The 243,793-nt window shown below is 32.7% G+C and overlaps 4 protein-coding genes and 1 long non-coding RNA gene across 5 annotated transcripts; 2 read left to right on the plus strand and 3 right to left on the minus strand.

Moving 5' to 3' along the window:
- Positions 1-85,195: 85,195 nt before the first annotated feature.
- LOC114324237 (uncharacterized) lies at positions 85,196-242,645 on the plus strand. The gene is made up of 3 exons (XM_050646226.1): positions 85,196-85,446; positions 98,213-98,608; positions 242,402-242,645. Exons 1-3 carry the CDS (start codon positions 85,202-85,204, stop codon positions 242,643-242,645), a joined length of 885 nt encoding a protein of 294 aa, XP_050502183.1. The 5' UTR covers positions 85,196-85,201.
- On the minus strand, positions 145,720-161,622 carry LOC114324241 (LIRP-like). The gene is made up of 3 exons (XM_028272029.1): positions 161,522-161,622; positions 158,418-158,598; positions 145,720-146,010 (listed from the first exon to the last, which is right to left on the minus strand). The coding sequence occupies exons 2-3, from the start codon at positions 158,596-158,598 to the stop codon at positions 145,805-145,807; spliced, it is 387 nt and encodes a 128-aa protein (XP_028127830.1). The 5' UTR covers positions 161,522-161,622; the 3' UTR covers positions 145,720-145,804.
- LOC126881807 (uncharacterized) lies at positions 148,702-151,349 on the plus strand. Its single transcript, XR_007697005.1, has 2 exons — positions 148,702-149,487; positions 149,647-151,349. It is a non-coding gene; the product is annotated as an uncharacterized LOC126881807 (long non-coding RNA).
- Positions 176,529-187,204, minus strand: LOC114324240 (uncharacterized). The gene is made up of 3 exons (XM_028272028.1): positions 187,117-187,204; positions 179,577-179,763; positions 176,529-176,825 (listed from the first exon to the last, which is right to left on the minus strand). The coding sequence occupies exons 2-3, from the start codon at positions 179,761-179,763 to the stop codon at positions 176,617-176,619; spliced, it is 396 nt and encodes a 131-aa protein (XP_028127829.1). The 5' UTR covers positions 187,117-187,204; the 3' UTR covers positions 176,529-176,616.
- LOC114324239 (bombyxin F-1-like) lies at positions 211,048-215,950 on the minus strand. The gene is made up of 3 exons (XM_028272027.1): positions 215,897-215,950; positions 214,389-214,575; positions 211,048-211,341 (listed from the first exon to the last, which is right to left on the minus strand). Exons 2-3 carry the CDS (start codon positions 214,573-214,575, stop codon positions 211,130-211,132), a joined length of 399 nt encoding a protein of 132 aa, XP_028127828.1. The 5' UTR covers positions 215,897-215,950; the 3' UTR covers positions 211,048-211,129.
- Positions 242,646-243,793: the final 1,148 nt, after the last annotated feature.

Here is a 243,793-nt window from a genome sequence, read left to right on the forward strand (position 1 = left end):
GTCCATAAGTGGAAAGTTTGATGCGCCACTGTCGACGCATGTGCCACTGAAAAGTGACGGCACAGTGTTCAAACGTTTTCTTTTAGGTTCTACTATTTAAGTTATAGGGTCCCATCGTGCCTAAAATGATTAAGAAATTTCACCTACAGCGGCTCTTAGTCTAATAGTTTCTGAAGGTTAAAAATGACCGATTTCGCAATTTTTCAATTTTTAATCGCTTATATGTCAAAATCTATCAACTTTAGAGAAAAGTCACTAAAGACCTTTTCTGTTTGGAATGATCCAAAAAACCTAAAAAAACTTTTTTCCATGCAAGAAAAATAATTTTAAGAAAAAAACAAAAAAAAATCGTTTAAAAAATTTTTGACCCACTTTTGGTCCTGGCAACATGCAAATTTGTTAAAAGGAGTCCTTTTTGAGTAAGATTGTGCAAAAAATCCGAATCGGAATATTTTTCCTAGCGGATGCGCAGTGGCTTTCTGGACTAATATGATTAAGCGGTATTTTTATGTTTTTGATGTATGGAAAATAGCAACCATAGTTATGAAATAAAGATGTTTAGTGGATTATAATACCTAATTATCAAAAACTGTTGATATTTGAATGGTTTGGTAGTAAAAACTGATCAGGACCGATTGTTCAAGTTTATTCAACGGTTAATGCAAGATTGCCGGAAATCTAGGACTTCAATCTCCATTCTACACTAATAGTCCAAGTAATGAAGCTTAAAATAGGACAAAATCTCGCAATTTTTACATAATGGATCGATTTGCTTGAAAATTTGAGAATAAGTAGTGGATAGTCCAAGGATCAAAATCTATATGATGCCGAAAGGCGCTTTTACCATGAGGGTGGTTGCCACCCCATCTCGTGGGTGGAAATTTTTTATTATATTTTGACCGCAAAAGTTGGTAAAAACATTCATTCTAAGCAAAAAATGTTCTACGCATTTTTTTGATAAAATTAATAGTTTTCGATTTATTCGCTATCGAAAGTGTTAGTTTTATATTAAAAAAATTAATGTTTTTAATCAGTTTTCTGCAAATAACTCAAAAAGTTTTCGTTTTATCAAAACAACTTTGCTTAACAAAAATGTACCTTTTGAAAAAATAAACAAAACCGTTTTTTTTAATTTTCTTTAAGACCAACAGTAATCGAGCTATACTTTATTATATGTTAGCTCTTCTTCGTCAAATGCTAAATATTGTAGTTTCAAAGTCAAAAGACGGGAAAACTATGCATTTTTCGAGGATAACTTGTTTAAACTAATTTGAAGTATTTAAAAATATCCATCTCCAGAAATCAAACAAAGTCTTTAGCTCAAAAATTAAGTGGCTTATAATGAAAAGAATGTCAGACCCTATATTTTTCAGCGAAAAAGTGATTGAAAGCAAACCCCTAATCACCACCCTGAATAAAATTAGTCATTGACCTTATTTCGTCTTCTTTACTTATGTATTATTAATAGGTTTTAGAAGTTTAACTGGTTTAGAATGCTTAGTTTTAAAAAAATAGCAGTCAAAAGCAAATATCGAATTTTTGAAGTGTGGTAAAAAATTTCTTTTGTTCAGAATAGAAAGATTATCATCATAGATACGAAAAAATATTTAAATATGAAATTGTAGCTTATTTAATTCCCAAGAACTTGGTTTGCAAACATTTTTCTACGGTAAAAATTGAGTGAGCTATTGACAATTAAATCTTGTAACAACATGCAAAAATCACCTTTACCAACCCTTTCAAAGTCACCACTTTTTGCGACTGAGGATTTTAAAAGAATTTAATATTAATAGTCTTATAAATCTTATAAAAACCTACAAAATTATTTTTTAGCAAACTTTCTAAGATAAAAATTAAAAAGGTTACGGTTAAAAAATCAATATATTTTTTTGAGAAAAAGAAAAAGAAATCCAATTGGAAGCATAATAATGTAAGTTAGCTTTGCTCTTAGTCATTGGCCTTCTTCATTCTTCTTTATTTATGTATTATTAATAGATTCTAGAAGTTTGACTGGCTTAGAATGATTAGTTTTAAAAAAACTGGAGTTAAAAGCGAATAACGACTTTTTGTAGTTTGGCAAAAATGCCATTTTCTTCAGAATAGAAAGATTAGCATCAGATATACGAAAAAATGTTTTTATATGAAATTGTAGGTTATTTAATTCCCAAGAACTTGGTTTTAAAAAATTTTTTCTACGGCAAAAATTGAGTGAATGGTAAATGAGTATATATAAAAAACATTGATTTTTTCTGTATAAAACTAACACTTTCGATAGCGAATAAATCGAAAAGTATTAATTTTATCAAAAAAAGTATAGAACATTTTTTGCTTAGAATGAATATTTTTATCAACTTTTGCAGTCAAAATATAATAAAAAATTTCCACTCCTACGATGGGGTGGCAACCTTCCCCATGGTAAAAGCGCCTTTCGGCATCATATAGATTTTGATCCTTGAAATATCCACTACTTATTTTCAAATTTACAAGCAAATCGATCCATTCTGTAAAAATTGCGAGGTGAAATGCTTCGGTTCCTGGACTATAAACATTTGTCGCTTATACTGAATTTCCATCAATATTGGATTATCTATTGAATACATACACTACAACCTGTATCTGGCATTTTAAAATTTCATCAACATTATTATTACGTTAGTACATTAGGAAATTTTAACGTTTTAACCTACCTTATAATATATTCTTATTTAAGCTCCTACAATAGTTACAATAATTTTTGTGGATAATTCAAAATAAGTTTTTACCTGAAACAACACAAAAATTTCAAATAAAATATATAAAGTAAACTAGAATATATAAGATAAATAATAACACAAATAATATACAATAATACACATTTTTAATGATCGCAGATCATTTAAAAATATGGGTTTTTGTACTCTTGTGACCTAAGTCAAATATTTAAATCTCCCCACCACAGTCGGACTAGAAAAGCGCAGTAAATGTCTAATAATCGTACTCTATACCCTACTAAATTATGATAAATAAATTCCTCTGGCTGCTATCAGAGGCGTACGAAAAGGGACAGTGAGTGGTTGCCCCTTTCCAAATTATATGCCCCTGAGATTGGACGTTCTTAACAAATCACCCTGCGTATGTATATAGGGTGAGTCACCACTAAAGGGGCAGAAAATTACAACGAAAAAGTAAAATATTTAAAAATTATTTTAAAATAATAGTTTGCAAAGTGATAATAGCTACATTTTAAAGTTATTTTTACCTATACAGGGTGTTCCAATACATTGCGGCGTATCAAAATTACCTAAGTACCTACATAATAGTGTTCTGAGCTATGTCGACTTTTCTTAAAATGTTAAAATTAAGTTCTAAAAGAATACTCATTTTTAAATTATTAGTGTAACAAATTTACTCTGGCACCTAAATAATTCGTTGAATATATTTCATTATTCAATATGTAATAATATGAAGCTTATTTTAAAGGAAACACAATGGACATATGACTATTTTAATGGGGACAACTGACATCCCTGTCTCAGTCCTTAATTTACGTAGTAAGCATTTAATATTTCCCCCCTATTCTAACTTGTGCAAAGGAGTAAATTATACCTTTGCGATTACCGCAGCTAGTTTCTTGAGTATGCCCAGCTCAATCATTGTATTCCATAGTGTTAGACGATTATTTGAATCATAATCATATCTGAAATATTTAAAGATCTGATGTACGTCTTGATTATACTCCTAATACTTTTCAAGTATTTGACTAATAGTAAATATTTAATAGAGTGGAACCCCGATAAGTCGGCCCCCGATAACCCGGAACTCCGGCTAATGTGACATTTGAGTTTCTTTGTAAATAAAACCAAATTAGAGGAATTTTTACAATTCTTAAAAATCAAAAAGAAATAAGATGTAGTAGTACACAGTTTGCTTTCCTCATCCAAAAATTCCCAAACTCCCGTTGTGTCCACGTCCTTTGTGTGCGTTCGAGAATCTGTTATGTGTTATTTTTATCGACTTTAAAACAAAAAATATTTCAAAAACTTTTTTAACTTTTCAAAGAAACCATATAATTCAGCTCAACCAGGTAACTTTTTCAAAGATTTTTTGAGATTAATTTTTCAATCTACTCAACTATTTATTACATTCAACAGATATTAACATAAATGAATCATTTTTTCATCTATTTTTTCATATTTGCCTTTTTCTAACTTTTTAGTAATATCTCATAAAATCTCATTCATTGCTGCACAAATCATCATAACTTTATATTGCTATAAATTTAATTTCATGTACAGTTAGTTACCTTCACATTTGAATTTAATTCTGAATTATTTATTAATGATTTTATAGTTTGACACTTTTAAATTTTAGCAAAATTTTTACCTGTTTACTATTGTTCAGTTTAATTTCAATGTCTCCAACAAATAAAAATTAAAACATTTTCACAATCACACCACAAATAATACACAATTGACCAATTCTGGTTTTAAGAAAATTGCACAACCAATCTTACATCCATCAGTTCTTGAACATCCAGAACAACATCTAATAATCCCAATAAATTTAAAAATATACACTTTAAAAAATTTAAAAATAACATCACTTTATATATAACTAACAATTTTTGGTTTCACGGTTTAATGTCATGTTCCCTTACTAATCCCCTCAAGATCCTGCCAATTTATTTTTGTTTTGTTTGTACATTACAATCAAATCTGTCCCTCTAACATCTCTCCCGTCAGCATATTTTGGAGAAAAAGTATGATATTGAATACTACTATATTCTTCCCTTATACCGGAAACATTTAATTTTACTTTTACCGTGACCTGAAGATGCTGTGAATATTGTAGACAGCGAAACCGGTCGTCAGTTGTAAAATAAATTGTTTGTGAGAACGTCTCTCTTTTTTCTTTACTACAATAGTATGGACTCACACATGCAACCCATTCATTATAAGCTATTGTATTCAAACGTCTACCGTCCCTCCGGTGAGTACCGATCCCACAAGGATAGAAATTTACCCGAGGGACTGCAGATATAATTAGCGTCTTTTTGTAAAGACAATGAAGTCGACTTTACTAAGTAACAATACATTTACTCAACACACGCACTATACATTACACTATAATCTGATTGCGAAATCAGGTGTACTATTTCAATTGTATTAGTTGTCAAGACATAAGCTAAATAAAAAAAATAATATCCAAAAAAATGTTATTTACGATAAAAAAAATTCTCGTGGGCGTCAAATGATATCCATGATATTATACATGAGAACATTGTAGTCATAAAATTTAAATGGATTTGATTTTACGAATATATCCGGTGAAACCTAAAAACACAGTTGTATCTGGTTGCTTAATTCCAGCCACTTAATCATTTCGTATTTATTAGTCAGGCCATATTAACTCTCCCTCGTGTGTAATACTGCATAAAATCTGCAGGGAAATCTCTCGATATGTGGAACGACGTATCAGACCTTTCCACTTTATGACTTGGTTTATGTTTGGAAAATTATTTTCCTGTTTTGAATTTCATCCTCAGGGATCAAACTGCTTATATTTAATATTTGAAGCAATTCAACGCGTAGCCTTGACTAGAGGTGCGTATTTTGAACAAAGGTGAATGGATCTTTTGAAATGAGTAACTGAGCTTATTGAGTAAACCAGTGACATTCAGCATTAACTAGTAAAATTGTATTCTTTGAGACTAAAACGTTCTGTTTGACCGTTTATTTTAAATTTTCTATCGCATTTACCTAAAGCTTTTGATAAAAAAATTTAGATAAACATTATTCTTTTGATAAAGTTGGTCATGAATTTGGAAAGATATAATGTTAATACATATAGTCTCAATACATCATTATCATAAGTGACATCACTGCTCCTTATGAGCCAAATCTTTTTTCAGAATAATTCTTCATTGTCCCTACCTCTGGCAACTTTTCTCCATGCTTTAACTTCAATCGTCCTCTAAGTTTTCTTAATACGTAAGTCTCGGTCTTTCTCTGACTCGTTTTCCCATCGGCTCTCCATAAAAGTCAAAGAAGTTTTTGCTTTTTGTACCTTCCTTTTTGTTAAATGGTCTATCCATCTAAAGCGTGCTATCTTAATATATTTTACTACATCAGGTTCCCAAAACTGAGATACAATTTTAAGTTGTAACGTCTGCTTCACAGATCTTGCTCTTTTATTTTTATTTCTCCTCCTCTCTTTCTATTAACTAAAGAGTAAAGAAATAAGATAATATTATTTATCATACAGAACAAGTAAAAACTTCGTTTGTACAATGGTATAAAAAGTTTATTGAAAAACTATTAAAAAGTCATTTAAAAGGATTGGCAAAACGTTTTCGATCTAGATCAGATCATCTTCAGTGCCTAGAATGAAGTACTTCCACGTTAGAATGAATGAAAAATATTAAAATTATGACTAGTTAAAGAAAAATGTGGATAATACTTCGTTCTCCACATTTTTCCTTAACTAGTCATAATTTTAACCTTTTGCATTCATTCTAACGTGGAAATATTTTGTTCTAGGCACTGAAGATGATCTGATCTAGATTGGAAACGTTTTGTGAATCCTTTTGGATGACTTTTTAATAGTTTTTCAATAAACTTTTTATGTCATTGTACAAACGAAGTTTTTACTTGTTCTGTACGATTTTTAATTATGGTATACAGCCAGTTACTGGGATTTTCCCATTGATTTTATAATATTATTTATTTTTGTAGAGAGCTGGTATTCAGAGGCGGAGCTACCGCCGTATCAGCCGTATCAATTATACGGGGCCCCCGACATTCAGGGGCCCCAACGCGGCATGTAGAAACAAAATTCTATTTACAAAAATTGAACAAAGTATTCTACAATTATTTCACTATTAAAACGCTTTGAAACAGTGTATGTTGTTTGGATATCAACATTTTGGTGTAGTGGAATCTTTATCTATATCTACCTATATAATATTTAAATCATATTTATCTATTATCCATTCTCTGCCCCATAAGAACAGAGCTTTTTTGTTTTCAAGCTACCTCTCATTGTCAATTCCATTAGCTGTGTGTGAGTTTTTGTATAATGTAAACGCCAAATTGCAATTTTTGTAATCGCTTTATCTTTGAATATTTGAAACAGTATGTATTGTTTGGGTATATTTTCGTATAATCTGCTCTTTATCTATAATTATTGTAGTTACGTATATCTACACTTCTCCAAGAAATTAATGCACCACCTTAAAAATTAGTCATTTTTAATATCTCATATTTCCTAAATCTGTTTTCAGATTTAATTAATATGTTATAGTCGTATTTTTGAACAATATCGTTGTAATAATATTGTTGCTCGAGAGGTAAATTGTTATTGTGTACCGGCTGTATACCACTCAAACTGTGATTTTTTTCTCAAAGGTCGCTTCACTCTGTGGAATATTATAGCATTTATAAAACACTGAAGTTAAAACCCAATTTAGCCTCATGTTTTCTTAACATTCTTTTTTTTTCGATTCATTCGCTTACGTTGGATAATAAAAAAATTACTTTTACTTTTATAATTACTTTTATTTTTTTAAAAACTTTTACAACTAGCCTTATTTTTCATCAATGCAGGGTGTTTTTAAATAAGTTTGGCAAACTTTAAAAGTTAAGTCTGCATGAAAAAATAAGTACAGTTTGCTTTATAAACGTATGTCTGAGGTAGGAGGTGTTGAGATTTTTTTTACAAACTGACGATTTATTTATTGCCCTAAAACCGGTTGATGCAAATGTAGTTTGGTGGGTTTAACAGAATTTTATGTTCACCATTGGCGCACATAGGGGTCATATTACCCGTATGCGCGTCAATTTTGAATATTAAATTCCCAATTATATATCAAAAAGATGCAATAACTACCTCTTAAAACACACCAAAGTTTACTTGCATATTTTAACCGATTTTAGGGCAATAAATAAATGGTCAGATTGTAAGAAAAATTTTAACATCCCCTATCTCGGAGACTAATGCAGACATTTGCAGACATTACGTTTCTACGTTTATAAAGCAAACGCAAACTCTCATTAGTTTTGTATGCAGATTTACCCCTTCGAGTTAACCATACTTATATAAAAACACCCTGTATTGACAAAAAACAATGTGAGTTGTTGAAGTACCTAACTTTTTATAATCCAACATAAAAATGAATGAATAAAAAACACAATGTTAATATAATATGAGGCTATAGTAGTCTAATAAAATAAAAAAAAATCAAAATGTAATTCCGTACAGGTTGGAGCTAAATTTTTATTAAAGTTTAGGTGAACACAAAAGATATTTTCAAGAAAGTATAAAATTTATACACTGCGTGGCAGAGAAAATGGGCACCTCAAAGAATTGGTCATTTTTGATGTCTCGTATCTCCTAAACCTGTTTTTCGATTTGATCAATTTTTTCTGTATGTGATAGCCTTGTTCTTTAACCATATCGCTGTAATAATATTGTTGCCAAATAGGTAAATTTTCATTGTAAACCGGGTGTACGAATCACACTGTGTTTTTTTCTCAAAGTTCGCATCACCCTGTGGAATATTCTATCATTTATAAAGTACTGAAATTAAAACCCTACTATAGCCTCAGGTTTTCTTAACATTCTATTTTTTTTATTCATTCGCTTATGTTGGATAATATAAAAGTTGGGTACTTTAACAACTACTAGCCATGTTATTTATCAATACAGGATATTTCTAAATAAGTGCAACAAGTTGTGAGGGGTAATTCTGCATGAAAAAATAATGACTGTTTGCTTTATAAACATATGTCCGAAAATGCTTTGTTTCCGGGATTTAAATTTCGAGATTAAAAAAATTTAACATCCCGTATCTCGGAAACGAAGCATTTGAGGACATAATATGATTATGAAGCAAACTGTCACTATTTTTTAATGCAGAGTTACTCCTTAAAATTTGTCGAACTTATTTAGAAACACCCTGTAATGATGAAGAACATGGCTAGTTGCTACTTAACTTTTGTATTATCCAACATAAGCGAATGAAAAAAAAAAACAGAATGTTAAGAAAACCTGAGGCTATAGTTGGGTTTTTATTTCAGTATTTTACAAATGCTAGAATATTCCACAGGGTGTTGCGAACTTTAAGAAAAAAACACAGTTTGATTTGTACACCCGGTATACAATGAAAATTTTTCTGTTTAGCAACAATATTATAGCAGTAATATTGCTAAAGAATAAAGCTATACCATATTGAAAAAATTACTTAAATCGGATAACAGGTTTAGGAGATAGCAAGATAACGTTACCTTAACGTTAAATTTAGGTTTTTTTGTATTGTTACGTAACATCTATCAAAAAATGACGTTACTGATATGAAATTTTAATACGTATATTATACGTATGAATTTATTCGTTTCTGAAACGTGGCTCTCTGGTAAGCATAATACGTATGAATTTATTCGTCCCTAAAACGTGGCTTTTTGGTAGGTAAGGCCACGTAAGGCAATCTCGTTTAAGACTGCAGCGCCATCGCGTATTTATTTCGAACCTTTCAAATAGACATTAATACATAACCTTACATTTCCGTGTTTAAAATGTGTTTGTTTTAATTGACTCATGAAAAAAAAAAACAAATTATTATCGTTCTTGGATATTCTTGGATAAAGCGTAATAGTAATTTATCGTTTCACTCTTTCCCTAAAAGGAATAAACAAGAAGAATTACATTCAATGACAGTTTAGTCGAAAAACGAAATGTATGGAAATATCTTCTAAAAATGGGAAAATAGCCTAGTCCTTATATGAAAGTGTGCAGTTTATACTTTAAGAATGAAGATTACTTTAAGGGTATGTTTATGTATTATACAGTGCTAGTCAAAAGTCCGTACCCCCCTTTTATCTTTTGAACGGTTATAACAATGATAGTGAAATTTGGAGGGAGGAAATAAACGGATGTAAGCTTCTTAACTAGTCATGAGAGGTGACGTAATAGTGACAGATGACGTTACAGAGCCACTGTGACCGATAATTTTAAATGGGACCTTATGGCAAGTGATACCTCGTTTGAAAGGTATTAAAAATACCTATTCAGTCATACTAATTTTGTTTGGGTTTAAGCTAATTTTGACGAATAAATGAAATAAATATAAAATTGTAGTTTCGCATTTAATTAATAAAAATTCAAAATTCCGCGTATGATTACTTGTCAAAAAGTTTGACGTTGACGTAAAAACTATTAGAGAATTGAAAGACGCAAACTTTTTTGACAAAAAAACCATAGGCGAACATTTGAATTTTTATCAATTAAATGCGAAACTACAATATTATATTTATTTAATTTATTCACCAAAATTAAAATCAACTGAAACTCAAAAAAATTAATATGACTGAATAGGTATTTTGAATACCTTTCAAACGAGGTATCACTTGCCATAAGGTCCCATTTAAAATTATCGGTCAGAGTGGCTCTGTAACGTCATCTGTCACTATTACGTCACCTGTCATAATTAGTTAAGAAGCTTATGTCCGTTTATTTCCTCCCTCCAAATTTCACTATTATAGGTATAAACGTTCAAAAGATAAGAGGGGGGTACTGACTTTTGAGTAGCACTGTATAAAGTAGCTATTAATAATTTTGTTTCTTTCTCTCACATAAAAGTCAAATATATAATAAATGGTTATTACAAATATTTTAAATGTGTCGGCATCAATGTGGTTTTATTTACACAATACTTTTAAGTCCTTTCTATATAGGTATTATTTGTACCGAAAATTCAACTAGAAAATGACGTTAAAAAGGTTACGTAGAAGTAACGTAAAACTGTTACGTAACATCGCTGTGACTTTTATACGTATATTTTAGGTAAAATTTGATGTAACTTTTGACGTAACTTTTCCCAAAATGTTGACGTTTGTTTGACGTCATATATACCAACATTTTTAGCTTGGCCATTTTCTGGGGTTCCCGATTTCTCTGACACGCAGTGTATAAGGGAATCATTGTTTAAATAATTAAAAAAGGGTAATTTTTTGCACAATATTTACTTTTTTACTGCTGCGGTAATTCACGCTTTTATGAAGGTCTTTACGATTTTTTTCTGCAAAGTTGAAAAATAAAACTTTCACTTAAGATTTACTAAAGTAAATTTGACCTCCTATTTATTTATAACTATATTCAACACTTAAAAACAAAATTACACAAAGTTATATTATTTGCGTTTTAAATAAGCACTATAAAATATTTTGTCTTATAGGAGCAGTTGCACCATGTTACCAGTATAAAGCAAAAAAAAATGGTCGAAAAATATTTAACAATTATCCGATGTCAAAACATATAACATATAACATGTCAAAAATTATCCGATATGGCAGCTGTAGGACAGCTGTGGTTTGGAGGTAAAGGTAAAGGTAAACAAATGTATAATATATTAGTTTTATTATTGTGAGGACAGAAACAAAAAAGTTTATAATATTGTAGTGACTTTTAAATAGTTTTTAAAAGCAACAGGTACGTAATAATTGTTAATGTATCATGGGTATAAACCTACCTATTTGATCTGCCAAAATACATAGTATGTAATACTTTTATTTATATAATTTGATTACCATCAAAATTTCTATCAATATTCACCTAATATATTGTTTTCTTACTCTATGTTTTGTTGTATTTTTTCAATTCTAAATCATTTCAATTCAAAATTAAAATATTTTGATCAATTTTCAAAATATCAAAATATCACAAGTTTAATCCGTTTAGTTAGTCGATCTTCGTAAATAATGACACATAGTGTCCGTGGCTAAGAGTTGAAGGCGAATGAATTCCGATACCAACCGCGCTTATCAGCGCTGGTTCGAGTCCCAATAGAAACTTTCTTTTTTGTTTTTTTTTAATACATTTTATGATTGTAAGTATATTTATTATATAATTGTATTTTCAGAAAATACGTATTTAGTTAAAAAAATTTTCGACAATTAATGTTCAGACATTATTTGTGGCTTGTTTAATGTGTTTGTGTGTGTTTTATTCTTTTATTAAACAAAATATAAATAAAAAGTATATTAATTTCGTTTAAATCATATAATAGAAGTATAACTTCTTACGTGCGTACAAAGTACACACACATTCTTTTTTTTTTAAGTTTATGTATATTTCCCATAAATGTACCTATTGATAAATAAAAATTTCAACGAAACTCCCCTCTAAAATGGCATTTGAAAATTATTCTATTTTGTTTATAATTTGTTTTTTTAATAACGTCGCCGGGATTCTCTCTCTCTTGGACCATCACTCCTAGTGGAGTATTGGGCGCATCTGCGTTTCTTGGCCGATAGTGTAAGGCCGATGCCACATTATGCGTTTTGACCGGATGCGGTGAAAATGCATCCGTTTCCAACGCAACCGGACCGACTTGTCACACTATGCGTTTAGTCTGGTGCAGTTTGTAAACGCGTACCGACGACTCAAAACGCATCCGTTTCCAACGCAACCGGACCGATCTGTCACACTATGCGTTTTCACCGGATGCGGCGGAAACGCATCCGGTCAAAACGCATAATCTGACATCGGCCTAAGACGGCTGGTGGCCAGCTCAGCGCGTCTTCTTGTGTTTATTCTCTGGTTAATCTGCATACCAGTTCCTTCCATTCTCCTCTGTTTTTTGCTTTGTTTTTCACTTCCCCCCAACTTAAGCCGATTCTGTTGTGTTCTCTGGTTACTGTTTTCTTCCAAGTATTATCTGGTCGTCCCCTCTTCCTTGTACCCTCAGGTTGATATTCGAGTGCTTGTCTTGTGATGTTACTAGGATCTTTTCTTAACGTATGGCCCATCCATTTCCATTTCTTCTGTCTGATTGTTGCTATTATACTGGTTTGTTTCGTTCGTTTCCATAGTTCTTCATTTGTTATTATATTAGGCCAGTAAATTTTTAAGATCTTTCTTAAGGACCTATTTACAAAAGTCTGTAGCCTCTTTATTGTGCTTTCGTCGTGCTTCCAAGTTTCTGCTCCGTAGAGTAATATGCTTTTTACACATGTATTGAATATATTGATTTTTGTTGACTCTGTTATTTCACTTGTTTTCCAGATTTTATTAAACGCATTGAAGGCGAATTGTGCCTTCGTTATTCTTGCTTGTATGTCTTTCATGCATCCTCCTTTTCTTTCCATGATTGATCCCAAATAAGTGACTTTCTCTACTTCTTCAATTTCTTTGTCTTTTATTTTTATTTTGTTAATTTGCGGGTTATCATTTTTTAAGATTTTTGTCTTCTCTCTATTTATCCGGAGACCAATCATATCAGAGTACTGTGTTAGCTTATCGACTTTTGTTTGCATGTGGGTTCTGTGTTCTGTTAACAGGCAGACGTCGTCAGCAAATTCAAGATCTTCAAGCTGATTAAAGAGGTTCCATCTAATGCCTGTCCGATCATCCGTTACTTTCCTCATAATCCAGTCTACCAAGATAAGGAACAAAGTAGGAGATAAGATACAACCTTGTTTAACACCGCTTTCAATAGTTATTTCTTCTGTGATTGCTCCCTCGTGTTCTAGTCTAGCGTTATACCCATCATAAAACAGTTTGATCAGGTTAATAATTTTTGTTGGTAGACCATACTGTCTTAAGATTTTCCACATTTGTTCCCTATTGACTCGGTCGAAAGCCTTTTCAAAGTCGATAAAACTTAAATTTATGTCTTTATGCCATTCATTAGCTTGTTCTAGGATGATTATTAAGGTGCATATGTGATCTATAGTAGAGCGTTTAGCACGAAAGCCTGCTTGGTTACTTCTCAGTTTCTTGTCCAATTCTTCTTTCATTCTTTCGAGCAGAATTTTTGTTAGCACCTTGGATGAGGCGCTTAATAGAGTTATTGCACGCCAATTTTTACAGTTACTCAGATCTCCCTTCTTTGGTATTTTTATTGTCAGTCCCTCTTTCCATTCTTGTGGCAGTTCTTCGTTGGCCCATATTTTATTTAAAAGTTTATGTAGCATACCTAGGGCTTGTTCGGTGTCTGCTTTTATCAGGTCGATAGGTAAATTATCTGTTCCTGCGGATTTGCCATTCTTTAATAATTTAAGTGCGTTGGCAATTTCCTCTCTTGTAATTACCCCAGTGTTAACCTCTAATTCTTGTATTTCAATTTGCTCATCCAATTCTTGGGTTCGGTCATGTTTGGCGTATATTTCTTCAAAGTATTCTCTCCATCTTTGAGTTATTTCTTTCTCAGATTTGACTAATTTGATTTGATAAATAAGAATTTCAACGAAACTCACCTCTAAAATGGCATTTGAAAATTATTCTATTTTGTTTATAATTTGTTTTTTTAATAACGTCGCCGGGATTAAATATTTTGAAATGCCGTCTCGATAATCGGGTTCCTGGGAATATTTCACTGATTAACAATCTTTTGTTCTAAACACATTCATTAAAACGTGAATTACCTCAGCAGTTAAAAAGTAAATATTGTGCAAAAATGACCACTTTTTAATTGTTTAAACAATGATCCCCTTATATGATTTGGATACTTTCTTGAAAATATCTTTTGTACTCACCTTAACTTTGATATAAAATTTGTCCAACCTGTACGAATTTACATTTTGATTTACATGTAGTGTGAATAGTATTTTCAGTGAAAATAATAGTATATTTTACAAAAAGTGAGAAAAAAGACATATTTTTTACGAGCGCAGAAGTTTGTTGCAAATCAAGCGTGGAAGAAATATGATATTTTCTCATGTGTTCTACACTGTAGTTTTTCTATGGATGCGGTTTTGTTAAGAGCTCAAACCTTAAAAATTTAATAATTTGGGTGCTTTTAGGTATATTATACGCATAAATTGAAATAAAATATATATACATGTAAGCATTTAATATTCTTAAGTCGATTTTACAAGAATAAAGTATATTTAAACCATAATGGAGTCTTCATCTTGGCTTCAAACTACATGGTTATGTTGATGACAGTAAGAAACGGACTTCAGTAAGAAACGAACAGTCCCTTTCCTTCTGTCTTCAACATGTAATTTGAAGCCAAGATGAAGACTCCATTATGGTTTAAATACACTTTATTCTTGAAACATCGACTTATTGTCGCACTCGATGTAGCCGAAATGACGATATTACCACTGCTTTCAAAGTTCCTAACCCAAGTCTTAATAGCCATGTTAGACGAAACTCCAGCGCGGGGCGGCAAATTATAGTTTAAGAAAAAGTACACGTACAAAACTTTCACTATTTTTGTAATAAGCTTTCACAGCAAATACGCGTTGTTCACCTGACCACGTCTCCATGATAAGCAAACTTTTCACTCTTTAGATTCACAACGCTTACGTCGCAAGCCCGCGGCTCCTCTATTTTATTATCAAGGAAACAGGAAACACCTGTTACTTTCAAGATATGTAGCAGAGAGCTCTGCTTTTTGTGCACTACCTCTGGAGGATGGTGCTTAAGTATGGAGGATGAACAGAGGGCAAAGAAAGGAGATAAACGAATTAATAAAAGCGAAATACATTCAGAAGGAAACATGGGCAGACTACTTCCGATCTCTATTTGCTAAAGGCGACGATAATGAACCACAAACACCTGAAGTTACAACAAAAGAAAAAATAAACATCGAGGAGGGAGAGGTCAAGAAGCATTAAGAAAATTAAAAAAATAGAAAATCTCCAGGAGAGGACAGAGTATCGAACGAACTCCTAAAGTAGAGAATAGAAGATCTAACTAAACAACTATTAAAACTAATACAACAAATATTAGAACCAAACACAATACCACAAGAATGGAGATCAAGCATCCTATTACCTCTCTTCAAAAAAGGAGACAAATCGAACCCGGAGAATTACAGAGAAATTACCTCATTAAAAAAAACATCAAAATTAACAACCAAAGTGATAACAAACAAATTGAATGAAATTATACCATTATCAGAAGAACTTCAAGGTTTTAGGTCGAGAAGGTCATGCACTGACGCTATATTTATAATGAGGCAAGTTCAAGAGAAATCGTTGGAATACAACAAACCGCCATATTTATGTTTCGTAGACATTAAGAAAGCATTTGACAGGGTCAGATTTAAGGACGTTATCCATTTGTTATACTCGAGAGAGGTACCTCTAGGAATAATTAAAACGATCGAAAACATCTACCAGAACAACACAATAAAAGTAAAAGTGGAAGATAAAGTAACTGACCCAATTGAAGCCGGCGGCAATGGGATAAGACAGGGGGATTCCTTGAGTCCTTTATTGTTCAACCTGATCATGGACGAAATAATAAAAACAGTAAGAACTAAAAAAGGATACCAACTGGGAGAAAAACAACTTAAACAATCTCCAGAAAATTTAACATGTTAATTTTCACAAAAAAAAATGCATGGTTATAACAGCAGATCCAATAAGATGTAAATTGGAGCTGGAAGGTGAGATAATAGAACAAGTGATGGCGTTTAAATACCTAGGCATCACACTATCTAGCTATGGAAGACTCTAAACAGAAGTGGAAGATAAGTGAATAGAGGAAACAGAGCCGCAGGTTGCCTGGATGACACAGTATGGAGAAATAAAAATAACGGAAAAGAAATGAAAGGTAGAATTTACAAAACAGTCATCAGACCAATAATGACATAAGCGGCAAAAACACAACCCGACACAAACAGGGCAAAAAGATTGCTCGAAACAACGGAGATGAAAACAAAAGATGCAAGGTGGATAACATGAATAACTGGGTAAGAAACAGAAGAATAGAATGGAATGACCACATAGCTCGAATGACAACAAATTGGGTAGTCAGGGCAGCGAGTGACAGTTCCCCAATAGGAAGACGATCAGTGGGAAGACCACGAAAACGATGGAACGTCAACTTAGTAGAGGCACATTGAAAAAACAGACAGAGTCATGTCTATACAAAAAGAAGAAGAAGAAGAAGAAGAAGCAGATTATTGAGTTGTAACGTCGTCCTTGCGAGTTGCTGAGTTGCACGAGTAAGTTTAGTCTAATATTGAGAAGCCTGTGTTGTAAAATCTGTGTGTTAAGCGCCAATCAAATATTTGTATATATTATTGAACACTTACTATGCTCCGCTGTTGTTAATGATTTACTTTAGGTCAATAATTAAAAAAAAAACAAATTTAAGAACATCTCTATTTTTCATATAAGCTTCCAACGTGAAATATATTTTTAAAATCGTCATTACTAAAGCACTGGGAGAACCGGTTAAGCCATAAAACGAAAAGGGAGAGTTTATCCCGGCAGAGGTTGGTTGATATGCGGGAATTTGACCCGGATATTATTTTAAACACTTTTTTCAAGAGTTATTTTAAGCTATTGCCAACATTGGCTACATTACTAAAGAAAAATGTTTCAGGCATTTTTCTAAGTATTTATGAAAACGTTGTTTGATTAAAAAAATATTCCTTGTCCTGCTGAATTTTATTTGGGCTCGGAACAAAAACATAAAAAATATTGAAATACCGTCGAGGAAATATAGTGGAAGAGCTGTTTACACATGACATAAGGAATTATTGAAGAAGATGAAACGATGATCTACATCTGTTTAAGTGTGCGAAAGTCTTGTCCGTTGTAAATATCCAATTTTGAGAGTTGTTCATGAGATCCGGCAATCACACTGATTGAAGACCCTCTTTTTATGCTGACGGTATTTCGTGTATCGACTGTTTAGTTTTAAATTAGATATACACCCTCTTCTTCTACTTTTTCTTCTTCTTCTTAACTGCCAGAGACTCGTTAGTCTCTGACATTTAATAATAAAGCCTTTGTACCATACCCTGTTTTTCCTTAAACTCTAATATGTTCTGTGGCCTCAACGAATGCCAACAGTTTTCAACAGTTTTAGGATCTCTTCGGGTTCAAACCTCATTTGACCTGTGAATTCATGGCGTTACATCACTTAGTCCACTGCATTGACATAGTTTCTGCACCTCGTCGGATCTGTAATGATGCCACAGAAAGTTTCTTGCTTTTCAAGATGCCCCAGTTTTCAAAAGTTTATCTCAAATCTTGTTTCGCCAATATATCTGCTCGTTCGTTCCCATGCACCACTTCATGACCCGGCACTTATATAAAAAACACTTTATTGTCTTTTTCCAGGTTGCTGAGGAGATCTTTCTCTGAAGTTTCTCACCAGTTTTGATTACACAGAATAGCCGATTGGATGTCTGTGTAAATTTTGATTCCCCTAGCTTTAGGGTCTTCATTAATGATTTCATCAATGCAGGCCACCAAAGCCAAAACTTCAGCCTGGAATACGGTTGTATGTTAATCTAGGCTGTAAGACCTATTATAGCTGCATGTTTGCCCAAAGACTCCTGACCAGTACCATGGACAGTTTTAGATCCATCTGTGAACCAAATTATGTACCCAGCAAGCAGTGTTGCCATGTACACCCTACATACGGCAACACGGCTTCTCCCCTCCTACACTTGATTCGTGCCGATTCATTCAGTCATTCCTCATTGTACTGTATCAATCTAATTCGTTTTCATAAGCAATGTTGCCGATTTTAGCGCTTTCTTCAGTGGGACCTACTTAATCCAACACTAAACAGTCTGTAGTTTAGCAATCAATAATGTATACCAAATTTTGCCCAAGCTAGTCTTCTACTTTGAAATTTAGTCAATTTTGAAATTTCCTGCGAACCATACGTGGGTCACAAATGTATGTTTTAATATTAAAAGATGCATTTATGAAGTCTATCCTAATATTAAAAAGGGCGCGTACATAAACAAAGTTGCTTATTTGAAGAGGACTTTAAAGGAAAAAATTAATGATATTTTTGACTGATAAGTTGTAATAGAAACAAATGAATTTTATTAGAAATTAAAAATATTGAAAAACTATTTCTAAAACGCTGAATACTATAAAAGAAGAATTCCGTACCTTGTTCCATGATGTACTTATAGACAAGGCGAAAATGGCGGTTTCGTTGAAAAAATATTCCCATAAAATATTTTTTGCATAATCACATTCGTGACACACCCCAGAATAAGGTTCAAGGAGAGCAAAAGGTGGTCCAAATTTTTTGAAGTTTTTTTAAACAAATTGCAAAGATCAATATTTTTGGTCCAGATAATTTTTTTAGAATTCTTGGACCATTCTGGACAAAAAAGGTCTCTTTTAAGTTTTCTCTAAAGTTGATAGTTTTCGAGTTATAAGCAATATATAATGGTAGGGGAGCAAAGTATGCTAAATGTGCAGTCACTCGAGCGCTTTGGGGACCTATTGGGCTGTGAAGAGTAGGTCCTAGAACCAAAAAAAGTTAAGTAAAGTTTTCCGTTTTAGTGGGCGCTTGCCATTTTTTAATTTAATTTTCCATTTCCAACAATCGTTCTTTTCGATTATAACGCCATCTATCCATAATTCGAAAAAATGTTTCGAATAAAAGTTACTTATTTTTACGTAAGGAATCCAAATCTGCAATAAAAAAAGAGGGCTCCTATTTAAGATTTTAAAGTAACCCCCCAACCCATGTCCATGGGGTGTCGTGTTTGGTGCCATTCAATAGATTTTTCAAAAATAATGAATAAGTGTATTTTACAGTTTTTCGATCTAATGTTCATTTCGCGAAATATCCCGGGATTCGTATTTAAAATATTAAATTTACCCCCCACCCCTCTCCGTGGGAAGTCGTGTTTGGTATCATTCGATAGATTTTTAAAAGATATTGAGCACATATTTTTTAGTTCTTCGATCTGTCAATCATTTCGCGAATTATTCGCTTTTTTCTGGTGAAACTTTGGGACGTACCCATTTCCTTACGCCCGGCTCAAATCGTCAGATTTTTTAAACATACACTCTTTTGCATGTAGTTAACTTACCGTATCTTATTCTGACAATTTCGAGTTCTTTTAAGGATAGATTTTTTTTTCGGGCCCCCCTTAACGAACTCCCCTGTGTTAAGAGCCAATATATGGTAGAGGTACATCTGCAGAGTACCAGGTTTCTCCCCATATGCTAATCTGACGCGCTCGAGTAACTGCAAAAATCCCCGCTTGGGCTCCCCTACCATAATTTGAAAAATGTGAAAATGTCCATTTTTAAGACTTAATAACTCGGTTAAAGATTACGATTGTAAAAGTCAAAAAGCGACTAACTCAAAGTTTAAAGCCCCCCTACATGATACTGAAGAAATTTGTGTCATTAATATTTATTACTAAGTTGTTATTTTTAATTATTAACAATGAGCGGTAAGATCGTATTGACGCAGCTGTAAATGTGAGTTAGAATAGGATGCACCATTGACCTGCCGGAATGGCATTTCTCTCGCACTCGCCATTGACGGCCGCCTAATACGTGCATGGCGGTCATTATTATTACTTAAAAATAACAGCTTAGTAATAAAATAATGACAAAAATTTCTTCAGGATCTTGTAGGGGAGCTTTAAGCTTTGATTTAGCCACTTTCTGACTTTCACAATAATAACATTTAACCGAGTTATTAAGCCTTGAAAATCGCCATTTTTCGTTTTGTTCAATTTTAAATTGCTTATGACTCGAAAACAATCAACTTTAGAGAAAAATTGTAAGAGAACTTTTTTGTTCAGAATGGTCCAAAAACCTAAAAAAAATTTTAACGGTCCAAAAATATTTATTTTTGCAGTTTGAATAAAAAAAATTGTTAAAAAAATTTGGACCACTTTTCACGTGGGCGGCTTCTTGAACTTTATTCTGGGATGTCTCACCAATGTGATTATGCAAAAAAATCTCATGGGAAATTTTTTTCCAACGAACCCGCCGTTTTCGCCTTGTCTATTAGATATGATTCAATTTCGCTTGCTGTATTATTTATAATCTTGTTAAACTACACTCTGTTTATTTGTACTCAAAACAACATTTGTTAAGTTTTATCCTTGTTTTAACGAGTACGACAAGTACACATTTGCCCCATTTCTCCAGTAAATAAATAATTCTGCAAAAGCTTATCTACCGAAGTAAAGTAAATAGAAAAGAAACAGGCAATATCCACAACGAGTGTAATCCAGATACCGGTAAATTCCAGAGAAGTTGTGTTAAAAGCCACTCGAGAGCCGCGCTCTCCATTACTTATTATTTTTGCTGATTTCTTACTCTTGTTTTCCTGAAAAGACTGCTTTATAATGAAAATATCGTGCAATTACGAAAGTTTTTAAGAAAATTTTATTGTTCTCTTAATTTCCAAACAAAACAGGGCTAATGGGAGCCGAGAATAGGAAGCCAAAGTGGAGTTACGCTCAAGAGCGGTCTTCGAACATCTTTCCGTATTTAACAAAACTTTAACTTTTCGAACAATTAATTTTCCCAACTTTACGTACTTCAACTTTTGATCCGACATGTTTTCGGACTGCTTGGCTACTTGCCTGCTAAATAGAAGTTATTTTTTTTTGGTTTTTTTGTAGCTCTGGTGGAAAGGTAAGTATTTCAGTCAAAGCTTTATAAAAAGCTTTCCTTATTCTATGAATTTGTTTTGTTGGTTTTCCAAAGTTTCCTACAATTTCTAAACTACAACTTATAAGAAACAAAAGAAGTTTCTTTTGCGCCCAATGTACACGACTTAAAAATTATAGCACAGTAAATACATGAAATTATGAATCATTTTTCTAAAATTTAATATTTTGCAGGTTTTAAAATATAAGAGATTGTGTAAATTAAGTATCGTCAGCATTATGTTTGCCTTATCCCTATTGGCCATGAGCCGATGGGTAGAGGGGATTTGACAGCTTTCGCCAGCGCTGTTAGTGGCAGTTTTGTGCATTTATCTGATAAATTTAAATGGCGCGCCATGGGTAGAGGAGAGGGGATTTGACGGTTTTCTCCAGCGCTGTTAGTGCAGCGTTGCCACATTTAGTAGATTTCTACTTTTTTGGTAGATTTTTGATATTTTTTAAAAAATTCTAGTGGGCAATATTTTTTAGTAGATTTTTGGTATATTTCAACATTTCCTTATGACAAAAATAAAATTTGCTTTTTAATAGTATTTACCCCATTTCTAAATTAATCTTTAGACATTTTGTTACAATTTCCCAATGTCATTACCGAAAATAAGATTCAGGGGTGGGATTCTGTGTACAATCGCTAACACCGCCGACCGCTTTCGATCAATGCCAATATATTTGAATTTTTAGTTTTAATTCAAATATTTTCTTGTTTTACTAAGTGTCACTTCAGCATCAACTAGCAAAACTAGAAAATAATTCAATTAAAGCTAAAAATTCAAATATTTTCACGACAATTGACATCGATAGAAAGCGAAGTGTAGATATCTACAGTGCACGGAATCTAGCCCCAGGACGTAGATGATGAATATTAAACAGAAATGAAACTGGATTCTGGTGTAACAAACTTGCAGATTTCAAGTAGCAGTGCAATCAGTACCTATTTCAGGTGTTATTGAAGAGTTCTGGCATTCGGTGAGCCTGTTAGAAGCTAACAATGGAAAAATAAAATATCTAAATATTAAAATTATAATATATGTAACTTTGCAAAACAACAAATGTGTTTGCGTGTTTCTAATGTAAAATGCGAAATAATTGTTTGAAGAATATGATCCAGACATGCAGATGTTAAAATAAGTGGATGACAGAATATTATATACAAATATTAAATATAAAACTGATAAAAATTAATAATAGTCGGTCATTTTTTCCCCAGTTAAAATATAAAAAAAGTTTGGCATTTGTTTACAAACAGTCATATTAATTTCTAGTTAAACTCCCTCTGTGGTTCAGTGGTAAGAGCGCCTACCTTTGGATCGAAAGGACCGAATGGTCGTGAGTTCGAATCTCACCAGGGTAGAGAATTTTTCTTTTATTATAAATTAATAAATGAAAATAACGTGTGATCCAAAATTATTGTCACCATAGGTGGCTCTGAACGACAGAGATAGCTATACAGTGTATGTCTATATTAATTCAGAACTGTGATTCATATATACTTTCCAGTTTACGTCAACTTTGCAGTGTACGTCAACTTAACAATAAAAGTTAGGTTATATAGAGATGTTGGTGGCGGATATAATATACTCTTGTTTGATTTTATTTATTATTGTTACTTATAATTTTGTTAATTCTTTTTATTTTTGATTAAGTTCTGTGTTAAAGGTTTTGACTGATTTTTTATGTTTTATAATATTAATCAAAATTAGTTAATAAACCAATGATATAAATTTAGATTAAAACAAGACATACGTAATTTTTTGCACGGCTAGCTTTGATCCCAATAATTGTGGATCGCTCGTTAGTTTCTATCCTTGTGGGATCGGTACCCACCGGAGGGACCGCAGACGTTCGGATACAATTAGCGTCTCTGCAAAGACAATGACATCGACTTTGCAAAGTAACAAGACACTTACTAAACACACACACTACACATAACACTAGCTACCTAATTGGTAAAATCCACTGTACCTACACCATGCCAATGCCCATTAGTTGTCGAGGCATTAGCTAAATAAAAAAATTTCTAGTTAGTCAGCTGTTATTTTTATTATAAAAAGTTCTAAATTATATACAAATATATTAATAAAGTTTTATAGTATATTGTATTTTAGTTTTTGATAAGTAGATTTTAGTAAGCTAAACTTACAGTAGATTTTCTAAATAAAATGTGGCAACGCTGTGTTAGTGGCAGTTTTGTTTTGTGCATTTGATAAACTTTATAAACTGAAATGGCGGATAATATGGATTTTTCAAAAAAGAAAACAGGATATTGCAGCTGTTGTATTGATTCATGTAAAAATACTGAATATAACAGTACTGGATGCATTTATTTTATTCGGAAACATTGCGTACATGTCCTGCATCAACTAAATCCTTTCCTTTTTTGGTGTTGCTGATTGAAATTGGATATCATGGGAAATAAGACTTGAATCCAGTATAATGTTTAATATCCATTTTGATAGAATTCAAACAAATTACAATTCATACAAATTACAAATTTTAATAAGCAAATCAGAAAGCACACAAAAATAAACAGAGGTAACATTTAAAATGTTAAATAATTCATTTAAACTTATTCTTTTTCTCAATGGTCTCTTGCGTAAGCAGTCATCCAGTCGCACGAACTTATATATTAAATATTAAAATTATAATGAAAAAAATAAAAAAACATAATTAATTTTACTATTAATTCTGTGTATTCATTTAGTAATCAGGTTACAATAGTATTTCAGTTCATAATTTGTGTCTTTCTAGATAAGTATCTATTTTTCTCATTTTGTATATTTCACATACATAAATTTTATCAGAAAAGTATAAGTTTCAAACCGCGAGATAGCGCTACCGTCGAAACTCACAGCCAATACGAGGTCGGCTTCCGTAATTGCAGTAATCTATAAGTTTTTATCTTGGGTTATATCAATATTAATTTCCTTTACCAACATGTCCTGCCTAAGCGTCTCCCCAGGTCTTCTTTGGTATTCCTCTCCTACTCCTTCCAAGAATCCGCACTTTAACTATTCTTCGTATTGGGTGATTAACGTCTTGACATTGAACCTGACCAAACCATATTAACCTATGCTCTCTCATTTTGACATAAATTGGTGCCACACCTAGACTTCTCCTAATAAACTCATTTTTAATTGAGGGAGCCAGACGTAAAAGGGTTTAAGAGCAGTTTTGATAGTTCTGAGATAATCAGCTTCAAAGTTGTTTAAGTTTTATAAATTCTAGGAGTCATTAAACTAAAATACGTCTAGTTAGTCCAGAAAGCCACTGCGCATCCGCTAGGAAAAATATTCTAATTCGGATTGTTTGCACAATCTTACTCAAAAAGGACTCCTTTTAGCAAATTTGCATGTTGCCAGGACCAAAAGTTGGTCAAAAATTTTTTATACGTTTTTTTTTGTTTTTTTTTTTCTAAAATTATTTTTTTTGCATGGAACAATTTTTTTTTAGGTTTTTTGGATCATTACAAACAGAAAAGGTCTTTAGTGACTTTTCTCTATAGTTGATAGTTTTTGGTCTTACTATGGAAAATAATCAAAAAATTAAAGCCTGCCAAGATTATAAATATCTAGGAGTAACATTTGATAAAACTGGAACTGATGACAAAGAAATTACTTCCAGAATTATACAAGCAAAAAGAGCAATCCGATGTCTCAATAATATTCTTTGGAGTACTCAAATATCGAATAAGAGAAAATTTAATATCTACGAAACTATGATTAAGAGTAGTTTATTATATGATGCCGAAAACTTGGAGGCTTACAGAAAAAAACAAAAACAAAATTGAAGTAGTGGAAATGGATGCAATCAGAAGGTCATTACGTATATCCAGAAGAGAACATATCAGAAATGAAGACATTAAAAATCGAATGGGAATAGAAGGAACAATAATGAAAGATATAGAGAGAAGACAACTGATCTGGTATGGACACGTAAACATAATGAATGACGAGAGACTTCCAAAACAATGTCTGGAATGGCAACCTCCTGAACATCGGAAGCGAGGGAGACCGAAAGTTAATTGGACCACCGGCATCCGGAAAGCGATGAGCGCGCGAGACCTCAGGGATGACCTGTGGCAAAATAGGAAGGAATGGAATTTGGGAATCGGACAACGCCGCAAGACGTTCTAAACCGATCATATATATATATATATATATATATATATATATATATATATATATATATATATATATATATATATATATATATATATATGATAGTTTTTGACATATAAGCGATTAAAAATTGAAAATTTGCGAAATCGGCCATTTATAACCCTCAAAAGCTATGTGAAAAACTAAAAATTTGAATGTTGCCAAGGTAGGTAGATTATATTCTTTAAACATCGATTGATGAAATCCCAAAGAGTTTTTTGCAATACAATATCAAAAACCCCTTTGTTTTTTAATTGCCAATCAAGCGTGCGCGACACTATTTTCCACCGTTGCATGTATATACAGTATGGTGCAAATGAAAGGAATAAATTCGTTATTTCGTAAACCGGTGACTTTAAGGAAAAATCCCGAAATAGGTCGATTTTTATTTTGAAGTTATGATATTGTGGCATATATAGTATACTAGTGACGTCATCCATCTGGGCGTGAAGACGTAATCGATGATTTTTTTAAATGAGAATACGGGTCGCGTGCTAGCTCATTTGAAAGGTTCTTCAATTCTATATTCAGTAATATAAACATGTACATAATTATTTATACAGGGTGTCCAAAAAAATTTTATTAAATTAAATCATTTGGTAAATTGACAAAAAAATTAAATTATTGGACAACCTGTATAATTAATTATGTAAATGTTTATATAACTGAACAGAGAATTGAAGAACCTTTAAAATGAGCTAGCACACGACTCATATTCTCATTTAAAAAAATCATCGATTACGTCATCACGTCCAGATGGATGACGTGACTAGTATACCATATATGTCACAATATCATAACTTAAAAATAAAAATCGACCTGTTTCGGGATTTTTTCTTAAAGTCGCCGGTTTACGAAATAACGAATTTAGTCCTTTCATTTGCACCATACTGCATACACATGCAACGGTGGAAAATAGTGTCGCGCACGCTTGATTAGCAATTAAAAAACAAAGGAGTTCTGAATATTGTATTGCAAAAAACTCTTCGGGATTTCATCGATCGATGCTTAGAGAATATCTACCTAACTTGGCAACATTCACATTTTCAGTTTTTCACATAGTTTTTGAGGATTAAAAATGGCCGATTTTGCAATTTTTCAATTTTTAATCGCTTATATGTCAAAAACTATCAACTTTAGAGAAAAGTCAATAAAGACCTTTTCTGTTTGGAATGATCCAAAAAACCAAAAAAAAATTATTCCATCCAAAAAAATAATTTTAGGAAAAAAACAAAAAAAAAACGTTTAAAAAATTTTTGACCAACTTTTGGTCCTGGCAACATGCAAATTTGTTAAAAGGGGTCCTTTTTAAGTAAGATTGTGCGAAAAATCCGAATTAGAATATTTTTCCTAGCGGATGCGCAGTGGCTTTCTGGTCTAAGTGTACAATTATTACTCTTACTATATCCTTCCTTTTTCTCAATTATTAAAAAATGTACTTAAATCGGTATATGGTGTTGATAAATGTTACTGGTAAAACGGTTCAAGTGCAGATGTTTACTACATATTACTAATCATTTTTATCGCAGCTGTATCCATAGTGTAACTGCAACTGACACGTTGCATAATACTTAATTAGTCTTCAAAATTGGTCACAAATCTAATATTTATTTACTTGAAATTGATCCTGTATTAACATGTGTTTACGCATTAGGAATACTAAAAAAGTTTTGTGGTAAAATCATTCAAGCGCACTTAAACCCGTTGTATAATGTAAACACCAAATAGCGATAAAGGTATTTATTGATAGAACCGACACAAGGGTATTTGTACCCCGGGAGAACTGTTGAACACTGACTCATTACCGGAACGCGTTTAGTTGAAGACTGATGAAGACTCTCTCTCTAGGTGAGATTTGCTAGTTTTACAGAAGCTTAAATTGGGTCATCGGTGACACGATGCCCGCGTGATTTGTATATCTATTCAAGGTAAATAATTCTACTTTCGACAGCACTTTCGTATCATTTCCAAATTATATTGTTGATAATTGACCAATTTGTATCTAAACTAATAATCCACATGTGTGAATATAACAACAAATAAATTCGTGCGATCTACTGGGTGATATAATTATTCTGTTCAATATCGGATATGAATTCTGAATATTTGTTATTGGACACCCGTTTATTACTATTTGCTTTTACAGAATACTAAAAATAGTCTTGTGGTAAAACGGTTCAAGCGCACGTTAAACCTATTTACTACCAAAGCAAACTGCAACTGTTTTGAGAGAACTAAATTTAACGGCGGTAGATGGCGACTGTAGGTCGAAATATGCTTAAATCATTTTACCACCAAGTTATAATACCATTTAAGTAGTCGAATCTGTACTTAGAGTAAAACTTTAGAAAAGCGCACTTAAACCCTTTTACTTCTAACCCTCTCAATTGTATCCTTTATTTGTCACTCCACTTATCCATCTAAGCATTTTCATTTCCGCCACGTGTATTCGTTGTTCCTCATTCTTTTTAACTACTCAAAATTGAGTTACGTAGGTATCATAATATTATATCATACCCGGTCTTATTGCTGTTCTATAAAATCTTTCCTTCAGCTTTATTGGAATTTTTCTATCACACATAAACAACTCGCTTCCTTCCACTTTATCCGTCCAGCCCGAATTCTAGTGCATGCATCTCAATATTGTATTTCTTCATTTCTCTGTCATCATTTCACCATTCAAAGATATCACTTTATCCGTAGTAAATACATCTTTAAATATAGGTACATTCCAAATATCCTGATTCATCATCATCATTCTCTTTGCCTTATCCCTATGCGGGGTCGGCTTCCCTAATTGCATTTCTCCACACAATTCTGTCTTGGGTCATATCAATGTTAATCCCCTTTACCAACATGTCCTGCCTTATCGCCTCCCCCCAGGTCTTCTTTGGTCTTCCTCTCCTACTCCTTCCAGGAATCTGCACTTCAGCTATTCTTCGTATTGGGTGATTAACGTCTCGACGTTGAACATGACCGAACCATCTTAACCTATGCTCTCTCATTTTGGCATCAATTGGTGCCACACCTAGACTTCCCCTAATATACTCATTTCTAATTTTATCCTTCTTTGTCACTCCACTCATCCATCTAAGCATTCTCATTTCCGCCACATGCATTCGTTGTTCCTCTTTCTTTTTCACTGCCCAACATTCAGTTCCGTACATCATAGCCGGTCTTATGGCTGTTTTATAGAATTTTCCCTTCAGCTTCATTGGAATTTTTCTGTCACACAACACAACGATTCCAAATATCCTGATTATGTTATATTTTATAAATTAGGTATCTATAGATCCGCGCGTTATATCCCTGACAACAAAACGCGTCATATCCCCGACTCGAAGCCATTTTAAGTAGAAAAATGCAAATAGTAAACATTAAAGGCTATGTGTCTAAATATAGTCTGGGCTGATTATCGGAGAATAGGCCATTTTTAGGAAAAGTTATTTACCAGCAATTTTAATGCTGGAATCGAATCTTATAATTGTATATATTAATAATATAGATATGCAATGTCCGCAGATAGTGTGCTACTTTTTTTTTATAAACAAAATGGAGCCCGAAAATCGTGTATTCTTCAATTTTTGCTCTATAACTCCAAAGATTTTAACTTTAGACCAAAAACACCCCAATAAAAATTCACCGCAATTAAATTGTTCATAGAGACGTGTTTTTTCCGATTTACTTCGACGAAAACTTTGATCGGAAAAAACGGGTATTTCCAACAAAATCTTTAATTTTCAACTAAACTTTTAGATAAGTAGTTGTTAATCAATAATTAAATAACTTGGTAACTTAAAAGCCCTTTCCGTATATATTATAATTCCAGAAGCCGATGGAAATTGAATGAACAGTTTAGCAACAATTGAAATGTTAATTAAAAATTTACGGTCACTATAATAACGACAATACTTATGATGCATAAGAATAACTATGATTTTTTCATAAAAAGACACTATACCTATCCAATGTACTTTACAGAATTGAAATTGGAATATTTAAGCGGCCTCAGAAATATTTTAAAATTATAAACAATTTTTTGGCTTATAAACAAATAGAATAGCTCGGGAAATATTAAACTAAATTAAATTCTGAAAACGGTATTCGAAAGACAGCGGCAGGACGCTTCTTCTAAAAGAAAAAACTTTTAATTATGACGAGTGGTTCCTGAGCTACAACCGGTCAAATTTGACCGGAATTTACGACAAAGATATAAACAATAGGATTATAATTTTCAAACCGTCACCTTTTTATTTTGTCCTCTTTCTCCACACCAATTTTCATATCTTTAAAATCCTCATAACATATATTATTATAATAAAAACTATCGATAATACGTGTGAAAATTGCCAAAAATAGCAAAATTTCAATCAAAAATTAGGTTGGAGAAAATGTAACCCTCAAAGTTCAAAATCGGTATACGTTAAAAAAAATGCATTTTCTCTGCTTCCCATGGAGCAATTTCCTTCATTCTTTTTTTGCTCCCAAGTAACTCGAGTAGAGCCATCGAACTAACGCATTATTAAATGTTAAACTTGCTTTTGTTTTGTTATAATAAACTAATTTATTTATTATAACACAATATTTTAATTTGTTTAAATAAAAATTGTTTAAATAATTATACAGCTTTCAAATGAGAATATTTATGTTTTTAACTTTAAAAGTTACACTTGTAGTAAGTTTATCTAAAAAAAAGCCTACAACTGGAAAAAATATGTAATTTATTTTTCTTATAAATAAATTAATCTATTATAACAAAACAAAAGCAAGTTTGACATTTAATAATGCGTTAGTTCGATGGCTCTACTGGAGTTATTAGGGAACAAAAAAAGAATGAAGCTCCATGGGAAGCCGAGAAAATGGATTTTGTTAACGTATACCGATTTTGGACTTTGAGGGTTACATTTTCTCCAACCTAATTTTTGATTGGAATTTTGCTATTTTTGGCAATTTTCACACGTATTATCGATAGTTTTTATTATAATAATATATGTTATGAGGATTTTAAAGATATGAAAACTGGTGTGGAGAAATAGGACAAAAATAAAAAGGTGATGGTTTGAAAATTATGATCCTATTGTTTATATCTTTGCCGTAAATTCCGGTCAAATTTGACCGGTTGTAGCTCAGGAACCACTCGTCATAGTTAAACGTTTTTTCTTTTAGAAGAAGCATCCTGCCGCTGACTTTCGAATACCGTTTTCACAATTTAATTTAGTTTAATATTTTCCGAGATATTCTATTTCTTTATAAACCAAAAAATTGTTTATAATTTTAAAATATTCCTGAGGCCGCTTAAATAGTCCAATTTCAATTCTGTAAAGTACATTAGATAGGTATAGTGTCTTTTTATGAAAAAATCATAAATATTCTTATGCATCATAATTATTGTCGTTATTATAGCGACCGTAAATTATTAATTACCATTTTAATTGTTGCTAAACTGTTCATTCAATTTCCATAGACTTCTGGAATTAAAATATATACGAAAAGGGCTTTTACGTTACCAAGTTATTTAATAATTGATTAACAACTACTTATCTAAAAGTTTAGTTGAAAATTAAAGATTTTGTTGGAAAAACCCGCTTTTTTCGGGGAAAGTTTTCGTCGAAGTAAATCGAAAAAAACACGTCTCTATGCAGAATTTAATTGCGGTGAATTTTTATTTAAGTGTTTTTGGTCTAAAGATAAAATCTTTGGAGTTATAGAGCAAAAATTGAAAAAAACACGATTTTCGGGCGCCATGTTGTTTATAAAAAAAGTAGCACACTATCTGCGGACTTTGCATATCTATATTATTAATACATACAATAATAAGATTCGATTCCAGCAATAAAATTGCTGGTAAATAACTTTTCCTTGTATTTTGCTAATTAGCCCAGAGTAATAAGTCATGTTATTAAGTTTAAAGAATGCGCAATAACGTAGAATACACTAACCGAAACAAAAATTTAAAAGAAGACAAAATACAACACTTTGAAATTAGTAAGATGAAATTTTTATATTGTTTACCTGCAAAAATGTACACAACATCAAACCTCCCTCCACGATGGATCGCTATACACTTGGACATGGTTCACCTGGTGGCAATGATGGGTATTACCTCTTCACAAGAATGTGAAGAGGTACTACCTCGCACCCGCGCGATCACGCAGAATTTGAAAGATTTTGAAAACGCTCCTCCTCAGTACGTGTTGTATGTTTTGGGTGGCGGCACTGTTTTTGTTATTAGGGTCTGATGGTCATCTCCTTTTTCTTAGTTCAGACGAAACTAGTTAATCTTAGGCACTTGTTACCTAAGAACATTATACCATAATTATACCATACCTTATTTTTCAATTCAACTCTAAAACGTCCTGGGGTCTCAATGAAGATCAATATTTTCTTTATTTATATATCACTTAGAACATCGCACTGGCATAACATACGGCGGTCTCTTCTTTCATTCCGCCAGTTTCTCTATCATGGTTAATTCACCTTACCGATTTTGTATAGGCGTTGTTTTAATGACAATGTTCAGTCAATTATCCGTTGTCTTTTTCTCGAAATAATTAACATTCTTGATTATTTTCTTAGTCTGGGTTTGTCCTTGACTGGCTTTCCATTTCTTTTGATGATTCCTTATCAGCCACTTCTTAACCTTGTTTTTTGGCATTTTTGGTGGTAGCATAGAATGGTTCTGGGCCTAAAGAGGTTTCTCTCGAGCCTTGTTTTGCCATCAAAGACACTTAATTATTTTTTGCCAGGTTGTTGAGATGATGTGTGCAGTTCCTCACCAGTTTTGATTTGGTTTGTGGGTTTATATCTGCCAGAAAAGCCGCTTGGCTATCTATATAATTGTTGATTCTCTTTGCTTTGGGGTGTCCATCCAGGATTACATCCAAACTTCAGCCTGGAACACAGTTGTATTGTATGCCCTGGTGGAACCTGGTGGTCAGTTAGAGAGGATAAATGAGATGGATTATTCGACACATATTTATAACCAAAGATCGGATAGGTTGAGGAAAAGAGTCAGGCCCAGAGCACGATTTAATTACCAGGTAGAGAACGACTTACGAATATTAAGAGTACGAAATTTTGAAAACAAACTGTAACGTTACAAACGTCACATATTTGTTATTTTATTTTTAAATAATTATTTTACTCTATTTTCTTTAATATTTCATTAGTAATAATTTTCTTCTATTTGTTTTACCTGTTTTCTTCGTTAAAAACTCGCTGGCGCCCTCTTTTTATTATTTTCTTTTATTATCTTCCATTTACTATATCTCTTTTCATCTAACATCTATGTGATCATACTAAACGTACCCCGTATATTCTTACTTTGTAAGTATCTGTCTGTCAATACGGAACATACCTGCTGCTTCATAGTACTTGGTCGTCATTTCAAATGTCGTTTTCAATGACAGTGACACTTCATCCCTATCCGCTGATAAACTGAAAATGGAAGGGAAGGATTATTCCTTAAATAGGCATGTAATTCGAATATTAGATTTATTTTTCATCAACTAATAATATTCTCTTGGGTTTTTGGGAATAGAATCAACATTTATCCTTCCGGGAGCCTCCAGCATCAAGTCATTCACACCGGTGATCTAAGGTCAACAAGAATGACGACCATCATTGACCATGTCATTTAGACTACAGCGCCCAACATCTTCAGCTGCAGGGATCAGAGGCCGAACATCTACCCAGGTCTAGAAGAATTCAACAGCAGTACCATTCGACATCAAGAAGTTACCATCGAACCAATAACAAAAGCCATAAGTACAGGGTGTCTGCGTAACTTGGGACCATATGGGAAACTTTTTTAATATCAATTTTACGAAAAAAAGTAATTCTTTATAAAGTGCTCTGCATAGTCTAAAACCTAAGATGCAATCATCAGATATCAAATTTTGTCAACAGTATACGAGGTATGTCAAAAAATGTGAATTTCGCTCAAGAGCAAACTACCTTTATATTTCGAAATATCAAAAAATTTTATTATGAAAAGTTATTTGTAATTACAAATCATATTCAAATATGAAATTACAGCCTTCTACGTGAAAAAAACATTTTTTTCCGAATTTTTTCTAAATTACCGACACCCAACATCATTTTTATTTATTTGGCATGTAATAACTCTTTTATTAGTAAATTTAGGAAAAAAGTTATTCTTCATAAAAATCTGTCCATCGTCTAAACCTCAAGATGCAACCTTCAGTTATCCAAGTTTGTTAATTTTATACGAGGTGTGTCAAATAATATGAATTTAGAAAGAGTAAAGTGCCTTTATATTTCAGAATGTCGAAAATTGTTATTATAAAAATTTGTTGAGAATTAAAAATAATGTTTTAATATGCTATTAGATCCTTCAAATTAAAAAAAAGAAAAATTTCAAATTTTTACATACTTTACATACATTTGAAAAAGTTGCCAACGGCTTTTCATGGCACTTTTCATAAATTTTTTTGATATTGGGAAATTAAAAAGTATTTTGCTTATCATCAAAATTCATATTTTTTCATAAACCGCATATGGGAAACTTTTTCCTTACTAATTTTACGGAAAAACCTAAAAATAAATACAATCATCAAATATTAAACTTTTTAGAATTCATTTATTTTAGATAATAGTATTCAATAATTTCTACAGCAATAAACTTAATTAACTATTAACTTAATCTACTAAAGCTTCGACATATCCACCTTCTCTCATTAAACATTTTTCTGTTCTTTTCTCAAACTCTTTTATGGCTTTTCGTATCATATTCGGAGTAATTTGTTGATATTTTTCGGAAATAATCCTTTCCAAATGGTCTATATCATCAAATGGTCCTCGCTGATAAACCCGTTCTTTTAAGTAACCCCATAAAAAAAAGTCCAGAGGACTTAGATCACAAGACCTGGGGGGCCAAATTATATCTGAGTATCTATGGATCACATTTCCATTAAATATATTTTCCAGGAATAATCTAACCTTTACGGTATTATGGATTGAGGCACCGTCTTGTTGATACCAAATTTTAATGCGTTCATTTAACGGAAGTTCGTCCAAAAAATCATTTACTTGATTTTCTAATAATTCTAAGTAATGTGCGGAGTTTAAGGAATGTCGAAAAAAAAAGGTCCAATTAGTCTATTTTTGTACACACCACACCACACGTTTGTTTTAAAAGAATATTGGTCACTACTTTTTAGTGTGAAGTTTGGATTACTGTCAGACCACCAGCGACAATTTTGAGATGAGACCGTTCCGTTGGATGTAAAAGTTGCCTAATCGGAAAAAATTATATTATTTGTGAAAAATCGGTCTTCATCTATCTTTCCTTGGATAAAAGCACAGAATTCAAATCGAGCATCATAATCTCTTGGTAATAATGTGTGTACGAACTCTGGTTTGTATGCATGATAGTTATTATGTTTTAAGATTTTTAATATTGTATCCTTTTTTACCGAATTACTTGTGATTAGTGAAGCCCTTTTGCGTGAAGAAAGTTTTGGTTCTTCTGTGACAGAAAGCATGACTTCAAACTCAATTTCTTCATTGGCAACCAATTTTCTACGTTTATTCTTAAATTTATTTTCAATATTTCCACTCGTCTTAAATTTATTTATTATTCTTGTTACTGTTGAATGACTAATATTTCTATGTGGATGTCTATTATTAAAAATATTTGCTGCTTCTCTATGTGTTTTGTAATTTTCTCCAACAATTAACACAAGTTCTATTTTTTCTTCACAACTTAAAAAAATTGCCATTTTCACTCTAAATTTATAAATACCTACTAATTCACTTTGACTGTAACTGTCAAATATTTCATGACAGTGCATAGTGCATACTAGATCGTATAAAGCCAAAATAATTAATACGTACTTAATGGTTAGTAAATAATCACCAAACCTTATAAACCGGGAGATATTAACAGAAGTTCAACCACGATTTTCTAAGTCCTGCCCTTTGCAATACTGGAAGATTAGAGAAGGTACTTACAATTTTTGGAAAAATCCACGGGTTTCCTGTGATATTTTCCTGTGAAAATTAGATTTTCCATGAAAAAAAAAATTGGGAGTTGCGATGAATTTTTAAGTCCTGCTATATCCATAGAATAACAGGACACTATCTATTTTATGAAGAAAATTTTTTGGGCAGGACGGTTGCAAAAGGACTAAGGGAGTATACAGATATACAAACATGTAATGAAAATAATGAAATTTTCATAATTTTCTAAGTCCTGCCAACTTAATAAATTAATCATATTTATTTCAAAATGACCAAAAAAAATGTTGGCATGACGTCACCTAATGTTTACCTGCACTTGTTTCTTGGAAAATTCTGTATAAAATTTTCACTCTGTTTCCGTGATTTTTTAAGTCATAAAATAAATTTTGTTATAAAATAAATAATTTCAGTAGACATTATTCAAAATGGCAGGATGTTTATTTACACCTTTTTTACTGTATATTGTTAAAAAAATTGTAAGAAAATTCGTGGAAAATTACAGGATTTTCTAAGTCATGCCATTTCGCACATATCTCAAGAAGGTTAATATAAATCTATTTTCAAAGAGGCAGGATGGTTGTATAGTTATTTCGTATAAAAAAATTAAACTGTGAGTCTGTAAAATTATTTCAGGGTGTTAAACAAACATATTCATATCACCATAATTTTCTGAGTCATACCATGTCGAGTATGCTTAAAAAACACTAATCTAAAACCGTTTACAACTTGGCAGGATAACCGCAAAGATGAATAATACAAAAAATTAATTTGTATATCGTTAAAACAATCGTATCCTATTAAATATTATTTTCCGGAATAATGTCTCGGAATTTTTACACACTTTTCAAATCTAATTAATCTAATTATCTATTTTAAGTGATTAGGTCATATTATTATCTGAGTAAACGCAATAAAAGTAAATAAAATTTTTTGCAATTTATTGGTTATAGTAGGGAATTTACCCACCCATTATATTACACAGGGTGTCCAGAAGCTCTCATAACAAACGAAAACCGGAGATTTCTCAGATAATTTTAAGAAAATTTAACTCAATTCACCTAGTTCAAAAATGCTTCCGTGGAAAGCTAAAGCTCTTTACAGATGGCGTCTGGTAATTCATCGTCATCATAATTCAACCCGGATCTATCCAATGCTGGATATAGCTAGGTCTCCCTCAGTCTTCTCCATGCATTTCTGTCCTGTGCTATCTGCATCAAGTTTCTGTCGATCTGTTTGATGTCAACAGACCATCTGGTTAGCGGACGCCCTCTACTTCGATATGCTTCGTCTAGAAGAAGCATATCGAAGTCTTGTAATTAGTTTCTTTAAAATAGCTGCAGAACGCTTTTATTAGGAAAAACGAAAACTGGTACACTTATTTATCTTCCAGAGGTCAATTGTCAAATGTCAATTATCAATTGTTAATTTTTAGTACCGGTCATAGGGGTCCGTTTTGGGTACGGAAACGGATATTTTATCGGATAACTTTTTTGTCTAACTTTTAAGCATTTCTGACACTGGATTATTAAATTCTGGGATAGTTTTGTACTAAAAGGTGCTTTTGCTTTAACTCAGAAGAATACGCAATGTTATAGAAAAATTGATTTGAAAAATTTCTCATTTTTTGGTATTTTGAGTTTAAAAGAATTTAGAAAAATTCTATTTAGGAAAACGAAAATTGCTACGTTTATTTCTCTTCCAGAGATGAATCGATTTTATCAATTGTGAATTTCTAGTACTGGTAATAGGCATCCTTCTTGGGTAGATCAACGGATATTTTATCTCATAACTTATTGGTCTTTAAATTTTTAGACATTTATGAGAGTAGAGTATTAAATTATGAGGTATTCTAGTACTAAAAGTTACTCTTGCTTTAAGTAGGCAAATACACCGTTTTTTTTTATTTTTTTTTAAATTTTTTCAAATTCAAATAAAATGTGTACAATATAAAAATGAGTGGAAATTGCATTTTAGTGCATAACATGCATCCAAAAGTGCATAAACCTGTCAAAATCAGTGTATTAAGGGCAAAATTTTGTTATTTGGGAGGTTTATGGAGTTACGAATACGCAAGCAGAACCGACCTCCGAATGACCTAGTGCCCAGAGTTGCTGCTAAGGCACGTCATCTGGAGTTTCGTGGGATATCGGCAATAAATTAAAGAAAACAGATTATTCGAGGGTTTTTGTGATGGCCGAATACGAATATGACATTACAACCGAACCTCGGAGCACCTGGTGCCCAGGGTGACTGATCTCGAATTTAGAGAGTTTTTGGAGGTCGATTCTGATGGCGTATTCATGTTCAGAAACCACAAAACTCCTCGAGTAATCTACTTGCATCACTCTAGTGTCTGAAAGCCTCGAAATTTAAGAATATGGCGTGTATATTAGTCATTCCGAGCACTAGGTAAAGATCTGTTCTAATGTGACATTCTTGTTCAGAAACCCCAAAAACCACCTGAGTAATCTGTCTGTATCAATTTACTGCCGAAATTAATATATAAATATGGTACAGAAAATTCTTAACAAATAAAAAGGTACCATAAAATATCATTTTATTATAATACTAAAATACAGGGTGTCCCATTTAAGAAAACTCAGGAAATACTCATTCCGAGTTTCAACCAACCCCGTATACTAAAATTAAACATTTTGGTATACTATTAATAACTGACAATAGTAGACTACATATATTAAAAATCGTTTAAACATAAATTAATAGAAGTTTGGATATCAAATTACTAACAATATGTATAGGGTGTGAATGATCCTACAAAATTAACAAAAAAACGTAATTATATTTTAAACTACCTCGTATAATATTTCAAAACACTATATTTTATTAAAGGGAACATCGAGTAGAATCCAAAAATGTAAAAATATACAGGGTATTCCATTTAAAAAAACATAAATTTGTGTCACCCTTTGAAAACGGGTAGCCCTGTATATTAGAAAATACTGTTAAATTATAGCCCTATCTGTGGTCCATGTTTTACCTAAATAACTTTTTTCGTATATCTTACGACAAACGAGTAACTGGACTTTGTCACACTAATGCCCCACCCTGTATACAGAATAACCATAAAACCATCCTGCCTCTTTGTAAATAGACTTATATTAAGATTCTTGAAACTTGTGCAAAATGGCATGACTCAGAAAATCGTTGACTTCTTCACGAATTTTCTTACAAATCTCCTGCCGTCTTACAAGAACCGTTTAACCTTCCTGCCGAGTACCGAAAAGGTATTGATTGTATTTGAGTATTATAACTTTTTAAAGGCAGGACTAAGAAAATTACGGAATCAGGGTGAAAATTTTCCGCAGAATTTTCCAAGGGACAAGTATACTTAAACATTAGGAGACGTCATGCCAATATTTTTTTGGTCATTTTGAAATAAATATGTTTAGTTTATTTAGTTGGCAGGACCTAGAAAATCATGAAAATTTCATTATTTACCTTACATGTTTGTATACATATATACTCCGTTACCCCGTTTACAACCCTCCTGCCCAAAAAATTTTCTTCATAAAGTCGATAGTATCCTGTCTATCTACGGATATGGCAGGACTTAGAAATTCATCGCAAAACCCTATTTTTATTTTTTGGGAAAATCTAGTTTTTACAGGAAAATGTCACAGGAAATTTGTGGATGTTCTCACAGATTGTAAGTACATCGTCTACCCTTCCAGTATTGCAAAAGGCAGGACTTAAAAAATCGTGGCTGAACTTCTGTATAATATCTCCCAGTCTATTAATTTTTATGCTAAATTGCTGTAATTGAATAATTGAATATACCTCATAATTTAAAATAACTTTTAGTCCTGTCGCCAGGGGGGGTACAACGGCCTCGTTAATTCAGATGGACTTACCCAAATTTTTTTTATGTATTTTGACCCGTAGAACACGAATTTTTTGGGTAACAGTTGATCCGGATGTCGATAAGATTGTTATAGACCAAGAACTTGAGGAATCAAATAACAGCGATTTTTGGCAAAACAAAACAATATTTTGTATTTTTTGGGTCATTTTAAGCAAAAAATATTTCTACAAGTTTTTTAGTAGGATGCACAGTTTTCGAGATAAACGCGGTTGAACTTTCAAAAAATCGAAAAACTGCAATTTTTAAACCCGAATAACTTTTGATTAAAAAATAAAATAGCAATTCTGCTTAGCGCCTTTGAAAGTTCAAGTCAAATTATGTCGGTTTTGATTATTTGCATTGCTAAAAATTTATTGTGTTATTGTTAAACAAAGCTACAAACAACTAGTGCGTGAGTGATGTTTCTATGATTTCTCATTTAAAATCGAACGAGTAGGTAGAATAGGTACTAGTGCAATCAAGACTATTTCTACGTTACATGCGTTAAAACGCATGTAAAAGCACGGGAAACCCTACGTGTTTATAGCTTTGTTAAACAATAAAAAAATAAATTTTTACCAATGCAAATAATCAAAACCGATATAATTTGACTTAAACTTTCAAATGCGGTAAGCAGACTTGCTATTTTATTTTTTAATCAAAAGTTATTCGGGTTCAAAAATTGCAATTTTTCGATTTTTTTAAAGTTCAACCGCGTTTATCTCGAAAACTGTGCATCCTACGAAAAAACTTGTAGAAATATTTTTTACTTAAAATGGCCCAAAAAATACAAAATATTGTTTTGTTTTGCCAAAAATCGCTGTTATTTGATTCCTCAAGTTCTTGGTCTATAACAATCTTATCGACATCCGGATCAACTGTTACCCAAAAAATTCGTGTTCTACGGGTCAAAATACATAAAAAAAACTTGAGTAAGTCCATCTGAATTAACGAGGCCGTTGTACCCCCCCTGGCGACAGGACTATTTACCTTAGATAACATAGATATTTTTATAAAGATTAACTTTTCGTAAAATTAATAATAAAAAAGTTTCCCATATGCGGTTTGTCAAAAAATATGATTTCGCTTTTAAGTAAAGTACAAATGTATGTAAAATATTTAACAATTTAGAATTTGTTTTTAATTGGAGGGCTTTAATTGCATATTAATACATAGTTTGTAATTCCAAACAACGTTCTATAATACCAATTTTCGACATTTTGAAATATAACTCTTTCTAAATTCATATTATTTGACACACCTCGTATAAAATTAACAAACTTGGATAACATAACTGATGGTTGCATCTAGAGGTTTAGACCATGGACAGATTTTTATGAAGAATAACTTTTTTTCCTAAATTTATTAATAAAAGAGTTATTACATGCCAAATAAATAAAAATGGTCTTGGGTGTCGGTAATTTAAAAAAAATTCGGAAAAAAATATTTTTTTCAAGTAGAAGGCTATAATTGCATATTTGAATATGATTTTTAATTACAAATAACTTTTCATAATAAAAATTTTTGATATTTTAAAATATAAAGGTAGTTTGCTCTTGAGCGAAATACCTCGTATATTATTGATAAAATTTGATATCTGATGATTGCATCTTAAGTTTTAGACTATGCAGAGCACTTTATAAAGAATGACTTTTTTTCGAAAAATTGATATTAAAAAAGTTTCCCATATGGTCCCAAGTTACGCAGACTTCTTCTTCTTTAAGTTCCATCTTCTATCGAAGGTCGGAAATCATCATGGCAATGCGGACCCTTTTGACTGCCGCTCTAAATATCTCTGCACTTGTTAGTTTTTGGCAAGAATTTTAATATTTGTTAATGCATTTACTAAGTCATATTTTTATTATATTTTTATGAACAATAAATATGATTAGTTAAAAATACTGTTTTGTTTGCTTCCATTCTAAATTTTCAGAGTTCATATTCTAAGATTAGAACAAGACGAACACACACCCTGAGAGATTGAGCTAGTTTGGGGTGAACGGTAGCTATCTTGGATGATTGTAGTAATATTTTCGAATATTATTTCAATTAGCTGGGGTAGTCCATCGCCTATTTCGTTTCACTGGTGAAGGATAGAAAGAAATGGAAGCTGATTCTAGAGCAGGACAAGAACCACCATGACTAACAGGGACAATGATGGTGATAATGAGGGTACTTGTGGTATTCAGTCGATGTTGTTGGTGTGTAGTGGAGGAGGTCTCCTTAAGAGGGTGGTCAGTGGAGAAATGGCTTGGATGCTAAAACGGTTCTTTTTTTAATGAATTAAATAATAGAATGTATTTTAAATGACTGATTATTATTAAACTTTGAATTTTGTTCGCAATGAGTAAAATATACAACAGGTATATAGGCTATTTATTATGTCTTTTAGAAAGGAACTACAAGGTTAACAAGGTTCATATAGTCAATGGACATCTATATTTGAAAAAACCTCGGAGTGCTACCATTTAAATTGGTGTGTTTTTAAAAAAGGGGTGAATTAGTCCCTAGGCACAGGGCGAATTAGGGTGAGTTCTATGCACATCTGGTGCAAACACGTCAATAGGAAAATTATTCCAGGTTAAATTTACTATCGAAATATCACATTTTAAAGTCAAAAACACGTTTTTTTACAAAAATATATCCAAAAAAAAGCAAGAAAAAAACATGAAAGATAGCAATTTTGTTTTTTGCCCCATAACTTTTTTCCACGGGGATACAGGTAAAGGCATTGCTTTACACAAAAAACTTCCATCCTTCCTCTTTAACAAGGCGTTTAGTAGAAGTCCCTGTGATTTACAATTTCCAAAATATGTTTTTTCAAATTTCGCCACTCACAGCGATTTTGGGATATCCTTGTTACTTCGCAAAAATTGTTCTGTAACTTTTTTCTACGCATTTCTAGGTATACCTACGCAATGGTAGAAATACGCATTTAGTAAAAAGAGAAGTCAATTATCTTTAAAATGTTCTATCATAGAAAGCGGTATGGCTATAATTTAAGCAAGATAGGGTTTTTCAAAATTTTATACTTTTAATGATTTTTGATATATTTTACGATTATCTTTAAATTTCTCATTATAACTTTTTTTATTGTATATTTGGGTATATGTATTGTGTAATAGAAAGGAAAGCTCATTTTTTAAATTTAAAATGGTGTACTGTAAAAAATTCTAGGACTATTTTTAAACAAGATATGCTTTTTCAAAATGTGACATATACACAATACACATGCAATAATGGGGACCATATGGAAGACTTCTTTAGTATTAATTTTATAAAAAAAAGTTATTCTTTATAAAATGCTCTGCCTAGTCTGAAACCTAAAATGCGGTCATCATATATAAAATTGTATTAATAGTGTACGAGGTATGGTAAAAAATATGAATTTGCTCTGGAGTAAAGTACCTTTTTATTTATCAATATCGAAAAGTGTTACTAAGAAAAATTATTTGGAACTAAAAATTATATTATAATATGCAATTATATTCTTCTAATTGAAAAAAAAATTTTAAATTTTTTTCAAATTACGGATACTCTTGGATATTCTACGGATATCTTGTTTAAAAATAGTCCTTGATTTTTTTGGAATACCTACACCATTTTAAAGTAAAGAAAATATGCTGTTTTCTATTATACAATGTATATCCCTAAATGTACAAGAAAAAAAGTTATAATGAGAAATTTAAAGGATAATCATAAAAAATATCAAAAATCATTAAAAGTGTGAAACCTTGAAAAAGCAGAACTTGCTTCAAAATAGTCAAGCAACCTTATTCAATAGGCCATTTTAAAGGTAATTGACTCCTCTTTCTAATAAATTTACCATTGCATATACCTAGAAATGCGTGAAAAAAGTTACAGAACAATGTTTGCGAAATAATGGGGAAAATAGTCCAAAAATGCATTTTGAAAAATCCTATTTCGAAAACTATAAATCCTAGAGACTTCTACTAAACGTCATTTTAAAGAGAAAGAATGTCAGTTAATTTCTCCTGGAGCAATGCCTGTAGCTATATCCCCGTGGAAAAAAGTTATGGGGCAAAAAATAAAATTGCTTTCTTTCATGTGGTTTTTTGCTTTTCTTTTGAATATATTTTGGTAAATAAAAATATTTTTGACTTTCAAATGTAATATTTCGATAGTAAATTTAACCTGGAACAATTTTCATGTAGACGTCTTTGTACCAAAAGTGCTTAGCACTCACCCTAATTCACCCTGCGCCTAGGGACTAATCCACCCATTTCTCAAAAACACACCCATTTAAATGGTAGCACTCCGCGGTTTTTTAAAAATTAGAGGTCCGTTGACTATATGAGACAATAAAATCCTGTTTACGTTGTAGTTCCTTTTAGCTCTCTTATTTTGAACATAATCAATAGCCTAATAATAATATCGAGAGTATTATAATACAATATCCAAGTTATTTACAATATTCGAGTTTATTATTGTATAATTAAACAATTATGTATAGAGCTCGGGAAATATTCACTAAAATATGCTTTTATGAATTTAATCCATCTAAGTAAAAAACGCAGTAATCCTAGTATTGAAGCTATTTAATTTATGTTAAGCTAAAGCGTTGATTGAATACACGAATTCATGTATTCAATCAACGGCTAAAGTCACAAAAAATGTTTATTAAACTATCTATCACCTACATCATTATGTTAATTTTACATTACCTACATCACCTAGATATTATCATTCTTTATTATATTATTATTACACTTACAACTATATATTATTAAATGTTTTTCTAAATTTTCTAGAGAAAAACTGTGTCACCTATCTGCTAATAATTGTTTGACTGCGGGAAAACTTCTTTCTAATTCACGCGTGTTGAGCTGCCCTCCCGCCTTGCAGAAATTAAAGAACAAATAGCGCTAAATGAAGAGCTATTTATGAGCTTTCAAATACAGTAGAAATTTTGAGCTCGTTACACTGAGCAAAAATTTAATATTTTTTGTGCGGTGAATCAGCCCCCCCCCCTACTTAAAAATAAAGATATTGTATCGATCTTTGAGTCAGAATTACTAGCTAATTATGAGCTTTCGAATTAAAATAGCTTTAATTTTTGAGCCTATCCCCTTAACCCCAAACAACCCTTTACTTCATTCAACTCAAGAGGAAAGAGTTGAGAAAAATTAAAATATATCGTATCGCCGATATAATTCGTATAGCGTATAAATTCTAAGAATACACTTTTAAAATACATAGTACATTTCGATTATGGAGCTACAACCAGTTCGCAAGAAAACCTCCCATCCTCCGGGCTTAAAAGAGAGATTGTATTTAAAATGAATACAATTAATTATTTTGCGACTGAGTGGTAGTTGGTGACTGGTTGGAGAATCAATAAACAAAAGTTACATGGTGACAATTTTTACCCTGGGGCGGATTGCACCCCTTTTCGGGGGTGACAATTAATTTGTTATAAATAACCCTACAAATCTATAGAGGTACAAATTCTAAGCAAAATTTGTTAGATAATGTTATTAAAATAAATCAATATTTTTTTATTTATTAAAGATAAAAAATTCTGAATTGTCGTGAAAAAATGCATTTTTTAAAGAGGTTTTTTATAAATAACTAAGAACTATAAGTCTATTGTCATATTATGCTAATACCAATACGGTTTATTTCCGAGGGATATTTTAACCTACCTCGAATTACTTGTATCCTCAGATAGTGTGTTTGTCCATTGTCCATATTGTGATATATCTGAAAATATGAAAAAAAAAACAGTAAAATCCTGTATAAAAAAAGAATGTGTGTGTACTGTGTACGCACGTAAGAAGATATTCTTCTATTATATAATAGGTAATTTAAACGAAGTAAATATACTTAACACGTTATTTGTATTTTATTTAAAAATCAAACTAACTTTCTTATCTATCACTTTCAAAAAAATTTTATTAAAACAACCAAAAATAAAAAAAATATATGAATCGCCCAGGATTTGAACCCGCGTCATTCCAATCTCAGAGCTAACGCATTACCAACTACTCCAGCGAGGTCCTTGTAATTGACATGTAAGTTTCGGATATAATTACACAACACGGCGACATATAGTGTAAAAATGTTATACTTACATAATATTTTATTATTTTACTACAGAAAAACACAAATCCAAAAACAAAAGAATTATAATAAATAATACATTTCCTAAAAACACTAATATTATCTTTTAATGACTTATTTGCACGGTTACAGATATATACATACCTATCTTGAAAGATTAGCAATGAACTACATACTGTCTGTGTACATACTGTCTGCGCAGGCGCGCAGATTTATGTACAATTTTACCCTCAATCGAATCGCGCCTAAAGAAGAATATCTTCAAAAGGCATATTTAACCTTCGCAGTACGAAGACTGGGTCAAGCGTGACCCGAAATTCAGTTATTTCTGAATATTTTATGATATAATTTTTTTACCAATCCGATTGATCGTAAGTTCTCCTTATTTGTTTCAATCTATTTTTTCATATATAATTCGTGAACATGCAAATTGCAGTTTTTCCTCTACGTAACATCTATGATGCCGGGTCAGTCCTGACCCGGTCTTCGGATTTTGAAGAATATTTTCAATATGTTTGTAGGTACACGTATATCGCAGCCGTCTCTGTTTACGGGTATACGTACAGTGGAACCCCGATAAGTCGGCCTCCGATAACCCGGAAGTCCGGCTAACCCGAACCGATTTTCATCAGAAAAAACAAACATTTTTTCACTTTGACTAAGTTTTTTACCAAGAAATAAACAATACTGTATACAACTGTAGGTAAATTAGATGTATTGTGCATATTTTATGTATTTCATGTTTTTGCAATTATAATGGAGTTTATCTGTAAGTATACCGTGTTTTATTAATTTTTACCATATTCTCCGGCTAACTCGGATTTTCGATAACTCGGATCGGCCGCAGTCTCGATTAATTCGACTTATGGAGGTTCCACTGTATTCAAATATATGGCCGGAGCAAATTTACCTATGCCCGTTTTCTGTAAGGTATTAAAATCTGGCCGCCGGAGCGAACTAGTATATGCCCATGGGTAACCATCTTAAAAAATTTAAATACAATAATTTAGGATTTTGTTTGTTTTTTGTTGAATTAAAGATACTGTTAAATAATACTGACTATTAAAAACATCCTTATAAAAAAATGAGAATGGGTCACGCTTGACCCATCATCGTAATCTAAGTAAGTCAATCTCCGTACTCCGAAGGTTAAAACATAACTAGTTTTCGACTGGTTTACCAGTCATCATCAGTGCTTACGTGCAATGTACATGCTAACCACCAAGATATTGTTTAAAAAAAAATTGTGGGTCACTTGTCATACTTTCAACATGTGAAAAATTCATATCCACAGCTCAGATGTTACCTGGGGCAGATTAGCTAAATATTTTAAACATCCTAGCTTAATGTAGCATTTTAAACCAATGTTTCCTTGACGGTCTACTTTTACTGGGCTTTGACCCACATATTTTTGTTAAACAATATCTTGGTTGTTAGCATGTACATTGCACGTAAGCACTGATGATGACTGGTAAACCAGTCGAAAACGAGTTATGCTGTGATTTTGATGTGACCCTTCTGAGGGATTTTAAATATACCGTTTATACAGGATTTTACTGTTTTTTTTTGTATTATATGGTATACAGCCAACTACAGGAAAACTTTTTCCTTGTGGATTTTTTTGAAAATATGCACTTTTAATAAACGCATATATAGAAATTATCCAAAATATGCAAATATGCACTTAATGTGCATTTTGCATATTTCCCGAGCTCTAATTATGTACATCACAATCATTTGCAATTTATATGGCTTTAGTAGCAAATGGAGTGATTATTTGATACTGATTCGATGTTAACTATTTTCGAATTCATGCTTCTCATAGTAGTCCATTCTTTCACGGTTTTTGCTCTAAATTTTAAAGAACCGCTTGGATTGACATGAAATTTGGCATACGTATAGCTTACATGTCAAAGAAAAAAAGTGATATTGTGCCGATGTGTGCTTTGCCTTGGGGGTGACTTTCACCCCCTCTTGGGGGTGAAAAAATATATGTCCAAAATAAGTCCGGAAATAGGTAAAGTGACTAATTTTAAGTAACTTTTGTTCTATAGAGCTCTTTCGCCAAGTTAACACTTTTCGAGTTATTTGTGAGTGAATATGTTCATTTTTCAACAAAATAACCACATTTTTAGACGGTTTTTCGCAAATAACTCAAAAAGTAAGTATTTTGTCGAAAAAAACGTTCTTAGCAAAAATATAGCTTATAAAAAAGTAAAAAAAAAGGTCTACGCTTTAGGTCTCCGGATCTCGTAGAACCAGAGTTATAGCCAATAAAATATAGATTCATATTCACCAAATTTCAATTAGAATATTTCGACGTGAAATATCCAAAAAATTACGCACTTTTTGGGGAAAGCGCATTTTAACTTTTTTAAAGTGTTTAAAAAATCTTTTTTAAAATTTTACAAAAAGTTTCTAGAATTAAATTTGAGCAAGTTACGCTCAAAATAAAGTTGGTCCCTTTTGTTTTTGCAAAAAAAAAATCGGGGAGACCACCCCCTAATTAGCAACTTAAATGAAATTAATCGTTACCGCTCCACAAATTATTTTACATATGTTGTGTTTATATGATCTCTAAGTTTCATCGATTCAAAGTGCTTATTTTTGAAAAAAAATGGTTTCAAATTAAAATTTTTAAAAATTTAAATTTTGAAAAATATGCTTTTTTTCAAAATAACTTAAAAATTGTTAGAGATACCAAAAATCTCGAAAAACAAAAAAACGTCAGATTTGCTTTTCTGAATATCATGTATTTTTTTGTTTTTCTGTTAGACAAAAATTGATTAAGATTTGGTGTTTCTAAATTTGCATACATTCGTGATCAGTGACTCGTTGAACCCCTTTTAACTACAGCCCTTTCAATAATAAGGACTTTGAACCGATGAAACTTACAGATTATATAAACAATATATACACGAGTCAAGAAACTTGTGAAGTCTTAACGATTAAGTTCATTTAAGATAATAATTAGGGGGTGATTTTCTCGACTTTTTTACCAAAACCAAAAGGGACTAACTTTATTTTGAGCGTAACTTGTTTAATTTTGATGCTAGAATTTTTTTTTATAAAACAAAAAATGAAGCTTTTTTTAAACACTTTAAATAAGTTGTAATGAGTTTCCCCCGAAATGTGCTCCATTTTTGGTTATTTCACGTTAAGGTATTCCATTTGGAATTTGATGAATATTAACCAATTTTTCATTAGCTATAACTCTGCTTCTACTAGGTCTAGAGACGTGATATATACACCATTTTTTTAAATTTTTTACAGGCTATCTTTTTGCTAAGAATGTTTTTTCAACAAAATACTTACTATTTGAGTTATTTGCGAAAAACCGTCTAAAAGCGTGGTTATTTTGTTGAAAAAATGAACATATTCACTGCCAAATAACTCGAAAAGTATTGACTTTCTTTGGACGAATATTTTTTCACCCCCAAGAGGGGGTGAAAACCACCCCCAGGGCAAAAGCACATATCGGCACAATATCACTTTTTTTCTTTGACTTGTTAGCTATGTGTATGCCAAATTTCATGTCAATCGAAGCGGTTCTTTAAAATTTAGAGATTTTGCAATATTTTACCGTTAAAGAACGGACTATAGTGTATGTAATAAATGTGCGGCTTAATTTTTTCTCTACATTTTTAGTGATAGATATCTTTGCACAGTTAAGATTTACTATTCCCATTTATAGTGACATTATTTCTATCCCAAAAAATTACGTATATATATGACTCCACCCAAAGTGACAAGTTTAAATAAATGTTTGCTATTTCCGTAAAATGCTTTACAGGAAGATTGTTACATGGTATTGCTTTTAAATTAGATTCGTTCCAGCGAGATATAAATAATATGAATCTTGGAACTGATATCCGTTATAAAAAATCGCTTCTATATCCGATTTTATTCATTCTTTTTGGCAGCATGTGTTCCCGATGTTTTCTTTTCATCTTCCGGCGTATAAATAAGGCGGTAACAAAATCTAGGTATTTTTCGCACCTTTATTTTAACAGTGCCGCTGGCTCGCTTCTTTTTTTGAGGTATGCTTATTTATTGGACTTGGCGATCATCTTGGTCCATATTACTTTGTTGATGCCGTCTCGAAATCGTTCAGCTGATGTTTTTCTTGTCAATGGGCGTAAGTTATACACTGTGTCCGTAAAGTATGGAACAAATTCTTTTTTAGCTAAACAGAGCATTTTAAGAAATAATCCTGAAACACGTCGATTTTTGCTTTTAATTTACGGTGTTTTAAAATAATACTCTAATATACAGGGTGAATTACTTTCGAGTAATGACGTCACCGTCATTTTTTTTAAATGGAACACCCCCATTTTGTCTCAATTTTCGGATTACTCTAGCTGAGCTGATTCCAAAAATGTATCACATATTGTTTCAAATTGGTACAGGGTGGACAAAAATACAATAGTTTTGTGTATGCTCATATTATTAAAGTTTAATTAATTTTTGATATTAAATTAAAATATTCAACTAAACAATATCAAAAATTAATTAAAATTAAAATATAATTAAAATATCAAAAATAAAATAAGCATTTTTGAAAATATTGTTAATTTAACTAACGCGTTACTGTATGAACACACACAAATCTATTGTATTTTTGTCCACCCTGTACCAATTTGAATCAACATGTGATACATTTTTGGAATCAGCTCAGCTAGAGTAATCCGAAAATTGAGACAAAATGAGGGTATTCTATTTAAAAAAAATGACGGTGACGTCATTACTCGAAAGTAATTCACCCTGTATATTAGAATATCGTTTTAAAATACGGTAAATTAAAATCAAAAATCGACGTGTTTCAGGATTATTTCTTAAAATGCTCTGTTTAGCTAAAAAAGAATTTGTTCCATACTTTACGGACACAGTGTATATCTCTCCGCTTTAGAAAATTGTAACGTTGTTGTTTATTTGGGTTTATATGACTGCGGACATTAAATATGTTTAGTCCAGAGAAATAAGATTTTTCTCGTGACACATCCCCCTCCAGGCCGAAACCAAATTTTTTGAGTAGTATGGACATCTATATTATTACCCTATATGTTTCCTGCAGCCGATTTTGATGATATACATAGTTATAAACAAATGAAGATTGAAAAACGGTAAATTATCGCTTTTTTCGTCTATTACCAAAAAGTTAAGCACTTTAAACAAATTTGAGAGTAAGAAACTCATAAATCGTATAAAAAACTTCAATATGGCATTCGCTGAATATGTCCATCCTTATTGGTTGCTTAGAAAATTGCAAAATAAATCATAAATTTTGAGTTTTTATAAATATTCATAACTTAGGTAAAAATTAACTTAGAATCTTCTTATTACACGGAATGCCGATATTTCTTGTACTTAAATTATATTTTAAATTTCAAAGCAATTGGTCAAATAGTTTAAAAGTTATTAAATTTATTTTTCCCAAATTCATTTTTTTTTGCAACACTATAAGTCAGAAAATTACGAGGTTACAATAATACTTCAGACAGTTTATGAAAGAAGAACATTTATACTATTACGTTAATTAAAAATAAATAACAAAAAATAATTTTAAACAGTGTAAAATTATTTTGCAAAAACATGTCGATTTTTTGCTTATTTAAAAACAATTAGAATAACTTTTTAACCGTTACCCGTAGAAAAATTATTTTTTCAAATTTAGAAAGACTGAATTTTTATACACATTTAGAAAGAAAAAAAAACTGTTCTAGGACATTTAGGGACAAAGTTAGCCCCCCATTTTTTTAATTCACATGTTTTTGCAAAATTATTTTGCAATATTTATAATTATTTTTTGTCATTTTTTTTAAATTAAATAAATACTGTAAATTTTCTTCTTTCATAAACTATCCAAAATATTACTGTAACTTCATCATTTTCTGACTTACAGTGTTGCAAAAAAATTAATTTTGAAAAAACAAATTAAATAACTTTTAAACTATTTGACCAATTGCTTTGAAATTTAGGGTATGATTTAAGCACCATAAGTCTCAGCATTCCGTATAATAAGAAGGTTCTAAGTTAATTTTTACATAAGTTATGAATATTTATAAAAACTCAAAATTTATGATTTATTTGGCAATTTTATAAGCAACCAATAAGGATAGGCATATTTAGCGAACGCCATATTGAAGTTTTTTTATACGGTTTATGAGTTTATTACTTTCAAATTTGTTTAGAATGCCCAATTTTTTAGTAATAGACGAAAAAAGCGAAAATTTACTGTTTTTTGATTTTCATTTGTTTATAACTATGTATATCATCAAAATCGGCTGCAGGAAACATATAGGTTATTATTATAGATGACCATATTACTCGAAAAATTTGGTTTCGGCCTGGAGGGGGTTGTGTCACCAACACGATATTTTTTTTCCTTATTTCTCTGAACTAGTTCGCCAATTTTACTATTTTTTATTTTATTAAAACTAATACTAATATTAATCTCTAATAAACAATTCAACCAATAAATAATTCTTTTTGTATTTTTTTTTATAATTTTTTATAATCTAATTTTTGTATTTTTTCTTTCTAAATGATGTTCTCAGAGTTCCACAGCAAAAACTACAACATCCTTCTTTATCCCTCTACTTAATTCGAAAGCTTTTTACTATGGACTGTCCAAGATCGTCATTCATTTTTATCTACATATTTGTTTTTCTTTTAATATAGAAAAATTTACAAGAAATACTTACTCTATATTTTACAATTACAATTTAAGTTTAATATCTAAAATATGTTTATACAATAGTCAGTATACGAACTCATTGTTTTCTAATGTTAATAAATAGTTTAAATTAATGGGATGGTGGACATCAATCAAAGAATACAGTGGATTTAAAAACATGTTAACGTTATTAGAAATAAGAGAACAGGTCAAAATTTTATGTTGTAGGTTACCCAACTGACCACAAATACATTGTGGACTATCAGTTAGATTAAGTTTAAATATATAATATGATGGTGTAAGACAGTGGTTAAATCTCATTCTGCATAATATGGTTCTTGTCATATCCTTTCTCGACTCCATTTTAGAAAACCAAGGTTTACCTTTTATGTAGTTTCTGATTGATTTGTAATGGTTTCCTGTATTTATGTTCTCATCAATATACCTTTCTTTCCATTCTTTCTTAAGCTCTTAGAATAAATCTGATTCAATATCTCTAGACGTACAAAGATAATGTGTTAATACTCCTTGTGTCACCTCGTTTTTAGCCAATTCATCTACTATTTCATTTCCAGTTATTCCACAGTGGCTTTTAATCCAAGCTAACTTAACAGACTTTCCTTGTTGCTGAAGTTCTTTAATTTTAAAAAATAAAAATGTGTACCATTTTTATTCGGTTGCGATGCGAAGGCAAACCAATCTTACTTTTTAATTAGAATACGGAGTGCAGTCCAGTTCCTTTAACCGCGATTTTCTGCTCTTATTGGAGCTTCATCAGAAGAAACGTAGGCACTGTTCTCCATAATCCAACTAAATTGCATCGAGAGGTTTTACAACACATCGCAACCAAATGGATGATAATAGGTGGCTATTAAAATATAAATAGAGTAACCAGGTGCATCTTTCAGTTGGAATTTTGCCGGCTGCAGACGGGGGATGTGAATTGCAAAGTGTAGAATTCCTTCCCTCTCGTCTTCACTGCATCATCCATATGACTTGCAAATTATAGAAGTCTTGGAGGTGTTACCATGAAAATGTACCAGTATGTTTTCAATTTAAAAATCTTTTAGTGATTTTTAATATTTTTCAATATTATTAATTTACTATTAGGATTGAAAACTTGCTTCGTCTTTCTTTAATTTTATTTATTATATCGCCTAGTGAGAACAATAGTGGCGAAACACGAAAATCAACCTTTTTGAGTTAAGTCCATCAACCGACATATAAATATGCTCTTTTATGTGCAATATCGGCTAACCGTTATTGAATTTCATTATTACTAGAGGGCGCTTACAAGTCTTTATGATATTGTGAATTTGTCAAATATTTTGATGCATTAACGACGAAAGCACACCAAACTTTATATCAACACTGGCGAATCTGTAATTACGGCGTGCTTGAATGTATTTGAAATAGTAGATATCTTATTAAAGATAGTAGTGTAATGTGCAATAGTGGCGAATGAGAACTTTTGTCTGTGTGGTCGTTTTTGCTTTTGTGGTTTTTTTTATAAAATTTCTTATAGAGAAACTTAGTTTCGATCGTTCTTAGATACTTAGAAATAGCAAATCAAGAAAGCGACTATCCCCTTTGGATCAGTATTATTTAATTACACACTATTGAGAACCAATATTCATTTTTAAAAAGAAGTCTTTGTACATTTCCCAGTATACGTCCCAAATACTGCACCTTACGGCCCTTCACGATGTTGACCAAACCTCGAGTTGTGTTCGTCTTCCTCCGTAGCACTTCTTCATTGGTAAGTTTGTCTGTCCATGGTATCTTCAGGATTCTTCTGTACAACCATAGCTCAAAAGGCTGAAGTTTTGATAGTGTTTCCTCCTTCAATGTCCACGTTTCTACTGGTACCTGATAGTAATAAATAACAGAGGAAGCATCGAAGACGATTTCAATAAAAGACTAGAGAGGCACCGAAATTGAATGGATATTGCCATTGGAAAAACACCTATACAAACTCGGTAAGGTGAATGAACCATGGTACATAAAGTACGAAATAAAAGAAGAAACTGCCATGCACATATTATGCTATTGCAATGTTTTAAGTGGTACATAGACAAGGAAGCTATTGACCTTCATTGAGGCAACATGACTTATTAGAGATTAATAGAAAATTAACATATGGTACAAAGGTCTTAGCCACCAAGTGCATGAGAAGAACGAGTTCCGTCTGAACTAAAAAGAAGGAGACGGCCATGAGACCTTAATCACAAAAGGAGTGCCGCCACCCAAAACGTACAACACGTTCTGAAGAGGTGACGAATCAACTAAAATGACGATAGATATTGTAACAGAGAGCTACAGAATGAGCTTACCAAAAATATTTTATCATTGCTCTGGAAAATATAGATTTTTTGAGGAGAGTGCAATTAGAACGAAAACATGCATAGTTTCGGAAAAATTCAAACAAGCTTATATTTTTCTAAAACTTTTTTTGTTAGTTTATATACATGTTAAAGTAAAAAGTTCTACTCGCAAATTTGGCCGTTAATTGTTTGTTAATTGTTTAAACAATAACAATTGTTTTGTATAAATAATTTTAAAAATATAGTTGAATTCATCACTTTACTTTGATCAAATATGTTTCTATTCTGTTTTTGATTAATCCGAATAATATGGCATTGCAATTTGAAAATTTTTATACAGAAGCTCTTATACAGTGTGTCTGCGTATCTAGGAACCACATGGAAAAAAAAGTTATTCTTAATAAAATGCTCTGGATAGTCAAAAATCTAAAACTCAACCATCAGATATCAAATTTGATCAATTTTATACAAGTTATGTGAAAAATATGAATTTTGTTAAAGAGTAAAGTACCTTTATATTCCAGAATATCAAAAAATGTTATTATTAAAAGTTGTTTAAAATTAGAAACTATGTCTTAATAAACAATTACATCACTCTTATCGAAAAATTTTTGAAGTTATACTTCTTTACGGGCGTAATGACGGTGAAATTTTATATGGGAAAACCTAGCGACCGGGCGCATGCGCATTATAACTTTGTTCTGATTGGATGTTCAAATGACATGACAAAAATTATCCAATATGGCAGCTGTGGCACAGCTGTGGGACTGCGTTTGGTTATAATGTATGCTTGTTGCGTTTTAAAATTTGTAGGAAGAGAAACAACAAACAAAAAGTTAGTTAATGGTTATACTGCCTTTTTAAATAGTTTTCATATTATATTTTTGGACTTATTTACATAGAAGAGATGATTGTTTCATGCCAATGTGAAAGCTCATCAAACTGTGCCTAGTATGAGTGCCGCAGATCTCACTTATTCAAAGCTAAAGAATCTTTCACTGGTAAGTGTTTTATAAATAGTTGATCAAATTTTGTTATGATATTTGAACATAGCCACTTTGCACGACGCAAGTGATTGCGAAATTTATTAGTCGTTATACGGGCTCCGATACCTACCTTGAACCTACCAAAATACATAAGTAGTATGTAATACTTTTATTTACATAATTTATATTTATATTTACATAATATATTGTCTTCTTACTCTATGTTTTGTTGTATTTTTTCAATTCTAAATCATTTCAATTCAAAATCAAAATAATTTAATTTACATAAGTTAAAAATGTCAAAAGGTTAATCTGTTTAGTTAGACGATCTTCGCACATAATGACAACCTGTCTCTGTGGCGCAGTTTTAATGCGAGAGAATCCCAATACAACGCAAATTCCAGCCGCGTGGTAAGTTGGTTCGAATCCCAATAGAAACTTTTATTTTTTTATTTTTTTTTATACATTTTATGATTGTAAGTATATTTATTATATAATTTTATTTTCAGAAAATACGTATTTAGTTAAAAATTTTTCCGACAATTAATGTTCAGAAATCATTTGTGGCATTTTTAGTGTGTTTGTGTGTGTTTTATTTTTTTAATATATTAATTTTTGGCACTGTTTTAATAAAAATGTTTGAGAAGTAGTAAGTATAAATTAATTTAATATTTAAATAAAATATAAATAAAAAGCATATTAATTTCGTTTATAATCATATTATCATATAATAGAAGTATAACTTCTTACGTGCGTACAAAGTACACACACATTCTTTTTTTTCTCAAATATCGGATACTTATCATTTTATTACAATTATGATACTATTTTACTATCACTTTTGCGAGAAAAAGTTATTTTTCATAAAATGTTCTCCTTGGTCTAAAATCTAAGATACAACCATTAGATATCAAACTTTTTAATTTTATACGAGATACGAAAAAACTATGAATTTTTCTTAAGAGTTAAGTGCCTTTATTATTCACAATATTTTAATTAAAAGGATGTAATTGAACACTAAAACAAATTTTTCAATTCTAAACAACTTTTCTTAATAACAATTTTCGATATTGTGAAATGTAAAGGTACTTTACTCTTGAGTGAAATTTATATTTTTTTACATACCTCGTATAACATTAATTAAATTGGATATTTGATGATTGCATCTTAGATTATATACGATGCAGAGTATTTTATAAAGAATACGCTTTTTTCGTAAAACGGATAATAAAAAAGGTATCAATAGGTTCCAAGTTACACAGACTAAAGAGCTAAAAAAATTTTTTTGCTGAACACTTATTATTGTTGAAGCTTATTATTAAATGTATTTTAGGTAACTTTTACAGAAAAAAGTTTTGATCACTTTGTATAAACATTTTTTAGCTGGCAATTTTCGGTTTTTTATTACATTTTTGTTATCTTTCTTAATTTTCTTAAAAAGAAATAGTTTATTTCATTTCTAAAGTAAAATAATTCAGTGCATTTTAAAGATTACATCCTAAGATTTAAAAAAGCACTTATACAACTGTAATAGATCTGTTCAAACTTGAGTAATACCGTCTTAAAGTGGAGGTAATTCTATAAAACTACGAAGATTTCAAAAATTACATTTTTTGAGACGTCATATCATTTGAATTAAAATTTTGACATTATTTTTGAATGAAATATCATTTAGTAAGGTACTTGAAAGGTAAGTTGTGCAAAATTGAGAGTTTTATAAGAAAAATTGTATTAGTTACACATTTGTAAATCATTTTTAAACAAAATTCATGTAAGGCTTACTTTCCGCCCACACCGTACTAATGCCCATACATTTTATTTCTTTCTATTATAATCATAAGAATATTAATTATTCTTATTTCATGTTCAATTTGTAAAATTTCACTTGATCCATTAGTTAAAGAATTACATTAAAATAACTCAACCGTGCATTTAGCCGTACGTTAGTTTACAGTGCGCCAATGTTTGTGAAAAGGGTGACTTTAGCGTTATAAATAAAAAATTATAGAAGATACAAATTTAATTTTAGAAAATTCTTTATATAAGGTTTTTTTTGTAAAATTTTCTGAATTTTTCAATGGTCATGCCAGTTTTTTCTAAAATTTATGTTTTCTGAGTTATTTAGAAAAACATCTAATTTCGTAGTTCATTTGTTTAATAAAAAATGAAGCACCCACTTCTCGAGTAGAACTTTTTGATATGTTGTTTATTAAACATTTTTTCATAATGAAATTACAAAAAGTTCTATTTTGTTTGATTTTTCCGTAGTGAAAATCTCTATGCACTTCCCTATATATTATATTTCATTCACCTCGTAGACTTCTTCAGCCTGTTTGCATCCTCTTCTAGACAAAGACCTCCTCATGAATTCTTCACTATTCTGTTTTGTGCTATTTGGTTCCTATCGAATTTTGTTTAATATAAATTTTAAAACAAATATAACAACCGATTATAATTTATGTCAAAGGTGGAGTGCTATATTTTGTACTTTCCTTTTATGCGCAAATTGTGATTAACTATTCTCATATTAATTTCTCCTCTGCCAGAATAATAAGCACAAAAATCGTTTATTGCTACTTACAAAGGCAATAAGCGAACTGCAGAAATTATTTTAAAGCAGTTACAATCTAGCGAACAAAGTTCTCAAAAGCTATTACAAAGTTTGAAGACGAGCAATTTAAAAACCAAATATTTGACTCCTATCCTCCACCAGCAGCATATTAGTTTCTCCACGTAGAAAAATATTTGTCGATCTAGTGCAAATAACATTTCCCAGCTAGTTATCTTACAAGTGGAATGCCGATTAAAGGAATCGATTAAAGGAAAGAATCGATTTAAGGAAAGCATTGTGCGTTTCGTGGCCAGGTATTAGTCGGAGAGATAGAAGCGGATTTTGCTCGTGATAAATAATATGGACAATCTATACGGCGATCTGTGAATTATTCGTGTACATGACTTTCCCACATGGGCGGAAACCAGAGCAGAAGACGAGGCTAGTTTTAAGTGGTCAAAGTCGCGGTTTTTATTATTTCTTTTGTGATTTTCATGACCAACCATCCTGTGACGCTCAGTGCACCAGAATTTTGGAATAAGTAGATCATGACGTAAATAAGCAAAATCTCCAGGGGCGAGGTAGGGGCAGTGGTGGATATAAAATTTATAAGGGGTTTTTTGCGACGTTCGCGATCGAGATACTGCACCAAACTTTGGGAATAAGTAAATTATGACGTAACTATGCAAAATCTCCAGAGACGGAACGGAATGCTGCGTGGGGGACAAAAAAAGACGCCTGTCCCCTTTGTCCCCCACGCAGCCATCCGTACTTGTTTTACTAAGTTACGTCATTACCTACTTATTCTCAAATTTTTGTGAAATATCTCGATCATGAGCGTCACAAAAAAATAATAAAAACCGCTCATTTTACCCTTATAACTACCCTCGTCCCCGCTCTGGTTTTCACCCCTGGAGATTTTACTTAGTTATATCATGGTCTACTTATTCCCAAATTTTAGTGCACTATCTCGATCACGAACGTCACAAAAAACCCCTTATAATTTTTATATTCACCCCTGCCCTCATCCCTTTGTTCACCACGCGGCGTTCCGCCCTTGGGGATTTTGCTTAGTTATGTCATGACCTACTTATTCTTAAATTTTGGTGCACTATCTCGATCATAAGTGTCACAAAAAAAATAATAAAAACCGCGACTTTGACCCCTTATAACTACCCTCGTTTCCCGCTCTGGTTTCCGCCGGTGTGGGAAAGTGATGTACACGACAAATTCAACATATCCCCGTATAGTTTGTCCATATTACTTATCACGAGCAAAATCCGCTTCCAGTTCTTGGACTTGAACGGAAATAGACGTTGTCTTTCTCAACTAATTGTTGCATGATGAAAGTAGCGTCTATACGCTGTGAGCTCGTACGTAGAGGGGATATTTACAAATTCGCGAGCGCCAGTAGCGACAAGTCTGTAAACCTTTACCGGAAATTTGACATAAATGCCAAAGTGATTAATTTAAAATTAAAATAAAAAGATTAATTATAAAAAATATTAGTTGGTCAAAGCTGTGGTATATAGGGTGGGCAGATAATTGGCCTATTAGAAATATCTCGAGAACTAAAGGCAACAAAATCATGAAAATTGGAATAAAGGGGTTTTGAGGGATGATATATTAAATGAAAATATTTTCATCTCTTTGCAACTTCCGGTTATACCGCAAGTTGCTTATAACTTGGTTTTTTTAATGGGACACCCTGTATATTTTTACATTTTTGGATTCTTCTGAATATCTTCTTTCTTAAAATATGAGATTTTGTAATATTATACAGGGTATTTTAACAGATATTTACGTTTTTTTATTAATTTCGTAGCAATATTCACACCCTGTAGAATTGTAATAGTTTGACATTAAAAACTCTGCTTAGGTTCAAGTGATTTTTAATATAGTCTATTATTGTTAAGAATCATTAGTATAGCTAATTTTGAAATATTAGTATACAGGGTTGGTCGAAACTCGGAATGAATATTTTCTGAGTTTTCTTAAATAGAACACCCTCTATTTTAGTATTGTAATGACATGATATTTCATAGTACTTTTTTATATTATAAGTATTCCCTATCCCTAACTGCTTCAATTTGTGTGTTATTGGTGATTCAAGCTAAACATTAATTGCAACAAAAAATAAGTAAAATTTTATTAGGTTGGCCATGAAAATATTCAATCACAAACAATTTTTCAGAAATAAATACATATTAATCCAGACCGATCCTTAAAATTACCAATAATGGTTTAGCTATCAAAATAGCTACGTAGTTAAGATTGTTTTTGCGACTAACAATTAAGCACAGATTAAAGCAGTTAGGTATAGGGAATGCTTAAGAAATAAAAAAGTACCATAAAATATCATTTAATTACAATACTAAAATACAGGGTATTCCGTTTAAGAAAACTCAGAAAATAATCATTCCGAGTTTCGACCAACCCTGTATACTAAAATTAAAAATTTAGCTATACTAATGATTCTTTACAATAGTAGACTATATTAAAAATCATTTGAACGTAAGTAGAGTTTTAGTTGTCAAACTACTACAATTCTACAGGGTGTGAATATTGCCACGAAATTAATAAACAAACGTATTTATCTTTTAAAATACCCTGTATAACATTTCCTCATATTTTAAGAAAGAAGACATCGAAGAGAATCCAAAAATGTAAAAATATACAGGGTGTCCCATTTAAAAAAACGAAGTTATAAGCAACTTCCGGTATAACCGGAAGTTGCAAAGAGATGAAAATATTTTCATTTAATAGATCATCCTTCAAAACCCCCGTATTCCAATTTTCATGATTTTGTTGCTTTTAGTTCTCGAGATATTTCTAATAGGCCAGTTATCTGCCTCACCCTGTATATTTTTACCTTAAATATACTTACGTTTTAAATACTGAATTTAAGTTTTTTTAATGTTCCGTAATATGTAATTATAAATTAATCTATTAATCTTAGCGCCATCTACACGATAATTGTGAAAGTATCCGAAGTAAGAAATTCATATTTTATCAATAGAACATCAAAATGATTAGCAAAATCTTAAAAAAATCGTTTACAATTTAATTACTTTTTTGCGTTGTAAATATTAAGCGATAACAATTAAATAAAAAAATTTAAAAATTACCGGTGAAAGTTAAATTAGTAGTCCGCTAGGAGCGACACCAGCGAAGCGCAGAGCGTATTGGGCTTTTCATTCAATTTCAACACTACTCAATTCTACATCAAAATTATTGACAAAATTCTATCCCAAAAAATATACAAGAAAGTCAGTGTACCGGAAAAACAACAGGGTTTCCGTCTAAACAGATCTACAATATGTCTTTTCATCGATTGTCATTTGTTTCGAGCTTCTGTCATGTGTCACATAATATTAATATATCTACGTCATACGTTACTGGCATATACCAATGGTACAAACCAAAGACGTATGACGTAGATATATTAATATTATGTGACACATGACAGAAGCTCGAAACAAATGACAATCGATGGAAAAGCCACATTGTAGATCTGTTTAGACGGAAACCCTGTTGTTTTTCCGATACACTGACTTTCTTGGATATTTTTGGGATAGAATTTTGTCAATAATTTTGATGTAGAATTGAGTAGTGTAATTCCTCGGTAGTTCCTAGGATCTGTCTTTACGCCTTTCTTGCAGATGGGTATTGTTATACTCTCTCTCTCTCTCCATTCCTGTGGTATTGTCACGTTTTACAATTTTTTGGAATAATGTTGTTACCTCTTCTATTATTTTTGTACCCCCGTATTTATGTTACACAAAAATGAATTTACATATTTTTCTTGTATTTTTTAACTAATTCACCTGAACATCCGCATTTACACTTATTAACTCTCTAATACTTCCGAGGCTCAAATTGGATCACTTTCAATTAAATTTGAATTGGCAACATTTTCCTTAACAAACCCAAGCATTTTTAAAATCTCCTTGGAAAAGTTAATCTTAGAGAGGAAATTCTTTACAACTCGAGAAAATATTTAACGTTCATTAAAAAGTCATGCCCCGTGAACAAGCCCAGGTACACAATTAGACGGATATTTTATGTCATTTATTCAGGTTTTACTTCATATTTTTGTAGTAGTGCGGCACATTCGTGCAAATATTTATAAGAATTGCACATTTAATGATACAAGCATATAAATTGGGCCACATATACTGCACATATAAAGGTTCAAATTTAGATATGAGGCCATCTCAGATTTTGCCTTTTACAAAAATGGTGGACATTCAAAATGGGCGGCTATACATACGTGACTAATAGCACGATATCTTTTGAATGAAAAGTCCGATTTCAACCAAATTTGGTACATAGGTTCTTTTTGTGATTTACAAGGTCTATGTCATGGACTGGAAGAATCGGTTTACCAGAAGTTGTGTTTTTCCTGGTTTTTCATGTAAAACTATTTTATGTTATGTAAATAATTTATTTTCAATTTTTTTACCCTGTATATATTAATTTTTCATAATGGTAATACCACCATAAGAATATGTTTTAGAAAATATTTTGAACTTTTTAGTTATGTTATATAAATGAAGGTAGGTATAATTATATAAATGAACTGTATAATGATGATAGACCCGAAGAACTGGACACTTTAGATGAAGGTGAAGGACCAGAAATACTAAAATCAGAAATACAACATGCTATAAAATTGGCAAAAAACAAGAAAGCCGTTGAGTTGGTCCCGACAACATACCTACAGAAATGTTAAAGCTCATAAATGAGGAAAACATTGGAATACTAGTCAAACTTTTCAATGATGTTTATTCGACTGGTGATATCCCTGAAGATTGGTTAAAGTCCGAATTCATAACCCTACCAAAAAAACAACGTCCGAAAAACTGTAGCGACTATAGAATGATAAGCCTTATGAGCCACACCTTGAAAATCTTTCTACGTATCATCCACAGTAGAATCAGAGATAAATGTGAAGAAGACCAGGATGAAACACAATTTGGCTTCAGAAATGGACTGGGAACCCGGGACGCACTCTTTGCACTAAATGTGTTATTGCAGAAATGCCGAGATCAAAGGAAAGACGTCTTTGCTGTATTTATTGACTATGAGAAGGCCTTTGATCGAGTACAACATCACAAATTAATTAAAATATTAAAGGATAAAGGAGTTGATAGTCAAGATGTGCGAATCATAGAAAAATTATACTGGCGTCAAACAGCGACAGCTTGCATAAATGGAAAATCAACAGAAATATGCAAAATACAAAGAGGTGTCAGACAGGGTTGTATACTGTCCCCACTGTTGTTCAATTTGTATTCAGATAGAATATTTAAGGAAGCGCTGCATAATTTGGAATGGGGTGTGAAGGTTAATGGAATTCTGATAAACACAATCAGATATGCAGACGATACAGTTATTTTAAGTGATGATATGAATGGATTACAACACCTTTTAAATGCCATTGACACAGTGGGAAGAGAGTTTGGCCTAAATATAAACTGTTCAAAAACAAAATACATGGTATTTAGCCGTTTGGCCCATCAAGATTCACGTTTATATGTTGATGGTCATATAATTCAAAGAGTACCCAGTTTTAAATATCTTGGTTGCCATATTACTGAACAACTAGATCCAGATAAAGAGATAAAATGTAGAATCGAGATAGCCCGCACCACATTTTTAAAAATGAGGTCATTCTTCTGTAATGATACCTTGCAACTTCAACTTCGAAAGCGCATGATTAAATGCTACATTTGGTCAGTCCTCTTGTATGGTGTCGAAGCATGGACATTAAAAATATCCACCATTAACCGTTTGGAGGCCTTTGAAATGTGGCTGCACAGACGTATTCTGAAAATACCATGGACGGCTATGCTGACAAATGTGGCAGTCCTTAAGAGAGCAAATGCTACCCGCGAGCTGCTTGATAACATCAAATATAGAAAGATGGCCTATTTTGGACACGTAGTAAGGGGAGACCGGTATAATATTCTTCAACTTATTATGATGGGTAAAATCGAAGGACGCAGAGGAATTGGTAGAAAGCAGGCCTCTTGGTTGAAGAATATCCGGGAGTGGACAGGAATAAAGAAAGCAGAACACCTATTTAGAATAGCTCGAGACAGAGACAGTTTCGCCATGTTAATCGCCAACGTCAAGGGGACTTGATAGGGCACGTTAAGAAGAAGTTATGTTAATTACCATTTAATAAATGCATAACGTATCTTCACATGTACCTTTGTGTGGCAGATTCGTGCATATATTATAAGAATGATTGTGAATTTAACGGTAGGGTAGAAGCATATAATTTGGACCACATATACTACACATACAAAAGTTCAAATGCAGATATGACGCCATCTCAGATTTTGCCTCTTACAAAAATGGCGAGTATTCAAAATGGCGGCTATACATATGTGAGTAATAGCACGATAGCTTTTGAACGAAAAGTCTGATTTCAGCGAAATTTGTCATCAAGGTTGTTTTTTGGATGAATAAGATCGAGGTTTTGAACCGGAAGAATCGGTTCACCAGAAGTTGTGTTTTAACTGTTTTTTTTTATGTAAAAGTCTGTTGTTTTTTTCAATTCTTTCACCCTGTATATATTAATTTTTCAAAAAGTTGATACCGCCATTGAAAAGAGTGTAAACATAATTTTTATGGGAGATTTTGAACTTTTTAGTTATGTTAATTACAATTTAATAAATGCATAACGTATCTTCAGATGTACCTGTGTGCGTCAGATTCATTTTGAATGCCCGCCATTTTTGTAAAAGATAAAATCTGAGATGGCTTCATATCTAAATTTGAATCTTTGTATGTGTAGTGTATGTGGTCCAAATTATATGATATAACCATTAAATGCACAATAATTCTTATATTATTTGCACGAATCTACCGCACATAGGTTTATAGGTACATGTGAAGATTCATTATGCATTTATTAATTGGTAATTAACATAACTAAAGAGTTCAAAATATTGCCTAAAAATATTTTTACGCTCGTTTCAACGCCGGTATTAGCTTTTTGAAAAATTAATATATACAGGGTGAAAGAATTATTGGAAAAACAACATGTTTTTACATATAAATCAGGAAAAACACAACTTCTGGTAAATCGATTCTTCCGGTTCAAGACTATGGTCTTGCACATCAAAAGAAGAACCTATATACCAAATTTGGTTGAAATCGGACTTTTCGTTCAAAAGTTATCGTGCTATTAGTCACATATGTATAGTGGCCATTTTGAATGCCCGCCATTTTTGTAAAAAGTAAAATCTGAGATGGCCTTTTATCTAAATTTGAACCTTGATGTGTGTAGTATATGTGGTCCAAAGTATATGCTTCTACGATTAAATTTACAATAATTCTTATAATATTTGTACGAATCTGTCACACATAGGTACATGTGAAGATACATTATGCATTTATTAAATGGTAATTAACATAACTAAAATTTTCAAAATATTTTATACAAAGTAATTTTATGCTCTATTCAATTGCGGTATTACCTTTTTGAAAAATTAATATATACAGAAGTAAAAAATTGAAAAAATACATATTTTTTACATAAACAACCAGTAAAAACACAACTTCTGGTAAACCGATTCTTCTGGTTCACCACATTCATCTTGTAAATCAAAAAAAGAACCTATATACCAAATTTGGTTGAAATCTGAAGTCTCATTCAAAAGTTATCGTGCTATTAGTCGCATATGTATAGTCGCCAATTTGAATCCCCGCTATTTTTGTAAAAGGTAAAATCTGAGATGGCCTCATATCTAAATTTGAACCTTTATATGTGTAGTATATGTGGTCCAAATTATATGCTTGTATCATTAAATGTGCAATTGTATCACATATCGGCCGCACTATAGCATATTTAACTTGTCATGAATTTTGTATGGTCGTATCTAAAACGACCATTCAATATTTATCTCCAACATTAAATGTGTCTAAATCTACTTTTTAATTAATTTAGTTTTTGATTAATTTTTTTACACCATTTATTTTTATATCACTTATTCTTCGTAAGCTGGTATTTTGTTCCTCTCATCACATGGCCAAGGTATTGTAACAAGACTTCTTTATGCGTGACTCTGTCTATAGACCAGGGCGCATCTGTAAAAATATTAGTACATTTGGACGTTGAGAGGTGACTCAAATTTTATTGCGGAAATTACTTGAAAATAACTGAAATAATAATATTTGAGTTATCCTCCCTCTCAAAAGGGTCCGGAACATTTTTTAAATAATCAAAATATCAAAAAATTAAGGAAAAATTCGATTCTTTTCTTCGTTTTATGATTATAACTTTAAAAATATTAATTTCCGAGAAAAGTTGTACTAACAAAAGTTGTGTAATTAAATTTCCTACAATGTAGAATTGGTTAAAAATTTAAAAAATAGTCACCCTTGTTGCAAAATAGCAATAATTGCGAAAAAACCATAAAAAAAAAGTTTTCGCATTTTACGTTTTTCAACCATTTATGCTACACTTAGGACCTTCATGTTTCATTCAGAAAAACTATATGATACAGTAAAACGATATTGTAAATTTCATTAAGATTGGTTTAATGGATTTTGCAAAATAAATTTTGCAATTCAGCTTTCGCAAAAAAAATTCATTTTTTCAAAATGTTACAGGACTGAAAAATAAAGCAGAGAGCAAGTCGAAATTTTTTTTACGTATAGAACTATACTGTGGCTTTTATTTGCAATTTGCAAAATTAAAATCGATTAACTACCACGGCGTCAGAAATTTTCTTAAATAAACAATAATTATTGGTGCTACGCGCAGGACAGCGGAGAGTTTGCTCTTATTGAGCATTGCAATGACCTTTGATACAGATTGATACATTTTAATTTTTATTACATTTCGATATAAAAAAATAATTTTGTTTATTGCAAAATAAAAACACATACTCTATCCTTTGAAATAACAATTTTTTTAGCAAAAACTGTTTGTTCATATATTTTAACATAGAGAATAAAAGTTTATTATTTTTAAACATATCCAATTGTTTAAACAATATTTCACAAACAATAATAAAATTAGTTTGATTTATGTGAAATTAAAATATTAAAATACAACAAAATATAGAGTAAGAAAATAATATATTAAATAAAGATTGGAAGAAATTTTGGTGGAAATCAACTTGTGTGAATCGAACACCGCTATCCTGCGCGTAGCACCAAAAATTAATGTTTACTTAAAACATTTCCTGACGCCGTCGTCATGAATCGATTTTAATTTTGCAAATTTCAAATGAAACGTACAGTACACTTCTATAAGCAAAAAAATTCAACTTGCTATCCGCTTTATTTTCAGGCCTGCAACATTTTAAAAAAACGAATTTTTTTTGCGAAAGCTGGATTGCAGAATTTGTTTTGCAAAATCTATTAAACCGATCTTAATGAAATTTACAGTGTTATTTTACTCTATCATAATGTTTTTCTGGGTGAAACATGAAGGTCCTAAGTTTAGCATAAATGGTTGAAAAACGTAAAATGCCAATACTTGTTTTTGTATGTTTTTTTTTCGCAATTATTGCTATTTTGCAACAAGGGTGACTATTTTTTAAATTTTTGACCATTTCTATATTGTAGAAAATTTAATTGTGCAACTTTTATGTTAGTACAATTTTTCTCAGAAATGAACAGTTTTAAAGTTATAATCAAGAAACCAATAAAAAATCGAATTTTTCCTTCATATTTTGACATTTTGATTATTTAAACAATGTTCCGGACTATTTTGAGTGGGAGGATAACTCAAATATTATTATTTGAATTATTTTCAAGCAATTTCTGCAAAAAAAATTGAGTCACCTCTCAACGTCCATCTCAAAACAGATGCGCCCTGGACTACTATGTAAGTTATTCTCAGGTTACTTCTGTAAACACACACCTCTAAAACTTACACTTTCCTCATCATCGATTTAGTCACAGTGGCTATTTCTATACCTTATAGAAGGATACTAAATATATGTAACATCTAACCGTGCACATTTGTATGTCGACACTCAAAGTTATATTGCAAAAACAAATTTCATTTTCATAAATGAGTTATGTGCAATTTCAATTCTGGTTGTTACTTCCTTTGAAAAACCAGAATTTTCATTTGTTGTATTTCCAGGTACTTATATTTATACAGTAATCGCCTCCCTACTAGACATATAGGAACATTAAACTATTACAGTCCTGGACCCTTCACTTGTTGCAATGTTTATTTTTATGTCTAGTGACGTTTATAACGTCAGAAAATGTATAGAACTAAATATTAATTATAAAGAAAGTTGGCAATTAATAGATCAGCTGTATTTGACGCTTATAGTTGTCATTTTGTTAAAGTTGTAATGGTTTTAAAGTATTGTAATATTCTTAGAGTGTGAATGAAGTTATTTTAAAGTAGAGTAACAATACTATTAACTAATGTATTTTTTGTATGAAAAAACAATTATTTTGATTAGTTTCTTGACAGTAACATGTCAGAGATGTAAGTCACATTTGAAAACGGAGCGGATTAGCCCATAAGCATAGCAATTAGGTACCTATAGGTACTACCCATGTATCTAGTAGCGTGGCGTGTACTGTATACACCTCCCATATTTTGACCATCAATAATAAGTAGGGCAATAGTTTTGGCTTTCTGGTAATAACTTGGTTATATGACGTTCATATTTAAGCCATAATGTAAACATGCCGTATAAACTTTTTGCAATATTCTCTGGAAATATTCGATATTCTCTTCCAATAACACGGTGTCATCTCTATTCACGGTATTAATGAGGATTACGTTTACTTTAACACCAGCCAGTTGTTTCGTTATCCAACATCTCTTGCAAAATAACTTTCGTTAAATAGCAGTGGGAAGAGAATGCAACCTTGCAGTAACCCTATTTTTTTAATTTGGATAAAAATAAAATATTTTTTTCTTGCTTCTACATGGTATCAATAAAACCAGACTGAATGAACATTTCCTTATAATTAACTCCAAACATTAAATTTTGGAGTTGTTTCCCTATGTAACTGTGGTATCGAGATAAGCCACTTATCTTTTTTTAGGTAGTTTAGTTTTGTAGGCAGCGTTTTCCTTTCCATCCATATATCCATTTATGTATGTGTTTATAATCATATTTCGTTTTGGAAATGTCCAGTCCAGTACACCATAATATGTGAAAATAAGAAATATACAGTATGTAGTTTCATTTATGCTGTATTATTACTCTCGTCCAACATGCTCTCGTCCGACATTTATTTAAAATATTTTGGTTTAAAACTGCGAAGTTCACATGAGTTTATCTTAGCCACGTTCGTCTTTTTCCATTCCTTTTTGTTGAATTTTTTCGCTTCGAAACAATTTACAGCTTAGCAAATAATGTTGAACAACTAGCAACTGTGCACAATTTATCTACAAATAAAAACCTAAGTAATTTTTAGGCTACTTGTGACTATTCTACTCTTGCTACTCCTGCTACGTTCAACTTCGGGTTTCCGTTTCTGCTCCCGTTTCTGTTTGTTTGGTGGTTATGCAACACTCACTCATGCTACAAGCTACGAGCCGAAACATTTTATACGTTTTATCATCATGATCCTAGCGTATACATACTCCTAGTGAAGTGACTGCCGCCCTCTTTGGGCCCTTCCGATTCACTTGTGGTGGAAAATCAGCCTGCATTAACATTTTGGCTTTACTATTGGTTGTGACTTAGTTTCTTCTATAATAACGAGCGATCCACAATTATTGGGATCAAAGCTAGCCGTGCAAAAAATTACGTATGTCTTGTTTTAATCTGAATTTATATCATTGGTTTATCAATTAATTTTGATTAACGTTATAAAACATAAAAAATCAGTCAAAACCTTTAACACAGAACTTTAATCAAAAATAAAAAGAATTAACTAAATTATTAGTAACAATAATAAATAAAATCAAACAAGATGCTGTATATTTCCACCATCAACATCTCTACATAACCTAAGTTTTCTTGTTAAGTTGACGTATACTGCAAAGTTCAGGTAAACTGGAAATTATATATGAATTAAGAATAGACATGCACTGTAGGGCTATCCCTGTCGTTCAGAGCCACCTATGGTGACAATAATTTTGGATCACACGCTATTTCTCAATTCTTTCGTGTTTCAGCTTAATAAATTCATTCTCCCATCTTTTTTATATCCTCAGTTATCCGACTCTCCCATCTGGATTTGGGTCTTCCACATGGTCTGCCTGATAGTAGTCTCCACTTGGAGATTGTCTTGGTAACTGCATCTGGATTTCTCCTTTCTACATTCTCCATCTATTTGAGTTTCTCTGCCTTGATAAATCTTGCAATGCCTTATCATTTTAAAAGTTCTCTTGTTTCATAGTTCATCAGTTTTCTAAATTCATTATTATCATAAATCTAGTGGGTCTGCTATTTTCCAAATTACTTTTCCCAAGATTTATTTTTTTTCCTTTTCTAGGATCCTCAATTTTTCATTACCTTTCTGTGAGAGGCACATTATTTCAGCACCATATGTGATTACTTGTCCAATTGCTGATCTGTAAATTTTCTATTTCTGTAAATTCAGTATTTTGAGTAAACTTCTTATCTTTGAGAAAGTTGTTGTATTTATAGTAGGATCTTTTTTCTATCAGCAGGATTCGTTCATTGATTACTATGTTTCTATCGTCAGTTCCATTAACTGAGACCTCAAAATATTTGACCTATTCTACTTTTTCCAACTCATATTTGCCAATATTTAACTTGTCACAGTAACTGTATTTTTTCTTGAGCTTATTTCCTATTTTGTTTTGATTTATTTCTAAACCCCTTTTGGATGCTTCCTTGCAAAACTTCGCAAATTCTTCCTTTGGACTGTTTAGATTTCTGCTAATCAGTGTTATGTCATTTAAGTGACTACGCTCTCGATCGAAGTTCTTCGGATGAAGTGTCGAAGTGAAGGTATTCGAGGCGAGGTGACCCACTACATACTCGTTGAATTGCTGAAAAAACTCACTCGGTAGGCAGCCTTTGATGGATGACGTTCAAGTTGCAGCGGCCACTGCTTTGTGTGTGGCTACCAAACGTAGTTTAAAGACACTTCGTATTCGAACTTCGGGTTCTTTGACTCGGGTGAGAAAAACCGACACAGAACGGAAGTAGCCCGAGGTGAAGCGAAGTCGCATGAAGTACCTCTCTACACTCTCGTGCTCGATGAAGTTCGATCAACTTCACGGGTTGTGTAGTGGGCGCTTTTTATATTTGCTTATATAAAACAAAATTTATTTACAAAATGTATTACTCTTTCCACCATGTTCTGGTTTAAAACTGTAAAGTTCACATGAGCTTATCTTGGCAGCGTTCGTCTTTTTCGTTTCCTTTTTGTTGAATTCTCGCTCCGAAACAATTTACAGCTTAACAAATAGTGTTGAAAAACTAGCAACTGTGCACATTTTATCTACAAATAAAAACCTCAGTAATTTTTAGGCCACTTGTGACTATTTTACTCCTGCTACTTCTGCTACATTCAACTTCGGGTTTCCGTTTCTGCTCCCGTTTCTGTTTGTTTGGCGGTTATATGAAACAACTATACAACACTTACTCGAACTAGGAGCTATGAGCCGAAACATTTTATATTTATCATCATCATCATGGCATACACATACTCCTGGTGAAGTGACTGCCACCCTCTTTGGGCCCTTCCGATTCATTTGTCGCGGAAAATCAGTCCGAATTAACATTCCGGCTTTACTATTGGTTGTGACTTGGCGTCTTCTATAATATTCCTGAATTCGTTCCTGTTTTTGCTTAATCCGTCCGTTCTTTAACTTCCATCTTTTTTAGATCCTCAATTAGCTGATTATCCTAGCTGGCTTTACGTCTTCCACATGGTGTGCCTGATACTAGTCTCCACTTGTAGATTGTCTTGGTAACTGCGTCTTTCTATATGCCCCATCTATTTGAGTCTCTCTGCCTTGATAAATCTTACCATGTCTTATCCTTTTAAAAGTTGTCTTATTTTATAGTTCTTCAGTTTCCTAAATTCATTATTATTATAAGTCTAGTGGGCCTGCTATTTTCCAAATTACTTTTCCCAAGATTTATTTTTCCATCCTTTTCTAGGATCCTCAAATTTTCATCACCTTTCTGTGAGAGGCACATTATTTCAGCACCATATGTGATTACTTGTCCAATTGCTGATCTGTAAATTTTCTATTTCTGTAAATTCAGTATTTTGAGTAAACTACTTATCTTTGAGAAAGTTGTTGTATTTCTAGTAGAATCGTTTTTCTATCAGCAGGATTCTTTCATTGATTACTATGTTTCTATCGTCAGTTCCATTAACTGAGACCTCAAAATATTTGACCTATTCTACTTTTTCCAACTCATATTTGCCAATATTTAACTTGTCACAGTAACTGTATTTTTTCTTGAGCTTATTGTCTATTTTGTTTTGATATATTTATAAACCCCTTTTGGATGCTTCCTTGCAAAACTTCGCAAATTGTTCCTTTGGACTGTTTAGATTTCTGCTAGTCAGTGTTATGTCATTTAAGTGCCTACGCTCTCGATCAAAGTTCTTCGGATGAAGTGTCGAAGTGAAGTTAGTCGAGGCGAGGTGACCCACTACATACTCGTTGAATTGCTGAAAAAACTCACTCGGTAGGCAGGCTTTGGATGGATGACGTTCAAGTTGCAGCTGCCACTGCTTTGTGTGTGGCTACCAAACGTAGTTTAAAGACACTTCGTATCCGAACTTCGGGTCCTTTGACTCGGGTGCGAAAAACCGACACAGAACGGAAGTAGCCCAAGGTGAAGCGAAGTCGCATGAAGTACCTCTCTACACTCTCGTGCTCGATGAGGTTCGATCAACTTCACGGGTTGTGTAGTGGGCGCTTTTTATATTTGCTTATATAAAACAAAATTTATGTACAAAATATATTACTCTTTTCCACCATGTTCTGGTTTAAAACTGTAAAGTGCACATGAGCTTATCTTGGCAACGTTCGTCTTTTTCGTTTCCTTTTTGTTGAATTTTCTCGTTCCGAAACAATTTACAGCTTAAATAATGTTGAACAACTAGCAACTGTACACAATTTATCTACAAATAAAAACCTCAGTAATTTTTAGGCTACTTGTGACTATTTTACTCCTGCTACTTCTGCTACATTTAACTTCGGGTTTCCGTTTCTGCTCCCGTTTCTGTTTGTTTGGTGGTTATATGAAACAAATATACAACACTTACTCGAACTAGGAGCTATGAGCCGAAACATTTTATATTTATAATCATCATCATGGCATACACATACTCCTAGTGAAGTGACTGCCACCCTCTTTGGGCCCTTCCGATTCATTTGTCGCGGAAAATCAGTCCGAATTAACATTTTGGCTTTACTATTGGTTGTGACTTGGCGTCTTCTACAATATTCCTGAATTCGTTCCTGTTTTTGCTTAATCCATCCATTCATTAACTTTCATCTTTTTTAGATCCTCAATTATCTGATTATCCTAGCTGGCTTTAGGTTTTCCACATGGTGTGCCTGATACTAATCTCCACTTGTAGATTGTCTTGATAACTGCGTCTTTCTATATGCCCCATCTATTTGAGTCTCTCGCCTTGATAAATCTTACAATGTCTTATCCTTTCAAAAGTTATCTTATTTTATAGTTCATCAGTTTCCTAAATTCTAGTGGTAAATAAGTCTAGTGGGCCTGCTATTTTCCAAATTACTTTTCTCAAGATTTATTTTTCCTTCCTTTTCTAGGATCCTAAATTTTTCATCACCTTTCTGTGAGAGGCACATTATTTCAGCACCATATGTGATTACTTGTCCAATTGCTGATCTGTAAATTTTCTATTTCTGTAAATTCAGTATTTTGAGTAAACTTCTTATTTTTGAGAAAGTTGTTGTATTTATAGTAGGATCTTTTTTCTATCAGCAGGATTCGTTCATTGATTACTATGTTTCTATCGTCAGTTCCATTAACTGAGACCTCAAAATATTTGACCTATTCTAGTTTTTCCAACTCATATTTGCCAATATTTAACTTATCACAGTAACTGTATTTTTTCTTGAGCTTATTTCCTATTTTGTTTTGATTTATTTCTAAACCCCTTTTGGATGCTTCCTTGCAAAACTTCGCAAATTCTTCCTTTGGACTGTTTAGATTTCTGCTAGTCAGTGTTATGTCATTTAAGTGCCTACGCTCTCGATCAAAGTTCTTCGGATGAAGTGTCGAAGTGAAGTTAGTCGAGGCGAGGTGACCCACTACATACTCGTTGAATTGCTGAAAAAACTCACTCGGTAGGCAGGCTTTGGATGGATGACGTTCAAGTTGCAGCTGCCACTGCTTTGTGTGTGGCTACCAAACGTAGTTTAAAGACACTTCGTATCCGAACTTCGGGTCCTTTGACTCGGGTGCGAAAAACCGACACAGAACGGAAGTAGCCCGAGGTGAGGCGAAGTCGCATGAAGTACCTCTCTACACTCTCGTGCTCGATGAAGTTCGATCAACTTCACGAGTCGTGTAGTGCTTTTTATATTTGCTTATATAAAACATAAAATTTATTTACAATATATATTACTCTTTTCCACCGTGTTATGGTTTAAAACTGCAAAGTTTACATGAGCTTATCTTGGCAACGTTCGTCTTTTTCGTTTCCTTTTTGTTGAATTTTCTCGCTCCGAAACAATTTACAGCTTAACAAATAATGTTGAACAACTAGCAACTGTACACAATTTATCTACAAATAAAAACCTCAGTAATTTTTAGGCCACTTGTGACTATTCTACTCCTGCTACATTCAACTTCGAGTTTCCGTTTCTGCTCCCGTTTGTGTTTGTTTGGCGGTTATGCAACACTCACTCGCACTAGAAGCTACGAGCCGAAACGTACTACATTTATCATCATTTAGCGAAATTACAAACTTTTTCCTCGAACTCCAGTCGTGATATATAGGCGGTAGATTTATTATGATTGTCATATTATTCCTGCCATATTTCAACGTTTTGCCGATGTCATCTCGCCGCCATCATATTAAAAATTTATTTCGTCATTTTCGCACAAGTTTTCACATCTACGCAAAGTTTTTTTGGTTGGCTTGATATTATGGCATAACAACCAATGATGAAATGTATCTCGTCTATAAATATTTCTGTCGTCGTATTCGTGATAATATATTAGCCTGGTTTATATTTTACCAAGGAAGCTTTTTAAGTTTTAGTAATAAATAAAGACTGACGGAAAACGTACATTGTACTTATGCTGTTTTTAATTATAATAATATATTAAAAATAGTATAAAAATAAAATATTTAGAATTATTACAACTCAACTTTACAAATAGTTATGGTACATCGGGGCAGGGCCCACTTGTGAGCCAGTTAGACACTTAAATGTCCTAAGGCGGGTTCACTACATCATCCCTATCATCAGTGCCGGATTTAGGGTACTTGCGGCCCTAGGCCAAATTACCCCGAGCGGCCCCCGATAACTTCACGACTATGTGATTAAAGCATACAGACTTAATAATAATAGTAATAATTAAAACTTTTATTTTAATTTTACTTTTTAAATTTCGTAATACAAAGTATAACATAAATGAATAGAAATGCCTCTAATGTTATATTTGAATACCGAAATAAATAGGTTGAAATGTATTCACTAATTAAATAATCTTGGTTTGCAAAGGACATCGCACACATCTTATGGAAAATATAATGTCACTCAAATTAAATAAAATTTATACGACTAGATTCGTTTTAAATTAACGGTCAAATCTTATCATTGCGCCAACTCTTAATTATGATTAATTACGGCGCAAATTGCAATTAAAGTTTATCGAAATCACATTTTTGGAGTCAGTAAAACTGTCAGTTACAATCACTATTGCTCTGGGTGCTATTCAAAAGAGCTTAAACCCCGCTGGGCCTAAGCGGATTAGTGAAACTAATCCGCTGATTTATGGAGTACCGACAATTTGGGTATTATAAAATATTTTTTCTCTCTCTAACTTATGTACGTATCCATTTGATTTCAGATTTATTTATATCAATTTCTGCTCTTATTATTGAAAATATGGAGTGGGCGCAATGATAAGATTTGACCGTTAATTTAAAACGAATCTATTCGTATAAATTTTATTGAATTTGAGTGACATTATATTTTCCATAAGATGTGTGCGATGTCCTTTGGCTAAAACCCCAAAACAGCTCTAACGACAATTTATATATTTATGGAAATTTCGAAAAAGAAAATTTATAGAAAGAATGCTGAAGATCTCTTGGACAGATCACGTGGCCAACAACGAGGTGCTGAGAAGAATGGAGATTGAGAGAAAACTCCTAAATATTGTAAAAAATAGAAAAACGAGATATCTAGACATAATTCACAGAGGAGAAAAATACAACTTTTTACGACTCATAATGGAAGGGAAAGTGGGAGGAAGAAGAGGTTCCGGAAGAAGAAAATGCTCCTGGCTGAAGAACGTGAGAGACTGGACAGGTATGGACACACATTCGATACTCAGTAGATAGCAGAAGAATTTCTCAAGATAGAGAGCAATTTGCTGTAGTTATAATCAACCTTCAGTAATAGAGAAGGCACCTTAAGAAGAAGATATAAAATATATAATTCAAATGTTAGCAAACAGCAGGTATTTGTAAAATTATTAATATTGCTGCAATTATTATATTACAAATTAGTATTGTAATTAATTGTTAAAATTAAATACCATTTGTTTCATTCGGAGGGAAAAGTACAGATGACAACAAAAGACTAAAAAAGCCAAGTTGAAAAGACATTATAAGTAAAAGAACCAGCAAAATAATATTGTAACAAAAGAGAAATCTTGGAAGACCGCCGTATAACAGTAAACACCTCGAGAATGACGTCATCGAATGATCTAGGCCTCGGCGGAAAGGAGGAGGAACTTCTCGAACATACGACCCGTAGGCGGAACACGCTGATAGCTAGAGATGGGCGTCGATTGTTCCGGAATAACAACTGGGTATAAATACGGGCATATTTGTAAATACAGTTTAGTCTTAAGCCAAAGTTTGTAAAGTAAACTTGTATAAATAAATAATAAAGTCGTAAATAAATACGAACCGCTAGTTTTATTGTAATTATAAGTAATTACAATAGTCACGTTACAGTTGGTGTCGGTGTTCGGTTAACTTAGTGCGATATAAATAAGTGAATTACAGAGAGACTTTAAAAGACTTTTGAACTTTATTCGTCGGGAATAACCGGAGTGCGTTAATTGTTCGGTATTCGGAAAGACTTTAAAATACTTTTGGACTTTATTCGTCGGGAATAGTTAAAGTGCGTTGATTGTTCGGTATTCGGAAAGACTGTTAAAAGACATTTTGGAAAGTACGTGTGTGCCGACCAAAGATGTTGCTACAAGAACTTACAGTAAAACAGCTCCGTGAACAGCTAGAGGAACGGGATCTGGACAGCAGTGGGCTCAAGATAGTCCTACAAGCACGACTCGAGGATGTCCTCACGAAGAACGGAGAAGACCCAAAGACGTTCCACTTCCAGTCAGCAGAACAAGTAATCTTATCGAAATTAAAAACTGTTTCTGAAACGATCGATGAAACTTCTAGAAGAAGCGACGAGAAACTTGAAGAAGTTAGTAGAAAAGCGACGAGAAATTCGAAAATGTTGCTAAAAGATTCGATGAGACTTCTCAAATAATTAAAGACGTATGTAGTCAAAACAATGAGAAATTCGAAAGTGTTTCTCAAAAGATTGATGAAACTTTTAAAGAGGTCTGTAGGCAAAACAACGAAAAACTTGAAGAAGTTTGTAAACAGAACAATGAGAAATTTGAAGAAGTTTCTAGAACATTCGATAAGATACAGAAAAGTGTAGACGACAATAAAGAAATGTTAGAAGAGAAGATCAAACAACTAGAGACTATGGTAACCAATACGAAAGTTCTACCTTCAGTTAATGCAGTAGTTTTGGCCGTAGAAGAGAAGATCAAAGAATTAGAGAGCATGATAACCGATACAAAAGTACAACCATCAGTTAATGCAGCAGCGTTAGATCCTGTAGTGAAAGATGAACTACCGAGAGACGAAACGTCGCATAATATGAGATTCAAATTACCACATTCGATGGAAAGTCCTCTTGGTCCATATATCTTAGACAATTTGAAGCTATTGCGACCGCCAATCATTGGACCGAACAGGAAAAGGCTGTTTCCTTGACTGCTGCTTTGCGAGGTGATGCTGCAGATATATTAAGATCAATTCCTAAGGGTCAAGAAAATTGTTACCAGACCTTGTTCACTCGTCTAGAAAAACGCTATGGAGATGCCCATCTACAACAAGTATACAAAGCACAACTGCGAAGTAGAAGTCAACGGGCAAGTGAGAATCTGCAAGAATTTGAAGCAGATGTTGCTCGTGTGGTGCGGTTGGCTTATCCGGAGGCGCCAGACAGTATTTTAGAAGAAATTGCGGTAGATACCTTCGTCAATGGGCTGAAAGATAGTGAACTACAGAAAGCTTTACGACTAGCAAGACCGAAAGTTTTAGATGAAGCACTTGCTATTGCCTTGGAACACGAAGCAGCTAGCCAAGCTTCACGAAACAATCGAGTAATAACCGTGGAAAAAGGCGATAAGAGAAAAGATGAACGTTTGGTGGAAATGGTACGGAGGGTGATTCGTGACACGATGCCGAAGAGACGCATGAAGAGGGCTGGAAGAGTTGGTTCAAATACAGATGCTTCCTCGATACGGCCATGCAGTGAAAGTTGTAATCACCGGCTTAAAGTAGATGAACAGCTTTGCCCTGTGAGACGAACTACCGTCGTTAATGAGCAATGGCAGCCACCACAGTTACAAGAAGCCCAAGAAGACGATCCATGTATAAAAAGAGTATTGGATTGGATGCGTCGAGGTGAGAGACCTAGTTGGCAAAACATTAGTGCATGTAGTCCGGAAGTCAAGGCCTACTGGAGCCAATGGAATTGCCTGATACTAAAAGATGATCTTCTGTACAGAACCTTTGAGAACGATGATGGTACAGAATCTAAGCTTCAGTTGATTGTACCTAAAAGTAAAGTGTCAGAAGTATTGCGTCAGTTGCATGACGGTACATCAGGTGGACACTTTGGTATTACGAAGACTCTGCAAAAGTTTCGAGAACGGTTCTATTGGGTGAGCTGTAAAGATGATGTAAGAAGATGGTGCCAGAAATGTGAACTGTGTGCATCCGGTAATGGTCCAGTTGGTAAAAAGAGAGCACCCATGAGACAGTACAATGTTGGCAGTCCTATGGAAAGAGTAGCAATCGACATTGCAGGTCCATTTCCAGAAACTGATGCTGGAAATAAATACATCCTGGTAGCCATGGATTATTTTACGAAATAGACCGAGGCCTATGCATTACCAAATCAAGAAGCTGCTACCGTTGCAGAGGTACTTGTTAAAGAATTCTTCAGCCGATTTGGTGTTCCCTTGGAGATCCACTCCGACCAAGGGCGAAACTTTGAGTCAGCTCTTTTCCAAAACGTTTGTAAATTGATTGGTGTCAATAAGACCAGAACAACACCCCTGCATCCTCAATCAGATGGGATGGTCGAGAGGATGAACCGAACGATGGGTAAACACTTGTCCAAAGTTGTATCTGAAAATCAGCGAGATTGGGACCAACACATTCATTTATTCCTGATGGCCTACCGCTCGGCCGTAAATGAAACTACAGGTCAAACACCAACCTGCCTGATGTTGGGTCGTGAAGTTCGTTTGCCCTGCGACCTAGAGTTTGGTTGCGGACCTTCCGAGGGACATGTTGCAGGTGAAGAATACGTCGACCGCCTGAAGTTACGAATGAACAACATTCATGAACTTGCCCGACAACACATCCAGATAGCCAGTGACAGAATGAAAGATCAATATGATTCTCGATGCAAGATTGAAAGCTTCGAAATAGGTGATCTTGTCTGGCTTTATAATCCACAACGTCGTCGCGGCTTGTGTCCTAAACTACAAAGACAATGGGAAGGTCCGTATGAAGTTAAGAAGAAAATAAATGACGTAATATACAGAATTAAGAAGTTGCCAAACGGTAAACCAAAAGTTATTCACATAAATCGTCTCGCACCATATGCTGGCTCAAATGAAACAGAGGAAGCCCGAGTCCTCCAACAGGAGATGAAAGATGCACCACAGCCAAGTTTTAAGGAAGTTATGTCAAATTACGCAGAAAGAAAGAGTACTAGATTCGGCGTGACCACAGAAAACGTCTCTCTAGCCCACTGTGTTGCCCAAGACCTCGAGATGACTAAAGGAATCTCGTCCGTATTCAATAGAAAGTTCGGCCGCCTGGACGAGTTAAGGAATCAACAACCTAAAATTGGAAGAGTATTGCGATTGGAAGATGGTCCTCGATCTTTGCTGTATATAGTGACCAGGAAGTCTTATACGGACACGCCAAGCTACGAGAACATATGGCGTGCTCTAACTAATTTGAAGAAAATCGTGTGTAATTATGACATCAAAGATTTGGCTATACCAAAAATAGGCCATGCAGTAGAAAGTCTGGATTGGAAGATTATGAGAAGCATGCTTGAAGTGATCTTCAGAGAAACTGGCGTACGAATTACTGTGTGTTGCATGAACCCGAAGATGTCATAACCTTCAAAGACAGTAGACTGCTATTTCTTCTTGAAGGGTGTATGCAGAGCTGGAGAGTCGTGTAGATTCCGCCATCCTGGGCCTTCATCTAGAGTTGCTGATCGGGACGCTCAGATCTTAAGAGGGGAGCAGTGTAACAAAAGAGAAATCTTGGACGACCGCCGTATAACAGTAAACACCTCGAGAATGACGTAATCGAATGATCTAGGCCTCGGCGGAAAGGAGGAGGAACTTCTCGAACATACGACCCGTAGGCGGAACACGCTGATAGCGTGATAGAGATGGGCGTCGATTGTTCCAGAATAACAACTGGGTATAAATACGGGCATATTTGTAAATACAGTTTAGTCTTAAGCTAAAGTTTGTAAAGTAAACTTGTATAAATAAATAATAAAGTCGTAAATAAATACGAACCGCTAGTTTTATTGTAATTATAAGTAATTACAATAGTCACGTTACAATATGAACTGTACTAGTAATAGACTACGGTACTGAAAAATAAAAATATTATAATGCCTGGTTGCACCAACAAATCTTAGGATCCAGCTTAACCCAGCTCAGCTTATAAATAGGGCCGATTTAAATGTCACATACGTTAGGTACACCATAATTTTGAATTTTTATCGATGCAATCCACATGGCAATCCATTGTGGCAAGCTGAAAATTGATCTAAGGCTCAAGGGTGCAACGCATATGTTTCTTTAATGCACGCCCTAAGCGTAAAATCTGTTGGTACAACCAGGCATAATAATACAACAAATAAACTTCTAGATCATTCAATTCATTATTCTCTTATACTGAGAAACGTCAATGTCATCTTCTTAAATTCTTAATTTGTATAAAGTTGGATTAGTGATTAACATTGACACTCACTCCAATCCATACTTATAATAAATATCAAATCTACACTCTAAACACTCACTTTTCTAGCTTTTTTGGCTGAAAAATCTTTAATCAAATTTTTAAAGTCTAAGGCTTGAAAATACTCCGAATTTGAAACAAAACTAGCCAAACTAGACAATCTAGAATCTTCGTCAGAAGTCGAGTTCCTCAAGTAGTTTTTAATTCTTTTCAACACGCTGAATGATTTTTCTCCAGATGCATTATATGTTGTCATCATGCATATTAAAATGCGCAAAGCCGTGTCCATATTCGGAGATATTGTTGTTAACTGTTTTTCGTGAATGAGCTTCAGATACTCCAAAAGTGTATTCCTCGGAGGCTTGGTAATCTTGTTGTCATGAGATTCTCTTTCTTCATCAAATATACCTTCAACAAAGCCTTTGAACTGTACACACTCTTTCATTAAGACACACTCAACTTTCATTAAGACTGAAATAAACTTCGGACCTTTCATTCAATTCTGAATAAAGCGTGTCAATTACAACATTGAATGTATTAATCTTTAAGTCTTCTTTGCCAGTAAAGTGAGGTTCAGTGGATTCATCTTCTTTGTCTTAGCCAACAAGAGCTTTTCTTTTTGGGCGTCTTTTTATTTCAAGAATATTGGTTTCATTTTTAGACAAACCTTTTCCTCTTTTTCATAGGAATCAAAGTTGTCTCTCAGACTCAATGCGTACTCCTTTAGAGATTTGTATGTTGCAAGTCACATTCAAGTCTGTAGCAGTTTTTGCAATGTTTTTATACTCTTGTCAAAACATTGTAAAATATCGTACCACGTGTTTAGTAGAACAGCCACTCTCTTATTTGAAAAATTGTTAACTGATTTCAATTCAATTAGTAAAAATTTGTTTACCAAAAAAGTTTTTTTTACAAAACGCTGCGGTCCCCTTTTGTTTGCGGCCCTAAGCCGCGGCCTAGTCGGCCTATTGGTAAAGCCGGCACTGCCTATTATACGCACTATGTCTATAAGAACCTGGTCTTCGATGATTCTGGAGCCCAGGTTCCTCCTGGCTCCCATACCTACTAGAAACAGCAAGGGCTGCACATCTGAGCTCCTGCCATTCCGAACGTCTGATTCTTTAGCAACCTTATTTTCTTCTTCAAGTGCCCTGTCCATTGCAAACCTTGGCTGTTAACATGGCAATTCTGATCTTGCTTGCGGCACTTTTGAATAGTTCGACTGATGTGAGTCCGAACCACTTCCGCAGATTTTGGAGACACGAATGACTTCTCCTGCCTGGCCCTCATTTACTGTCTATTTTCCCCTTGACAATCAATTGCAGTAGACGGTCTCAATATGTGGCCTAGATATTCAAATATCTTTTGTTTAATTATGCTCATGATTTCTTTCTCTTTTTCGATTCTGTGGATTATCTCTATTTTGGTGATACATTCGATCAAGGATATACGAAAAATGTGTCGGTACACCCACATTTCGAATGCTTCTAATTTTTTCGTGTACGTCTCTGTCAGCGTCCAGGCCTCCTCCTCCGGCAACCTTATGGCTTCACAAAAACCGCATGTCTCTTTAGGGTAATTTCCTCACTTGTCTCGGTTGTACAAAAGCCAAACCCAGGATCTGCCACCTCTGATAGGCCAGTGCTGGGCACTTCCAGAGGACATAATATAAGGAGGTTTCCTTTTCTTCATCACACAGAAGGCACCGTGGGCCATCTGCCAATCCAAGCAGATGAAAGTGCAGCCTGAGTCTACAATGATCGGTAAACATACTGATTACCAGAGAGCATCTTCTACGGTATAGAAGAAGAAGTTAAGCTGTAAAACTTTTGAATTGCCTCAAGAAATGGAGCCTATCTGTCTTATACTTCCACAACTGGCTCAGGAGTCCTGAGCCAGTTGTGAAGTATAAGAAAGTAGCTTCTTGAGAATACCCCGGGTACCCCAATACTGACGAGTACCCCAATCAGTAGAGCGCATACCTTAAAATTGTTTTAAGATATACTTCTTCTTCTTCTTCTACGGCACTACAGCCCAAATTGAGCCTTGGCCTCCGTTATTTTTTGCCTCCACCCTTGCTTGTCTGTGGCTGCTCTTCTCCATAAACGGACTCCTAAAAGGCTTGTGTGTCGCTGTTTACTGTGTCTTCCCAGCGTTTTCTTGGCTTTCCAACCGGTCTCTTTCCCTGCATTCTAGCATTCAGTGCTCTTTGTGGTAGCCTATCCTTTTAAGATATCCTTTAAGATATACGGGTGCCTCAAAATGTGTGAAATATTAAACTTAATCTTTTTTCTTGCGAAATGTCATATATTTTATTGCATCTCTAGATTACGCGCAAAAAGTAGATTATCTTGCTAATTGACTTCATATATATTATGTTCCTCAGATTACAAATATTTTTAAATTGCCCAACTTAAGAAAAACCTAACTAAAAGTTGGTAAATCTTAATTGTAGATAATAATTTAGCAAAATAAATACTGATATATCTACTCAAAGAATATATCTCGCAACACATTAAAACATTAAAGCATTAAAGAAGTTGCTGAAAAGTTAAAACTGTATTTCTTCCAACCCCCATTTTTGTCATTGATCTGTATCTGTGATTTAGAGATCATAATGCGTTCTCGTGTCTTGGATGTGTGCTATTGCTATGCTATCCTTAAATTATCCGATCCAATTTATTATTTTGAGTAAGCAAACCGTTCTTTGGTCGATACTTGATTATTTTCTTTCCGTGTCCACTTTACCTTCAAATTGTGAGATTCCATTAGTTTGTGACATCCAGGGCACTTTAGTTGGCTTGTTTTAAGTCCCTTGGATCGATGCTTGCCGTAGTTGTTTGCATACTATCAGATGGTTATTGGTTTTTACAGCGCCACAGTTACACAGCTTATCGTTAATGTAGCTTTACCTTTTTATACTTCCAGCAGAACATTTCACTCCGCAGCTGAAGTAACAGTTTCCACATGGAGAAAGGTAATTTTGTACACCTCTTCTGATCTTAAGTGGATCTACTCCTATTATTGAGTAGATTTTAAGGATTGGGGCAGGTCCCAGTAATCATAGTACAAGTAGGTCTCATTTAGAACACTGTCTACCTGTGATGCTTGGGTTAAGGATTTGCAGACTCTAGACGAATACCAGGCTGCTGAGAAACTCAGTGCAAACGCTAAAGTGCGGAGAGCATGTGGATAAGTACTACAACCTGTGAGTGTCTTTAGGACACTGTTTTTTGATGTTACCTTTATCTTTGTGTTCTGACGATGATGATTGTATCTGACTAATCTGTCGAGAGTAACGCCTAGGTATATTGGGGTTGAGTGGTGCTCTAATTCCTGATCTGACCACAAAACCTTAAGCTTAAGCTTTCTATCACGTTCTTTTTTATTTTATAAAGACAGAGTTTTTACTACAAAAGATTATAACTTTTGATGGTGAGATGGTTAATTAAGGTAAGAGATTTAAGTAGCCAGGTTCGGTATTATAGAGAAATAGGAAACTAGATAGAAGATGTATGAAGTAGAGTTAAAACGTTGTTTGAAATACAAAAAAATATCCATATTTTAGATAATCTAATCCCTATATTTAATAGAGAATTTAAAAGATATAAATCAAATACCACCCAATGATACCACCCCAATAACAAATATATTAAAAACCGTTTCAGTGCTATTCAAAATTTGTTTTTTTTTACAGATATGAAGACGCAAAAAGTAACAAAATCTTCAAAATTTACGCAAGTCAACGACAACGAATATCGTGATTACCAAAATATCGGATTGACAGTCTTGCCAGCTTCACCACTAGACGAGGGAAATCAGAACTTGGACAGGATAACTTATCCTGAAGGTCACTGCCATAATGTCAATAAAAGCTCGGAACTACTTCTTAAAAATAATTACGAAGCATATAAAGCTCCAGACGCTATACCGGAAATGCAGAGGTGAGTTAATTTTTAGATCCAACTATTTACAGTTTTCTTCTTATTAAAAAGAAATATTAACTATTGCATTTACTATTTGTTAAAATGTGCTATTTCATATAATACGTATCCTACGTATTTCAAATGTGTCTACCCCAAAATCCCGACAGCCAAAATCCCGACGGCCAAAATCCCGACACGCCAGAATCCCGACAGGCCAAAATCCCGACAGGCCAGAATCCTGACAGGTTTGATAAGTTTCTTTTTAACATAAATATAATTACATTTATTTCTTGTTTTCTTATGGCCATCTTCTTCTTCTTCAGGTGCCATCTCCGCTACGGAGGTTGGCAATCATCATAGATATTTTAATTTTTGAGGCAGTAGCTCTAAATAGTTGTTTCGAGCTGCATCCAAACCACTCTCTCAGGTTCTTCAACCATGAAATTCGTCTTCTTCCGATGCTTCTTCTGCCATCTATCTTTCCCTGCATTATGAGTCGTAGGATACCATACTTCTCGCCCCGCATCACATGTCCGAGATACTGTAGCTTCTTTTCTTTAATTGTAAGTTCAACTTCCTTTTCTTTACCTATTTTTCTCAGTACTTCATTGTTTGTAACTCTATCTACCCAGGAAACCCTCATAATTTTTCTATAGGTCCACATTTAAAGGCGTTAAGTCGTCTCATTGTCTCTACATTTAACGTCCATGATTCCACTCCATAGTATAGAACACTGTAGACGTAACATTTTGTTAGGCGTACTTTAAGAGCTAATGTTAAATCTTTGCTACATAGGACCTTTTTCATTTTTATAAAATTAGAACGTGCTTTTTCGATTCTGACTTTTATTTCTGCAGTGTAGTCATTATTTTCTGTTATAAGTGTTCCTAGGTAAGTGTACTTTTTTACTCTTTCGATCTGCTGGCCCTCTACTATCAAGATTTCGTTAGTATTATGGTTGTTTTTACTAATTTTCATAAACTTCGTCTTTTTGATATTGAGAGAGAGTCCGTACTCCCTACTACACCTTACTATTTTACTCATGAGTCTTTGCAGGTCTTGTAAACTATCGGCTATTATTACTGTATCATCTGCATATCTGATGTTGTTAACTAAGAATCCATTTACTCTTATGCCGACTGTTTCATCTTCCAGAGTTTCTCGCATTACCTCTTCAGAATAAGCGTTAAATAATAGAGGTGATAGTATGCAGCCTTGCCTGACTCCTCTCTTTATTTCCATTTCTTCAGATGTTTCTTTTTCAATTCTTACTATTGCTCGCTGATTGTAATAGAGGTGTGTTATTAGTCTTAAATCTCTTTCATCTAGGTTTTTATTTTTTAGGATTTCCATGAGTCGATCATGTTTTACTTTATCAAACGCCTTATTGTAGTCTATAAAACAGACGTAAAGAGGATGGTTAACATCCAAACATCTCTGTGTCAGCACGTTGAAGGAGAATAATGCCTCTCTGGTACCCATACCATTGCGGAACCCATATTGAGTGTCACTAATATCCAGCTCCAGTTTAGAGTGTATTCTGGCGTGGATAATTTTCAATAGAATTTTCAAGGTATGTGACATTAAGCTTATGGTTCGGTAGTCACTGCATTCTTTTGCATTCACCTTCTTTGGCAAACACACAAAGGCTGATGTCAACATTTCTCTAGGGATGATTCCAGTAGTATAGATAGCGTTGAACAGTTCTACTATTATGTCCAGGTTTTTCTCGTTGACCAACTTTATCAGCTCGCTAGGCAATTCATCTGGACCAGCAGATTTATTGGTTTTCATAGAGTTTATTGCCTGACTAACCTCTGATTTGGTTATCTCTGGGCCTACATCTCCCGTTTGGCTATCTACGGATGTACTAGCTTCTCTCTGGTCATGAAATAGTTCCTCGATATACTCTTTCCATTGTCGTAGTTTTCGTTTTGTCTCCATTATAATATTTCCATTTTTGTCGAGCAATATATTTGAGGTTCTTCTATTTCCTATTCCGGCTAGTTCTTTGACTTTTTTATGTAGGTTGAAGTTGTCATATGTGTTTTGCAGTTCTTCTATTTCTTTACATTTTTCAGAGAAGTAGGTTTCTTTAGCCTCCCTAATTTTTCTTCTTATTTGGTTTTGAAGCTGTTTATAGCGGGTCTTATTAATGGTTTTGTTTTTTCTTCTTTCATTCATCAAGTCTAGAATTTCCTCCGTCATCCATTCTTCTTTCTTACATTTGGTTGTAGTAAGTACTTTCTTACTTGGTTCTAATATAGAGGTTTTGAAGAATTGCCACTGCTGTTCTACGTTGCAATTATTTCCTGGGTTTCTGTCTAGATTTGTGTTGATTTCGTGTTTCAGATTTTCTTTTGTTTCTTCTGACTTTAGTTTCTGTATGTTAAGTTTATTGTTGTTGCGGCTTTTTTGCGTCTTTTTTAGTTGAAGTTGAAACCTAGCAATAAGAAGACTGTGAGCAAAACCTAGCAATAAGAAGACTGTGACTATGGCCATCTGTTTTTTAATTTTTGTTACTAAAAAAAAGTATTTACCATTTAATATGAACTAATTTTCTAAATAAAGTTTCTAACATAGGTATATGAATTAAATTATTTTTTTGCCAATATACCGTCCAATAATATTATAATCAAATCCTGCATTTTAGTTTACTTTCATATAATAGATGATAATATTATCATGTTACTTACAACCCTTCATTTCAGTAAGTATAACTTTTATATTATAAAATGAAATATTCAATAATTTTTTCTTTTAAAATATAACTTAATACTTGTGACTCTCGATAAATGTACCCGAGATCCTTTTCAATTTTGTGTTATTATTTAAAAAAATTATTATCGTTCCATGTGTGTTTCAGAATGTTTTTTAAATTACTGACAACAAATATGAAAGACCAAATGCAACTTTATAACAAATTCCATTTCCATCCAAGCTAAGAGTGATATCACAAATCGAAAACTGCGCGAAAGAATATTAAGAGTGACGCGACAAAGAAGTCAGTAAGCAGCCCACTCCAGACCGATTTGTATATTTAGTCATTTTACTCGACTTAAATTTTTTTTTTACAATATTAAACTAGAAAAACTTAACGAGTAAATAAAAAAGCCAGAAGGAATATTGACCGAAGTCCAAAATTTATTTCAAGACTTAAAATATTTTAAATCGTCTCTTCATTTTTTTCTGAAATTATTTGAAATAAACGTGGTCCATAAGGTAAATTTTTTATTACCATAATATGACACAAACAACATCTGGAGAATAAAAATTAATAGAGACGCAAGAAAATCAAGCTCGAAAATAAAACTATAAGTCGACGCCGATTACCGAATTTTGTAAATTTGTACCAAAATCGAAGTACATACTCTAAATTAAAAAAGGATGCTTGTCGAATTATTTCCATATTAGAAACAAGGTACTTGTATGGACCATTTAATTCCATTTTAAAATTCGTGAAATCCTAACACATATCAGTATTAACTAACCAGCATCTGAAAGAATTACTGAAAAGTGCTACCACAAATTATTCACCAAATTTTAAAGAATTACCAAAATAAGGAAAACAAATGTTGGACAGGGAAAGGAACGAAAACATTAGAAACATGCTAAGACAGGGACCAATAGAGAAAAAAATTGAAAAAAGAAACCTGAATTGGTTTGGACATATAACTAGAATGAACGAGAACAGGCTAGTAAAGAAGGTGACAGATGCCAAGAGACAGGGGAAAAGAAGAAGGAGCAGACCTAAAAAGGGGTGGATTGAAGAAATCCAGGAAATCGAAACCATGAGACGGAAAACAGCTCAACAGGTGAAGGAAATGGGAAGAAGACCGGAAGGCGTGGAAGAAATGGGTAAGAGATGGATAGGTGATAGCAAAGTTCGACTCTCTTATTGGGTATAAGGACAACGAGAAGAAGAATAAGGAAAACAGATGTAATTAAGTTTTAATATTTCGTAATTTTATTTCTGTTTTCAATAAATAAAAGTTCTGTTAAAAAACATTGTACATACTTTCTTTACATACTTTTGAATACGTTTTTAATTGCGGCTCGCGAAAAATTTTAACTTGTGAAAAGTGGCTCTGGCTATCAAGGAGCTTGGCCACCCCTGCTCTATAATATGATTTGGTATTGCATTTGAAAAGGAGACAATAAATATTCAAAATGTAGTGGTCGGGATTTTTACTTATGCGAGGATTGTTGCATGTGGGGATTTTGGCCTGTCCGGATTTCGGCGTGTCGGGATTCTGGCGTGTCGGTGTTTTGGCCGTCGGGATTTTGGCTGTCGGGATTTTCGGCGCCACCGATTTCAAATAATACGTACGGTTATAGTTATAAATAATATAAGTTAACCATGCAACGGTGGTTTAGCAAATTATTTACGACCCGTAATTGAATCAAAATATTTAAGCTAGCAAGTAGAAAATAAAAACTGATAATATTGTAGTATTTATTCGAAGATAAAGGCTCATGTATGCCCATTTGGTTTATCCCACGATGTTAGTTATCTCCTGTATAAGCAGTGAGCTAAGTTACATAGTGACTAATGAATAATTTAAGTGAATCTACTTTTTATTTATTTATGGAAATCTGATAACCAAACCAGACCTATTTATGAGATTAAGTATGTACCAAAGTATACGAGATGGCAATCCTAGCTCAATGAATCTTTGGACAGGACAGCTATAATATACTGTGGAAGTGTGTGTGCTTGCCGAAAAGGAGGCTTCAAATGCTCTGCACTATGTCCTAAATTTTTTGACCCAACCTACATTAACATCATGGAAATATCAAAATTCTTCTTCAAATCTTCTTTATCGTTTGCACATATTATCTGATTTGGAAGATTTGGAATATATGACTCGCAAATTGAAGGAAGAGTACGAAAAATGGGGATTGCAGATGAATGTAGAAAAAACACAATATTTATGCCTAGGTGAGAATTCAACTGATATGATATTGGACAATAATCAGAAAATAACTAGCTGCGATAAATATGTGTATTTGGGCATTAATTTCAACAAAGAAGGTACTGACGATGCAGAAATTAAGAGCAAAAAAAAATAAAGCAAGAAAGATAATTAAATCATTGAACGGAGTTTTGTGGAGTACCAAGATAGGGAAACAAAGAAAAATGCGAATATACAACACCATGATTAAGAGCACATTGGTATACGGATCCGAAACATGGAGAATAAAGGAACACCTAAAACGAAAAATAGAAGCTACTGAGATGGACGCCCTAAGAAGAGCAAGTAGAACATCGAGATTGGACCGGGTTAGAAATGAGGAAGTAAAGCGAAGAATGAATTTACAGGAAACGGTTGTAGAATGCATTGAGAAGAAACAATTAACGTGGTACGGACATGTTCAGAGAATGGGGGAGGAAAGATTGCCAAAGAAAATTATGAAATGGATACCCACAGAAAACAGAAAAAGAGGAAGGCCAAGAACGACATGGATAAGACAATAGATGAGTGTACGAGGATTAGAAGATGAAAACTGCAATGATAGAAGATATTGGCAACAAGGCATCGGACAACGTCGGAGGACGTTTTGAACCCGAATTTATATATATAAATATCAAAATTAACCGAAAGGTTCAAATAATTCAAACATTAAGACAAAATAATTTTCTACAATGTGTTATACAGTTCTGCATCATTGCTATTTTACGAAATACACCGCGAAAACATTTTCCACCATTTTTTCCAGAAGTGATGGTGAGTATTCAGGAACCCGGTCAACTTGGAAGCGCTATAAAACCCAGAAAAATTAATGAACTTCTGATTATTCACAGAAAAAATCTCTATAATATTGCTCTGATATAATTTTGTAGTAAAATAATCAGAAAATAAGTTATTAGGCCCAAGAGAAAATTTTTCCAAAAATGTTTAGATATTTTGGTTTATAACTTATTATTTTCCATTTTGCAATGAAAAGTAATACAAATTTTGTTGTAGACAATTACATTTGCTACAAATAATATTTAATACAATTTTATGTAGGCTAGCTAGTTTATATGATACAGCGCGAAAATCCTTTACACACCCCTTCTTTCCAAGATGGCGGCTGGGGAAGAAGAGTGACAACCCCACAAACTTTACCTTAAGTTTATACTTATCCCTTACGCACCCCAACATATCAAAAAATAAAATTGCCTCCTCTAAATACACAATAAGGCCTAAAAAATATAGCAATTCAACGGACTAATAGTTTTTCCATATATTTATGTTTATTTGTATCTCCTTCTTATAAACGTCAAAAAGATTAGATAAAAAACAAAGATATAATACTGAATCTATATTTTTGTAAAAAACGACTGTTGTACACAAGAAGCAACATCGTTAAACTTATGCCATTAAAGTTCGTAGACTTGGCAAATATTCAGCGCCCTGCAGAAAACATAACTTGAAGGAAGATCATAAATTCTTGTGGAAACATTATTGTTGCATCACTTTATGTGGTGCAACCAACATGTGGTTGATTTCTATAAAATATTCCTTTTCATTGTTGACATTCATAGCACACTTTGATAGTATATACTAGTTTCCAAGAGAGTTTTGAGACAAGATATTTTCTCGGAAACAAATCAACGGGTTATTATAAAATTCTACGATAAGGAATGGAGTTAATAATTTAATTTTTTGTGTATACGTACTAAATATACATAAAGTTCAGAGAAATAAGGAAAAGAATATCCTGTTGGTGTAACAACCCCCTCTAGGCCGAAACAAAATTTTTTGAGTAGTATGGACATGGACATCTATAATAATAACCTATATGTTTCCTGCAGCCGATTTTGATGATATACATAGTTATAAACAAATGAAGATCAAAAAATGGTAAATTTTCGCTTTCTTCGTCTATTACCAAAAAGTTAAAAACAAATTTGAAAGTAAAAAATTCATAAACCGTATAAAAACCTTCAATATGGCGTTCGCTGAATATGTCTATCCTTATTGGTTGCTTAGAAAATTGCAAAATAAATAATAAATTTTGAGTTTTTATAAATATTCATAACTTCTCCAAAAATTAACTTAGAACCTTCTTATTACACGGAATGCTGCCTGAGATTTCTGGTGCTTAAATCATATCCTATATTTCAAAGCTATTGGTTAAATTTAACAGTTTAAAAGTTATTTAATTTGTTAATCTCAAATTAATTTTTTTGCAACACTATAAGTCAGAAAATGATGAAGTTACAGTAATACTTTATATAGTTTACGAAAGAAGATTCACACTATTAATTTAATTAAGAAATATGACAAAAAATATTTCTAAATATTGCAAAATTATTTTGCAGAACATGTGAATTAAAAAAAAGGGGGGCTAACTTCGTTTCTAATTGTCCTAGGACAATTGTTTTTCTTTCTTAATGTGTATAAAAATTCAGTCCTTCTAAATATGAAAAAATAATTTTTCTACGTGTAACGGTTAAAAAGTTATTCCAATTGTATATAAGTAAGCAAAAAATCGACATGTTTTTGCAAAATAATTTTACACTGTTTAAAATTACTTTTTGTCATTTTTTTTTAATTAAGTTAATAGTATAAATGTTCTTCTTTCACATACTGTCCAAAGTATTACTGTAACCTCATAATTTTCTGACCTATAGTGTTGCAAAAAAATGAATTTGGGATAAACAAATTAAATAACTTTTAAACTATTTGACCAATTGCTTTGAAATCTAAAATATAATTTAAGCACAATAAGTCTATGCATTCTGTGTAATAAGAAGGTTCTAACTTAATTTTTACATAAGTTATGAACATTTATAAAATCTCAAAATTTATGACTTATTTTGCAATTTTCTAAGCAACAAATAAGCATAGGCATATTCGGCGAACTCCATATTGAAGTATTTTATATGATTTATGAGTTTCTTATTCTCTAATTTGTTTAGAATGCTTCACTTTTTAGTAATAGACGAAAAAGTGAAAATTTACCGTTTTTTGATCTTTATTTGTTCATAAATATGTATATCATCAAAATCGGCTGCAGGAAACATATTATAGATTATAGGTTATAAATATAGATGTCCATACTACTCAAAAAATTTGGTTTCGGCCTGGAGGGGATGTGTCACGAGAAAAATCTTATTTCTCTGGACTAATAAATTCTACTTTTCGTCGCATTACAACACGGAGTGGGTTTGGGCTGATTGCACCACCCGCTTTCATCTCAAACTGTCATCCATGATAGTCGAGTCAGTGTCCATGGTAGCCCCATTGTTCTTAAATACGACCATGTGGATTCTCTTCATTGTTTTCGTGGGCATCCTAAGGGCCTTCTCACTTGACCTTCTAACTTGATAAGGTGGTTATTAAGGAATCTATGGAGATGACCAGTCCAGCTTAGTGCGATGTCACATTATTTGACCGGATGCGGTGAAAACGCATCCGTTTCCAACGCAACCGGGCCGACCTGTCACACTATGCGTTTTGACTGGATGCGGTGGAAACGCATCCGATCAAAACGCATAATGTGGCATCGCACTTAGACGTTAGAATTTAATATCTTAGACAAATATTTTTCTGAAAATTTTTCTTTCGAAACATCTAAGTTTTCTTTTAAAACATCCTGATTTGTGATGTTCGTGTTAGGTTCTTGGATTTAATAGTGTCGTAGAGCCTATTCATACATGCACCTGTTTTCTGCCTGAATTCTCCCTCTTATCTCTTCGGTGATGTCTGTGCGGTGACTGTCGTTCAGAGATATTTAAAGCTCTCCACTCTTTCAAAGTTATATGGTCTATTTGGTATTGTGACATTTTGATCTATACTATCTCGTTTCTTTTATCTGTTAATGCACATAATTAGGTTTTTGCTCATTGTTATACCAGTTTCTTTTGTTTGTGCTGTTCTTAAACAGCTTGAGGTGACAGCACGGTCCATTATTTCAGGCGACTATTTATTTAATTTGTTTAAAATTGCTGATTTGTGGTTGTCTTTTTTTGTGTAGTTTTAAATTTTATGATTTTTCGGACACGCGCCAACTCGTAACTCTTAATGACAAACTTTTTTAAATCAAAATGTATACCGGCCAATTCGTAACTTTATACCCCAGGTAGTTGTTAGGTTAAAAGGTAAGAACTAAATTTAAACAGTAACGGATTAAGCCAACATGGGGCATATAGCATATTATTATGTAAGCGAATGGTTCTTGGTTTGCTTAAAAACATGTTGTGTATTATGTACCTATAAAAAAATAACAAAAATTTAAATCTCTTGATTGGCACAATATTATATGTATAGACCAGTGCGGATCTGTAAAAAAACGTCTATTTGTGGATGTGCGAGGTGGCATTCGTATTTTTGCAGATAAAGTTAGGTGACAACTTCAATAATAATAATTGACTTATGCTCTTTCTCAAATATACCCGGAACATTAATAAAAAAATTAAAATATTTAAAAATTTGGAAAAACATTAATTTTTTTCTATATTCTTTGCTTATAACCTTAAATTGATTCATTTTGGAGCAAGGTCGTACGGAATTAAAATAAAGATAATTGAATTTTTTGATATACGACTAGTTAAAAATGTCTTAAATTATTACCCTTTCTGCAAAATAGCAATAAATACAAAATAAGGGGGCAAAATAAGCCTCTTTATATTCAATGCTTTTCAACAACTTTGGTTGCACTTAGAACCTTCCTAAGTCGCATAGATAATCCTTATAACATACTTAAATCGTCCACCAAATTTCATTAAAATCGACCTGATAGATTTTGCATAATAATTTTGCAATCTAATTTTTTTTTAAAAGTTCAAATTTTTTAATAATTTTCTGAACAGAAAGTAAACCATTTAGAAGTCTGCTAATTTTTTTCACATATAAAGAGGCTCTCTACCTATCTAATACACTTTACAGAATTAAAATCGGATTATTTAAGCGGCCTCAGCTCTGTTTTAAAGGTATAAACAATTTATTGGCTTATAAACAAATACAGTGAGGATGTTTGAGATGGAATAAATTCATTTTTTTCTCGAGAATGGGCGTCTCTGGAGATAAATCCCGAAATAGGTCGATTTTTATTTTTAAATTCTAATTTTTTGGTATACATATCATACTATTGACGTCATCCATCTGGGCGTGATGACGCAATCGATGATTTTTTTAAATGAGAATAGGGGCTGTATGATAGCAGGCCGTATGATTCCGTCGGTATAACAGGTTGCCTTGCAACCAGATGCAGAACAGTACCATAAATGTTTTCCACTTTTTAGCACTTCCTTTAATTGAAATTTAAAATTATTTACCACCAATAACTTACACCCACGTGCTCTCATTACGAAATCTGTTATCTGTTACAAGAATTTCAGTCATTTTCACAAAATTTATTTGGATTTTCTCTAGTAACTCTTCCAAGAGACAATACATACATAAATGATGAACACCTTTTACACCACCTTCAAAGAGAGTAATTTTTACAAGTACATACCTGGAATACCGGTATTAAATTATCAACATTACTTAAAAATGAAAGTTACTAATTCACCGGTAGTTAGTGGGTTATCGAAGAATTACCTGCGCGCCAGAGTTACGAGTTGGCCTGTAATTAGGATGGGGGATTAAAATAGTTACGAATTCACCGAAACCCGATTTTTCTTATTCAATATACTGTTTGCCTCTCATTTTCTACTGACTAATGTTACTAATGTTAATAAAATTAACCGGCACAAAATTCCGCCACCCAAAATTTTTGATTAAGTTTGACAATTTATAACTTTATTATTTTTGTTCCGATTTACAAGATTATTTTACCAGTTTGTAGGTACATGTATTGATATCGTACGGTATTATTCCGGTAACAAAAAAAATTCTTGCATGACAGTATACAGGGGTGAATGGAAGCGTTGTATTTTCTCATAACTTTAAAAGATTCTGTGGAAAAATGGAAGAGCTAATTCTGTTTCATGGTCCTGTCATAATATTCCGGAGGCATCACTAAAATTTTTTTTTCTGAATTATCCGAATATCTCTTTTATTGTAAGAGCTGTACCGTATTTTGTAAATAAAAACATTGATTGACTCATAAAATAGAGGTTGGATTGATAGGATTAGAATGGTCCGCATGCAGCCCAGATCTCAATCCTATTGAGTATTTATGAAATGAATAAAAAAAAGCTATTCGCCGTCATCCTAGGACTCCAGAAAATTTGGTACATATATGACCCTGTTAGAGGAATATCGGGCTATTCCTCAGACAAGGATAACACATCTTTATTTGATGCCAAACAGATTGCAATCAGTCGTTGCTGCAAGAGGTGGACATCTCTCTCTTCAATCCTGACCCCCCGGAGGGAGTGTAGTGGTCGACGTGATGTCATATATTGTCCGTCTCCAAAGATCTCTGTCTCTGGTCATTTCTTTTAATTCATGCATAGGTCTTTTGCATATTCCTGTAATCTGATAGATCCATCTTGTTGGGGATCTTCCTCGTGATCTTCGGCCTTCCACCTTTCCTTGTATAATGAGTCTTTCCATGTTTTCTGTGTTGGCTCTCATAACATGTCCAAAGTATTCTAATTGTTGGAGATGGACTTTACTGGAGAGCCGTTGGCTAACTTTTAGCTCTCTTAAAATCGAATTATTGGTTCTATGGTCGGTCCAAGGAATTCGTAGCATTCGTCTCCAACAGAACATTTCAGTGGCGTCTATCTTTCTTCTTTTCGAATTTCTCAGGGTCCAAGATTCACATCCGTAAGTCATTATTTAGAATATTAAGCAGTTAATCAACCTCATCTTTAACGCTCTTGAAATTTGACAGTCCTTCCATATTGTGGTCATTTTTGCTGTGGCGACTTTTGCTAGATCACATCTACGTTTTATTTCCTCCTGTAGTGACCCTGTGTTTGTGATTAATGATCCCAGATATAAGTATGAGTTCACAACCTCAAACCGATCAATTGTGGTTATATGTAAATGATTGTTATGTAGTCTATCCACTATCATGACCTTTGTCTTTGATATATTTAATAATTGCAGACCAAATATTTGACTTTCGTTTTCAACCAGTCGTATAAGATCAATCAGCTCTGGTTGACTATTTGCAAGAAGGGCTGTGTCATCTGCGAAACGTAGGTTGTTTATTTTATGACCATTTATTGAGATGCCTTTTTCCCATCCTTCAAGTGCTCTTCTCATAATATGCTCTCCATATATATTGAATAATTGTGGCGATAGTATACATCCCTGTCTGACACCCACCTGTCAGGTGGACATACCCGTTATTGAATTTTTTTGTTTTGTCGTTAATTTTATTTTGTTTTGTTAATTTTAGTGAGCTTGATAATTTTAATTAAATAAACCTTTAAAGCAAGTTTTTATTTATAGCTCTTATAATAAAAGAGATATTCGGATAATTCAAAAAACAAAACCTTAGTGATACCTCCAGGATAACACAAAAGGAGAATGAAACAAAATCAGCCCTCGAATTTGTCCACATAGATTTTTAAAGTGAGGAGAAAATACAACGTTTCCATTCACTCCCATATAGTGCCATCTAAGCAAAAATTTTTATTACCGGAAAAACATCAAACGACATCAATACACGTACCTACAAACTAATGCAAGAATCTTGAAAATCGGAGTACAAATAATAAAGTTATAGATTGTCAAACTTAATAAAAAATTTTGGGTGGCGGAATTTTGTGCCATTGAGTGTATATGTATAAAATATTTGGTTTACATAATCTCATGTACCTATTTATTTCATGTGGTTAAGGATAATAGTATTTTTATAAAGCAGCATTTTTCTAAATTTGTTGTAGGTACAGCAGCCCTGAGCGGAACGCCAATCGCTACGCCACACAGACATCTCAAGACATAGAACTTTGCAATTGCATCACTCCGATATACCAGAAGACGCGCTTCGCGGACCAGTGCGGGAAAGGTCATTCTCAAACTATGACTCTAAATCGTTCCTTTTCTTCGATACCGAAAATGGAGACTTCGAATCTGAGTCTCGACAGAAAAGCCGGGAAATTCGTAACGCGACCGAGAGACTCTCAACGGATTCTGAGAGTGCAGAGTCCAGAAATTATTAATATTCACAGAGGACCGTTCTTCGAAGGGCACGGGATTGATTGTGGTGGTAGTGTCAGTGAGTTTAAGTGTAAAGACCATGAACTCAGAAGGGGACATAGCGTTAGAGCTGCTGGAAGTCGGTGAGTATCGCTTAGAACAATTTTCTAACATCTAAAATATATTGTGATATTCATAATTGGATAAGTAGTAATTTACGTAAGAGATATATATAGATTATGTGAGATCGCTAATAGTCCAGGGTGCATCTGTTTTGAGATGGACGTTGAGAGGTGACTCTTTGTTTTTTGCAGAAATTGCTTGGAATTAACTCATATAATAATATTTGAGTTATCCTTCCACTCCAGAAAGTCCGGAACTTTGTTTGAATAATCAAAATGTCCAAAAATGAAGAAAAAAATCGATTTTATTTCTTCATTTTTTGGTTATAACTTTAAAAGTATTCGCTTTCGAGAAAAGTTGCAGTGTCACAAAAGTTATGTAATTAAATTAATTAAGTTTCCTACAATATAGAATTGGCTAAATAATTTAAAAATTGTGTCCCTTGTTGCAAAATAGCAATAATTGCAAAAAAAACCTAAAAAACAAGTACATATTCGCATTTTACGTTTTTCAACAATTCATGCTAAACTTAGGACCTTCATATTTTATTAAAAAAAACTTTATGATATAACAAAACAATACTTAAATTTCATTAAAATCGGTTCAATAAATTTTGCAAAATAAATTTTGCAATTCAGCTTTCGCAAAAAATTAATTATTTTAAAATTTAGCAGGACTGAAACTAAAGCAGAGAGCAAGTTGAATTTTTTGCAATTTCCAAATTAAAATTAATTAACTATCACGGCGTCAGAAATTTATTTAAATAAACAATAATTTTTGGTGCTACGCGCAGGATAGCGGTGTTCGGTTCACACCAGTCAATTTCCACCAAAATTTCTTCCAATCTTTATCTAGTAAATAACTCTATATTTTGTTGTATTTTAATATGTTAATTCCACAAACTAATTTGATTATTGTTTGTAAAATATTGTTTAAACAATTTCATAGATTTAAAAATAATGAACTTTAATTACAGTCGGAAAAATGAAAGAATACCCATGAACGAACTTATAAAACACGCTGTATTTTCTTGTCACCATGTCACAAAAAAATTGCCCAGCGCAAGTACATGTAATAATAATTATTACATGTACTTGCGCTGGCCAATTTTTTGTATGACACGGTGACAGAAAAATACAGCGTATTTTATATGTTCGTTCATGGGTATTCTTTCATTTTTCCTACTGTATCTAAGTTAAAATATATGAACAAAAAATGTTTTTGCTAAAAAAAAATGTAATTTCAAACGACCGAGTATGTTTATTTTGCAATAAACTAATTTATTTATTTATATCGAAATGTACTAAAAATTAAAATTTATCAATATAATCAAAGGTCATTGGAATGCCCAATCAGAGCAAACGTATCCGCTGTCCTGCGCGTAGCACCAACAATTAATGTTTATTTAAAAAAATCCTGACGCCGCGTGGTAGTTACTTGATTTTAATTTTGAAAATTGTAAATCAAAGGTACAGTATTCTTCTATACGTAAAAAAATTCAACTTGCTCTCTGCTTTATTTTCAATCCTGCTTTATTTTCAATCCAGCGAAAGTTGAATTGCAAAATTTATTTTGCAGAATGTATCAAACCGATCTTAATCAAATTTAGAGTATTGTTTTAATATATCGTAAAGTTTTTCACGGTGAAAAGGTCCTAAGTGTAGCATAAATGGTTGAAAAACGTAAAATGCGAATACTTGTTTTTTTATGGTTTTTTCTCAATTAATGCTATTTTGCAACAAGAGTGACAACTTTTAAAATTCTTAACTAATCCTATATTGTAGAAAATTTAATTACGCAACTTTTATGTTAGTGCAACTTTTCTCGAAAATGAATACTTTTAAAGTTATAATCAAAAAACGAAAAAAAATCGAATTTTTCCTTCATATTTTGATATTTTATTATTTAAAAAATGTTCCGGACCTTTTTGAATGGGAGGATAACTTAAATATCATTATATGAGTTATTTTAAATCAATTTCTGCAAAAAAATATGGGTCACCTCTCAACATCCAAATGTACTATTTTTACAGATGCGCCCTGTTCTATAAGGCCATGCAGCCTTACTGCACTTCGACCTATAAAGACATTTTGTACATACCTTAATCTAGTTAAACTTACTGTAGGATGCTAATACTTCTAATGAAGTTGATTAGATTCCAAGGTGACTTGTTTCCTATAACAGAGAGCGCTAGATTGACATTTTCTAGAAATTTTAGCTTTTTTCAGAACAGCGCTATGTATAGTTGCATTGTATATGCTCTGCCGTTTCTTTTTCATTGTCACAGAAACAACAACAGCTCTCACTATCCGATTTGCCCATTTTTTGGAGGTGATACCTCAGACGGCAGTGACCAGTGAGAAGACTAGTGACCATTTTGAGGAGGCCGTTTGTTGCGGTGGGTGACACGTTTATGAGCCTTTTTGCTTGTCTTTGTCCTGGTGTGTTACACCAATTTAATCGTAGTTAATTGAGTTTTCAGGTCCAGCATTCCACTCTGATCTGGAATTTTGATATTACACAGATGGGTTCTGGATCCTGGAATAGGGTATTATCCCCTTCTTTTACGATGTTGTCAGATTCTTTATTTCCTGTAGTTTCCTCGTGACCTTGCACTCACATCAAAGTTACATTGTTGGGTACCGCCTCTTCTTATACAGTCCCAAAATAAATTTGACTCACAAGTAAATGACTTTAGAGCCTTCAAGGCGACTTGAGTGTCCGATAAAATAAAGACTTTGGCCCTACGAGTGTCTCTGTTGAGACATTCTTGGGCACTAATGAAAATAGCATGTATGTTTGCCTAAAAGATAGTTGGTGCATTTTCAAGAGATTTGGATAGCCTGAAGTTGGGCAGTAGCAAACTCAAATAATTATATGATAGGTCCAAAGTAAGTGACATGTATTGCCATTTTTAAAATTCTGATAAAATGAAAAAATCTGACAAAAAATGAACCGAAATCAGTGCCTCGTCGAACACTCACAGGAAAGCATGTGTTTGGCCGATAGAATTCTTACAAATAAAATTAAAATTAAAATCTTTCTTATATTTGAAGATACAGCTGTTTAAGATAGCCAGCTTTTCGAAAATGGTACTTTCTGTCATTTTTAAACTGATTTCAACAGTTTTTTCCTCATTTAGTTAAATTTCGACAATTACTTTTCTTTTCGGACCCCTTAACCTATAAAATACAACACACGAATATCCTCTACGGTTTTGCAATTATTTCATCCAAAAGTTGATGTTACAACAAGAAAAATGAGACTTTCTGCAATAAAATCGTCCCAATGGCTCACAGATATAGCTCTCAATTATAGCGTAAAAAGGGCTATTTTTGACCCTTTCGAGGAAAATACCTAAAAATATTGCCCATATAAATGTTACGTGTAAGACAGTTTACATCAAAATATTCTTCAATTAGTTAAAGAGTGCGCCCGTTATTTAACCAGGATGCTAATGACGAATTATAGATTATGCTAAAAGTTTTGCATCATCCCACCTGCGAAAGCATTTCCCCGTTTTGCATGAAGCCGCAGAGTGAAGGCACTCCAGTTCCCCAATGTGGTTTATTAAGGGAGTTGCTTCGAACCTGTAATATGGATTGGTAATGTAAGGATTCGATTCAAGTAATGTCAAACAAAAGATATTAAACATTACTACTATATTTTTCAAAGGACTTGATGTAAACTGGTATATCATAATACAATAGTGTGTATTTAACTTCGTCACAATATATTTTAATGATACTCCGTGCTAATTAAAAACAGTGGTTTATGTATGTATTGTTATTTATGTATTCAATGTTATTATTTTTCACTACAAAATGGAATGTTCTAGGATAATCTAGGGTAGTCTAGGATATAATAAAATTTCCAGATGCCAGGGGTTAATCTGGAAATATTTTTAACATCCTTTAAAAAAATTCTATAATATAATGTAGCCTTCACAATTTTAAAACAACTTAGGGCCGATTTCTCATATCGAGTTCAACTCCAGTTTAACCTGAACTTCTAGTGAACGTCAAAGTCAAAATCGTCTATCTGAATTCACGTTCAACCGATGGCAGTTTAACTACGTTCAGCTTAAACCGTTCTCGAACGGTGAAATTCGGCCGTTCAAAACAATCAGAACCCAGTTCATATGATTTTACTGATTACGCATGCGTTGTAGTATTGCAGCTTATCATGAGACGCATATTAAGCATAACGATAAACTATAAGATTATTTTTATGTTTATTAGATTTATTAATAATTATTGTTTGACTGTTAATACTCAAATTTAACTTTATTCAAAAACAGCACAAAAAAAGTTATACAAAATGGGGATAGTTTTACCGTTCTCCATCTATTGGCATTTCTCGAAAGCTGTAGAACTTGAACCGACAATGAGAATTACATTTCCAAACAAACCGACGTTCACGGTTGAACCATAGTCAACTGAACTATAGATTAACGCAAGTATGAGAAATCGACCCTTAAGGGTAATTTATATATTTTGGTGGTTTAAAGCAGGTAAACCTGTGATAACACTGACGATGGAATATTGAATCCGAAAACGTTTTGTTGTGATATAACCCTTTTTATGGATTTTAAATATACCTTTTACAAGATAAGGTTTTTATTTTTTGTGATTTATGGTATACAGCCAGTTACAGGAATTTTTCCTTGTGATGTATCCAAAAAACTACACCCACATCTCTTCCGACTCTCAGCAACGCGGTGTTTATATCGAATTTGTATGCGATTGGATATTATTTTAGTCATCCCTTGATTCATCTAAGGATAATACCGTCGTGATGATTTATTTTTAACCATTATGACTTTTTTCCCTCTGACTGCTATAAAGTTGCCTCTTGACCTCCTCATCATCAAAGTGTGTTTCTCATCAGCAGGGCCACCTTACACTTCTTCGTCGTTTGAAACCTCCTTTAACAGTCTCAGAAGAAGTTTTTGTTCTTCTTCGTAATGTGATATCATGTAGAACTTACTCACTTTCTTACTAACAATAATGTTTTCAGGATTTTTATATTTTAAAAAAATTCTGTGCTCTGTGCGTAAAGTGAGTTAAGTCCAAAAATGGTCGAAACTGGCAAAAGCACTAACTGTATGTTAGAATTTGAAATCTACATGTGTGTATAATTTTCAAGTCTAATTCCATTCCTAAACTGAGATATTCATTTTACACAAATGAAATCAATACTAACTGTGTAAAGCGTGTTAAGTCCCGAACTTAGACATATCACTCTTTACACTAAACATTATTTAAAAAACAGGAAGACTCAGTGTGTTAAGTCCCACAATTTTTGCGACTTACAAACTGTACACTAATAAGTTATTACGTTGACTCTCTGTACGTCGCACGCTTTTAAAGCTGATTTGTCTTTTTTACTAAAAGTATTTGGAGAAAGCCCGAGATACCTATAAACTATTATTCAAAAGAAAAGATCATCTTCGGGCACAATCCAACCGGATGAAAGAGAAAATTTTAGAAAAAAAAATTATAACTGAAGAAGAAAGGAATACAGTAAATCAATTTTTAATTGAAATCCCAGCTTATGAAAGCCACTACTCCAGACAAGATTGTGGAAAAAATTTGTTTCTCCACATTTGACGATAGTGACGTATAGTGTATAATATGAAGAATACAAGCCTACCCTATCTGAAAACATTTTAAACCTGTAAGCTATAGTAAGTTTTGTGAGGAGTTACGCAACTTAAATTTAAAAATTAAAAAGCCTAAATTAGATACCTGTTCAAAATGTGATGGACTAGACATGTAACTTAAAATATGTTCTGAGAGTGAAAACCGGAAGTTTTTAAAACAAAAAAATGACTACCTTGATAAATCGGAGTTTGCATATGAGTCTAAAAAGTTAGACAAAGAAAATTCAAAAGTTAACGATTCAACCAAAATTGTGACATTTGACATGCAGCAATGCCTTCCCACTGCACTCGTGCATAGTTCTGTAGCCTTCTACAAACGCCAACTTGGATTTTTAATCTAACAGTTACCTTTGGCATGAAGGTGTAGCTGGGAGAGGTGCTAATGTAGTTGGCTCATGTGTATACAAATTTATTTCTAAAGCTTTAAAGCGTATTGTGAAAAGCTTGATCATATAGGTACTGAGATACATGTGGTGGTCAAAACAAGAATACTCATGTAGCAGCTATGTGTATGGTAGCCCTGCAAAATTCTTCTAACTTGAAAGAGATTAATCATAAATTTTTTAGTACCTGGCCACACGCACATTGAGTGGGATACATCACACGTCCTTATTGAAAAAAATTAAACAGCTTTTGCTGGACGTTCCACCATCCTCATGATTGGGCCGAACTTATACAAAGAACTGGTAAGAAACGCCCTTCGAATTTTGTTAAAAACAGTATGAGATGTACAGTGGCTGAAGTTTGTTAAAAACCAAGCCTGGAATAATTTACTATAATAATACCTTAGACCTTAATCAACCGTTTCAATGCATTAGTTTCAAAAGAAGAGGCAAAGAAATCATTAGCAAAATGGACCCTGGTTTACGTTGCCCAGGACAAAATTCTATACCCATAGAAAAAAATGACCTCTTCAACCTGATTCCATACATTTCACCAGTATTTCACCAATTATATAAAGAATAACCTCAAATGAAGCAAAGAATACCTACACTGATGACATTCCTGATGAAGCAAATGAAGAGATAGTGCAACTACATAGTTGACAAAAAAAGAAAGTAAATGTGAAAACCACAAAAAAAATGACAGTTAAAGTATAAATAAATATGAAAATATATATTTAAAATGAAGAAAATAAATCAACGAAACAAACTGTCAGGAAGAAGGGAAAAAATGTAAATATTAAATAATAAAACTTAAAAAATATTGATTTGTTTTCCGTATCAGTTTTTGTTTATTTTTTGTATTATTTTACTTAATTTGTATTATTACTTACTTGGTTTATGATGAATAAACACAAGTTTTTGTCTTGCTAAATGTTCTTCTATTATTATTTATTAAAACCTGCTACTTTGGTCTTAAAAATCCCCATTATTATTATTAGATATTCTTTTTTATGCTTTTTGTTATAGTTTGTGTTATGCGTTAAGCGTGTTAAGTCCATGATATTTGTGCAAATTGTGTTAAGTCCATGTAAGAAAAAGTTTATTATTGTTTTATAATACTTATATGCTTTGTTTATATGATTTATTGATTATGTTATTGAGAGAAATAAATATTTAATTGATCAAAAGTATTTAAAAGAATTTTGAGGGAAACATTCTTGTAAAAACTCCAAAAGTATAACTCGTGCATATTATTTCAAACTTTAAACGCGTTTATCTCAAAACAGTGTTTTAGGACTTAACTCTCTTTACGCACTGAGCACAGAATTACCAAAGGAAATAGAATAACTACTTATAACTTTATCAGTTCAAACGCACAATTTATTCCGTAACAACAAGCGCTCTTCGACATAAATATCATGAAAACATCTGTGATTTATTACGAATAACCCAAAATAAGCATTTATAGGAGGATTACAATTAATAAGTTTCTCCTATAAAAATCCCGGCAGATGATATTTTGGAAAAACCCGGTGAAAATAACCGTGGCACGTGTACTCCCGGGTTAAAATACAATAGATATGTACCTAGTTATGCTTATTTTCCACCAAACTGAGCAAAAATTCAATTATCTCCCATCTTCCAAATCCCATCTAATCACGTCCGACGTAGAAGAGCTAAATACCGTAACGCCTCTAGGAGCCTCTAAATCCAAACCTCTCCTGGTAAAGGATTAGCCCTTAAAAATTGCCCATCCCTTTCAGACATACTAATTCTTCCCACGAACGAAGGCAACACCTCTGTCCGGTGTATAAATTCCGATATCTAAAAAGGGTTTACAGGTAAAGCCATGTTGGAATAATGCGTTTATTCGTTAGCTAGTACGTGAATAAAGGGTGATATTTCTTTCGGGAAAGATAGTAAGTAATATTTCTAATTTATTTTATATGTTCGTTTAAAATAATATTTTGGTACGTTCAAGTCCAAATTAGGGGTGTATTGGCAAATATACACAATACATTTTGTAGATGGAATTAAACCTCAATTCTAGTCAAAATTTTCGGTTAGAGCTGTTTGTATTTAGTCGCATTTTTATTGAGTTTTTATATCATTAACTTGCGTTTTTAGTCTGTTTCGATATGAATATTACGTGGCGCGAATATGTATTTTCATTTTGATGCAAAACAAAATTCTAGTTTTATTTTGAAAGATTTTTTCATAATATTTGCTAAATTTGAAGTAAACGCGCCACAAAAGAGTTTTAAAATTCAAACTGTATCAAAGTTACTCTTTTGTGCCGCGTTTTACTTCAAATTGGGCAAATATTATGAAAAAATCTTTTAAAATAAAACTAGAATTCTGTTTTGCATCAAAATGAAAATACATTTTCGCGCCACGTAATATTCATATCAGATCTTTTGTAGCTGGAATATTGTATGCGCATGCGCCACTCATTTTTACGGCGTTTAGCGATTTTTTATCCTTGTTTTCCTTATACAGAAAGATGAGTTAAGAGATTCGACCTGAGTGTTATTATTATTAATAAATATAAATAACTGTGCTCAATATCTGTCTTTTATTATTTTAAATTTATATATTCGAGCCTTAAACCATATAAAATGCCAATTTCAAAATTGACTTAATTATATTATCTGAGCAAATAATTGATATGCATTTTTTTATTACATAAAGACGTATCAACCACGGGAGGTTATTAGCGGATGTTGAAAATTACAATATAATTATTACAATTTACTATTAGCTGCAATAAATAGGTATTCGGTGTTCGTATAGCGGATTCTATAGTCATCATTCTCTTTGCCTTATCCCTATGCGGGGTCGGCTTCCCTAATTGCATTTCTCCACACAATTCTATCTTGGCTCATATCAATGTTAATCCCCTTTACCAACATGTCCTGCCTTATCGTCTCCCCCCAGGTCTTCTTTGGTCTTCCTCTCCTACTCCTTCCAGGAATCTTCACTTCAGCTATTCTTAGTATTGGGTGATTAACGTCTCGACGTTGAACATGACGAAACCATCTTAACTTATTCTCTATCATTTTGGCATCAATTGGTGCCACACCTAGACTTCCCCTAATATGCTCATTTCTAATTTTATCCTTCTTTGTCACTCCACTCATCCATCTAAGCATTCTTATTTCCGCCACATGCATTCGTTGTTCCTCTTTCTTTTTCACTGCCCAACATTCAGTTCCGAAAATTATAGCCGGTCTTATGGCTGTTTTATAGAATTTTCCCTTCAGCTTTATTGGAATTTTTCTGTCACACAACACACCACTCGCTTCTGTGCACTTCATCCATCCAGCCCTAATTCTACTGCACGCATCTTTATCTATTTCTCCATTACTCTGTAATACCGATCCTAGGTACTTAAATCTATTGCTTTTCACAATCATTTCACCATCCAAAGATGCCATTTTATTTGTAGTAACTCCATCTTTAAATGAACATTCCAAATACTCTGTTTTTGTCCTACTAAGTTTTAAATCTTTTTCCTCCAGAGCTTGTCTCCACTGTTCCAGTTTTTGTTACAAGTCTCTTTTTATATTTCCTACTAACACGACATCATCAGCATACATTAAGCACCATGGAATGTTACCCTGTAGTTTCGCTGCTATCTGGTCCAAAACTAATGAGAACAAATACGGACTATGCACAGAGCCTTGGTGCAATCCTACTTTCACATGAAATTTATCTCAGTCTCTCCCACACCTGTTCTAACAGTAGTCGTTACTCCCTCATTCATATCCCTCACAATCTTTACATATTCACCAGGGACTCCTTTCTTATTGAGTGCCCACCACAGAATCTCTCAAGGAACTCGATCATATGCTTTTTCAAGATCAATGAATGCCATATGAGCGTTTGTTTCTTTACTTCTGTATTTTTTTCATCAACTGTCTTATAATGAAAATTGCATCTGTTGTTGATCTACCCTGCATAAAGCCAAATTGATTCTCGGACATTTCGGTCTCTTCACGTATCCGTCTATCAATAATTACTCTTTCCCATATTTTCATGGTGTGGCTAAGCAGTTTTATAGCCCTGTAGTTTGTACATTGTTGTATATCTCCCTTGTTTTTTAAACAGGTACCAGTATACTGCTTCTCCATTCGTCTGGCATTTGTCCAACTTCCATAATTCTATTAAATAGACCTGCTAGCCACCTTGTTCCTGTCTCTCCCAATGCTCTCCATACTTCCCCAGGAATATCATCTGGTCCTACCGCTTTTCCTTTCTTTATTTTTTGAAGCGCTTGAGCCATTTCCTCGTTTGTTATTTTTGTGACCATTGCTGCTACTGTATCCGTTGACTCTACAGTAGGCTGTCTGTCAAATTCTTCATTTAATAAGCTGTCAAAGTACTTTCTCCACCTCTTTTTGACATCCCTTTCGTGAACTAGTATTTTATTATTTTCATCTCGGATACATCTAATCTGATAAAAATCTTTTGCTTTCTTTGCTTTCTGTTTGGCTATTTTATATATCTTTGTTTCGCCTTCCCTGGTATCAAGTTGATCGTATAGGTTTGAATACGCTTCTGCTTTGACTTTTGCTACTGCTACTTTCGCTTCCCTTTTCGCTACCATATAGTTTTGAAGATCTGTGTCGGATCTGGTTTCTTGCCATTTTTTTTATGTAATTTTCTCTTCTCTTTTATTTTTCCTTGTACTTCGTTTGACCACCACCAGGTCTCTTTATCCTCAAGCTTTTTTCCTGACGTTTTCCCAAGTATTTCAATGGCAGTCTCTCTAATACTACTGGCCATTTTTCTCCAAATTGTATTAAAGCTTCCTTTCATGTTCCAACGTATTTTTTCTACGATTCTTCTCCTGAATAGACCTTCTTTCTCATCTTTTAGCAGCCACCACTTGATTTTTTGTGGTCCTCTCCGATATTTTTGTTTAGTTTCGATTTTTTACTTCGATGTCCAGAACAAGCAGCTTATGTTGTTGGCTTACTGTCTCACTAACTATTACCTTGAAGTCCTTGCATTCACGTATGTCTTCTTTCCTTATCATGAAGTAGTCTATTTGGGATTGATGTTGTCCACTTTTGTAGGTAATAAGTTGAGTTTCTCTCTTTTTAAAGAACGTGTTAACAATCGTCATATCCAATGCTGTTGCTAATTCAAGCATTCAAGCATAGCGGATTCTATAGTATCTGTTTTAAATGCTGCGGCACAGCCATTTCGGTTCTTGAAGCGTCAGTGAAAATCTTGATATAGTCGTCATATTTTGTTAGAATTTCTTGATAGAAGTTATTAATGAAGGTGGGATTTGTGTCATTTTTTGGGTGGGCTATTAAAGAAGTATTAATGTATGGAGTATTTAATTGTCCAGAGTGGTAGAGTTGGGTCTGTAGATTGCAAATATCTGAACAAATTAGTGTTCTATCCATAACTCGTTATAAGTTTTTTCAATATCATGATTTCTTGCGACAGTCGTGGGAAATGTTATTTGTATGTAGGAGCCTGTAGTTAGGATTACGGGTATTAGTTTAGCAGCATATTTTAAGGAGATATGGTGGCCTTTTAGAAATAGAGGTGATTCGTTTAGTGCAGCTTGAAGACTTGCCACTGGACTAGAACGAAAAGCACCTAGTAGAAATCTTAAAGATGTGCTTTGGATAACATCCAATATTTGAAGTATATCATTACAAGCAGTTGATAGCATATTGCACCGTAATTTAGTTTACTTCGGATAAGTGACTGATATAAATATAACTGGGTTTTGGTTTCAGCTCCCCAATATCTGCTAGAAAGCATTTTAAGGAGGTTTATTTTTGACTGACAGGATAATACAATTTTTTAATATGATCAGTCCATGTCAGGTGACTATCGCTGTCGAATCGTAATCCCAGAAGATCTGTTGAATCTACTTGTTTTATGTTAATAGTATCATTTAAAGTTAGTATAGATTTGCTATTGATTTTATTCTTATACTAAAGACCATATAGTATGTCTTTTCGTTAGAAAAGGCAAAACCGCTTTTTTGGGACCACATTTGCAGTTCATAAAGAAATGACTGTAGGATTTTTGTGGCAAGAGGGATACTACAGCTGCTATTGTAAACAATTAGATCATTTGCATATAAATTTGCCTTTAAAGATAACTGTATTTTTTGTGCAATATTATTGATAGCTAATAAAAAAAGTGTAGGGCTTAAAGTGGAACCTTGTGGAATATCGTTTTGTAAACATTGAATCTTTGAAACTCTTTGAAAAGTTTTTCAAACTAATAAAAATATTTAAAAATATTTGTAAAAGATATTTAATTGAAAAACTTATTGGACCATTTCCTGGTGACATCTCCATGGCTTCTAAAAATTGCAAGCCAGATAGATGTTGCAGTGAAGACAAGAGGGAATTCTAAAAGTTGCAATTCACAACCCCGTCTACAGCTTGGTAAATTCCAACGGAAAATTGACCTAGTTACTCCATAGGAGTAATACTAATAGAAAAATAAAAATGGTATACATTTTTATTGAGTTTTTGAATTTATATCATTTACGCATACTTAAAATTTCCTGTTATTCATGAAATTTTTAGTGAAGGATAGAATGTTACCTTGTATGCCGTAGTCATTCATTATTTTTAGAATGCGATATCTCCATGCAGTATCAAAGGCTTTATTTATATCGAAAAAAACAGGAATTACTTGTTGATTGTTCCTAAAAGACTCACAAATATATCATTTGTGAAAGATATAAAATTGTCATTTGTCGATCTGTCCTTTCTAAAACCACTTTGGATGGGGGGTCAATAGTCAATAGTTTCTCTAAAAACCAAACTAGTCTATTATTTAAGATTTTTTCAAGAATCTTGCAAATATTGTTTGTAAGAGAGATATGCATTTTTAAAATTAGTTTTTTAAACATGCAAACGGAATTTGAAAATTTTAATACACAATTCGTTGTTTCTAGGTCAAAAACAAAAGTATTAACTTTTATTTACTTAACCTCAGCAGTTGTAATTAAAAGGAAAAAAAAGAGAACAAAAAAAAACTATAAAAGTTTTCTGTATAATTTGGTTAATTTTGGCCTGGTTGAACTTGCTGCAGCCAATATTTTACACTTCAGCTCGTAACGGCAAGGGATAAAACAGGATGTAGAGGAATAGCTTGAATAAGGGATCGAGTGAAAGGGGTCAAAGTGTTGGACGTGCTGTTATGCTCGCTTGACCGCTAAACTCTCAAACACGCACGCAAATTAGACATGATTCATTGCAGTTTATTTCCACTCTGGGATATATATTTCCCAAGTTAAAGCTGTGTTTTAATATCGCACAGACAGAGGTGATGTATATAGTGAGAAAGTTGGTTTTTATAGGCATCGTTAAAATAATTTCTGGATATTACTCATTACCTATTTAACGTTTCATTTGAGTTTAACAGCAAAATTCTCTTTAGATAATTCTAAAACTGTATTTTTGTGGCATGTTTTTTCACTGAGTTTTATACATAAAAATAAAGCACAATGAATTTTATGTATTCTTAAAAATTTCTTTAAAAAAAAAACAACAGCAAAAAATCTCAAAAAGGATTACACACAGCTTTTAAATTTTCTTATGGATTATCTTTAGGAGATGACTAGATGACAGATGGGCCTTATCGTATGGTATTTTTCGCATTTTTCGCTCCTGGTTTTTTGAAAATGCAATCAGACGTCAGTCGTTCTGTTCGTATTTATCCAGAGTTGTATATATTGTTGAATAATTAATTCCTCTCCTAATAATTGATTATTAACCTCCACAACTTTAAAAACAATAGGCAAATTCACAACCTAAATGCTAAGTGGCTCTATAATCGATACAGCCGGTCCCAAGTCCAGAAAAAAGAGGGGTAGAGAGCAACAACATCTCTACAAACGACCAGTGTTACAGATATGGGGTTACAGACGAAGACAAACGGTAGATGGGGCAGATGAGTTTGCAATGCTAGACTGGGAACTCTCACAGAGTACTATCAGCCGTGCCAGTTTAACTCTGGTTTTTCGTAGAGGCGTTATTCCTCTATTCCTCCTCTTTTTTCCTGGGTTGAATACTAGAGCTATTTAATTCTAGGTAAACTTAAAGATTTTAACTAATACATGCAGAGTTAGCACAATATCATAATCTTCTTCTTGTCTCCGTGGCGCCGTAGTAACCTCCCAGTCGGAGGTTAAGTATCATCATCACTATGTTTACTGTATATACCGCTGATTTAAAGAGATCTATAGACCTGTATTTAAACCTGTCCCTTATATTCTTTAACTATGATGCTCTCCTTCTTTCTATACACTTTCCTCCTCTTATCTTTCCCAGTATTATTAGTCTTAGCATTTCATATCGCTGATGCCCTCATTACGTGTTCCAAATTTATGACCTTTTCTCATTTCTCGCAATACTTCCGTGTTTGTTTTATTTTGTGTCCATGCTATCGTAATGATCCTCCAGTAGCACCACATTTCAAATGCCTGTAGCTTATTTATGTGTTCTTGCTTCAATGTCCAGCTTTCAAATCCATACTGCAGTATTGAAAATACGTAGTATCTCAGAGTTCTTACTCTCAGTGCTAATCTAAGGTCTTTCCTGCAGATAATTGTTTTCATTTTTACAAACACTTTTTGCTATTTATATCCTGGCCCTTATTTTTGTTGTTTGATCACTACATTCTGAAATCCAGGTTCCTAAGTAATTGTATTTATCAATCCTTTCTATCGACATATTTCCCAAACGTATGTTTGTTTGTATATTTGTTTTCTTAGTTATTATCGTATAGTTTGTATTTTTTCTATTCATCTTTAGTCTATATTTTTTACAAAAATTGTTTGTTTTGTTTAGTAGTAGGTAATTGGAGTTGCTCAACAAAGCTTACCATAATCACGGTGTCATCTTCATATCCTATCTTGTTGATAAACCTTCCGTTAATTATTATTTCTTCTCTTCCAGAGATGTAGTAATGCTTTTTCAAAAATGGCTTCGCTATATACATTAATAGTAATGGAGAAATAATACATCTCTGCCTAACTTCTCTTCATTTGAATTTCTGAACTGGGTTTCGTTATCGATTACAATTTTATTATCATTTCATATCATAATCTTAAAAATAATATTTTCCAATTTTTTTTGAAAATAGCACATTTTTTGCTTCTTCTGAAAATTTTTATTTTTCTACATCAAACGTATTGTAGTGTCATAGAAGATATAAATCATTGTAAATTAAAAAAATAATCAAACCTAAGAATTTTTTAGAGAATAGTAATTTTGTTACTTCAACATTTAGAATTTCCCATAACATATTGTTGATGTGTTAACCTAAATATTATCGTAGAACATACATACTTTTCACGAATGAAGTTTAGTGTATCAAAAGTATACCTCAAAGCAACTTAAAACCAGCACACGATACATTATCCAGATAAAACATTATACCAGATTTAAATTTCTACCTCCTGTTGCGAGGAAATATTTCAGACTCTCTATTCCGCTTAGATTGTTTCACAACGTATTTTAAATTCAATTGTTCTTGGATTGTTTCACATCTTCCCGCTTTTCCCTTATCCTTAATACGCACAAACATAAATGTCAAATGGGCCAGGAGCGTCATTTATTTTAATTAATATTAATAGTTAGCAATAAAATTCAGGAAATGGGAGATTTAAGAAAGATTTGCCCTTTATGCTAGAGGAATTTGGATTAGCAGGGTGTTTGAGGAAGTTTTATTAGCCTAAGGACATCCGTTTAATTATTTTAAAAAAGGTTAACAAAAAGGTAATCTGAATAATACTTGGAGACCTAATTAATGACGATATCTACCTATTGACACAGGTACCCTGACAAAGGTACGAATATGTGGCTGACCAACTAGAAACACTTTGCAATCTTCTTCTTATTCAGGTACCATTTGCGCTACGGAAGTTGACAATCATCATAGCTATTTTAATTTTTGAGGCAGTAGCTCTAAATAGTTGTTTTGAGCTGCATCCAAACCATTCTCACAGGTTCTTCAGCCATGAAATTCGTCTTCTTCCGATGCTGCTTCTACCATCTATCTTTCCTTGCATTATGAGTCTCAGGATGCCATACTTCTCGCGGAATGGGACGTTTCGGCGTCGCCGTTTCGGCGTGGCCATTTCGGCGTGGCCGTTTGGGCGTAGAGCCGTTTCGGCGTAGGCCGTTTCGGCGTAGGCCGTTTCGGCGTCGGCCATTTCGGCGCCTGCCGGTTCGGCGCCCGCCGATTCGGCGCCCGCCGATTCGGCGCCGGCTGATTCGGCGACAGATACTTTGGCAAAGTGAGAGAGAAAAAAAATAGTTGTTAATGTATGATAGTCTGAAATTTTCTTTAACAAAAAATGTAGAGTCAGGAGAACAATTTTCGACATTTTAATTTTAGAAGATGTAAAATAATACCCGAAAGTTAGGTTTGGACCGAAGGGTTAGGTCTTCCTCCTTTGAAAATTGTACTGTATAATATATAATATATATAATATATTAATTTTTTAATTAATTATGTGCAATTAAATAGCTTACATTTACAAAAGTTGGAAAAAATAACATTTAATATATTTTTTTAGTGTGGTATAGATATAAATCAAGAGCCTCTTAAATTTCTAAAAAAGTAACGTAGGTATAATCTAATGTCTTACTAATAGACTCCAATGTAGGTATTTAGTCAACTAAAATAAAATCTCTGACGCCGAAATGGCCGACGCCGAAACGGCCTACGCCGAAACGGCTCTACGCCCAAACGGCCACGCCGAAATGGCCACGCCGAAACGGCGACGCCGAAATGTCCTAGACCCTACTTCTCGCCCCGCATCACATGTCCGAGATACTGCAGTTTTCTTTGTTTAATTGTAAGTTCAACTACCTTCTCTTTACCTATTCTTCTCAGTACTTCGTTGTTCGTAACTCTATCTACCCAGGAAACCCTCATAATTCTTCTATATAGGTCCACATTTTAAAGGCTTTAAGTCGTCTCATTGTCTCTACATTTAACGTCCATAATTCCACTCCATAGTATAGTACACTGTATACGTAACATTTTGTTAGGCGTACTCTAAGAGCTAATGTTAAATCTTTGCTACATAGGACCTTTTTCATTTTCATAAAATTAGAACATGCTTTTTCGATTCTGACTTTTATTTCTGCAGTGTAGTCATTATTTTCTGTTATAAATGTTCCTAGGTAAGTGTACTTATTTACTCTTTCGATCTGCTGCCTCTCTACTATCAAGATTTCGTTAATATTATGGTTGTTTTTACTAATTTTCATAAACTTCGTCTTTTTGATATTAAGGGAGAGTCCGTACTCCCTACTAATAATTGCCTGACTAACCTCTGACTTGGTTATCTCTGGGCCCTTTCCAATAAAGCTGGATTTTCTGTAAGATATAATAATTTCTGTAATAATTTCTATTTTCATAAATCTCACCTAGTAACTTCTTCTTCTTTTTCTTTAAGTTCCATCTTCTATCGAAGGTTGGAAATCATCATGGCAATGCGGACCCTGTTAACTGCCGCTCTAAATAGCTCTGCACTACTGCATTCCAACTGTTCCCGTAACACATTTCGCTTTCCTGGGATTCTGCCTTGCATAATAAGTTGTAATAATTTTTACCCTCTCATCACATGTCCCAAGTACTCAAGTTTTCGTCTTTTGATAGTTAGTATTATTTCCGGTTGATTTCCTATCCTTTTAGTTACTTCCACGTTCGACATTCTTTGAATCCATAATATTCGTAGGATTCTTCTTTAACACCAAAATTAAAAGGAGGCCAACTTATTCAAATGGACTTGTTCCAACGTCCACGCTTCCAAGCCATAAAGACGAGTAGAGAACACGTAACATCGAAGCATCCTTAGGCGTAGTTCTAACCTTATATCCCGACAACAAAGAAACTTTTTAAGTTTAATGAATGATGTACGTGCTATTTCAATACGTGTCTTAATTTCTTTGGTTTGATATACATTTGATGTTATCCATGTTCCTAAGTATTTGTAGTTATCCAGACTCTCAATTACAGTACCTTAAATAGTTAATTGGATGTTTGCGTGTGCTGATTTAGTTATGCTTATGCATTTAGTTTTCTTTAAATTCATCTTCAGTCCGTACTCATGACAGCATTCATTAAGGCGTTGCATTACGTTCTGTAAATCATTGTTGTTATCCGTTATTATTACTGTATCGTCTGCAAAACGTAAGTTGTTCAACCGAGTAACTTATCCGAGAAAATTACCTAGAAATCCCGGGTATAATGCAGTGGCGTGCTGGAACTTTTCAAGCGGCCCGGTGATTTTATAGAAAAGCGGCCTCCCAGCCTTCTTCTTCTTATATTTATATAAATATGACTGTCTGTTTTTTCAATGTGCCTCTAGTAAGTTGTCGTTCCATCGTTTTCATGGTCTTCCCACTGATCGTCTTCCTATTGGAGAACTGTCTCTCAACTGTTTCTCGCTATCCTTACTACTCTATTTGTTGTCATTTGGCTTATGTGGTCATTCCATTCTATTCTTCTGTTTCTTCAGTTATTAATATTGTCCACCTTGAATCTCCGTTGTATATCTGTATTTCTAGCTCTGTGTCCCATGAAGTCTTACCATCGATTTTTCGAAGGGTTTTCATCTCCGCTGTTTCGATTAATTTTTGGTCCTCTCCGTGTCGGGTCGTGTTTCTGCATTGGTCTGATGACTATTTTGTAAATTCTGCTTTTCATTTCTTTTCCGATATTTTTATTCACTTGATCTTCCACTTCTGTTTCGAGCCTTCCGTTTTTTAGATGAATTGATGCCTAAATATTAAAACTCCATCACTTGTTCTATTAGCCCTCCAGCTCCAATTTACATCTTAATGGATTTGCTGTTATAACCATGAGTTTTGTCTTTTTGGGGGAAATTAACATGTTAAATATTCTGGCGGTTGTGTTAAATTGGTGCAGCATACGTTGTTAGAAATGTTTGATCTCCTGCGAAGAGTTGAGTACGCAAGCAATAAAGTTGGTGTGAAAATCAATAAAGGTAAGACATATTCGACACTATTAAACTTACTAACATTGTTACAGGAATACCAGATAGTAAACACCTTTGTCTATCTCGGGTCTGGTATAACTGACGATGGTAACTGTGAAGTAGGAGTTCGTAGACGTATTGGTATGGCAAAAAATGCGATGAGTCGCCTAACTAAAGTTTGGAAAGACAGATTTATCTCTCAAATTATCAAGATGAGACTGGTGAATGCCCTTGTATTCTCAATATTTCAATACGGGGCAGATACTTGGATTCTTTGAGTCCAAGTGTGGTGCTTTTGAGAGCGGATGCCTTTGAGATGTGTTGCTGGAGAAGAATGCTGTGCATACCTTGGACACCTCATAGGATAAACTTTTCCATTCTAAACGAACTCGAAATTAAAAAAAAAGACTCTCCACAATATATTTTCAACGAATTCTGCAATTCTTCGGTTATAGTATTTTTACTACAAAAACGTTATTACGTAGGTCAAAATTTTTGACGTAAGAGAACTGTCAAAACATTGGAATGTGACTTTTCATTATTGCTATGTTTATTATAAACACGGCAATAATGAAAAGTCACATTCTAATGTTTTGACAGTTCTCTTACGTCAAAAATTTTGACCTACGTAATAACGTTTTTGTAGTAAAAATACTATACGTGGTTCGCATAGGTGACGATAGTTTGGAGATATTAATTGTTTCCGGAAAATCAAGAGGCGGACCACCAACTAGATGGTCCGATCAAATTAAGAATTCAGCTGGAAAGTCATTCTGCGAAGCTCTTAGAGCAGCTAAATATAGAGAACAATGGAATAAAATTGTTAGGAATATTGGAGGAAATCACGATCCTCAGTAATGGGGAAACGACAAGCGAGAGAAATACGTTGTAAATCATCTTCACTTTGAGACATTAGTATTGCATCGTCTGCATAGCAGATTTATTTAAGTTGTTTTTCCATTTATAGAAAATATTATAAAATCTATATTATACATACTGTTATATTTCTATTTGATATGAAAATTAAATTTTGATAATTATAAACAAAATTCAATTTAATATAAAATATTTTCAATTTTCTCAACCACGGGCATATAAATTTAAAACAACCTGTATACAACAAATTGTTATATGTAATTTTAAGAAGTGATTAGAATAAGCGTACGAAACTCGGAACAATGTGCTTAGAATAAACAAAGTGAATGACGCATACCATTATCGTTTCTTCGCGGAAGGTCGATCATTAGCCTATGCTAAATAAAACTCAGTGAAATAGATGATAGTTCATTATCGTTTTTCGCGGAAGGTTTCGATCATTAGCCTATGCTAAATAAGACTCATTTGAAAGAGAGAATAGGTCATTAAAATTTGTAAATAGTTAGAAAGTATTTTAGAATGGGAATTAAATATTTTCTTTTGAAATCCATTAAGCATATTTAGAAAGATTAAAAATTGGTTTTGAGGAATATTACGAATGAGAGTTGGTGGTGGAAGATTGATTTGTGAATTTGGAAGGGATATTTAGAAAGTAGGTGAATGAATGACAAAGTGAGATCAGAATGTTTTGAGCTGTCGAGAAGTGAAGTCGAGTAGTAGACGGTAGTGTACGGAGAGTGAGAAAGCCGGTAGTTCCGTGAGTGTGGAGTATCTATCGTGGAACGAGAAGTAGGCCAGGTTGAGAGTAAAAGAACCTCCTTGAGCCAAGAGTGTCCCGGTAGCTGATAGCAGTTTCGAAAAAGGTAGAACACAGCATCACGACCGAAGCAGGAACGAGAGCTATTCGAGCTAGTTTTTCAAAGGAGTACATTACTGGAAGCCAGGACGAGGTTTGATCGCAGCCAAGGATAGCAGGAACGGGTTTTTATGTAAGGACATTTTCAGTTCACCAGGAAAAGGTCAGTCTCATTTGTTTGGACATGAATGTATGGGTTTTTTCGTATTAAATTCCACATAAAAATTGAATAACATAATCAATAATATCAGAAAAGCTTCATCAAACTTAAATAGAGTTGTTGCTAATAACTCCTAATAGTTAAATGTTAATAAAAACTTTCAATTGAAAACCAAAAGGAAATAAGATTCCCATTTGTAAATGTTCTGTTTAAGAATAATAAGAAATAGCAAATATTAAGCAGTGATTGCTTTTTAAATAAAATAAAAAATATTTTGATTATAATTGTAACCCATATGTGTATTTTTTTTTACTTTTTTCTTTTCTATCCCGATTAGGAACCATTAAGAAATATTTAGAATCCACGAAAGTAAGTAATTAATTTATAATTCGCCCTGAGATTGAAAACATATTGATATGTGATCTGGTTAATTAATTGGATTAGTATTAATACATTGATTAAATTAAGTGACATATAAGAATATTATCTCATATCAATAATCAAGATCACATCAACTGTCGTCCAACGTGGAAAGCATTGTAAAGTATTTCTAGTGGCAAATTTGAAGGATAGAAAGAGTAAAGCCGGTATTTGAGAATTTATATGCCTGTGGTAAAAAGTGAGATACTTACATTTGATAACATAAAATTTTAGATCTCTTTAGGTACAAATTTTACATAACTGATTTAATATTTTATTTTTACGATATTTGCATTTGATATATTTATTGACAATTTATAATATTTGGGTGAGAAAAAGTCGTCTTGGTAACATACTAGTAAAATTTCATATTTGGCGGGGACAGTACTTCTTGAAAACAAATGTCTGTGACAAGAAGCCAAAGCAAAGACAACAAAAAAACAAAAAGAACATTCAAATCAAGAGAATAATTCAGACCAAGAAGACATTTTAGACACGACAATCATGGCATCAGAACAGCAAGAATTATCAGGAATAGATAAAATATTACAAATGATGCAACTCCAGTCACAAAGAATGGAACAAAAACTGGATGAAAATCAACGTGAAACGAAACAAGCCATGGAAGAAACATCAAAGAAAATGGATAAAGTGGATCAAAAAATGGATGAAACACAACAAAAATTGGATAAAAAAATGGATGAAACACAACAAAAAATGAAACAAGCAATAGAAGAGAACAACAAGAAAATGGAGGAACGCATAGGAAAGTATGAAAAGGAAGTAAAAGGATGTTTGACAATGATCAAGAACGATATGGGACAACAAGAGACAGAGATTAAAGAAATCAAAAGCAAAATAAAGGAGATAACGAATTGCCAGAAAAAAGAAATGGAAAGTTTGGAAAACAAGTTGCAAAACGCTATTCAAGCAATCAGAGAAGAAATGGAAAGAAAGATTGCGGAAATCAATATTCAACAAAATGTAGGAGAAAGAAGAGAAATGGTTATACATAGCACAGATGACGTGAAGATAAGGTTTGGCGGGGATGTAAGAAGATTACACCCAGTGCCGTTCATAAATAGCCTGAAAAAGAAAATACAGCACATCGGAAATTTCGAAACAGCAAAAGAAACTATCAGAAACCATCTAAAATATGAAGCAAGCCTATGGTTCGATTGCAAAGAAGAAGAATTTGACAGTTGGCAAGAATTTGAACAAAAATTTTTGAATTATTTCTGGGGAAAAGTCCAACAATTGGAAATTAACAAGGAATTGCAAAATGGGAAATACAATGATAGGATGGGTATATCAGAAAGGACATATGCATTACAAATTTACTATAACGCAAAACATTTACAATATAATTACTCATCGGAACAATTAGTCGAACTGATTGCAAGACATTTCGAAGAAACGCTGGAAGACCATATCACATTGCAAAACTACAAAGACATAGATAGTTTATGCCAATTCCTACAAATAAGAGAATTGCGTTTAAGAGAAAGAAAATCAAGAAGGTCGCGAGAAGATTACAGGCCCCGAGAAACACAGGAGTACAGAGATAGAAATGAAAATAGGAGGGACTATACAAGACGAGATTTTAATCCCAGAAGGGAAAACGAAAATAGAGACAACGGAAAAGGAAATTATGAACAAAGAAATAGGCAATGGAATGAGGACAGAAATCGAGAATACCAGAACAGAAACACCACACGCGCAAATCAAGAAAACAGAAATAATGGTAGACAAAATGAACAGGGATATCGAGAAAACCGAAACAGATCCGACAGACCAAGAGAAAATAGAAGAGAGGTAAATAATACCCAGACAGAAGAATATGACGGAGAGAGACATTATGACGAAAATATAAACAACGATGAACAATCGGCGTTTTTTCACGACGGCGCTCACTAAAAACAAAAAATCAAACAGGAATCTTTTGTCAACCCAAGGAGTTTATTAAATTGGCAGGAAACAACGAAAAGAAAAATGGAGTTAATTTAAAATTTGTGGATGGATTTATCAACGAGAAACCAATTAAAATTATGATAGACACTGGATCTGAAATAACATTGGTCAACAGAAAACTAATAGAAGAAGTTAACTTAACAAATTTAATTTACAAAATACCTAGGGTAAATTTAGTGGGCGCAAACAAACGGACATTGGCAACTATAAATGAAGGCATACGAGTAATGGTACGACTGGGTAAGAAGATGTATGTACTACAATGTGTAATAATGCCAAACATGTCACATGACATGATAGTAGGAGTTGACGAATTGGCAGAAAAACATGTAGTGATAGATTTTAAAAATAATACGATGAATCTAACAGAAGAAAAAGAAGAAGAACAGGACAAGGAACAGGAGAAACAAAATACGGACGAATCAGGTAAAGAACAAACAGTGGAAATGAATTTGGCAACGAAGCAAGGACAAAGAAGAAAAGGGAGAAAAAGTCAGAAAAAGACAAAAGAGAATGAAACCTGTGGCTCCTCAAAAGAAGAGTTGAGCCCAGAAGAAGAAAATTTGAGAGTATCAGAAACAAAGGAAACCTGGGATTCCGCAAAAGAAGAGACGAGCTCAGGAGAAGAAGAAATAAAGCAAAAAAATGAAAGCAAAAAAGATATGATCGAAACAGTGGCATTTGAAGAGGAGGCATATGAAAACGAGGATGCAGAATACACGATAAAAGTATGTGAAAAATCTGAGGGAAAAGACAGAAGATTAATATGGGAAAAAGGGAAAGACAACATAATAGCCGACACTCTAACACAGGATGAGGACACTGAAAATAAGGAAACAATTACTCTACAGGTGGGACTAATTAGAGTAATACAAGAAGAAGGGGTATAAGACGTAGATTAAAGTAAGGAAATATACAGGGAGTTGGTTTTGCCTCGAGAAAATTTATTTAAAAATGCAGATAAATTTTATCGAATACAAGGCGGGGATTTGTTATATTTCTATTTGATATGAAAATTAAATTTTGATAATTATAAACAAAATTCAATTTAATATAAAATATTTTCAATTTTCTCAACCACGGGCATATAAATTTAAAACAACCTGTATACAACAAATTGTTATATGTAATTTTAAGAAGTGATTAGAATAAGCGTACGAAACTCGGAACAATGTGCTTAGAATAAACAAAGTGAATGACGCATACCATTATCGTTTCTTCGCGGAAGGTCGATCATTAGCCTATGCTAAATAAAACTCAGTGAAATAGATGATAGTTCATTATCGTTTTTCGCGGAAGGTTTCGATCATTAGCCTATGCTAAATAAGACTCATTTGAAAGAGAGAATAGGTCATTAAAATTTGTAAATAGTTAGAAAGTATTTTAGAATGGGAATTAAATATTTTCTTTTGAAATCCATTAAGCATATTTAGAAAGATTAAAAATTGGTTTTGAGGAATATTACGAATGAGAGTTGGTGGTGGAAGATTGATTTGTGAATTTGGAAGGGATATTTAGAAAGTAGGTGAATGAATGACAAAGTGAGATCAGAATGTTTTGAGCTGTCGAGAAGTGAAGTCAAGTAGTAGACGGTAGTGTACGGAGAGTGAGAAAGCCGGTAGTTCCGTGAGTGTGGAGTATCTATCGTGGAACGAGAAGTAGGCCAGGTTGAGAGTAAAAGAACCTCCTTGAGCCAAGAGTGTCCCGGTAGCTGATAGCAGTTTCGAAAAAGGTAGAACACAGCATCACGACCGAAGCAGGAACGAGAGCTATTCGAGCTAGTTTTTCAAAGGAGTACATTACTGGAAGCCAGGACGAGGTTTGATCGCAGCCAAGGATAGCAGGAACGGGTTTTGTGTAAGGACATTTTCAGTTCACCAGGAAAAGGTCAGTCTCATTTGTTTGGACATGAATGTATGGGTTTTTTCGTATTAAATTCCACATAAAAATTGAATAACATAATCAATAATATCAGAAAAGCTTCATCAAACTTAAATAGAGTTGTTCCTAATAACTCCTAATAGTTAAATGTTAATAAAAACTTTCAATTGAAAACCAAAAGGAAATAAGATTCCCATTTGTAAATGTTCTGTTTAAGAATAATAAGAAATAGCAAATATTAAGCAGTGATTGCTTTTTAAATAAAATAAAAAATATTTTGATTATAATTGTAACCCATATGTGTATTTTTTTTTTATTTTTTTCTTTTCTATCCCGATTAGGAACCATTAAGAAATATTTAGAATCCACGAAAGTAAGTAATTAATTTATAATTCGCCCTGAGATTGAAAACATATTGATATGTGATCTGGTTAATTAATTGGATTAGTATTAATACATTGATTAAATTAAGTGACATATAAGAATATTATCTCATATCAATAATCAAGATCACATCAATACAGATTTATATATTTCTAATGGATCTATCCTCGCTAATTTCAAGATAACCGTTATACACCGCCTGGTTCTGTCCACTCAGCAAAACCGAAAACATCCAAAAATACTTAACGAACTTTTCCCAGAAACACATATCTGAACAAAATATATAGGTACAATTGCTGAGTCGTATTTTGTGTAAAAGTTTGTGTTTATATTATCCGCCGAATAATGCCTATTCATGACTCAATTGAACGTCTTAATTTTAACCGTTTTGAAATACAGGGTGTGTATAAAACAGACAACTGGAATTAAAGCAATATTTTTCAAATGGCTCGAACACTATGTATGGAAATAAAATATTTTTGAAACGTTTTAATATCATTCAATTAGAAATTAAAAAAAAATTTGTTACATCTAAATCAAACTTATTTGACCGGCCTGAAGAGGCCGCGGCCTCTCGGTAATTGCACCGATTCTTTTATATGGCCAGCACGCCACTGGTATAATGCATTCATTAGATGTCTGGTTTTACCTACTTATAAATTTCGAAATTGTCCCGCCAACCCCAAGCGGGGAAATTTATCACTTTTGGGCCACCTTGGCTAGTTTAGAGTTTCGTATGCAAACTTATTACAAACAGTTTATTTGTATTTGTTTAAATATTACACTAATTTTAATACTTACCTACTACTTTCCAAAAAAAATTGTTAAAACAATACCAAAAATTAAAAAAAAAAATAAGGCAAGGCAACAACATAAGGTGTTGATAAGCGATCACCCATCCAAACTCTAACTGCGCTAAACATTGTTTGACTACGATTATCGGGTGACAACGGTGTAAGTCGGTGTCCTCTGGCCGTATAATTGATACCAAAATAAATTATATTTTCAGGTTTTAGATTGTACAAAAATAATACTAAGATTGCTTTTTGACCTTCTTTTCATCATATTTTAAAACTATAGGTCTCCTATTCCCGACGGGGACAAATCCAAAGACACAAAAATTATAATAAATATAAAATATTGACTAAAAACACCAATATATTTTTTTCACACTTTATTTGTACTGATACATATGTAACTTGAAAGATTTAGCAAGTAACTTCATACTGTCGGTATGCACGTAATTCATACTGTCATTTTTATAAAAATTCATCCTCAACATTTTTCCCAATTGCGTCTTAAGTAGTATGTTGTATAACTTCAAAAATCTTTTTTGCTTGTTTTTATTGATTTTATATCAGTATAAAATAACGAAAGCTCTCATTCACAAAAGATATAAGTATTTCTTTTCTTTTTAAAGTTATACTTCTTTACGCGCGATATGAGGGTGAATTTTTATATGTTAAAACCTACGATCCGGGCGCATGCGCATTATAACTTTGTTCTGATTGGATGTTCAAATGACATGTCAAAAATTATCCAATATGGCAGCTGTAGCACAGCTGTGGTGTGGACGGTTGACGGTTTGGTTATGTATGGTTGTTGCGTTTTAAAATTTGTGGGAAGAGAAAGAACAAACAAAGGTTAGTTAATAGTTATACTGCCTTTTTGAAGTTATACTCCTTTAGGCGCGATTTCATTGAGGGTGAAATTTTAGTAATCTGCGCACACAGGCAGTATGGAGTTCGTTACTAAATGTTTTAATTTATGTATTTATCAGTCCAGAAAAGGTGTGGAAAGAATATATTAGTGTTTTTAAATATATTTTTCTACAAACGTGTTAAAAATGCAATTTATAGCACTCCATAGGAGCGTTAAAAATGCTACTTTAAAGCACCGGCGCTTTAAAAATTTTAAGGCACTGCAGTTAAAAGTGAATTGTCAAATTGTGAAACGTCAAAATATTTATATTTTATTTAGTAACATTAATAGATATTAATAATACCTATTTACGAATGTTTCTTCTAAAATTTAGGAATATATTAATTTTATAATACATTTAAGTAAGTATGTAGTAATTTTCTTTACAATTTTTACTAACCAATTTGTTTTGTTTATACCTAATATCGCCGTTGTCTAGCAATTGTCTGCGTAGATTAGCGGTATGTGTATTTAGCTACGGACCTGTTAGTACTTGGTTCGATTCCCACATAAGGAATTTTTTTTTTGTTTATTATTAATGGTTATTGACATCTTAGATTATTATTATATGGACTTATAAATGATTAAAAATAATTAAAATAATGAATCGGGATGTTGCCCAACTATTTACCGGGTTGCAAATTTATAATAATTGCCTATTTCAAAATGCACTTTTGAAATTAATTTTTCTTATGCACAAATGCAATTTCAGATTTCTTATTCATTACAATAGTTCACAAAATTTCCTGACATTCTCACGAATCCAACGCACCAAACTGCATTAAAATCCGTCTTACTGCGCCAAAAATCGAGAGTAAGGCCTTTTTTTGTGCTTTAATGCCTCGACTAATTCGGCCAGAGATCGAGAGGTCGTGAGTTCGAATCCAGTACAATCCTTTTTTTTTATTTTTTTGAAAGCGCAAAATTAGTTTGGTGTTTAACAAAAAATTAAAGCAAACTGTTTAAAGTATATTTATTTTTAAGAAATCATATAACAGAAGTATAATTTCTTACGTGCGTACAATGTACACACATATTCTTTTTTCTATTCTAAGATAGAAAGAGTAGAGGACACATAACATTTTACTAATCTTATTTTCAGACTCGAAGTAATGTTGTCTTCATCTTAAAGATTGCAGCTATGGCCTTCTATATACGTATTTTAATTTCTCTGCTTATGTCCCACTTCTCACTTAGATTACAACCAAGGTAGGTGATACTGTTAGTTCTCTTCAGTTGTTCACCATAAGCTGTTACCACTTCCGGTTGTATTGGCGTTTTATTGACAACCATCACATTTGTCTTTGTGGTGTTTAGCTTGAGTCCATATTCATCACAGGTTGAGGTAAATCCTATTAATCAGATGTTGAAGCTCTTCGTAATTGCTTACAGTTACCACCACGTCGTCCGCGCACCTCATTTTATTAATATTGACGGCATTCATTTTGAAACCATAAAACATTATCAACTGCCTTGTAGGCGAGGCGTTGAAGCACAAAAAAAGGCCTTACTGTCGATTTTTGGCGCAGTAAAACGGATTTTAATGCAGTTTCGTGCGTTGGAATCGTGAGAATGTCAGGAAATTTTGCGAACTAATGTAATGAATAAGAAATCTTAAATTGCATTTGTGCATAAGAAAAATGCATTTCAAAAGTGCATTTTGAAATAGGCAATTATTATAAATTTACAACTCGTAAATAGTGGGAAAAATTGACTCAATTTTCTTACTCGGGGTTTTTTTGTCGCTGAAAACGAATATGAGATCGGCGAGAGCAAATTATCTACTACTACCTGGTGTAAACTACCTGGCGCCTGCAGCGGGTGTATGTCTTCATCTGGAGTATTGTGGTAATTTATCATATAATTGGCTTAAACTCATTACTCGGGGGGTTTTTGGGGTCGCTGAAAATGAATATGAGGTCGACGAGAGTGTGCAAACTACCTAGTGCTTGCAGCGGGTGTAATAAACGTCTTCCTCTGGAGTATTGTGGTAATTTGTCATATAATTGGTTTGAACTCATTACTTGGGGGTTTTTGGGGTCGCTGAAAATGAATATGAGATCGGCGAGAGTGTGCAAACTACCTGCTGTCTGCAGCAGGTGTAACAAACGTCTTCCTCTATACTATTAATGGTAATTTGTTAAATAATTAGCCTAAGCTTGTTAGTCGGGGGTCTTTGGGGTCACTGAAAACAAATATCGCAACGACTAAATTCTAATTTCATAGGATATTATAAAAAAACATGATTATTTTGTTCAGGATCTCCATTTTTTTTTAATTTGGCGCTTAAAATTATGTTTTCAGTATTGATACATTCTTGACTAATTTCATGAACGGTTTATTGCCTTTCTTTCTCATACGTTTGTATACACTAATATAAAGGTTACACTGTAAGCAAAACAGGACACGTTTTTTTTTTCTTATTTTGTTTTCCTGTTATTTAAATAATTTATTATAAAGAAGTGTAAAAAATTTTTTTTTTTACTATTTCAAAATGCACTTTTGAAATGCATTTTTCTTATACACAAATGCAATTTGAGATTTCTTATTCATTACATTAGTTCACAAAATTTCCTGACATTCTCAAGAATCCAACGCATCAATCCGCATGAAAATCCGTCTTACTGCAAAAAAATCGACACTTCAATCCTTCAATGCATCGACTATTGATGGCGATTCAAAAATTAAAATTTAGGTGGTTTAAGATTTTTTTATAAGTCGTCGGTTTCTGAAAAATAAAGATTTTATTCCATGCTTTTGCATTATATTGTATAATTTTATTCATCTTGTACATAATGCAATTTCCGACTTCTTCATATAATACGTTATCTTACTAGTAAAGAGAAAACATTGCATATATATTATTTCGATCTAAATTCAGTAACTTTCCGTAATAATGACGGAAGTCGTCTGGTTCAAGAAATACTATTATAGGGAAGTAGCAAACAGTTTGTTGTTGAAGTGGAAATACTTAAAATGTATAAGAATATAGTTTATTTTCGAAAAATAAAAATTCGGGTATAGCTATTCGATAAAGAAAAACGATCAACATCACCGTAACCTAGTTTTGAGAAAATATCAACTCAAACTTTGAGATACATAAGATTATTTTAATGTAAAAACTCGTAACATAAACCTAGTCATCACAACCGAAACAAAAAAACTTGTAGTTATACCTATGTCTCACTCATTCCCTACCATTGTACCTACAAGTGCATACACAATTAAATAATAATAAAATTCAACGTTTTATGGGAAAATTTAAAACTATCGGATTTTTCCGGGTTGTTTCGAATTTTGCGGGAGGTGAAAATAGAACAGTTTTTATAATTTTATGGAGCTTTCGCTATTTAAACAAATCAAGCTTCTTCATTTTCCATGCCATAGACACCGAGATATTGCAAAATTTTTTAGCGCCCTCCAATTTGAAGATCTATTCTAAAAAACGGAACTTGGGCAGGTGGTATTTATACATAAGTACCATTACTTTAATGAGTTATATTATTTTACTCCTTCTCAATATATGTATATCACAAAATAGGTAATTGGATATACAATATACAGAGTGGGCCAAATAAAACAGTGCAACTCGATATTTGGCAGTATTTATTAGATTTTAAGGGGGACACATTATTACGGTATATACATCTGTCTTTTGTCAACCCCCTCCCTTCCATTTCCCTCTCCCCTTATTTTTAAATAGGGAATAGGGGTCGTGTGCTACCTAATTTGAAAGGTTACTTAATTCTCTATTCAGTAATATTAACATTGACATAATTATTTATACAGGGTCTCCCAGAAAAATGATTTTGAATTAAATTAATTGACACAAAAAGAAGAATGTATGCAATTTATTTAACTCAAAATACATTTTACTACTGACGTAAAAGAGAGAAAAATGTTTATTTGACAAATAAATATTATTTTTCGCCTTAATTCAATATTCAACTTAATAAGAGGCAGATGGGTGGCAGCTGGAACATTGAAATTAAGCGAAAAGCAATGTTTATTTATCAAAAAACATTTTTTTCTGTTTTGTGACAGCAGTAGACTCAGGAGCGTCATTTGAAATTTTGTTTGGGGGGGGGGCAAGCACTATATACAATACATTATATATGATGTTATGATGAATATTGATGTATATTTTGTTAATTTCAGTCATTTTTTAGGGCCGGGGGGGGGGGGGGCATATGCCCCCCCTGGACGCCCAAATGACTCCCCTGAGTAGACTGTATTTTGAATTAAATAAATTACATATTATATTCTCTCTTTGTGTTTTTGTGTATAAAATATTATAATTTAATTATAATATTTTTTTCTTGGACACCCTGTATAAACAATTACGTTAATGTTAATATTACTGAATAAAGAATTAAATAACCTTTTAATTGAGCTAGCACACGACCCCTATTCCCTATTTAAAAATAAGGGGAGGAGAGTGGAAGGGAGGGGTTGACAAATGACAAATGTATGTACCGTAAAAATGTGTCCCCCTTACATCAGAAATCGACCTGTTTCGTCATTTCCTTAAAATCTAATAAATACTGCCAAACATTGAGATGGACTGTTTTCTTTGGCCACTCTGTATTAGAAATACTACATACAAGTCTATTGGGTTAGCTGACCATACCTGATTAAATTTACCATCATTTGTGGATTACTGAGAACGGGGAAAGATATGCTGACATTGTAGCCCAAATTTTGTGGGGAAGATAGTACAAGAAGGAAAAGTGTTTTCACCAATTTCCTCAAGATCGAACTAGTATTAACTTTCATTTCGTTTAACTTTAAACTTTATCTAAGTCTAAGTAGTAGAAAAAAAAGTGGTTGGTTTTCGGCAAAAACAACTGCTGTCAGATTTGTCTGCCAAAAGACTGTCTTGGCAGACATGTTAACTTCCTAGTTACATAACTACAGAATCCCTCTTTATGCAACATCGTTTGAAGCTCAAATATGTTAGAAATCAAAATAAATTAAATTACACCATTAGGATCGTTCGTTAATCACAGCCTATACTATGCGCAACTCCAATCATCATATTACAATAATTATAATAATTATACCAAAACACGTTTACAAATTTCTGGAGTGAAAGTTTTTAATTTTTTTATTGTTTATGTAGCTGCAATTCGTTTAAATGTTTTCACTAGTAATACCACTAGAGGTCAAATTATTTCCGGAAATTTTTTTGAGATCATGAATATTTTGAAAATTTCCCGAGTCGCAGACGAGGGAAATTTTCTAAAAATATTCATGATCAAAAAAAAATTTCCGGATATTAATTTGAGTTCGCGTGGTATTCGGTAAGAAAATTCCACACCAAATTTGCATTTGAAAATCCAAAGCTGCATGAACAGATTAATAGCGCGCCATAGCTTTGTCAGCAATTATTTAGGCTTTCAAATTCGTAATTTCTACTCATTGTAGTTGCATGGGAATACCATTTCAAGATAGAAAATAGTATATTCTTCAATTTTACATAAGTTTTGAGTAACTACAAGTGATAGAAAATTATTTTTTGGCGTTTTATTTTAAATTATGTAAACAAATAAAGACCAGTCTGTCAAAAATGTTCTGTTATTGTAAACGTCAAAAAATTTCACTATAATTCGCTGTTGGGTACCCCACGAGCAAAAAATTTCCGATAAAATACCTCCGTTGCCATGGTGATCTGTCAAAATAACATATTTTGATTGGTTCAAAATTACAGGTGTGGAATTTTCACTAGTAATACCACTAGAGGTCAAATTATTTCCGGAAATTTTTTTGAGATCATGAATATTTTGAAAATTTCCCGAGTCGCAGACGAGGGAAATTTTCTAAAAATATTCATGATCAAAAAAAAATTTCCGGATATTAATTTGACTTCGCGTGGTATTCGGTAAGAAAATTCCACACCAAATTTGCATTTGAAAATCCAAAGCTGCATGAACAGATTAATAGCGCGCCATAGCTTTGTCAGCAATTATTTAGGCTTTCAAATTCGTAATTTCTACTCATTGTAGTTGCATGGGAATACCATTTCAAGATAGAAAATAGTATATTCTTCAATTTTACATAAGTTTTGAGTAACTACAAGTGATAGACAATTATTTTTTGGCGTTTTATTTTAAATTATGTAAACAAATAAAAACCAGTCTGTCAAAAATGTTCTGTTATTGTAAACGTCAAAAAATTTCCACTATAATTCGCTGTTGGGTACCCCACGAGCAAAAAATTTCCGATAAAATACCTCCGTTGCCCTGGTGATCTGTCAAAATAACGTATTTTGATTGGTTCAAAATTACAGGTGTGGAATTTTCACTAGTAATACCACTAGAGGTCAAATTATTTCCGGAAATTTTTTTGAGATCATGAATATTTTGAAAATTTCCCGAGTCGCAGACGAGGGAAATTTTCTAAAAATATTCATGATCAAAAAAAAATTTCCGGATATTAATTTGACTTTGCGTGGTATTCGGTAAGAAAATTCCACACCAAGTTTGCATTTGAAAATCCAAAGCTGCATGAACAGATTAATAGCGCGCCATAGCTTTGTCAGCAATTATTTATGCTTTCAAATTCGTAATTTCTACTCATTGTAGTTGCATGGGAATACCATTTCAAGATAGAAAATAGTATATTCTTCAATTTTACATAAGTTTTGAGTAACTACAAGTGATAGAAAATTATTTTTTGGCGTTTTATTTTAAATTATGTAAACAAATAAAAACCAGTCTGTCAAAAATGTTCTGTTATTGTAAACGTCAAAAAATTTCCACTATAATTCGCTGTTGGGTACCCCACGAGCAAAAAATTTCCGATAAAATACCTCCGTTGCCATGGTGATCTGTCAAAATAACGTATTTTGATTGGTTCAAAATTACAGGTGTGGAATTTTCACTAGTAATACCACTAGAGGTCAAATTATTTCCGGAAATTTTTTTGAGATCATGAATATTTTGAAAATTTGAAAATTTTCTTAAAGTATTCATGATCAAAAAAAAAATTTCCGGATATTAATTTGACTTCGCGTGGTATTAGGTAAGAAAATTCCACACCAAATTTGCATTTGAAAATCCAAAGCTGCATGAACAGATTAATAGCGCGCCATAGCTTTGTCAGCAATTATTTAGGCTTTCAAATTCGTAATTTCTACTCATTGTAGTTGCATGGGAATACCATTTCAAGATAGAAAATAGTATATTCTTCAATTTTACATAAGTTTTGAGTAACTACAAGTGATAGACAATTATTTTTTGGCGTTTTATTTTAAATTATGTAAACAAATAAAAACCAGTCTGTCAAAAATGTTCTGTTATTGTAAACGTCAAAAAATTTTCACTATAATTCGCTGTTGGGTACCCCACGAGCAAAAAATTTCCGATAAAATACCTCCGTTGCCATGGTGATCTGTCAAAATAACGTATTTTGATTGGTTCAAAATTACAAGTGTGGAATTTTCTGCATAATCGTCTGCGAAGCCATTAGGCATTTTGTCATTCTGGTTCAAGGTTAAAATCCCTAAAGAGGGTCTTAGGGGCTTTGAAGCCGGTCAACATCACTGTCCAATAGAGCTGACAAGTAGTCTACAAGCCGTATTAACGATTCGTTGTTGAAGTTTGTCTTAACGAGCATCATTTAATTAATTTAGCTTTGGTGAAATATCGCGTTTAGAAATACATTACTAAGAATAAAGTAATAAATTTATTTTGTTTTTAAAATACTTCCTAGAAATAGCAATGGCAACATTAACAATAATTAAAAAATAAGGATATTAGGATAAAAAAACATTTTTAATCTACAGTGATAAGCGCGCCAATAACCGGCAAAATAACGCAAATGATGGACAGCATAATGAGTTGTGAAATAAAAATGGATGAAACTAGTAGAGGTGGCTAGCTTTTTTTTCTCATTTCCACTGACAAGTAAACGTCAAAATATGACAAGGTTGTAGCTAGTTTTTTTGCCTGGGGGAGTGGGAAAACTGTGTCTGTTTAATTTTTCAATTAGTTTTTACATACAAATATTTTTTCTCCAAGCGTGTTAGAAATGCAATTTTATTTATCTACTATATGTCATATTATGTATAAGTTTTTAGTTTGTGAAAACTGTCATTATAGATAGCAGTGCGTGAAGGGTTTAAAGTGTGCGTGAAGTAACAATGTATTTTAAATGGGATTTACTTTTTCGCTCACTTTCAATGGGTTCTTTGGCACACTTTCATATAATCAAATATCCTTAACTTTCGCGTTGTCATGGTGATGACAATACCTATGAGCAATGACTTACAACAAAATTTTTGACAATTTCGTGGTTTGAAAGTAGTTAGGATTTTTAAATGTCAAAGTTCTAAAAATTGTAGAATAGAAATGAATTCCAGTGACGAAGAGTTACAGCTTTTTTATTTGTTTATCGTAGATAAAATATTGTATGAAACTGTGCGTGAAGTACTTTTTGCGAACTTACGTGGTTTATAGGACTCGCTCCGCTGTCGCTCGTGTTCTAAACATCGCGTGCGTTCGCAAAAAGCATAATTCATGAACTGTTTCATATATAACTATTTTAGCAGTCCATACGAGCGTTAAAAATGCTACTTTAAGGCACTAGTGCTTTAAAATTTTTAAGGCACTGCAGTTAAAAGTGAATTGTCAAATTGTGAAACGTCAAAATAGTCCATTGAAATGTTACATTTAGAGTTGCATTTCTTAGAGAAGTCAATTTTATTTTTTTAATTTATAGAGGAGTTCAGTAGAAGCTTAAGTTCAAGTTTTTGGGGTCGCCACTCTTGTCCCCCGGCCGCCATATTGGAAAAAGGGGTGCAAAGGGCTTTCGCACTGTATCTCCTAAACTAGCAATCCTATAGAAAATTTAATTACACATCAAATGTAGCAAACTAAATTTTCTACAATTTTATCTCTATTACTTTTTATCGTCAAGTGACCAAAAAAATAGTTATAAACAAAAATATGATGAGAAAATTTTGTAAGAAATTTCCTTTTGGAGGTTATAACTTTTTTTCAGTTCATTTCACAATAAAATACCATCATAGCAATTTTGTAGAGGATTTTTCAATGAACAATTTTCATTATAAATTTGTTTAATTTTATTTATTATCTAGGTTTTAGAGCACTCTAATCTTGACCAGATCCTCGAATTCTCATAGGAATACAATAAAAAAAATACTTTTCTATAGTCCGTTCGCTATAACTTTTCCCATACGGTACGATTCATTTTCAATCAAATTAAGTCAAAACAGAGAGTGAAACGTACGCCGATGTGTGTAGTATATAGTATAGAGTATACAGTATACAAAATGTATATACACATCGACGTTCGTTTCAATTTATGTTTTGATTTAATTTGATTGAAAATGAATCGTACCGGGGAAAAGTTATAGCGGACGCACTATATCTATTTATATTAGTCGAGCGGCAGCAATCGTTATGCCGACCACGAAAATCAAATTTAAGGTGAATGACCAATTTTGGTCCATTTTTATGTTTTCGAGGTCGCTGAATCGGAATATGGAGTTTATTTTTATCTAGATTTGGTAGAACATGTTCAAAAATCAAATTTTATACAAAAATGCCGAAAATCAATTTTGATGATTTTTCAAATTTACCTCGCTGTATCTTTGGTCGCTGTAAATATTTTCTTTTGATAATTTTACTGTCTCATCTTTGAAGTATGTAGATAACAATGAAATTTGTCCAAAATGTTTAAACCAATTAAAGAAGGAGTTGTTAGTTTTTAAACATTTTGTCATCATATTTCGTTAGTTTCATGTTTCATGTATACTTAAAAAAGTTGAGTGACAAACTTTTTAGTTTATAATTTTAACCAACACAACAATAAAATATAGTTCATCATGAAGAAGTTTTTTGAAAAGTTTTAAGTCAAAATATGCAATAGGAAAAAAATATGTTACTTCATAGACAAGCGGCACACCCCAAAAAACGCTTATATCTCGAGATCCTGAACACCAAAAGGCTAATTTTGATCATACTTTATGATGTTAATATCAAAAATTCGTTTTTTGCTTATCTTAAGAATTTTACATTTTGCGGTTGCGTCATTCTTTTTCTGAACCGGCGAATTTGTCCTCAAACAACTTCTTGGGCCTTTTCTATATATGCTTAGGGTTATTAGTTTTATAGTGGGGAGAAAGGTCAAAAACAGATTAACCTTCGGAGTACGAAGACTGGGTCAAGCGTGACCCGAAATTCAGTTATTTCTTAATATTTTATAAAATATTTTTTTTTCAAATCCGATTGATCGTAAGTTCTTGTTATTTGTTTCAATCTATTTTTTCGTATATAATTCGTGAACATGCAAATTACAGTTTTTCCTCTACGTAACATCTATGATGCCGGGTCAGTCCTGACCCGTTCTTCGGATTTTGAAGAATATTTTCAATATGTTTGTAGGTACACGTAAATCGCAGCCGTCTCTGTTTACGGGTATACGTACAGTGGAACCCCGATAAGTCGGCCTCCGATAACCCGGAAGTCCGGCTAACGCGAACCGATTTTCATCAGACAAAACAAACATTTTTTCACTTTGACCAAGTTTTTTACCAAGAACTAAACAATATTGTATACAACTGTACGTAATTTAGATGTACATATGGTGCATATGTTATGTATTTCATGTTTATGGAATTATAATGGAGTTTATCTGTAAGTATACCGTGTTTTATTAATTTTTACCATATTCTCCGGCTAACTCGGATTTTCGATAACTCGGATCGGCCGCAGTCTCGATTAATCGGACTTATCGAAGTTCCACTGTATTCAAATATAAGAAAACGGGCATAGGTAAATTTGCTCCGACCATATGGTCGGAGCAAATTTACCTATGCCCGTTTTCTGTAAGGTATTAAAATCTGGCAGCCGGAGCGAACTACTACTTATATGCCCATGGGTAACCATCTTAAAAAATTTAAATACAATAATTTAGGATTTTGTTTGTTTTTTGTTGAATTAAAGATACTGTTTAATAATACTGACTATTTAAAACATCCTTATAAATAAAATGAGGATGGGTCAATCTTGACCCATCATCGTAATTTAAGTAAGTCAAATAATCTCCGTACTCCGAAGGTTAATTATAGCATAGGAATGTTAAAATCATAATAAATTATATGAATAAAAATATATATAGAGTAAGCCTAACTTTTGTTTTTATTGTATCCCTATGAGAATTCGAGAATCTGGTCAAGTTTGGAGCGCTGTAAAACTTATATCAATAAATAGAAATAAACAACTTTATAGTGAAAATTGTTCGCTGAAGAACCCTCTACGAAATTGCTATAATGTTATTTTATTATAAAATGAACTGAAAAAAAGTTATAACCTCCAAAAGGAAACTTGTTAAAAATTTTAACATATTTTTGTTTATATCTTTTTTGTTGGTGACTTGACGATAAAAAGTAATAGAAACAAAATTGTAGAAAATTTAATTTACTACATTTACGTTTAATTATATTTTCCCTACGGCTGGTAGTTTACGAGATATAGCGCGAGACCCCTTTGAACCCCATTTCCAAGATGGCGGCCGGGGGACAATGGTGGCGACACCAAAAACTTGAACTTATGCTTCTACTGATCTCCCCTATACATTTAAGAAATAAAATAGACTCCTCTCACAAATGCAAGGTATGGCTTAAGAAATGTAACATTTTAATGGACTAAAATATTTATATCTCATTTATTAACATATTAATAGTACAACTTGCGCAATTTGAAAAAGGTGGTTTAAAAGGTTTTTTAAAATTTAATTTAAACTGTATTATTGCATTTTTAACACGTTTGTAGAAAAAAACTATTAAAATTTGTTAGAATATCCAACAATAATAAGAGTAAGATGTTATTCTATGTTTGTATATGTTGTCAAGAAAAATATAAAAATGGAAAATCACTCAAGTTCAAGTAAAAGTTTTTGTAGATATTGTCCTGTAATTGAGAATGAATAAATTATAATTGTTGATATATAAGACGTTTAAAGAGATGTGAATTGCAGAATTCGCTTCGCTCATTCTGCAAACTTTCACAAGCCTGCCTTAAACGTGTACTTTTAACACTTATATCATAAATAACTTAAAAAATAAAGTAAAATTGTTAACTCAATAATCATATTTGTTTGTGATTTATTTATGGACTTCATATGAACGTATTCATTATATTTGCTGTAACAGTTCCGTTAAAATTATTTACAATTAAAAAATCTTTAAGTCACTATAACGTTGTACGTATGACTTAAGTCAAATAACTCTTAGCTAACGTGTAAAGGTGGGAAACTATCGTTAGTGGTAATCTTTTATAGGCTAATACCGATACTTTCGCACCTCTAATATTTTAATCTCTTTTTATTACACAACGTATTATGTTTTCCGTCTTTTTCGTGATTTTCCGGTTATAAGCGAGCTCATCACTGTGTGTATGTTAATTTGTAATCACAACGAAATGTTATTCACTATAGCTTTGCAAATTAAATAAGTTTTGAATATCTTCAATATTTATTTAAACATTTTTTTTTAAATGTATAAGAAACGTTTTGTACGCAAAAAATGATTTTCTCATTTTTTAATATAATAGTCTCCCGTTTTTATACTGCTGACGCGACTTTTCGATTATAGCAGGGTACTTTGCTATATCTAGGGCCTACGGTATACAAGGAAGGTAACAGGGCCAGTGCTACGCTTCAACCGCCTATTATTACCCCTGGTTTTACCCAAAGTACTCATTTTATTCAGGATGAGTCGACCTGGGGCCTATAGACATTTTTAAAAATGTCTAGTTGTTCTCGCCGGCGCTGGGTCTCGAACCCCGCCCTACCATCATGCGAGTCAGACATTCTACCGCTGAGCTACGCCGGCCCCTTTTTTCACTTTTTATGGTAATTTAAAAAAGAAAAATTATCTGTAGGCCTTTAAGCATTTGTTATTAGCTGTATACCTTTTAGAACCTTCAGAAACTTGTAAAAGATACTTGAAAATATGATTTTTTCACAGATAGGCTGGAGTAAAAAAAAACTGGTATTATACCTCAAGAGTAGCTGTTGTCCACATTAGTTACACTGCCAAAGAAATCCAATGCAACAGAATGTTCAGAACATCTAACAATATCTTTAATGAGTCATCTAATAAAGATTTACACAACCGAGTTTATCAAAAGTTGGAGTCAGATATTAGTAATACACAGATGGGGTTGAGAAAAGGGCTAGGTACTCGAGAAGCTCTCTTCGGTTTTAATGTTCTTACACAAAGTTGCCTAGACGTTAATCAAGAAGTCCATGCATGTTTTATCGATTTTGAAAAAGCTCTTGGCAGATTACGCCATGATAAGCTAAGAGACATTCTTGAAAGAAAGGACATAGATAACAAAGATCTGGGAATAATTCTCAATCTATATTGGAATCAGAAAGCTTACATCAAAATAGAAAATGAGACATCACAAGTATCGTAACACGATCGTAAGGAGGCGAAGGAATCGTAATCAATGGATAGGTCATAAATAATATGCGATACGTGGACGACACTGTACTAATTGCAAAAACAGTAGAAGAATTACAACGATTACTTACAAACATAAATATTTGGGTCATCTGATGAGAGGACATAAATAAGCAGTACCTTATATAATGCAAGAAAAAATAGAAGGAAAACGGAATCCAAGTCGTAGAAGAATATCATGGTTGCCGAATTTGAGAGAGTGGTTTGGCTGCACCACTAATAAACTCTTTAGGTCAGTTGGAAACAAGGTAGGGATAGCCTTAATTATTTTCAATCTCCGATAGGATTGACACCGAAAGAAGAAGAAGAAAAATTAATTAACATTGTAATACATAACTTCAGCGACCAATGACTGTTCTACAACTACCTTCTTTAAACTTAATTTTTTGTAACAAATTTCTCTTAGGTAAAATCTAACTCTCTTATACATACTTTCTAGCTTTGATGTCACATTTCTCCGAAGTAACTTACCCTGTTAGGTATTATTGCCTTTGGCTGAATCAAACTAGAAAATATATTCTGAAAATATTTTTCTCGAAACGAAATATTCACGAAGGAAATTTAATGCTATAGATTTACATGTTTTATGAAAAGAGATATTTGCATGAAAACTTGCGCAAATATTGCAAGTTTAATCATTTCAGTAGAGGTAAAAAAGTATCTGCCAGCACGGCAATAGTTTATGAGGTCGTAGGATTCATCATTTATAATAAATCAAATCGAAAGATAATAATAAAAGTTTGAACGGTGTCTTTTCTGGGCAACCAGTGGGTTTTCAGATAGCCAGTTATTGATAGGATCAAATATTGTGAAAACGAATAGATGACGCGAATTGTTAGTCCATCTCACGGTTTTCGCTACAACTTTCAAAGAACCGCTTGGAATGACAAGAAAGTTGGCATACACAATACACATAGCTAACAAGTTAAAGAAAAAAGTGATATTGTGTCGTTGTGTGCTTATGTCCAGGGGGTTTCACCCTTTCTCGGAGGTGAAAAAACATACGCTTAAAATATCTCCGGAATTGAATAAACTTGCTAATCCTAAGTAACTTTTATTCTGCAGTTAATTTTTCACTAAGTCAATGTTTTTTGAGCTATTTCCAAGTAAATATGTTCACTTTTCTACAAAAAAAAACACGTTTTTAGACGATTTTTCGCAAACAATGAGGGGAGGGGGAATTTTTTACGTTTTTCGTCAATTATTTCTAAAACTCTGCGGCTTAGCGTGAATAATGTTCTATATTAAACAATGTTCTACATTATATTTTAAACAAAAAAGTTCTATGCAAAATCCTTCTAAAATGAACGGTTCCAAAGTTACGGAAGTTGTATTGTATAATTGGTCTAAAATTAAAACACTAAATTGTTCTATAATTATGGTCCACATATTGTTCAGTAAAAAGTTATACCATTTATAGCGTCGCGAGGGGGGAGCTTGGGAAAAGTCGGTAAATTAGTAGTTCTTTTATGTTTTTCGTCAATATTTATAAACCTGAGCGGTTTAGCGTAAACAGTATTTTATACAAAAATGTTCTACATTAAATTTGAAACGAAAAAAGGTCCTATGCATATTTCCATATTTTTTATACTGTTTGGACAAAATAAAATATTATTACTGAAGAAACTAATTTTTTCAAAAGGATTGTGTTTTCTAAATATAATTTGCTATTTCATTGGCCGGTGGTATGTTACTGATAACCCTTGAAGGAACGTCAACCTCACCAAGAGGCTTCAACAGGCCTAGGCCATACAAATCTTTGGTACGGAGAAACCCAATCTAAACTTTCCCAAGAGGAAAATTTTCGATTCAAATTTAATGTAGAACATTTTTGTATAGAATATTGTTCAACCTAAACTGCTTAGGTTTAGAATTATTGACGAAAGAACGTGTTGGTTACAAAACTACTAATTTGCCGATTTTTCTCCCCAACCTCCCCCAAACGCGACGCTCAAACTGGTGCCACTTTTTACTGAAGAATATCTGGACCATATATAGACCAGGGCGCATCTGTAAAAATATTAGTACATTTGGACGTTGAGAGGTGACTCAAATTTTTTTGCAGAAATTGCTTGAAAATAAATCAGATAATAATATTTGAGTTATCCTCCCTCTCAAAAAGGTCCGGAACATTGTTTAAATAATCAAAATGTCAAAAAATTAAGGAAAAATTCGATTTTTTTCTTGGTTTTTTGATAATAACTTTAAAATTATTCATTTCCGAGAAAAGTTGTACTGACATAAAAGTTGCATAATTAAATTTTCTACAATATAAAAGTGGTTAAAAATTTAAAAAATGTTCAGCCTTATTGCAAAATAGCAATAATTGTGAAAAAAACATACAAAAACAAGTATTCGCATTTTACCCTTTTCAACCATTTATGCTACACTTAGGACCTTCATATTTCACCCTAAAAATCTATATGATACAGTAAAATAATACTGTAAATTTCATTAAGATCAGTTCAATAGATTTTGCAAAATAAATTTTGCAATCCAGCTTTCGTAAAAAAATTCATTTTTTAAAAATGTTACAGGACTGAAAATAAAGCAGATAGCAAGTTGAAATTTTTTTTGCTTATAGAAGTGTACTGTACCTTTCATTTGCAATTTTGCAAAATTAAAATCGATTAACACCACGGCGTCAGGAATTTTTTTACATAAACATTAATTATTGGTGCTACGCGCAGGACAGCGGAGAGTTTGCTCTGATTGGGCATTCCAGTGACCTTTGATAATGATTGATATATTTTAATTTTTATTACATTTCAATATAAATAAATAAATTTGTTTATTGAAAAATAAAAACACATACTCTATCCTTTGAAATAACACTTTTATTAGCAAAAACTTTCTTTATTCATATATTTTAACTTAAACAATAAAAGTTTATTATTTTTAAACATATGCAATTGTTTAAATAATATTTCACAAACAATAACAAAATTGGTTTAATTTTTGTGGAATTAAAATATTAAAATACAAAAAAATATAGAGTAAGAAAATAATATATTAGATAAAGATTGGAAGAAATTTTGGTGGAAATCAACTTGTATGAATCGAACACCGCTGTCCTGCGCGTAGCACCAATAATTAATGTTTATTTAAAAAAATTCCTGACGCCGTGGTATTAATCGATTTTAATTTTGCAAAATTGCAAATGAAAAGTACAGTACACTTCTATAAGCAAAAAAAATTTCAACTTGCTATCGCTTTATTTTCAGTCCTGTAACATGTTGAAAAAATGAATTTTTTTTGAGAAAGCTGGATTGCACAATTTATTTTGCAAAATCTATTGAACCGAGCTTAATTAAATTTACAGTGTTGTTTTACTGTGTCATAAAGTTTTTCTGGGTAAAATATAATGGTCCTAAGTGTAGCATAAATGGTTGAAAAACGTAAAATGCAAATATTTGTTTTTTTATGGTTTTTTCGCAATTATTGATATTTTGCATCTAGGGTGACTATTTTTTAAATTTTTAACCAATTCTATATTGTATGAAATTTAATTGCGCAACTTTTATGACAGTACAACTTTTCTCGGAAATGAATACTTTTAAAGTTATAATCAAAAAACGAAGAAAAAAAAAAGAAGGAAAAAGAAAAATTTTTCCTTCAATTTTTGACATTTTGATTATTTAAACAATGTTCCGGTCCTTTTTGAGAGGGAGGATAACTCAAATATTATTATTTGATATATTTTCAAGCAATTTCTGCAAAAAAAATTTGAGTCACCTCTCAACATCCATCTCAAAACAGATGCGCCCGGACTAATAGAACAATTTGGTGGAGTTGAAGGAAAACTTTTATTTTGGATGACGGGGTTAGGTATTTTTTTGGACGAATTATGCTATACTACCTCCGTAACTTTGGAATCGTTGATTCTAGAAGGATTATGCATAGGACGTTTTTCGTTTATAATTTAATGTAGAACAGCTAAACCGCATAGCTTTAGAAATATTGACGAAAAAACTTCTAATTTACCGACTTCTCCTCCACCTCCCCCCAAAATTGGCGCTTAAAATGGTGTAACTTTTTACTGAACAATATGTGGACCATATAGAACAATTTGGTGTTAAAGGATTACTTTCACTTTGGATGTCTGGGTTTAGGTCTAGTTATACCATATACTATTATGTATTTTTTATATGAACTGTAAGTTTCATCAGTTCAAAGTGCGCTTATTTAAAAAAAATTGGGTTTTAATATTAATTGGGTAGATTTATTTTTAGTTTTGAAAAAATGGCTCTTTTTCAAAATAACTTAATAATTATGTAGCTTTTGCTTTTATGAATATTTTTTGTTTTTCTGGAAGACAGAAATTGGTTAAGATATGGCTGTTCAAAATTGGCATACAATCGTGACCAGTTACCCTTTCAACTACAGCCCTTTCAAAAACAAGCGCTTTGAACCGATGAAACTTACAGATCATATTATATAAATATACATAAGGGTGATTCGCCAAAATAGACGGCAATTTCGAGGTAGAGAAATTTAATTTAAAACATGGTTTAGAATTAGTTCATTATTAAATATTTTTTATAAAATGAGCTATTCAACTTACCCATGATACCAGCAGAGATCATTTTTAAATATTTTCCGAAAAACGGAAATGTTGTGACTTCGGAGTTGACTAAGTGTCCACGGTGTTGACGTAATTCTCTGTTAATTGAAATTTATGTTCGTAACAATTAAATAAAAATTGGTATTTAATAAAACTATACAAAACACTTCCATTTTGATATAAACTACTACAGAAAAACATGAAAAATAGGTAAAATATCAATTGCGTCTGAGTTGATTTAAACCGGCCTTCATGTTGACAAAACTTTCCAATATGTAGCCGTGTCTTCTCCGTTAAACTTCAAAAATCTAATCTGCTTTTGAACACAATCTTGGCATTTCCTACATTCTTCTGTCTTTTCTCCATTTTCTCCATGTCAACATAATGATTTGTTATCCGCTTCCACACATGAGCTCCATGTTTTCACATAATATGCCTACATAGACAGATGTCTATTTTATCAACATTAGAGAAGACTACCCAAAATGGTATATTCTTACAGAAATAAGCATAACTGCATAAAATATTACTTTCCTTCATAAAATCTTTATTTAACGATTTTGGGGGCTTTCGCCTTCATTTTTCCGTCGTACTCCAGTGTATACGAGCCATTTTCTATAAAAAGAAGATAATTACAAAACCGACCGAAACATCTTGAGAGCTTACCCAGTAACTCTTTTCCTATATCAGACTAAATTTAAATTGTATTTTTTTAGTTTAAGAATGATCACTCACACACTTTCAAGAACTCCGAGGCATGACTGGGCTTCGGAGTTGATTGCTTCGGTGTTGATGATTTCATACATTTTTAATTCTACTTTCTACAAATATTAAAAATAATTCTGATTTATTAATCGTGTGTCAAAAAAACTTTATAGCGAATACTTAGAAGAAAAACATATTAAAAAATTAGCAAAATTAAGCTTTTACGAAGGCTTCGGTGTTGAATGTATAAAAACATACGCTTAGCTTAAGACACCTTGAAAAATTTTTCTATCGCTTAACGATATTATGTTCGTCCACTTTATTTCACAATTTGGGTTAGACTGAAGCGTTTCTCTCTTGTCAAGCTGCCTGCCATACAGTATAGTGCAGTTTGGCCTAAATTTTCATATATTTTCATGAGGCCTCGGTGTTGATGCACAAAGTTCGTTACAGTTTTAGTAGTAGATTTTTATGGTTTAATTTTAAAAATGTAAGTTATTAATTTGACAGTTTTAAATTACACTGCGTTTTTAATTAATTATTGATAAAATAATCTGCACTTTTGTAACTTTTCAGTGTGTAATACTATAAAACAGATCAAAAAACAAGGTGGGTTACAGCCTCGGAGTTGACATTTTGACATTAAAATTGCATAAAATGCTTGTAAGAATACTTTTTTTAACATTAATGTTAAGTGGCGTACATTCATCTATTGTAAAACTTAACTTTGGCAACACAATTTGAAACACAGTATGTAAAGGACTTAAGAAGAAAGCGAGTTACACAATATGCCGCTTATTTTGGCGATCCACCCATAACTAAAATAACTTGTGAAGCCGTAATTTCATTTGGAATGCTAATTAGGGGATGATTTTCACATTTTGTTTACAAAAAAATGGACCAGCTTTATTTTGAGCGTAACTTGCTCATTTCTGAGGCTAGAAACTTTTTTAAAAAACTAAAATAAAGCTTTCCTTAAATTTGATGAGTTTTTCCTGAAAAGTGCTTTATTTTTGTTTATTTGGTGAACTGTTCTAGAGATTATTTTAAAAACGAAAAAAAAATGTTTATGCAATTTATTACAAATTAATTAAAATAACTTGATATAAATGTTTTAGTAAACAATCTTCACAAAGTTCGTTTGATCTAGTAATCACAATATTCTTTCATGGTATCCACCGTACAAGGATTATAGCAGCATTCGTTGACAATTCCATGTGACTTTCGAATCTTATTGGGAAGAAGAGAGAGTACAGAATCCTTTGAAACATAAGGATATAATACATCGTTGTTGCTGTAATCTGAGTCTATGCTATTTACAAAGTCACTGTCCATGTTCATTACATCGTTATCTGAAAAATAAATACATATATAAATAAATAAATATCATAACGAGAGTCATTTAATTAAAATATAAAAATGTAAGATAGACAAAGTAGGGGAAGAAGATACGTCCAAGAATTAATTAACTTTAAATAAACTAAAAGTAATCATAAATATGATATGCATGCTGCAACTGCAATATGGTGAAAATAGAAAAATTACAGAGTCGGTTTTTTCTTATCGATGGAATGCGCCTTTAATAAGAGCAACAAAGAGACATGTATTTATTATACATTTAAAACGGGTTAGAAGATGTGGGACGGCCGAACGTGGCGGAACTAGGAATGGTTACCAAAAAATTTCGGGTCGTAGGTAATGGCTTTGTCAGACAGTGTTGCCAAAGTTAGAAATTATCAAAAGAAAATATTAAAATAGAAAAAATAATATACTTATTTAACTTTTTGTAGACAGATATAATAAACAAATAATTTAAAGAAAAAAACTTAAGTAAAAAAATATTGTTTTCGCCAATTTTAAAAAATGTGAAAACGTTGAATTATATTTCAACGTTTATTTTTTTATTAGTTTTTTTCTTTTAAATAATTTGGTTAGTACCTACACTATTTGTTAACAAAAATTAATATAATGTTTTTTACTTTAATTATTCAAGTTTTTCTGTCCCAGAGACTTTGTAAACACAACTTTTCCGTCATAAGATCAGACAGAAGGACAAATGAGGTGTAAGAGTGAAAGCTCTTAACCAAAGGATGTTATTAAAGTGAGAAACTTGATCGCACTTCCGGTTTGAGCATTAAAATTGGAAGTACTATTTTAAAGTCGCCAAAATAGTACAAGCGACATATTATTCGACGCGCCGTAGCAAGATGCTTCCGGTATTATTCAAGTCCGACAAAAAAATAGAATGACAAATGATGTGTCGAATGAGAGCTTATAACCCAAAGATGGCATTAGAAGTAAGAAATTTGACCTCGGACTTCCGTTTATAGAGTTACAACCGGGAGTACGGTTTTAATGACGCCGAATTAATACAAGCAATGTATTATTTAACACGCTTTAGCAAGACGAAAACAAATGTATTGTACTATTTCGGTGATTTTAAAATAGTACTTCCGGTTGCAACTGATACCATCTTTGGGTTATAAGATCTAATTTGATACCTTGTCTTCGTATTGCTAAAGCGCATCGAATAATATGTCGCTTGTACTATTTAGGCGGCTTTAAAACACTACTTCCAGTTTCAACTCTGCAACCGGAAGTGTGAAGTCCAATTTCTCAGCTTTAATACCATCCTTAATTCGACACCTCATACTTACTACGTGGCGTTACAACCATTCGTGGGTTTTAGCCCACTCGACAGCATGCCTTCACTCTTCTCTGTCTTAGACAATTTCTGTCCAGTTCTCCACGCCCGTAGCTTTCAGGTCTCCTGCTATATTATCTCGCTACCGGAGTTGAGTGTTTTAATAACGTAGGAGTTATATTCGATAGACAGACGGACAGACAGACTTGCACAAAGCCGGAAAAATATAATGGTTTTCGTCATGCTAAAGCGCGTCCAATAATAAGTCGTTTATAATATTTATTGGGCGACTTTAAAATAGTACTTCAAGATTCAACTCTAAAACTGGAAGTGCAAGGTCAAATTTCTCACCTTAATAAGATCGTTGGGTAATGAGCTTTCATTCGACAGCTCATTTGTCCTGTCTTATCTAATGACGGAAAAGTTGTGTTTACAAAGTCTCTGAGAGAGAGACAGACATGCGTAATTTTATCCAACAAAGTAGAAAAAAAATAATACAGTGATGAGCGCGCTAATAACCGGCAAAATAACGCAAAAGATGAAAAACTTAATACGTTGTGAAATAAAAAGAGATGAAACTAGTAGATGTGTAAAATTATCGATAGGAACCTATAAGTTTACATTACATCAGGTACCTACATAGTTTCCCTCCTTTAGACGTCTGTGACAGAAAACATTTAGAATTTTATAAAATTCTCCTGACACGGTTAGATTTGTTATACTTCTCAGATATATCTAAAGGTGCGAAACTATGTAATGTTATGTAAATTTATAGGTTCCTATCGATCATTTTACATCTCTATTAGTTTCATCTCTTTTTATTTCACAACGTAACCCTAATAGCACACGACGTCCTTTGGACGTCCAAAATAGGTCCATTTTTGGTCCTTACGTCCATGGACTATAAACGGACGTCCTTTGGACGTCCCATGTTGGACGTCCTTCGGAAGGAATAAATATGGACGTCCTTTGGACGTCCGACGTTGGACGTCCTTCGGACGGAATAAATATGGACGTCCTTTGGACGTCCGACGTTGAACGTCCTTTGGACGTCCATACTGGACGAAATACGGACGTTTTATGAACGCTTATATATTATATTGGACACATTATACCAATTACGGGATCAAATAGCAAAATAATTCAATAAAATATTAACTTACGCGTTAACTTTACGTTAATGAAATACAGTCAAACCTGTCAGTAACGGCCACTAAAATGAAAGAACTATTGGCCGATATAGAAAGGTGGCCGTTATTGCCAGTTTTTGTAGTCTAGATATACAGTAAAACTTGTGTTACTGGCCACCTGATAAAATCGGCCACCTGTACTAACGGCCGGTTTAAATATTCCCCAAACCAATTATATCTGGACTACAAAAACTTCCAATACCGGTCACCTTTCTATATCGGCCAATAGCTTTTTCATTTTTAGTGGCCGTTACTGACAGGTTTTACTGTAATTGGTTTGGGGAATTTTTAAACTGACCGTTAGTACAGGTGGCCGGTGTTTGCAGGGGGCCGGTAACACAGGTTTTACTGTAGTTTAAATCGAAAAGATTAAATCTTAATTCAAAATTGTATATACAATTATTACAATTATAAACAAACTATATAGTTTAATATCCAAAACATGTTTTTGATTTTATGTAATGTAATGAAAATCTTATTTGTAAATTATTGGTTACAATGTTTAACAATAGGAAATATTCAAGAATAAATAAAATAAAAGTTTAATCCTAACAACACAAAACATTCCAGGAATATAGGTACTACCGTTCTATTCCGTGAATATCTATCTGATTAAATTATGGGTGGAAAGTTACCACAAGATATTCTATGAACATAGTACAATGTCTTCCTGGAGGGGTAAAATTTTCCATTACAAGATTTTAAGAGAGGCCATTTACTGTTCAATTTGCGTTCATTTTCAAATTTGCCGCGCGAGTATCTATGTAGCGTCGCGTGGTCATTGGTCATCACATTTCATTTTCATAAGATAACGGATAACCTAAAAATTTAGTAAAAATTTTGAATGGAAAAAAATGCATCGATAAGGGGGTGTGGGAAATGGAAATTAGTGGCTTTTCTGCTGTACTGTCTGCTAGTCAAATCACACAACACTTTTTTCTATGCTGCTAGTTTTTGCTCTGGGCTCTGGCTGGATCTCTTGTTTAAACAATTTTGTAAGTATTATAAAATCCGTTTTCAATTTTCTTTATTCTTTATGAAACGAATCATTTATGCATGCATATTATTACCTGTAAATAGTACCCATTTCCTATTTCTTTTGATTTTTAATTGTAAAGAATAGAAAAATTACCCTTCATTTTAATTTTTTTTAGAATCAGCTGAAAGTGGCCTACAAAAAAAAAACCAAGAAGGAAATGTATAGCCTTGTGGCTATGAAAGGCAAAAGAGAGATATAAAAAGTGTATTGGCTAGTTGGAAGAAAGTCCACATTGTCCATGCATAATAAGTTATTACTTTATCAACAAATATCAAGAAGATAGCAGGGTCATGAGCAACAACTTCATAAGTTCAAGAATATCGAGGAAATCCAGCTCCTCGATACTACTGGGCAAACTAGAAGATTGAAGAGGACAAAGCCTTTTGAACTAGTTTGAGTGATAGGTGATAGTGAAAAACGGAGCATAGTGCTTGTGTGCTGTGCCTGTGTATGTTAGAATAGTGCACGATCTTGTTAGATTAGATAAGAGACGCTATGGGGTAAGCTCTTCATTTTAAGAAACAGTAGTAATTTAGGTTAAATTAAAATTGCTCATTGGTCAGTTATGACCAGATTGTTTTTTTATGTTTGGCAAAAAGGACTTAAGTCAGAATTGCACATTGATAATGTTTTGATGATTTCTGGACCAGAAAAAAACTGTTGTAGATGTAAACTGTATGTACAGTAGAATCTACTACATTACTGTAGAAATCATCAAAACATTATCGATGTGCAATTCTGACTTAAGCCCTTTTTCCCAAACATCAGAGAATTGTAATGTACAATAATTCTCCTATCTGCTTTTTCATGAATTTTGTAGGAGATGAAAAACCATTTTTAGGATCATCTGCTTTCACATGTAAATTTTGACATGTTTTGTAGTAAATAGATAGTTGAATTTACTACAAAACATGTCAAAAAATATATGAAAACAGGAGGTGACTATTAAAAAAGTTTTTAGTCTCTTACAAAACTCATGAAAAAACAAATCGGAGGTATGTCACATCAGTGACTATATCCAGGGAATGTCTAAAAAATATACTTTGATGTCCCAAGAACCAAATATAACCTACAGTCCATCTAATTTACTTACTGTTGCAGGTCATTATCTATGCCAGAGATCTAAGTTGACATAGTTGCCAAAGTATAAAAAGATCCTGAATCCATTTTAAATCAAATATATCACATAATTATTGTAAACGTGGATTATACAACAAAACAAATTAATATTCAATGTAAATAAGTAAAAACTTAAGAAATAGAGAACAAGAATTAAGTTATAATCTTTTAAGATTTGCAGTGCAAGAGTTTTTGCACTGCATTGTTAATAATTAAAAAACGGCTCCGAACTCTTGGCAAAAAGCTGGTAGGTTTCTTTGTATAAGTTTGTCTACAATAACAACTAAAAAAGTTGTCAGATACCTCGATTATTCCAAGTCGTTATAAAATTAGGTGAAATTTATATTTTTATAGTAGAGGATCTTTTTATAGTAAAGTAAATAATAAAAACAGTAAATATAATAAATAAAACAGATACTTATAGTAAAGAATATAAACAAATATGAAGTGTCATCACCGTAACTGTCAAATAAATGTTACCAATTTATTCTAAAATGTCACCTCCGTTCGATTACAGTTACAGTGTGATCCGAACAAATCTGCTTCATAAAAACGCTTTATAATCCATTTATACAAATTAAATGAAACATATTATTGTGTATTTCTTTAGGTTAACATTAATAGAAATCTTCAAATATTATTTCTACGCGTATATAATAAAATATGTCTAGTGGCTGTAATTCCATTGTACTCGGCAAAGTGATTCTAAAAAAGAACACACCTACCGCCTAAATATTTCAGTTAAAATAAATAACAGTTAGTAAATTAGACGAAGTATGTAGATATATACAGGGTGTAACAAAAATACAGGTCATAAATTTAATCACATATTCTGGGACCAAAAATAGTTTGATTGGACCTAACTTACCTTAGTACAAATGTGCACACAAGAAAAGTTACAGCCCTTTGAAGTTATATATCGCTCGCTGAGAACATTAGTGACGTAACTCAAAAAATACCAATTGTGACTTAATCTATTAAACATACTCCTAATATTGAACTTGATATTATGCTTTAATGACGGAAGTCTCGATACGTCAGTAATACTCTTTGACTTTAGTTCCACTTCTGCATGCATTAGTGACGCAAGTCACTTTACTACAAGCTACGTTTTTGAAGTCACTTTACTACAAAACGTTTTTGAAGTTATGTCACTAATGTTCTCACCAAGCGATATATATATAATAGCACTAAGGGCCTTAGAGGCCCATGGCTTGAAAAGTTTGTTTTTTTCTTCATTTTCACGTTTCTTTATGTACTGAGATCTTCTCTGGCTTGATATGTGATTTTTCTCCATTCCTTCCTGTTATTCATTTTTCTTTTCTGACCCTGTAGCACCATTCTTTCCAAATCTTTTTCGACCTCTTGCTTCCATCTATTTTTCGGCCTTCCTCTTCTCTTTCTTGAAGCTGTAGTGTAGTTTAGTACCATTTTTGGAGTCCTCGTGTTTGGCATCCTTTCAAATGTGACCTCGCCATCTAAGTCTCTGTGCCTTTATCACTCATTTGAAGTTACAAGATGAAGTGATTTTTTCCAATATATCGAAAACTATTAGAGATTTTTTATTGAAAATGGACATGTGGCATTATTATGGCAGCAGTATCTTACGAAAAAACTATAGTAAAATTTGGACACCCCATAAAAATATTTTGGGGGTTTTGTTCCTTTAAACCCCCCCAAACTTTTGTGCACGTTTCAATTTAATTATTATTGTAGTACCATTTAAACACAACGTTTTAAAAACTTTTTTGCCTCATTGCTTTTTCGAAAAGTCAATTTTTATCGAAATATTTTGAATATTTGTCAAATCCACCACATATTTGTATATGGTTAAGTACGATTATGGAGACTTGGTAATAATATGCAGACTTATCTATGCTTTACATTTTTAGGTATATTTTGAACCATATTAAAAAAGAAGCCAGATCTCGATAAAATGTGCCTTATCGAAAAAATACAAAGAGGCAAAAAAGTTTTAAAAACATTCTGTTTAACTAATGGTACCTCAGTAATAGTTTAATTGGAACGTACACAAACATTTGGGGGGTTTAAAGGAACAAAACCCCCATAAAATTTTTATGTAGACATGTTAAAAAAGAAGTCGCAACTCGATAAAAACTGCCTTATCTGAAAAATACTAAGAAACAAAAATATTGAATTTAACTAATGGTACCACAATAATAAAATTGAATTGGAACGTACACAAAAGTTTGGGAGGATCTAAGGGATCAAGACCCCCATAAAATTTTTATGGGGTGCACAAATTTCACCATAATTTTTCTTTAAGATATTCCTGCCATAATACTGCCACATGTCCATTTTCAATAAAAAATCGCTAATAGTTTTCGATATAACCGAAAAAATCGATTTTCATTTTGTAATTTCAAAGGGCTGTAACTTTTTTTATGTGCATATTTGTACTAAGGTAAGTTAGGTTCATTCGAACTATTTTTGGTCCCAGAATATGTGATATAATTTATGACGTGTATTTTTGTTACACCCTGTATATACAACCGATTACGCACCACCTTAAAAATTGGGCATTTTTGATGTCTCGAATTTCCTAAACCTGTTGTTGCATCTAAATGATTTTTTTATAATATTCTAGCCTAGGCTATAAGTTAAGTACCTCCTTATGCTTGTCATGCACGGGGAGCTATACTGTAATATATATTATATCACATCGCACTCTATAGTAATGAGTGAGCCTGCACATACGGAACCATTTGTTTCCTGTCTGCAGGCTCACTCATTACTATAGAGAGCGATATGATATAATGTACATATATTACAGCATAGCTCCCTGTGCATGACAAGCTTAAGGAGGTAACCTATAGCCTAGGCCTAGGCTATAATATTATAAAAAAATCACTTAGATGAAACAACAGGTTTAGGAAATACGAGACATCAAAAATACCCCATATTTAAGGTGGTGCGTTAATTTCTTGGAGAAGTGTATTGTAATTTAATGTAAATAATGTAATATCCAATAATTGTAATTTAATATAAGATGTAATATAAGGTCCTTAAAAAATATATTTTTTATTTCCCACGACATTAGATGGATGTTCGGCAGCAAGACATTGGACCAAACTGGGACGTCCTATGAAGGCCAATTGACGTCCACCGAACGTCCCTTCGGATGTTAAGTGGACCTCCATTGGGCGTTTGGCAACGTGGCATTTGGACCAAAATTGGACGTCCTGTTAAGGTCCAATTCACGTCCCCTAGAACATCCGGTTAAGGTCCAATTGACTTCCGATTAAGGTCCAATTTACGTCCGATTAAGGTCCCATTTACGTCCGATTAAGGTCCAATTTACGTCCTATTAATGTCCAATTTACGTCCGATAAGGTCCAATTTACGTCCGATTAAGGTCCAATTTACGTCCGATTAAGGTCCCATTTACGTCCGAGTAAGGTCCAATTTACGTCCTATTAAGGTCCAATTTACGTCCGGTTAACGTCCCATTTACGTCCCATTAAGGTCCAATTTACGTCCTATTAAGGTCCAATTTACGTCCGATTAAGGTCCAATTTACGTCCGATTAAGGTCCAATTTATGTCCGATTAAGGTCCAATTTACGTCCGATTAAGGTCCAATTTACGTCCGATTAAGGTCCAATTTACGTCCGATTAAGGTCCAATTTACGTCCCCTAGGACGTCCGATCAAGGTCCAAATTACGTCCGATTAAGGTCCAATATACGTCCCCTCGGACCTTAGATGGACGTCCAATGGACGTTCGGTAGCGCGACATTTGGACCAAAATAGGACGTATAAAGGACGTTCCTCGGACGAAAACGGACGTCCAATGGACGTCCCTAAAGTCCGTGAAGGACGTCCAATGGACGTCCATTGGACGTCCTTGTGCTATTAGGGAATATGCTTTCCATCTTTTGCGTTATTTTGCCGGTTCTTAATAGCGCACTCATTACTGTACCTATATTATTTTTTGTGAACAAATAAGTACATCTACTAAACAAATTATTTAAAAGAAAAATATAAGTAAAAAAATAAACGTTGAATTATAATTCAACGTTTTCACATTTTTTTAAAATGGGTGAAAACAATATTTTGTTATTTTTAAATAATTTGTTTATTATATCTGTTTACAAAAAGTTAACTATATTATTTGTTCTACTTTAATATTTTCTTTTGATAATTTCCAAATTCGGCAACGCTGTCTGACAAAGCCATACCTACAACGCGAAATTTTTTGGTAGCCCTTCCTACTTCGGCCTCCCAATATCTTCTAACCCGTTTTAAATGTATAATAAATGCATGTCTCTTTGTTGCTCTTATTAAATGCGCATACCATCGATAAGAAAATACCGACTCTGTATATAAAAAGACATTTTCTTTGTAGCAAAATAATTAGCATTAAGCTCAGAATATATCGCCTAATTGTTAGGTTTTCAGAAGTTTTAAATATAGTTCGGAAACTTAGAAATAAAAAAATCGAACTCATAAAATTTAAAAGTGAGATAGATATACAAATATACATCGTTACAAATAGTAGGGGAGGAAAGTATGCTAAATGTGCAGTTACTCGAGCGCTATGGGAACCTATTGGGTTGTGATTACTAGGTCCTAAATCCAAAAAAATTAAGTAAAGTTTTCCATTTAAGTGGGGAGTTTCCATTTTTAATTTAATTTTCCATTTCCAACAATCGTTTTGAAGTTATACTTCTTTACCGGCGATAGAGGGTGATTTTTTTATATGTTAAAACCTATCAGCCCGGCGCATGCGCATTATAACTTTGTTCTGATTGGATGTTCAAATGACATGTCAAAAATTATCCGATATAGCAGCTGTGGTTTGGAGGTAAAGGTAAACAAATGTATAATATATTAGTTTTATTGTTGTGAGGACAGAAACAAAAAAGTTTATAATATTGTAGTGACTTTTAAATAGTTTTTAAAAGCAACAGGTACGTAATAATTGTTAATGTATTATGAGTATAAACCTACCTATTTGATCTTCCAAAATACATAGTATGTAATACTTTAATTTATATAATTTGATTACCATCAAAATTTCTATCAATATTCAAAATATTTCTATCATTTCAATTCAAAATTAAAATAATTTGATCAATTTTCAAAATATCAAAATATCACAAGTTTAATCCGTTTAGTTAGTCGATCTTCGTAAATAATGACACATAGTGTCCATGGCTAATGGGAGAAGGCGAATGAATTCCAATGCCAACCGCTCTTATCAGCGCTGGTTCGAGTCCCAATAGAAACTTTCTTTTTTGTTTTTTTTTTAATACATTTTATGATTGTAAGTATATTTATTATATAATTGTATTTTCAGAAAATACGTATTTAGTTAAAAAAATTTTCGACAATTAATGTTCAGACATCATTTGTGGCTTGTTTAATGTGTTTGTGTGTGTTTTATTCCTTTATTATTTTAATTTTTGGCACTGTTCTAATAAAAATGTTTGAGAAGTAGTAAGTATAAATTAGTTTAATATTTAAACAAAATATAAATAAAAAGTATATTAATTTCGTTTAAATCATATAATAGAAGTATAACTTCTTACGTGCGTACAAAGTACACACACATTCTTGTTTTCCGATTGTATCGCCACCTACCCATAACTCAAAAAATGTTTCGAATAAAAGTTACTTATTTTTACGTAAGGAATCCAAATCTGCAATAAAAAATGGGGGCTCCCATTTAATATTTTGAAGTAACCCACCTCCGTGGGAGTCGTGTTTGGTGTTATTCGATAGATTTTTCAAAAATATTGAATACAAGCATTTTGCAGTTTTTTGATCTGATGTTGATTTCGCGAAAGGTTCCTATATAAAATTTTAAATTTACCCCCAGCCCTCTCCGTGGAAAGTCGTGTTTACTGTCGTTCGATAGATTTTAAAAAAATATAGAAGACATGTAATCTATATTGAGACATTTTATAGATAGACTACTCAATTTAATACTCTACAGTTCTTTGCTTTTATTGTATGTATTTTAATTTAAATCAATACATAGTTGTTTTTGTACACAGCGTGTCTACTAAGTTGGAAACATATGGGAAACTTTTTATTATTAATTTTACGAAAAAAAGTTATTCTTCCTAAAAAGTTCTGCATACTCAAGAACCTATGACTCAATCATCAGATATCAAATTTTAATAATATTATACGAGCTATGTCAACAAATGTGATAAATGTGTTTCATAATTTCTCATTATGAAAAGTAATTTGGAATTAAAAACTAAGCTCAAATATGCAATTACATGCTTCTAATTGAAAAAAAAAAATATTTTCCAAATTTTTTTAACTTCGTTTTTATTTATTACACATATAGGTAATAACTCTTTTATTATTACTTTTACGAAAAAAGTTATTCTTTATAAAAAGCTCTGCATGTCCTAAGATTTAAGATGCAACCATCAGATATAATATTTTATTAATTTTATACGAGGTATGTAAAAAATTATGAATTTCACTCAAGATTAAAGTACCTTTATTTTTCACAATATTGAAAATCGTTATTACAAAAAGTTGTTTAGAATTAAAATCTGTGTTTTAATATGCAATTACATCGTTCTAATTGAAATATTATGAAATATAAAACTACTATAAATTTCTCATGAGCGAAATTCATATTTTTTGACACACCTCGTATAAAATTAATAAAGGTTAATATATCATAGTGGCATCTTAGATTTTATACCATGCAGAGCTTTTTAGTCAGAATAACTTTTTTTCGTAAAATGAATAATAAACGAGTTATCATATTCGTAATAAATAAAAGCGATGTTGGTACTTATTCCTAAATTTGAGAAAAATTTGTAAAATATTTTTTTTTTATTAGAAGCATGTAATTGCACATTTGATATTAGTTTTTAATTCCCAACAACTTTTCATAATAAGAATTTTCGATATTCATTTTCGTAAAATTAATAATAAAAAGTTTTTCATATGTTTTCAACTAAGTAGACACGCTGTATATGTACATTTTTGACTTTTTGTGACTTTTAGCTTGTAGTTTGTAGTTTGTGGAAAACTGTATGTACTGGGCCTGATGACGAGGAAATAATGTAAGCCTCGAAACCGGTTGCCCCATAATGTGTCACACCAAATAGATACAAACTCTAAGATTGCGAGTATTGACTCAATTTCTATATCCAATACTTCAATTTTAGTATTTACTTAATTTATTCATGAAAGTGAGCTTAATCCCAAGCACAATTAGCATGACTGAATAGGTATTTTCAATATCTTTCAAACGCGGTTTCACTTGCCATAAGGTCCCATTTAAAATTATCGGTCACATTGGCGCTGTAACGTCATCTGTCATTGTTATGTCACCTGGTATGACTAGATAAGGAGCCTACGTCCGTTAATGTCTTCCCTCCAAATTTCACAATTTAAAGTATAACCGTTCAAAAGATACGAGTAAGGGCCGGACTTTTGGCTAGCCCTTTAGTATGTTTCAAACATAAATGATGGTGAGGACATACTGATTACTAAAATCAAAAATGAATACAAATTTTTAATTTCGTTGCAACACAAAACTACAGCCGCATCATTATTCTAGTCCAATCAGAGAGTGCAGCAAGCACCTCTACCGGTTTCGAAACTTATTAGTCTCTCATCAGGAGGTACATATGCTGCTCTCTCTGACACCTCTATGGAGGTGTTACTAGCCACACATTTAAATTGTATAAGTAGAACGATAAACGATAAATCAATAATCATTAATTTAAGAGTTTAAATGTATAAAATTAAAAACGTTTTTTACTTACGTGTACTTCTTGTGTTTCTTGGTCCGTAATACCTTCCTCGACATACCAAATTAAGCATAGAAGTTAATCGACTGCCACAGTATTTTTCTCCGCGTTTTGAAAGGTTATTTGCATAATATGGTGAGCAGGTAAAACAATAGAGATTAATGAAAATAAAGATAAGTGTGTATTGAAGATGCATCTAGAAAAAATATAGAATGGGCGTTAGATATTTTACTTTACGCTCAATTATACGAAATAGCACTAAATTACCGGGGATTATACTTACGCGATTTATAGCACTCGCTCCGTTGTCGCTCGTGCTCTAAAAATCGCGTGCGTTCGCAAAAAGTATACTTCACGAACTGTTTCATAAATAACTATTTTCTACAACCGTGTTAAAAATGCAATTTTTAGCACTCCATAGGAGCGTTAAAATGCTATTTTAAGGCACCAGTGCTTTAAAATTTTTAAGGCACTGCAGTTAAAAGTCAATTGTCAAATTTTGAAACGTCAAAATATTTATATTTCATTTATTAACATAAATATTAATAGTACAACTTGCGAAATTTGAAAAAGGTGGTTTAAAAGGTTTTTTACAAGTTAATTTAAACTTAAACTGTATTATTGCATTTTTAACACGTTTGTAGAAAAAAACAAGTTCATATGTAATGGTATAATATTTTCGCTAAGAATTTTTAGACAACCAGTTCTACCTTTGACGGGTCATAAGTTTCATGGTTTCAGCAATTAACAAAAATATTGTACAGTCAAACCCGCTTATTAGAATACCTGTTAAAGGAATATCCCGCTTTAAGGAATAGAAATTTGAGGTCCCGAAACGTTTATACTAGCCACCAAAGATCGGATATTAAAATATCCCGGTTATAGGAATACTTTTGCTTGGCACGAAAGCTATTCCAATAAACGGGTTCGACTATATTTTATAAATTTATAATGTTTGTAGAAAAAATATTATATGATATACGTGTTAAAAAGTATATTTTTAAGGCAATCATGTAAACTGCAGAATTCGCTTCGCTCATTCTGCAAACTAAAATAATAATAATGATTATAGCATGAAAATATGCCAGATCCAAATCCCTGGTAGTGTCAAGGGAACCCATAAGATGCAAAATAGTAATTAACAACGAACTAATTGAACAAGTTTCGAAATTCGAATATCTGTGAGTCGAAATATGTAATTATGGAGATGTTGAAGAGATTTTCCGAAAGTAAGCAAATAAAACCAAGTACGTGTCAGAGTATCTGAGGGATGTCATCTGGAGAAATAAAGATATGAGGCTGGAAGGGAAAGTACGCATATACAAATTATGTGAAAGACCGATCATGACGTACGCGATAGAAACAAGATATTATGACCCAGCAGAAAGCAAGATACTGAGAACATCAGAAATGAGAACGTTAAGGTCAATAACTGGGAAAACACTGAGAGCCAGAATACCCAACGACAGAATAAGAGATCTCTGTAATATAGAAGACAGTACGCTGAGGAAGACAGAGCCAGAGATTCAAAGCCAACAGGCATGAGACCAATAGGCAGGCCCTTTAAAAGGTGGCGATATAGCTGGCAGTCAACCTCACATCTACGAATACAAACTCAAAATCGGTTAAGAACTGGTTAAAGACCTAATATAAGAAGAAGGCGCAGAAGAAGATAGTTAATAATAGTATAGTTGTTTAATCACGACAAAAGCAAGTACGGTATGCGCCAAAACAAACTACACTGAAATCAGGAACCCTGTGAAATATAATCGCGTCGTATGAAACAAGTGACAATAGTTGTCATGGTATTTGTAAATATTGTTTATTCTAACAAACTGTCAAAAAGATTCTAAATGGTGCTTACAACGCAAGAAAAAACATTTATTATTGAGTATTATTTCCGCTCATACGGGAATGGATGATCAAATGAACCTAGTTTGTTAATGGTTGCCAATCAATTTCGGGAAGAGTTTCAGAAGCCTACACCGACTAATAAGGACTTGTTAAGAGTCATTGCAAAATTTCTACGAACATTTTGCGTTCTAACTCAACGCAAAAGCTGTACTGGTCGTCCAGTTACCGTGACAATAAATGCGAATCAAGGAAGGCTATTTCAACAGGTGTTAGAATCACGAAAAGGAAGCCTCTGCAGGACATCTCTAAAAATGAATTTGAGTCAAACGTCTATCCGAAGAACGTTTAAGAAGATTGGTGGTATTCCCTATAAAATACAGATTGGGCAACACTTGACAAGACAAGACAATAAATCAAGAGTTGTTTATTGTGCTTCAGTCTTGGCAATGGTTTATGAACAACCCCTATTTTTTTTAATGTGTGATTTACAGACGAATGTCACATCCATCTGAATGGATTTATCAATCGACAGACAAATCGTTTTCTTGGTTTTGAACGACCAGACATCATCGTAGAGAAACCTCTTCATAGTGACCGTGTAACGATTTGGTGCGCAGTGTCAGGTAATGGATTATTGGGCCTTTACTTCGTGGAAGACGAGCGTAGAAGACCCGTTACACTAAATCAAGTGCGATATAGAGAACAAATTTTGACACCATTTTTTATTGATCTCAGACAATTCTGCCGTGCCAGAAACATACAGTTGAATACCCAATGGTTCCAACAGGATGGGGCTACTTGTCATACCACGAGAGCATCCTTAGATCTGATTCGAGAAAATTTTGAAGACCGCGTAATTTCCCGTAACACGAATTTTCCTTCCCCTTCTCATTCACCTGATTTATTAACTCTTAATGCTTACGTATGGGGTATGCTGAAACAAGCCGTTTGTACAGAAAACCCACCGGCATCTATTGATGAACACCGTGGAAAAATTTCGAGCTTTTTCAGAAGAATACAGCAGCCTATTTTTAATAACATGCTAAGCAATCTTATTACTCAATGTTATAAGTAGTGCTTGAAACGCAATGGCGAGCACTTTGAACACATTTTGTATAGAAGCAAAACTTAAAATTCGCATTATTTGAAATGTTTAATTAAGCTTTAGTTTTTCAGTGTCGTTTGTTTTGGCGTATACTGTATATAATAATGGTTCATATTTACCAAAACAAATAATTACAAAACTGAATATGTATATTTCTTACCTTTAAAACTATACCCTAAATACAGAACAGATTTAGGTGTGTAACTGAATCGCTGTACCAATTTCTCACCGTTTTATACGGTTTCATAATTGTTTACTATTTTATATTTAGCACTAACTTCAAAACAATTATAAAAGATATCTTAACATATGCCAAGACTTTCTGCTTCATCAGGTTTTACTGAATATTAAATAACTATACATGAATTAATGTATGCCATATATTGAAAACGATCCTTAAAATAGACGTCCCGGGTTTATTTTACCTTGAGGAATTATTTTCCTGGAAAGTGGTTATCCTTTTGTCCCACCTACATTTTCAGGGTCGCATCTTAATCAGGTATTTTGCCATTATAAAGAGTTGTTAAAAATATCCATCTCAACGTATAGGTAGAAAGTGCATACTTAATTATTAATCCTGTTGCAATTCAGTTAGTTTCATCTTTGAAAAGAAGATGTCATACAGGTACAGTTGGTACAGTCCATTATAATTTTTGAATAGCCATCAATTTTTTTAAATATAAATTGAAGTTACGAAGCAACTCATTTGAAAGGCTATAGTGGGATAAGATGGTCAAAAATGCCCCCGCACCGATCAGCCCAGCTACTTATGTTTTCAATAGAGGATATACAATTATGCCCTCATGCAAATTTTTAGCTTCCCAGAGGTCCTAAAACCGCTTAAATCGAGAAAAGAAGAATTTTTAGGTTTTATTTTTTTGTGAGCGCAATTTTAACTTAAAAATCTGAAAAAATTCAAGAGGATGTATATTTTGAATTCAAAACAGCCCGATTTTTTTCAGATTTTTGTAATAAAAAAAGAGCCCAGGAAAAATTTTTTAAATTTTCAAAAGATTCTTAGGTTATGTAAATATGATTTGGCCAACTTTTAAATAGTATTTTTTTGTGTATTATTTGTCGTTCTTTTGAATGGCAGAGACAGATTTTTTAATATCTGAGCGGAAAGAACGAAAAAATTGAAAAAATCGTTTTTGGCTGTCTCGAGATGCATCTCAGGACAGCCAATTTTAGGATTTAGGATCCTGACTACAACAACTGAAAAAGCACTAAAAGTGTGAATTTTGTCATAAAATTTGGTATGTGGGCTTATAATAATATTTGGAACAACTTTTCCAAATAACTTGTTTTGATATCTCTAACGCGAAGCAAATCGAATCACATATCGAAAATTCACCCCGTTTGTGGATTCGCAGTAGACCGCGTTTAAAATTTAAATTTCAGTTGACTATTTTAAAAATTGCGAACCATCAACCTGTATGACTGTGCCAAATTTCAAATCTGTATATATTTTGATAGCCGAAATATAGGGGTGTCTTCATCTTGAATGCGACACACTGTATATTATCAATTTGATAATTTATTGCAACTAATACATATAGTCGTATTTTTTATACCTAGATTAAAATATACATTCGAAATACTGACTAATTCACTAATTTTATCATAAAAAGTTCAAATTGATTGCATTGAAGTATTGAACCAATTAATGCGTATTAATATAATATTATTATAGTAATTATAATATTATACAAAATGAGTTTTATGTATAGGAACACTAAATTATCTCGGAAACATCTTGCACGATTTTTATAGGTTTTGGTGTGTAGGGGATTTCTAATGCAGCCGATATTATAGTGATAATTACAGTGTTGTCAGATCTTCCGTTTTTCTGGAAATCTATTGAACTTTCTTATTTCAAATGGAACACCCTGTATGTCTTTTGCGTTTTGAAGTCCTTAAGAAATACTGATTTTTTTTCATGTTATATTCCCTATACCTAAATGCCATAGTTTCGGAGTTATTGCTACATGTATTTAAAAAAAAATTAAACAAATTATAAAAATCGCTTTTTTCAGCCCGTGTAGACATTATTTTACATTTTTTGGATCATTGGGAAGAAAAAAGGTCTTTTGTAATTTTTCTTTAAAGTTAATGGTTTTCGAGCTCTAAACAATTTAAAACTGAAAAAAATCGAATACTGACGATTTTCAAGGTTCAAAAACACAAATAAAAAATATTATTTTCGAAACTGCTGAGTACCCAAATTCAAGCTAAACCCTTCTTCTCGGCGCTCGCTATAAACTTTTTTGGCCCGTTTTATTCTAAAACATTGCTTTTTAATAATTGTTAGTGAAGCGCATATAAGAGGACGGGCGATCGGGCTGCATTAACAACTAAACAACAATATTTTAGAATGAAACAAGCTTAAATTACTTATTGGCAACTGATGAAATAAGGCTTGAACTTGAATTTGTACACTGGCAGTAACAAAAATAATATTTTTGATTTGTGTTTTTGAACCTTGAAAATCGTCATTATTCGATTTTTTTTTTCAGTTTTAAATTGTTTATAACGCGAAAACGATTAACTTTAGAGAAAAATTAAAAAAGAACTTTTTTGTTCTAAATGGTCCAAAGCACGTAAAATAATTTTTATCCGGGCCGAAAAAATTTATTTTTATAATTTTTTTAAATTTTTTTAAAATAAATGTAGCAATAACTTCGAAATTATGGACTTCAGGAATGGAGAATATAATATGAAAAATAATTAGTATTTTTTAAGGACTTCAAAACGCAAAAAATGTAGAGAGTATTCCAATTGAAGTAAAAAATTTAATTAGATTTTTAGAAAAACGGAAGATCTGACAACAATGTAATTATCACTATATTATCGGCCGCATTAGAAAACCCCTACCCACCAAAATTTATAAAAATCGTGCAAACCGTTTTCGAGATAATTGAGGGTTTCCGTACATAAACCTCACTATGTATATATTATTATTATTACACATTAATTGGTTCAATACTTCAATGCAATCAATTTGAACCTTTTATGATAAAATTAGTGATTTAGTCAGTATTTTAAATGTATATTTTGAATCTAGGTATAAAAAATACGTCTATATCAGTTGCAATAAATTATCAAATTGATAATATACAGTGTGTCGCATTTAAAATTAAGACACCCCTATATTTCGGCTATCAAATATATCCAGATTTGAAATTTGGCAAAGTCATACAGATTTATGGTTCACAATTTTTAAAATAGTCAACTGAAATTTAAATTTTAAACGCGGTCTACTGCGAATCCACAAACAGGGTGAATTTTCGATATGCAATTCAATTTGCTTCGCGTTAGTGATATCGAAAAAAGTTATTTGGAAAAGCTTTTGCAAATATTATTATAAGCCCACACCAAATTTTATGACAAAATTCACACTTTTAGCGTTTTTTCTGTTGTTCTAGTCAGGATCCTAAATCCTAAAATTGGCTGACCCGAGATGCATCTCGAGACAGCCAAAAACGGTTTTTTCAATTTTTTCGTTCTTTCCGCTCATATATTAAAAATTCTGCCTCTGCCATTCAAAAGAACGACAAAAAATACATAAAAAAATACTATTTAAAAGTTGGCCAAATCATATTTACATAACCTAAAATTATTTTGAAAATTTCAAAAATTTTTCCTGGGCTCATTTTTTATTAGAAAAATCTGAAAAAAATCAGGCTGCTTTGTACTCAAAATATACATCCTCTTGAATTTTTTTAGATTTTTAAATTAAAATTGCGCTTACAAAAAAATAAATTATAAAAATTTTTCTTTTCTCGATTTAAGAGGTTGTAGGACCCCTGGGAAGCTAAAAATTTGCATGAGGGCATAATTTTATATCATTTGTCGAAAACATAAGTAGCTGGGCTGATCGGTGCGGGGGCATTTTTGACCATCTTATCCCGCTATAGCCTTTCTCCTAATCGTCTTCCAACGATGTATTTCTACAGGGTTTACCAAAATTATATACTTAGTTAAGTGTGCTTCTTCTTCTTTTGGCATCATAACCTGGATGGGTCTTTGCCTGTCTGGCTATGTCCTTCCATTCAGATATCTCTTGAGCCCTTCTCCTCCATTGTCTTCTATTCATGGTTTTCTGGTCGTCTTCCACGTCATCCAACCATCTCGTCCTGAGCCTTCCTTTTTTTGCCGTCCCACCGGCTTCCACTGTAATATCTTCTTTGTCGTTTTTGTATCTTCTTGTCACTGAACAAGTCTCAGCCATGACAGCCTTTGACTTTTTACAAATCGTACAATATCTTACCCTTCATTCAGTTCATTAACATCGTTGATTCTTCTGATTCTCCATGTGCCGTAGGGATGGCGGTTGTTGACAAAACACCGGTTTTCGGTTATAAAGATTTTTGAAGTTATACTTCTTTACGCGCGATATGAGGGTGAATTTTTATATGTTAAAACCTACGATCCGGGCGCATGCGCATTATAACTTTGTTCTGATTGGATGTTCAAATGACATGTCAAAAATTATTCAATATGTCGGCTGTGGCAAAGCTGTGGTTTGATTATTTATGGTTGTTGCGTTTTGAAATTTGTGTGAAAAGAAACAACAAACAAAAGTTAGTGAATAGTTATACTGCCTTTTTAAATAGTTTTCATATACCTATATTTTTGGACTTTTGGACTATTTTGGACAAGGAAAACTCATTCTGATTTGGTAAGCAGTTTTTATTATAATCATATTGTAATTATACATTTGGATTAGGTTGGAATAAATTTATTTTCTCAAGAATGGGGATTTTAGAGAGAAATCCGAAATTAGGTCCGATTTTTATTTTTAAATTATGATTTTTTGGCGTAGATTTATTTATCTAGTAGGTATGTAATGCTTTGATTTACATGCTTAATTTGATTACCAACAAAAGTTCTACCAATCTTCATCTAATATATTGTTTTCTTACTGTTTTGTTATATTTTAATATTTTCTTCCACAAAAATCAAACTATATAATTTGATTTAAATTCAGAATAACTGTAAAACGTTCAGTTGTCCTATTTTTCCACATGACAAATAATGAATAATTGGATGAGTGAGTCTAGGCTTCGATTACGAATTAAAGCGTCCCCAAATTCGCGGGTTCGAATCCCGATGCAAGTTTTTATTTTTTTATGCATTTTATGATTGTAAGTATATTTATTATATTTTTTTTTTTTTCAGAAAATGCTTATTTAAAATTTTTGCCAACAGTTGTTATCGTTCAGAAATCATTTTTTCTTTGTGGCATTTTTCAATGTGTTTGTGTGCGTTTTATTCTTTTATTTTTTTAAATTTTTGGTATTGGCTCAATAAAAATTTTTGGAAAGTAGTAAGTATTAAAATTAGTTTAATATTTAAATAAAATATAAATAAACTGTTTAAAGTACATTATATCAATTTCGTTAAAATCACATAATATGTAATAGAAGTATAACTTCTTACGTGCGTACAAAGTACACACACATTATTTTTTTTACTTACGGTTTAACCTGGCGGTTATAACCGGTCAAAAAAACAGGTTATTCCAATTCCGGTTTTTTAATCATAGCCAATACCAAATAGATTACATTTACATTGCGCTTTAGTTTGCGACACTTCATTCGAATCCATATCAGTAGAGAAATCAGTCATCAGTGTTGTGAGATTGGTTTCAGTCAGCTTAAAATTTCTCATTTAGGCGCGGAGGCGAAAGTTTTCTCATTTTTTTCTCTGCATTCAGTATTTTTTCCGCTTATCCGGTTTTTAACGGTTATTATTTTATAAAGAAAAAACCGGTTATAACCGGGACAAAAAAACAACCGGAAAAACCGATTATTGCAGAGGAAAAAACCGGTTTTAGGTTAAAACAGGTAGGTTTTTCCCATCCCTAATGTGCCGTCATCCTTTTGCACCGGGCCGTATACTTTTATCAGTATATTTCTATCGAATGTCCCGAGTTGGACTTAATTAATAGACCAGGGCGCATCTGTAAAAATATTAGTACATTTGGATGTTGAAAGGTGATTCATATTTTTTGCAGAAATTGCTTGAAAGTAATTCATGTAATAATATTTGAGTTATCATCCTACTCAAAAAGGTCCGGAACATTGTTGAAATAATCAAAATGTCAAAAAATGAAGGAAATATTAGATTTTTTTCTTCGTTTTTGATTATAACTTTAACAGTGTTCATTTCCGAGAAAAGTTCCACTGACATAAAAGTTGCGTACCAAGTATTCGCATTTTACGTTTTTCAATCATTTATGCTACACTTAGGACTTTTATATTTCAGCCAGAAAAACTATATTTATGATATAATAAATAGTCCTGTCGCCAGGGGGGGTACAACGGCCTCGTTAATTCAGATGGACTTACCCAAGTTTTTTTTATGTATTTTGACCCGTAGAATACGAATTTTTTGGGTAACAGTTGATCCGGATGTCGATAAGATTGTTATAGACCAAGAACTTGAGGAATCAAATAACAGCGATTTTTGGCAAAACAAAACAATATTTTGTATTTTTTGGGTCATTTTAAGCAAAAAATATTTCTACAAGTTTTTTAGTAGGATGCACAGTTTTCGAGATAAACGCGGTTGAACTTTCAAAAAATCGAAAAACTGCAATTTTTAAACCCGAATAACTTTTGATTAAAAAGTAAAATAGCAATTCTGCTTAGCGCCTTTGAAAGTTCAAGTCAAATCATGTCGGTTTTGATTATTTGCAGTGCTAAAAATTTATTGTGTTATTGTTAAACAAAGCTACAAACAACTAGTGCGTGAGTGATGTTTCTATGATTTCTCATTTAAAATCGAACGAGTAGGTAGAATAGGTACTAGTGCAATCAAGACTATTTCTACGTTACATGCGTTAAAACGCATGTAAAAGCACGGGAAACCCTACGTATTTATAGCTTTGTTAAACAATAAAAAAATTAATTTTTACCAATGCAAATAATCAAAACCGATATAATTTGACTTAAACTTTCAAATGCGGTAAGCAGACTTGCTATTTTATTTTTTAATCAAAAGTTATTCGGGTTCAAAAATTGCAATTTTTCGATTTTTTGAAAGTTCAACCGCGTTTATCTCGAAAACTGTGCATCCTACGAAAAAACTTGTAGAAATATTTTTTACTTAAAATGGCCCAAAAAATACAAAATATTGTTTTGTTTTGCCAAAAATTGCTGTTTTTTGATTCCTCAAGTTCTTGGTCTATAACAATCTTATCGACATCCGGATCAACTGTTACCCAAAAAATTCGTGTTCTACGGGTCAAAATACATAAAAAAAACTTGAGTAAGTCCATCTGAATTAACGAGGCCGTTGTACCCCCCCTGGCGACAGGACTAAAAACAATACTGTAAATTTTATTAAGATCGGTATAATAGATTTTGCAAAATAAATTTTGCAATCCAGCTTTCGCGAAAACAAATCATTTTTTCAAAAGGTTGCAGAACTGAAAATAAAGCAAGCAGCAAGTTGAGTATTTTTTTATGTATAGAGGAATATTGTCTCCTTCATTTGCAATTTGCAAAATTAAAATTGGTTAACTACAACGACGTCAAGAATATTTTTAATTAAACATTAATTTTTGGTGCTACGCGCAGGACAGCGTATACGTTTGCTCTGATTGGGCATTCCAATGACCTTTGATAATGATTTATAAATTTTAATTTTTATTACATTTCGATGTAAATAAATAAATTTATTTATTGCAAAATAAAAACACACTCTGTCGTTTGAAAAAAAACTTTTTTTAGTAAAAACTTTTTTTGTTCATATATCAAAAATACTAAGAATGTTCTTCTATTTAAAAAGAAATTAAAATCATTTCTGATGGAACAAACAAGAAATTTTTGTGACATCGTTATAGTAGCTTAAATTTACATACATTAAAAAACAAAAAAAAAATGAAACTCTAGACTCACTACCAATTTTTATACCTGTATTTCAAATTTTATATTGTTTTAAACTGATTTATTTTGCTTATTATTTTTATCATATTTAATAAAACATGCGTATATACACCATTCTTCAAAAATATTACTAACTAATTGAGCCATACATAATTGTTTTAAAAAAAATTAATTATTCGTGCTTTATTGTTAAACTAAGTATTTATTTTATTGTTTTCATTATATTATTTATTCTACGTATCATATTTACTAAAAAATAACTGTGTATTTACAATTAAAAAAACGTACCTATCTATTTATTGTATTATATTATATTGTATTTTGTTGCTATTTATGTTATTTATGTTATTTACGTTAATATGTTATTATTTATTATTTTATATCATATTTACCGAAACAGGTGTATCCACACCTCTCGGAGACCTTCGGGTTAATTTATTCACTTTAGCTGTAAATATATAAAAAGATTGTACCTATTATTGTTGAATAAATTATTATTATTATTATTATCCAGATTTAGCCATACGGCTCACACTCCCGCTGAGGGGAAAATTGACTCATCCCAGATACCTACGGTATCAAAAGGATTGAGCTCTGGTGGGACTCTTTCCGTGTTATCGAGCCCTAGATGACTTGGAATGCAGGTGTATCTCCCAAAAATTTTCTTACACTTCTGGCCGTCGCAAGTAGTACAGCTTTCTGCATGGTCTTATAAATATGTTCATTGAGACCCAGCTTTTTTATGCTTTCGAGGAGGGTCTTCGGAATGACTCCAGTAGTAGACATAACAATAGGTATCGTCTGGGTACTTTGCATTCTCCATTGTCTCCGTATTTGAATTTCCAGATCTCTATACTTGGCGACCTTTTCAGTAAATTTACTACGTAGATTATTGTTGTTAGGTATCGCCACATCAATTAGTGTTGTTTGTCTTGTTACTTTATTAACTAGTACGAGATCTGGTCTATTATGTGCCACTGTTTGGTCTGTGAGCACACTGCGGTCCCAGTATAGCTTGTAGTTGCCATCCTCAAGCATACTCTCAGGAACGTATTGATAATATGGGAGATGGTCCGTTTGGAGAAGTCCCAGCTTGTTAGCTATCTCTTGATGAAGGATTTTTCCCACTGCGTCATGCCGTTCCTTGTATTCAGTTGCAGCAAATGCCTGGCAGCCCCCTGTAATATGTTGGATGGTTTCTTGGGCTTGACATCCATATCGGCATCTGTCGTTTTGAACCTGAGGGTCTTTGACGATATATTTCAGGTAATTTCTGGTTGGTATAACCTGATCCTGAATGGCCAGTAATGAACCCTCCGTTTCAGGGAACATCTTTCCTGATGTCAACCAATAGTTCGACGCTGTATTGTCGACATAGTCTTGGCTGACCTCATTGGGATGTCGCCCGTGCAGAGGTTTACCCATCCAGGTGCGCAGTTTTTCGTCCTTAGTAAGGTGGTTTATGCGCATTTCTGGTTCCCTCAATTTGATCGGTGTTGTGTCATCTACTGCGCAAATTGCGCGGTGTAGAGTAGATGTCTCAGCCTGCATCTGAAAATAAGTTCTTAAATTAGCAATTTGTTTATCTAATTGCTCACCTATATCCATAAGTCCTCTTCCTCCTAAATACCGGGGTAATGTTGTTCGTTCTACTGCACTTTTAGGGTGGTGTTTTTGTGCCTTTGTGAGGTGTGTTCGTACTTTTCGCTGAAGATTTTCTATATCCGTTTTTGTCCACTTAACAATACCAAATGAATAGCTAAGCGCGGAACAAGCGTAGGTGTTTAGTGCCTTAAACAAATTTTTACTGTTAAGCTGTGAACGAAGCAGCTGTTTTACCCTTCTTATAAACTCAGTAGTTATCTCAGTTTTCATTTGCTTATGGTCAATTTTCCGCGCCTGTTTTACTCCAAGATATTTATACATATCGTTGTCGCCCATGGCCTCGATGTTCTGGCCATTTTGCATATCGAATCCACCGGGCTGTACCTTTCCTCTGACTATATTCAAAACACGGCACTTGTCTAGACCGAACTGCATACTAATATCATTAGAGAATGTTTCTACAGTTTTCAGCATCTCTTCTAGGTGTTCTCGAGTGGAAGCCATTAATTTCAAATCATCCATATACAACAGATGATTGAGCTTCGCTACCACAGTATTATTGCTTTTAATGCTAAAACCTGAGTCAGTGGAGTTTAATAGCTGGGAAAGGGGGTTCAAAGCTAAACAGAACCACATTGGACTCAACGATTCTCCTTGAAACAGGCCCCGGTTGATTGCGATATTTTCGGTTTCAATATTTTTTTCACCAGGTATTTGGAGGTGAATTTTAGTCTTCCAATCTCTCATTATATGCCTTAAAAAGGTCACTATGTTATCATCGACTTTGTATATTTTCAAAATATCTATTAGCCATTCATGCGGTACTGAATCAAAGGCCTTTTTATAGTCAATAAAAGCAGTAAAAAGGTTCCTTTTTTTAGTGAATGCCTGGTTAGAAATGACTGAATCGATGATAAGCTGTTCTTTGCAACCCATGGAACCCTTAGCGCATCCTTTCTGTTGAGGCTCTATGATATCGTTTAGAGCACAGTGTTGGTAGATACGCCGGGTTACACAGGATGTGACCAATTTATACAAAGTTGGAAGACAAGTAATTGGGCGGTACTTGGATGGATCTTGGGTGTTATTTTGATCCTTGGGTATTAAATAAGTAGTTCCCTGAGTTAGAAATGATGGTAATTCCTGCGGATTAGAAATAACATGATTAATTAATGTTGATAAGCACTCATGAATACTCCAAAACTTTTTAAGCCAGAAGTTCTGAACTCCGTCTGGTCCAGGAGATTTCCAGTTATTAAGCTCTTTGATGACATTTGAGACTTCTTCAGTCGTGAATGGTTCGTAGTTAGCAGTGACGTAGTGGTGACAGTTGTGCGTCGTATCTTCTATCCAGCCAGCATTGTTGTTAAAAGCAGCTGGCGTGGAAAGTTGATTTCCCCAAAACTCATGAATTTCTTCTTGGCTTGGGTAAGACTTGTCGACACTTTCTACGGTGGAATTGAGTTTTCGGTAAAACGCCTTCTCAGAGTTCTCAAAAAGTGCATTGTCACATTTTCGGTTGTTACTAACTTTATACCTTCTTAATCGTCCTGAATAGACGGAGAGTTTTTGTTTTAATGTATCCAGACACTGTTGGGCTGTGTTATTTTCTGGATCGTATCTCGAGTGTCTTGAAGTGCTCCGCATTATTTCTTCAGCTCTCTTAATGACTTTTCTACTTGTTACACCTCTTATATATTCTGTGACTTGACCAATATCCCTACGCAGTAATTCAATTTTTCCGAGAAGTCTTTTTTCCCATGGTGCAATTCTGTTACCAGTCTTTCCGTTATTAGTACCCCGTCGTGTTCTGATCTTAACGCCCATTACATTGGCAATTGCTGTTGCTGCACAGTAGATTAGCATATGCAGATATTCCAATGTGTGGGCTTCTACGACATAATTGGGTAGGACTTCAGTGTTCACAATTTGTAACAGCGCACCTAGTTTCTTACAAGAGTTTATTCGTGGTAGCGGTGGTCTGCTAAGTGGATTTGTTCCATTAAACTCTTGTACGGCACGAGCCATTTCGTTTTCTAGACTATGGCGCAACTCGTTGTTTTCCTGCTGTGTATTGTCAGGTTGAGTTTCTGGTATGGGAATCTCAGGAATCTGCTCCTCAAGGATTTCATTAGGAACTTGATCTAAAACTAGCTCTTGGTTATTAATCTCCCGTTCGACTTCGCTTTTGATGGCATCGCGTCTAGTCTCTGGGATAAGATTATTTCTTATGATTACCCGGTATTGATCTGATACTCTTTGCTCCGATACTTGAATATCTGGGTACTCCCTGCAAAATTCGGCATACAGCTGTTGTCTGTAGCCGATCGTTTCTTGACCGAGGTTTGTCACCTTATAATAGAAGCGCAAAATGCTTTCGTTGATGGACACAGTCCATTTCATGCGCTGCCTCGGTCGTCCCGCTTGAGTGAGCGCCGGCTGATGATCCAGCGCAGCACCTTCGGCAGGTGGAGCTCTTGTTGTTATTTGGCTCGCTTGTGGTTGTGGTTGGGCTGTAGCTGATTGTATGACAGGGGCCCGCCTCCTCAACACCCTGCCACCGACGTCCCGCATGCTGTCACGTCCAGCGCCGGCTCCAGACGTGCCCTGGCGATCCCCAGGCAGCGATCCTAAACACAAATTATTATTCTCCATTCTCATGGGTGTGCATTTTATACCTACTGCCAGGTGTCAGTTTTTGTTCCACGGCAAGTATTCCTGCTACTCTCTGGGTATTGGCGCTACGAATACCCAGAAAGCATCCCCCATTCGCAGGGGGCCGCGCCTGATAGAAGAACTGACAAAAAACTCCCACAGGTTATTATTATTATTATTATTATTATTATTTTAACTTAGAGAATAAAATTTTATTATTTTTAAACAAGTGCAATTGTTTATACAATATTTCACAAACAATAATCAAATAAGTTTGATTTTTGTGGAATTAAATTATTAAAATACAACAAAACATAGACCAAGAAAATAATATATTGATAAAGATTAGAAGAAATTTTGGGGGAAATCAACTTGTGTGAATCGAACACCGCTGTCCTGCGCGAAGCAACAAAAATTAATGTTTATTAAAAAAAATTCCTGACGCCGAGGTATTTAACCGATTTTAATTTTGCAAAATCCAAATGAAAGGTATTGTATTTTTCTATATGTAAACAAAAATTCAATTTGCTATCTGCTTTATTTTCAGTCCTGCAACATTTTGAATAAATGGTATTTTTTGCGAAAGCTGGATTGAAAAATTTATTTTGCAAAATCTATTAAACCGATCTAAAGTGAAATTCACAGTATTGTTTTACTATATCATAAAGTTAAATGGGTAAAAAATGAAGGTCATAAATGTAGCATAAATGGCTGAAAAACGTAAAATGCCAATATGTACTTGTTTTTTATGTTTTTCAAAACTATTGCTATTTTGCAACAAGGGTGATAATTTTTAAAATTTTTAACCATTCCTATATTGTAGAAAATTTAAGTACGCTATTTTAGTGTTAGTGTAACTTTTCTCGAGAGTAAACACTTTTAAAGTTATAATCAAAAAACGAAAAAAAAAATCGAATTTTTCCTTCATTTTTTGACATTTTGATTATTTAAACAATGTTCCGGGCCTTTTTGACTGGAAGGATAACTAGATTATTATTATATGAATTATTTTCAAGCAATTCCTGCAAAAAAATATGAGTCACCTCTCAACGTCCATCTCAAAACAGATGCGCCCTGGACTATATGTATGATGCAAAAATATGGAATAAATTCATTATTTCAGTAACAGGCGACTTTAAAAATCGTATTATTGATGTGCCTATCCGTGACGAATGTTGGCGATCGTAACGGCACTCTTCACTTTATCTGCAGCAACGCGAAAAAGCTGCACAGATGTTGTGTTGAACGAGGTTCTCAGGTTCTTTAACCAGGATGTCTTCCTCCTGGACCTCGCTTTCCAAATATTTTCCTTGCAGGATGACTTGTAGGAGGGCATGTCTGGATTTATTTCGCATAATGTGTCTAAAGTATTCTAACTTTTAGATTTGATAGTGGTTAGTACCTCTCGGTTCTTCCCCATTTTTCCAAGGACTTTTCTCATTTTGTGACACGATCAGTCCATAAGATTTTAAGAATTCTACCATATAGCAACATCTGAAATGCTTCCAATTTTCGTCATATATCTTCGTTAAAAGTCCATGAGAAAGGTTGTGGCCCTTGAAAAAACCCCCATATGGTTAAAGATGGACCTTTGTGCAATCTATATTTTGGTATGGAAACTTGGCATTTAAACTTGTGGGGTCAAATTTGACCCCACGAGATGATGCGCTTTTTTTACTGACTTCTCCTAGATATTCCAGTTAAAGAAAAACTGCCAGTAATTTTTCCATGGGGTATAAAGCCATCGACAGTCTGAATTAAATATTCTAATTATCTACAATTTTAACTTAGTTACAGATTTTGTGTTTAAGACGCTACAGTACCGTGTCATCAAAACGGAAAACGCGTTCCAAAATTGCAGTTTTAGTTTTGAATATTGTGGCGAGATATTTGACACACATATTCGTAATAAAGTAAAGAATGGCGGTACAGAGCCCAGTTTGAGAAATATGTTAGTATGTGGAAATTATAACTAAATACAATATTAAAAAAACGAGCCTGTACCGCCATTAAGAAAAACAAAAAAATAAACTTCCTTCAAATAAACTATTTTTATCCTATGTTTAGATTTTGTGTCATATTCGAACTACTAAAAATATTTATCTCTAGCAGGAAATCGATCACATATTATAACTAAATAACTGATTAGGCAACATCGAGAAATAGTCACTGTCATTTTGACAAACCTGCGTCAGATTTTTAAGTGTAACAACACGATTCTCTTATCTGGTCGATATCTTTTCAGTGCAGTAGTGTATTATTTTAAGAATTCGTTAGTGTTGATTCATAGGGAAGTAGTGTTTATTTTATAATTAATTTATTATATTTTTATGCAATAGAACTAAGTTGTTGGACTATTTGAAAAAATAGATTATTGTTAATTGTGAGTTTTATGTATAGGTAAGTATATTTACGTAAAAATATTTCGAATTCTAATGCGAGTATATAAAGTTTTAGGACGATCTTAAATTCGAAAAATATTATTATTGGTTTAAAAACATTTAAAGTTGTATTTCAAAAAAAAGGTTGAAACTAGTTTTAGGATGATTTTGGCGCTCTATGAACTAAATAGAATAAGACGGCTCTTGATTCGCTTCACAGCGAAATTATTATTTATTATTGTTTTATTATTATTTCGTGCAAATACCTATGTAAACATAAAATTTTCACCCATATTTATTTACTAATAATAAAATTGTTTTCTATTATTTCCATTTAGTGGACTTGTGAGTATATTGTTAAAATGTTGATCTTAGATAATGTCAAATATTGACACTGTTGCCAAAGTTTCGCAGAACTTTCGAAAAAGCTTATCATACTCTCCTGAAGTTATATTGATGACCCTCAACTGTAGGCTCTTAAACAACTCATTGATGGAATCTGTTATTTTTTTTGTTAGATTTTCGTCAGTATTTACTTATATTCTTATCCAAATGAGTAGCAACTCACTCGCAGATATTGTGCATCTAATGAAGAGTAGTTATATTATATAGGTTACAGTGAAAACAAAAATTGGTTGATGCAATTTATTACAAATTAAATAAATTGAAATTTACATAAATATTTTAGTAAACAATCTTTACAGACAAGTTTCTTTGGCCTATTCTGCACAATATTCTCCTATGGTATCGTCTGTACAAGCGTTATAGCAGCATTCGTTGACGATTCCAAATGATTTTTGAATTTTTTTGGGGAGAAGAAGAGAGAATACTGGATCGGTTGAAACGTAAGGATAAATTACATCGGTGTTGCTGTAATCAGAGTCGATAGTGTCTAAAAAGTCGTTGTCCATGTTCATTACATCGTTATCTGAAAAATAAACAAATAAATAACTAAATATTTAGTAATATTTAAAACTAAATGAGTAAAAATAAAAACAAAATAAATAGCATTAAACTCAGAATAATATTGCTTAATTGTCAGGTTTTCTGAACCTTTAAATATAGCTTGAACTCTTAGAACTTAAAATTGAACCTTAGAAATTTAAAAGTGAGATAGATAACCTATCGTAAATCTTCACAGACCAAAGATTAGATGATTTTAGCAAAAAAAGTAAATTTCGTTCCAAAGGGATCATCTACTGATTATGAGCCAATGATCCCGCTTCATATTTTTTTATCTACTCTATCTCATATTATGTATAAGTTTTTAGTTTGTAAAAACTGTCATTATAGATAGCGGTGGGTGAAGGATTTAAAGTGTGCGTGAAGTAACCATACATATAACAGAATAGATTAGGCCAGTTCGAAAAATAGCGTAACGCAGTAACGCGGAACAGTTCGGGTCGGTGGTCTATCTATCTCTCTCTACCGGCGCTTAGCTTTCTCTCTCTAGCATATGATGGCCGCCGCCTGTGTGTCACTGTCGTTCCGTTATTCCCACCTCTTGGTAGATACGCTCACACTCGCACGACAGACAAAGATAGCTAGACCACCGTACTTGATATCGGCGTTACACCCCGATGCATTGAGTGGCATATGACTAGCCTGATCTATTTTCTTTACATATCTCTGGAAGTAACAATGTATTTTAAATGGGATTTACTTTTTCGCACTGTTTTTTGGCACACTTTCATATAATCAAATATCCTTAACTTTCGCGTTGTGATGGTGATGACATGTGAGCAATAAATTACAACAAAAGTTTTGACAGTTTTGTGGTTTTGAAAGAAGTTAGAATTTTTAAATGTCAAAGTTCTAAAAATTGTAGAGTAGGAATGAGTTCCAGTGACAAAGAGTTAAAAATTTTTTTATTTGTTTATCGTAGATAAAATAGTGTATGAAACTGTGCGTGAAGTACCTTTTGCGAACTTACGCGATGTATAGCACTCGCTCCGCTGTCGCTCGAGCTCTAAACATCGCGTGCGTTTGCAAAAAGCATACTTCACGAACTGTTTCATAAATAACTATTTTCTACAAACGTGTTAGAAATGCAATTTTTATCACTCCATAGAAGCCTTAAAAATATCACTTAAAGCAATGGTTGCTTTAAAATTTTTAAGGCACTGCAGTTAAAAGTGAAATGTCAAATTCTGAAAGCAAACGTGAAGATAATTATATTTCATTTATTAACATTGATAATAATAGTACAATTAATGTTAAAAATGTACTTTTAACACTACAATGTTTGTAGAAAAAATATTTTATGATCCTACGTGTCAAAAGTACATTTTTAAGGCATTCATGTGAAACCTTCACATGCGTGCCTTAAAATTGTACTTTTAACGCTTATATCATAAATAGTTATTAACTAATTTTAATACGTATAAGTGATACAATTGCTTATCTTGACGAAGCTGATAAAATAATTTCCCTTTTCTCCTTTCACCCCTTCTATTTAAAAAAAATGGAAATTATTTCAACGCGCTCTACGATAGAATAGAAATTCGAACTCTTCTGATAAAGAAATATAAAATATAATATTATTTGGTACTATTGGAATATTATTACCAGGTCTCTATAATCTTACTTAACCATTTAAAAATATGTGGGGGTTTTACAAATGTTCAAAATTGCCCGATGAAACCTGGCTTATCGAAAAAGTACTAAGAGGCAAAACATTTTTAAAATTGTTGTGTTTAACTAATGGAACCACAAATATAATTTAATTGGAACGTACACAAATATTGGGAGGGAAGGGGAATACAATTTTTATGGGGTGCAAAAATTTCATTGTTATTTTTTTAAGGATGTTCCTGCCATAAGAATGCCACATGTCCATTTTCAATAAAAAGTCTCTAATTGTTTTCGATATATCGACGGCGGAAAAGCAGGAACTCGTAAGTGGCAAGATGATTTTACAGGAGACCAAAAAATAGAGTAACTTTTTATTTAGAGTATATCTTATTATGTTTAGTAATACCGTTTTCTGTAACTTAAAGCCTTCCGGAAATTTTCCCAGATTTAAACGCTGGTTAATAAGTGCTGCTACACTTATTCTAAAGCGAAAACTGAAGTAACTCATTTTATGCAAATTTGTCAGTTACGAGGTCCTGTCTTTCCGTCGTCGATATTGGAAAAATCGATTTTAATTTTGCAACTTTAAAGGGCTGTAACTTTTCTTTGCACAAAAAACTAAAAAACTAAGTTTTCAATCTAATAGCACATAAAAACGTTATGGCTTTTAACTTGTAGAAGCCTCGGAGGTGTTACCAGAGAAGGTTCACATTGTTTTCAGTCTGGTGGGATGTAGAATAACATTTTTGGATGTTGTTTTATGTGCTATTAGATTGAAAACTTAGTTTTTTGCTAGCAGTTGTCGCTAGGATATCACTGCCATTTCGATCGTTGCAACCAGTGACTGCACGCCGGGGTTTGTCCTATTTGGGTCAGAGATAGCAGCATATGTGCCTCCTGATGAGAGACTAATAAGTTTCGAAACCGGTAGAGGTGCTTGCTGCACTCTCTGATTCGACTGGAATGATGATGCGGCTGTAGTTTCGTGTTGCAACGAAATTGGAAATGGTTATTCAGTTTTGATTTTCTTTGCTCATTTGTACTAACGTAAGTTAGGTCCAATCGAATTTTTTTTGTGTAGATGTTTGTAGATATTTGTACTTACCTGTACTTCTTTTGTTGTTGCTATTTGGTGACCAATACCTTCCTAGGCATATCCTATTAAGCCTATCTGTTAACCTGTGACCACAGGTTTTCTGTGAACGTTTTGAAAGATTATTTACATAATATGGCGAACAAGTAAAACAGTAGAAGTTGATCAAAATAAAGATGAGTGTGGATTGAAGATGCATCTGGAAATATAAATTAAAATGATTAAGTATTTTTCTTTACTCAGCTGTAAAAAATATAGCAACAAAAATGTAGATCTATCTTCTTCTAGTACCGACTCTACTAATGAAAGTTGGCTATAACCAGTACAAATTTGTCTTTATCTTCTGCTTTTTTTAAAAGTCGTCTACAAGGACCATTTTTCTTCGATTTTAGCATTCATAATTAGCTGCAATAACTCGTACTTATCCTTTCTAAGTATGTGCTCCAAATATGCTGTCTTTCTCCTTGATGATCTCCTTGGTGGTTTAAATTCTCTGCCTTTTCCTAATCTGTGCAACACCATTTCGTTCTTAATATGATCGGTCCATGGTATTTTCAAAATTCTCGTAAAAGCCACATCTCAAAAGCTTCCAGCTTTTCATTAAGTCAACATTAACAGGCGAAGCTTCGGCACCATAAACAGGAATAGAGTGGATAAATCATTTTATCATCCGATATCGGATTTTCAGTTTTTGGTTACTCAGATAGTTCCTCATCTTCAAAAAGGCTGTTCGTAATTGCTCTATTCTTGAATCAAATTCTGATTTCGGATTTGGATCTACTATGAAAACAGATATAAAAACAAACATGCATTTGTAGTATGGTATAGTTAGACCCAAACCCAGACATCCAAAGTGAAAGTTATCCTCCAACACCAAATTGTTCTATATGGTCCACATAATGTTCAGAAAAAAGTCACACCATTTTGAGCGTCGGGTTTGGGGGGGAGAGGGGGGAGAAATCTGCAAATTCGTAGTTTTTTACGTTTTTCGTCAATATTTCTAAAACTAAGCGGTTTAGCATGAACAACCCTCCACACAAAATTGTTCTACATTAAATTTGAAATAAAAAAGGCCATATGCATAACCCTTCTAAAATGAACGGTTCCAAAGTTACGGAGGTAGTATAGTATAATTGGTCCAAAAAAAGGACTAACTTAGACATCCAAAGTAAAAGTTTTCCTTCAACACCAAATTGTTCTATATGGTCCACAAATTGTTCAGTAAAAAGTTACACCATTTTGAGGGCCCGGTTTGGGGGGGAGATGGGGGAAAAGTCGGTAAATTAGTAGTTTTTTTAAGTTTTTCGTCAATATTTCTAAAACTATGCTTTAGCGTAATTAATGTTCTATAGAAAAATATTTTACATAAAATTCAAAACAAAAAAGTTTCTATACATAATTGTTATAAAATCAACGGTTCCAGAGTTACGGAGGGTGAAAAGTGGAGGTTTTCGATACTTTTTATACTTACCGATTTCTCCCCCCTCTCCCCCCCAAACCCGACGCTCAAAATGGTGTGACTTTTTTCTGAACATTACGTGGACCATATAGAACAATTTGGTGTTGGAGGATAACTTTCACTTTGGACGTCTGGGTTTTTGGTATAGTTATATCATAAATATTGCCCAAAAAATATAAAAAGTATCGAAAACCTCGATTTTCACCCTCCGCAACTCTGGAACCGTTGACTTTATAACAATTATGTATAGAACATTTTTTGTTTTAAATTTCATGTAGAACATTTTTGTATATAACATTGTTTACGCTAAATCATAGTTTTAGAAACATTGACGAAAACAGTAAAAAAACTACTAATTTACCGGCTTCTCTCCCATCTCCCTCCCAAACCGGACGCTCAAAATGGTGTAACTTTTTCATGAACAACATGTGGACCATATAGAACATTTTGGTGTTGGAGGAAAACTTTTACTTTGGATGTTTGGGTTAGGCCTTTTTTTGGACCAGTTATACTATACCACCTCCGTAACTTTGGAACAATTCATTTTAGAAAGATTATGCATAGGGCCTTTTTTATTTCAAATTTAATGTAGAACAATTTTGAATAGAGGTTTGTTCATGCTAAACCGCATAGTTTTAGAAATATTGGCGAGAAACTTAAGAAACTACGAATTTATCGATTTCTCCCCCCTCTCCCCCCCCAAACCCGACGCTCAAAATGGTGTGACTTTTTTCTGGACATTGTGTGGACCATATAGAACAATTTGGTGTTGAAGGATAACTTTCACTTTGGATGTCTGGGTTATGCCATCTTTTGGATCAACTATACTATACTATTGGGAAATGTATCGATAGAAAGGGTGTAACGGTATAATATTTTTGCTAAGAAAAGACATTCCCCTCGAGTGTAGACAACCAGTTCTACCTTTATACGTAAATGATAACACCAACAATTAATAAAATTGTTGAATTAGGTGTACTTACTTGACATATTCGAAACATGGCCTCTTGTGGCGCATGTGTTTTGTTTTAATTTTCTATTTCTCTCTAAGGCCGCATATCAAAGAAACATGAAACGTAAATCACGTTTCATGGAAATAAAACACTGCTAAATAAATAAACGTCCGGCCATTTATGAAACTCTCCGAAAATAAAAATGTTTTATGAGCACGAATCACACTCGTTTCATTGGTAGGCGGACTTCAAGATTTGTTTAGCCGTGTTTTATTTACATAAAACGTGTTTTACGTTTCATGTTTCATGTTTTAAGTCTCATGTTTCGTTAGCCAAGCCGCACACCAAAGAAACATGAAGCGAAAAACATGAAACATGAAACGAAAAACATGTTTCATAAAAAGAAAACACTGCTAAACAAATCTCAAAGTCCGCCTACCAATGAAACGAGTGTAATTCATGCTCATGACACATTTTTATTTTCGGAGAGTTTAATAAATGGCCGGACATATATTTGTTTAGCAGTGGTTTATTTCCATGAAACGTAATTTACGTTTCATGTTTCTTTGATGTGCGGCCTGCCTTAGTGTGCGGCTTGCCTAAGGCGATGGAGCGCCATTTTTGACAAACGAGTCGTTGTTAGGTATGGTTCTTTGCGTAGGCTGGTCATCGGAGCTATTACTAAAAATTGCGTGGAGAAAATTACCTTAAGGTGATCAAATATACAAGGTGTCCCGAAAAGGTTGGTCATAAATTATACCACAGATTCTGGGGACAAAAATCGGTTGATTGAACCTCACTTACCTATATACAATAGTGCACACAAAAAAAGTTACAGCCCTTTGAAGTTACAAAATGAAAATCGATTTTTTTTCATATATTGAAAACTCTTAGAGATTTTTTATTTAAAATGAACATGTGGCATTCTTATAGCAGCAACATCTTAAAAAAAAATTAAAGTGAAATTTGTGCGCCCCATAAAAATTTTATGGGGGTTTTGTTCCCTTAAACCCCCCCAAACTTTTGTGTACGTTCCAATTAAATTATTATTGTGGCACCACTAGTTAAACACAGTGTTTCTAAAACTTTTTTGCCTCTTAGTACTTTTTCGATAAGCCAGTGTTTATCGAGATATTTTGAATATTTGTCGAATCCACCACATATTTGTATATGGTACGTAAATTATGTATATTTGTACGATTATAGAGACCTGTTAGAATTTGAAAATTTATTTGTAATGTACATTTTTGGGTATATTTTGAAAAAGAAGCCACATCTCGATAAAAGGTGACTTATCAAAAAAGACTAAGAGGCAAAAAAGTTTTAAAAACACTGTGTTTAACTAATGGTACCACAATAATAGTTTAATTGGAAAGTACACAAACATTTGGGAGGAACAAAACCCTCATAAAATTTGTATGTAAATATATTAAAAAAGAAGCCGCATCTCGATAAAAACTCGCTTATAGAAAAAATAATAAGAGGCAAAAAAGTTTTAAAAACGTTGTGTTTAACTAATGGTACCACAATAATGAATTAATTGGAACGTACATAAAAGTTTGGGGGGGTTTAAGGGAACAAAACCCCCACAAATTTTTTATGGAGGACAAATCTCACTATAATTTTGTTTTAAGATGCTCCTCCCATAAGAATGATACATGTCCATTTTCAATAAAAAATCTCTGATAGATTTCGATATATTGAAAAAAATCGATTTTCATTTTGTAACTTCAAAGGGCTGTAACTTTTTTTATGAGCACATTTGTACTAAGGTAAGTTAGGTTCGATCGAACTATTTTTGACTCCAGAATGTCTGGTATAATTTATGACCAATCTTTTCGGGACACCCTGTATATTTTGTTGGATACAACCACATTTTTGGTGGACTTTCCCTACTACCTGGTGATTAAAGTGATAAGATTCTTGAGGAAGTTTTATTAATATTGAATGGGAAAAAACTGATTATAATTCGGATTAATTTGCTTCAAACCGGAGTAGTTACAAAACGATTACACTGAAGGAAAAAAGAAAATAAGTGACGAAATTAATTTTAACCCTGCGTTGGACGGAAAACAGGTATGTCGTTGTTCTTTTGTTTTTTTTTATAGCTGTAGGTTAATAATAAAAGAGTCAAATTCGTTTGCTTGTCAACTCTTTTACTGTAGGTGTAAAAAGTTGATTGGATGAAAAAAGTAGCTACGTTTAAAGGAATAATTTTAAAACGTATTTTAAATTTAAGCTGCAGATTTTGGTAATATGATCTTAAGAGGAAACAGTAGCGATCAACAGGTAGCGAAAACGCGTTCCAAGGTTGCGGCTGTAATTTTGAATATTTTTTCGAGATATTTGGCACACGTATTCGTAATATAATAAGGAATGGCGGTACAGAGAACAATTTGAAAAATATATTAATATGTGGAAATTACTCTGTAATTAAATACAATATTAAAAAAACGAGCCTGTACCGCCATTAAGAGGAACAAAAAAATACACTTTCTTCAAATAAACTTTTTTATCCAATGCCTAGATTTTATGTCATTTTGGAACTACTAAAATTTTTTATTTCATTAGTAGTTCCAAAATGACGCAAAATCTAGGCATCTGATAAAAAAGTTTATTTGAAGAAAGTGTATTTTTTTGTTCTTCTTAATGGCGGTACAGGCTCGTTTTTTTAATATTGTATTTAATTACAGAGTAATTTCCACATATTAATATATTTTCCAAATTGGGCTCTGTACCGCCATTCTTTATTATATTACAAATACGTGTGCCAAATATCTCGAAAAAATATTCAAATTTACAGCCGCAATTTTGGAACGCGTTTTGGCTACCTGTTGATCGCTACTGTATCACCTTAATAATATAATATATTATACTGGGATGGGTTTAGCAGCATTTGGATATAATATTCTTTTGTTTCATTACATGGGGTGGGATAACTTAGAAACGGCTATTTTACCATAGAGGATTTAATTATAATAAACTATATAGACATATTTATGAAGGCATTTATTTGTTGAAGTGCTCTTCAAAGTAGTTTTTTTTCTAATGTTGTTGAGAAATAAAATACTTAATCGAAACAGCTATTTGTTATTTTTGGGGACATTTAAATTTTGTAAAATAAAGTACATCATACGGGTACTTAATGGGACTATTTTTTATTTAAGGGTTTTAGTACGGGATATCGTTTTTTGAAGTAACACGCTTTCGACGGGGAGGCCATTTGAGCGTCATGGTATGACAATGGATGGACTGCGACTGATGGACCTGATGATAGAATCATGAGCCCTGCTTAGTCTGTGGGAGATGTCATGGTCATCTCATATCTGGAGGACATTGTGAATTAAGTTTTTTTTATTTCATTTTATTAATTTAAAAGTTTAACAACAAAAAGTTATAGTTACTTGCTCATGTTTTAATTGAACTTTATTTTCTTTTGAAAATCATTAAGAGGATGAACTCTATTATTTGATAATATTTTAATCTAAACTTTATTAAGAGGATGATCTGATACTTTAATAATTTTTGTTGTTGTTAATTTAACTTATTTTTCATGGACAGGTATACCTATAGGTTGAGGGTGTAATACTTGGAGCTAGTTCTCCACTTCTATTTTTTTATTCCTACTATTTATTTAAAGTACACAGCATTTAAAGTTTTTAAAATATCTACGTCACAGTTAAAATTGTAATGGGGCAAAGGCAGGAATTTTATTGGAATCTATAATTTAAAACTTTTTAAATATTTACTTACGGTGTGTTTTCATTCTGCGCTTGCGTACGCTATGGGCCCATTGCTAACTGCCGCGTTACCTGAAGTCCGTTCGTGTTGAGGAAGGAACATCTTTCAGTCTTTGTTACCAGCTTTGTTGTTATTTTTTTTTTTTAATTGAATTTAATGTATGGGGAGAATATATATTGGAAATAGTGGATTTTTAATTTAAATAATCATATTGCTCTAAGATAATTTTGTCACCTTGAATATTTTTTTAAATAATATTTAGATGAATTTGTCACTTAAATACTACTTGTAGTCACTCTTATTAATTAATTGAGATAGTTAATGTCGCCTAATCACTTGTATAGTCTGTTCGTAAGAGACAACCTCGTAACCGATGTTAGGATTACATCATAGGGTAATAAAAGTTGTATACGGGTTACTCGTGTCTTGTTATTTTTCCTTTGCTTCATTTGGGGAATAAGTTATAGTTATCTGTTTGTACTGGCTGGCAATAAAGGAAGCTGGCGCCCAGGTATATTTAATCGTTCTATTTGAATCCACCCCGCCACCGGTGAGTTAGTTTGGAGCCAGTACCGTTGAAGAACGACAACGGTCTACATATTATATAACTGCAAGGTGAGTAGCATTAGTGCTGTGGTGTTTGGTTTTGTATTTGTCTACGTGCTAACCCGTCTTGCGCGTTATAAGGGTAAATAAATAAAAATACCTAAGAACTTGGAATTCAGACAATAACAATTAAACAACAGAAATAAGGGACAGGATATAAGTAGCAAGAAATGCGTTTGTAAAAATGAAAACAGCTCTCTGCAACAAAGATATTTTAGAACTATGAGTAAGAGCTCTGATATGCTACATGTTTTCGACATTGCAATATGGACTTGAAGTTGGACATTGAAGCAAGAACACATAAAGAAGCTACAGTAATTTGAAATATGGTGTTAGAGGAGGAATCTTAGAATAGCATGGACAAAAAAGAAAACGAACACGGAAGTTTTACGAGAAATGGGCAAAGAATACGAAATAATAAACACAATAAAAATAAAGAAATTAAAATATATGGGATACGTAATGAGGGGACAGCGATATCAAATACTAAGACTGATAATACAGGGAAAGATAAGAGGGGGAAGGAGTATAGGAATAGGGAGAGTGTTATGGTTGAAGAATTTAAGGGACGGGTTTAAATGCAGTTCAATAGAACTCCTCAGAACAGCGGTAGATAGAGTAAAGATAGTGATGATCATATGCAACTTTCGATATGGAAACGGCACTTAAAGAAGAAGAAGTACATTGATAAATACCAATAGTAAAGCTATTTTTCAACAGCATAAAAGTAAGTAAATAATAATTTTTCATATTTACTCAATAGTAACTACAACAAAATGACGATATTTCTTACCTTTAAAACTATACCCTAAATACAAAGCTGATTTAGGTGTGTAACTGATGCACTTTACCAATTTCTCAGCGTTTTATACCATTTCATAATTTACTGTTTACAATTCTATATTTAGGATTAACTTCACAACAATTATAAAAGAGATCTTAACATATGTCAAGACTTTCTTCTGCTTCATTAGGTTTTACTGAATATTAAATAACTATGCATGCATTAATGGCAATATATTACAAACGATCCTTAAATAGACGTACTGGGTTTCTTTTACCTTGAGGAATTATTTTCCTGGAAAATAGTTATTCTTTTGTTCAACCTACATGTTCCAGGTCGTATGTTAACAAGTAATTACACGCACGCGCAGCAGGTTTCCGCAGGTTCAAAAATTCTATTTTTCATAGAAGAGTCGCGGTGCTGATTATTCCTCTACCCCATCCTATACAGTACGCTCGTAGGTGTAGAGTCTAGAGTCTGCTATTTTCTGTTGCCGAAATACATATATCTTTTGTTTGAGCATTTTTCTGACAGGCATGTTAGAGTGTAGTGAGTTAAGTGAAGAATTTGTCAAGGGGGGTGCTCTCAGTAAGTATTTAAACAATTTACTTTTACTAGTTATACAATTTATTTAATGTCCGACTGGTATATTATGATTTGACAAATAATGACATTATATCAAATTCAGTCAAATATAAAACTATATTTCCGTAGGGCGGTATTTTTTAAAATAACCTCCTAGGGCCTATTAAATTTACGAATAATTTGACAATGAATTATTTTCTTACATAGAAGTAAAGGCTTCAGTTTGTATGATGGTATAAAATTGTATCATTAAAAATTTCTTAAAAAATGTCGTCCGAATGGAGTAAAAAACTAAATGAAACTAGCACCCTAATTGCAAAGGTGACATCAAAATATAACATGGTTTGATTTAGAAATTGTGGTAATTAAAGTGACCCTAGGCCGATGTTATAAGAATAATTTTAAATACTTAAAAACAACAACAAAACCTTGTCAGCTCGAATGACACAGTCCAAATTCATTCCATCCAATGTCATTCGAGCTGACAAGAACCTAGCGTTTAATTCGAGCAAGGAAGTTATATTGCTCTTTAAGTATTTAAAATTAATTTTATAACATCGATCTAGGATCATTTTAATTACCACAAATGTCTAGATTAAACCATTTATTTTAATGTCACCTTTAAAACTAGTGCTAGTTTCATTTACTTTACGGAATGCACTGAAGATGACCTGAATAAGATCTAAAACGTTCTGTCTTTTACTGTATTTGGACGACACTTTTTAAGAAAATTTAACACTAAAATTCTATACCATCATACAAACTGAAGTTTTTGCTTGTATGTAAGTTTTTATAACTATGGTATGAATCCAGCTACGAGGATGTTCCCTTTAATTTCAATTATTTTCATTCAAGTTTATTCTTCTTCTTTAGGTGCCGTGTCTGTATTCAGACGTTGGCCGTCATCATGTTTACAATTTCCTGAAACCTCTCTCTATCGGCTGCTGCGCGAAATAATTCTTCTACTGTGGAATCACACCATTGTCTAATATTACGCAGCCATGAAAGTTTCTTTCGACCAATCCATCTCTTTCCCTCCACTTTTCCTTTTATTATAAGGCGAAGCAGATGGTACTTAGAGTCAGAGAGTCAAGATGGCCGACGATGCGAACGTGTGTCGAGTTTGCTCCGACAACTTTATAGTAAATTCTAAGTCAGTTGTGTGCAAATTATGTAAAAATGTGTTTCATTTAATGTGCGTGTCTTTAAAAGATGCATGGCAAAAAGTTTTAATGGAAAGTACCAATTTATTCTGGTTATGTGATTGGCCTCAATTGGTGCCATCCTTAGTATACTCATTCTTAATTTTATCATTTTTTATCACTCCCATTTCCTCCACATGCGTTCGTTGTTCTTCTTTCTTTTTTCTGCCGAACACTCAGTTTCGTACATCATATCCGGTCTTATGGCTGTTTTATAAACTTTTCCTTTTATCTTCGTTGGAATGTTTCTATGACACACAACACACCACTCGCTTACTTCCACATCATTCATCCAACCCTAATTATAATGTATGAATCTCCATTTATTTCCCCATTACTCTGTAATACAGATCCTATATACTTCAAACCATTACTTTTCACCATCCAAAGTTATTATTTTCTTCGTAGCGACTTTTAAATGAACATTCCAAATAGTCTGTTTTTGTGCTACTAAGTTTTAAACTTTTTTTCTCAAGAGTTTGCCTCTATTGTTCCAGTTTTTGTTCTACGTCGCTTTCACTATCTCCTGCTAACACTACATCATCAGCATCCGTTAAGCTCCACGGAATGTTAACCTGTGGTTTTACTGTTATCTGATTCAAAGCTAATGAGAATAAATAAAGATTGAGCACCAAGCCTTGGAACAATCCTACTTTCACATCAAATTTATCCTGAAGAATGCAGACTTCAAGACGAATGATTCTGATTTAGAGATGCAGTTTCTTAAAAAAGAAATTATGCTCAAGGAGCAGCTATTAGAAGAAAAGGAATATTCCAATAGTGTTCAAAAAGCGCTTATTAAAAGCTATGAAGAAAAAATAGAAGATCTCAAAGTATTGTCCTATGGAAAAAATGGTACAAAAAATCCAAGCAAATCAATAGTAAGTACAGGTACGCAAAGTAGTCAAGGTCAAAAGGAGAATACCTTGCAGCAAGCAACCACCAATACGTCTCTACCACAAGCACAGAACAGATTTAATTGTCAAACTGATGGTAATTTTCCATCTTCTGCTGTTAGTAACAATGCAAACGGAGGTTTGACCAAAATGACATCTCAACCGTCAACTTCAAACACGAATGACAATAAGATGACTGCGACAGCAGCGAATTTAAAATAAAAACAAACAAGAAATCCTAATAATAATAAGATCGACCCTACAGCAGTAACGATGGCACTTCTGCAGACACACCAAAATAATGTCATGCGTGAAATACAAGCGCTTGGATCAACCAACGACGATAATGTTGGCTGGGAAACAGTTAAACCCAGAAATAAACAACGGAACCGCAGATCCGTTATTGGAAGAAATGAAGTTGATACTGGTATCCAAGTAATTCCTAAGTATGTATCACTTCATGTGTCTCGATTGGCACCTAATACGAGACCTGAAGATTTGAAGCAAATGCTTGTAAATGATTTTCCCGAAGTAAATTGCGAGAAACATGAGTCCAAACGACCAGAGATTTATGCATCAATGAAAGTGACTATTAATCAAGAGAATTTCAAAAAAGCATGGCGAAAAGAGATATGGCCCAATGGGGCAATTGTATCACGGTTTTTAGCAAAGAAGAGGGTGCCGACAGCACCGGAGGATCCTCGGGTATAGGTACTAATCTCATATTAAAGAATTATAATCTAAAGAAGGAATTCTGCGTATTTATTATCAAAATGTTCGTGGTCTAAGGACAAAAACTGATACATTATACACAAGCATATTATCTGAAGACTATGATATTATTGCACTATCAGAGACTTGTTGAATGCAGAATTTTATGACAATGAGCTGTTTGATGATAGATATAATGTGGTAAGAAGAGATCGTGATTTGAATCGAGGCGGAGGTGTACTGATGGCACTCAAAAAAGAAATACCTTATGAAATAATTGAAGTAAGCTGTGATATTGAATGTATTATTGTCAAGATAGATTTTAGAAGAACCATATTTTATATGTCTGTTGTTTATTTTCCACCTAACTGTTGTATATATAAGTATGAAACATTTTTAAATCTCTTTGAAGATGTTATCTTAAATCAAAATTCAAATATGTTAATAATAGGGGATTTTAACTTGCCAAATTTTGAAAATAATAATTATGACTGTGATAAAAACATTCTTTGCATCAGTTTCTGAATATGGGCAACTTGCAGCAATGTAATGGAGTATATAATCATATGAATAGATTGCTGGATCTCATATTGTCAAACCTTACAGTATCAGATGTTATTAGGTCAGATAGTCCACTGATTGCTGAAGACAAATATCATCCTTCTCTTACTTTCACTATCATTATAGATAAATCAGAGTCTGAAAAGCATTGTATGAAAAACTATAAATATGATTACTCAAAAGGTGATTTTTTGATGTTATATAAGCTACTTGAGCAATGTGATTGGTCTGACCTACTGACATGTGATGATGTGGACAGGTCTTTGGGTCTTTTCTATGCAAAGATGTATGATTTTATGGATGTATCAGTACCAAAATTTGAGGTTAAAATGAATAAATCAGTGGCAAAATTCCCGCCTTGGTTCTCCATTGATCTGGTTAAAAATATTAGGTTAAAAAATCGTCTGCATTGTTTAGTTAAAAAAGGTAAGGCAAATGCAGAAGAGTTGAGTATGTATTTAACACTCAGAAAAAATATAAAATTTCAAACAAAAAATGATTACAAATTATATAAACAAAATATAGAAAAGAACCTAACAAATGATCCCAGTAGTTTTTGGGGATTTTTAAAAGGAAAAGCAGGTCTTAGTGGGGTACCAATGAAGATGGTATTTGGCACCGAGAGCTACGAGGGTTCTCAGAATATAGCTAACGCTTTTGCACAGTTTTTTCAGTCTGTATATGCAGAAACTGATGACACTGATTATAGTTCAAATAAAGAAAGCTGGGGGCTTTTTAAGTTTCCTAGAGTTGTAGATTCTGATATATTAAATAGCATTAAAAAATTAAAACCAAAAAAGTTCACAGGACCTGATGAGATACCGTCTTATATTTATAAAGATTGTGCTGAGTTTATAATTAAGCCTTTAGTTTTTATATTTAATTTAGCAATTGAACAAAATCGATTTCCCAGCTATTTAAAAAATGCTGTGATCTCTCCTGTACATAAAAATGGTAAAAAATGTGACATATATAATTATAGACCAATTAGTATCTTGAATGGAGTCGCTAAATTTTTTGAAAATATTTTATATTTAAATATATATAATTTTGTAAAAGAATCAATAACAATTTCACAACATGGTTTTCTCCCAGATAAATATACAGTTGCTAATCTTTGCCTATTTTCAGAACATGCGTGTAATGCAATAGTCAATAAAAAACAGCTAGATGTCATATATACAGACTGCGCAAAAGCTTTTGATCGGGTGGACCATGGCATGCTCTTAAATAAGTTGGTTGAATATGGTTTCTCTGAGAATGCATATAACTTTATGAAATCTTACCTGCTTCACAGATCACAGATAGTAAAGGTGGGAGGAACATTTTCAGGTCAGTTTAATGCCAAGTCAGGTGTCCCACAGGGTAGTAATTTAGGCCCTTTACTATTCCTACTTTTTATCAACGATTTAGCAGCATCAGTAACTGTTTCAACCAGCCTACTGTATGCTGATGACTTTAAACTTTTTAGAACAATCTCATGTAATGAAGACTGTCATATGTTACAGTCTGATCTAAGTCATGTGGCTGGTTGGTTTAGAATTAATAAGATGTCACTTAATATTAGCAAATGTTCAGTTGTCACATTTACTCGTAAATTAAATTTCATCATTGAAGATTATCATATAGATGGTGTAGTTATAGAGAGGAGAAATGAATTTAGGGATCTGGGGGTCAATTTTGAGTCAAACATGAGCTTTGATAAACATCTTTTTAGTATTGTAAATAAGGCATATAAAATATTAGGTTTTATTATACGTAATTCTAGGGACTTTGATATTGACACAATTATAAGGCTCTACAATGCCATTGTAAGACCAAATCTAGAATATGCGTCAGGCATATGGTCCCCAACAACAGCTTTTAAAACGGATTTAATTGAAAAGGTTCAAAAGCGGTTTTTCTCCTCTTTATGATGCTTATGAGCAGACGTTATGATTATTTTACTTTATTTTCTATTCGAGTATTTCATAATTATCTTCTATTCGTTTTAACTTACTTTTTCGTTAAAAGCTTGTTTGGTGCCCTCTTTTATTATCCTTTAATTCCTCTCTATTTTCATCTAAAATCTAAATAATCATACGGAACGTACTTCATATATTCTATTCTTATCATATATTCTATTCTTATTCTGACTCTACTAGATATCTGTCTTTCAATACGGAACATGGTTGCCCATCTACTCATACTTTGCGCTGTCATGTCAATGAGAGTGACAATTAGTAATGGAGGGGCAAAATTAATATATCTAAAGAGATGAGTCCATAAGGCCTTATCTATTTCATTAGACCATATTCTCTTGGGGCAAGAATACATATTATCATATTTTAATTTCATTTCTCCATCTAACAGCTTTTTATAATCATTTTTACGTATCTAACCTAATCTCCAATGTCAAAGCATGTGTTCTGATATTTTAGTTTTAAATATACCTATCTTTTTAATTTACATATATGCACGTTTAGTAATCAAATTTTAACCAGTAGTATCAATCTTAATTCTATTTAATTTACCTTGCCATCTACTAGTTTTTGAGCATTATTTTACAAAGGCTCGTTTTTGGTTTTTCTTCTTGATTGTCACTTATACTCGTTCTGTATTCTAGTTTTTGGGATAAAGATCACCGTCCTCCCTCCGGGAGCTTCAATAATCCTTAATTGCCGGCGACCAAACAACGAGGGACATGTCATCTAGACTGCAACCACATCTGCAGGCCTGGTAGAATACAGCCCCAGTACTAGTTGTAGAAGCAGCAGTACCATTCGACATCAAGAAGTTACCAGCGAACCAGATACCAAAAGCCATAAGTATAATCCAGAATTGTTAGTTTTTGTCAAGAATTTGAATATATTTGTTAATCCATTTAATAAGTCATATTTTTATTATATCTTTATTGAACAATAAACATGATTAGTTAAAAAATACTTTTTTGTTTGTTTTCATTCTAAATTATCAGAGTTCATATCTAAGATTTAGTCCTGTCGCCAGGGGGGGTACAACGGCCTCGTTAATTCAGATGGACTTACCCAAGTTTTTTTTATGTATTTTGACCCGTAGAACACGAATTTTTTGGGTAACAGTTGATCCGGATGTCGATAAGATTGTTATAGACCAAGAACTTGAGGAATCAAATAACAGCGATTTTTGGCAAAACAAAACAATATTTTGTATTTTTTGGGTCATTTTAAGCAAAAAATATTTCTACAAGTTTTTTAGTAGGATGCACAGTTTTCGAGATAAACGCGGTTGAACTTTGAAAAAATCGAAAAACTGCAATTTTTAAACCCGAATAACTTTTGATTAAAAAATAAAATAGCAATTCTGCTTAGCGCCTTTGAAAGTTCAAGTCAAATTATGTCGGTTTTGATTATTTGCATTGCTAAAAATTTATTGTGTTATTGTTAAACAAAGCTACAAACAACTAGTGCGTGAGTGATGTTTCTATGATTTCTCATTTAAAATCGAACGAGTAGGTAGAATAGGTACTAGTGCAATCAAGACTATTTCTACGTTACATGCGTTAAAACGCATGTAAAAGCACGGGAAACCCTACGTGTTTATAGCTTTGTTAAACAATAAAAAAATAAATTTTTACCAATGCAAATAATCAAAACCGATATAATTTGACTTAAACTTTCAAATGCGGTAAGCAGACTTGCTATTTTATTTTTTAATCAAAAGTTATTCGGGTTCAAAAATTGCAATTTTTCGATTTTTTTAAAGTTCAACCGCGTTTATCTCGAAAACTGGGCATCCTACGAAAAAACTTGTAGAAATATTTTTTACTTAAAATGGCCCAAAAAATACAAAATATTGTTTTGTTTTGCCAAAAATCGCTGTTATTTGATTCCTCAAGTTCTTGGTCTATAACAATCTTATCGACATTCGGATCAACTGTTACCCAAAAAATTCGTGTTCTACGGGTCAAAATACATAAAAAAAACTTGAGTAAGTCCATCTGAATTAACGAGGCCGTTGTACCCCCCCTGGCGACAGGACTAATTAGGATAAGACGAACACACATCCTGAGAGACTGAGCTAGGTTGGGGTGAACAATAGCTATCTTGGATGATTGGAGTAATAGAGAGATTTTGCACCTCTTAAAATAACCGCTGATTTTGGCTCCGCTATGGTTAACTTTATTAAGCATAACGATTGCAACAACGTTAAAAAGCAGAGTTTTTGCAGCCTGTCAAGTAGGTTTTTCGTGTCATCGTTATCGTTATTTAAACAAAACCTCACTTCACAACGTTAATAATTTTAAGCATATACTTGAACAGTTTTTAATATTTTAATTTATAGGTCATCAAAATTAGAATCTATGTAAATGTAATTTTACTGATTTTATTACATTCTGGCAACAAAGCAATTTAACCATTACTATAACGATAACGATAAGCACTACTTTAAACCTCCGTAAATTACGGAATCCCTTATGTTTAATAACGATAACGGATCATATATTCGCTACTGCGCAGACGTAGTATAACGATAACCATAACGGAATTGCAAAATAAGAGGTGCAAAATCTCTCTAATATTTTCAAATATTATTTCAATTAGCTGGGGTAGTCTATCGTGGTTTTCGTTTCAAAAGTATTAATTCTTGACGTAATATTGAGAACTTTGTCCAAAGGAAATTTGGAGAATACCACTCTGACAAATCATGAAAATAAGCTACCAAAACGGTTTCGTCGATATGGTCCAAGCACTGTTTCGTCAGCCAGGCCTCAAAATGGAAATGTTCCTTTCTCGCAAATCCTCCTAGCTTTTTATTTGGCACAAGCGCACCCACAGCACCGTAGATCGGTGTTTTGGGACATTTCGAACACTTTGTACCTCAGTCGCAAAATTATTTTTTAGGTACTGTGAAGTTGACAAATAACAACCTATGTAAAATATGGTTACTTCATTTACGTTACGACTTTCAGGTAAATGTTGGTACTTATTTGAAAACTCAAAATTCATCAAAATTTTTCTTATATAAAGAATATTTGCTTAGTCGGACATTAAATGTTGAAGGCACCAGGTGTATTACGGATAATATTGCTTTCGGTCATCGTATATCCCTCGGTCCAGGGGCCCTCGAGATACACACCAGTGACCTCAAGAGTTATTATCCTTATAATACCCTTGATACCTTAATAACCATTATTTCACTTTATTTTAGTGATCTTAAATGGGACCGAATGATTCATTTAATATGACAAAGAACACAGCGATTGAGACGTCTATGTGATTAGGTTCCGGACTGTATTTTAGACCAGTTAGCTGACCATTTATCTGCTTGTAGTGATGCTGATGAAGTAGGCATAATAAATCATGCAGAAATCATGAATCTGAGCGACTCAGAGAACAGTATTGCAAAAGAAAGTTCGCAGGTTCTGAATATCACCAATCAGAATGTCAATCAACCTTCGCAGCCATCAATTGAACTTTTACCTGATCTCTCATTGCAACATGTTGCAATTTTGTTGTAGTCCCTTAGAATAAATAATAAAAAGTTTCTTTTGAATGAAATATTTTCAATTAAAAATCATAAAAATTTTTTTATATCAGCTAAGAATATGCGTTCACTACTATACATCAAGAAATTTACTACCAACGTTGCTGTTACTGAATATATCATGAAGTACAGGACCACATATCTAAAACTTGTCAGGTCAGCTAAAAAAGCCTATTATCAAAATCGTCTGGGAAGCTCTAAAAGTGTTGCAAAAGAGACTTGGTCTATAATAAACGATCTTCGAAATAAAACTCACACAGCTCAATCATTTTCCCTTCCAAATCCTGAAAGTCTAAACGACTACTTCGTTAATGTGAGTAAAGATATAACATCAACAGTTTTGCCGCAACAAGATCCTATTTCCTATCTTCCTAATTCAAGACAGGTCTCGAATTCATTCTTTTTACGACCAGTCGATAACTCTGAACTTATCCAAACAATCAATTGTATCAAAAGCAAATCATCCTGTAGTACTGATGGACTATCTATAAAAATTTTCTCTAATCTCACAGAAAATGTGTTGGAAATCCTCCTCTCACTAATTAATGATTCCTTCGAAAAAGGTAAATTTCCAGAGTGCCCAAAGACAGCCATTATTATTCCTCTTCATAAGGGTGGCGAAAAATCTGATGCCTGCAACTATAGACCTATTGCCTTACTACCGGTACTCTCCAAAATTATTGAGAGACTCATTAAAACTCGACTTATGTCCTTTATCGTTGATAACAACATTTTATCACAAAATCAGTTCGGCTTTTTAACAAATAAATGTACCACTGATGCCATGTTTTCTGTACTACATGAGGTTTACCAAGCACTAAACAATAATCTTTATACTGCCACTGTTTTCTGCGACTATGCCAAAGCTTTTGATTGTGTAAATCACGACATCTTGATTACAAAACTAAATTTCTATGGAATTCGAGGTATTTCTTTGAATTGGTTCCAATCCTACTTGAATAATCGGAAACAACTAGTTAGAGCAAATGTTACTGACTCTAGTCTCAAAAACATCGTATGTGGAGTACCACAAGGTTCAGTATTGGGTCCTATACTGTTCCTTATCTTTATAAATGACATCACTAATTTAAAAATCAATGGGAAAATTTTTCTTTTTGCTGATGATACCAGTATCACTTGGAGCAACTCAACTATTGCATCTCTTCATGAAACTATAACTTCGGATCTACTGACGATAAAGACCTGGTCTGACTCTAATTTACTCTCTTTTAACGTAAATAAAACAGTAGCATTATCCTATAAAGGAGCTCTTCAACCTTTGCCACTTCATAACAGCCAGATCAGTACTGTTGATTCTGTAAAATTTCTTGGTATTTTTTTAGATAGCAACCTCAAATGGTCCCTTCATATCGATTCGTTAAGTAAGAAACTCGCCTCAGCTTGCTATGCAATACGATCTGTCTCAAGGGAACTCAATTTAGCATCTTCTAAAATAACATATTTTTCGTTGTTCGAGTCTCATCTTCGATATGGTCTTCCTTTTTGGGGTTCTAGTACAGCTGCTCAATTTGATGTCATTTTTAGATTGCAAAAAAGAGCAATAAGATATTTGTTTGGCCTCAGAAGATCTACACATTGCAGAAGTTACTTCAGAGATCACGAAATTTTAACACTTCCATCTTTATATATTCTAGAAACGGTTTGTTTAATTCGTAAACACCTTCATGTCTTTACATCAAGGCCCAATCATCTTTACTCCACCAGAAATTCAATCTTTGATATTTATTTACCGATTCCATCCACTGAGTTAGTAAAGAAATCTATATTATATTCCGCAAAGAAACTGTACAATCATCTTCCGTTACAACTTAAATCTGCAACATCTTTCCCTAAGTTCCGAAAAATGACAAAAGCCTATCTATCCAAAAGACCAATTATTCAATAGAAGAATTTCTTAATGAATAACTAAGAAAATTGGGTTCCATGCGCAGTAGCATAAACTTGTCAGTTCCTTATGTTGTACCTATTTTATTTTATTTGTTGTATGTTCAATTTGCAATTTATATATATTTTGCAATAAATTGTTTTTGTCTTGGCTTTTATATCTTATACTGTACATTATTGACGATTTATCTAATTTTAGTAAATTGTAGTTGTTATTTGTTATTTATATTATGTTTTTCTTTTGACTGTATGTAAGCTTTGTCCATAAAATTGTAAAAATTTTCAGTGGCAATAAAGCATATTTCTATTCTATTCTATTCTATTTTCTTTTGTTTTCACCCCTGTAACTTAATAAAATATACATTATAGACGGCCCTCGGTAATAACGTAATCTTTCATTCTGTGTTTAAATTTTTCAAAAATACTTATGGTAGGGGAGCCAAGCGGGGATTTTTACAGTTACTCGAGCGCGTCAGATTCAGATACATTCCTGGGGAAGTATGGAGAGCATTGGGAGAGACAGGATTAAGTTGACTAGCAGGTCTATAGAATTATGGAAGTTGGACAAATGCCAGACGAATGGAGAAGAGAAGAAGTATATTAGTACCTGTCTACAAAAACAAGGGAGATATACAACAATGTACAAACTACAGGGCTATAAAACTGCTTAGCCACACCATGAAAATATGGGAAAGAGTAATTGATACACGGATACGTAAAGAGACGGCAGATCAACAACAGATGCAATTTTCATTATAAGGCTGTTGGTGGGAAAATACAGGAACAACGAGACCAACGCTCATATGGTATTCATTGACCTTGAGAAAGCATATGATAGAGTTCCTCGAGAGATTCTCTGGTGGGCACTCAATAAGAAAGGAGTCTCTGGAGAATATGTAAAGATTGTGAGAGATATGTATGAGAAAATAACGACTAGTATTAGGAGAGGTGTGGAAGAGACTGATAAATTTCAGGTGAAAGTAGGATTGCACCAAGGCTCGGTGCTTAGTCCTTATTTTTTCTCATTAGTTTTGGACCAGATAACAGCGAAACTACAGGGCAGCATTCCATGGTGCCTAATGTATGCTGATGATGTAGTGTTAATAGGAAATAGCGAAAGAGACTTAGAACAAGAACTGGAAAAGTGGAGACAAGCTCTTGAGGAAAAAGGTTTAAAACTTATTAGGACAAAAATAGAGTATTTGGAATGTTTATTTAAAGATCGAGATACTACAAATAAAATGGTATCTTTGGATGGTGAAATAATTGTGAAAAGCAATAGTTTTAAGTACCTAGGATCGGTATTACAAAGTAATGGAGAAATAGATGGAGACGCATGCAGTAGAATTAGGGCTGGATGGATGAAATGGAAAGAAGCGAGTGGTGTGTTGTGTGACAGAAAATTTCCAATGAAGCTGAAAGGAAAATTCTATAAAACAGCCATAAGACCGGCTATGATGTACGGAACTGAATATTGGACAGTGAAACAGAAACAGGAACAACGAGTGCATGTAGCGGAAATTAGAATGCTTAGATGCATGAGTGGAGTGACAAAGAAGAATAAAATTAGAAATAAGTATATTAGAGGAAGTCTAGGTGTAGCACCAATTGATGCCAAAATGAGAGAGCATAGGTTAAGATGGTTTGGTCATGTTCAACGTCGAGACGTTAATCACCCAATACGAAGAATAGCTGAAGTGCAGATTCCTGAAAGAAGTAGGAGAGGAAGACCAAAGAAGACTTGGGGAGAGACGATAAGGCAGGACATGTTGGTAAAGGGGATTAAATTTATATGACCCAAGATTAATTGTGTGGAGAAATGCAATTAAGGAAGTCGACCCCGCATAGGGATAAGGCAAAGAGAATGATGATGACTCGAGCGCGTCAGATTATCATATGGGGAGAAACCTGACAACTTGCAGATGTACCTCTAGACTCTAGCATATCAGATTGGCTCCTAACACAGGGGAGTTCATTAAGGGGGTCCGAAAAAAACATATATTTTTAGAAAAACTCGAAATTGTCAGATTTTTCTTTCAAATTGATTGTTGTCGAGTTATACGCGATTTAAAATTTGAAAATCGCGAAAATGGCCAATTTCAGGGCTTAACCCTGTTAAAAATTATTATTTTGAAAGTCAGAATGTAACTAAATAAAATTTTAGAGACCCCCTACATGATCCTCAAGAAATTTGTGTCATTAATTTATTACTAAGCTGTTATTTTCGTCAGTGTGAGTGCGAAAAAGATTGACCATTCCGGCAGTCCAATGGTGCATCTTTCTCGCACTCACATTGACGAACGCCTCAATACGCTGTTAGCGCTCATTGTTAATAATTATAAATAACAGCTTAGTAATAAATTAATGACACAAATTTCTTCAGGATCATGTAGAGGGGCATTAAACTTTAATTTAGGGCCGGTATTTCAATGGCTACTTAAGCTTTTGCTTAGCTAAGCCTGTGTCAAAAGTTAAGGAGAAGCTTAAGCCGAGTGCCGTATTTCCATCATTTTCTTAACTAAACTGATGCTCAACTGTAAAGTTAATTGGTTTGGTACCTCTGAATACGTCAAAATGCCAGAACTAACTGTTCTGAGGTAAAAACCAGTACTGTTGACGTTTAATTTTACATTGTCATCTGTATCAATGACAATTACTTCACTTAATTTTGTGTACATGGTACATTGTGTTGTTAGTTTATTGTCTATATTTTCTCTGGTTATATTTTTATTGTTATTTTGCATAAGCAATAGATCCGTCGTTGTAATTTTGTTTATTGGATATATTCCTTAAAATGTCAAATTCGAATGTAAGTTTATTTTTGTAAAATAAATATACCTACCAAGCATTGTAGAAATAAATAATTTTCATGTTCACACACCTGTTTCATGTTTCATACACCTTCCAAAAGTAGTAAGAATTTTATTAATCGTTATTACGATTAATAAATTAATAGATTAATAGACTATTATTTAATAATCTAATAATAACTTTATTACTCAAAAGTTGGTTTTCAAAATAACTTTAATAATCTATAGAAATAACCTCAAAAAACAGAAAACAAATTTTAAGCAAAGGCTTAAACCAACTCCCGCGCGAGCTTAAAATTATTTGGTTTAAGCCTAGGCTTAAGCCTCAAATTGAAGTGGAAATACAGGCATCTAAGCTTAAGCAAAGGCTTAAAGTAAGCTTTGGCTTAAGTGAGGTTGGAAATACCGGCCCTTAGACACTTTGTGATTTTTTCAAGAAAGTCGTCTGTTTAACGTTTCCATCTACCATGCGTAGTATTTCACTATTTTCATAGTGAATGCGTATTTTCAATATGGAAAATGAATTAAAAAAAAGTCGCTTTTTGCTTAAATGTTAATAAAAAAAGAATGTGTGTGTACTTTGTACGCACGTAAGAAGTTATACTTCTATTATATGATTTCAACGAAATAAAGATACTTTAAACAGATTATTTTAATTTTATTTAAAGACTAAATTAATTTTAATGCTTACCGCTTTTCAAAAATAACAAAAAAAAGAATAGGAATGGTCCGGATTTGAACCGAAGACCTCTCGATCTCTAGCCGAACGCTATACCAATCACGCTACGAGGGCTCTGTGTATATCGTCTCGGACATAATGACAATTCACGGCAACAAACAAATGATGTGAAGTATAATAAAAATATAAATATTTTAATAACACTTATCTTTCTCCTGAGAAAGACAAATCCAAAGACACAAAAATTATATTAAATATATTTATTTAAAACACTATTATGTATATTCTTTTCACACCTTTTTTGCACTGATATATTTAAAACTAACTTGAAAGATTTAGCAACTAACGTCATACTGTATGTGCGCGCATGCGCGCAGAATAATCAAAATTCACTCCCAATCGTGCCTAAAGAAGTATAACTTCAATAACAATGACCCAATAAAAATTGCCATACCCACGAGATGGTAACCCCTTTATATGGACTTCCCCCATTTATTCCAGTTAAAAGATTGGTGCCAGTAATTTTTCGAATTTTCAAGTGGATTTTCGGCCTCTTTTCCTAGGGTATAAGGCAATCGACAGTCTGTTTCGTTTGAATATTCTAAATATCTACGGTGGTCGAGGTCTTACGTCAAAATCCATTGAGACATGTCAAATTTTAGCTTAAGTGCAGCTTTTGAGTTTAAGAGGTTATATCAGCGCGTCATTAATATATTTTTTCGAAAGTTCTGCGAACTTTCAACAGTGCGGCAACAATGCGTCGACAGTACGTGACACTATCAAAAACGAAGGCACAATATTGTGATAATAATTGTACTCGAAGGCGCGCTAAATGTTGCCAAGTCAGCCAGATCGATTTCTTATTATAGATAATAGATTTTACTAATTCCAATGTGACACAAAATCTAGGCATGGGATAATAGTATATTATTCAACGAGCATGTAATGATGGCTATTATAGAATTATATATAGAATACTATACTTTTTTTACGACCTTTTTATTTGGATTAGTAGAAAAATATAATTATCAACTACTAACATTATTTAAAACGAAATATTTTATTTTTCATAAGAAAATATATTTTATAAAACTATGACAACACTGTTAGAATTACAAAAATACCAAGTTTCTTGTAAAAGGTATATATTAAAATACCCTAAATAAGGGTCACAATACAAAACGTTTTCGGATTAAGGAATCCATCATCAGTGTTTAAAAGCCCTAAAATTAAGTATAACCTAATTAAATGAGATAAAAGTTAAAATTGACAGAGGTTTTCAAGAACAAGAGGTCATACTTACAAAATTTGCATGCCTGAGCCACCAAAATGTATCGGGTAAAAACCCTTTAAATGTAAATAATAAGGATGTTTTACATATTTATATAAAATTCATTGGATGGTATAGATAAACCTGGATGTTACCCAGGGCAACACAGGACTCTCTCCACGTGGTTGGAACTTTTTTTGGAGAAAACCTCACATATTGGATTTCAATGGCCAACTGACAAGTGAATTCAAGAGCATCCCAAAATGACATCAAGAACTGTCAATGTAACCTAGTTGTAATATTACTTCAGCCACAACATTATAGATTAATTTAAATGTTTTAAGATAAAAAACAGTATCAAATTTACAAATAGTAAAATAAAAGATGTTCACAAAATATGAAAGATTTTATTCTAAAAATAATGCATTAATTAAGTATTCAAAATAGGGAAATGAAATGTTTACGTTACAGGAAGTTATGCGGTCAACAATACCAATAGGTGTTGTATTGGTGGTATAAAATTGTCAATACGATTAGACAAATAATGGTAAAGGCCTTATACTAGGAACACAAAATAGTATGTAATGTGTACATATGTGTACGATTTTTAGAGTATTGATGAAATGATAATTGTTTAATGACTGATAACTTTCTTGGTAGTCGACCCCACATAAATTGTATAATGATAGAAAAAGTGATATGATAATTGTAAAAATACTGTTTTGTTTTTATCTGATTTTTATCTGAAAATGAGACTAAAGTAACTTGATGAAACTGAGTCCTCCAGAGTCCTGACATCAAATTGGTTAAAAATGAAATGGTTGTAAAATATGGGGGGGAGTAGGACGGTATGAGAAGTCTGACAGAGTATGTTGTGATATTGGACCATGGAATATTATTGACAATTTTATACCACCAATACAACACCTATTGGTATTGTTGACTGCATAACTTCCTGTAACGTAAACATTTCATTTCCCTATTTTGAATACTTAATTAATGCATTATTTTTAGAATAAAATCTTTCATATTTTGTGAACATCTTTTATTTTACTATTTGTAAATTTGATACTGTTTTTTATCTTAAAACATTTAAATTAATCTATAATGTTGTGGCTGAAGTAATATTACAACTAGGTTAAATTGACAGTTCTTGATGTCATTTTGGGATGCTCTTGAATTCACTTGTCAGTTGGCCATTGAAATCCAATATGTGAGGTTTTCTCCAAAAAAAGTTCCAACCACGTGGAGAGAGTCCTGTGTTGCCCTGGGTAACATCCAGGTTTATCTATACCATCCAATGAATTTTATATAAATATGTAAAACATCCTTATTATTTACATTTAAAGGGTTTTTACCCGATACATTTTGGTGGCTCAGGCATGCAAATTTTGTAAGTATGACCTCTTGTTCTTGAAAACCTCTGTCAATTTTAACTTTTATCTCATTTAATTAGGTTATACTTAATTTTAGGGCTTTTAAACACTGATGATGGATTCCTTAATCCGAAAACGTTTTGTATTGTGACCCTTATTTAGGGTATTTTAATATATACCTTTTACAAGAAACTTGGTATTTTTGTGATTTATGGTATACAGCCAGCTACAGGAAGTTTATTTTCCTCATGGATACTGTTAGAATTACACTCGTTGAACTTATGAAACAATTAATAGTTGTCATTATGTCATGGAATGGCGGTGGCTTTTAAAAAAAGACATATTTTAAGGCAATTCCATGAAAAAGAACGTGTGCTCTCAATTAAAATCTATTGTACAATGAACAGTAAGTAAAAGAGAATTCATTGATATGAATTTCGTATCCGTAAATCCTTTTACGAAATTAATACCGATTGTTTATTGTTTACCTTTTTATAACGTCAATCTTAAAATGTCAAATGTTGAAATTTAAACGTAAAAGATATACTAACCCATTGTTAAAGTTAAAAATCTTTTAAACATTTTTAAATTTAATTGTTCATATAAATTACAATGAATATTTTATTAAATAAACAAGTTTAAAGTAAGGTATATTAAAAGTGCCATGCACCACTTGAATTCAACTTCAACCCGTGAGTAATGACCCGCGAGTAACTTCAGCCCCTTATTTACAAAATTTACAACTTAGTCAACAGCAGTACACCAACAGGTTGTGTATTCCTAGACATGGCTAAGGCTTTTGACACGGTTAGTTACTCGCAACTATTAGATACTTTAGCTAATTAGATACATTTAACTTAATAGAAAGCTACTTAGAAAATCGATATCAAAGAGTGCGGCTAGAAGGGAAATTGAGTAGTGCAAGAATCATAAATTTTGGTATACCACAAGGGACTTTACTAGGACCATATTATTTATAATGTATATAAACAATATCCTCTCTTGCGCGACTGAAGGTGATATATTAAGTTTTGAAGATGACACAGAAATTTTGTATTCTGCAGATACGTGAATGGAACTATAGCGAAAAATAGAACATGACTTAGGAAGAATTATTGATATATGTAACCACAAACTTCTTATAGTAAATATGGATAAGACACTTCATGTTCCATTTACAAGCTCTAAGAGAAATCTACCAGATTATAAATTTATAAAAATAAAGAATTTGAATATTAATGCAGTAAGCATTACAAAAAACCTTGGAGTTCAAATGGACTCATATTTATGATGGGATATACAAATAAACCAAACGTGTAAATCATTGAGATGTCTATTGTATAAAATTCGACATTTACGCAACATACTGGATATCGATCATCTAAAGGTCTTTTTAGAATCTAAAGGATCTAAAGGTATTATTCTTTGGTAGAATCACGTATATGTTATGGAATCCTTAGTTGGGGTGGAGTTGCAAATACATATCTAAACCAGTTAGACATTATACGAAGAAAAATATTAAAAATTATTTACAGTAGACAATTATATATATTCTTACCATAATCACCAATATATACAAAAATCAACATTTACTCACACCATTAGGGCATACCTATAATACGAGAACTAGAGCACAGTCCTGTGTTAGATTAAATATTGCAAAGAAAACAGTTGGGAAAAGAAATTTTGAGTATTTACAAGGAAGAATCTGCGATTTGATCGATGAAATTTACAAAACATACCTAATCACTACAAATTCCCTGAAAATGGTTAAGAAATTGTTTAGTAGGTATTTGAAACAGAATCACAGACAAATGTTCAGCCACCTATTTGAAGCCAATGATTAATAAACAAAGTTGATAAAGTCAGATTAAACATAGACTACTACATCTTAAAAATTTATATACATATTATGCATATAAATAATTCAAAAATAAATAAAATAAATTTCGACCACGAGTCAGGATTCTGTTAACCGAGATACTATAGTATCAAGCGGCGCCGCTAGGAGGAGCTTCTCCAACAATGCGTCTCAGAATACTTTAAGAACACTTGGTCATTTTGTACTCTAAACCGAGTAAAGCATGAAAAAGAAAAAGAAAATAATCGTTTTCGTTTTGATTCAATTCGAGTCTCTTGCCATCCTCTGACATGGTGTTTCTGGATCTTTATCCTTTATCAAAGAGGCTATTGCAAGTAGACTGAATTGAATCAACTCGAGACGAAGAAGAACTGCATCTATTAAAATATCTGCAGTATATTGTGGTTAGACTGTCCTCTAACGGGGAATGACAAAATAAATAAAATAAATTTCGACCACGAGTCAGGATTCTGTTAACCGAGATACTATAGTATCAAGCGGCGCCGCTAGGAGGAGCTTCTCCAACAATGCGTCTCAGAATACTTTAAGAACACTTGGTCATTTTGTACTCTAAACCGAGTAAAGCATGAAAAAGAAAAAGAAAATAATCGTTTTCGTTTTGATTCAATTCGAGTCTCTTGCCATCCTCTGACATGGTGTTTCTGGATCTTTATCCTTTATCAAAGAGGCTATTGCAAGTAGACTGAATTGAATCAACTCGAGACGAAGAAGAACTGCATCTATTAAAATATCTGCAGTATATTGTGGTTAGACTGTCCTCTAACGGGGAATGACAAAATAAATAAAATAAATTTCGACCACGAGTCAGGATTCTGTTAACCGAGATACTATAGTATCAAGCGGCGCCGCTAGGAGGAGCTTCTCCAACAATGCGTCTCAGAATACTTTAAGAACACTTGGTCATTTTGTACTCTAAACCGAGTAAAGCATGAAAAAGAAAAAGAAAATAATCGTTTTCGTTTTGATTCAATTCGAGTCTCTTGCCATCCTCTGACACGGTGTTTCTGGATCTTTATCCTTTATCAAAGAGGCTATTGCAAGTAGACTGAATTGAATCAACTCGAGACGAAGAAGAACTGCATCTATTAAAATATCTGCAGTATATTGTGGTTAGACTGTCCTCTAACGGGGAATGACAAAATAAATAAAATAAATTTCGACCACGAGTCAGGATTCTGTTAACCGAGATACTATAGTATCAAGCGGCGCCGCTAGGAGGAGCTTCTCCAACAATGCGTCTCAGAATACTTTAAGAACACTTGGTCATTTTGTACTCTAAACCGAGTAAAGCATGAAAAAGAAAAAGAAAATAATCGTTTTCGTTTTGATTCAATTCGAGTCTCTTGCCATCCTCTGACACGGTGTTTCTGGATCTTTATCCTTTATCAAAGAGGCTATTGCAAGTAGACTGAATTGAATCAACTCGAGACGAAGAAGAACTGCGTCTATTAAAATATCTGCAGTATATTGTGGTTAGACTGTCCTCTAACGGGGAATGACAAAATAAATAAAATAAATTTCGACCACGAGTCAGGATTCTGTTAACCGAGATACTATAGTATCAAGCGGCGCCGCTAGGAGGAGCTTCTCCAACAATGCGTCTCAGAATACTTTAAGAACACTTGGTCATTTTGTACTCTAAACCGAGTAAAGCATGAAAAAGAAAAAGAAAATAATCGTTTTCGTTTTGATTCAATTCGAGTCTCTTGCCATCCTCTGACACGGTGTTTCTGGATCTTTATCCTTTATCAAAGAGGCTATTGCAAGTAGACTGAATTGAATCAACTCGAGACGAAGAAGAACTGCATCTATTAAAATATCTGCAGTATATTGTGGTTAGACTGTCCTCTAACGGGGAATGACAAAATAAATAAAATAAATTTCGACCACGAGTCAGGATTCTGTTAACCGAGATACTATAGTATCAAGCGGCGCCGCTAGGAGGAGCTTCTCCAACAATGCGTCTCAGAATACTTTAAGAACACTTGGTCATTTTGTACTCTAAACCGAGTAAAGCATGAAAAAGAAAAAGAAAATAATCGTTTTCGTTTTGATTCAATTCGAGTCTCTTGCCATCCTCTGACACGGTGTTTCTGGATCTTTATCTGGATCTTTATATAAATAATTGTTATCTGCATTAATTATATCCATGAATTATCTCTCTTTTTTAAACATTTTTTGTAAATTTTTTTTAACTCAAAAAATTGCTAAATTAATTAAAAGCTTAATAAAAATTATTTCTTAACTTAATAGAACTGTAAAATTAATTAAAATTGCTTAATCGCTTAATTGAGAAAAAAAATTAAAATTTAATGTAAGCTCAATATAAATAAGCAATATAAAAAATAGCCCATGCTCAACTTCTTTGTTTTATTGGACAATGTTGTTTATTTACCTTGAACACAGTACAGAACAATTAAATAAATGTAATATTAAATTATTGTATTGTGATGTAATTGTTGCAATATAATATTATGAATTGTCTACTTTCATGGAAAATAATAGTACATTATATACCGCGGGACTGAAGTAGTACATTTAATCCTGAAGGTAAAGTTTATGGCCCGACCGCAGGGAGGGCCATAATTTACCTGAAGGATTAAATGTACTTCAGTCGCAAGGTATATACGATACTTTTCGTACTTCCGGTATGATTTTATTAATTATTTCAATAATTTCAATCAGTTTTTTCTCTCTTCAACTCATTTAATAAACTGTCTTTAAAATAAGTTACCATAGTAACATTGCGTTGTGACAGTTATAATTTAGAAACATTGTCATTACTAGTGTCATTGTAAAGAAACATTGTTATTGATAATTATTGGTATCATGAGTGAAGAAGGTGTATCTGATATTGATAAAAGAGCAGCCGAAGTAGGTGAAGAATTGTTACCACCGAAATCTAGAAAACTATACGAGCAGCAGTACGATGCTTTTAAAAAGTGGTGCCGCTTAAAAAATGTGAGACAACCTACTGAAAATGCGCTGTTAGTCTACTTCGATGATAAATCAAAAGCGGTTTGTGCCTCAACTCTCTGGGCACATTACTCAATGCTGAAATCGGTTATTAACATTAGAGAAGATATTGATATAAGTAAATTTCCAAAATTATTAGCTTTTTTGAAGAGAAGAAATGAGGGATTTAAGCCAAAGAAGTCAAGAATTCTCACGTCTGAGCAGGTAGATCAGTTCTTACGGGAGGCTCCGGATGATAAATATTTAATGCTTAAGGTAAATTTGGAAATTTGTTTATATTCAGAAATTTTAAGAAATCAATTTTTTTGTAGGTTGCACTTATTTTGGGCGTTGCGGGAGCTTGTCGTGGAAAAGAGTTGGTTGATTTAGAAATCGACGATGTGAGAGATTTGGGCGATTCCTTCCTAATTGCGATTAGAAACACCAAAAATAAAATTGACCGAAATTTTGTGATCAAAAATTCAGAAAACAGTGCCATCAGTTTTGTGGCGATATTTCGGAAATATGTGGCATTGCGAAAGACAGGGACAACTCATTCAAAATTTTTTGTTCAATACATCAACAAAGAATGTACTACGCGAGTAGTAGGAAAAAACATGTTTGGTACAATTCCACGTCAAATAGCAGCTTTCTTGAAATTAGAAAATGCGACGTCTTATACGGGACATTGTTTTAGACGCACATCTGCGTCTTTGTTAGCTGATTCGGGAGCAACAATAGACGTGCTGAAGAGACATGGAGGATGGAAATCCTCCAACGTGGCCGAGGGATATATTGAATCGTCTATTAAAAATAAACAAAAAATTTCAGATAAAATATTTGGTCAAGTCGCCGATTCGTCCACTATAGTTATGCCACAGTCCTCATTCTCGCTTCCTGTTTCCGCAGGATCTTCGAAACAAACACCAGTTCAATATGAAAAGGACCTATCTGTTACTCGTCAGTTACCTGCTGCATTAACCCAGGAAAGACTGGTCAATATGACGAACTGTCACAATATTAATTTGAATATTAACGTTAATTACCATTCTAATTAATTATATTTTTCAATAAAATATCCCTTAAATTCGTTTGTTTGTGATTTAATCGTTCCGGGAGTTTCGTCAATATTTAATCCCGGAGGGATTAAATGTGACACTTTAGTACCTGTCACAAGGGAGTGAAGTTGTCACTTTAGGCCCGGAAGTACGAAAACGTTATTATTGTTTTAAGAAAATTTATTTTTTTGTTCTTTTTAATTTCGTTTTTGCAATATTTTATTTAATTATATAGTAATTTCCACATACTAACATATTTCTCAAATTATTGGGCTCTGTACCGCCATTCTTTACAGTATTACGTATATGTGCGCCAATAACTCAATAAAATTAAAGCTGTAATCTTGTATCGCGTTTTTCGCGAGCTGATGTACCGAGCTGATGTAGCCTCTTAAATAACTCATTGATGTATTCTTTTAATTGTTTTCCTTAGATTTTCGTCAGTATTTCCCTACTTATATTCTTATCCAAATGCGTAGGATCTCACTCAGAGGTACAGCGCAATTAATAAAGTGTTAGGTATATAAATTATTTTGAAAATAAAAATTGGTTGATGCAATTTATTACAAATTAATTCAATATAAAAAATGTTTTCGTAAACAATTTGTACAGAAAAGTTCCTTTGATCTAGTTGAGTGCACAATATTGACTCATGGTATCCGTTGTACAAGGATTATAGCAGCATTCATTGACAATTCCAAATGATTTTTGAATTTTTTTGGGAAGAAGAAGAGAGAATACTGGATCGGTTGAAACGTAAGGATAAATTACATCGGTGTTGCTGTAATCTGAGTCGATGGTGTCCAAAAAGTCACTCTTCATGTTCTTTAGATCGTTATCTAAAAATTTAATAAATAAATAATATCATAATGAAAACATTTTAAGTAAAATAGTTATTTTTCTACAACCACTATTCAAAATGTACTTTTCTGCACAGTTTTATGTTAACAAAGTTAATATTTTCTCACAGTATAAGATATATGTCGTATGACATTAGTGTGCAGAAAAGTGACGCTTCTGTGCCGGAATAGTTATGATTATGAAACATGAAACAGTTCGTGAATTATGCTTTTTGCGAATGCACGCGATATTTAGAGCACGAGCGAAAGCGGAGCGAGTTATACATCGCGTAAGTTCGCAAAAAGTACTTCACGTACAGTTTCATACAATATTTTATCTACGATAAACAAATAAAAAAAACTGTAACTCTTCGTCACTGGAATTCATTACTATTCTACAATTTTTACAATTTTGACATTTAAAAATTCGAACTTCTTTCAAACCACAAAACTGTTAAAACTATTGTTATAATTTATTGCTCTCATGTGATCACCTCGACAACGCGAAAGTTAAGGATATTTAATTATATGAAAGTGTGCCAACAAACAGTGCGAAAAAGTAAATCCCATTTAAAATACATTGACACTTCACGCAAACTTTAAATCCTTCATGCACTGCTATCTATAATGACAGTTTTCACAAACTAAAAGATTATACATAATATGAGATAAAGTAGATAAAGCTCTTTTCTGCACTGTACCGTTACATTCCACAATAAAATCATAAATATAATTATAACATGTTTTGATGAAATGGTTTTATTTAAGATATTAGCTTTGATGGTGCTTTTCGAAAAAGAACCGATTTAACTCATGTCCCAGAAATCTGCAAAATTCGCTACTTTAACACATTATTTTTGAACTTTAATTTGGTATTTTACGAATGACTACCTCATTCTGAGATATTCTGTTTACATCTATGGTTAAAGTGTAGATAAATATATAACCTGAAAGACAATTATTGTCCTTATATATAATTATCGAATAGAAATTAAATTATGGATATTAAAACTGTTGTATTTTAAAAATTTAGTCTTAATAAACATTTTATAATTATCAATTAACTAATAAAGATTTAGCAACCTCAGCAAGATACGTCGAATGGAGTAGGTATGGTGGAAATCTGTGACTGCATAAATATAACGTCAAATGTGACATTATTTTATATTAATTATTTAAAATAGCTTAAATTCAATCAAATTAAGGTACTGCATTAATTTTTTAACTGATTTCTGTGTAATTTGTTTAGGTATATAGTATGGTATAACTAGACCCAAACCCAGACATCGAAAGTGAAAGTTCTCCTCCAATACCAAATTTGTTCTTTATGGTCCACATAATGTTCAGGAAAAAGTCACACCCTTTTAAGCGTCGGGTTTGGGGGAAAGATGGGAGATAAGCCGGAAAATTCGTAGAATTTTAGGTTTTTCGTTAATATTTTTAAAACTATGCGGTAAAGCATGAACAACCTTTTATACAAAAATGTTCTACATTAAATTTTAAATAAAAAAGGTCCTATGCATAATCCTTCTAAAATGAACGGTTCCAAAGTTACGGAGGTAGTATAGTATATTGGTCCAAAAAAGGCCTAAACCAAACATCTAAAGTTAAAGTTTTCGTCCAACACCAAATTGTTCTAAATGGTCCACATACTGTTCAGTAAAAAGTTACACCATTTTGAGCGTCCGGTTTGGAGGTAGATGGGGGAGAAGTCGCTAAATTAGTAGTTTTTTTTAATTTTTCGTCAATATTTCTAAAACTATGATTTAGCGTAAACAATGTTCTATACAAAAATGTTCTACATATAATTTAAAACAAAAAAGGTTTTATACAGAATTGTTGTTGTAAAATCAACAGTTCCAGAGGTACGGAGGTTAAAAAGTGGAGATTTTCGATACTTTTTATATTTTTTGGGCAATTTATAATATTATTACTGACGAAAGAAATTTTCTTTAACAAGCTTGTATTTTCTAAATAGAATTTGCTATTTCAGTGGCCGATGGTGTGTTTGTGATAAGCCCTTGAAGTAACGTCAACCTCACCACCCAAAATCATCATCAATTGCCCAAAAATATAAAAAGTGTCGAAAACCTTCACTTTTCACCCTTCGTAACTCTGGAACCGTTAATTTCATAACAATTATGTATAGGATCATTTTTGTTTTAAATTTTATGTAGAACATTTTTATGTACAGAACGTTGTTTACGTTTAAGCATAGTTTTAGAAATATTGACGAAAAACGAAAAAAAAGTACTAATTTACAGAATTCTCCCCCATCTCCCCCCAAACCGGACGCTCAAAATAGTGTAACTTTTTACTAAACAATATGTGGACCATATAGAACAATTTGGTGTTGAAGGAAAACTATTACTTTGGATGTCTGGGTTAGGCATTATTTTGAACCGATTATACTATACTACCTCATCCTTATATACTACCTTATAACTTTGGAACCGTTCATCTTAGAAGGATTAGGAATTAGACTTTTTTACGTAAAAACCTAAAAAACTACGAATTTAGCGATTTCTCCCCCCTTTTCCCCCAAACCTGACGCTTAAAATGGTGTGACTTTTTTCTGAACATTATGTGGACCATATAGATATAGAACAATGTGGTGTTGGAGTTGGATCAATTATATTATACTAATAAGAAATTTAAATTAATTAGTATTAATTAAATACAGTTTAAAATTTATAATTATTTATTATTATAATAAATCCTCGTTTGGAATTTGTAATTTTTATTTTTAACAAAAACTGTGGTTGTAGAAAACGTATAGTGTGTAACACGTGCAGAAAGATAATTTCTCACTTGTTTGAATTGCGGCACTCGCTTGCGTTCCTACTGCAACTTTTCAAACTTGTGAGAAATTAGTAGGTACCTTTCTGCACTTGTTGCACATATAATATTTCCTAAATAGTGCGAAAAGTGATACTTTCCCGCACGAGACTGCCGTTGATTGCAGTCGAGTGAAAGTTCGCTTTCTGCAAACTGAAAGAAATACAAGGTGGGTGATAAATTGGGCTGGTAAGTGTATTTGTACTTACGTGTACTTCTTTTGTTATTCGGCCCGTAATACCTTCCTCGACATACCAAATTCATCGCAGATGTTAGTCTGCTGCCACAGTATTTTTTTGGTGTTTCACGTTTTGAAAGACTGTTTATGTAATATGGTGAGCATGTAAAACAGTAGAGGTTGATGAAAATAAAGATGAGGGTGTATTGAAGATGCATCTAGAAATATAGTTCGAATTGTATTTTATTTTATTTTATTTTATAGAGTTGTACAACTAAGTTATATGCAAAAAAATGTAAAAAGATGGCTTATAATGTTAAAAAAATAAGAAAAGACCCGAGAAATCACACTTCCAAATATTGATAGTTGACGTGGTGTACGTAGACTTACAAAAAGTATTTGGAAGTGTGCAAACTATGGTCAAACCTATAGCAAACTAATATTAAACGTGAGCTTATCAAAGCAATCCAAAATCTATATAATGGAACGACTGCAAAAATTAAAACTGGATCGAGGTTGCCTGAGGGATTTAAGGTCACGAGAGGATTGAAGCACGGTTGTTGTATTTCGCTTACCCTTTTCAAAATTTATCTGGAGCAAGCACTGGAAGCCGTGGAAAAGAAAATATAGCATATGCCTCTCAATGACAAGACAACACTATACATTTTATGTTTCTTTAATGAGCAAATTCTCATTGCTCAGAATCAGGACGACTTGAGTTACAGGATGCGGAAGGTAATAGAAGCATATAAAACAAATGGGGCCTCGAAGTCGAAATTAAGAAAACTAAAGCCATGTATATTGGAGGGACAAAGCAGTCCATTACATAAGATGATGGGATAGAAATTAAACACTGTGATAAAATACAAGTACCTGAGTATGAAGATGGAATACTAGATGCTGCTATAAAGGACAGAAACCTACAGGGTAGAAAAGCCATATGCATTCTGTGGAACCAATTAATATCTAAAGTTAACTAACATTTCATATACAATACCATACTTAAAACTGTAATTACATATGACAGTGAAATTTGGCCAATGAAACAAAGAACAGAGAAAATGTTACTAGGAACAAAAATGGACTTCTGGAGAAGAGGAGCAGGCAAATCAATAAGAGATCGAATATCAAATGAGAGTACGAGAAAAAAAACGATAGAAGTCACGCATACAATAATTATTTATGACATAAAAACAAAACAACTAATATGGTATGGCCATGTACAGAGAATGTCCGATGACAGGATCCCTAAACAGATTTTGACATGGACACCACAAGGGAAGGTTGAGGGAGGGAAGTGAAAAATAACTACAGATAATAAAATCCCTGCAGGCCTATGGTTAAAGAGAGAAGAATAAATGAAGACAGAATCAGAAGAGGTTAGGAGTCAAAAGGCGTCGAAGGCGAAAGAGTCGAAAACGCAAACCGATAGTTGTAGTAATAGTAGTTACGTTATTATTTAATTAAGACAAATTAAAGAGCAAATTAAAACTGCTCATTTTATCCAAACAAATCATAATAATTACAGGAATTTCTTACCTTTAAAACTATACCTTAAATACAAAGCAGAGTTAGGTAACTGATGCACTTTCCAATTTCTCACCGTTTTATACCGTTTCATAATTGTTTACAAATTTTATATTTAGCACTAACTTCAAAACAATTATAAAAGAGATCTTAACATATGTCAAGACTTTCTGCTTCATTAGGTTTTACTGAATATTAAATAACTATATCTGCATGAATTAATGTATGCCATATATTGAAAACGATCCTTAAAATAGACGTTTCTTTTACCTTGAAGAACTATTTTCCTGGAAAATTGTTATCCTCTTATTCAAACTGCATTTTCAGTAAATAACAGAACAAAAAAGGTAATAATTAGTAGCACTTCTTTGTAATCTGTTACTATTGAGTAAGTACAAACAATTTTGGACATAAGATAAGATTGTATTTCTTATAAGACAAAGTTATTTTGTTATATTGATCGTCAAAAATATACAAAATGTTTAATACAATAGTGTATTGTACAACAACAGAGAAAAAAGACATATTTCTCACGAGCGCAGAAGTGCGAGGGCTAAATATGTCGTTTTCTCACGTGTTGTACACTGTACTTTTTCTATGGATGCGTTTTTGTCAAAAGTTCAAATTTCAAAATTAAATAATTTAGGTGTTTTTATGTAGATTATATGCCAAAATTAAAATAAAATACATATTATACACATATGTAGGTATTTAATACTCTTAATATTTATATACTTTTATTTATTTAAAGTTATAGTTACCAGTTATAATTGAACAGTTTTGAAAGGTAACTCCTGGTAAGTTTTGATTTGACACATTTTATTTGACAAAAATATTTCTGTTTGTATTGTGCATGTTACCATGGAAACCGCGATTCTACATATGGAACCCGTGAGAAAAATATTTCGCGCTGCAATGGCCGACTTTTCACACAGCCTGAGAAATTGTTCGTTTTGAATGCATGTACGTAGTGAGAGAAGTTGCACATTGTATAGCATCCATAGAAAAATATATTTAATAGGAATAATCTTCGAGACTATTGTAGACCTATTCTTTTTTATACTTAGGTCCGGCTTGGTATTCTATGACTTATTCTGTAACGTTTACACGTATCCAGTAACCGGCGCCAGTCTCACTGGCATGCGAGTGCTTGAATAAGACAGCGCTGGATAGGTTCGTTTACACGTATCCAGTAACTGGCGCCAATCTCACTGGCACTCTTATTAAAAATCCTAATACTGCCACTCAAACCGTAGGTACGACAGCGCCAGCGACTGGAACGCTGTGTTTACACGTGTCTACAACCACTGGCACGGGGTTAAAGGGCCCTCGTCCGCGTCCCCTTTAACCCCGTGCCAGTGGTTGTAGACACGTGTAAACACAGCGTTCCAGTCGCTGGCGCTGTTGTACCTATGGTTTTAGTGGCAGTATTAGGATTTTTAATAAGAGTGCCAGTGAGATTGGCGCCAGTTACTGGATACGTGTAAACGAACCTATCCAGCGCTCTCTTAGTCAAGCACTCGCATGCCAGTGAGACTGGCGCCAGTTACTGGATACGTGTAAACGTTACTTAACTTAACCCTTATCCGGGTAACACATTTTACTTACTTAACCGTTCAACTCGGGTCCGTTGGGCCCACCACTGTTCTTTAACCCTTATCCGCGCAAGGTGGGCCCTGCGGGCCCGAGACGCCAAATTTTTTTCTCATAAACTGATAAAAAAAATTTTATTGATTTTTATGCATCACTGAATTTGTTTAGAAGTGTGTTTCCTTCAACATAGTCATGAACTATTCAAAATATTCATTATCATTTTTGAAATTATTGCATCGAGAGAATTTGTCACGTAAAGGGGCAATACGGGCTGTAGGGCCCTACTTGTATATACCTTAAATCTAAATCTTTGTTACAGAAATTAATCTGGCAGTAAGGTAATGTTTTTGTGGATTATGTAAAAGATTTTTATTGTTCCGGAAATCCAATAATAAAGTCTAAACGTGCAACAAACAATTTAAACATCTCTTTGATGTGTACATCAAAGATATGCTTATAATAGGTGTTATATCTATTCTAAGTGAATTGTAAAAACTGATAATGATTGTTGGAATGTAATAGTATTTTTAGGAGGGTACCTATACATATTTTGAAATAAATAATGTAATGTATCTGCTCTCAGTCGTTTGATACCGATGTTAGTGTGGACAACTACTAAGCCAGTAAAATTATATTGAATTACAGTGAAAGTAGATAGTGCGAATAAAATGTCCCTAAAACCATTATCAGCTGCAGAACTGCAAGATATTGCTAATAATTTATGGGATTCCGATGATGAAGAATCTCCTGAAGTAGTTGGCATTGAAAGTGACTCTGAAATTGAAGATTATCTTTCAGAAGCAAGTGAAGAAGATGATCAGCAAGTAGTATTGAGTGATAATGAAAAAGAATGTGTGGCTACCAGTTCCCAGCTTTCAGAGTGTGTAATTTTTGAAACTAAGAATGGAACTAACTGGAAGAGTCAACCACAACCGACAGTACGTATGCGATCCTGCGACATAATAAAAAGCAAAGTGCACAAAGTAATGTTAGCCCCTGGTCAAAATGTGGATGATCCTGTTGATTCCTTTTGTTTGTTTGTGGGCGAAAAAATTGTGAACGAAATAGTGAAGTATACAAATAAAGAAGCCGAAAAAGTCCTGGGGATAGAGAACTGGACATATTGCGACTCTACAGAGATATATGCCTTTATTGGACTACTAACTGCAGGGCACCTGAGTGTCAACAATCATAATGTAATATACTTTGAAGTAAGTTTTATGGCCCTACTATATTTTCTCTTTTATACTCTTTTCTCAGAAGAGTTTTCACACAATAATGAAAGGCAACAACACCGTAATCTTTTTCCAGGTTATGCGTAAATACCAATCCCTCTTTTCAAATAAAATAGCCTATTAGATTTACAAAAGATTTTATTTATTTATTAATTAAGTCTTCTTTGGCTCCAAATCTTTATTACTCGTAAATAAATATTTTTTCTACAAAAGTTTTTTTGCATTTCATTATTTTGTGCAAATCCTTCAGGTAGATCGCACCCTCGAGGTAGACCGCATAGGTACTATAGAAGCACCCTTTTTTTAATCTAAAGAATTTAAATTAAACTTTAATTAAAAATCAAAAATGAATATTAGACATTATATATGGGTAAATATGAATAGTACATTAACCCTTATCCGGGCAACACATTTTACTTACGTAACCGGGCAACTCGGGTCCGTTGGGCCCACCACTGTTCTTGAATGTGCTATTCATATGTACCCATATATTTCTAATATTCTTTTTTGATTATTTATTAAAGTTAAATTTAAATTGCCTAGACTAAAAAAAGGTGCTACTATAGTATGCGGTCTACCTCGAGGGTGCGATCTACCTGAAGAATTGCAAAAAATAATGAAATGCAAGAAAACTTTTGTAGACAAAATATTTATTCACAAGTAATAAACATTCGGAGCCAAACACAGACTTAATTAATAAATAAATAAAAACTTTTGTAAATCTATCAGGCCATTTTATTTAAAAAGAGGGGTTGATGTTTGAAGCCACAAGATTACCTTATTCCCAACTAGAATACCAAATTGATATGACAAATTAAATTATTATTCAGTATTAGTTTAAAAAAACAATAAAACTAAAAAAAACATAGATTAGTCATTTATTTTCGGAGCAATTCAATATAATTTTAGGAGCTTAGTTGTCGACACTAACATCGATATCAAACGACTGATAGCAGATGCATTATTTATTTCAAAATATGTATAGGTACCTACCTAACAATATTATTGCATTCCAACAATGATTATCACTTTTTAAAATTCATTTAGAGTAGATAAAACACCTATTGTAAGCATCTCTTTGATGTTCATATCAAAAGATGTTTACATTGTTTGAACACGTTTAGACTTTATTATTGGATTTCCGGAATCATAAAAGTCGTTTAAATAATCCACAAAAACTTTACCTGACTGCCAGATTAACTTCTATAACAAAGATTTAGACTTTAGGTACAAATACAAATAGGGTCCGACGGACCCGTGTTGCCCCTTTACGTGACAAAATTCTTTCGACGCAATAATTTCAAAAGTGAAAATAAATATATTGAATAGCTCATGACTTTGTTAAAAGAAACATACTTCTAAACAAATTTACTGATGCATAAAATCCAATAATTTTTTTTTATCAGTTTATGATAAAAGAATTGGCGTCTTGGGCCCGTTGGACCCACCTTGCCCGGATAAGGGTTAATAGAATTATATAATAAACCTCTAGTGTTACCCTGACTAAAATCTTTCTCCATTAGTAGTATTTGGTCGTTTTCGTATCTGCTCTTCTTTTTTATGTATAATGTTGTGCCCCTTTCGTCGCTCGCCTTTAAGTAGTCTCACCACTTTCAATATTCCAAGATCTTAAACTGATTTTTTAAACAATTGTGTATGTTTCGTAATAATTTAATATAGTCAGGATATTGAATTACCACTTTGGACGAAAAAAAGTTCAATTCGAAAATAAATGAACAATTTTTTTATTTATTTTGGTTTGTTATTCTACAAATTGTAAAGTCGTGTTGTAATGGAAAAAAGATTTGAGCAATGTATCAAAATTATCAAAAAACTGTATCAAAACTGTATCAAAATTATTTAACATTTATTTAAAAATCCTAATTTTTTACTTTACTTACATATGGTAAACGAAGTAATATATTTCAGGAAATCACTGAGACGAAAAACCACAACACATTTAACTATTCGAATTTTCTTTTGTGTTGCTGTAGGAAGCGTTATCTGCGGTGCTTAAAGAATGCAAATATACGGCCGGGTCCGATCTGGGACAGCGGAAAGGAACAATATGGCTGACACGACGAAAATTTCGCACTGAATACAGAAGATAAAATGTATCGCCAAAGAATTCGTAGGAAGTTAGAAAATATAGCGCTTAAAGAAAAAATTTATCACATCTAGGGCTGGTTTTGATAAACAAATATAACAATATAACTTTGTTCTATTCAAAATTTTTCAGTTTGTTTGGTTTTTTCGAATAAAGGAGTTGTGACATATTTTGAATAAAAATAAAACAACTGTTTGCAAGTGCATAGTTTAATAACGGAATAGTTGATAAAGGCAACAAATACATTATTACAAAATATTAAGATTAACAAGAGTTGGTCAAAAACAAGTAGAACTGGGGAAAAGCCAAAGAAAAATAAAAAAATATCAAAAACATTTTTTATTAGCTAGATATCTGGTTTGTTCTATTCATCCGTTAAGTTTCGTACAAGAAAATATAATTCTTTTATTTTTAATTTGTAGCCATATCTTTTTATTTTTCTTTCTCTCTCGTCTCTGTTGGGCTATTATTATTTAAACGTATAATTCTATTTGAAACCACTCTTTTACGTTCTATATCTCTAAACATTTTTTGCGATCTGGTCCTATCCCATTATAAATGTGTTTTTCTTTAACCTTCCGCAACTAACATAGGTTTTCTGAACATTAAAGCTAACATCGGGTCTCAGAAACCGACATAAAAAATGTGTCAATTGACACACTTTCTAGCCTAGGATTGTGTTTACTCTCTGAAGGAGTAAAATTAAACATAAGTGATACCTACTTTTAAATTATTAACCCTCTTTAACATTAGCAAAATACCAAAGAAAATAAAACAATCATATAACATCTGATTTGTCAAAAACAACCTCAATATTTCCATTGCTGTTTTCTTGTACCTAGGTTCACTTTTTACTCCTGGAAATTGGGTTACTAAATTATCAGCACTTGTTTGCACGATCTTTCGTTAATCTAAATATTTTTTAATCGAGTAGATCATGGATCCAACATGGGTCTCTGAGACAAGATTTGCCGATAATTGCATAATTAGTTGACACTGAAGACTCAAACTTCAACACTAAAAACAGACACCTAAATCAGGCAGCTACTGATGGCGACGAAGATTCTTAATGAACGATTTGGATATAATCGTAAAAACTCTAACTAGTCGGTCTCAGAGACCCAATGCTAGTCACGGAAGGTTAACCTTTAACTACCTGCGCATTAAGTTATAACATAACTACACGCGTGGCGTGCTTTGTACGCCACAAGCAAAAACACTTAAAAACAGCAGATTTGTTTATTTTTCTTTTTGAAAAAATACACTTAGTTGTTTGTTATAAACCGTATCGAGTGTTCGAAACGAGAGTGCAGGGGAAAAACAAAAGAGGGAGACCAAGAGTTATGTGGGTAGATGAAATCAGGAAAGAAATCGAGAAGAATGGATTGACATTGGAAAGTGCAAGAAACCTAACGCAAGATCGGAAAGCATGGAGACTTCATTGCCAAACTCAACTCCACCAGCCATACACCTAAAGGTAGAAAGGCTTAGGACTAAGTAAGTAAGTATAAACCTTATTCTGTATCAGGGAATTTTTTAAGTTCCTTCTCGGTAAGACAATTGGGATTTATAACTGGAATCGGATTCCGTGATAAATAAAATTAATAATAAAAAATTTTTTGAAATGTGATTTTTTTCATCAGAAAAAATATTTTTTATAAAGAAAAATACATTTTGTGCCATAATGACTAAAAAATATGTACTTATATTACTACTAAGTAGTAATATAAGTCTTATATTAATATAATCGTGGCGTATAAGTATTGTAATTGTACATTACATACACAATGTACACCACCGAAAACAACAAAAATATTAAACTTTAAATTACGATCTTCCCAGAACGGCGATTATAACGAAACTAAAACCAACTAAAACTAAAGCAAATTCCAGTGATAGGTTAGATAGATAAACAAGGTCAAAAATTAAATTTTTTAATATATTATTTGCAGTCGAATTCTTATATCTGGCGTACAAAATACGCCAGCGCGTGTAGTTAAAGGTTAATAATTAATTTTGGCTTATAAATACATCACTAGGGCTTCCACAAAGATGCCTTAATAGTTAGTTTTCCGTTGCTTGATTGTGGCAAGTAATCCAGTAGTATGTGTTATGCATCTCAAATCTTCTCTGTAATATGATTTGTCAAGGACATATTTAATATTATTGTAATATTAATAATAAAATTGCGACCAAAAACCACCTGAAGTATACCGTCAAAAATCCTTATGCCCAAAACCACAATCGACGGTTAAACTGCAAAAACTCGTTAGGCGATTTTTGGTCCATTACTACTTTTATACTTTGTTGGTTTATATTTTTATATATCTTTTAAACTACGAAAGCTTGTAAGTCAATATTTAAATTTAATGGTACTAGCGACATTTAAAAAAACCTCATAAGTAAGATTTTAAGTTACAAAACCTCGTAAGTTGCATTTTTATGAGACAAAACCTCATAAGTTTAATGATAGTTTAAGATTTTAAGTAACGAAACCTCGTAAGTCGCTCTTTGACAAAAAAACCAATGTTACTGAATTTTACTTAATGGTAATGGAATCGTTACCTAAAAAGAACCCTACACACACAAAACGAATAAATTGAATCTAACATAAAAAAGCCAAAATATTTTTCGTCTCTCCTCTAAAGTTACATTAATGGTTTGAAATCAATATATCAAGCACATATTTGTGAATTTTTTTCGAAGCTATGGTAGAATTATTTTATTTTTAAATTAAATAAGCATATTAATTACAATTCAAAGAATATTTGAGAAAAAATTCAATCAAAAATATTGAAAAATAAGCCAATGGTGACAAATTTTGACAGGCAGCTCAAAAAAAATTGATTTTGCGGTGGCCATCAGAACTCATCACTGGATCATACGAAACAAAAAATTCAAAAAGATTTAATTAGCTTATGACTTTCACGAGGTAACAACGTCGAGTTTTTTTTTTAATGATTTTTGAATTTTTGGTATCACTCAGAATTCAAAAATACGAAATATTTGATAAAAATTTTGTGAAAACCAACAGATTTAATATTGTTGAACAAAAAATAAGCACAAAACGAAAAATATCTCGACGTTATTACCTCAAGAACTGACTAAAGAAAATCTATGCAAAATTTCAGGTAGATCGGTCAAGTACTTTTTCAGTTACAATGTCCACCGCATTTGAAAAAGCAGTTTTGAGAAAAATGCGTTTAAAGTTTTGACAACTGCATCTTCATCTTCATATTTGTCAGCCAAATCGTAAAGTGATGAACATTGTAATATGTTTTTTGAATTACGGAGTAATCTACAAAAGAGAAGGCGAACAGTTGTTTAACGTTTCTCACTACGCTCAAGCGTGCTGGCGCGAAGCCGCGGCAAAGTGGGTCGACGGGGATATTCAAAACTCTGTATCTCGGGTAATTTTACTCCGATAAATCTGAAATTTTCAGAGAGTATTCTTGAAAGTATGCATTTTTATTTGAAATAATAAAAAAAATAAATATTTCAAACCATACCTCCCCCCCCCCCTTAACTACGAGATGTATCAATATTACAAACAACTCTCACATTATACAAAAATAAAAATATTGCACTGAGCAGAAATTTTTCAAATGCTATCTTCGCGACGGAGGTCATACATCCATCTCGTTGAAACAAAAGAACGCGATGGACTAGACAAGATAATCGAAATACCATCCGAAAATAATATTTCAATCAACTAAGATAGCTATCGTTCACCCTGGTCTAGCTCAGTCTCTCAAGGTGTGTGTTCGTCTTGTCCTAATCTTAAATATAAACTATGAAAATTCAGAATGGAAGCAAACAAAACAATACTTTAACTAATCATGTTTATTTTTCTATAAAGTTATAATCAAATGACTTATCAAATGCATTAACAAATATATTCAAATTCTTGCTAAAAACTAACAATTTCTGGATTATACTTATGGCGTTTGGTATCTGGTTCGATGGTAACTCCTTGATGTTGAATGGTACAGCTGTTGAATTGTAGACCTGGGCAGATATGTCCCTGCAGCTACGGTCTTGGTGGTGTTGTAGATTTTGGGCGCTGCTGTCTATCTAGATGCATCCTGTTGTCTTCGCCTTATGGTTCCATCACCGGTGAGGATGGCTTGAAGCTCCTGAAGGGAGAAAAGGTTTATTTTATTCCCAAAACCTAGAAGATATAATGCGTATAAGTGACAATCAAAATGTACCTTTGCCAAATAGTATTCAAAAACTAGTAGAAGGCAAGGGTAAATTAAAAGGAATTAAGATGAGGGGAATAGTTAAATAATTTGATTACTAAAAGCATATCATTAGAGAGAATGTATAATATGAAACATGTGCTTTTTGACATGAAAGATTAGGTATAAGAAAAATGACTATAAAAAGTTAATACAGACTTAGAATACAAACTCACCCCAAAAGATTAAGTGTTGATGGATAAATAAAGCTAATATCAGCCTATAATTAGCTTTTATAGCGAAATTAATTTTCCGCCACTCTGTATTGTTAAGAGACGAAGTGTCACTGTCATATCAGCGAAACACACAACATGAAATTTGAAATAACAACTAAGTAAATATGAAGTAATGAACACAGAACACAAGTTTAGATGAGATTCTAAAATGTAAATAGAGTTGCCTATAGGACAAGCTCCAAACAGGTTTTTAACGAAAAAACAAGTTAAAACGAATACAGGAGATAATTATTAATGAAATATTAAAGAAAATAAAGTAAAATAAATATTAAAAATAAAATAGCAAATATATGACATTTGTAACGTTACACCGTTCTCTCAGGTTGCGTAGCCATGATATTCTTCGTCTCTCTATGCTTCTATTGGGCACAAATTGCGTAGGGGTAACCTTATAGAAATGAATAATGACAGAACACCTAGTAGAGCGTTTAGTTAGTAGAAAGACCAAGATAGAGGTAGATAAACGAAGTGAGAACAGATACTAAAGATATATTGAGGCTGGAGAACTAGAGAAGAGCAGTCGGTGAAAGAGATACTTGAAGGCGGATACTACGGGAGGCTAGGGCGCGACTTGAGCTGTAGCTCCTTAGGAAAGAGAGGTAGAGAAAATACTTACATTTAAGAGGTTAAGCGAAGTGGACAAAGGGCGAAATAACTGTAGTATATAGGGGAAAGTAACACTAGGGATAAAGTTCATATTATAGAATAATGTCAATGAAATGTGCACTTGATAAAGAATTATTAAATGTTGTGTGTATGTGTGCATGTGTATGTTTATAAGAGATATGTTTTTAACAGAGATAAGCAACATAAATACAACTATAAACACTTGTGCATAAGGGACAAAATAATTATATAAGAAGCATATGTGAACAAGACACAGATCATCAAAGATAATAGTGGAAATACCATAACAAACCCAGACTGTATCGCAGAGGTGTGGAAACAATATTGTGAAATACTATTCTCTATAAACGACCCAGACTATAATACAGAGAAAAGAACTTATGAAAAAGAACCTCAAATATTGAAATCAGAAATTGAGTCGGCAATAAAAAAACTAAAATGTAGAAAAGCACAAGGAGAGGATGGAATAACAGCTGAAATACTCAAAGAAATGTGAGATTTAGGGACGAAAGTAATGCTTAGAATTTGCAATGAGATCTGGAATACCGGAAAGTGGCCAAGTGACTGGGGTAAACTCACGTTTATTCTCATATACAAAAAAGTTTCTCCAACAGATTGCAGTAATTACCGTACAGTAGCGTTGATATCTCACGCGAGCAAAGTACTTCTAACAATAATAAATGAAAGATTAAAATCCATTCTCTTACCGCAAATTTCCCAAGAAAAATGCGGATTCGTCCCAGGTAGGGGAACAAGAGAACACATTCTTAATATTCGTCAAATTATCGAAAAATCTCGAGAGTTTAAGATAGAAACATATTATTTGTGCACTACTCCAAGGCCTTCGATAACGTAAAATGGGATAAAATATGGCATATACTTAGAGAAATGGGTACGCCAGAACATCTAATCTATCTATCACAAGTACTTTATGTAAATAACTAGGTAAATAACTAAGTATAAATTTATGTAAATAACCGCTAATGTAATAGTTAATAATGTGGTTTCGAAAAACTTCAAATTAAAATCTGGAGTGCGGCAGGGATATATAATATCCCCCATTCTATTCAATATATATATAGTGAACACATTATGCGTCAAGTTTTTGAGGAATGGCAAGGTGGAGCAACGATAGGAGGAAGAAAAATAAAAAACCTACGTTATGCTGATGACACTGTTATATTGGCGTCTTCATCAGAAGAACTGGAAGAAATTATGAATAGGCTAGGAACGGTGAGTACGGAATATGGTTTGAAAATAAATATGCAGAAAACCAAAGTAATGATCATCGATAGAATCAGAAACAACCAACCGGAGATAAGAGACTTGGCAGGTTACGAAGTGGTCAGACAATTTAATTACTTAGGCTCCGTTATTACTAACAGTTGAGGATGCGAAGACGAGATCCGCAGGCGCATCATAATGGCCAGATCGGCAACAGCCAAACTCACATAAATATGAAAGAATACTGGCATTACAAAAAACACAAAATTACGCCTTGTTCGAGCGTTAATATTTCCTATCGCCACCTACGCTTCAGAGACTTGGACCATCAAAAAAGCAGATTCAAAACGTATAATGGCATTTGAAATGTGGGTCTACCGGAGAATGTTGCGTATACCATGGACCGCACATCGCACAAATAATTCAATATTAGCCGAACTTAACATAAAAACTAGACTCAGCAGCACAACTATCAATTAAAATATACTGAGATATTTTGGACATATAACTAGAAGAAGAGAAGGCATGGAACGAATGATAGTTGAAGGCAACGTAGAGGGCAGAGGATCCAGAGGAAGATCTCCATTACGATGGCCGGACCAAATAAAGGACATGACTGGTTACACATTCTCCGAAGCAAAACAACACACACAGGAGAGAGAGAATCGGACAGAAATAGTCAAACGACTTACATGACGCCACTACATCCTTACGAGTAAGAATAGATAGAAGAGGTATGTTTTTATGTCGATAGATTGGTATTAAATAATGATGACGCTATATAAATTTGGTTGCGTTTATACCTGCAGCTACTTTAGTTTTAAAATGCACAGCATTTTCTTCTTTTAACAGAATTGGCAATAGTAGGAATTAAAAAGAGAGTTGATGCAAGTAAAATATTTGCAGTAATACTCTTAGAATCAAACTTAAATATATTTTACTAAAATATCGATGGCTGTATAAAAAACTAAACTTTCTACTAATTTTACACTTTATTGTATATTTAACGACAGTTCTAATAAAATATGCGTAAAATTAAACTTTCTGCAATACGTCACATTTACCTAATACTATATATACCTTTATTGTATGGCAGCAGGAGTGGAAAACGACTTTTAGAACGGTTTACAAACATTACGCACAGATGCGTTATGTTTTAATAAGAAAGCGGGAAATGTACACAGGTGTAGAATATCAAAACAAAAGAACACGTTGAAAATGTCTGCCACATTACCTCCAACCTACTTACAGCAAGCAAAATTTAAAGTAGCCATTTTCAAATCATTTAGACAACGGAGGGTGCATATATTTGGAAATTTCATTAGTTTGATAAACAGTGAGACATGGAGATTAAATAATAATATGGCTATGAGATAAAAGATGAAATACGTGGTGTCTAACCTATTTATATTCTTAAAAATAGTGACACCATAATATACAGTGTAAGTGTAACCTAAATATAACGCTTTCTCCAGATTTAAAAATTTTTGTAACAGGCTTTAGAACTGTCCGTAGGAGTTAATTTAAAATATACTTTTATAACAGTATATTATTCAACGAGCATATAATGATGGCTGTTACTCACGATGATGAAGTTTGCGACACGAGCCGTAGTTATTACAGACGCGTAGAATACTATACTTTTCTACGACCTTTTTTTATTTTAATTAGTAAAAAATATAATTATCAACTACTCGAGATTTAAATAATGTAATAATAATTTACAAATATTCCTAAATTTTGTTTACCCCTAGTACGTGGCTGAATAATATTGGTTGCCTACTATTACCAAATTCTTATATATTGTAAAAATACAATAAGAAATAGTCAATCCAAGTTCTATTTCTTTTCGAAAAATTATAAGCATTTTTACCTACTGTCAATGAATCTAATAAATAGGAAATGGATACTATCGGTAGACGTATTTCATAAAGGTATACCGTAAAATGGGGTGAGATTGATCTCCCGGGGTGACATTGATCATTTGTTGTTGTATCACATATATGTAGATACAACCGGCAACAATGTAAAATTGTTTCTGGGCGTGGCGCTATTCATTTCTTGGATCTTGACTATGATCAGTTCACGTCGTTGTTAGTTTGCAATTGGCATTGGGAAGAAGTTCTGTGGCTTTGAAATTAACCATAATTTTTGTCCTATTTTTAAAGTTTGTGTACTTTTGATGGTAGAGGAAGAACAGAGGTAAGTTCGCTATTTCTAGTGTTATAAAATTATTTTGTATGGTTTTGTAATAATAATTTTAGGTATCTAGCATTTTAATTAACGCCAGCTTTTTTAAGATGGCGGATAATATTGAATGGGGTGACATTGATCAAGTGATCAATCTAACCCCACGTTACGTACGTTTCAGAAATTAATTTATAATTTTTGTTACAGATTTAAGAATATCAATCAAAATGGGAAGAACGTACAAAAGGTAATTAGGCAGTGGAACGTATGGCAATTTTAATGAAGAACAAGTTAATCAGGCGTTGCAAGATGTATTGGAAAATGGATTATCGCTAAGAAAAGCCGCAAAAAAATACAAATTGTCCTACGGGACTTTGAATAACAAATACCATGGAAGGAAGATTAAGAAAATAGGTGGACAATCTGTATTCACATATGAAGAAGAAGTAGCTATTATAAATAGCATTTTAACGTGTGCAGATTGGGGATATCCTCTAAGTGCAATGGATTTGAGAATGTTCGTCAAAAGTTTTTTGGCCTTAAATCAGCAGGATCGAGGAAGATTTTCAAAGTAATTGAAAATTACATATCCACTGTTCCCTTCAAGGAAGTAGTTGCCTTACTACCAGATCCGACACTTGAGACGATTTCTGATAGGATACAAAAATATAATTTTCGCGGAGAAATTAATATAAAAGAATGTTAAATCAAATTTTCTTTTTTTATAAATTGTTCTGAATTACATTTTTAATTGTTAAAATATGTTTTTTTTTTGTATAAATAAAGAAGAGTACAATAAAAATAGTGTGATCATTCTCACCCCGCATGATCAATCTCACCCCTTTGTAAAAATTCGAAAAACTGTCTGACCGAATTAGTCAGGGTTAAGATTGATCATATTCTATTTAAAAGCACTACTGTTTCATGCTATAAAATTATCATGATCAATCTCACCCCAGTCACGGGTCTAAGATTGATCACCCTTTTTTTATGAGATAAGTTAATTTTCTTAATAATTAAAACAAAACTAGTATTAAATCACTACTCTTTAGATATTAATATAACACGTAAAGTGTTTAAATATAGAACAGTCACAAAAACGTTTAAAATATAAATCAAATAAAGTTAAAATTGATCAATCTCACCCCATTTCACGGTAGTGTATATTTATGTTTAACTATATATAATTTAATAATATTACTATATAACATAATATGTTATAACATATTTAACAAACTAATATAACTTAAAAAATAAACACAATATTAGTTATAAATTCCAATTAACACAAACAAAATGCGCTAATGTTACTATCACTAAAATAAATTATAAACGTCAAAATTTTTAGTAAAAAAGATATAAACGTAAAAAATATGCTGAAATTATTACAGTTAAAATTCCTTTAAAAATTGTTAGAAGTTAGTGATTGATATAAATTACAATAATTATTGTATTAAATAAACAAGTTTAAGTAATTTTATTTGCAGTTTAGATGTATACGATTATGTAATATTAAAAGTGTCATGCGCCATTTGAATCTAACTTCAGCCCGTGAGTAATGAACTATTACTCACGGGTAAAGTCATGGGTGCTATTATCTATTAAAAATAGCGAATAATGAGCATGTTATTAAACGGTCGTAGCAAAATACATTTACTGTATTTGTAATGTAGAGGTATATATTAATTTAATTCCTACGCAAACTTAACTCATAGAGAATTTCCAAAACATTGTTAAATGGCAATTAAATAAAGAAAATTTAAATATATAGGCCACATAAAAAGGAACATTAAATACAGTCTACTTTAATTGATTATCCAGAGAAAAATAGACGGTAGACGGCTACCAGGCAGGAGAAGCCACTGGTGGTTCAAAAATTTTAGAAAATCGTTCAGGATCACCTCGGTCAGGTCATGTTGTTTACACAATTGCACATGGCAATTCCAACTTTCACAGCAGACAGAGCACTTGAAGAAGAAGAAGAAGAAGAAGAAGAAGAAGAAGAAGAAGAAGAAAGGTCGGGACAGCTTATATGCAAATTAAAAAAGTTTGGCACAATAAAAGACACCGTAAAAAGCAGTACCAAAAAATTTTAGACAAACTTTGATTCCCAGTTGTGTATAAAAATAAGGAAAAAAGAATGCTTTTAAGCTTAATAATGATGAGGAACAAAAACAAACATAAAAAATATTTTTTTTTTCATTAAGAAACACGCATAAGTTATTTATCTTCCAGATTTGAACCCGGGACCTCTCGATCTATAGTCGAATGCTCTAACAATGAGCCACGATCGCTCTATTAGCATGATTTCTCGGACATAATAGTCTAGTAAAATAAAATTACACTACATGTAAATCAAAATGTAAATTCGTACAGGTTGAAACAAATTTTATATCAAAGTTTAGGTGGGTAAAAAAATATTTTCAAGACAGTATCCAAATCATACAAGGGGATCATTGTTTAAATAATTAAAAAGGGGTCATTTTTGCAAAAAAATTACTTTTTTAACTACTGAGGTCATTCAATTACTACTCAAGGTATATAGGATTGTTTTCTGTAAAGTTAAAGGGTAAATATTTCACAAAAGGCTTACTAAATTAAATTTCACCCCCTATTTATTTAAATAATTATACATAAAACTTTAAAAACAAATTTTCAAAAAAATATTTTTAGCGTTTTAAATAAGCACCATAAAATATCTTATTTTAAGGAGAAGTTGGGTTATGTTATCAGTATTAATGCAAAAAAATTGGTCCAAAAATATTTAATATTTTTTGAGATATTGAATTTGTTTATTAAATGTTACTCTATTTTCAATTTCAAAAACGCGGTTGTTCCCAAAGAAATATTCACCTGTATTAAATCTTATTATTTTTATTTTGATGTATATTTTCGATAAATGTATTGATACATTCAAATTTCAATTGAACCTCCCCCTAAAATGGCATTTGAAAATTATTCAAATTTGTTTATAATTTTTTTTTAATAACGTCGCGGGGATTAAATATTTTTTGAAATGCCGTTAAATGTTAAGTTTCATTAATAATGTCGAATCTCTAAGTTGTAGATTCTAGACCTAAAAATATTAAGATTGATCTAAAATTACCTAAATAAAATGTGGCTACTTACTGAGTTACAGAGTGTTTTATTTAAAAATTTAAAAATTATTTTTACCAAGTACTTTCAAACTATTTGACGTATCCTTATCATACTTTGCAGAAAGTGTGGGTACTATACAGTCCACTAAACTGTGATAAATAAAAGTTTCTAGCTACTACCAGAGGCGTACGACAGGGGATAATGGTTGACCCTTCCCAAATTCTACGCCACAGGGAATTACTATTTTAGCGAAATTTTTCGATTCTCAAATACCTTCTATGTAAATAGTATACTCTTTACTGGTAACGATTAAGTCATTAGCTTTCGAGATATTGGACGTTAAAAATGAAACGGCATAGTTATTTTGATTCATTCATTTTAAACTTCCAATATCTCTCAAACTGATTACTTTATCGATACCAATAAAGTTATTTACATACAAAAGTATTGGAGAATCGAAAAATTTCGCTAAAATAGTAATTCACTCAGTGGCGTAGAATTTGGGAAGGGTCAATCATTCACTATCCCCTGTCGTACGCCTCTGGCACTAGTTAGAAACGTTTATTAATCACAATTTAGTAGGGTGTATAATAGCCACACTTTCTGCCAAGTATGATAAGGATACGTCAAATAGTTTTAAAGTACTTGGTAACAATAATTTTTAAATTTTTAAATAAAACACCCTGTAACTCAGTAAGTAGCCACATTTTAGTTAAGAGATTTTAGTTAAATCTTAATATTTTTACGTCTAGAATCTACTACATAGAGATTCGACATTCTTAATAAAATTTAACCCTAAAAGGGCGCGTAGTAATATAACTCCAAGAAAAAAAAAAGAAGAAAAACGACAAAAAAGGTTTGTTAATTAGTAAAAAATTCCCAGGAATCCAATTATCGAAACGGCATTTCAAAATACTTAATCCCTGCGACAGTTAAAAAAAAACAAATTATAAACAAATTTGAATAATTTTCAAATGCCATTTTATGGGGGAGTTTAATTGAAATTTGAATTTATCAATACATTTATCGAAAATATCCCAAAAAAAATAAAATAATGAGATCTTAAGCAGGTGAATATTTCCTTGGCAACAACCGCGTTTTTGCAATTGAGGATATAGTACCATTTAATAAACAAATTCAATATCTCAAAAAATATTAAATATTTTGCTTAATACTATATTTTATAGTGCTTATTTAAAACGCTAAAAATAATTTTTCGCAAATTTGTTTTTAAAGATTTATATACAATTATTTAAATAAATAGCGGGTCAAATTTAATTTAGTAAGTCTTATGTGAAAGATTTACCTTTCAACTTTTGCAGAAAAAATCCCATAGACCTTCATTAATAAGTGAATTACCTCAGCAGTTAAAAAATATTTTTTTTTTGCAAAAATCACCCCTTTTTAATTATTTAAACAATGATCCCCTTGTATGATTTGGATACTTTCTTGAAAATATCTTTTGTACCCACCTGAACTTTGATATAAAATTTGTTTCAACCTGTACGAATTTACATTTTGACTTTTTTTATTTTATTAGGCTATAATAGGTTTGTTCTAGCATCAGTTTCAAACGGTTTGACACCATCAACGAATAGTCGACCAGCGCGAGTAGAGGGGATAGCACTGGTGGATGTATTATGTTCTCTCACTGACCAACTGTTTGCTGACGGTTTCTGACTAGTTTGACTGTTTGCTAGAACAAACCTAATGACAAATCACGGTAACACATAGACGAAGTGTAGTATAAAATTTATACTATAATATATTTAATATAAAAATCTTTTAATAATACTTATTATCTTACTTCCCAGGAAGACACATCCAAAGACACAAAAATTATAATAAATATATTTACTAAAAACACTAATATATTCTTTTCGCAGATACGTACATAACAAACTTGAGAGATTTAGCAACTAATCCAGACTGTCTGTGTGCGCATGCGCATAATAAAAATGCACTCCCAATTGCGCCTAAAGAAGTATAACTTCAAAAAATATATTTTTCAGTAAGAAAAACGCATTGATTATTTATCTGTGTAACTAGCTCCCCGTATTATCCAACAAACAATTTCCTCGATTTATACTGTTAGCGAATTTAAAATTCAGCGATAAATAAATCAATTTCCATTACACGATAACACAAAAAAATTAAATCGTCGCATTACATCTCTTAAATACGTAATGGCCGTGCAAAAAATTCTCACTAACTGGAGGAATATCAATCCGGTGCTGGTAGAGCAAATATTCTCCATTTAAAAATGAAAAGAGTCTCATTGATAATTTGAGGGAGAATTTCCATATTGCTTATATTTAAAAAGTTTGTTAGACACTAAGTGGAAAGTTGAAAGGAAAAAGCACTTCAAGAAAGACGAGGTTCTTCCCTTTGTGAATCGTCTCTTCAATTGCAAATGAGCCAGACCCTTTTCAAGACCTTTTCTACATCCGACAAAAAAGACCTCTAACTTTTTTCCACCAGTATTCATTTAATATACCATAATTTATTACCCATGTAAGACAGTGCATTATAAAGTTCTCATTGTTCTCTTCCTATTAAGAAATCTTAAAGTTTGTTTGTTAGGGAGAGATTAAATAAAACAAGATAAAAATTTATTACAAACTTACTAGACGGCAACGGTTTTTTAATTTTTTTAAATGATTAAATTAGAATATTTTTGCAATAAAGTAAACTTTTCTTTATTTATCGAAAAAGCCTGAGATTTTTGATGGATAATAATAAACTTTAAAAAAGTAGGGGAGAATTAACCAAGGATAGGGTGTTAAATCAGAATATTGTAAAAGCTCTATTAGTAGTAAAACTAAAAATAATGGTAATACTTTTCAAGACAAGATACTATACCACTGAAATGATTCCAACACACTGTCCATATTTGTCACAATACTTAAAAAAGCCAATGCTAGAAAATGCTCAGAATATCGATTAATTGGCCTAATGAGTTCTTTAAGATATTCCTAAGAACACTTCACAACAGAACTAGACGCACATGCAAATAAAATCTCGAAGATACTCAATTTAGAAAGGTTATGGACACTAGGAAGGCAATTTTTGCGCTAAATTTCTTATTAAAAATATTCCTATTTTCGACTCGCTTTGTAGCAGGTTCGCGCCAGTGCGCTTGAGCGTAGTGAGAAACGGTCAACAGCTGTCCCCATTCTCTTTTGTAAATTACTCCGCAATTCTTCTTCTCTTTTGTTATAGACATGACCCTGTCTGTTTTTTCAATGTACTGTCTCTTTAAGTTGTCGTTCCATCGTTTTCGTGGTCTTCCCACTGATCGTCTTTATATTATGGTCTCTCGCTGTCCTGACTATCATATTTGTTGTCATTCGGCTTATGTAGTCATTCCATTCTATTCGTCTGTTTATTACCCAGTTATTAATGTTATACACCTTGCATCTCCGTCGTATATCTGTACTTCTAGCTCTGTCCCATAGAGTCTTACCATCGATTTTTCGAAGGGTTTTCATTTCCGCTGTTTCGAGCAATCTTTTTGTCCTCTTTGTGTCGGGTCGTGTTTCTGCCGCGTATATCATTATTGGTCTGATGACTGTTTTGTAAATTCTGCCTTTCATTTCTTTTCCGATATTTTTATTTCTCCATATTGTGTCATTCAGGCAACCTGCGGCTCTGTTTGCTCTATTCACTTGATCTTCCACTTCTGTTTCGAGCCTTCCGTAGCTAGATAGAGTGTGATGCCTAGGTATTTAAACTCTGACCTTCCAGCTCCAATTTACATCCTATTGGATCTGCTGTTATAACAATGCATTTTGTCTTTTGGGAGGAAAATAACAAGTTAAATTTTCTGGCGATTATGTTCAATTGGTGCAGCATACGTTGTAAATCATCTTCACTTTGAGAGATTAGTATTGCATCGTCCGCATAGCAGATTATTTTAAGTTGTTTTTCTCCCATTTGGTATCTTTTTTAGGTCTTATTTTTTTACTATTTCGTCCATGATCAGGTTGAACAATAAAGGACTCAAGGAATCCGCCTGTCTTATCCCATTGCCGGCTTCAATTGGTTCAGTTAATCCATCGTCCACTTTTACTTTTATTGTGTTGTTCTGGTAGATGTTTTCGATCGTTTTAATTATTCCTAGAGGTCATCTCTCGAGTATAACAAATGGATAACATCCTTAAATGTGGCCGCCCTGTCAAATGCTTTCTAAGGTCCGCGAAACATAAATATGCCGGTTTGTTTTATTCCAACGATTTCTCTTGATCTTGCCTCATTATATATATAGCGTCAGTGCATGACCTTCCCGACCTAAAACCTTGTTGTTCTTCTGCTAATATTATAATTTGATTCACTTTGGTTGTTAATTTTTATGTTGTGTTTAATAAGTTAATTCCTCTCTAATTCTCCGTTTCCGATTTGTCTCCTTTTTTGAAGAGAGGTATTAGGATGCTTGATCTCCATTTTTGTGGTATTCTGTTTTGTTCTATTTTTTTTTTGTATTAGTTTTAATATTTGTTTAGTTAGATCATGTCTTCCGTACTTTAGGAGTTCATTCGATATTCTGTCCTCTCCTGGAGATTTTGTATTTTTTAATTTTCTTAATGCTTCCTTAACCTCTCCCTCCTCGATGTTTATTTCTTCGTTTGTTGTAACTTCAGGTGTTGGTGGTTCATTATCATCGCCTTTAGGAGATAGAGATCGGAAGTAGTCTCGAAGTAGATCCGAAGTAGTAGTACTCCGCAATTGAAAAACATATTTCGGTGTGCATCACTTTACGATTTGACAAAAAAGAAATTGAAAACAAAAGTTGACAAAACATTTTAAACGCGTTTTTCTCAAAACTGCTTTGTTCAAAAACATTAGACACTGCAACTAAAAAACTACTTAACCGATCCACCTGAAATTTTGTATATATATTCTTTTAGACATTTCGTAAGATATGTTATATATCCCTCATCCCATATACTCTCGTCCTCCAAATACATTATATCATCAGACAGCCACTCTTTCTTCTTTTGTCATTTTTGCCTGAAGGTTTTGTGTTATTTTTATAATATATAATCTGTTTAAAGTGTTTTGATTTTTTACAGAATAATAATGTTTAATATAAAACTTATTCCAGGATATCATCATGGACCTTTTGTAATGGAAAATACAATTTTAGTTAATAGCAGCCAGTTAACGATATGCATTTTCAAAATCTGTTATGTATTTCAAATACCGTTTATTAGTATTATGACTATAGTCCATTCTTTCACGGTTTTTGCTCTAAATTTTAAAAAACCGCTTGGATTGACATGAAATTTGGCATACACATAGCTAACAAGTCAAAGAAAAAAAGTGATATTGCGCCGATATGTGCTTTTGCCGTGGGGGTGAGTTTCACCCCATCTCGGGGGTGAAAAAATATATCGCACCATCAATGCAAGACTATCATAACTCAAAAATTGCCATTTTTTGTTTTTTATGAACCTGTAATGGTAATGGTTAGTCTAACATAATGAAAGAGTATTATAACTCAAAATTTAATATAAGACATTATTAAACAATATTAATGTTAAGTTATAATACTCTTGCATTATGTTAGACAACTTATTACCATTACAGATTCATAAAAAACAAAAAATGGCAATTTTTGGGTTGTGATAGTCTTGCATTGATGGTACGATATGTTCGAGATAAGTCCCGAAATGGATAAACTGACTAATTTTAAGTAACTTTTGTTCTATAGAGCTTTTTCGCCAAGTCAACACTTTTCGAGTTATTTGCGAGTGAATATGTTCATTTTTCAACAAAATAACCACATTTTTAGACGGTTTTTTGCAAATAACTCAAAAAGTAAGTATTTTGTCGAAAAAACCGTTCTTAGCAAAAATATAGCCTATAAAAAAGTAAAAAAAAATGGTGTAAGCGTTAGGTCTCTGTATCTCGTAGAACCAGAGTTATAGCCAATGAAATATAGATTCATATTTACCAAATTTCAAATAGAATTTTTCGACGTGAAATATCCAAAAAAGTAAGCACTTTCTGGGGAAAACTCATTATAACTTTTTTAAAGTGTTTAAAAAAAGCTTTATTTCTCTATTTATAAGAAGTTTCTATCATTAAATTTAAGCAAGTTACGCTCAAAATAAAGTTGGTCCCTTTTGTTTTTGCAAAAAAAAAATCGGGAAGACCACCCCCTAATTAGCAACTTAAATGAAATTATTCGTTACCGCTCCACAAATTATTTTACTTATGTTGTGTTTATATGATCTGTAAGTTTCATCGATTCAAAGTGCTTATTTTTGAAAAAATTTGGTTTGAAAGTAAAATTTTTAAAAATTTAAATTTTGAAAAATATGCTTTTTTTCCAAATAACTTAAACATTGTTAGAGATACAAAAAATCTCAAAAAACAAAAAAAATCAGATTTGCTTTTCTGAATATCACGTATTTTTTTGTTTTTCTGTTAGACAAAAATTGATTAAGATTTGGTGTTTCTAAATTTGCATATATTCGTGATCAGTGACTCGTTTAACCGCTTTTAACTACAGCCCTTTCAATAATAAGGACTTTGAACCGATGAAACTTACAGATCATATAAACAATATATACACGAGTCAAGAAACTTGTGAAGTAGTAACGATTAAGTTCATTTAAGATACTAATTAGGGGGTGATTTTCTCGATTTTTTTAGCAAAACCAAAAGGGACTAACTTTATTTTGAGCGTAACTTGTTTAATTTTGATGCTAGAAATTTTTTCTATAAAACAAATGAAGCTTCTTTTAAACGCTTTAAATACATTGTAATGAGTTTTCCCCGAAATGTGCTTCATTTTTGGTTATTTCACGTTAAAATATTCCATTTGGAATTTGACGAATATGAACCTTTTCTTTCATTAGCTATGACTCTAGTTCTACTAGGTGTAGAGACGAGATATATACACCATTTTTTTAAATTTCTTACAGGCTATATTTTTGCTAAGAATGTTTTTCGACAAAATTCTTACTATTTGAGTTATTTGCGAAAAACCGTCTAAAAGCGTGGTTATTTTGTTGAAAAAATGAACATATTCACTGCCAAATAACTCGAAAAGTATTGACTTAGTGAAAAAACTCTATAGAACAAAAGTTACTTAAAATTAGCCAGTTTGTCCATTTCCTGACTTTCTTTGGACGAATATTTTTTTACCCCCAAAAGGGGGTGAAAACCACCCCCAGGGCAAAAGCACATATCGGCACAATATCACTTTTTTTCTTTGACTTATTAGCTATGTGTATGCCAAATTTCAGGTCAATCCAAGCGGTTCTTTAAAATTTAGAGGTTTTGCAATATTTTACCGTTAAAGAACGGACTACTATACAATAAGTTGAACTGAATACATATGTATCATAATCACTGCGTGAACTGAATTACCTATTGGAGAGCTTATTACAGAATATGTTAATATATAACTGGGAATCGTTTGAGAATACCAAGTCCAAAGTAGATGATAAATTATTAAATATAAAATGAGTAGGATCAGTTATAAACTCATGCAAATTGGAGTTTAATTAATCTATTGACCAAACCATTTAATGAAGAACTAAGGCGTTTAAGGAATTTTGTTATTTGATAGTCAATCAAACCATAAAAATTATAAAATCGGATATTGCTCCCAAACAGAGCCTTTTTAAGTTTAAATAGAATAGAAAATGACTAGTACACTCTTCTCTATAAGTCAAAAGGACAACAGGTGTATGTTCTCAAAAACTGATAGTGTGTAAAAAATATTTATTAAAATCAGCTAAGTACTTTAAGACCTAAAGCTTGGAATCTTTAGGTCTTCTTCCACATCATTAGTCCATCTTCTTCGTGGTCGTCCTCTACTTCTTGTGCTCTCTGGTCTTGAAAATGTTAATTTTTTTTTTGTATATTCTGACATCATAGAAATGTGTCCAGCCCATCTTATTCTCTGCACTTTAACGAATTTCACAATATCTGTATCCGCGTATAACTCATATAGTTCAAAGTTGTATCTTCGACGCCATAGCCCATTTTTATTTACAGCCCCAAAAATGTTTCTAAGAATTTATCCCTCAAAAATACCAAGAAGTCTTTTATTATTTTGAGATAAGGTCCACGTTTTAGCCCCATATATCAAAACAGGTTTTATTAAAGTCTTGTATATATTGAGCTTTACTGCACGTTTTATATTTATATTCTCTAAATGTTTCTGGAGACCGTGAACCATTCTGTTTGCTATTGCTATGAGTTGTTTTATTTTGTCGCTTGTCGTGTTTGTTGCGCTTACTAGCAATCCAAGATATGTGAATTCTTTGACTTGCTCAAAGGTAGATATGGTTGTTGATTTGAATTCTCTGTTGAATATTTCGGAAGTTTTTAGAAACCAACATATATTTGCTTTTTCCTCGTTTACCACAAATTCTAATTCACTAGCCTTGTAAAACACTACACCATATCTCTCATACTTCTGCCCACTATAACTATAGATATTGTCAGCGAATGCAAGAATTTGCGCCGACCTATTAAAAATAGTTCCACTTATTCTAATACACACACACCCAAACTTACATGGAATCATCTGATATTTCTTATTATTTCGTGCGGATTTAAAAAAACGAACACAAGATCAAAGTAAAACAAATAATGTTTAAATTGTTTTGAATAATTTTTTTTTTGGTAGTCAGTGTTATCACCTCTAGTCCTTATGTAAGCTTTAGTTTGCGTGGGCACGCTCCTAATCAAATTATCAACATTTTGTTGAGGTAGGTTGCTCCTATCTTCAAGAGCATCTTGTACTAGCCGTGCGGTGTTTTGTGGATTTTCCGGCGAAAAATTTTTCTAATTTTTCTTTTAAGCATATCCCACAAATACTCTATAGAGTTAAGCTCGGGTGAGCAAGCAGGCCACTCCAAACAAGGGATACCTTCTGCTTCAATGATGTATCTAGTCACTCTAATGGTATGTGGATGTCCATTATCATGCAATAAAATTAAATTTTTTCCTGTTGCACCTTTCCAGAGCCTAACTACAGGTTATCAAGATACCTACGAGCAGTTAACGTTGATTGGATGAAAATTAAAGGAGTTTTTTTACGGATCACAATTTCTCTCAAGAACATTACACTTTTCCTTTTATATTTGTGAACAGATCTGACAGTTTTCGTTCTTGCTTGTCTTTCTCGACCTCTAAATACACGATTTCGTGGGTCATCTGATTCTACACAAATTCTGACTTTTTCTGGAAATAGAACATTATGTCAATTCCCATTATTACAGTTTTGGTGGTGAAGACAACAATTTAAGCGATCAGGCTTGAGCTGCCTCGTTAACTCGGGAACCCATAACTGTCTTCTGCTGTATACTCCTTGGCACGAACTCTTCTTCTTATCGTTTCAACTGAAACAGTTACACTTGTAGCTTCCAAAAGCTGCCTTTGGAGCTGCTGCTGGTGGGAAATAGTTGGGTGTCTTCCAGCTGATTGGATAATTAAACAACCGTGGCGACCCTTTATTACGTTTTGACGACTTTCCCTTCTTCATTTTTGAGCTTTCCTAGTTCCTGTTACCTAGCACAGGTTTTAGACAGAACGCCCTGTGTTAGACCTAGCTCTGCAACTAAGTCCCTCTGAGAACATTACTTGCTCCACAAGACAAATAGTCTTTCCCCGTTGTAAGTTCTATAACCTCATATGAGGCATATTTTCGTTTTTGGACACAAAAGTTAGTTTTTTTATTTTCGTTAAAATTGCAACTTAAGTAAATAACCTATACCGTACTGAGCTGTAAGTACTATCTGATTGTCTTATCGATTTGTTTATTTTCAATAAAAACCTTTATTCTTCGCAACAATAACAAATTTTTTCAAAAGAAATAAATATTACTTTGAAATACATGGTGATTCCATATAAGTTTGGGTGTGTGTATTTTTTTCAAAGAAGTTATTCATGTAATAATTTTTACACTAACTGAAATTTACTATGTGTATTTCTTTTTACAGATCTGGAGGCATCCTCAGCAACGTTCATCAAAAGCGTCGCGCCGCCGGCGACGGCATGGACGCCGAAATGGACGATCCAGAACTAGTTTTCGAAATGTCGTCGTCGGCTGGCCCACCGAGTGGACACTTGGGGTTAGGGGGAGAGTGTCAGTGCCCCTGTGATCATGTCGTTTACAGTCCAACAGCTTACACTACTTGTTTACAGGTCAGTAAAATTTTATTTGCTATAGAGTTGTATATCTAGGTTAATGAATCGTGTGTGTGCTTTGTTAAAGTTTCACAATTAAGAGAGGAAACACTGCTTTTGTTAAATTTATACCTGAGGATATCATATTATGTTACTCGTTTCTTTGTTTACTTATTATGTTTTAGTTTGTGACTAATGCTGCCACCAGATTATCTACAACTTCTCTACTTTTTGGTGATTTTCAGAACACTTATTTTCTTTACGCATATACAGTGTGTCTACGTAAGTTGAAATCATAATATTATGGGAAATTTTTATTAATAATTTTACAAGAAAAAGTTATTTTCCATAAAAACTTTGCATGATCTAAAATCTAGATACAACCATAAGATATCAAATTTTTCAATTTTATACGAGGTGTGAAAAAAATATACATTTCGCTCAATAGTAAAATATCTTTATGTTTTGCAATATCGAAAATTGTTATTATGAAAATTTTTTGCTCAATTAGAAATCCAATGAAATCAATTAATTTGTGGTCATCTGATTGAATACAACCAATAAAACCAACATTATACTGAAAACAGATCCCATGGGCTGTTTTCCTTCAATCATGTAGCTATGGATACCTACATTTCGTTTAATTTCGATTTTGACATTTCAAATATTCAATATTTCAAAATGTCACGATTTGGTTGTAATACTGATGAGAATATTAATGAAATTATCGAATCAAATATACCAAAGAATACTGTTTACAGTAAAAAATTTAAGTATATTCAAATGGGAAATAAGCCACAATTTTACCTAAAAATGATTTTATTAACGTTTCGACGCCCAAGTCGGGTGTCGTTGTCAAAATACAAAATAATACTAAATAAACAAAAATGTTGTTGCTTAGTAAAAAATTCTTCTAATAATTTATTTAATCTGACTCATTTATATCGGCAATTCAGACACGTATTATACATTTTAAAGTAGACGACTTTAAAATGACATTGCCAATATTGATGAGTTGCGTCCCTGGGACGACTTTACTAAAAGATAGTTCATTCGATTACATGAAATCAATCCCAACTCAAGAATATCCGCCACAAAAAATCATAGCATGTGATCTGTCTTTAAAAAGACAACCAAATGCTACGGTGGTACTGAAATTCTCGCGTTAGAGATTCCATAGTAAATCACGAGGGAAAACCAGGAAA

Source organism: Diabrotica virgifera, chromosome 3 (genome assembly GCF_917563875.1).
Source record: "Diabrotica virgifera virgifera chromosome 3, PGI_DIABVI_V3a".
NCBI lineage: Eukaryota > Metazoa > Arthropoda > Insecta > Coleoptera > Chrysomelidae > Diabrotica > Diabrotica virgifera.

Bases quoted from the DNA above. Each gene is read 5' to 3' on its own strand.
- LOC114324237 (XM_050646226.1), top strand. From the start codon at position 85,202: ATGAAGACGCAAAAAGTAACAAAATCTTCAAAATTTACGCAAGTCAAC. The intron at 85,447-98,212 runs GTGAGTTAATTT...AATTTGTTGTAG, and splicing joins GCTATACCGGAAATGCAGAG to GTACAGCAGCCCTGAGCGGA. The intron at 98,609-242,401 runs GTGAGTATCGCT...TTCTTTTTACAG, and splicing joins GTTAGAGCTGCTGGAAGTCG to ATCTGGAGGCATCCTCAGCA.
- LOC114324241 (XM_028272029.1), bottom strand. From the start codon at position 158,598: ATGCATCTTCAATACACACTTATCTTTATTTTCATTAATCTCTATTGT. The intron at 146,011-158,417 runs GTAAGTAAAAAA...TTTATTTTTCAG, and splicing joins AAGAAACACAAGAAGTACAC to ATAACGATGTAATGAACATG.
- LOC114324240 (XM_028272028.1), bottom strand. From the start codon at position 179,763: ATGCATCTTCAATCCACACTCATCTTTATTTTGATCAACTTCTACTGT. The intron at 176,826-179,576 runs GTAAGTACAAAT...TTTATTTTTCAG, and splicing joins CAACAACAAAAGAAGTACAG to ATAACGATGTAATGAACATG.
- LOC114324239 (XM_028272027.1), bottom strand. From the start codon at position 214,575: ATGCATCTTCAATACACCCTCATCTTTATTTTCATCAACCTCTACTGT. The intron at 211,342-214,388 runs GTAAGTACAAAT...TTAAATTTTTAG, and splicing joins GAATAACAAAAGAAGTACAC to ATAACGATCTAAAGAACATG.